Below are 207,392 nucleotides of genomic sequence, written 5' to 3'. Positions count from 1 at the left end.
ACCAACATTTGAACTAATGGCTTATATAGAGAGCAATAAAAGAGTTGCAGATTCTGAAGACTACTGAGCATCTGCATTGCTTGTGGACAGTAAGCACTGAACATCCAATCATTTTATGTGGAAACCTAAGCACAGATGTAGACACTTAACTTTAAATGGATGAGACTGAATGTGATTGTCTAAATGTAGGATGAAATTTTATTTGATAAATCTCAGATGAGTAAACTTGGCATCTTTATCATTACTCCCTGAACAGAATTGCTGAAGAGTATTTATGGAAGAAACTTCTGGACAAGTTGTAATAACTTGTAAAACTTATTTTCACATCCTTTAAGCAAAGACAAGTGCTTAAAATTATCTATTTGACTTTTTCTTTTGGCAGACTTGGAATAAAATATTTATAAATTCTTAGACATTTTTAATCTTAAGAAAAACTTTAGACTTTTTTGTGGTCTTCATATCTATAGCATTATCGTGGAAAATATCTGGAAAAGAACTATTTATGAGATCAGTCCTGCAAGAACAGAATGCTGTTCATAGTGCATAGCAGTACCATTTTCTGAACAGATAAAACTAATGGACAGTGTTGCCTTAGAGTTAAGAGCAACACTGCATTTTCAGACAATGAACATAACTCTTCCACTGGTTTCATCAAACTCTCTTTTGTCCAGAATCCATATCTAAACCATTTAATGTAAGTCACACTCCATTTCTTTGCATATAAAAAACATTCCTCAGACAGGGACATGTTGATCAGCTTCCTTGAATATCAAGTTAAAGAGAGATGATGAATTTATGGCCTATTCTCCATGGAGTGGCATTTTTTTACATGCTGACATGCTGTGAGGAGCACTTTATGATGGATAGTAGACTGGCTCTAGTACCACTTGATCCTTCATAAATTAAGAGGCAAGAGGCAGCAGCCTATCGTGTAACTCCATTACTGGGATTTGGATTAAGAGTGTCTTGCACATGTTATTGTCCTTCTTTTAGCTGCTACATGTTAGGTGCTTTGAGAATAGCTTTTGGAAACCTTTTCCCAAGCCATCCTTTTACTGCCCATCTGGGCTCTCTGAAAGGATCTATTTGCCACTGAGCTTCACGGGCCCAAGTCTGGGGGAAAACCCAGCAATCAGCAGAGAAAAGGAGTAAGTTTAGAAAGAAACTTTTCTATTTCATGTCCATCTGCATTGCAAAAACTGATACTGACTAGTAAAGCAAATGCTTTTATTTGCATCATTATTTCTAAGTCCACCTGTTATACTCTGGCAGTGTCTGTTTTCACAGGAGATCTGTTACAGTAGGTGCAGCAGCAGGCACAGTTACAGTCAGACCTTTCATCTTTGAGAGTTGGTGAATTTGAAAGGCTTGAATGCAGTTTGCATTCTTCCGGGCTATGGGGGCTTCCTACAGATTATGAAGGCTTCCTATGGGTTATAGGGCTTTCTGTGTCAGCACACCCCTCCCAGCCCGGGTCACACAGACCCTGCACACCTGGCAGACCAGCCACATGAATCTTTATAGGAACCAGTAAAATAACTGGTGAGCAGGGAAATGGGTATTTAGCTCTCCTCCTCCCCTCTGCCACAACAGAGGAGCCAGACTGATACTGTTGTTGCAGCTGTGGCCTGAGGGAAACCAGGCAGAGGGCCAGTGGGACTAGCAGGGCTGTGCAGAGCCAGGCTAAATCCTGTAGCATGATGGAGAGAGGACACATTTCAATCTTACTGTCATGAACAGGACCTTCTTCTTCCTGACAGATAGAACATTTAAATACAGATGGGTTTCCTTCCACTTTGATTTGTGCATCAAACAGCTCAGATCTGGGAGGTGCAATTGGCAGCTTTGATAGTTGGATGTTGCCTCTGATGTGTTTTCCATGGTGGTCTGTGTACAGGATGATACCTATAAAACACTGAATACCTATAAAACATAACTCCTGACAGCAGCACTAGTGTGGGGTTTTTGGCAGATTCACCAACAAGTTTTGCTACGTTGGTGACTGAGTTGGCCCCTGACTGAGGCACATCAGAGCTGAGGACAGCAGCCATTAGATTCTCCATCACCTACACAGTGCAGGATTCCATGGGGAGTGGAATCACAGCGTAACTGCTACCAAGACAGCTTTCTTGTCTCATTAAGATTTTTTTCCTCACCAATAGCTATGGGATGTCCCTAGAATGCTGCTAGAATGTGTAGTAATCATAAAATCAGCCACATTTTCTCTTAGCCAAACTGCTGGACAATAAGAAGTGGGATAAGTTCTGATCTGTTTTGTACACTCTTTTGTTCCCTGCCCTTGTAACATATCAAAGTCACATCTGGAGATAAATCATTATAAGTTTGTCCTGTCCTTACGCTTTTCTTAAACATCTGCTTCTGGCTACTGGATGAGATAGATGCTGAGCTAGATGGATCTTGGACATGACCTAGTACAACTATTCCAATAGTGTCTAATAAAAGAAGATTGCGGAGCAGCTAGGGAATCCAGGAGGCACTGCAGTTTGAAGGAAAGGCACTCGTGCTTCAGTGATGGGCAGCCATCCAAAACACTAAGGTAGATGGAAGGCAATAAACTCTGGAGATAAGCAGATGGCTCTCAGGCTACAGAATGAGTTTACAACCAATACTAATGGTCCTAGGCTTTTTTTATTAACTTCTTGCAAAATGCCAGAGCCAGCTATTACATGTCAGAGCTTCTTAAACATCAAAGATATTTTTAAAAGTTGATTTACACGAGCCAAAAAAACTTATGTAATTTTCAGTTAAAACTTGCAGACCACAGAAATAGCATCCAAATTTCTTTCCTAATAATCCATTCTGCCTAATAGGTTTTCAGGCCAAATTTCTGCCCTTTATACTTTTATTTGGCCTAGTTACAATTCTGCAAATCTTTCAGTGCAGTTTGAGAACAGCAGCTGAAGTAAAATTGAATCTGGGCTGCTGGGGTCCTGTACTCTGCCTTGGAGGAGACATCCACTGACAACCACGCTGTTCTGTCCTTTTCTTTGTCTTGCTGCTGAACTTGGTGCAAGAAGAAGTTGAATCTGTCCAGGAAAGTAATGTTTCTGGGGATGAATCATTTCTTTCTTTTGCTAGGCTGGTTTTCAGTCAGATCAGCTCCTTCAAATTCTCCAGGTAGTGTGGAGATGAGGAAGTGCACATGCACAGTCAGGACAGGAGAGAAGGGCAGATGTCCATCCTCCCTTTAGCTGAGTGTTAGCTGCTGAGTGGCTCTGCTGCACAAGAATGAGACCTCCTGGCTTTTTGGTTCACTGGATGATGCAGCTTGCAGGTTTAGTTTATACCTTTAATATGATCCATAAGCTCTCGGAAAAGACCACCCTGGTACAAATGGATGAACCAGAAAATTGGGAAATTTTACATTCTTTAAATGATTTACCAGTGCTGATAAGATATTAAAAAACTGTCTGGCCTGTATTTTGGGGCAGAGTGTTTCTATTTAAGTCCCAATGATTTTCTTCCTATGGTTCCTGGACAAGACTCTGCTTTCATTCATTGCCAGGCTTTGGTAGAATCACTGAATGCTTTGGGTTGGAAAGGACCTTAAAGATCATTTAGCTCCAACCCCTTTGCCATGGGCAGGGACAACTTCCACTGCACCAGGTTGTTCAAAGCCCCATCCAACCCAGCCCTGAACATTTCATCATTGCCTTCTAATGCTCTCAGCACAGGCAGAGATCACTTATTTAAGGCTGCTCTCAACATGAGAGAAGGGCTATAGCAGTCACAGCCTCAGTCTAACGAGGAAGGGGAAGGGAAAGCTGCACAAAGCCACTGGACACAGGAGCTCCTACACCAGCCAGAGCAAGTGGGACTTTAACATCTCCCTGTACACCAGTAAACCTACTCCTGCTTACAGATCTGAGAAATGGAATCAAATATTTTCTAACAAAAATTGCTTACATTTTATTTTAGTGATCTACTTCACTGTGTTTACCATTGTTTATAATATGCATAAAACAGGCATTCTTGATGTTGGTTTGATACATCAGTGGCTAAAATTCACATCTACTGGATGAAAAGTTTAAGTTAAAAACTTTAAACCTAGTAGAACCGTCTGACTGCCAATCTTATGATTAAAAAATTGTATCACAGGTAATTCAAAACTTATTTTTTGTAAATGTGGTAGAACAATTAGGAAATAAAATCTCCCTTGGAGATCCAACAGTGTTTTAAATGTAGCTGCTTTCCAGAGTAAAACTTTTACTGTCATGACCAGCTGCAAAGGAAAAAACCTTAAGATCATTTTCAGTTTCAGAAGAGTCTACATGTAAAAGCTGCTGTTATATTTACTGCTGCTACCACAAGGGCTTAATCTTTCCTCCTTGAACATCAATGGGTACAGGATTGGTTCTTGAAAATAAATATTTTCTCTCTTGTAAAGCACACTATTTCATAAAAAAAACCCTTCATTTAATAGGAGTTGTCATGGTTACCAATATAGGTGTGCTTTTCTGACTATAATAATCATTCACTGAGTATATGTGAAGGGTTCAGGACACTTACCAGAAGCCAGAACTGTCTCACTGACCTCATAAAAGTGACAGCAAGTCTATTGTCTGTTTTCCTGGTATACTTTTCACATATGTGGCACCCCATGACACTGGCTAGCACTTCTTTAAACGTGTCAACTGAAACATTTCCACTGTGCTTTAGTGGATGTGTGCCAGTACACACTTAACACTTCTATCAACAGAGAAAGAAGGCAAACACCCAAGCATCGTCAGACTCATACTCTAGCTCAAGCTCTGCCTCTCTACCTCATCAAGTCCACAGAAGACAGCTCTTCACTCTGTCAGCCAGCACAGATCAGAGTAGTCTCTGGCCAAGTGGGCTAAGAGTACCTGGAAATGTGTAAATTTTTAGGCCTCTACCCATCCACTGATATCTTGAAAGCAGCTCTCTAGTCCTAGAGAAAGTAGAGATGGCTTTGTTTGGATTGTGCTGGCGCTCTCTCTTCTTGAAGAGCAGCAAAGAAGAGGTGCAGTGTAACACTACCAGCTGGTGACCAGAAAAAGGGGAATTCAAGTGCATGACTGGCACCTGCCTTCACACAACCGTAGCACGTAGCCCTTGTATCAAGCTTTCCACCTTCAGGGCTGCCCAAACTGCTGCTAAGCCCTTCCAAGTTCCCTCACACCGGTAAGGTCTGAGTCAAAGCTTGCAGCAAAGGCTCACCTCTCCCGCTTTATCTAGGATGTCAGCACTGATCAGTGCACTCACAGAGCTTGGGGACTGATTCAGCATTGTCTGGCACAGAGCCACTGCCCAAGGTCCAATCCTGGGTATTGATCTTGGCACCACTGATTACATCCACTGGAAAGATCTGTCAGAAAGGGATCATTGCAATGTAAGGGCAAGATTAATTCCTGATGTCCATAATATAGAGTCACCTTGACTTTACTTCACCTGGAAAGGGCTTTTCATCATCCACATTGGTCAAGCCTCCAATCAGAAGCCTGAACAGTGATAGGGTGCAGCTCCGTTTCCCCTTGTACTCTCACAGAGTTATGGGCTTCAGGATGATATTGAAAAGGACTCCAAATAGTCAAGTTTTTATAGCAGTTGTTACTGAGTGCTAGAAATTTTCCATAAAAACATTAATATACTGGAATTCAAGTAAAAAAAGCAATTTGCTTATAAAATGCGCATTTTTTGTACTGTACCATGAACTTGGATAGGAGTGTGTGTGCGCTACAGATTTCAAATGCAACTTAGAAGAGTGGGACCTGGGAACCAAGCTCCCTTAAACTTCACTGAAAACCCTCACCTTGGTGCTTTGAAGAAATAGCTTTTTATTGCAGAGTTGTATTTTACCTCAAAATTGTAGAATTTTAGGATGTTGGGTGTCTGGCTTGAGACCCACCACAAATGAAACTGACCTTATCATAACCTTTAAAAATCCAAACAACCCAACAGTCTATGTGAGAAACTGCCACAACTATTTTGGCAACATTTACCAGTCTAAAAGTCAGCCTTTTAGGGCTGACCTAGCATGAAGAGTGAACCACATGCCAAGCCATAATTTTCCTCCTCCTTCCAAAACTGCAATTGTCTCATTTTTTTTTTAAACCACAACCCCGTGTCTTAAGTCCAGCAGTGAATGTTAACAAAGCCTTGACCTGCAGAGGGCCAATTTCCACGGGGACCATTAAAAGAGAAAAACTTTTCTATAAATGCCAGATTCTGTAAACTGAGAAGTTCATCACTGCAATACCTAGAGTAGTGTGGAAAGTGCCAGGAATGGAATTCAGAACCCCTTATTAGAGGGTGAGATTCTGCCTCCAGAGTCAGGTAGCAGAGGATAGAAACAGAGCAATTTGAAAGGTTTTAGTTGGGAATAAAAATCCCATCCTTTGGCATCTTTGCTATTTCATTGTCTATGGTACCGAATCCTCTGCTAAGCTGGGTTCTTGGTCTGTCTCTCAAAAGCTAAGAGGACTCTCTAATTTATAGCATAATGCCAGAAGGAACTTTGGTGGCATCGGTCCCCTTTTGTTTTGGAATTGCACAGGAAAAGGGAGAGATCCCAAGTGCTGCATGAAAAGAAAATAATAGCGTGCTTTTTTCCCCCAACAGAACACCCCTATCACGAGAATTTCAGTCACATGAAAAGGGACACATTTTGCTCCTCTCTCCCTACCCTGCTACACTCTTCTGCTTACATTCCATCCTCCCAGCTGGTGCAGGAAAGATGATATCCCAGCAGACAGAACTCAGGGAGCAGAAAAATATTGAAATTTGAATCCAAGTGTGGATTCATCAGGGAAATGGATGCTTTTGCTTCCCCTTCTTTTAGTCCCCGTATGATCCGATGAGGTTCATCTTTCAGCTTCCCAATCTGCCTTTCCTCAGCTGGAGGCTGCAGCTATTGCTCTCCTGCACCGTGCTCTCAGTTACTGAGACCATTGTGTGATGAAGGAGGATCTGCTGCCTGCATTTCCTTTGGTGAGGACAGAGATTATAGCAGATGGAGGTTGCAGTTAGGTGGTACTTAACTTTGCTGATGCAAGCTAAAATGGTTAACCTTGGGCAATTTTCACATAGAGCGCCAGATAGATTGGAAGTTTCCTTTGGAAGGTAGAAACCTCCTAATTACCCACTGTGTAGGACTTAACATGATAATAGATTTGAACACAGTCATAAAACTGGGCTTTACATCCTCTTTTAAGTACCTTAGGTCCTATTTTAGATCTGGATCTAGGCAAGCAGGAGTAAGAGAACTTCCTGCAGAAGTAATGCTCATTTCACATCCTCAGTGTTTGATTTTTAGAACAGACTGTTTTACTTTTTTGGCAACTTTGAAGATCCAAAGTCTCCTGATACTTTTGTGTCTGGGTTCTTGCCACCACTGCTATTAAATGAAAGGCTTGAAATTTGAGGAAATTTAACTTAGAAATATTTTCACTATTATCTTTCTCTTTAAACTGATATCACAGCATCATAAGTATAATAAACTAATTAAAACTTAACTTCTCTTTTTTCAAGAAATAGTAGAGAGGACTTAATATGAAGTACAGGTAACAGAAAAAACCTAAGTAAGGGGCAGGAGTTAACACCTCATTCATTAAAACATTTTAAATGCTTGGAATTTAATATAAAGAAGTCTCCTTTTCACCATAATTATGTGAAAGACCAGAATAAAACAGAGTTAAATGGGGCAAATATATAAATAAGAGAACCCACGATTTGCGGTAGCTTTACTTACTATCTTAATTATATATTTCCTTTGAATGTTTCTTTTTTCCCTCCCTGGGACAGATGGAATAAATTAATCTTAAATGCAGCATAAAATCTATTCCAGATCCCCTCATATGCCAGTGTTTAAACAAAAGTAACTAGAATAATAAAAGTCAGAAATGGAAAAGATCTATTAGCTGACCACCTAAAATTTTATATACAGTAATGTATCAATTTAACTAAACCTATTTCTAAATATTTAGGGAAGTTTGGTTACATCTTAAATCAGTTCAACAGTGGCTAAAGTCAGTTTATTTCACTTTGAAACCACTTTTAAAAGCAAATAAAAGTGACCTGCTTTAAAGCACAGTTGCACTAGCTAAATAAATGGAGGTGTGTAGGTTAAGAATCAGAGAGACAAGCAGGTCTCTCCAATCCTGGTAACAGAGACTACCAACACCACTTTTGTGAGGCCCAGGGCTGTCCGTGGCCATTGCAGTGATGGAGAATAAAATACTTACCCAAAACAGAGCCCTGAGTTGGGAATCAAGAATTGTTGTCTCAGTTTTGCCTCTGTCCAGCCTTGGGGGAATCCCCTAATGGCACGGAATATCTGAAAATATTTATGTCTCCTACCTGAATGTGGTGATTCAAATTTTAGCAAGCTGGGAACCAGACAAGCACAGCATTTTGGTCCCAGTCCTAAAAGAAATTGTATGAACTTCATCTTGTGAGTAAATTGTTTTGGATGGCAGTTTACCAGTCATAAAGCATAGCATAGGTTGTTTCCATATGTTCTGAATTACTGTGTAGGTGCCTGCACAGGACTGTTCTGTATGAGCCCAATTTATAGCGTTTTGTCCAAACTAGCTTTTAACAACTTGCTGGGGGGAGAATGGAAGAGGGATTATTAAGGGGGCTTATTCCATACCTAAATCCTTATATTTATGGGAATGTTAATGTGAAATCCTCCACATAAAATGAGAAATCATTTATCCGCTTTCAAATTGACATGCATGCAACCTATGCATGCGTGCAATCAGATAGTCAAAACAGATCAAATACCAACTTTTGTATACTACCATTTTTTTCCTAATTCTTGATGAAAAGTAGAAGCTGAAAGTTTCCTCTAAAAATCTCTGAAGACACTCAGTGGGTTGACCTTCTGTGATGCTGAGAGGCCACAGGACAGCACATGAGTTCAGTGTCTCTCCAAGGTGGAGCAATGGAAATTCTCTAGTTTCATAATAAGCACTTTGGGGTTTGGTACTGATGTGTTGTTCCTACAACAAGGCAATGCCACCTTGACAGCTCTTCCCAAGGTGTTCTCCCTTCCTTTTATTTCACAAGAGTCCTACCCACACCTAGATTATTTTAGAGAACCGGGACCATTGGAGACAACAGTAGCATGGACTACACCCAGCCTGTTAAACAGTGCTAGGTGTCACTATTAATTTGTGCTGCCATAAACAACTTGAGAGACCACTGGCAGGCTTGACATAAAGGACAGCAGTGCCATGCAATGTAGAGATGGATATAAAAGCACTGGTGGCAAACTAAACCAGTTTAGCATTTATTAGACCAATAGAAGGTTGGTTTGTGTGGTATATTTTTATATTCTGGTCAGTTTCATGTCTTTAGTGTCAAGATTTTCACTATTTTTTTTTCTTGTAAGACATAAATAAGAAAAGGTATAAGAAAATAATTTTTTATTAAAAGAACTTTTTTTTTTACTTCTGACCACTTTCTCCAAGAGCCTACAGCTGATAGAAATCTGGTGATTGTTAGAGATTTTCCAAAAGAAAATTCCAACTCGTCAAAGCATGTTCCACAAAATATTAAAGGAAGAGGCCTCCAGGTATGGGGTAGATTAAATTGTCCCACAATATCGGGTAGATTAAATTATCCCACATTGTGTGGAACACAGAGCACCTCATCCCAGTTGTGTACTTGAGCATTTGAACCTGATTCAGAAGAGACAAAGAGCTGGTCTCCCAGGTTAGAGAGCAGAGCTAACAAATCAGTTCTCCCCCCTCCCCTCCCCTTGCAAAATCTGCCACAGACTGAATGGACTCAGTGGATTAAGGGAAGAATTTTTGTTTCTTTTTTTTTTTTTTTTTTGGCTGGGTGAGATCTTGGTTCACATCTATGTGGATGGATAGTTGTATTTCTGCAAGTGATGGGAAGATTGGTGTTCACTTCCAGAAACAATAATAAGTAGACAACAGGAGTGCACTCACAACTTTTCCCTTCACTCTAACCTTACAGACACTACCACTCAGCTTTTCTACATCAGCATTTCCTCACAGGCAGCATTCAAAATGCTTCTAGCGCTCCTTTTGCATCATTACAAAAATTCTCATCAGGTTGGAAACGACCCCTTGCCCGTTTCTGTATGTAATTTCGAAGTTATTGTATTCGATGTAATGAACAAGTGCCAGGCAGCACTGAGGGAGGCTGGAGAAAGCTCAGCACAGTGAAAGACTTCAAATAAAAGGCTGTAACAACGGATCTTCCAAGACCGCATGGATAGTGAGAACGTCCATACATCCAACAGTCTCAACTTCCACTGGACATGGGGCGCTGCACCTTTAGTCCAGGAAGCACTGAAGTGCCACGGTGCAGGAGCTGACGTAGTTTGTGAGCCGGCAGCCCCTGCCCGCGGTGTCCCGGCGCGGCTGGCAGGCTTTGCCCGCGGGCCGGGCTCTCTGGAAGGAGCGGGCGCGGCGGGCGGTGCCTCCCCCGGCGCGGGGCGGGGGCCGGGCCGGGCCGGGCCGGCGGAGCGGGCGCTGCTCTCGCTGTGGCTGTCGCTGCTCTCGCTGTCGCGGCTCTCTCTGCCGCACACGGCGGGCAGCAGGGGCGGCAGCGCCTCTCCCAGCGGGCGGCAGGGCGGGCGCGGAGTCCCGCAGCCCCGCCGCCGCCATGGAGAAGCAGCCCGGCGGCGAGGACGAGTGCGTGGACTCGGGAGCGGAGACGGGCGGGTGAGTGCGGGCGGCTCTCCCGGGCCGGCCGCGGGGCTGCACTTGTTGCCGAGCGCGTCTCGGCGGCGGCGGGGCTGGGGCTGGGCCGGGACGGCGGCCTGGAGTCCCGGACAGAGCTTCCCTCCGGCAGCGGGGGCCGGCGCGCCGGCAGCATCCCGCTCAGCGCCGAATCTCCTTGCCTTGCCTTTCCTTTCCTGCCCTCCTGGGATTCGGTCCGGTGTAACCCCGAGGAGGCATCACCCTGCTCCGACTGCCCGGGGAGTTCGCGTTCCCCTTCGGGGAAGCAGTCCCCCACCGTCCTCCTGCTACACACGGGGAGGAAGACACGGACAGGTCGTGGCTGTGTGCTTTGAGCTCCAAAGTGCGCTGTGATGGCTCGGCGGTGCTGCCCGCGCTCGGCTCCGCGGGCTGCAGATGCGCTGGTCAGGGCTTGGTGCCGCACCAATGCTGGACCCCAGGGATAGTGCGGCTGAGGATAGTCTGAGAGCGTGTCCAGGACCTATCCTCTGCTTCTGGCAGTGACACCCAGGCAGCATCAGGCAGAGAGTGTTGACTCCCCAGAAGGACCATTGAGAGCCTTCTACAAAAGCAAGTTCGATTTGCAGACACCCTGAAAGAGGGTTGCTGTTGTTATGATTTTCGTTGTGATACTCACCATGCTAGCCTGTGGACTGCTGTAAACTTTGTTGGTAGTGTCATCTCAGTCAAGGAGACTTCTTTTTCCCTCTGACTTTATGACTCTGCTGCCAGGAATGTGCTGTGTTTCTTAGCTGGATGATTTCTCCTAAGTTAATGGAGCTGCAAGGATGATCCATGGGATCTCCCATTCAGCTCACACCTTCAGCCCATCTCTGTGGGAGAGAAAGGGAAGTGCTTTCAAGCCTGTCCTACGTGCTGCTGCCTTGGGATCTTGTCAGGAATGGCAGTGAGCCTTTGCCCCTCTTGTAGCTCCAGGAGGGCAAAAGGAGGTTGCATACTCCTGCTATTCTTTCCCATGTCTTCCTTCTCCTCACTCCTTGCTCCTCCAGCTGTTTCTCTCCAAGCTCTTTGCCTGGTGCATCTCCTTTGGCCTCTAGTCTGACTCTTGCAAAACTGCAAAGCTAATTCTTTGCACAGTGGTGTCAGGTGCACCACACCAAAACTGAAGTAGCAATATTGCAAATAAAAATCTAAAAGGTGAAAATGGCATATGGTAATCTTTTTCATACATCCAGCTAGTAATTCAAATAATTTTTTAATCTCTTCTGTAGTCTGAGAAGTTAAGGACTTTTCCCATCACCTTGTATTGTAGGAACACTTAGGAATAAAAGCTTTAAAATATTTTATGTGACATAAGTACAAAGGAAAAAATCCAGGCTTCTTTTCCAGATATAGGTTAGTCCCCATTAGGGATGTGGATAAAAGGAAGACAAAGTAATCAGTGAATTCATGCCTAGTTCAAAGCTCAAAAACCCCTTGATTGGTCAAGTCACTCTTAATTTGCTGTGTTTATCTGGAATGGAAAAACCTGGGTTTCCTTGGGACAGGCACTTGGACGGATTTGACCCAGCTGGTGACATTAGCCTTTAGACCTCATGGACCAGTGTGACAGCTGCTTGTGTCTGGTGTTGATGAGGTGCTAAAGCTGTAGATTTTATGAAATGTCTCTGTCCCATGTGTGACACTGGAAAGTATGGGTTGGTGGAAGAGTCTGAGGAATTTGAACAATGACATATGGCAATTAATAACTGCAGTTCTTTGCACTGACGTTTATTTTGAAAAGCAATGGGTCTCTGCATTTCAATTATTATTTTTAGTTTTGTTTAGCATCTATTTAATTTTGATAAACATATTGCGTATGTCTCTTTCACAATGTTTATATTTCAGCTTTCTCACCAAACCAACTGTTCACAGCACTTGCTTTTCCCTGTTACCAGAAGATCTGCTATTTTCTTTGTCTCAGTCCCATCACCACTATTGCTAAATTGAACTGTATTCCTTCTTCTTCAATTACTCAATGGTAAAAAAAAAAAAAAAATTAACTATTCTGAGCTTCAGCAGTCATCCTCTGAAAGAATAAGGAGGAACAACTGTCAGAATGATTCAGTACCAGTTTTGCATGGAGTGGTCGCTTTCTGTCACTCAGGGAACAATAGTGGACAGTGACTGTAGTAACTCCAGGCACTGCACGCCCTGTCGTCTCAATGATTGTACGTAATGATGTGTGAGCTCTTACACAGAGCCTGGGCTGCTGAAGCTTAGAGCAGCTAACAAATTGAACACATCAAGTACTCCACAGGGCATACGTTGCTTAAGGTTTTGTTGTGGCTGCCAGCTACAAAAGCAGGCAAAACTCTCTGCTAAAGGCAAGATAATTGCAATTCAAACCCTTCATTTTTCCTAATCCTTTAGAAAATATGTTCGTCTTACTGCATTTGCTTTGGTAAATAGGGTTGGCAAAGAGTCTGCTGGACAAAAATAGCATATTTGGAGTTCCTGAATCCAATAAGAATGGATTGAGCTGGTGTTGTCAAGTACCTAAATAAAGGGTATAGAACGTATAAGCCAATTAGTTTATATTGACTGTTTATTAATGAGATTTGAAATAGTTTGACCATCCTTGATCTGAGAGACTTTGCCTATACAAGTTGTATCTTCTCAGGAAACGTATTTTGGGAGTTTTTAGTATAAGAACCTTATTTCATCTGCTACTGCAAAGTTTTAGTGCAGAAGTATGGGACACAGAGCTTTCTTTTGTAATATTTTCAGTAGTGGATTTGTACTTTAAAACCTGACATTTTAGGAAGAATAAAACAGTCCTTATTTTGTCTTTTATTAGAAAGAAAACAGAGGAAAAACAAGTGGAAGAAAGATTGAAGGGAGGATAAATGTATGCTTTTACAGAACTGTAGTTGAATAGCAAAGAAAAACAAAAAAGTGAGAAAATATAACAGTTAGTTAAATTCAGCTATAGAAATATTAATTTTAATGTTTTCTTCATTTTACAAGCCATGCAAATGCTGTTACTTCACCGTCCTTGAACAGCAGAGCAAAGATGACAAACTAAGACAATTTGGAAGTTGTTAGGCATGCCTGATTTTGAGTCAGTTATTCAGATTGGCTACCACTGGTATCCAGGACAAAGCATCAGCTCAATTCACTGCATTCAGGACCGATATCCCAAGTGAATGTGAAAAACCAGGTAGTTTCTCAGTTCCAACCATCAATTTCTAAACATTTCAACATCCTTGATAGTTCCCAGCAGAAGATAACTTGTTTGCTTAGACAGCTGTAAGAGCCCATGTCTTAAAAGGTTTACACTTTAATCATTAGATTACTGATTGTCTCAAAGTTTGCCTAAACATGTAATTTTTTTCCTCACTTTAAAATTATTTAAAGTTTTGAGAAGTTATTTATTTGAATTTGCAACTTACCTACTTGTATTTCAAATAAATTATTAATCTTTTTAGAGAAAGTGGGGAGGCATTGCTGAAGTACCAGGTGAGGAAGTTTTTTTGTATAAGTTTAAAATGTAAACATTGATGATGCAAACTGAATTAAACGGTAGTTAATTGTTGAGTATTTAGGAAGGTTGTTTATAGTATTTTTTGTAGTAGGCAACTGCAACAAAGCAGTTCAACAAGATACAGAGAAATCCATTGCAAAACAGAGAAACGAGATGTTTGAGGTTTATGACATTGTACCACGCAGCAGCTATTTGTAGCGTATACTTAGCAAAATCCAGGGCTGTTTGGTTACAATTAATTTTCGTGGTACTTGTTGCCTCCTTTACTTTTTCTCCTGTCTCTCATTCCTCAAATTAATTATGCAGAGATTATGTTCATTTTTGGAATGTGCTATACTTGTTTGTTTGTTTTCCTTATTGCTCTCCCTAGCTGCATGTGTGATCCTGGCCAAATCACAAATTGTTTGAACCTATGTTAACTTATCTCTTAAGCAGATCAAAAAAACCTTTCTTTAATTGTGACAGTTCAGTAAGAGGTGTGAGGTTCTAAAGCAGAAAATACACTTGTTAATAGAAGGTAAGGCAGCTTATATATCTATATATATATAAAGTTGTACCCCCCTTAGAGGTAAAATATCAAGAACACTGTAACCCATGTGTGTCCTCAGCCAGAATGGATCACTTAAATTATCAAATGAATAGTTGAATGTTTTACTGGGGTGAGAGGTTGCTTTCATGTCTCATGTTTCTGGCTTTAAGAAATTCAACACTTATGACTTTGTATGGCAATCCTTCAAACTGACACGTCAGTCTCTTGTCACGTATTTCATCCATCTATAAGAAACTCTCAGGAACACAAACCACTGATGCTGAAAGCTCTTTTAAGGCCTATTTTTATCTTCGAGCTTCTTCTGTTTTGGTTTTGGGGGTTGTTTTGCTGTGGGTATTTTTTTGCTGACACTTTCACTTCATCTGTAGAACCATCAGTCCAGATATGTCATGATACTCAAGTGGTCTCTGATTTGACATTCGAATAATGTGAAGCTGGGCTGTTTGTCACAAACTGGGGTTGAGGCACATTTCCAACCAGATTTACTCAGTGAAGTGAAGCTGTTTGGTTGAACATCAAGGCAGGCAGACCTGAGAGTGCCAGGCACTGGAGCAAGGCACGGACAGCAAGGTTGAAACAGACTTTAGATCTCACTCTGGAGGCCATGAGCTCTGGGCTGATACCCATAATTTTTAGGTCCCAGCAAGCAGCGAGGCTCACCTCAGCTAAATGTAGCTGTGTGAAGGTTTGATGTTTGGCATAAATAAGGCTTCTTCTGTTGTTAATTAAGAGAACCAGAACCTCAGGAGGATAATTTAGCCCCTGGCCTAGGATGTGTGGATAGATGCCACCTGATGTGTCCCTCTGGGAGTGCTCTGTGAGGGAGTGGTGAGCAGGGTGTGCAGCCTGGTGTGCTCACTAAACCACAGGGTGGTCCTGCCTCAGCAGGTGCTTTCTGGAAGATGACAAACAACTTTTCAAACCTTATACAACAATGGTGCTCTCATGTGGGGTCTCAAACATTGCTGTTGGTAATAAGCTTTGGAGTGTCGTGGTTAGAGCTGCCCAATGGGAATCCGTCATCTTTGTCACTTTCCTAGAAATCCAGAGCAAGGAGTTTAGAGACAATTTGCTGTGAGTAATTCCATTTCAGTCATCTTGACTGCACAAGTAGAAGTACCATGAGGGTAACAGATTTGTGCTGGACTGGTATTAGTGAAGCAGATTGTAATCTAACCTGCAGGAATTTGGTGGTAAGAAACCCAAGACAGAGCTATAAAGCCAAATCTTCTAATTCATGCCTGGGACTTTAGCTGCTATAAAATACTCCCGTGTGCCCTGCGGAGCATTTTCTGGGAGAGGGAAGGAAAAGAAGCTGATAAATACAGTACTTAGTATGAAATAGTGAAATGTGCCACAAGTGTAGGTAGAGAAGGCTTGGGAAATACGAATCCAGCAGGTTCCATTCCATCGGTCCTAGGCAAGAAAAGGATGCAGAGAGCAGAAGAGATTGTAATCACTATTTCATTTGATGTAAACACTATTTCATTTTGGGGAGTGGGATTAAGGAGCCCTTGCAATGGAGACCATGGGCATATTGAGGTATAGTATTATGTTAGAATTATTTCAGATGTGTTGTTTTACACAGCAGACTGCATCTGGGGATGTTGCACAGCTCAGAGACCTTGGTCCCAGCCACGCCAGTGCATTAAACAGCATGTAGGGCACGGGACAGAGTTGTCCATATTGTTGAATCCTTAAAACGGTTTGATGGCATCTGTTTGAATGGGACCATCTAGCTGTTTCCCATATCTTTCCCTGGGTATGTTTTACCATGGGTCAGGAACTTGTTTTGCTACATTGCCATGGTTCAGGGATCATTCCCAGCAGACCACTTGCCAGGATGTTTTGGAAGGCAAGAGGTGTTACTGGTACAGGTGCAGACTGTTTCACAGCACTTGGCCTGGGTCCCAGGCAGTTCCCTCGGGACTGTTTGTTTATGGCTGCAGCTGTCAGTGCTGTAGCTGTGCTAATGTGGTGCTGAGCCACAGCTGATCAGTGTGCCCAAGGAGCCCAAGCACCGTGTGATGCTGAAGGAGCTGCATTGCTTGGTGAGCCAGAGCTGTGAAATATCCGTGTTCTTACCAAAGAAACAGGCTTACAGTGTTTTTAGGTACCACATTCAGCAACTGCCAGTTGCACTAGTAGCTTTTGCTGGTATTCAGTAGAATGCTTCCCTGTCTTGGATATTTTGAGCTTCTGTATTACTAATCAGCAGTGAGAGGTGCACACAGATCTCAGAGGATTGTTCAGTATCTTTTGTGTTCCTGATGTTCTTACCATGTCTAATAATGCACAAATCTGATCCTTCAGTGGTGGTAATTAGAACTGAGGTCCCACCTTTATCACAAGCTTCTGCATTCCTTTTTTAATGTCTCTTGACATCTTTACAGCTCCTATTTGCTGGTGGGCTGACCATTGAGCACACATTCTTTGCAGACTGATGTGTCTTTTGACTGAGCTATAAGCCCACCTTTTCAGTACCTCACACTGTTTCAATACCCTGTTTGATAATTTTTCTTCTCTTTATGTGCCTATAAAGGGAGCAGTCCTCTATTTGTTCACTTTCTGTTGTGGATGTTTTTTTCCTTTCATCTATAATCTAACATCTATCAGAGGAAATAGCTTGCTGCAAGACCATGTAATAGACCTGGAACCTCTGAGCCCCAGTGTGGTCCCAGGTGTCACCATTAAAGCACATGAGTGCTTTACTCTTGAGTTATCCTATTGGGAAAACCCTCTTCCAAGGGAAATAATAGAAGCCAATACTCAGGATGTTTAAAACGGGAATGAAAAGAACAGAAAGGAACACAGTTACTTGATGTCCACAGAGCCTGTATGCCCCAGGAGATGCTTATTTCAGTACTTGATTTTTCTAATGCATGATTTTGTCAAAGGGAATGTTGTGTGTGCTGCTCTAAAACACTTAAAAAGAGTTACACTAACTTCAGAATTTAGCGTCCTAAATAGATGACTGTAAAGAAAAAAATTTAATTTATAAGCCACTTAACCAATGCATGCCATGAATCTGAATGGTTTTTTCTAATATTTTGAGAACAATAACGATTTTGCTAGCACTGCTTTTTTTTGTTAAGGACTAGATTCAAAGCAAAGAAAGAAGCTGGAGGGAGAACAAAAGGTGATTCAGGCTGTCCCTGAGAGCACACAGAGAGACTCATATTCATCCCATTTGATTTTAGACACACGGTCTAGGGTTCTATATTAGAAATGTGGTTTTTCTACATTAGAAATGTGGTTTCTGTAGACTTCTTGTCTAGGCAACAGCTAGGGAGAGATACTTCCGATTTCTCTTTTCATTGACAATAGAGGGAGCTTAGGAAGGATACAGCCCTCATTTCGGTATCTGAGGTTGACATAAGCCTTTGAGCCTAATTACCCTTTTTTAATTTGTGGATATCAGTTATGCAACAAACATTAATTAAGTATTAGCTTGAACCATATTAGAACTACAAAAAAGCTCCTGCAATACAATTACAAAGCCTATTAAAATGTGTACGTGCAATTAGTCTCCAAGTATACTGTTGTCTCCTCCTTTCTCACCTCCCATCTTTTTATTTTTCCTCTTGTTTCATTTTTCAATCCAGCATGTGCATAGACTGCTACTCCCTCAGTTCAGGACTCATTAGTTCTCCATGTCCTATAATGTGCCTGCAGCACTTTGGGATAATAAAATAACAGTGTGAAGTAATAGAATACTGTTCCAACTTGCAGTAAGCAAAAGGCAAAATGTTGTCTCACTTCCATCCGAAATACAAGCAGTGCAGATTCATTTTGAATTAGCTGCCAACTGCTGAACACAGATACATTGAAGGACAGCCCCAGGCTGTGTTCAAACAGAAGTGCAGACTAAATGAATTCTTCTTGGGATGCTTGGAGGCAGCTGGATGTATATTGCTTGCCCCTAGGCTTATGAAGGGTGACATGTTACACAGTTTTCACACCCTTTCAAATATACATGGTGCCAAGTGACACTGATGTGACTTGCTGCTGAAAATACTATGTAGTTTTATGGGCTGCATAGCACCTTAGCCAGCCCCTGGCATCACTTCCCCTTGGTCCCTGCCCAGAGCCAGACTAATGGTGTGTACATTGCCCAGAAGTAGGAACAAGAAGGTCTCTTTCTCTGCTTATGTTGATGTCCAGGCTTTAGAAAGATAAATTAGAATTTATCAGTCAGTACAATTGCCCTGGTAAATTATAGGGCTTGATGTGCTTCAGTGGTCTCAGATCTAGGGGGAGGTTAGCAAAGCTTAGGGAAAGGGATGTGCTGCTGATAGTGGACACAAAGAACACAGAATTCATGGGCCACAAGGACATTTGGCAGAACTCACAAGATAAGGAAGAAACTTAATAAAACCATCTAATTTCAGCAGCTGTGCTGAAGTCAGCTCTAACTGGGTAGAAAACAATTTCACTGGGGTAGATGGTGGCCATCGACTCCCAGCCCACAGACTCAAGAGGCAGGCTGATCTTGGCATGGGAAGTGAGAGAATCATGTAGCCCACCGAAGGTAGAATACTGATCAGTAACAGAGCTGGATGACTGGTAGCCAAGGAGCCCTGATTTCTTTCCTTGCTAAAATGCGAGTGGCGTGGAGCTTTGATGACTGGGGACCTAGCCTGTTGTGGGCCACACCAGCTCCCTGCTTTGCACAAAATAGACAAAAGAAATGGGAATATCTCATTTTGGTGTGTAAATTGGTGCTGCACACGGGGCAGTGAGCCCAAATTCAGGACAACAATGTCATTACTGCCCCTGCCCTTCCCAGCTACATAGGAGTCCTGGGGGTGATTGGTTGAGGGGTAGCACTTGATTCATGGAGGAGGTGCTGTGGAGCAGCTCTGTATGGGGTGCCTGAGAGTGGCTGCTAATGACCTAAATCTGTGGTCTCTGCCAGTGGGACAAAGATGTTTCCTTGCTCCTTGGCCTTATCAAAGTGGCTGGGGGTACAGGATTAGGGAAGAAGAGTAAGTGAGGGAGAGCTGCAAGCCCCCACCAGCAACTCTTTCCCCAGCATTGCCTAGATCTTTGCCAAAAACTATGAAAATCTCACGGCACTTGATGGTGTTGGTGAGTCCTTTTTCATGAGTTTTGTGAAAAATTCAGGTTGTGTCATCTTTCAGTAGTGCAGAAGGATTGGCAAGAGTTTGGGGTAGTTCCTTATCATCTTTTCACCTAACCAGTAGTTTTGGCATCTGATCTGCAGAGTACTGAGTGCAAAGTTATGAAATATGGGGAGAACTGTAATTGCTTTTTTCTTCTGCAGAGATATGTCTACATTAAAATCAAAAGCAGGTACTATAGATATATGGGACTGATGTCCTTTATTCCCTTAGTTGCCTGAGAGCCTAGAGTATGAGCATATCCTGAGAATAGGCTTAGATGGTATCTACTTCCACACACATCTCTTGGAAGTCAAGGCTCATGTGGTGTCTTTAATTTAAAGCAATGTTGCAAACTTGCTGTAATTATTATATAAAACAAGTATTTAGGCTTGAATCCAAGAGCTGTGTCAGGACTCCCCGAGCACTTTGCCTGTTCAGGGCACTGCAGGGCACACGTGCCATATGTTTATGGTGGCAGGCTGCTCTGGTGCGTGGGGTCTGTTTTGGGGACCCAGTAAGTGTGAAGGTAGAGGCTGTGTAGCTGTGAACTCCAAACCCAAACACTCAAAGGTCATAGGTAGGGCCTTAGCAGTGGAAATTATTTTTTTCCTTAAATATTAAGTGATGGCATGTTTGTTTTACCTTATTATTTCTGAATCTTCAGGACATAAATGGGTTATGTTTTAATCAGCTCAGAATGGGGTTTTCAGGAGTTTGGGGTTATATGCAGCCAAAAAAAATTAATTGCACTGCTGCTCAAAACACTCAACTTCTCTGACTTTCTCACAGATAATCCAGTATACCCTGAACTAGAACCAATGGCTGTGTAGTTTTATTGAGATGTCTTCAAGAAGAAAATGACCTACTAAAGCAAAAAGCTTTGTTATCTAAATGTTGGTATTTTGGCATTCTTTTTTTTTTTTCTTCTCTGACAGTTGTGATTATAGAACTATAAAAATTCTGCTCATCAAATAGAGTTCTCTTAAAAAGAATTCCAAAAACATATTCTGCACAGCAGCATTTAGAGGACATAAAGTGAAGAAGGAGAGGACCTGAGTCAAAGTCTAGTAGACTTCTACTCCTCACCTGTGTCTGAAGCAGACTATTTCTTCCTTACGGAGATCCTTCTAAGCTTTTATTTTCACACCTAGAATTAGGTAGCATGAATAGCCCCTAGATAAAAGTATAGTTACTCATTCTACTTACATATTTTCAAAATTCACATGAGATGCCAGTTTTTCTGAAGCAGTGTTCAAAACCTGTTCTAGTTATTCTCTTAGCACAAAAATAATGCTAAATGGGCATTAAACTATTTCAATAAGCACTGTGCATTAGTTTTGGTAATGTTTTCATTATCTCTTCTAGATTTAATACATTCTAATTAAAATATTTGTCTTGCAGGTCTGAGTACAGCCGAATGTCCTCTACCAGCAGTGAGTATAACTTTGAGATTCTTTTTTAAAGTGGATTATTATATTTTCTTTTATTCTGCTTGCTAATATTTATTAACATCAACCTGGTGTTATTGACAGAGTTCACTTTGACTCAGTAAAGCCTCCATTCCTTCTCTTCTTGGATCTTTGTCTAGAAACAGTATAAAAAATTAAACTGAATATTTATGACTAAATACAAACCATGTGTGAAGTCCTAAATACTGGCATACACAAGGACGCAAGGCAAAACGAGAACAAAATCTATAGACATAGTGTGGGCCTGTGTGAATGGGCCCTCAGGCCAAAGGAGTTTGCAGTGATGAATGTCATTGGAGCTGGGAATGCAGGAATAATTGAATGTTTATTGTAAGCTGATGCCAACAAAGCACTTCAGAGCAACTCTAGTGAAGTCAGTTTTTTATTTCAGAGATGGTAGATGCTCTAGTAAGTGCCACAGTCTTTCTAGATATTTACAATGCCAGTTGATTTTCAGATTATCCAAGTGATAAAAGACAAATTTCTGTGGCTGGATTATTTTTTCTTTATTTTTCACCAATGCAAAATGATGATTTTTTTTTAAGCAATGAGGAACACTTTTTCACTGCATCTACTTCCTTAGTTGTAGAGCACACTGCATCCGCAGCACTTTGAAATGCAATAATGCTTATTCATGCATGACTGCTGGTATCTCTCCTTGTCCAAGTGCAAAGTGATGTCTGTCTTCCTGATTCACACATAGATGTGAGCTTTATTTATGCCAAGCAAGCACATCAAAAATTCCAAGATGACAAGTTGTGTTTTATAATCTGGAACTTCAAGCACCATGAAAATCAGAGGGGAAGAAAGCTGTCAGTTTTTTTCTCATTCACACATTCTGGCTGAAGTGTGGAGAGGGTTATTTTCCATCTCCCGTGGTCTTCACTGAAGGGCTTTAATTGATTTCAACAAGAGCTGGATGAGACAGCATTCATAATGTCTGACTCCTGAGCTGATGTGACTAGCAAGGAACTCACTGTGTTTCCTCCATCTGCTCAGTGTGTGTGTGTCTGAGAAAGAGAGAATTTAGTGCAGCTTTTTCCTAAATTCTGTTGTTTAAATAGATTTCTGGATTCTCACTGTCAGGCATAATTTTTGAAATGATTGGGAGGCAAAATCCAGGCAATCAGCTTCTCTGTGATAGTGAAAGCATATTGGATTTGCCTGATTACACCAGATGTGTGTCGCGCTACCCTCTCAGCTCACAATTTCAGATGATAGCTTGGGGAATATGCTGCCAACTTCGTCCACTTTTTGGGTGTTGACTCAAATTTACTTGCTTAATGGAGGCAGATTAGTTCAAAAGACACGGTGCAAGTAGAGTATTTCTCATTTTAAGACTTGGTTTGAATCCCTTAAAAACTTTGCATGGCTGCTGCACATTTTACAAATAAAGGTAGCAAATTACATGTGTAAGCCTGGTTTTTTATTAAATGAGGTATTTCGGAGGGGAATGAATCTTTTGTTACGTGGCAGCTACAGTGTGTCATGTTATCTATGGTCTGCTCAGTGTCTTGCTGGCCACTGCTGTGCTGTGTATGTGGCCATTGCAGTTGTGTTTCAACACCAGTAATTTGTCAGTACAAGGAGGTATTATCATTCCAGCAGACACACAAGTTCAGGAGACAGAAAAGTCTCCTTCTTTGTCTTTTCTGCTTCCAAGGCAAATTACAGTGATACAGCTTCACAAGTAGCAGTATTTAGCTTTGCCTTTTGAGGGGTTTGTGTGGTTGGTTTGGTCAGACGCAACAGTAACAGAAGCAGTTACATAAAAGAATTTTAGTAAAATAGAAATACTTTCATGTCAGAGGCTGGTAGTGGGTATATAATGCATTTTAAAGAAAGATTGTTGGAGAAGAGAGATTAAAAAAAAAAGGTGATTTGGACCTTTTAATTTCTTTGGGGAAAAGATTCAATCATTCACAGAACAGAAAGCAGTCTAGTCAATTATGCTGTTAGGCCCTAGCGTAGCACAAAGTAAGGTGTTGTAAATTAAGGAAAGAATCTCCATTACCTGCAGCTGCTTCACCTGAAGCCCCTGCTCTAATGGAGTTTATCTAAACCAAAAGAATTAGAGGCTAATTTGGTTTTACAGGGGTCCTATTTGGTAGTACCAGTGAGGCTACAATTTCAGTGTTTAACAAATGAATAATCTTTTCACTTTCTGGATTTAGGCCACTGGACAATGGTTTTCCACAGACATGCCAAGAACAAGTTAAGAAAGATTTAGCAGGTGTTTCTTTCACAGTAGCTGAACAAACTGCAGGACTTTGCACCAATGCAAAGTTGTACAGGAATTCCAGACCCCTCAAGTCAGAAGTAAAACCTCATTGGCTGCTAAATGGCAGTGGCAGGATCATTCTGTGTTTATTTCTAGTACTTTTTTTCCCTGAGCACAAGGCAGCAGCTATTGTGGTCAGTGTACTGCTTCAGCAGTTCAAAGCCCTGCCTGGTGGATTGGTCGGACCTTGGGTTTTAGGCAGCTTCTCACTTCTTGTCTTCTTTGCCCTTATGTCCCAGTTTCAGACAACCAAAAATGCCTTTTACTGGCAGCATTCATCTAACGTTTGTGGGTTTGTACAGCAGGTAATTTGGGGAAGAGTGGCAAAGTTTGCAGAGCATGTGTATTTCAGCAAGAAAAGGCAGAGGGTGCCTGCTGCGTGGGCTCTGGCTGTTGTCAGGGTGACGGTGCCACTTGAACTTACCTTATTGAGTTGAATAAAAAGGTCACACAAACCTGTCTGCAGAATGATGCATCTGAAGGTATTACAGCTTTCAAAGGTTCAGCAGTATGATTTCAGTGAAGAAGAATGCCTTTTCTTTTTTTTTTTTTTTTTACCTGAATGCTGGTGTATGTAGTTACTTTTTCCTTCGTTCTTTAGGAGGAAGAGTGCTTTGTCTTGTTGGGATATTTTGCCTACTGGTGTGCTCTTCATTAATCTGGGAAATGTATTAACCTTCATGTTCCTCATATTTTCAATTACCTTTTCAATTATGGTGTTCACTTACCATTAGAAATCCCTAATACTATATGAGAGAGAATTGTACTAGGCATGTTACATCCACAGAAGGGACCTTTACCTGAAGTACATAATGCCAAAATATGAAGACCATAAGTGGCATATGGATACAGACAGTCAGAATCACAAAGAAATAATTAATTAGTGTTGATTGGCATAATAGGCAACAGTCTCCATACATCATAATTTTAATTATCTTCAGATTGCTTTGAGCTATGTGTTTCAGAGATGATTTTCAACTAGGGAGGAGGAGTTTTGGTGGGGGATGCTTTTTGCCTCTTCTGCTTAATTTATGCATTGATGAAAATGGCTCTTCAGAAAGACTCAAACCAGAAATGGATGTTTTGAAACATGACTTTTGTCATTTGTAATATTCATAAAGGATAAGAGCAAATGGTCTCAAATTGCACCGGGGCAGTTTATATTAGATGTTAGGAAAAATTTCTTCACTGAAAATATGGTCAGGCATTGGAACAGGCTGCCCAGGAAAGTGGTGAGGTCACCATCCTTGGAACTGTGTGGATGTGGCACTTGAGGATGTGGTTTAGTGGTGAACAGGGCAATGCTGGGTTAATAATTGGATTCAATGATCTTAGAGGTATTTTCCAAACTTAATGATTCTATGATTTGAAGTATTTCACACCTAGTCAGACCTGGAGCCAATATAAATAGGTTGTCTTAGAAATAATTGTGGAAGTGAATGATTTTTTTTTTCCTTAACCATTTTTAGCCTGGCAGTCAGGTAACTGCCTGGATACACATTTGTACTGGTCCAGCTAAGCTGGTAAATGAAATATAAAAATGGCCCTATGGGATAAGATACAAGTTTCTAGAAGAGTTTAGAGCATTTGAAATTGTAGAACCCAGTAGCATGCAGTAGTTCAGGTTGTGCTTCTCAGTGAGGTAAAGACCTTGTCACTCACCTGCTTTGCAGGTGGAAAGCTGGTAATTCACCTTCCCCTGCTCCCCTGCCTTTCCTTTAGCAGCTAGAAAACAATTGAGTCCTTGTAGGGTGTTCATATTTTTTTGTGGTAAACCTGAGAGCTGGGGTATTAAAATTTTTATTTCCACATTGCACATACCCGTGTTCCTAGCCCATGGAATTTCACCCACTTTCTGGTTCTAGAAATTGAACACAAGAAAGTTTGTTTTGGCAGATATAAAATATATGGGTTACTGCACATGTTTCTTTTTAATAAATCCTCTGTTTGATATTCTGCTCCTACACTGGTATAAATTCAGATCTTTGTTTGGCGATTTGTTCAAGGTTTGGTTAACATTTTGTCAGTGTCATCTGCATGAGCTCCTCAGGCTTGTGACCCTGTGGGAAGCCCACCCTAGAGCAGGCTCCTGCCTGAACCTGCAGAGCCTTGAAGAGAGGAGCCCACGCTGTAGCAGGTTTGCTGGCAGGGCTTGTGACCCATGGGGGGCCCATGCTGGAGCCTGTTCCTAAAAGCCTGCACTCCACAGAAGGAACCCACACTGAAGCAGTTTGGGAAGAACTGCAGCCCGTGGGAAGGACTCATGTTGGAGAAGTTCATGGAGGACTCTCTCCCATGGGAAGGATTTCTCAGTGAAATAAACCCCGGAGAAGGGGAAGTACTCCTCTCCCTGAGAAGGAAGCAGCAGTAGAAACAAGGCGACGACCTGACTGTAACCCCCATTTCCCATCCCTATGTGCCACTGCAGGGAAGGAGGTGGAGAATTGGGAATAAACTTAATCCCAGGAAGGAGGGAGGGGTGGAGGAAGGTGTTTTTAGGATTTGTTTTACTTCTCATTATCCTACTTTGATTCTGATTGGTAATAAATTCAACTAATTTGCCAAAATCAAGTCTGTTTTGCTCGTGACAGTAAGTGGTAACTGATCTCTCCCTGTCCTTAACTCACAACCCTTTCATTAAATTTTTTCTATCCTGCCCAGCTGAGGAGGAGAGCAATGCTGTGGTTTTGGTGGGCACCTGGTGTCCAGCCAGGGTCAACCCACCACAAGATGCCTTGTAACAAAAGCACAGGGAGAAATAGCTTCCTGTTACTTGTGTATCATTTCAAAATCTGTGTTCAATGAACTGTTAGAGGTGACAAAAACTAACCAGCAGCAGGAAGAGGAGTGGGTCTGATTTTGGCTTTGAAAAATCTGTCACAAAGCTTAAATTTCATAATATATTTGCCTGCTTTAAGTTAGGTTAGTTCTTACTGATTCTGACCCACTGGGTATCTGCTGGTCTGGGTATCTTCTAAGTCTGTTTCTCCACATGACCTAATTTAACTAGTGTAAGGATATAATTATATTCTTTTATTGCTGTACAAAGATACACTGTAGTATATTGTTTCTTATTTCCATAGAGAACAGAGATGCTTTTACAATGGCTGGCAATAAACTGTATTAAATACAATTATAAAAACAATTTACAACAGGCTTTCCAGCATCATACTGCATTTCCAGAAGGTGTTATTATAAAACGAAGACTAATTAAAGTATGATGAAAAATGCAAGAGGAAATTGGACCCAAATAATGTAAAGTCTTAGCCTGCAGCATCTGTCAGTTTTGCAAATTCAGGTGTTTTATATAGTAATGAAATCTGAAGTGTCAGCTCCTGTGGAAAATAAAGCTGTGGAAAATATGATACATCTTCTGCATATCTTGCCTGGCTCGTGTTATGATGCCAAGGTTAAAATGCAATGCTGACTCCCACTGTGGCAGGGCGAAGAAGGAAAATGTCACTGGTACGTGCAACCTTGCAGTCTTTGGCTGTGCAAAACATTTATGTAACTGCTTGTCATCAGATTCCTGTGATGAAAGACCAAATGCTTGCATACAGGATAGAAAAGTACAGTGCTGATTCACAGAGAGCTGAGCTTGGAAGGCATCTCTAGATATGAGGCACAGCCATGTGTAAGGACATGCACAGAAGAATGCATAACTTGAAATCAAACCTAGGTTTGATTTTTGCATTCCAAGTGGTGTTGACCACAAACATAGCATTGCCCTTGTTAAGGCTGAGGTTCCTGTTCAAGTTGGTCTGTCTTGGAGTAGCCTGTGTATCTCTGTTTTTTGTTAAATCAGTTTCACTCTTCAGAATCATTTAGCGTGCACCAAGCTGTGTGTCCCATGGCTTAATTACTTTCTACTGGCTTGGTGCTAGTTGGGATTTCTGTATCAAGGATGTGCAAGTGTACTCTAAACTGGACCAGAGTTATCAAAACATTGTTTGCAGTTGGTTTGTATACTCTTTTCTGACCACATCCAGTCAGTTGTTTTTTTTTTTTTCTTGTCATACAGATACAGCAGATGAAAACTGGACTAGTTATTAAAAAAGAATAAAGTGTATGGATGACAATGTAAATTTTTTTCTAGCTTCTTTTTTTAAGGCCACATAGTCATAATCAAAACCATGTAACCAAATACATCCTCAATTTTAGTAATCCAAGCATATGTCAGGAGCATAGGAAATGTTTGGTAGACACTGAGCTACCGAATGCCATACAGCTGTAGTAAAATCTTACAGGAAATATGTCAGAGAAAGTTAAATTGGATTATTTGGTGATGTGGGTTAGATTTCCCCCTGTGAAAGTGTTACTGCTGCTGCCGCAGAAAACCACAAGGAGCTAGGCAGCCATTTAGTGGGTGATTTAGCCCTGAGATATGGATTGCAGGAAAGATCTTGGCACTCTTTTGTTCAGCTGGTACAGTGATGAGAATGATCTGGAAATTGTTGCTATGTCTGTCTGAATTGTTAAAGCCCAAAGAGGAAAGCTAAAAAAGTAAATCTATCCCATGGCAACTCCTGACTCAGAGGCACTAGTTGGGGTAGAACAGGAAAAGCCATCTGAGTCACCGGGTCAAATAACAAAACATTTGTGAAGGCTGGAGCTATTAAGGCAATTTCTACTGAATGTTGCCAATGCCAACAGTTAGTCTCCTCATGGCCATAGTACATTATCGTGGGGTACTTTCTTTCATCTGAACTTTTAAAAATAAATAAATACTATTTGTCTGTGCACGCTCAGTGGAAACTGGAGCATTTGCTAATAGTGCATGCCACATTGTAGAGCAGTAGATGTCCTCTGTCTGCCTTGTTTTTTGTTGGTACAACATTTTTTGATTCATAGTTTTGGGGAGAAAAAATTGTATCTATAATTTATGAAGCATTCATGAAATGTTTACCAGGTGACTTCTGGTTGCCATCATAGGGGACCAGGATGGAGCACAGACAATGAAGCACGCTTTCTATTCCTGCTTCCCTTTTCCATCAGCTGCCAGGGGGTAGATCTTTTGAGCCACACGCTGCTGTCAGCTGCCAAGTTCAAATGGGTCGTTTGCTGTAATGCTGATATTCTTCATTGTCTACAGAGACACAAACGTGGCAATGCTCGGCCATGCCTTGGGGTTTGATCCAATATTGTCTTTGGTTATTTCTTCAGTGTGGATGTTTTGGTGTGACTTCTGCCTCCTCTCTGGCTGGCCACATCTTTGTGATACCAGGAAGATTTGTGCAAAAGCACAGGCTGATTAAAAGAGGTATATCTGAAATTTAACATTTTTAGCCAAACTAGTTTTCTGACTGCCACCAGACGGCACAATCCTTATTATTCCTGAAGTCTGAGAGTGTCTTTTCAGTATGTTCAGCAAGCTCTTTCAACTTGCATCTAGACCTGACACATGGGAAGCACTGGAAACACTTAGCTGAGAATAGTAGGGGGAAGAGTGCCAGCAGTAAAGTCTTAAATTGTCTTAAGCCCATCATAAAATCACACTTTCAGTTAACTAAAGTACATTGTGTGTGGTATGGAGCTCATTGTTGGACTGAATTTGTTAGCTGCTCAAGTGTGCAGTGTTTCGTGGGGTTTTTTTTAAGGCAGTGTTCTTTCTGCCCTTTTATAAAAAACACATTTTTGAGAATCCCATCTCTTCACAGGAGTGGAATTTGGAGAAGACACAATGCCTATAATCAGAGGACTTTGGAAATTATGGTGTTGGATGCAGTTTTTTACAGCTTTTGATTTACTAGCGGTTGCTGATGGGAGTTTTATTGTGTAGTAATTTATTTACATAGTAATTGAATTACACACACAACTTGTAATTGAATTACATGTTGCAGCTCTCTACAGAATCTGGTATTTATACCAAATATCAGTGTCTGGGTTCCTGCCAAGAACTATGATTCTTATCTCTGGTTGAGGAGAGTATTGAAGAATTCAGTGTTCTCCAGAGGATAAGTAGATGATAAGGCTGTTAGGTTTTTAAATTGAAATTCTGATTATTTCTAACAATGTAACATAATGTTCAAGCAGCATATTTTGAGGGAGAACACCAGGCAGCCAAAATAAAGAGCTCATGGAGAAGCCCAGAGCATATGCAGAAAAATCATTATCTTACAGGGTATTTGTAAGGAAGTGCCAAGCAGTTTACTTGCTTGTAACCATGGTGTGAAAGCACCCACTGTAGGTTCCTAAGTTTGTTTGCGTGAAGATCCCATACACTGTCTTCTCAGAGCTGGGAGTCCTTTTTTTCATTGGGTGCTTAATATACAATAAGCATAGCCTCTGCTTTGACATGCCTCCAGGCTCCATAAAGCCTGGGTGGAATACACACACCCAGTAAAAAGTGTCAGGCTCATTGGATTACACATCCAAAAACACAATATGGCATTCTCGTCCTTTCTTTTTAGCCTGTCTTTGAAAGGAAATATAATGTAAACTTGTGCCATCTTTCTTAATGGAGACACTAACTTCCCACAGGTTTCATTTGAGCTGAATGAAATACACTGGGACAAGAGGGAGAAAAAGTGCTAATAGGAGTTCAAGTTACCCATTTTCCTAACCTGCCGCTGGACAGTCAGCCCACAGGCAACACACACATCCTTTTATACCAAGCATGAGCTGTTCCTTAGCTGCCAGGTAGTGAGGGGATAGGTGAGAAATCTGCAGTACTGTGAATGAAGAGATGAGGGAAATGGAGGCTGAGAACGTATCTGTGCCCTAAGGAGTGACTCTGACTCTTTGCCTTGGTATAGACAGTCAACAGCCTTACTAAAGGAGTCGAAGAAGTTTTGGAGGATGTCATGAAAGACATGATCATCATGTAGTTCAGGAGCTTTTCTTCCATAACACTTACTACAAAACCACTTCTCATTCATGGACAAGGAGTACAGCAAGATAATGTACCAGAATAAGATAATGTGTGTAGGCCCACACAGATTAGGCACCCAAGATGGAAGTGTGTACAGTGGAGTGATGGGCTTTATCTGAGGTTTGACTCTGCTTCTCACCTTGGGCTACAAAAGGAGCCCAGGACAGCCAGGCATGTGCTAGAGGGACATCCATCAGGTCCATAACCTTCATAGGAGGACTCTGTGCCACAGAAGTTGGGATTCCCGTGAAGGAGATGAGGGTCACATGGCTCTGAAGAGGGCTTAGATGGCACCACAGACCATCTGACTGCAAATGGAAGAGGGAGTGCCAGGTATTGTTGCATTATCAGCTTAAGAAATGTAGCTATGCAAGCACCCAGGCCAGCAGAAGGGAAGGCAGCAGGAGTACATGAAGAGGTGAAGAGTGTGAGATGGCCCCTTTCAACAGCAGCTTAAATTGATCATGAACAGTTACCCCTGGGCAGGTCAGGAGAAGATAACTGATGAGGGAGGGATGAAAATTCACTGGAGATGGAGCACAGTGGGGAGTTTCAGCAGACATTTTACCATCTAACAGCAAAGGTACCACATGTTTAGATCTGCCATTGCCTTTGCTTGGTCATGCAGGGCCTCTGTGGGCATTGTCAGTTGTTGACAAGATTCATTCTCTCAGGATTGGCTGCAGCGCTGTACTCTAAGGGTAATAATGACTCCTTGTAAGACTGTTCATATTAACATACCAGAGGAGGCTTTTTATCTCCATCAGAGAGATAATGGGCCTAATTTTGAGCTTTCTTTTTTTGCTCAGGGTTTTTTTCTTATTGTTTTTCAGCTACTGGAGGAGCAGATTGACTGTTTTGCTGTGCTTGTCTGTGTGCTGGTCTTCTGTGCATTGTCTATGCTTTCTTAGCACAGATGGAGGAGTGAGCATTGTAGAACATTCAACTGCAGGAAAATGATGCGCTGAAAGGAGTGTGAAAGAGGTTTCTCCTCTTGGCACTGTGCTGTGCAGAATACCCCCTTTCTTCTTGCTTCTGAACATCCTTCCTGAGTTCGAGGTGGTGTGCAAAGCAGGGCAAGCTGAGAAGCACATCATCCAGTAGCCCTGCATTTGCCAGATGCTATTAAGCAGCAGGGAAAGAGAATGGAGGAGCTGGTGAATCTGTCACATCCTGCTTGTTCAAAGATTATTGATGCTGCATAATTCATCAAAGCATGACTGACCTAGCAGTGGGTTCTGCTGCCAGAGGTGTCCAGTTACTGCTTCTGTTGCAGCTGACCGTAAAGCAATGCTCCTTGTTTGTGAAAATAACCTCTGACTTAGTGTCTGCCCATGAGACTTTATTAGTACACATGAAAGGATCACTCTTGCCTTGGAATCAAATAAAATGTGAAGGTCCTGTTCACTGAGAAATGCTACAGTTTTGACATTTCCTTGTGTTTTGCAATGTGATCAAAGTAGGGAAGTACCGATACTTTCTGTGCAACTGCAATCCTGGGAAATTTTAATTGGAAATATTATAGTGCCTTTTTATTCTGACATTATTTATACACTGTTTGGGATTATTTTCATTCCCACAGTTGAAATATTTTGATTGATTAACAGTGAATAAATATGCTGTTTTGTAATGTTTGGCTTTGAATTATTTCATTACTTCCTAATAGCAGTAATTTCTCGATAATGAAGTACTGCTTGATGGGACTTGCAGTTCAGAAGCTTGGCAAATTCACCCTGAACCGCTCCTGTTGCCTGATTTACATCTCTGGTACTGCATCATGCAATTTGGTCAAATGGAATTTGAAGTCTTACTGATGTAGTGATAGAGGAATCTGGTCTGTATGGCATAAGACAGGTTCAGATGTTGATTCTTATGAAGCAGCATGCTACAACAGAAAATAAAAAAGGAAGTGTGTGTTCCAGTGTTCTGATTCTCGATGCAATATTTCTGGTCAGAAAAAAAATTGTCAAGTATATTTAGGTTGGGTATTTCCTCTGTGTTTCCTGGATAGAAGATTGAAAATGTACATGGCTAGAAAATTGAAAATGTCTGCCACTGTTTGGAAATGCTTCTTCACATGCACAAACCAGGACCAGGAACCAGTCTGCCTAAAATCTCACTTCATTATAAATTCAATCCCATCTTACCAAATTTACCAGGTTTTCTTGGCCCTGTAGGTAATTCTCCATTAAATAAATCCTGGTAAGTCTGAGAGGTCTTTAGGTTTGCTCTTTGTTTCACCAGCACAGGGAGAGGAGAGATACTTCAGGGAGACAGGTATTTATATCCTTCCTAAGCTCTGCTAAGGGATGAGTTTAGTCCACTGGAGAAGCCTGCAAAATCAGATCTCATCAAGACTGCTGAAGGTGGTGACTTCTCCTGAAATAAAAAAGTAGTTGGAACACTGCCATGAGAAGGAATGGGTCTTTGCTCAGGGCATCTCCAGAGGGAATGTAACCTAAACCTAGGTATGTCACAGTGTAAAAGAGGGACCAGACAGCCAGGTCATGGCCAGAGTTTTGCTTGAGCAAGGTGTGCAAGAGACCTAGGGTCAAAAAGCAAATGAAAGAGGAAGACTTCTCTAACCTAGGATTATGCAGGTGGTGTGGAAAAATATTCTAGGAACATTTTGCATCTTGTGTGGGTTAAAGTTAAATGCATACATACTGTAGGGAGAAGGAGTGTTAGATCTAGTTCTCCGTATCTGCAGATGAGTCTGGCTGGTTCCCAGCTGCTGGGGTTGCTGTCTTGACCTTACACCCACTTGTGCCTGCCTTGGGTCAGGGGCCCTGCCTTCCCAGCCAGCAAGAGTGATACCTGAGTCCTTATGGCACCTCTCAGGGGTGGTGGCTGTTCACCCATGGGTATTTGTGTCACTAGATCATAGAATCATAAAGTTATTTAACTTGGAAAAGACCTCTAAGATCGAGTCCAACTGTTAACCCAGCACTGTCAAATCCACCTGTCCTGTTTGTCTCCAAGTCCAGGCAACTTCAGTTTCAGAGAAGTCACCAAAATTAGGTAGTTGGCACAGGCAGACTTGACAAGAACCACTGCTTTCTTTCAGATTGTTTTACTGATGAAAATGTCCTGGTTTCTGGGCAGGAAGAACCACAGGGCTGGACTGCCATTCTGCTTTACAGGACTTTCTTTTATCTCAGCTCAGCAATACCACATCAGCAACAAAATAAAAATAATATGTACAGAAGAACCTATACAATCAAAAATATCAGGACCACCTTCCACTTCCAGCTTTAAGAGGTGAAGAGTAACAGCTCCACAGCATTTGGGCTGACTCACTGGTCTAACTTCTCATGGGTGGTTAATACTACTGAGCAGAGGAGTAAAAAGTTTAGAATTGTAAAATACTCTTTTGATCCTGGTAGTAATTGCCTCTTAGCAAAGTTAGTGCTTTGCCAACTCAAAGAGACCTAATCCCCTTCTGTCATAGGAAGAGAAAAAATGTAATAGCTGTGAGAACTGTGAAGCTTATTTTCAAATAGATGTCTCAGCATTTTGATATTTTCTGTGGGATTAACTAGTAACACAGGAAGGCTAGTACATATGCAGACCTTTCATTTGCTTCTGTAACAATTTGCCCCGGGACAAATTGAACTGTGTCATGAGAAATGGTGTTGTTTCTCCTCCTTCTTTGTCAGATGAAGGAAAAAGACTTGTTAGCAACATAGAAACAATTTGCAACTCTGAGGGAAGGTTTCTCCTTGCTCATATTTCTGCTTAAGTTTCTCTTTTTCTTACCCAAACAGAAAGGGCTGCCATTTTAGAAGCACAGAAGCCACATAATGAAACATGTTAAGGCTTCTGTGCTAACGTAAAATAGGACTGAAGCTCTTTCTGTACTGATCTGTTGCACTCACATAGATGCTGCTAGCTCAAAAAGAAGAGATGATTTGCTCTGCTCTGTATAACTCTGGCTACTAAGGATGGCTTTGTGCTGTGCCTCTGAGGCTGGCTCTGAGCATCTGGTGCTGATGGGCACAGGCAGCAATGGCTGCAGAATACTAATGCTGCCACTGGCTCCCACAAGGCTCCACTTCTGAAAAATGCTTCAGCCATTCAGTGTCCAAGCACCATGCTGAGCAACAGGGGGGAAGAAAAGCCATGCTCAGGGTTTTTTTTTTAATGCAGAGCAAGAAGCTGACAGAAACGATGGCTTTGTACTTCACATTGTTGTGCCGAGGCTTCTTTCAGAGCTGCAGTCATTTATATGCATAAATATCAAGCCTGTCACTTGTTGCAGGCTTTGATAGCATTTGTGTAACAAAGGAATCAGAAAGAGAAAAAAGCTGAACATCTTCTATTCCTTAGAAATAGAAACCTTAGAAAAGCCTTAGAAAATGAATGACTGCATCGTTACCAGGTTTCAGGTTTTATTAGATCACTATCCTCTGCAATTTGTTTTCCTTCCTGTTCTGCTGTCTGATTAGAGGACCACAGGATGACCTCCCCCCACGCCCCTTTTGTCTTTCTCCCACACTGCGACTACCCACTGGAGGTATCTCAAAGAATTACCTACCAGTAATGATTGCCACAGCAAAGCCTCTTGCCACATACTGACCCCGTTTTCATTTTTGGTTCAATTTTTTTTACTTCCATTAGCTATCTGACAAAGTCACTCCACATCACCCATTTCATGCAGAGATATGAGAACTCTGCTGTAATTGTATTTCTGATTATTTACTTAGTTTTTCTTTATCTCCCCTAGGCAAGATGCGTGCTTGCTATTTGCTCTGCATACCATATCTTTCTGCAGCTTCTAAATTGAGGCCGATGTCATGTTTACCAGTCATCTCTGTCTGCAAAGCTATGCAGTTGCATCTAAATTTTCTCTGTGTCTTGCAGCTGTTCTATATTGAAAGACAACTAAAATACACTACTCGCACAAAGCTGCTTTTCCATTAAAGCAATTGGTGAGGTATCACAAGAATGTTGTTCAGATGCCAGGAGGGAGAGGTTTGTACTGATTGCTAATAGGAGGGGGAATAGCCTTTGAGACAATCCCCTTATTAAATGTGGTCTGCACAATGAAAAGCTTGGGAAGTCTTTCTAAGGCTTCTCACTTTTAGGCTTTGTGCCCAAACTCAGGGTCTCAGACACGGAGGTGGTTTCAGAATACCGCACAAGGGGAACCATTTCAGCAAAAATATCAAGGTTACTTGATTAATTTATTAGACTGTCTTGGATCACCATGCCTCTTTTTTGGCATATAACTTCAGCAGAACAAAGTAACAATTTCTCCCTAGACCTCTACCCAGCCATTGCTCTGCTGGGCTCTCAAAGAAGTTCCAGGGACAAACAAGAGATAGAACCCCTCTGAACATTGCCAAGGTTAACTAGAGGTTTCTTTTTTCCCCTAAGTGTAATTTTTTTGTGCCTCCTCCCTTTACAGGTCTTCCCTAATCTTAAGAAAACCTTGAAGCAGTAGTATTACAGTCTTGATAGTCTGAAGATATAAACCGTGTAGGATTTGTAGGGACAAGTAATATATTTTCCTAAAGAAGGACCTGTGTGTCTGAAGGCTTGTCTGCTTTTTTTTTTTTTTTTTTTTACCAGCTGTATCATTTGGTCTAATAAAAGCTATTACCTTTCCCTACAAACATTGCCTTACTTACTAGAACAGTTCCCTCCAGAACATAAAACACTTAACTGTGTGTAAAACTCCAGTAACAGGCTGATAGAGTAGAATTCGATGGTGTTATTTCTATGCCCTGAGCCAGTTGGCAAAAATGAAAGTAAGATGGGATGAACACTCTCTACCCTTATCATTCTGCACATCATTAATGTCCCTTACACCTCCACTCCACACCAGTATTTTTGTCTTTCCTACCTCTCAACTGTATGGAACAGGTCTTTTCTAAGAAATAAATGCATGTTGACTAGTATCTTTTGGATGCTATCTCAGAGAAACAGCAGCTCTTATGGTATGCTTGATGAAACTTTTCTCTGCCTTCTGATTATTTTCTTGGTTGCTATATCACTGTACTTTTTCTGTTGTTTACTACAAGTGAGATTCAGAGAGCTGGAGAAAAAGAAAAGCCCACTGTGACTGAGTAGACTGCTTCTCCTCTAAGGGTCACCAAAGTGTTGTAACTTGGTTGCAAATCTTAAAGGACTTTTTTTTTTAATATTTCAGGTGAACTTTCTGTGGAAGGCATACAAGACCCATTCCTTGTTAGTGTACATATTATTGCAGACCCAGGTGAATCCACGACTCTTCAGCAGGCCATTGATAAGCTTCTAGCCTGGATCCATCCAGACCTCCAGCTGTTTCGGGTCTCAGAAAGACGAGTGCCCAGGAAGCGCAGGAAGCCGCTCAAGGCTGCTGTTTCTCAGCCAGCCCTTGCTGTCATTCTGTTCCTGCAGGAGGAGTATGGAGAAGAACCCATCTTGCAGCTCCATGAAACTTTTCAGCGGCCACCTTGGCATTACCACCACACAGAGCTAATGCATGGGAAATTCCTCCCTTACATGCCATGCAGCCAAGACTTTTACACTTTGGCTCCAGAGACTCCTCTGTGGGCCATTCGCCCAGTGCACTACGGGAAGGAAATGATCCGCTTCACCATATACTGCAGGAATGAGAATTTTGTGGACATTTTGAAGTTGTATGAGTTAATACTGAAAAGACCAATGTGTCAGAAAAAAGCGGACTTCTGTGTTTTTCCTGTCTATTCTAACATGGAAATAGACATTCAGTTTTCTTTAAAAAAACTCCCAAAGGGACAAGTTCCAGTGAGGACAGAGTCAGCCGTGCTGGAGTTCAGAGTAAAAGATGTGGGGCAGCTTGTGCCTCTCTTGCCCAACCCTTGCAGCCCCATCAGCGAAGGCAGGTGGCAGACAGAAGACCACGATGGAAATAGGATCCTTTTGCAGGTAAACTCAGTACACAGGGAAATAGAAGTACGTTTATTGGTTTTGTGCAGGAAAGCTTACCCTGCACTGACAGTTGCCCCTTTTGTTGGTTGATTGGTTGGTTGATTGGTTTCTTTGCTTTATCCTTGGAGCAAGAGCCAGGACAGTAGTGCTGAAAAAAGAATTTGAGACCCCTTGCTGTGTTGTCTAACTGATCACAAAAGCAGTGAATGATGTTAGCCAGATATCAGTCAACCTCAGTTTATGCTAAGAGTGATGTGAGATAGCAGTTTTAAAAAATGAGGAGAGAAGGAATTATGAGCCCGAGTGGAGAAATCATGGCTGGTGAATGTAATTTTATAAGAAGTATGGGCACAGAACTGACATGGAGTTTTAAAATAGCCCTCAGTTATGAGATTTTATGGAAGACAAGCAGAAGTCCTGATGGTACTCATTATTTTCTAGCATCACTGGGTGACAAAGTGCATCTCTCTTTTGCACAGTGATTATCAGGATGAAGAAAGAGGTGGTGAAGGAAAAGAAATGCATCCTGAAGAGCAGCCTAAGAGAGACATTCCCACAGACTCTCTTTTTGAACTAATCTCAAGTGCTCATAACCGCATCCTGAGAGTTTGTTTGTTAGGACATCTGTAGGCACCATATCTGGGCAATATATCAGCATGCTCTGCTTCACTACACCACATCCAAGGGATATAAAAGGATAAGCAGCAAACTCTTAATAGCTGCCCGCCCTGCAGAGGGGTATCTGTGGCAATCCAGAGCCAGGTTAATGTGCATTCTTGCACTGCAGAGGTATTTATTGCTGCTTACATTAAAATCAAGGAGCACAGTCCTTCACCTTTATAAGGCTGTTGTTCAGATTTCAAAGGGTATTCTTTTGGAGTGAATTTCATTCATGTGGCTTGTCCAGTTGCCTGACCTTGTTTCTGTGGAGGACACATTATGGGTGTCATCCTTGCACCGTACAGACCTCCCAGCATGCAGAGAAGTGTGTGCAACCCTCTGTCGCACAGTGCCTCCAGGTTTGTAGTTCCTGGGACTGGAATTCCAAGTACACAGGACATCTCTGCTCTGGTGAGTCACATCCAGGTGGTAGTGGAACCTTTCAATGCTGCTTTGCAGATGCCACCATCAGAGAAATCCCATGCCAGAGCTGAATAACACTTGTAAAGCGCTGAGGAAGGCAGCTTCCTTGCCCATCTGGCAAGACAGTCATCAGTTTGTCAGAGTTACTGATTGCACTTCAGGCATATCTGTGTTAGCCTAAGTTGCAAACTAAAGCTGACAAGTCATCACCAAACCTATACATGGCAACCACACTCACCTATGCCCTCTTTTCCCTGTTCTTTCTCAGGAGGTTTCTGCTGTGTGATATAACTTTGGTTTATGGGACCTGACACTGGTTTCAAGCAAACTGAAGGGAAGGGTAAAAAACAAACAAACAAACAAACAAAAAAAATAGGGCTTATAAATAGGGCTTTTGGTTTAAACTCAGGAAATTTTCAAAAGTAACAAATGTCAGGCAGTACAGAGGTAAAGTAAGACTTGCTGAGCAAAGAAAATCAGGATAAGATTTTAGCCATATGAACCAAAAGAGGAGAGCAGAAACCTGCCTAAGTATGGCCTGCAAATAAAATTGATTTTCATTTCTGTTTTCGGTGAGGATGATGATTCTGAACAGGAGGACAAGAAGGCAAATGAGAATGAAGTTACAGAAATGGCATTTATCTCTCTGGAAGTTTGGTGAAGCAAAAGAAGTTCAGTATATGCAAAGTGGAAGGAAAACAGAGACTTTGGATCTAACTTATGCTGTTTTAAAGTTGTGAAAATTAGGTCCTGGTATATGGGTTTTAAGCAAATCTGTACAATAAGAAGTGGAGCTCTAAGGCTAAATCAAAGGGAAAATTTCCTGTTATTCAGATACCTACAGCCACCAGAGCAACCTGATCATGAAAAGAAAATTGCATTCTCTGGTGGGTACCAGAATTACTATGACATAGGAAGCATGGGAAGTTGCACAGGGTCCCAAGGGCCACACCTGTCTTCAGCTCTGGACTCCAGAAAGGTGACCTCAGAAAGGTGCAGGGACAGGGAAGGGCTCACCCCATGCAGAGGAATGGAGATACAGTCCTGCAAATGGAAACTGGAAGAGTAGGGTCACCTGAGCTCAACGAAAGTAAGTCTGAAGGGAGCTCTGACTTGAAGACAGATCATATGATAAACAGCAGGAGCAGGAAAAGGCTGGTTTACTTAATGATTGTTTTGATACAGGAACAAGAACCTGCCAATAAGTAGATTTTAGTACATATTCATAGCTAACTACATAACAGCCACCCAGCAGGTGCAAGCAGGTTAATACCTTAATTTAAGGCAGAATGGTCAGTTAGGGAGAGGAAAGGATGGAGTTGGGATATAGGAAACATCAGATTTGGTGACCCATGGACTCCTTATATTCATTTAATTAATTTTAAGTTCAAAGCAATTATAGTAACTACCTTTGAAAGTAACAAGACTACATTTTGATTTCTTACAGAGAGTTGCTATTAGCAATATTATCCATGCCACAGCATTGATGATAACTTTGATTTCTTCCCAGTTACATAAATTTAAACAATGACCTCTCAGTACTTTTCAGTCTCCATATTAGTTGATAGATAGTAATCATCAGAATGGTTTTGTTTACTTTGCACAGACACCACACCTTTTTAAAAATAATTGTACCAAAAATGGTTGATTAACATCCCTGTTAAATTGCAGGCAGTGTTTAAAGTTTGAAGTTGGGTATACTTTCATGTTTAAGCTAAAGAAATATGACCTCTTGCTTGTCCTGACAGGGACTTGGATACTTGCCAGCCAGATTGATCCATGTTCTTAATCCATTTTGCAAATGCAATTATCAAGGGGCTTAGATAAAGTCAATTCAAGAGACAACAAAGTTAAAGATAAATCTGTTTAATGCCAAGAAACTATTCCTTCATTTGCAGGGAAGCCCTTCGGAATTATTTTGTCACAGTAGCTTTTACACATTGGCAAGTTGCTCCAAGGGTGCAGCTATATAACAGCTGAGGTAAAGGGTTCAGTTGGCTGGAGCAGGAGCAGGAGCAGGAGCAAGGCTTAGGAACACGATTGCATCCTATGGGAAGATGCCCACACTGCTTCACCAGAGCTAAGCCCAGAAGCAGGAGCACTGGGAAGCTTTTGTCAGAGCAGTGGGAAGAATATGTAAATAATGCAGCTAAGAATATACCATGTACTGGTATACTGAGCATACTGCTGGATTTATAGGTCTTGTCCAGATTCTTGGCTGCCTCTGGGCGTAATCTACACAGAGACAGATGAAGTGCTAATCAACTTACACTCCTGGCAATGCAGTGTGGGAAGCAGGACAGGTTGATAACTGATTGGACTGGCTTGGCCATGCATGTTTGGGAAGTAAGGATAGTTAGCAGAGAGGAGAAAGTGCACAGATGGCTTCTTTAAATTATGATAACATCTATGGATAGAGTAGGAAAAGTAAAATAATATTTTGGCAGGATTTCCTAGCCACTCTGCGTGAGATGGAACATGCAGACATACCCAGGAGGAAGGTGGACACCAGAAAAATTAATATCTTACCTAGGCAGAGACTCAGCACTTAAGCATAGGACCTGCTGCTGTTTTACATGCCAGAGAGTCCCTGTGCAGTTTATGAGGTGGCTATTTTCTGCCTAGTGTTGGTTTTTAAGGCATCCTTGAAATAATGCTGCAAAAGTTAATAGATCACAGCTTATGAGGAGGTAGAGGGATTCTTTTTTTAGCTGATTTGCTGAATTAATCGGCCAATGTTCTTATCTGTATGGGGCAACTGTAATCTTGAGTTGAGAAGTGGTGTCGTGTTTTAGGAGCAGAGGTAGTGGCCATAACTGACACAAGGAGCTGGGACAAGAGCACTCAGTTAAGTACAAGTGGAAAAGAGAAAGAAGGGCAGCTAAACCAGGGTCAGAGAAGGAAAAAAGACAAAAACAGGCAAAGAAAGAGCACTTTTTCAGAGAACAGTTTGGTCTGCAGGAAGGAAAATGGAGGTGAGAAAAGACCTTCAAGCTTGCTGAATTATTATACATAATAGTGCAGCTAGAGTAGAATTGAGCACAAAGAGGAAGAAAGGCAAGAAAAGCATCCTCTGGCACAGGTTGCCTAGAGAAGTTGTGAATGCCCCATCCCTGGCAGTGCTCAAGGCCAGGTTGGATGGGGCTTTGAGCAACCTGGTGTAGTGGAAAGTGTCCCAGCCCATGGCAGAGGGGTTGTAGCCATACAGTCTTTAAAGTCTCTTCCAACCCAAACTGTTCTATGTCTTACGACAGGCAAGGATGTGTACAGGGCACCTTTACAAAAATTATATTTATTTTCTTCTGAAAGTGGTGAAAAATTCACACTTTCAGAGGAAGAACTGACTCAGTTGAGGGAGGTGCCATGAACTGATTTAATTAATCTGCAAATTTAATCTAGTCTCCTGTTTTAAAAATATTTTATTCTATTTTTTCCTTTCCTTTTTGTGACATAAGTGTTTGGTTGTCCTTAATGCTAATGTCTGGGTTTTGGGGGAGCATAGAGAATTGGTCCCTAACTCATATAAGAGATTTTTACTTGTTTTTCTTCAGCCTAAGGTACTTTATCCAGTTAAATTCTATGGCATACTAGGATCTCTTACAAATCTATACACCCAGCAAAAATTCTTGAGAATGAATATATTTTGTGTTACAAAGCACTCAGCTTTTCTATTTTTGTAAACACATTACAAGCTGCTTTTCAAAGAGGTTCAATTTTTAATCAAATCTGTGCATTTTGGCTTTTTGAAATGCTGTGCTTCTGACTATTTGCCTTTCAAGTAAGACTTACTATGATGATACTGAGGACTAATCTCTGCCACTTTTTCTTGTGTTGATTTTTTTTTTTCCTCTGGATCAGTTCCACTGGTTTTAATACGGTTAAACGAACACCATCACACTCCTGTTGAGCAAGGCAGGCAAAATCTGGGCTCGAGATGGTGATGTCATTGCTGTGCTTGCTAGGTACTGACCTCAGCAAAGCCTTGCTGGCAGTTCTTAATGCAGATAATGCTTCAGGAGATCTCTATCTGCTTTCTTAAAAAGCAGATAACTTAAAATAGACTGCAGCAACACTCACGGACTTTTTCTGTTAGATGCCGGCAGCCCAAGTTGAAAGTGCATTTCTGAAATGTTCACCCCAAGTTGTTTATGGCATTCCCGGATATTCATCGTGAAATTCTTCTGCAGCCCATTGTAAAACACAAAGACTCTAAATCCCTCCAGGCTTCACAAAGATTTGTGCAGAGATTATAAATGAGCAGCAGATTAGCGCCAGATGAAAAAATCTGTTCTGTTAGAGAGCTCATCTGTCAGTGGCCAGGTTTGCTGCACATCTTTGTGGCAAGGTCTGACAAATCTACCTCCCTACATCTGGAATTTTGGTCAAAATCAACGTGTCACTTTGCATTGTGTCTTTGTCCTCTCAGATGACTCGACGCCCTCTCTGGCATCTCCCTGGTGCTTGTGCCTGTTGCAGGCAGCCTGGCTGTACCAGGCAGGGCTCTGCCAAGCAGCAGGGAGGCAACAGGCAATGCTGAGAGTGTTAGCAAGCCGTGAGAAGGCTGACGATGAGGATTTGAAAAAGAAAAGAACTCAGAAAAGATGCAGCTGTTTTCAAAGCCAGTGGCAGGATTAAGGAGGCAGAGAAGCCTCCTCCAAAAACTGAAGAGGAGTGGTCACATGAGTGCACAGGCTGCACTCATGGTGTTACATCCCAAGGTGGCACAGGGGAGCACAGTCACTGGCCTTGGCACAGGACAAGGAGCTAGTTTTGCCTGACTTTTAATCCTGGCTAAATCACTGAATCCCCTCTGTGATCTCTGACATGTTAGAGAATGTAGATATAGAAAAGTCCTATTAGTCTACATAATCCAGTTCTCTACAATACAGGATTAGCCTGTAATCTTTATTCACTAGTATTTTGTGGGATGGAGCTTCTGACACGCTACCTGTGGTACACTGTTCTACCTGTAGTACACCACTGCTGCTTGTACTGCCTGGTGTTCTCACAGCCAGGAAAGTCTTTGGTTACATTGCTTTAAGATTAAAGTATTTAAATAATATTTCCCCATTATTTCACATTTCTGCCCATATAATGAAGTGCAGCATTGGAAAATAGGTCTTCTAAATCTTAACTTATCTGAAAAAAGTTATCAAGGGGAGCGGTTCCTCCTATAAACAGCTGTTCAGAAATAAGCTGTATTAGTGATGTCGCTTGATCTGCTTTGCAGGCAGCCATTCTGGGGGCAGACTTTGCTTGCTCTCTTCTCCCCACCATCCACCATTACCTCCTGGCAGGCCAGCTGGGCTTGACCAGATGCTGTGATCCAGGAGCAAGATTAACAGGAAATCCTTTGTGTAAAATGAAGTAACTCTATCTGTCTGCAGGAACATTAAAATAACTAGGAAAAAAAGGTTTAAAATAGCAAAACCCTAAAACTAACGTCTTACCTAAAGTAGGTTGTCAGCTACATTGTGTGTTCTCAGTGTAGTACAGCCCAAGGACACAGAAAACAATTCAGCTAACCAATCACACACAAGAATTTTTTCAGGGAAAGCTGAATTGCTCTCCAGACCCCACTGGCTGTATTAACTAGACAGCTAAATCTTATTTATGATGTCTGTGGGCTCTGCCTGACGTACGTGTGGTAGGCAGGTGGTGTGGCCTGCACAAGGTAAAGGTACTGGCCCCGGAACTCTCTGCAGTGCAAGGATAGATATGTTCCCAATATGATTTTGGGAATTTATTCATTGAGGATGGTGGTTGAGTTCATGTAGTGTATCTCATAACCGAGTTACTGCAGAGAAAAAAAAATGGTACTTTTTGTTAATGCTAACAAAATATAATGAAGAATGTCTTCTTGGTCAAACACATCAAAAGAGTGCAGTGATCTGTTTGTGGACTTTCAGCACGTCAGATTCTTATTTCTGAGTTATCCAAAAATGTCTTGATTTAAGAAACAGCTGGTGTTTTCTTTGCGGACCAGCTTTTTATCTTGCAGAGTAATTTTTAAATAAATTGGCTCACATATTGCACTAATAAAATAATGTTATTTGTAGAGGTCTAATGTGATTTCTGGCTAATGTTTTGTTGACAACTGACTCATTACATTTGACTCTTTTGTCTTCAATTTCTTCATTCATATAATTCTTTATGACATTAAGGGAAACAGCTTACTATATTACACAGAATAGATTATGAATTAACACACCTTGTTACAGATATATATATATACACACATACATATATATAGTATACATATGTATATTTACTAATCTACAGCATCTAAATGAACTTTTATGTTTTGGCTGTCCTATAATCTCTAGTAAGAGATAATGAAAGAACCAAGCATTTTTTTCAGATGTGAAATTCCTTTTTTTTGCCTATAGAATCACTTCAATAAAAACCAGAATATGGCTATGACAGATCTGGGTCACTAAGACAATGTGATGTGCATTAGCAAGATGTTAGAAGCAGCAGTGTATGGAGCTCTTTTAGAGACTGGGTACAAAGAACCTCCTTGGTTGCCAGGTCTCAGTTCTTTCTGTCATGTCATATAATCTGTTTGTTAAAATGAGCAGGCTCTGTCTTTATCCATTACTTACCCCAGAAGATTCTGCTCTTTCTGTTGTTGTTAGAAATCTTTTATTAGTTTGTGGTTCTGGTTTTTTAATGGATAGTTCATCTTCTTTTTTTTTTTCCTGTGGCTCCATCATTTTCAGTTCAAATTTATTCTTTTTCACATAGGTGTGATTGGAATCATGTGCAGTATTCCAGATGAGGCCATAACAGTGTTGTCCAAAGTGCTTTTTCAACTCACTTGAGACTGCCCAATACCATGTTGTCACAGCCTTGTTGCTTTAATAGCAGAAAGAGATCAGGATACCCAGTTCTTTCTCCTTTCCTGTTTCCAACTGACAAGTTCCATAGCTAAGATTATTGTTTATTCTCAAGGGTATGATCTTGCATTTTGTATTATGCAAGAAATTCTATTAAGAAGACTTTAAATTAAACTTTTTTAAAGGCTAATTTCTAAAAGCCTTACTGAAATAAGGGCAAAGGTGAAAAACCTTATGATTGCTCAAACACAGTTCAGTTACCCAGACATCAGTTCCATAGGAAAGCCACCTTGCTCCAGCTCTTTCTTGAGAAGGATGTTGGGTCATCATTTGTCACAGCTGCTTTCCCTGTTCAAATGCTTGAATGTCTGGTGGGTAGGCAACTGAGACTGAGATTCAGGTCCAGAATTGGATCACAACCATGAGTTTGGTTCTTCAGTCTAGGTATCTACAAGCAAACTTAATGTGTGTCTGTAATGTCACTGTGAGCTAGTTAATAGAGCTAACTAGGTAAGGAAGAAAATGTGAAAGAGTTGAAAGAATTAGTAAATTTCCATTGAGAAGACAGAATGAGCCTGCTTGCTGAAGGCTTTCTGATATTTTAAAGGAGGACAAAACAAAAAAAAAGTAAGGAAGAAATGAGAAATTATAATTATATAATATACTTCTTCCACTTCTTTATTTTTTTCTTAAGCTGTCCACTAAGGTAGAAATGTTGGAAGACAGAATATGAATGAATCTGAATAAGTCAATAGGAAGTGAGAAATTCAAGCTAGCGTAATTCAGCCAACAAGGCAAGGCTTCTCTACCATTTATTCTTGTTTTCTTTGAGGCTCCTTATGTAAATATTTGGGATTTTGGCAGGGTGGTTTGTCTTTGTTATTGCAGTGAAACATTTGCTGCAAGCATACTGACTGAAGTCTGGTTCGTTATTATTTGCAGTAACAACTCAGCAATGGAGACTTAGGGCTGTAAAACTGCCAATTCTGTATTAATGTGATCTTCTTCTCTCCCTCTCCCAACTGCAGCAAGCACACAGTTGGTGTAGGAAGTCTGCAAAGCAGAACAAGCAACCATATCCATCTGTGTCAACAGATTCCCACTTCACCACTCTGCCAGCCTTTCTTCCTCAGAGCCACCGATCTGTCTCTGAACAGCCACAAGAAATGGGTCAAAAAAAGGTACATCACACAAATGGCCTTGGTCATTATCTTGGTTTCTCCCAGCAGGACTTGAGACACAGTGATGTAGAAGACTTCACACGCAGATCCAGGAGTGCCTCCAGCATTTCTTGGACATTTCAACGAAGCAAATCTCTGTTCTGCTTGCCCACAGTGAACTCCTCTTCAGCATCAGAGACATTTCATTTCAGCGAACCATTTCAGTTTTTAAACACTGGGTCACCTGCAACCAGGTTAAAAACATGGAAATGCAGCCCCAAGCTTAACATTGATGACTTAGAGGGTGCCCAAGAGACTGATGTGGACACAGGGATGAAGCTGTCCTTCTCAGACCTGTCTGTGGTTTCTGCATACTCTGCCCTTAATGGATTTTGCAGTGAGTTGGAAGACTCTCTTCCATCCCAGAAACAAACTATCAGTAGGGCTAAACAGGCAGCCACAAGTGGAAGGCCTGTATCAGCCATGTGCAATACTTTTGAGTCAGTTGATGGTTCACTGCCTTCTCTTTCAGAATGGTCTTCCAGCTCTTTCATGTCAGCATCTCTCTCTGAGCAACACAAATGGCCCTTGAGAGCAGCTCCCTGTTCTCTGGATGATCATGTTTGCCCAGCTTCACCAGTTAATGAAGAAGAATTTTACATCTGAGGTTTCTCTAACCTTCACCTTCCAGAGGAAACGTGTTCTACTTGTGAATGACAGCAGTGGGTCCACCCTGAGCTTAGAGAATGTTCCTTGCTGAGGAGAAGGTGATGCAGAAGTGTGTTAAATATTTGAATAAAATACTCAGAACCATCTGAGACTGGCATTCCCAAACTGGGTACAGTAAAGCAGTCTGAGATTGCACCCTGTGTCTTTGTACTGGAGGATATGATCAGCACAGAGGCTTTTGCACAGCAGCACAAGGTGGACATATTCTGGCCAGCCCTTGGACTGATGGTGAAGGGAATGCCAGAAGAGGCATGTAGTATTCCATTTTAATTTGGCAGAAAATGAAGACTAAACCAAACTGCTTTAGCTTTTCTGAGAAATTCCCTTAACTCAGGAAAGGTGGGAAAATAAAGGGGTCTTATTTCTCTTTCACAGATTCCAAAGGCAGCTCTAAGCACAGCAGGTCCCAGCAGCGCAGCCCCAGCAGGGTCAGGCAAAAAGTTTTTTTGTGAGGAAGCAGTTTCCTTCCAAACTTTGAGAGCTGGCAGTGGTGAGGTGGGGCAGAATCACACAAACATCAAGGTTGGAAGAGGTCTTCATGATCATCTAAGTCCAAGTGACAACCTAGCACTACCATAATCACCCCTAAACAATATCCCCAAGTGCCACATCCTGTCACCTCTTGAACACTTCCAGACACTGACCCTACAAAATCCCTGGACAATTTATTCTATGGTCTGACCACCCTTTCAGTGAATAATTTTTTCCTAATATCTAATCTGACCCTCCCCTGGTGCAAGTTAAGGCTGTTTGCTCTCGTCGTTGCACTCAAGATATGGCAGAAGAGACCAACCCACACTTCACTGCGACCTCTTTTCTGGTAGTTGTAGAGATCAGTGAGGTAATAACCCCTGAGCCTCCTTTCCTCCAAACTAAACAATCCCACTACCCTCAGCTGTTCCGTATCAGACATTTGCTCCAAATATTTCACCAGCTCCATTGCCCTTCTCTGGACATGCTCCAGCCCCTCAATGTCCTTCCTGAACTGAGGGGCCCAGAACTGAACACAAGGATTCAAGGTGCAGCTTTCATCAGTGCCAAGTACAGGTGTCAATCTCTGCCCTGGTCCTGCTGGCCATGCTATTCCTGATACAGGCCAGGATACCATTGGCCTTCTTGGCCACCTGGGCACATGCTGGATCATGTTCAGCTGGCTATTGACCAGCATCACCAGGTCCTTTTCCAGCCACTCTTCCCCCAGCCTGTTGCAATGCATGGGATTGTTTTGACCCAAGTGCAGGACCCAGTTTGGTTCAGCTTACTGAACTCCACAAGACTGTCTTCAGCCTATTGATCCAGTCTGTCACAATCACTCTGGAGAGTCTTCCTGCCCTCCAGCAGATCAACACTCCCTTCCAACTTGGTGTCATCTATGAACTTACTGAGGATGCACTCAATCCGCTCATCCAAATCATCAGTGAAGATGTGAAACAGAGCTGAGCCTTGGGGAACACCACCAGTCACCAGCAACCAACTGGATTTAGTTCCATTCACCACCACTCTCTGGGCCTGGCCATCCAGCCAGTTTTATTCAGTTAAGAGTCCACCCATCCAAGCCATGAGCAACCAGTTTCTCTAAGACAGTGCTGTGGGAAGCAGTTTCAAATGCTTTCCTAAAGTCTGGGTAGACAACATCCACAGACTTTCCCTCACCTACAGAGTGGATCACCTTGTCATAAAAGATCAGGTTGGTCAAGCAGGACTTATTTTTCATAAACCCATGCTGGCTGGGCCTGAGCCCTTGGTTGTCCTGTACATGCCACATGATGGCACTCAGGATGATCTGCTCCATGACTTTCCCCAGTGCCAAGGTCAGGCTGATAGGCCTGTAGTTCCCCAGATCATCCTTCCAGCCCTTCTTGTAGATGGGCATCACATTTGCTAATTTCCCGTCAACTGGGACTTCTCTGGGAAACCAAAACTGCTGGAAAAGGGTTGAAAGGGGTTTGGCAAGATCTTTTGCCAGCTCCCTCAATACTCTCAGGTGCATCACATCAGGGCACATAGGTGTGTGTCTAACTGGGACAGAAGGTCATTAACCTTTTCCTCACAGATGATGGGGACTTCATTCAGCCCCTCAACCCTGACTTCCAGCTGTCATTGCTGGGTATGCTGGGGGCAGCTGGCTTTGGTGTTAAATACTGAGGCAAAAAGGCATTAGGTACCTCAGCATTTTCTTCATCCCTTGACACTGTGCTACCCTGTGCATCCAGCAAAGAATGGAGACTACTTAGCCCTCCTTTTGCTGCCAATGTATTTATAGAAACTTCTTCAGAAGAAGTGTCACTCCTTCCCCAGGGAAGAGGAAAGTCCACTGTATCTTTGGACAGACCAGGATGCAGAAAGTGCCAAAAGGGAAACTTCAGAGAACATTTTCAGCCCCCTCACCCAGAAAGCCCATCCTGTTCAGCTAGGAGGGAGTGCTCTGGGCTGTTTTCTGGGCTGTGATAACCTGAGTAAACCATGTTTGCTACTCCTAACTCAGGCAATACAGCTTACCTTTTTGGAATGCAAACCAAGAAAGATAACACAGCATTTTTATATATTGCTACACCCTTAGACCCAAATAAAAGACAGCTCCCTGCTTTTTAATGGGTTGTTACTTTTCTGTTAAAAATGATTCATGCAGAAATTTCTTCTTCATATTTCCAGTGCAAGCATACTTCTTTCTGGATAAAACTTGTTTCTTCTTGAATACCTCTCCCCAGAGGGAAAACAAGTCAAATTTTCTGGCTTTCAGAAGATGTTTTTAAAATACGAATTTTTGATAACCTGTTTTGTTCCAGTTAAATTGGTATTAAAAAAAAAAGTAACTGAAAAGTTGCTAATATGACAGCTAAGTACCTTCACCAGGATTTAAGTAATATAAACAAATTTTATTATGCTTATTCTGAAAATTGTATTTTTGGCTGACAAGTGTCACTGATCACACCTCTGGTTGAGCCACTGGGGAAAATGACCATGTTAAAAGGTGTGTGTATAATGCTGGATGTAACCTATATACAGGTGTAAATGCTGAAGACGTACCATGATGGCATTGTGGTATGTGGAATAAAAACTCATTTTCAGAGAAAGATATTTGCTGTATTGCCAAGTAATTTTAAGCAAAAGAATTTTTGCTTTGGTGGTGGAAAAGCACACACATACTGTAAATAATAGTTACAAAAAGTGGAACTGCTCCCCTGGCCTGTTTCGGTAAGTGCATGGTTTTTACAAATTATACTGAAAGAAAGTCTAAAGGAAAATGAGTACAGTTTTTAGGGGAGGAATCTGCAGCCTGAGTCCAGAAGAGGCCAGAGGGATAGTCAAGGCTTTTTCCTTTTGCTGTTATTTTCTTCACACAGGAGAAAAGGCAACAAACTGAAATCTAAGTCTCCTCTCTGTGAGATGCTGTCATAACATTTACCATGGGTAGACTTTATCTTTTGTGCTAAAGACAATGAATAAATAGGAAAGTCTATTAAGGTAAAGAGCACAGAAGAGTATCAGTCTTCTCCTGCCCTTTAAAACTGTTTAGGCTTTCTGCAATTTTGGGTAAACTGTTCTCTTTCTGGAACCAAAAATAGCACTAATGAAGAATTTGTCATGGTGTGTTTACCTGCTCCTATGCTCCTTCAGACCTCATGCAGTCTTTCCTCTGACTGTTATGACCTTTAGATCAAATCCCTCCCTGGAACATGTGAACCTGATTTATCTAAAGTTGTATTCCCCTGTTATTGTATGTATCCTGCCAAAATATATATAAAACACTATGAAGTCAGACTAGCCACTTTTTTCATCAGCTTGCATTTCACCATACAGTGATGCCTAGGACAGTCAGCATCCACAGGTTTAAATTTATGCTTCATCATTTTCTGTCCATAATCTTGTTATTTTCACAATATTTTAATAATACAGAAAACATTTGATCTGGACATGAAATAAAAAACTCATTTGAGCTGATGTAGCTGTCTGATCCTGGCATCGTGCCAACACTCCTGACAAAAAGCTGATTGGGGTTTTTGATGAAGAGGAGATTCTGAACCACTTTTCTGCTAAGGCATGCCTCTAGAAGGAGTCCATCACATCTGGGGGCTGTCGCCTACTGCAGCAGGAAGCACTGGTATTGGACAGCCACAGGGAAGCACAGGACAGCTCAAGTGTCAGTCATGACGTTTGTGTGTGTTATTAATCCTGATGGGAAGAGAGCCAAATGAGTGTCCACAGACTCTGTGGTTGTACTGTCCCCACTGGTTCTGTCTCTGTTCTGTTTACTGATACCTAACTAGAGATTAAAGTCTTAATTGTTTACATTATGGTGCTTGTAACCAAATCTTGTAAAAAAATGAGTGTCCTACTGTCAGGAAAAACAGAGGTGATAGTGTACAGAAAACTTTCTGTCTGTAAAAAGAAAGTCAGATTAGAAGCGTGTTTCACTGAAGGTAGGCTTCATTAATTCTCTTCCCATTATTTAAGAAGGGGCTCATCTCTTCAGAGACTTGATTATGCACAAGTTTCATGGCATTTTGGCATTTACTTATTGATTTGGTTAAATTATCAACAGTGTCTTTTGAGAACTGCAGGTTTTTCCTGAACTTTCTCTCCTTCTCACCCCAAAATGCACTGCTTCTGTGAAATAAAATAGAGATGAAAAGTCAGTTGTACGTAACCTTCTGTGTGTTCATTTATAAAGTATTGCAGACTTACAGAGTATTTTAACTAGGCTTCCAAAGTGACTGCAGCGCCACAAGCTCTACAGCTTTTGGCAGTGTGTGTTGGTGGGATAATTACAAAATAAACACAGCAAAAATGTTTTTTGTTGGACCCAGTTTAGCCTCTGTAGACTGGGTCTTTTGATTCTTACTGTGGTGTTGTAAATAATTTTCTCTAGTAAAGCTGAATGGTAAAATAGGAGCTGTGACACATATTGGTAATCTTGCATGCTCAAATCCCATCTGGGTTTGTTTGATGTACTCTGGTCTTCATAATCATCCTTTCCTCTTATTTTCATCAGTGTGTGGTGTTACCTATAATGCATTTCTTTATTCCTCCCATGGGACACTTCTGCATGTCAGGATTACATTGTATATGCAAAGCTGTGTAGGTTTGGCTTTGTTTGGTTTTTATGGTTTAACATTATGGGGTTTATATATGTTTTTATGGCACTTACAGAGCTGTAGAAACATTGGGAGTTGGAAGAGGCCTCTGGAGATCATCTAATCCAAAGTATCTGCTGAAAGCAAGCACAAAGCTGCTGAAGCCTTGAGCTTTGGAGTTAAATCAAGTTCTTCAGGACCTTGCTGGGTGATACTTGAAAGTATCTAAAGGTGGCAATGTCGTGGTGTCTCTGGGCAATGTGTGCCAGTGTTTACCGGCTGTAATGGTGAAGAATTGCTTCCTAATCTGCAGTGAGAATTTCCCATGTTCAAAATTGTGATCTTTCCCTCTTGTTTCACTGAGTACCTGTTAGAAATCCAGGCTCTGTCTTCTCTATAATCCCACTTTAGGTGCTGGAAGACTGCAGTTGCTCCTGCAGCCATGGTCTTCTCACTCCCTGACCCTCTGAATTCTCTCAGGTTTGTTGATATCACTCTTGTACTGACAATCCCAAAACTCTACACAGATGTATGGATGTGGATGATGAGTGCTCAGCTGCCAGGAAAAAGAATTTCTGTCAACCTGATGGCAGCTCCCTTGCTTCAACCATCCAGTATCCTGTTGGCCTTATCACTGCAAGGTTGCCCTGCTTAACCAAGTTCAGTTTGCTGTTTACTGGGACCCCAAGGTCTCTTCCTACTCCCTAGCCAGGAGATGCTTCCTCCTGTGCTGGTCGTACCAGGTTAGTCCATGCCAGGTGCTGGGCTTGCATTTGCTTTTACTGAGGTTCTCACTGGCACCTTTCTCCAGCCAGTGAAGGTCTCTGTGAGTGGTAGCCTTGCTTTTCAGTGTATCAGTCATGGCCATCACATTGGCCAGTTTCTGTTGCACTATCAGTGGGTAGCCCATCCAGCCCCATGGACTTGTGTATGTGCAGCTTTCTGCATCCTTGACTCAGTCTTCTAGTGTGATTAGTAATTTTCTCCTCAGAACTTTGCTAGATACAGACACATGGCAGGCCTAATAGAACATCTTGTGAGTGACAACCTTGTGACTGAAGGCAGAGGTTTTTCCAGTTGGCAGATTTTTCCAGTTACAGAAGACAGAAAATGTTCTAGTCTGTCCTGAATAACTTCTGAGTTGTTTAAGGAAGGTTCTATCTGTCTTTCCTTATTGATTGATTGGGTTGTGGGAGATGCCCACAACAATATCCCTTTTGTTGGCTTCTCCTGACCCATGAGCTCTTGAGTGTTTCACCCTCTGCTCCCCCACAAACATGCACGAATCCGTGCCATTCAGTCGATTAGAGCACAAGCCTCATCGCCGTCTTCCACCCTTCCATAAAGAACCTGTATCCAGCCATGAAAGCTCTGGACCCAATTGCCTCATCATATTTCTAAATCATCTGTGTTTGAAGCCGAGGTCTTCCAGGAGTGATTTTCAGGTTCAGCAGCCTGAGCTTTGGCACTGGCCATCCCATCTGCCCAACAGAATGGAGCTACACAGGTGTTGGGAAGAGAGTCCCACCTCACAAAGGGCTCAGGAAGCAGTTTCAAACACTGCATGTGTTAACTACTGCAGAAATCAGATAATTGTTTTTCCTATCAAGCTGAGAAGTCTTAAGCCAGTAACTCATTCTTCATAAGAAAACCATTCCATGCTTTTATTCATTCTTGTGACCCTTCTGTTACCTTTCTGTGCTGTGTGCTTTTTTGAACTAGAGGGTCCATAAATATGTATAGTTTTTGGAGATTTAGATGCACTGTACGAGTGTACAGAACAGCTTGAAGGTGTTTTCCATTTTATTCTGTTTCTCTCCTAGTAATGGAACTTGCTACTTTGGTTGCAGCTGAGCACTGAGGATATGAAAATATCCTTTTCATAGATATTTGCATAGCCCTGAAGTCCAATTCCCAAGCAGAAAAAGTCAGTTGAGACCCTACTATCATGTATGTAAAATAAGATATTTTTAAGATGTAATTAATTTTAGAATTAGCTACATTGAATTTCATCTGCCTTTTTATTGCCCAGTTGCTGTCTATTGTGAGATTTTTCTGTAGCTTCCCCAGTTGTTCATCATTTTTACTGTCTTGGATGCTTAATAACCTCAACAAACTCCCATCTCACAAAGCCCCCCTTTTTCCAGGTTTAAGTCATGCTGAGCAATGTAAGCTTGAGTACAAATCCCTGCATGACTCCACTGCCAACCTCCTTCCACTGTCAGAACTGGCTATTTATTTCTACCTTCTGTTTCCTGCCTTTTAATCAGCCCAGTATTCACATAACCTTACCTCTTAAACCATCACAGCAGGATTTCCTCCAAAGGCTTTGATGAATGGCTTTGGAAAACTGTTCTTAGCTCTACACCCCTTTGTTGATGCCTTCTGAAACCCCAAATACATTTAAGAGGTGTGATTTCCTTTTATAAAACCATGTTGACTCTTCCCAAAAAAAATCCTCAAACTTCTCTGTGTTTGGATAGTGACTTGTCTCTCATCTGAGCCCAGGTGTCATTTGAGTACAGAGCAATCCTCCCTGTGGCATTCTTTCCCAACTTCCAGGATTAGGCATAGTGCAAATTGCTAAATTTACCCAGAGCTCAGACTTCCTGAGCCAAAAACTGCTCAGATCACTGTGTGACCAACTGCTACATTGTGCTACCAATGGATTTATCCTCCCTCAATTTGTCAGATTTCTTGTTGAATCTCTCTTAATTCCTCAGGTTTCCACAGCAGGGCAGGGCAATGAGCAGCACTGAATTCATTCCCTGCATGAGAAGAGAGACACATTTATTTGTAGCCTTCACCCAGACAGACAGTTTCACTGAGCACTTTCTGTTCCAGAAGTCAGTGCAGGCTTCTGGGCTATGTTGCCTCAGTAGCTGGGAAGGATTGTGTCCCCCTGAGTTCAGAAACCAGTGGGTTGGGAGATAGCTGTGGAGGAGTCTGACTGCTTGTTTTGGAAAGACTGGTAGCCTTCCAAGGCATAAATCCTGTGGAGGAATATGTCTTCAGCAGTAAATAGAACTGGGACAGGGAGTAGGGTCAGACACTGGATTGTTTGATTGCTTGTCTCTGTTTTGGACCACTTCAAGCAGATTTCACCAAGATACTTCCTGGAGGTGCCCTTCACCCCTAGGACTGTCCCCACAATGGAAGAGGCTACGTCAAGCTTTGGCTTCTCTGTCTCCAACACACTCCCACCAGGCTTTTTGCATCTTCCTGTCATCCCATGTTCCCTTGGACATACCACAGCATGAAACTCAGCCTCTCAGAGTCATGCTGTAAAAAACACCTCAGCTGGGCTGCAGTGCGGTCCTCGCTTGAGTTCAGATAACAGCCCCGTGCACTGTGGGCTGGCTGTGTCCGAGCGCTGAACGGATCCTGCGGCAGTCCAGGAGGGAAGCCAGGCCGGCTGCAGTGTGCTGTGTCTAGTGACCTGTGGGGCGTCTCGGAAGCTTGTGGACCCAACTCAAACAGTGCTGGGCTGGCCTTGGAGCTCAAGAACAGTATTGAAACCGCTGCAATATTTTTATTGTTTTTCACCAATTTACAGATAGGCGGTGTTGCTTCAATTTGGCCGCAGAAAAGCAGTCTTAGAGGGCTTCACAGCTGTGCAGGTGCATCCTGCCCCTGCTGTGGCCCAGCCTCCTGCATTAAGGAAGGTTCTCCTCCTCCCATTCCTCCTGCTGCCGTTTTAATCAGATGTCCTTTTCAATCCCTTTCCTCCTGAATATATGGTGCATAATATGGAAAAATAGATTGGCAGGTGGAGGCCATCTATCCAATCTGCCAGTCATAAATGAAAACTGGCGAGTTAACGGCGCATAATGAAATGGCGATGGAAATGGGTATCGCCAAAGCTGACCGGTCGGCAGGAGAATCACGCCGTCCCCAGCTGCGGGACCGCGGAGTGCCTGTGCAGTGTGACGGGATGGCAGCGATGCAGGTTTGTGAGCCACGCCGGGAAGCCAGCAGCCTGCACAAGTGCCTAGTGCCATCTCGTGGTCCTGGCGCGCTCGAGGGGCAGCGCACGGAGCTGCCGGCCCGGGCGGTGCCGCCCGCGGGGCACCGGGGCACCGTCCGGCTCCGGCCCGCTGCCCCGCTGCCCCGCAGCCTCCGTGCCCCGTGGCTCACCCTGAGCTGCCCGCAGCGCCCGTGCTGCGCTCCCAGCCCGCTGCTCTGCCTCTCTGCCCTCCCTCCCTTCCAGCGCGAAGCTGGGGAGCAGAACAGCCCGGTGAGTGGTTCCGTGACCCGAAGGGATCTCCTGTGTGCTTTCCCTGCGCCGGAACCAAGGGCGAGGAAGCAGCCACAGCCCGCGGGGCTGCTCTTGGGATGGAGCCGAGCATCCGCTGGGAAGGAGCCCCTGAGCACGGCACGGTAAGCCGGCTGCCTGTCACGAATTCCTCTGTTTACTTTGATGAAAATTTCAGCCCTCCTGGTACGGAGATAATCTGCTAAGTGTGACCCAAGTCCTGCCAAGACAATGCTTCTTGTGAGGTTAGCAGTGCTACTGGAGAGCTCCTGCTCCTTAGGTGTAATGAACCTGGGGACAGGGCTGCCCGGAACAGATACTCTTTAAGAATGCAACACATAATACCAATTTTATAATTCCTCTTGCTTCCACGAATTAACAGCCTTTTTTTGCAGCTCACATGTACTGTTGCATGGACATGTTTTTATGTAAACTGGGCTGTGATTAGGAGCAAGAGAGTTTTTTCACATGGTTTACCATGACATGGTTATGAGTCCCACTTTTTCCTACTTTTGGGGGGTTCTTTGTCACAAGAAAGCAAAGCTTTAACTAATTACTCTGTTCCCCTGCTTACGGAATTTGACTAGATGCCAGTGTTCCCCTGTTGTGCCATGTAAAGCCACAGAAATGCAGCCTCTGCCCTTCAAGTTCCTCTCCCTGACACTTTGCTGCCTTGCTTTCCTTCAAGAGCTGATTGCCCTGTGGTTTTCCCACAGGATGGGTGAGGATGCCAGTTGCCACCCTGCCACGTGTGTAAAGACTCTGCAGAAGTTTTGAAGCAAGGACTTCTGGGGCTGCCTCAGGCAGCAATGGATACAACCACTGCCAGGTCTGCTGCGGCCAGACAGCTGGCCATGAGGTCAGGGCAGTGCTGGGACAAGCCACAGGGCAGGAGAGGAGCAGAAAGACGGGAACCATCTGTGACCCTCCTCCCATTTTCTAGCCCCAGATGGTGAACTAGCTTCAGGCATGTGGGGCTGTGCAATATTCTGCTCTTTGAGGGATTAGGATGAGGTAGGGAATGTGGAAGGAAGCCATCAGCCTGGGGGATAAGGATGCTGAAGCTATCCAGGTTGCCAGCAGGGCCCAAGTGCACAGTGGTTTCCAGGTTTCCAGGATAATCTTTGCTCTGGGTTGGTTTGCTTTTCCAGCCACTTTCTTTGCAGATGAGTTCTTTTGGATACATGCTGCCAGTCCCCACTGATGTTCTCCCTCCCTCCCTCCCTCCCTCCCTCCCTCCCTCCCTCCCTCCCTCCCTCCCTTCCCCCCTCCCTCCCCCCCTTCCTTCCTCCCTTCCTTCCTCCCTCCCTCCCTCCCTCCCTCCCTCCCTCCCTCCCTCCCTTCCTTCCTTCCTTCCTTCCTTCCTTCCTTCCTTCCTTCCTTCCTTCCTTCCTTCCTTCCTTCCTTCCTTCCTTCCTTCCTTCCTTCCTTCCTTCCTTCCTTCCTTCCTTCCTTCCTTCCTTCCTTCCTTCCTCCCTTCCTTCCTCCCTTCCTTCCTCCCTTCCTCCCTTCCTCCCTTCCTCCCTTCCTCCCTTCCTTCCTTCCTCCCTTCCTTCCTTCCTCCCTTCCTTCCTTCCTCCCTCCCTTCCTTCCTCCCTCCCTCCCTCCCTTTCTCCCTCCCTCCCTTCCTCCCTTCCTCCCTTCCTCCCTTCCTCCCTTCCTCCCTTCCTTCCTTCCTTCCTTCCTTCCTTCCTTCCTTCCTTCCTTCCTTCCTTCCTTCCTTCCTTCCTTCCCCAAAGAAAAATTGGCTGCTCTCTAGAGTGACAGCTAGATTGCAGCCTGACATGAATGAAGAGCATAGCAAGATGGAACAGATTTTTGCTCCAAGCCTTCTCTGCTGATGTGTTAACTTTGGCAGCATCATTTGGAGGAGAAAGTGATTTAATCTTATTGGAGTTGTGTACAAAAGAGACTGTGGGAAGGAACAGGGGAAAAAAAAAAAGGATGCGTGAATCTGTGTTGATTATTTTGAAGCCATAAACAAGTGGCATCAGAAAAGATTTTGACAACCATATGGACTTTCCAAAATGTGAAATCTTCTGAAAATTATGTGCAATCATGTAAGGGCTGGCATAAAAGAAAAGAAGACAAGATATGGATTGATGAGATGTACAGACAGCAGACTGCAATCTGTGAAACAGGAGTTAAGATTCTGGGTACATGAAAAAAATGTTACCTAGAAAAAAATTTTACATAAAGTAAATCAAATTAAATTAAATTATATAAGAGAATGCTCCCAAAGACAATAGAAATAACAGTCAATCCTATTTCTTACTGCTGGTTTTCAGAACTAGACTCTGGGGAACAACAGTCTCAGGGATTGAGCAACAGCTTTCCACTGAAATAATAATTGTTTTTCTAGGAAGCTTCACTGGACATGCCACATGCAATCTGGATTTTACACGGGGCAAAAAGCACAGGTACAAGACTGCAGGTCCTGCTGAAGGGCATCAGATGTGCTGGATGATGTCAGGAACTGCCGTGGCAGTACAAGGTATCTCACCTGATGTTCTCCAAGGGGACAATTTTTATCCCAGAGCTTGGGAAGTGCTGCCTGAGAGGAAAGTAGGATGACAAGAAAGCAGATTTGCAAATTTTGTAGCTTTGGTCTAGCACATTTCTGCACAAGCTGTATGTGCACGTGGCAGGGACATCCCCATAGGCCACATGAGGGTGTGTGATGTGACACACACCAGAGGAGTTAAGTGCTGCTCTGCTGCCCTGGGGAAGCAGGGCTATTGACAGGGGCAACTCATCAGATCTGGGCAAGGGCCACCATGCTGCCTGAGATCTTACCTGCTAGGAGAAGAGAAACTTGAGAGGTCTGGGCTCTCTCTGGGGACTAAGTTTAAATGCCAGCACTCTGAGCCTTTTTACAACCTGACTGTTTGATGCCTTTCCTCTTTAAGTTATCACAGTGCACAGTAATGTGAGACACAAATTGCAGCAAAACACTTTTCAGGTTTGATTTATAAATGGCTCTGATTTGCTTCTGATTTCAGCTTCCCCTGTGGCAGCATTCCAGGTCCAGATTCTGGTTTGTATTTCTTTTCTTGTCGCATCACGAGAGAATGGGAAAAGCAGATGAAAGGTGAAAAACTGGAAATGGAAAACAAACCAGCTATGCCATCTTAAAGAAGCAGAAAGAAAACTAGGCTGAACTCTCAGATGAGAAATGATTTTTCATGGGAAAACACAGATCAGGGCAAGAGTTGGCTTTTATATATAAATAGGGGTGCATGATATGATGAAATAGATATGAAATTATTCTGTTTGCATAATTTGAACATTGAAAAAGTCCAGCATCTGTGCAGTGTATATACTGTACACTATCCCATAGTCTGATACTTTGAGTCCTCTTCCCATTCTGCAATATTTCCATTAGACCTCAGTCTTTAATAAGTCAGTACACACTCAAAAATGTTCACACACATCTTAGATTTTTCGATATATGTCTTCTAAGTATACCCTTGCTTTCATTCCCTTCGCCTTTCACCGTACAATCCTTTGTTGTTTGGTGACATTAGCACAGTCACCAGTAAATTTAGTGCCTCAGAATCTCTTTCCACCACTGAAGGTGGTCCTTGGAGTTAGTCCTAAGCGGTTCCAGCAAGAAAGTGTCACTGAAGAGAATGTGATGAACTGTATAGAAGAACATTTTTTTGCTATTTGAAAAGAAAACTAAGAATACTTTAAGATTCCATGATCTGTATTTTCAGACTCTGGAGTGACAGGCCAAAAGAAAAGCATATCAAGACCCCCCCTTATTTCTTTATTTAATGAGGTATGGGGTTTAACTGAGGAATTTAAATGATTGACTGAGAAGTATTTGAAATTCTTGAGGGTCATAAAGATCAAGGCAAATGGATCAATCAAAAATAATTACTTTTGACACTGTGACAACAGCTAGCGCTTTCTTTTTTCCCTCAAACAATCTATGAATATTTTTTGTCTTCTTGAAATGCTGAAGTAAAGAGTCTTATTTTCCAAGGAACTGCAACATTAAATGTCCCCATATTTGACAAAAGCTCTTAAGGCTATAGCTGTTTTATATCTAAAAGAAAGGAAACATTGAAAAAGAAAAATTTCTTAATTCAGGATCCATTCATTCATTCATTAGCTGGTCCTTTGACACTTTTTCTTAATTAATAGAGTTTTTATGAGACCAAGCAGCAACAGATAGACATTAAGCATGGAGGGGAAAAAGCATTGAGAAATAAATGTTTTACATTTAATTACAACAGTCATGCAGAGATCATATGTGCTGTGCCACATCTCAAGCAGAATCAGTGCTTTGTCGTGCCCTTGAAGAAGCAACCTCTACCAGACCAATTAGCTTTTTAACACTTTTTCTTTTCTATTATTTGTAGTGTGTCTGATGAAACAAGATAGTTTAACAGTTTAATTTTGTTTTATTCCAGAAAACAGATATACTGTTTCCAAATATACAACCTCAGGGGCTGGGAATATGACAGTGCTGAGGGTCCCAGCATGAAAGGCATCTCTGGACAAAAGTGCACAGAGAACAACTCTAGATGAAAGATCAGCAGACATCCTGTAGTGAATGGCACATGCCTTCTCTGTGGCTTCACACAAGACCCCCAGCCGTGCAGTGTTCCAGTCTTCCCAAGGCAAAATTGAGCTTGTGTCTCCAAGCATAGCTCTAATATACTCCCACTTACTATGGAGAAACATTAACAAAACAATTGTACTTTATTAGATGCCTATTCCAACAGACTTCTGTTTAAAGGAGGAGAAAGCAGTGCTTGTTTTCTGAAGGAACCGGCACTGCATTACAGCCCTGAAAGCTCAGCTTGAAGTCAGCTCTCTTTTCCTGCCTGTTTCCAGCTGTGTCACAAAGAGCTAATGGCTGGATACCAGGCAGACTGCACACTGATACAAGAGAGGTCAGCTTCCCAAAATTACTGCCTCTCTGGGGATTATTTTAACTCTCTTGATCTCCAAGAACTACCATGTCTCAGAGAGGAATGCTTCAGAGTTGAGGGGAAAAAGAGAAGAATTAGCTTGGAAAGCAAACAAACTACCCTGGAAACCAACACTTGTTCACGTGAGTATGCGCTTGCCTACTCCCATGGCCTGAGCTGGCTTTTGGCTCTACTCTTTGGAGCAGTCTGAACAAAGGTAAAACCTAAGCAGTGAATCCCACTATGCTCAGAGGGACTGCAGGTGCCTTGATCGCCACTTTAATTAAAGAAATTCCATGTAGCTCCTTTGAGAATTTGCCTTGTGTTAGCTAAGTCAGGATCAGCAAGTTAACTTTTCAGGATCCCTTTTCTGGGACATTCTACTCTCCTGACTTTTGGTCTGCTATTTCCTTGTTCTTGATATCTGTATGAACATTTGCAACAATACTGAATAAAAAATTCAATTTTAAAGTTGTTTCCCTGAGCTGTAAGGGTGATCCTATCAGCTTGCCTTGATCTAATGCATAAGGCCTGGGTGACCATCACAAATATGACAACATTTCAAAAGCCATGGTCCCACAGAGCTGAGGGTCTGTGAAGAGCCTGCAGACAGCCAGTCCTGTTCTGTCCTTCCCCCAAAAAATTCATTTTACTATCTTGGATCCCTATTCAAGTGATGGGCCATGCCACTGTTGGAAGGATCAAGAACCAGAGCTGTTAGCACCCATCATTAACACTGGGTAGGAATTCTTTTGGCTCTGCAGTAAGGTTTCCCTGCCACCTCATGTCCCCAGTTTTCTCTGTTGCCTTAGTAGAGGATGAATCGACCCCGGCAGAGTGGAGCACCATCACCTCCCAACACCAGCGACTCAGAGGGGGCAACTGTTCCCATGGGACTGAAACCCCACTTTTTAATGGCAGGCACATCTCATATAACCCTTCTAGGAGTGTGTGTGGAGACTCCTCCCTTGGCTGGGGACTCCCCCAAGGCTGAGCAGAATAGATTTGCCCACAGTTGTTAGTATGGGTGAGTAACATCAATCTCTACTTGATTGTTTTGCTAGCTTCATTATTGCTGTTTCAGTATTTATTCAATAAATGGTGCACTGCACTAGTAGTTATTACTATCTGTACTCTGTAGTAAATCATTCTGATTAAGGTCTTTTAGTCTAATCATTATAATTATCACCATCAATAAAATAAATAATTTATTTTATTTAAATAAATATATTTGGTTTTCCTTTCTTAATCTTGCGGTCCAAATTCGCACAAAGATTCAATTACACCTGTATAATCCTTTAAACATAGAGTCTGGGGCAAAAACTGGATCCATCTGCACCTAGATTCCTCTCTGAGAGAGTTTAGAAAGCAAGGGGGTTCTTTATGCACCTCGTGACTCAATGAGAGCACTTCTCTAATAAATTTTGTCTGGAGCATCTGTTCTGCTTGCCACACCTGCATCAGGAGAGGGTGGAGGCAGGGATCTGGTCTGAGAGGGTGCCACACCAACAAATGCCATCTGTGAGAATGAAATGTTGATAGAAAGCCATTAAGAAGAGGCCTTCTGATTAGTGCTTTCCCCTTTCCTTGCAGCTGCAGCTTTGCTCAGCAGCCTCCCCGTCGCATGTTTGAAGCTGTATCTGGCTCACCCACAACGTGGAGCACAGACCTCCCTCCATGAAGCACATACACCGGCAGATAATCCAGATCAGTTTACCTCTGTGTACCTGGCAGCACGCTACTGTGCACTGACCAAATATCAGAAGAGTTTGTGGTTAATTAGGATCAGATTAATCCCTGCTGACTGCCTGTCTCTGTGTAAAAAGGGCACTAGAGGTTAGAAAGTATTAAGTACCTTAAATGTCTACTTGCATAATATAAAAACTTACTGAAGATCCAGACTTTGTGTTTGAAAGTGTTGATGTGAAATAATTTACCCCTAGAGGCATTTAAATGTGCTTCTTATCCTATCAAAGCAAAAGAATCCATTAAAAACTTTCCAGGATAAAATGTAATAAATATTTGACCATAGAAAACAATAAACCTGCAGAACAGTGGAGACAAGACATCTACAAAAAAGTGCCTTAGAGATTCTGAACATTATTTCCAACTTCAAAGAATTTAGCTCAGCATATAAAGTATCATTTTTATAGCTGCAGTAAATCTTTTCTATGATACAGTTGTATATAGTTTTCAATTTTATTAGTTCCTATTTATCATAAGAATACAGCAGGTAATAATTAGATCATTTCAGATATACACCCATTCTATGGTACTCCCCAAGGACCCCAGAGGTCTTCACAGAAAAGACACAGTTCCATGTTCTTGTATGGTCAAATTACTTAACACATTTGTGACATTAAAATGTAGATTATATTTGGTTGAGATACTTTGCTATGCCTAAGCATGTATGTGATTATTGGACATGTCAAAATATAGAGAACTTTTGTGCTTTTCTCTTTAAATAAGGAAAGAGGTTGATTTAAAAACTGAGCTGATAGAAGGAAGATTTTTAGAGGCAAGACACACTAATAAAGAATCTGTGAGTCTGTGACAAGTGTCAAATTTACACACATCTTCACATATCCTGATAGGTCATTGGGCCTTTTTTCTTTCTTGTTAGTGGCACATTTATATAAGTATTGGGAACACATTATATAATGACAGGATATTAGCTTAATTTGAGGTCATCTGTTCTTGTGACCTACTCCCCATTTACAGTCATAAGCTTCTCATTGTGACATCACCTTGGCGGCCTCAGCAGTACCTGTGATGTCACCAAAAGGGATTATAACCTGGAGCTGTGAGAGCAAATCAGCTTCTGAAGAATAAAGGTTTTTTTGTTTTGCCCTGCTAGCAGAGGGACATGGAAACATCCACCCACCCTTTCTCCCCTGCCTGTCATGGTGGAGTGGGACCATTTCACCACACAGGCTGGGAATGCAAGACTGGGGCTGCCTGGGTAGGAGGGTTTGCTTAGTTTGGGTGAACTATGAAGTGAAGTGCATGCAGGAGGAAATGTGTGCAACATGTGCAAACACACTTTGTGTGTGAAGCACACAATTGTGCTTCTCTGCCCAGCTTGGGGACACATCACAAGCTGGAGTGGCCTAAGCAAAGCCATGTTCTTCCATGTTATTCGCTCCATAAATTCCCATTTCATCTCAACCATCTTGCCTACTCAATCACATCCCTCTTTCTGAAAACCAGACTTTTTATAAGAAGTCAGCACTGCAACTTCATAAACATCTTCATGTTTTCATCTTCTGTTTGGTTCCCTGTCATTTCAGTCAGATCAGTAGCAGAAACTTCAGCTGGCAATGTGCTCATGTGAGGACCTCTTCCTATGTCAGTTACTTGGCATCATTCACTTGGCACTGTAAGAGCCTGTGATAGACAGTTAGACAAGAATTTGGGGGTATCAGTTTTTAACTTTGTATTCCATACCAACAGCAAATGCATTTAATTTGTTGGTTCGTGTAGTAGTCTGGGAGGAAAATATGCTGCCACAGTGCTGCTCCCCCTCCTGCTTTGGCTCACTGGCGTGTCTTGTCTGAGTGTGAATCTCCACCAGGCCCCATGCAGGGTACTGACTCTATCTCAGGAGAATTTTGAGTCTGCAGATACAAAAAGGGTGACGTCTGGGGGCAGAGGTGGCATCTCACAGACTGGCAAGTGAATTCTGAACATGCTGATGCAGCACCTCTGAGCCACTGCAGTCAGCTAAGCAGCTGATCTGTGACAGCAGTCCTCACAGGTCAGCTCTGCACAGAGACAGGCTCTTATCATACATTCAGAGTCCAAAGGGAAGAGACTTTACTGCTAAGATCTTCATATACACTGCAGAAAATATATACACAGTGAGATTATCTCTTTGGACCTCATGCATCATTTTCCTGGTGTTCCTTAAGTTGTCTTCCCTATGACACACGCATAGGACAACTATTGCATTACAAACAAGGATGTGCAAAATCTTTAGTCTTCCCTCAATCGGATTTTCTTCCTTTTTTCTTTTTATTTTCTTTTTTTTTTTTTAATTCAAATAAATTTCATCAACCTGAAAAAAGAAGTCATCTTATTCTCATAGTTTCTCAGCCCTTTTGAATTTTGTCTATTAAAAAATACATAGTGAGAACAGTCACTGTCTGTTAGAAAACTGCTTGATTTGGGCTCTTATTCAGCCTACACTTCTGCATGTGGAAACACCCGTCATTTCACCAGTGTTATGGCATTAACCTCATCCAGTGGAAGTGGAACTCCTGTTTGCTTTGCTTCACACCAGAGAAAGGCACTGTTCTTCCCACGGCAGAAGACATCACATAACACTTTAGAAACACCTACCCTGCAAACTTGAACTTCACTCCAGCACAAATTTCTCACACCACTTATTAACTTACTGCGTGGCTCAGTTTTTGGTTGCTGTCACTAGCTGTCTTCAAACCTGCCCCGGGGAAAAGTTCAGATCTCATTTATTCCCAGACTCAACTCAAAAACTCCTGTGGCATATCCTGGCCCAAGCCTGGATGTCCTACAGTCCTCTGTCACAAACCCGTCCTCAAAGTGTGCCCTTGGGGCATCTCTCAGGGCAGGAAACCCTGATTCCCAGGGTGATGCTGTGAAACCACTACTCTGTTATTCCACTTGGAGTATTAGAGATAGAGGAAAATCCATCAAAATGCTACATTCATGTTTTAGATCCACAGGGGCTGAAGAGGACTGGGAACCAAGTGCTGCACAATTTGGTCGTAGCCAGCCTGTGCCACTGCTCCTCTGCTATCCAGCCTGCAGCCATGGGCAGGGAGACTACCTCCTCCTGTGGAGCTGCCAAAAAGCCTTCATTGCTGCTAACAGCACTTCTTTCCACCTGGAGCTGGCCAGGAAGGTGTGAGGGAAGTGTTCTGGGGGCTCCAGCAGAATGGAGCTCCACTGTGGGATTCTGCACTGTTTGACCTCCCCAGAAGGTCCAGGCTGGCACCAAGCTCATCTGCTCAAACCAAGACACCTCGCTGAGCAGATGGATTTCTCCTTTGGAAGCAACCCTCTAAAGTGGTCACCCTTTGAACAGACAGATTTTGTCCTCACACCCCAGTGGGAAGCAGAGGCAGTGTTGGTTTTTACATGGCATGGGGATAGCAGTAAACAAATTCACTTGAATTTGCTCATCTGGGTGTTTTGTGGCTCCACAGCCATCTGCCTCCCCACAGAATAAGCTCTGTATGAAATGATGATGCCAGTTTTTCTTATCCTGCGATTCAGCAGAACCACCTTCCTGACTGAGCAAATGCGCTGGCATCTTGCAGTGCAGGCTCGCTCCTGGAGGAGATATGTAAGCAGGAAGGAAGTGGTTTGGATCCCATTTAATTTCCCTAGGGTTATTCTACGTGTTAAGGAGAAATAGCACACAAAAGTCAGATGCAGATAGAAGGTTCAATTCTGTTCTCATTTGTGAAGGGGTAAATGCACAGTAGCTCTGCTGACAACAGGATGGTGCTAGAGTGGAAGGAAGACTGCGGGAGACTGACCTGACACAGAAAAGCTAACAGGAGAGTTCTGAAAAGGAAAACCTGCTTCTTACTGGTTCTCTTATATTTTTCTCCTCCAGCCTTTCCCTGGGCCAAATTCTGCTTCAGAACACTGTGTAAAGTGCATGCAACAGAAGCACAAACTGGCCAGAGCCCAAAGCAGAACAACTCTCCCTTTCCTCTCTTAGCCACACCAAACTAGGGCGCAGTTTTCTTAGAACACTGATAAACCAGAGAAAACTCCAGTCTCCTGTGAGAAAAAATTGGTTGTGGGGAAAGGTTTCCAAAGAAATCTTTCGTTGCCCATAATGCCCATGCAGGCTGTGCCTTTCCCTCTGGTTTCTTATTTCAGTCCTGTGACTTCTGGCTGCTTCCAGAGCTAGTAAGTTCCTGACCTTCCTCCCTATTTCCACCACGACCATGGAGGCTTGACCCTGAGTCTGTTTTCTACAGTCATGGAGCCCCCTGTTTCCCAGAGGAGGCTCCCAGACCACAGTCCCCCAGCAACTCTTCATTTGCTCAAGGACCCAAGTTTGTGTCAATGGTTTGCATTTACACTCCTATACCTGAGAGCAGAATCTGGCCCATGAAGACCTTGAAGATGTAATTCTGGAGGACAGCTCTCCTTGTTTCTTTTTCCCTCAACTTTCTTTTCCACTTCTGCACATTTTTCACACCAGACATTGCAGAGCTGCCTGTGATGGCATCTGTCAGTGCCATCCCCAGCAGGGGATGCTTCAGCAGCCTGTCCCCTTGCCCACCACCATGGCCACACAGGGGGACACCAAGGGGCTGTGCAGTAATAGCACTGGCACACTGCAGGCACAGACATGATCTAATCCATCGTGGAATGCAGCCACCACTTACGGCTTCTTTCCAGTGCTTTCCACCAGTTTGGCTCCCTGTGTGGGGAGGTATTCACACGTCAGGAAGCTCTTTGCTGTCTTCCTTCTCAAAGAGTGGTGGTTTTCTCTGCTTAATGGGGGAAAAGAGAGGTTGGGCTCCCTGCGAAGCTCTCACAGCTGCTCCTGTAGAAGCTCAGAGGAGCTCCACAGAGACACAGTGCTCTGTGCTCCAGAATGCTACCCACACATTCCTGTGCTGTGTTTTCTCCAGACATCCTCAGTTTGTGTCTTTCCTCACTTCCCTCACAGTCAGTCAAAGTTATCGCAATGTGAAGAAGCATTTCTCAAAATACAGATGATACCTCTGCCCTTTCCTGACTTTGAAGCATTATCCTGGGGACCAGTCAATTGCATACCTTTTAAAATGCATTTTCAGCATCTTAAAAACAAAAATATTGCCAGAAACTTTATCAGTACTTTCTCAGTACCTTGTGATGCAGAACCAGATTAAGACTCAAAGAAGGCTGTGATGCCTAAACTAGGACACAGGCAAGTATGAAGGCTCTAAAAAATATCCTTAAATGGGACAGAAACTCCCTTTCTCCACAGCAGCCCAACTCTAACACTTTTGTAAGTCCAAGACCCCTCTATTTCTGACATGGAATTTCTGTAATTGGCCTATTTAATTTGCAGCCCCTCCTGAACTACCCTCACTTGGACAGCTCAGTTTCTGGCTGCCTGGGCTCACTTGGCAACCTCAATTTTCAGACTCACCCTGATGTGGCACTAGCTTCTCCTTGGACACCCAGTTCTCAATTGTGGATCCCAGTCTGGCACAGAGAAACTTTGAATTTAGGCTGCTAAATTGAACAGGCATGAGAATTTTGGTTCTGACCTTGACTATGATAAATGTTCATAACCTTCCCCCAAGCTTCCCCCAGCACATTTCTTATTCCCCATGGCTGTTTTGAACAATGTTGATCCAGTTTTAATTTTCCTAAGTCCTCTCTGTTTGTCTGCAAACACTGTTTTTGCTGCAAAGATTCCTCACGGCTTTCCTTTCCTAAAACAGTTGCAGAGAGGGAAGATTTGAAACAAACACTCCCATTTATAAGTCTCATTTGTAATGAGACAAGACCCAGAACACTTTTTTCCCTTTCCCACTGAAACTATGCTGTCTTACACAACATTTTTGCCACGTCTAATTTTCAATTATGTCTACCATAAATACATACCCCAAATCTGAATAGCAACATTTTTGCAAAGTGGGAGTTGAATGTTATTTTTAGGTAGTAATGCCTAAAACTTTCAGGGGTTCCCCAGCTTTCATTTCAATCTTAATAAATCCACAGAAGAGTATCAAGAAGGGAAACAAAATGTCTTTTCAGGTCCAGAGCCTCTGGGAGCACCACATGAAATCCAGTGTACAGTCCTCACCAGTGACCAGAGCTAATTTATCTATTGACAGCTCTGAGCCCTTTGAGAAATCATTTGGTGTCCTCTGTTTCATTCCCTCTGAATACATCTCCACTCCAGTGGAAACTGTTAATGATAACTTCAGCAGAGAGGTCCTCATTCAGCCAAACCCCTAAGCCCAAATGTAATTTTCAGCCTGAAGATACTGCCATTGAAATCTGTGGCAAAATTACATTTCTGCCTGTTGTATTAGACTGTGACTGATCAAGCTCTTACACTTCATCAGTCCTGGCAGGAATGTGCTCTAAATCCCAGGATCCTGAAACAGACCCCAGTGTAAGCATCTGTTCTGGCATATTCTCCAAACAACAGAGAGAGAGGAACAGCACAAGAACAGGAGAGGCCCACTGCTTCATTCTCACTTGGGCTCTAATTCCATTGTGTGGCCACTCCTTCCCTGCTAAGAGTGAAACAGTAGCACCTAAATTATTGCTTGACTGTAATGCCCTTTTTCCCAATGTCTTCTTTCCCACTTGCAACAAGAATGCATATTGTGAAATGGCCAAGTGTCTAACATCAAACTCTGGGAAGATCAGTAAGTTGCAGTTGTATGTTAATTTTTAAGCCGCATCTTGCTTGTCTTAGGTGGCATTGTGAAGTTGTGAGGCTGAACCTGTGAATATGATGAGTAGGATTTGATCCAATCACACAAAGAAAGCCATGAACAGCTACAACTGCTTTTAAAGCAGTCACAACCACAGCTCTTCTGCTTCTGGTCCATTCAAAGTGCCCCCTTCCTCATTTGCTCTCCTTCAAGTGCAGCACTTTGTTGTTTCTTTCCTTCTGGAAACTAAAGAGTGAAAGAAAATCTTGCTATTTTGGATAGCATTAATTTTTAAAAAATGGAAATAAAGACATTTTAATTGCATGGGATTTCTGAATAGGGTTTCAAGGGGGGGGTAAAAAAATAGCTGTGTGCCTGGTACACAGAGAGCCCTTTCTCTTCCCCTTTGTGACAGAGGAATCAATGGAATTCATATAAAAGAAGGAGGGGGGTGGGAAGAGAGATAGGAGATGCCTTGCTCGGTACCAGCAGGTCACAAGCCTCATGAGGCTCGAGTAGGGCTTGCAAGGAAGTTGCTGACTCTATGTCCATGTGTACCTTTTTGTTCCTTGCCTTGGATTTGCTGGTCAGTGGCACGCTGCTTTGCCTGGCTCTCCATGGAGCTTGTAGCCTACAGGAATTTGGACAGAGTGGTACAGACATCGCCGACAGAGACTCTGATCACTGACTATCCCTTTAAATGCAGTCTCATGACTTGGTCTTTGCTCCACTACCTATTAAAGAAGGAGACAAGACGTTCATAGGCAGCTTCCATTCAGGAACCCAGAAGGACACAGAAAGGCAAGACAACTTAACAGAGCTAACTGTGAGTAAATATGAAGCATTAGAGGTGCTCTCTAGAGCAAAGGGCATGGAGAAAGATTTGTAGGAAATCCTGAGGTGAAAGAAGGTGCAGTAATTTTTAAAATATACTTGTATACAATCTTCAAATATGGAATTCTGTAAGGAAAGTTATTCTCTTGTTTTAGCATTATTCCTTTAAATATGAATCTAGGAGTCTTTTAATATAACGTTGACCAGTGCTTGATTTCCCATTAAAATCCGATGTGGTGATTTTGTGCTGCAAGCACTGGAGCCTTTTGCAAATACCACCTTTTCTTTCATGGCATAAATTTCATAGAAGGAATATCTGGGGGGGAAATTTGAAGTCAGCCTTTTGCAAACTTGGATCCAAAGCCCAGCCTGGAGCTTCCAATTAGATTTCTGCACTTTACAAGGGGTGTCCTTTCTCCTGGGAGTGCTGGGTGTGACCCTCTTTCTGCTGGGGACAGAAAGGAGCTGTGGGTGCTCAGCAGCATGGAGACTGCACTGAAGTGTCCCATCATGTGTGCAGGTAGCTAATTTTTAACCAAGAGACTGTGTGTCTCCATGCTCTGTAATGGCCAACCATCTTACATGCTACAGCATTCTGGAAAATTCAGTTCTAGTTAGTCAATAGAGTCATCAGCATGGCCATACATATGTATTTATATATTTTCTTTTTTTTTTTTTTTTTTTTTAAATGACAGTAGCTACTGAGTAGACCTGGACAAGTATTTTAGCAGTGATCATTACTACTGCAAGTGATATCTCAACACTGATGGAAAGTTCCTGTGCCAGCTCAGACTATTGCTTTTCTAAATATATCTGTGTCATTAATTGCAGGTATTAGCTGGTGGAGACTGTTCCCAGCTCATCTTCATGTTGCCCATTTTATTCTCTGCATTTTTCCTGTCTGCTTGTTGCATTACCAAAGGGAACTGCATCTCCTATGATGAGCTGAGAGAGCACAAGACTGAATTTGCCATCAGTCTCTACCAGCAGGTGTCTGAAGCAGAGAACGGGACCAATTTGATAGTCTCTCCAGCAAGCGTGGCTGTTTCTTTGGAGCTGCTGCAATTTGGAGCTCAAGGAAATACCTTTATGGAGCTGCAAGATGCCCTAGGATACAGCATTCATGGTAATGTACTTAGAAAAATCTTTATTGTCTTACTTTTTGTAATAAATTGCAAAGATGACAGGAATTGCACACATCATACTAAACCTCTTCTTTCTCACTGCAAGATGCACTTTTCTCCGTCTTTGACAGCCAGGTATCAGATGGACAAAGGAAACTCAAGGGAGTAGCTGACGAACAGGTTATTATTCCTCTTTTTCTGAATCAGTACTTACTCTCTTATGACACAAAATACAGCTACATCAAAAAAAGCTACTTCCCTGAAGAGCAGAATTACTCCAGGTTTGCCAGAGGTCCATTGTGTCCATTGTGTCCACTGTGTCCTGGTCTCCTTTGTGTGCTCTGCAAAGAACTGCCAGGCAGAAAACAGTGTTTTTCCCTCCTTTCCCACTAACAAATTTTATGAAACCTATAGAAGCTGAATTATCTTTAAGACTTTTCTAATGCTATTACAACTGGCCAAAAATATGAAAAGTTATCAGAAGGAGACTGGCAGACAAAGATATATGTTGACAGATGGATGGTGCAACTGCATCTTTCCCTGAAAACAGGCTAAAATATAAAACTCACTGGGAATTTGGAAGGGATATGGGAAAGACAGATGTCTTTAAATCCAGCATTAAGTCAGCTGAATTTAAGGATGCTGTTTTCATTTTAGCTCTGGATTATCCTACCATCTCAAATCACATATCAAAAACTATTTTACATTACGGGCAGAACGTTTATGAAAAGCAGATGACTGCCTCATCTTCGAAATTTGCAGCTTACATACAATACTTATGTATAGAGATAACACTGCTATTTCTCAGCACAAAATTTACCTTCAGGGTATGAAGACTAAAACCCAGTAATTTCATTGTCCCACGGTGTACATGCGTCAGTCACACCGCCATTCTGTACAGCATTGGTATTCATCCCCAGCACAGCAATAACAGCTAACTCTGGCTGATCCATACAGATACAGCTACATGCACTGACACAGGGACAGTGCATCTAAATTATGAGCAGCTGATATAACAAGGTCTTGCCTACAGGACTCCTATTTCTGTAAATTCAATTCCTAAACAACATTAATTCATACAAGGATTATACCTTGCTTGACACTTCTGGTCATTAGGGGCTCAGTTTTTATGAAAGGACCTTACAGAGTAACATTTCAAAGTGAAATTCAAGCACAGATCTCCATAGAAAATATAACAGAGAATGCAGGGATTGTTAATGACCTGCTAGCTCTTTTATGCTCTCTTCTTCTCATGTGGCACATCATCGCAAGCAGACATTTTATCTCCATTTTATCTGTCTGTGGCATAGACCACTTGAGCTTTGGCTTTCAGTAATATTTATGCAGGAATGTGAAAATAAAATAGGATGGGATCTATTGTTATTGGTATATAGCGTATTTCCAGTAGGGGAAGGAAACCACTTCCTCAAATGGTCTAAATCAAATAAACTAATTAAATACTGAAATGAAATTTCCTATAAGATTAATAATCCCAAATTGCATATGTATGTATGTATATATATATATATATATATATGAAAAAATTTCTTTCTTCCAGTAGATGTCTGCATTAATGTTTCTGTTGGTCTTTCCTAACCAATAATGAAGGATATGGTTAAGACCTCAGCAGGCTGAAAACAATAAAAACATCAATGGTTCATTCACTGCTCACAGAGAATCTGCTCTTACTGTATACTTTTTTCAATGTTAGGAAAATTTGTTTACCTTTATTCTAGTACTAACAAAACCAATGTATAATGGGATGTATCAGTAGACAGCACAGACAAAATCACACGCTTTAAAATGATTTCTCCTTACTGTTTTATTAAAGCAATTTTGAGTTGTTGTCCAAGTAAGAATTTGGGACTTTGGGTAGATAAGCACTTTGGTGAACTCACAAGCTTGGGATACCACTCCTTACATTCATCTCTGCTTCTAATTTACCATCTTTGACTTCTCACATCTTCCAGAGATCTCATCAAGTGCTCCCATACTCATGCAAAACACACAAGAATAATACTTTACACTTCAGATCATGTCAGTTTTCTTAAAATAAGAAAAAAGCCCACTGTTGTGGTCTGTATAAATAAAGGAGTCACTTATAACACATGAAGCAACTTATCAGCTAGGTTTAGGGTTGCCAGGGCTCATCAGCAATACTGGGCCAGTTTGGGACACAATTCTTCAAGAAATCAAACAACACCTAAGGACCCAAGGGTGGCAGAGGGGCTGTCAGAGAAATGCCTTTCCTGGAATAGGTGGATAACATAAGGAGAAGGAGATAGTGGTGTTGTGGCATTTGCAGCTCAGCCAGTTACGGCCAGAGGCACTGGCCGGACCTCACTGGTGGGAACTCAGAGAGTGACCAAGAAAAAATAACTACCCTATTAACTGTTAAGAACTGTGTCTGCATAGAACTGTGAGCCTGACATGAGATCAGCCACTTGACATATCTGCACTAGAGTGATTTCTACAGACACATGAAGAGAGCTTTCCAACGCCCAGTGCATCACTGCCCATGGCAGCAGTGCTTGACAGGAATACTCCACAAAGTCAACAGTGCTCCAGTTGTTTTAGGGCTTTAACAGTCAGAGTACACCAGTGTCAGCACTGGAGCTGAGAGCTGCGAAGCCCTGGGGCAGTTCCTGCTGTCCTTAACCTCAGCACAACAATTGCAGTTTCTCTCTCTTGCCCGGCAGATCAAAGCGTGCAGGATTTCATGCGCATGGTGGATGAAGCAGTGGCTGACTCCAGCCAAGGCACAGTGGTCCAGCTGGGATGTTCCCTCTTTGTGGATGCAGGTGTGCAGCTCACGCCCGACTTTGCCAAGCGCGCTGCACGCTGGGCCAACAGCAGCCTGCTCCAAACCAACCTCACCGACCCCAACACCACCCACATACAGGAATGGATCACCACTGACCTTGCAGGTACCATAGGGACCCACAGGAATGGTTGCACATGAATGAAATGTAAAATAAGAGTAATGGGAGAAATTGCATTTAACCAAGCATAAAGACTTTTGCCATGATCCATGTTGCCCAAACCAAGGCTGAAAGCCAGGAAACCTGATTTTTGTGTTAACACTCATCTGTAATGTGAAGAGCTGGAATAGGTCTGAATCTGTAAGCAGTGTCAAGCTGGTAACCACTTTGCCTTGTTCCCTTAATTTTTAAAAAGGCAATCCTTTGCAGTGTTCTCAGTTTTAATTAGGAACAGCCAAATTCCCCTTGGACTGTATCACAACACTGAATGCTTTCATGTTGCTATGAGGGACACACAGGGGCATGAACTCAGCAGTCAGACTGTGAGTTTAAAAAGTCAAAATGGGGAATTAACACACTGACCAGCTCAATCTCAGCTCTGGGGAGAGCATGGAACAACAGGCAGCCCCAGTGAGGTGCATGTGTAGGTGGGGAGGGGAAGGTAGAGGGTGAGCAGTGCCTTATGAGTTGTGCCTCTTGGCCTTAGGGATGGAGAGGTTCTCAGCTTGCTTTATTTAGTCACATGGATCTGGCCTTTAGGCCTGGGCACATAGGACTGCATGTGTCCCCCTCCCTTGTCTCTTTTTCATGCAGATGGGGATATGCATGGGATGACACTGGAGAGCGCTGGGTCATCGCTCAGCCAGGTCACCCTGGTGAGCACCCTGTACTTCAGAAGCATGTGGCTAAAAAAGTTTTCCTTCATGGATTCCCAGATGTTGCCTTTTACGACACCAGAGGGCTCAACCCTGAAAGTGCCTACCATGCACCACACAGCTGAAGTTAACTATGGTAACTGTCCTTGATCCATATTTGATCTACTGTGCAATTTGGAACAGATTTATTTAATTCCCACAGATATCACACTAAAATGTGTTGTTTTCCCAGCTTGGACAGTCTCAGAAGGAGTCCCATCAAATGAAGGTGACCAAATTGACTCCTCATAATTCCAGACAATCGTGAAACAGATCCTGGGTTCAAAATGGTTCCTAAAATATCTACTGTCCCTGTCCCAACCCTCACAAACCAACAGCTCCCAGTACTCCATAACAAACTTGTCAGCTGTAGGAAACAGTCAAAAGGCACCAATATGTCATGCCAGGAGAAAGAAAGATAAGAGACTGAGGGTACTGCAATATACAAAGTCCTTTACAATAGCATAGAGCTGGTTAAATAAAGCTGTCTAGGAAGGGGCTGCAGTAGAAAGCATATCTGACCCCATGACAGAGGGGCAATTAAGACTAAAATTGTATCAAATCCCTACCAATTTGATTTGTTGGGTAAGAAATTTCCTGGCCCCTCAGCCAAATCACTGTCCCTTGAATGTGTGAGCACCAGAGGGAGCAGAGCATAACCAAGAGCACCAGCACTGCAGCCAAGTCTTTAGGGAAAAACTGCAGATTTTCAGAGATAAATTCTAGAAAAGGAAAAGAAATTCTTATGTCATGTATACCAAAACAGTGGATGATCTCAGCATGGGCTTAAAACAGTATAAATATAGGTCCAACTTTTATTTGTATAATATATGAATACAGTGTAGGCTACTTTCAAAGGCTTGATATATGTGGGCTGCTGACAGAAGGACTCATGCTGCAGGCTTAATTTTTTGCCACCAGGAACTATGCCAGTTAGCTACACAATCTCTTTTAAAATATAAAAAGCTCTTTTCCCTCCTACTCTAAATTTCAGAACTGCACTTGGGTAAAAACTGTCCAAATTCCAAATCTAATTTTTTTCAAGACAGATTTATATCTCTTAACATCCTGCCTGATTTATCCTTTAAGTTAAATAGCTTCTCTTCCACTTTAATATTTACTTCCAGAAGTAATTGCAAGCCACCAAGTTTTCTCTCAATTTCCTAATAGCTAAGATTAAGATGCCAGGCTCTTCTAAACTATTCAAAAACCAAATGCTCCAAATTCTCTACGAGTTCTTTTTTGAACTTTTCCAATTTAAATTAATCTTTCTTTAAAATAAATTACCAGAAATGTACACAAAACTTTCAGTGAGGGCATACACATACTTGATAAAATGCTTTCACAATTTCTGTGTCTTGACAAAAATACCTCGTGTAGAGCATTGCAGAATCAGCTCAGGGTGGTTACTCAAGGTTGGGCCCACCTGGGCTTTTTTCCTTTTGACGGCTTTTTCCCTTTTGACGGCTTTTTCCCTAAGTAAATCAGGGAAAGGGAAATCTCCAGAGATATATAAATTCTTTATGTGTTTTTGACCCACTATTTTGTTTCCACCACTCCAGTCTTCACAGCAATCTCACTGCTTGTCTTTGATAAAAGTCTTGAGTGTTGACAATACTTTGGAAAGCTACTAGTGACCCTTTTTAATCTCTCGTACCTTTGCTCATTGTAGTTTCCCCTTCAAGTGGCTGCTTGCTGCCTTTCCTTTCTGGTTCTAAGTGCCACCACTTCTACCTGTAAATAGTGGCACAGTGAAACAATGTTTAATGCTTTGCCTAAAACTAGATGGCTGGATCTATGCCTTTTTATCAAATTAGTTAACAAATCAAAAAAGTTTATAGTTTTGTTTGCCAGACTACATGACATGGCGATTTATCTCAATTTCTATTTCTCTCTGTAACCTGATTATTCTTTTCTCCAGAGTGTCCTTAAACTTCTCAAAGACAGACTTAAAGTTTCCCAGATTGCCTTCTTTTTCTTACAAATGTACTCCCATTCCCTAATCATGGGAAAAACTGAATCATCAGGCTATTAAAAATCTTTGCTGACTCATTTGCAATTCCACATGCAGGTTCTTCTCATATTCTGGAATGGTGATCATTAAGGTCCCAGATTATTAAATGACAGAAGGCAGGATGATGCTGTTGCTTGTACAAGTAGAGATCTCAGGTAAAGCCAATTACCAGGAGCTCCACAGCTGAGCTGCTTTGTCTGACCATTATTTGCTGCAGATTCCTTGCAAAGTTGATGTGAAATCATTTCTTGTGCTCTTTTGACCACTGGCTAAAACACAAGGAACTCTATCCTATCATCCTTAAGTAGGTAGCTAGAGCACTAAATTTTTGCACGAAAAGGAAAGACAAAATATTTGGATTACCTTCCTTTTATCCAGACTGAAACATGTGAGCTCTCTGCAGCTGGAGGGACTTTTAAGGAAAGCCAAAATAGAAGGGATAATATAAAAATTGCTGGTTGTCAGATTTGATTGGGCCAATTCAATCTTTGTCACTAAAAAATCCAGAAACATTTCTAACAAATCAGTTCAAACTTAATACAAAAGACTGGCTCTGTACAGCTAAACAGAGGACTGAGATGACTGTCCTTTATTATTAAACGATAGCAGCTGTGTCCCACCAGGATCCAAAACACAGAGTGAAAAAGATAAGCTGTGGCCTGTTATCAATTGCAGCATCTACAACATTGTTTATCCTTTGAACATTGCCATGCAGAACAAACCAGCCTAGGAACAAGTAAGACTGCTCTAAGAAAATGTCAACATTACTGTTCACACACACTTCTTAAACACCACAACTATTTTACATACTCATTTTTCCAAGCATTTTGTTAACTATGTTTGAATTCTAATTTAGCATATGTGTAATCCTTATGGGATGCTCAAAACTAGCTCAAGCAACGAACACTAAATGTTCTGACTCAATAATCTTAAGTCTTTGATTTTCTTTCTACTTAATAAATAAGGACTGTATAACCTTTGTGCAGAATGTGCTGACTTCAAAATATCAGCATGCCCACAAATTATACCACTCATATCCAGTGCATTGCAAATATAAATCTTACTTGCCTGCCCATTAGAAACCAGAACATCTTTTCCCAGCAAATGCTCCACATGCTGGGAGTTGGTTTTAACAGAGCAATTCTCTCTCCAGACTGCAAGGCAGGAGGGCTGGTCCAAGAGCCTAAAATTTAATCTAGCAGAACAATCAACACTTAATGAATCCTCACTAGCCCATATCTGCAAAACTAACAAACACTGTACACGAAATATTTCAGAAATACTATAGCTATGTATTTATTGGCAAATATTTAGGTATTATGAACATGAGCTATCCATATACAGTTATTTACAACCACTGACTCAAACAGTGTGAGCATCTACCCTTGAAGATACAACTGCTACAGCTGGGTGAAGGAGATGTAGATTCAATATTTTGGATGGCTTGCGGTAAAGGCAGTGCCTTGTACTTAAGTTGTATTAAACTCCTGACCCAATAACAATTGCTGAGTGTTCCTGAAATGCTACTTATTGGATTCTCAGATGAGAAAATTAAATTAGGAAGTAAAATTGTGACAACCAAATCTGTTCTACTGTATAACAAAATTCATTAGAAATGTCTGGATTAACTTTTTTTTTGGATTATGGGATGAAAATGATACTTTCCAATGGCTGTTACAGATTGCTGTAAAGCTAATTGGAAGTTTGGAAGCTCTCCAGCTTTTACTTTTGAGACTATTTTTTATGACCTTCACCTGACTGTGATAGGTCTCTGTGCCTAGATTTTAAAAATATAAATTTTGTGCATAAATAAAAAATAAATAAATAGTAAATGTTTAAATAAGCATATACTAGCTCTTGTTTAATTGAACTATTTTTTTCTTGAAATAAGATTAAAATTTACTTTTAAAGGTAGTAAAGATGGAAACATGATCCAAAGTAGGTTTCAATTAATCAAATAGGACACTGCATTTTGTTTTTGTAATTCCTATCTGTTGTAGTAAAATTTTAGTGAAAAATATAAAATTGTAAGTTTATTCAAAGAACATACATTGTGGGAAAAGTCATCATAGTTGCTGTCGTTGACTTGGTAGTTTTGGGGTTTTTGTTCCCAGACTGAGCATGGAGGACAGCTGTTATATGGAAAAGTAATAAAATACCCATGCACTGTTGAGGTGGCTCTTCAGGTGCTATCAGTGGCATTGGCACTGCTCTGCCAAGATGTCTGTGTCTCTGACACACTCAGCTCTGTTCAGGTGAGTTAAGAGCAACCTGAGCTGGCTACAGGAGCCCAAGAACTGCAGACCACTCCTTACATCCCACCACAGCTGCTCTGAACTGTCTGCTGACCCCAGCAAGGGTTGTGGGTTTGGGGTTTTCTTCCCACTTGAGTGATGAAATAAGATCTCTCTTTGCCCACCCACAGGCCAGTTCCAGACTGCAGCTCTGGAGGCTTTCAGCGTGGTCGAGTTACCCTACCTGGGGGAGAAACTCAGCATGTTCCTAGTACTTCCCAGCCACAAAAGAACACCTTTGTCCCAGATTGAGTCTCACCTTTCTGCCAAAACCATAACCCACTGGGCCAACAGCTTGAAGAGAACAAAGATGGACATTTTTCTGCCTAGGTAAGCAATGTTAGCACAACAGATTCACTACTTTAGCTGTCAGAATTCCATGTGACAGTGTTGACACAAGCAGCGTGTGAGCAAAATCAAATTACGTGCTTTTGGTTTCATTATCCATCACATGATCAGAGATGCTCTAACCCTTTCTTAAACCACAAAGAGGTGAGCCAGGAATTACAAGGCTTTCTGGTTACACTCTGTATTGTTTTGAAAAACCTAAGTATTTCAGTTGATCCTACAGCTTTTACTTACTATTTGTTTGGGGTATAAATCCTTTAAGGATGTAAACCAGAGAAATATTGCTTGACCTTTCCCACACTCATTTTTCTCTTAAAGACACACTATTTCGTATTTTCTAAACTTGCCAGAGTACTAAAAAGGCACTAGACAAAGAGCTTGGCCCCCCACCAGCAGCCATAACCATCTTTCCATGCACAAAGCAGGTTTCACTCATTCATTTTCCACTTTAGTCAGTTGTTGTTTTAGCAAACACCTATGCTGGAGGTATCTTCTATCATCTACTCCAATGAAATTGCATAGCAGGAGGAATTAGGCACCGAAGGCTTTATGTGGCTGTATCTATTGTATGGATTAGCAAAGAAGGGCTTCATTACACACGTCTTACAACATATTCGTCACATTAACAGAGCACTGAAAACCAGTGTGCACATTAATATTTGTTTTCTTCAAGCTAATTTTTGGGAAATATTTCCAAGGGCCATTTGCTATAGACAAAAATAACTTTAGAAAGAGAACACTTTATGAAAATGCAAAATCCACATGTCAAGAAGACTTAGTAGCAATCTGATTGCAACAGAGGGTGGCGAGGGATTCCTTCTGTTAATGCCTTCAGGTGAAGGTGAGCTACTTTTCTGCAAATACACTTAATCAGACAATGCACTGAACTCATACAGGAAGAGATGGATGAAATGAAAAGGCTTGAAATAAATTGTATCTGTTAATGCTTTTTAATTCTACAAAACTCTACAAATCCTGCATTTAAATAAAGTCTATTACATTAATTTCAGGTTCAGTATTCAAAGCCTTTTTGACCTAAAGACAGTGCTTTCTGCTTTGGGAATTAGAGATGCATTTGATCCCATCACTGCTAATTTTAAAGGCATTTCAGGTAAGAGGCTTGACCAAATACAAAATGATCCTTGACCCAATAGTTCTAGACTCTTATATATTTGAATGATTTGCTAGACCTGGGTCTTCTGAATTGATTGTACTTCTTTATCTGTGAAACTCTAAAGCACAATTCACACTCAACTGCAATTGTTTTTGAGCTGTTTTGTAAGAAAGAGGAACCTGAAAAGAACAGGTTTGGTTTTGGTTTTGAACTTACTTCTTTCTTGTCTCTAAGATTAAAACTGTCAAGACAGTGTAGGCTTGGGAAAATGGTTATTTATTCAGAAATTTAGGATGCGTTAGTAAAACTTACATTCCTGTTTGTGTTTTCAAATAGTTATTTAACAGTGAGGGATGCTGGTCCAACAAGTCTATATTCCAACTCCTGACACTGCAAACAATACTGGTTTATGCCCAGGCTATACAGAGTGTCTTGCTAATCCAGTAATCAGTATACAAAGTTATACTTTCCCTTTGCTAAAATACTGTTGTTATGATTAAATTCTTGGGTTTGGAATACTGAAATTCTTCTGCTCCTTGGAAAATTTGTCCCCATTTAATATTAAATGAAAAATAAAGAATCCACATTATTTTTTCTTTTTGACTCCTTCCAGCAATAAAATATTTCAACTTAGTCATTTCTGCTCACAGTAAAGACTTGGGAGTGGTAGCTGCCCAGCAAGCAGCTCACATTCTTGTGCATGTGAGTGAATAAATGAAATTGCTCCAATTCAGACAAACCCGCTTTTACAGAAGAGTTGCTTTCCTGGGATAAACCTCAGAAGGCACATCACTCATGGAGTCTTTTTATGCTGCTCTTAAAATTGAACATATCAATGTTCCATTGCAATACAGATCTCAGACTGCACAGAGATGCACATTAAAATAATTTGTTACTACTCACTGCTGCTTTGCTTATTGCAAACAAATGTTAATATACTGATAAACTACAGAAGGATGTATTTTATAAAGTTAATATCTATTTAAATAAGATAAATGCTTTGGGTAAATTAATTCCATAAACAATATAATTTAGCAGCTTCCCTTTTTGCTTTTGGCATACAGGATAAGGCTCGTAGAAGTATTTGATCCTGCCCTGGCAGGGTTATGGAACAAAGGATATGTTGCGGCTCTTCTTAGTTCTTCTCTTACACCACATCATAGCATTAGGGTTCTATATGGTCTAAGAGTTATGTAAGGCAGAGTTTACAAGGAAGATGTATCTTTTACTTAACCCACAGATAGTCAAAAAAAAAAAGGTAAGTTTTCATTTTCTCTTCCATATGAAGCAGAATGATAATCTTCAGAATATTTACTCTCAGATCAGGTTTAGCAAACAAATGTATTTCTTCATTTCAGACCTGAAATAGCTTTTTTATACCTGAAAGCTTGTATATTCCCCCTCAAAAATGTGTAAGATTTATCTATTTTTTAAAATTCTTCCTCTCCCTAATTTTGTCCTGCTTGCTTCCCTCACATTTTTTTCTGACTGGACAAAATTAAGACAGAAATAGATAAAATTCTCTTTTAGCATTTCTTTGATTTCACCTACATGTTGGACTTGATCCTTGAATTCAGACAAGAAAGAAAGAACTTCTCAACCCTTCCTGCTTTCTGCCTTTTGCAGGCCGCTGGAGAAAAGCAGACTTGTAACACTCTCTTCAGAGTCTTTCTGAAATTAATTCTTTTCCAAGATTCATTTTATGTCACAGTTCCATTGTTTCTTCCTGAAGAACATTTTTTCTATATTTTCACTTCCAAGGGTTCTTCAGTTCTTTCACTGTCCTCACTCTGTTTATGTTTCTATTTTTACTATGCAACCTTGCCTTCCACCGCAACCTGGAGACCTCTCAAACTAGTAACTCCCATTCAGCATTCAATCCACTGTTATCCATATAGTGGGAGAACAGTCAAATGCTGAAATATCTAACAGTTATGTGAGCCTTACATTCCACAGGAAAAAAAGAAGTTGAAAGCATTCTGAGTATTTTTTAAAAATATGTTTGTTATGAAATGCAGAAAATAACTTACTAATTTTTGGGGTTTTGCAGAGCAAGATAGTCTTTATATTTCAGAAGCTATTCACAAAGCAGAGATTGAAGTAACAGAAGATGGTACAAAGGCATCAGGAGCTACAGGTAAATCAAATACTCAGACAAACTTCTCACTTCTGGAGCTTACCACTATAAAACCAACTACTAGTCTCTTATTTAAAACAAAAACAAAAAAAAACAACAAAAAAAAAAGCATGGTAGAATTTACATGTATGCCTAACAAACTTTTGCATTTAACACACTTTCATTTTACCTTTGTAATTGCTCATAAGAAACTTTAATTTTTATGTCCAAGGTGTAATGGCTCAAATGAAAAAAAACAACTTTGCCAGTCCAGGGAAAATCCAGTTTGAGAAAATATACCATATATATTTTTCTGCTGGTTAAATATCTATTTGCTCAGATCATAAGAAAAAAAAATGAAAAAAGGTTAGTAATATTTTATCTACAGCTCCTGAACTGTCATGGGATTTGAGGATGATCCCTTTGATAGCATTAATGGTAATGATGGGCAAGTTTTATGCAGACAAGCTTGATTCTTACACACTTTGAAGTGTGACCTTCATGTGCAGTAGCTCCTGCTAACAGATCACTTCCACACGAGCAGATGGGACTAGGTGAGTGGGAGACTCAGAGCAAAGTCTCAGCTATGGACTACCCAGTCAAGACATGAGTCATTCACCATTAACCACATCCTGCCTTTCTGCTTCCCTGGGCTGTGCCAAGGATAAATGTGCTCCATATCACAAATGCTGCTGGGTCCTTGGCTGGGGACCAGAGCACTCTACCACTTCTCCTCCATGCTCCCAGGAAGGAATTCAAGAAGCATGTAGAAAGCATGGCAGAGCATCTCACTGTGGTGCCCAACCTGTTGCGCATCCCCTCACTCCAACATCCCACAGCTGCAATGTCAAAAACAATCTGAGCACACCTGAATTGATGTATTCAGTATTCCTCTAGAAACAACCCTGAATAAGACACACGTGTACATAGTGGGGTGTGCAGAGAACATCTAGCATAACTAAGTTAACCTTTCTGCAGAGCTGTACAGTTTTAAGTTTTGTAAAAGTTTTAATCTCTACCAGGGCAGTAATGTTTTTAATAACTTTGTGGTAAGGCTCATACAAAATAAATCTTTAGGTGCCTTCAATTACATACCAAAGACTAAGGAGAATAGACCTTTATCCCCTTGAAACCAATGCCAAAACATCCCTTAACTCCAATTAGACCAAGCTGACAAGCAGATTTTAAAAAGTGCAATTACGCTTATTGTTTACTTCTAAAGATCTAGTGACATGATGACTTGAAACTAGGCATATTTTTTTAAAAGCACTAAAATAGTGCCTTCCCAAACTAGTTTTATTGTGTCTTAATTGAATTTTCAAACTAATTCCATTGTTTTAACTGTTCAAAAAATAATTCAGATCTGATGGGTTTAGTGGTGGGGTGTTTGACAATGTATTCTTAATACTATATAGCTTAAAGGAAGAATTTATTTAAACAAGACACATTTTAATAATAGCTGAGCCATCACAATTCTTAAAAACTCTTTATTTAATCTAATAATTAACCCACAGCCAGAGAGGAAAGACAGTTATAAACTGAGTTGAGGATATTTAAGATTTTGTTGAGAGCTCTGACTAGAGAAATTCCACAATGACGTACATATTTCTCTGCTGCTTGTCTCCCAATTGGATAAGGAACTACAATTGTGCCTTGCTTATCTTTTTCACCAGAACAGCACAGCTAGGAATTGGCTAACAGGTGAGGCAATAGCATGGTATGACTTCAGCAGTTAGGGACGCGATGACAACAAAAATTACCTTTGAGATCCAATGCCAGGCAGATGCCCTTCAGCACTTAAATATGCACAAATCACATGCATGTAGCCTCACAACTACTAACTTGTTAATTTTGCCAGACTGATCTCACTGCTGGATAAAACTGTTGTTTTTGTCTTAGAGCAGAGGAGCAACTCAAAAGTCAAGGTACTAACCAGAGCTTGAGGGCACTGTATGGAAGATGGAAAGAAAAGAAGATGCATTTTACTGATATTTTCTTTGTTGCATTACAGCAATGGTCTTACTGAAAAGATCTCGAACACCTATTTTCAAAGCAGATCGACCTTTCACATTTTTCCTGAGACAAGCTAATACAGGTATGCATGCTCTGCCTTTCAGGAGCAGAATAGTCATAGAAGTCTAGGAAGCCAGTTTAGCCTCTTCTTTGGACATGCAGTATGTGCTCAAAAAAATTCTATCAAAATGATAGGCACTAGAGAGATCTTAGATGCTGAACATTCCAGCATCAGGAACTGATCTCTACAGAGCAATTCAAATTATAAATGGGCTAAACCAGCTGGATCAACATCTGAAGTAATTAAAATAGACACCCTTCCCTATAAAGGAAACTTATCCATGCCCATACTCATAGCAAACAGACTTCTGCCAAAAATCTTTTCTTTGCAACTGTTAACTCTTTTCTTGCAAATGACCTCCCCTAGCCCTCAGACAAAAATCACCCAAAAACCCAAACAGAACTGCAGAGCATCTCTTAGAGTGAAGCATCACAGTGCTCCTTTAGCTTCAGTAGCGCATTATAAGTCTCATTTCAGACGTCCAATCCCATTAAGTTACTCCAGAATGTCTGCCAAAAGAAAACACCCTATAGCTTATTGGCAATAATAAAGAACTGCATCATTCACCATTGAGCAGGTATTTGCTACTCTGAAGCATCAGGCCAATATCCAACAACTCTCATCATTCTTAACAATGCAGTAATTTTGCACCTGAAGTATTTTCCTAAAAATCATTCAAACCACCACATTTCTCTCATAACTGGGGTCACAGCCATTTAGATTTTCAAGGAACATACAGACATTTATAGGGTTCAATAAAACACTGGGGCCTAGCACAAAGACAGAAATAATTTCCCTTATCTGCTTCCAAGCAACACACACTGTTCTCTTAGTCAGTGAATACCTGTGTAACATTTTGTTTTAAAAACCCATATTGTGAATTTTGACCACAGTACATGCACCCAAAGAGAAAATTACTGCCTTGGTTGGAATTTTGTTTTAAATATGCTTTGGCAATCATTACCAGTCAATGAATAAAAGTATTTTACTTGGCAAATATAGAATTTTAAAATAAAAAGGCATTAATAAGCTCACCTATGAAACATGAGCCACAGACTCTTCAAGATTAAGAACAAACCTACTTTGGTGAATAAAATGGTCAGTTTACAATATATATGAATTATATAAAGAGGAAGGAAATCAGATTGTAAAGTAGGATTTTTATGTGAAGCATAAAATACATGCCTTCCAATCAACTCAAAATCAAAAATATATTTCCATAATTCAAGTTTTTTAATGCAAAAAGTGAAAACATTGTAGTTTTGTTTGCTCAGACTTAGTTCTTCAAGTTTTTGAGGTATGGAAAACTTGAACAGGTAAACAAGATCTATTTTTCATCCACCTGTCTAAAAGCGCTTAAAACTTCTATGCCCATAAAGTTCTTAATGAATCTTCATGTAGACCAAAAGTATTCATTGCATCAATTTCCTAGTAATAGCAGAAATATGTTTTCCAATATTTAAAATGGCATAGCTCTGCTCAACGTAATTGAAAAATTTTAGAGTTTTTTAATCTGAATTTCAGATTTAAGCACATTCCCTTTGAAGGACAGGCAAGGTAACAACATTGCAAATAGCCAAACAAATCCAGTCAATCTGAGGCAGTCATTTAATTCTCTTCTGTAACTAAAATATCAACACGAAGCAATGAACTTAGGTTCTGTTTTGCATAGTGAAAGTTTCAGATTTTGGCAGGTTCCTGGTTTGGGCTACCAATTATTTGGAAAGATTTTTCTAATACAGAAATGTTTAGATTATTTTAAGCCAAGCATGCAATTGCTGTCAGTTTTTCCATACAAGCAATGAATGATCTGCTAATTCCATGCCTAACTTATGTATTTAAAATATACTACACTTAGAAAACGTGGCCCCAAACTGAAATAATGTTAATATTGTTTTCTTTTACAGGTTCAATACTTTTTATAGGAAGAGTTACAAATCCTTCATAATAAGCACTAAATGCATACCCTGACTTCTGCTCCTCCTGTGATGAGCTTTCCTCCAATGAAATTAAAGGCTACATTGTACTTATTAAAACACAATTTTAAGCATATCACATTTCCAAGAATCTCCTCTACCTTATTACATTGTAGACACTGTTGAAACTTAGAGCTGTCTAGGAATCATCAGCCCCACAATGACAGCAAAGACAGTATCCAAATAAACATTTACAAAAGAACAGAACTAGTTCAGCCTCCTAAATGTTTAACAATATGACCCAACAGCTTCTCTTCAACTTTACCATGGCTAAAGTCAGCTTGACTGTTGCTGAGTATGTAGGTCATTTGAATGAAAATAACCCACAAGAAAGCTTTTTGATATTATTTTTCAAGCAAAATTTCATTTTCCTGTCCTGAAGTCAAAAGCTTAAGAATAAAATTGAAATTCAGTCTGACCTGAGACAATTATAACCCAGCTGATATAGAAGGTAACAACCAAGAAGCAAAATGCTGTGAAAAGACAAACAAGGTAAAAGGCTGTTTCAAAACTGAGACAGAATCCCAGAATCATTAAGGTTGGAAAATACCTCTCAGATCATGGAGTTCAACTATTAACCCAGCACTACCAAATCCACTACTAAACCAAGTCCCTAAACACCACACCTACACACTTTTTGAACACGTCCAGGGATGGCAATTCTACCACTTGCCAGGCCAGCCTGTTCCAGACAGAGCAGGTAAGAAGCAGAAATACCCACATGGTGACCAAATAAATACTGCTAAAAGAGGTAGCAGAACTACCTCTACTGCCTTTGAAGTGCACACAACATAGAACAGACATTACAGAAGAACACTGAATGTGACTACTGGCATCACGAAAAATGGGGGGTGGTCTTCAGCATCTTCACAAAAGTTGGGATATGGCAAGCGTTCAGGAACTCATGGCACAAGCATCAGAAATCCAGGCCCACAAAGATTTTGGGTGAAGACTGCAAACCACCAACTCCCAAGAAAAGCATCAGAGAGGACTGTTTTATTCAGCTCCCATTAAATCAAACAAAGCCTTGCAGATAACCCAGAGCATCCAGCACAGCTGAAGGATGTGGCCAGTAAAGCAATCAGTGATATTTTGTGTCCAGACAGGAGCACCCTGTGGCTGTTCCTGCACTTGTAAACCTGTAAAATCTTCTGACACAGAAAACCTCCACGCAGCCTTCCTCAAAGGCTACTGAACCCTGCTTTACTGCACTGTATCCCTCAATAAAACTGCAGGGCTTGTCATGGCTGCAGATGTGCTTGCAAAATATCACTTTGTTATGCTGGTCACCAAAAGTGCAAAGTACACAAGATATCCTACTGAAGCTGCAATTCAGCATTAGCTCTCTTTCACTCATTCTCTGATTAGGAGCAGAATACCAAGTGATACAAAACCACTCTTCATTCTTTAACATTGATACCAGAACACAGAAGCTCTGGGAAGGGAAAGCAAAACAAATAATTTCAATAAAAACTGTACTCAAACCTACACAAAGATTAAAATAGAGATTTTATTGATGGAATAACAAAAGTGCTTTTCTTAAATATTTTTCAAAATACATTTATACAACTTACAATAATATATCCAAAATAACTGTATATACAAAACATTACCTTGTTTAATGTATGTGCTTTTTTTTTTTTTTTTTTTTGAAAATTACAAAGCAACTTTTTGGCAAAGTTCAACCTTAAGAGGTGATAGTTTTGAAGGTTAGATTAAGAAAAATAGAACCTGAGGGAAAGTGACACTTATGTCCATGACAAGCAAGAAGTTCTCAATTTAGTTAAATAAAAATGTTTTTGTTGTATTTTTCACATTACAAAAATAACAGAAGTGAAGAAAAAATGGATGATTGATACTTCTCATCATTTTATTGAGCAGCTTCTCATTCTTTCAGGTACAGGAACTTGAGATAAGAGTGCATGTCAAAAATGAATGCAAGGAAGAACAGCAGTGCCCTGCTGTGGCTCTCTCATGTGCAGTTTCTTAGCTGCTTTTGATATGGTTGACCTGATTGGATCTGCGATGGATTTCTTCCAGAAAACTCTCGAGCTGTTCTATCAGCATTCGTTTTTTAAACCTGGATTTAAAAGAATGCATTACAATGGATGCACAGAGTAATACACGAAACATCACTGACAAAACTTTAACATAATTCTGGAAACTTCAGTTATTACTTCAGGAGCAGTGCATGATGAGGTATACACATAGCTCATTTGTATACATACACCGTCTCCTAAAATTCTGGTAAACCACTAACTTGCTTTTCCATTTGCTGAATACAAAACTACATTTATGAGAATTTATCATAGCTGAACATCACTCAGCTCTCAGCAATCCAGGAAAAAGACAGTTAAGAGTTTCTTGCTTCCAGAAGTGAAGTTCTGAAGCACAGAAATAAAATATACATCAAAAGAACTACAATCCTAAAGCTGGCAAACAGCTTTTAGGGATTATTTGCATGCCTTCATGATTCATTCACCCAAGTTAACAAAGTTGGTACTGGTGGAAGAACAGTCATTACACAGTGCAAAGCAGATTTTCTGATAAACAACACAAATTAAAACTTTTGAGAAAGAAATCAAAGGAAAATACAGGCATGCAAAGCCCATACCTCTGGAGTCTCTAAGCTCTATTTCATATTAGCTGTATAAATTTGATCAGTAGGCCATTCTGTCACCTCAGCTTTCATCCCTACCTCAGGAAGTACAACTCCTAGCTGTTTCCTGCTAAGCCCTCCCCCTTGCAACATTTCTGCACCTCTGAGAAGCCACCTCTGACTAATGCTTTGGTAGCCATATGTGTGTTCAAAGACAGGCAGCAATTAAAATATTTTTAACTATATCCCAAGTTCAGTCCTGTGACTTGACTAAACCCCAGCAGAAGCCTCTAGTCCAGTCAGGCATCCTGGTCCACACTCTTGGCTCACAGAGACATGGTCCCTGCCCTAATTTCCAGATTACAAGCCTCCCCACAATCCCTGATGCATCCAAGAACAACACTCAACCACTGCCAAATTTTGTAGAATTGTCAACTAAGGATAGCTGGAATAAAGAGACTGTGCAAGAGAAATGAGAGTTACAGGTGATCTTAAAAGCCTAATTTTACAGCACAAAAATTCCAACCCCACTAAGGGCTGCCACAAACTCCAAGAGCAACAGTATTGCTATGGTGTGCTGTGACAGTGAGGAAGAATGTGTAATTTGCAACATACAGAACAACTCTGACAGGCAATGTAACAATCAAGCAAAAACACAATACAGGCATGGTTGCTATAGGAAGAGCATGTTCTACATAAATTTACATGACCCACCGAACTGGCCATAGAAGGCTAGAGGATCTGTATGAATGTCCAACATCCAGCATACATGGTTTTCTCCTAAAATTATTTTGTTTTTTATAATGAAATTTGCTTAATGCCATAGGAAAAGAGCTGACTACTACAAAACAGATTAGAGAATAAGAAGCAGCTATTCTTTGAGGTTGCTGAAGTAAGCCTCAATGTTCTGGTTATATTTACAGTCCATGCAAGATCCTAGACTTACTCGTTCCTTGCAACTCAAACACTAATGGTTCTAATACATTTCTCTTTTTTTCCTCTCAGTAAGCATGTAAAAGGCTAAGTATGGACAGTCTAAAGATACTGCAACGAACAGTTTCTACCTGGATGAAAAACACAGGGTTTAAATCCTTATCAAGTCACTCTTCTTCAGAGAAAAGCCACCTTCATTTCCAAAGTCTCAGACAGGACTATGCTATCTCTGAATGAAGTATGCTGAAGAGTGGAGACATATCTTTATGAGCATACCTGAATTTAAAAACTGTTTTTAGGACAAGATTTTGAGCTGATGCTGTTTCTGAAAGCCTAATTCCCAGTAACTGGCAGCTCCATTATATTTTCATATTAGCAGCACACTCACCTGAGCTTTTTAATTGGAATGATTTTTTTTTAATTACCTTCTCTTTCTATACCATTGTCTATCTACATTTACAGGGATTTGGCAGTTACAGTTGCTAACATGTTTAAGCCAAAATCCAAGGGAAAAAGGTAAGCTTTTACAAACAACACCTCAAGAAGCTTATGCATTTCTGCTCTTTCATGAGGAATTATTTACTTGCAGTACAAAGTGTTGTTTTCAAACAATTGCGTGCTTGTCCAGCAGTTATACATGGCACAACATGGTGCAGTTCTGTAAGAATAATACAATCCTGTTACCTACCTTGAAGCTTCTTTTATAACATTCTGTAAAAATATCAGTCGGGTTTGTAAGCTTCCTTGTACATGCTTCAGTAAAAAGAAGATTTTTTCATATTCTTAAAGGTCAAGAGAACAGAAACAACAGTTATTTAAAAGATGCCTACACAGATATCTGTTGCAATAGATTTGAGTGAAATGCAACATTTAATTTTTGTAAACTTTTAAGCTGTATCTCCCATCAACCGAAGCAAAAACATCTTATTTAATGAGAACCAATATTAAACATGTGATATTGAAGCTTAGGATATTACTAATACCTATCAAGTTAATTCTATTATTGACATAAAAAACATGACTCTCATGAACACTGATAGGTATAGCAATGTTTTCATCACTCCTACGGTAAGTTTTTAGCAGAGGTTTTAAAACAAATCTTTTCGGCTTCAAATTTAATTTTACTTTAGTCTCATGGTCCAGTACACTTCTAAAATAGTGATCTAACATGAATTCTTTGTTTAACTCTCATGCCAATTAACTGAAAGAAATTCAGTATACTTACTCCTTCCTGGTTTTCGGATCTCTTTCATAATTTGTGCTCTTAGCTCTATATTAATCTCTCTTGAACTCCTGCAGTGCATGGGCTTTTTCCCTTTGCTAGGTGAAGACATTGTCAAGTTCTCTTCTCGACTCTGCTCTTTACTACCTGATTCCTCATGATTCTCCAAAAGCCCATCAACATTCAAATTATTCCCTAAATGTTCATGGCCTACATCCTCTGTATGAGCTGTTGGTCGATCCAATGAATTGAATGGTGAAGACGACACTGAAAACTCCGAATCCACAGCATTTGGGAAAACATCTGATGAAAGGGGGTCCGTACTATGATTCTCAATGACATCATCAACTCCAACTTCATGATTTATTTCTGATGCTGAAAAAACAAAAATTACACTTGCCAGGTTCAAACTCCTTATCATTTCATACAAGTCAATGAGTCCGATCAGCATTAGACTCTTAAAATTATGCTCCAGCTCACACAGTCTACTGTACATGCCAAGCATAAGAAAACCTGTTTGTGGATTATAGCACTGAGCCTGTCACTATCTCCTGGCAATTAATGACTTTCAAAAAAATCACAGGTATGTTCTTTGTAAGAAAAAGGAAACTACTGTATGTACTATCAAGAAAAGAAAAAACACCTCTAAAGAGTGATTTTATGTCTTTCCTCCTTTAAATCAAACTAACTAAAGTTTACTTCAGTACTAACCAGTGAATAAGAGTTATACAGCACCTCAGTTTCACACCCACAAAAATGATTTCATTGCACAAGAGCAAAATTCAAACTAACTTCACGCTGTCATACTTCTAGAGTATCTGAATTTCCAGGCAAAGGAAGAAAACTTCTCTCATCGTCTACACTGTCTCCTCAGGAGAGAGGAAATATATTGTTCATACTTAGAATTCATATGGAAGACATCCATCCAAAAGACTGTATGAATACTGTAATTAACCCCAGACATACATTTAAGTACTTTATTTTCAAGAGGGAGGGATAAAATTGCCATATTTCACAAATTAGCCAGCAGTATTTTTTACACAAAGAAGCTTTTTCAGATAAATTAAAAAAACAAACTTTAAAAATTTTGAAGATTCACTTACTTTTGTGAATAGCAATGGGTTTAATAAGGTCAGGCTGTGCTTGCGCAATTGGTGTTGGGGGCCCTTTTCCTCCAATGTGGTTATTAACAACTGGAAGAGTCTGTGGTCGCCCTCTGAGCAGGGGGGACATACAACGTCGCCTTTTTGGAATCCCTTGCATATGTGGTTCTCCAGGTCTTTTATGTTTATTTTGAGGTCCTGATACAAATTCATCTGCTTCATCTATCATCATTCCCTGTAATTAATTTAACAGGAAGAATTCTTAAGCTTCACACCAAAACCACGTAACATAAGATACAATTAATGCTCTGATATTAAGATAATGTGTAAGAATTACATACAACATGCCACTATGTTTGGAATTCCAAATTGTCAACCAAGACCAGATAAATGTGCTTAAGGCCCTTATCCAACAATCTGCTAAGTAAGTTAAGGGAGTGGGCCATCAAACTTCCTTTTCAGTAATTGCAAAGAGACTCACATATTTAATACAAGAGCTCTAAATGTTACTGGCAGTTTGGTCGATTCTAAGAGATTTGGATAAAAAGGAGAGCCAAGACTCTCAACTTTGAGACAAGTGTTTCAGTTATAATACAATTTAGAGATATAATGCTAGTTTTCCAATAAAGGCTGCCCTCCATAAGATACTACTGATTGAAGAACATCTAAGACAGTTTGTAGCCATTTCTTTTACAAGTACTTGAAAGGGTTTCTCCAATAGACTACTCAAAGAACAATGTAGGCAGTAGCACACATACAACAGCACTTTTTTAAAAAAGCTTTACAGAAAAGTCACCTTTTTGTCCAATTTGAATGGATTGCCAAACGTATGAAGCCTTCGTGGTTGATCAGGATCAAGTTCTCGGAGTGGAGAAGGTATTTGTTTTAGATACTCCTGGTAGTTTCCCATTTGTGCTATAGGTACACTGTGAACTTGATCTGTGGTAACAGAGGAGTTAATACACAGTACTGCTCACATTATGAGAATTTAGTCTATATCCATTTCATATCTCCAGTGTTCAGACTTATCATATGCATTAACAAAACAGCTGTACAAAGCTCGCCACTTTTCTCGCCCAACTGGTATTTGTAACACTTCAGGAGACTTGCTCAAAGGAATCAGCACATGTCTCAGAGATTTATCATCTTGACAACAAATAAGCCATAGGTGTCATGCACAGATGTTAGTTTTCCTATGTGTCCCAACTTTACAACATAGCAATGGATGGAAAAACAGACTAGGAACAAATTAGAACTAAAACATTACTACAAACAGAAGATATATTAAAGCAAAGTAGGAATGCCATGCTGTACACAGCTTTGATATAACTGTCCAATTTTAGCAACCCAAAACTTAATTTTCAAGACTAGCATTTTCCCAGAGCAAGGGTGACTTATGATCACCGTAAATAAATAAACTCTTAAAAAAACATAGGAGCTGATTTTAAACTTGCTCTAGCTTTAGAGCTGCCAAGCCTTTGATCCAGAAAAAAATACACTAGAAGAAACCATAGAAAAAATTCCTAACATGAGCTAATCCTCCTGCCTGAAGAACAACTACTCTGACAAAGTGATAATGTAATATGTACAGATGTTAATCTGACCTAAGTAGCAGCAGCACTAATGTAGCACAAGCTTTCACTTGCATTGCCATTCTCACACTACTTATTTCAACATCTTCAGTTAAATGTCACAAAGCAGTGCCAGAAGAAACAGGAAAAAAGGTAAAGGAATATATTAGCAGACTACTGAACCATTTGCTGTTGGCTTAACAGGCAAAACCATCACAGTGGCAGCACACAGTGAGCTAGCTTACTTTTCCACTGCTCACAATCCACTTCTACTGAGAGAGATCATAATGTTCAGAACTGCCCTGTGATTTTATCAGATACATTCATGAAAGTTAGGAAAAACAGTGAACAAAGAATCTTCTGTAAAAGCCCAAGTCCCCTCATACGGTCTAAGGATCAAGCAGTGAATCAGCAATCTTCTGTCCTCACCATTTTTTCTTCCAATAAGGTAAGGAAAAACCATATTAAAAAATCCATTCAGCTTAATGGCAAGGGCAGACATCCACCAAGTTTTAAAGAACTACATTATTTGTTACATTGTTATTTAGCAATGGTCACATCACAGGCAGACAAAATATAAACTGTTATCTAACCTTCATCTTGTCCTTTGAGCAACTTGCAAGTACTCTTCAATAAATTAGATCTCATTCGTGTTAACTGATCCAAAAGATTTCTTCTGGGTATGTCATAAGCATTTCTAAATGTCTGAGGTTTCAAATCCTATGGTTCCAGTAAATGAAATTCCAATTAATGCCGTGTAAGAAACAATATCTAGCATTTCAATGGAAGTATATTGAAAATAACAACATTACACACAGTGGTGCTTACCTTATTCAGCAAAGCTATTTGGAACCCAGCATACTCCTTCATATTGAGGTCTAGAGGTCTATGAGGAATTTCCCCAGTAATCCCCTGTAGCAGATGTTGAAAATCGTTCCTATGTGCCATAGACAGGTTGTGTGATCTGCTTCTGACCTTAATTCCAGTCTCTTGCGCTACCTTTTTGCCTACAGAGCCAATGACTCTATCGGACTCTATTTTGGCCTTAATTTGAAATAAATAAATAAATAAAATTGACAATATGCTCTTAAAAGGATTAGTCAGACTTATTCATTTTAAATTCCTACCTACAAGATTCAACAATGTGCTAACACACTACGATGACCATAACCGGGCTGAGCGCTTAAGGAGTGCTTAATACATAACCACTTAATGCCTACTACAGTTTTTAATATAGTGAACAGTTTTCTGCATATTTCTCCTCTGCTGCCCATTACAGTATCTAAGCACCAATATGCATGCAATGCTTTTATTTTCATAAAATGTCATAATTTGACTAGTAATTCTCTGCAGATCTATCTGTACTCATATAATGTTCAGCTGTTCCTGCAGAGAACAGTCAAACTCTCACAAGACTGATTCTCCCACAACTGTAGTTGCAGTCAGTCACCCAATTGCATCAACTTTTTTAAAGCTCAATACAAATAGTCATAACATTAAAAAATGTGAAATAAATGAAAATAACTGGTTGACCAGACAGACCTAGCCCCCAATATTATGTTAGATTTGTACCAAAATTAAACATGTTCATAAATGCCAGCTTTTTGACAGAACACAGTGCTAAAAGGAATTTAGTAACACAAATGCCAGTTTTGGTTTTGCAATTTCACATAAATTTATAGACTACTCAAAAATTTGAGTATGTATTGAGAATACTGAGTCTCTACTGGCAGGGCTCATCAGAAGTTACAAAAGCTTTAAGTACAATTTGCAGTGTGTGTCATTACACCTTAGAGGAGACCAAGATGTCTAGGTTGAGACATCAGTTCACAGGTTAGTGAGCAATATGACTATGATTTAACAAGATATGTTCTAGACTTTAAGACACTTGTTTCCTCAAATAATAATTTATATTTATGTTTTAAGAAAAAGCTGGTGCATAAAAACTCATTACCTAAGTTACAAGTACTTGGCATTAGTGTTTCTTGAAGATTCAAGATTACTTTTTTTATGCTGAAACAAAGCTTAACATGCACAGTTCAAAAGTGGAGGTAGCAGGGCAGAAATGCTTTAGCTGGTGCAGGAGCCTAGTCAAAGATTCAGGCGCTATTCTGAACACAGTCAGCAAGTTCAAACAGTCACTTGACATTTTTACATCTGTATCCTTATTTGATATTCTGTTATGTCAGTTATCTTATTTAGTGAATACTTTCCACTTCATGCCACAAGCCAAAGAAAGAACACTTTGATTCTGATGCATCAAGCACAATTCCCTATTTCCTGAAAAAACACTAAAACATCTTTGAAGACAACATTTTTTTTTTTTTTGGATAAAACTATGTTACTTTCTGCTAAGTGAAAAAGCTTCTTAAATAGGAGAAAACCTCAACTTGTACTTCCGTATCTGTCTCTATATAGTTTAGTTTATAAAGTCTGTATTTAAAATGATGTATTTTCCTTCAATTCAAAAAACCAAAATTATTTTTTGGTAATTGCTTATGGGAAAGTATTAACTTGATCTTTCTGCTCTTTTTTCCTACAAAGCCACTGAACTCGAGTATTTTAGGATTATCCTGCTATTAGAGTAAGTTTTCACTGCTCTTTTGCTTCAACATTACCTGCTGACTCAACTTTTTGAGATATGAAATGACACTGTAACTAAGTCCATATTCCACATTGTCAGCTATAAGGTTTGGTGCTCCCATCATTCTCACAGCTTTCTTCAAAGGCTGAAACATGGAATATATTGCATGGTCATATTTAACTTTATACATACTTCAACTAACTGTACCCATTTCAAATAGAACCTGAGGTTCTGAAAGTTCAAAAAGAACATCAAAAAGACACTCAGGGAATAATTTTTTGTCGTTTTAAAATAGTTCTATTTATACAGAATCAGTTAACGAAAATATAATTTATATGCAAGTCCCAGAGTATTATGAAATTAAAAAAATTCTATAGCATTCAGGCCTCCCACAGGACTCCAGTGAAAACACACATTATGTATGAAGTTTAACTATTCTCTCAAATTAATACTTATTTTACTTAAAATAGAGACTACATCCATAGTGAAAAGACAACTATAAACCAGAAATTTTAACACAGTCTTCTTACCCCAAGGTAATAAGGAGGCATTGTCTTCAAATAGCTTTCAAATGATTGACGCCATTTCAATGTAGGCTTTGCCTTGTGTACTTTAAACAAGTCATCTAATAGTTATAAAAAAAGCAAAGCAACAAAATGAAAAGCATGTCTAGACAGCACTGTAATTTTTTTTCTAAATAATAAAATTCTAGTAAAAGAAACTCCTGAACAAATGTAAATTCCTCAATGATTAAATTAGTATCTACAAATCAACATATATACAACTAAGCCAAAAACACACGAGGTTAATGCTGCAGCCAAAAATGGAACCTGATAAATGATCAAATTGGTATTGAGACAGATTAAGAAAAGATGGCTCTTAAAACAATGAAAGTGAGACTAAAACATATCTGCAAATGATGACTGAGTAAATCTTACACACTAAGTTGGAGTCATGAAGGCCAGACAACTGGAGACAAGTGAAACAAGCTACTGATTCTACCTTTCTCCAGGTGTTATTAATGCTGGCATTAATTGCAGTAATCTATTTAGATGATATCAATGTTTCAATTACCTACCACATAAGCAAATTTGTATGAAGTGGTATTTACCTAGCAGTGGAAGCAGGACTGGGTAATTGTAAGGCATCACAAATAAATTCACACAATTCAGCGCTGTACTAGCTTTCAAGTAACCAAAAGGATGACCAAGTTCACTGTATTTTGCACTATTGCTCACATACACCTGCAATAAAACATATTACACTGGATTTACACTCCAAGTATTGTGTTCTGAAATTTCACACCCAATTCCGATTACAGAATAAGACAGATGAAAAACAGTATTCCATAAACTTCAATTTAGCATGCATTCTACTTGCCTGCCAGCAGGTCTGAGGGGATTTTCTTTCCAGAATAAACTGGGTCAGTGGTGAAGGTTCTAATTCATATTTATCGAAAGGCAGTTTATCAATGACCATCGGTTCACAGTCAGTACAGGAAAATTTCACCACAGGATGAGATGTGCGAGGTGGCTAAACAAAGTATTCCACTGTTAATAAGGCTGCACAACAATCAAAACGCATTTGTACTATGACAAATGAAGCAATACAGATTCTTTGAAAACATACTATTTAAGGAGCCTACTCCTTAATACAGGATTCATTTACTGTTAATGAGTCCTAAGCAATTTATGATGTTAGCACTGTTTTATTCTGAAGGAATCTTGTTTTCTAAGTAAGTGCTAATTACTTCACAATAGGAAGTCTAGAGTAATATGCAACTCAAACTTCTTGCATTTATCCAAAAGCTGTACAAATGGGAGCAAGTCCTAGTGGGGACAAAAAACATCATCAATGTTACTCTGGGACACGTCCATTTTCATTCCCTACAGAAGCAGGTGCTGTACTTCTGCATTTGCTGACTTTGCCAGGAGCTTTTCCTTCTTGGCAAATTTAACAGTTACAAAATTCAAACAACTATAAAGATCTAGAGCAGCATGAATTCAGGAAAAAACTTTAAAAACTCACATTTTAACTAGGCCTGAGGGGAAAAAAAGTTACTTCAAGGAATTTCAGTGTTTGGATTTTTAAAATCTATTTATTAATCACAGGAAAATGGCCTTTGTGCCACAATTTTCAACTGTAAGTTAACAACTTAAAATTTCTTTTGCCAAAAGGGAGAGATGATTTTCAGTGTGATGAAAACTGGAGCTCTACACCTTCCATTGAAGGGAGGAATGTAAGCTCTTATACTTACTCTGAGCCTTCCCCCAAGGCCACTAGAATCTGAGGAAGAGCTCATTTGGGAAGCCTCCTTCCAGTTACTCTATTTACAGAAAGGTAGCTCACAAATGCACAAGATGAAGTAGAGAAACAAAAGGTTTCCTGGACCATCTTACCACCTCACATTGAAAATAATTATTTTATGTCTAAGCTCTAGGCTCTTTATTTCAGGATAAGCCACCCAAACAAGTTATCTGTCAAGAGAGTTGGTCTTGCTTTGAGTTCTCCACCCTGAGGAAGGTGGGCTCTCCAACAGGACACCAAAGAGGAGGACCAACCAAATTGACAAAGAATAACTCTTTTCAAAGAATATAAGTAATAAATAGTTGTGGTGGAGTTTGACCAAGCCACCAAAGTCAGACTAGTAATAAAAAGGCTGCAAAAGAAATTGACTACTTAGACTTGAGAAGTCCAATAATCCTTTGCTGGACAGCAGAACTATTTTTACCTCTGAGCAGCTGAAGCAGCCATTTACATGTTGATCTGCCAGCATAATTATTAGCAGACTTTCATATACATTTAAGAAAGCCTTGATGGTGTCATTAGCCACAGCAGACTTAAGTTCTTGTAATAGAACTGTTTGAAATAACTCCACTGTGGATCAGGTAACAGGCAGGGAAAGTCAAGTATTTAACTATGAACTCTTAAGCAGACAAGATATGCTACATACATACAAACTGATGACAATATATGCTGTGTTTGAACACTACTGTAATACAGGTCTTGAAACACTATCAGCAACTTAGCTCCCCAACACTGCATGAGGAAGGTACAACTCAGAATTTCAATTGATGTCAACAAGAATTTAGCTGTACATGACAGTGCTTTATAGTTCTGAGAGCTATACACACTACAACAAAAAATCTCATCTTTTTGCCATTTGAGTAAGTCAACTTCAGGCTTTTTGAAGATTACATTCAACAACACTTGGCAAGATCTATTTTATCAATCTTGATTAAGATCTGGAGTAGTAAACTGAACAGACTCTACACAGCAAATGGAGGCAGATACGCTACTGACAGCAATTACAAGGAATACACAGGAATACACAGCTTTCCTACAGAACAGCCTTCAAACACCCACTACAACATGACACCTTGGTTTTTTTAATGACTACAGAAAATATACTTTTATTCATATATGCTAGCTTGCTTGTAATTCAGTAAGACATTCACATCCTTTAATGAATGTGACCACAGATGTCAAAAATACAAAAACCGATAAATTACTAAAATGGCATACTCCATCACTCCTCAAGAATGTGTATTTCAAAGGACTTAATCTGTTTTCTAACCAAGAGATAAAATTTATGAGTAGTTCGGTGAGTGTAAGTCAGCACATCTGTTTCATATCAAAAAACCCAGAAGAATTAGATAATCATTAAATGTAGGTAACCATTACACAACTGCAGGATTTCTACTTCAACGGTTTCAAATATAAACAGAAACACAAAAATGCATTACACTATACCAATGATTATTTCTCAGACCAAAAGGCAGTGGAATACATGCTTTTGTGAAAAAGAACAGGTAAATTAATTCTTAATTAATAAATTAATTTAAAAGCTGAAGTTTTCTCAGTTTGGATAAATTGAAAGTGTGGCTACACTGCACAACAGCAGATGAAATTATATTCACTTGCTAGAATGGAAGTAGAACTACCACAGGGATTCAAATTGTCAAGATCATACTATCTTTTATTAATGCCCTCTATGAGGCAATAGAATTCGATAGGCTTTTACCAAGTGCCACCATTTGATATTTAACGGGGTTCAAACCATCACTTACGTGCATGTTCTAAGTCAAAAATCTCTTACAGGCAGTTTCCTAAAGCTTCGAAGTTACTAAAAAGAAAACCCCATGTTATTTGCTCACCAGTAGTTTATAGGCTTGCATGTGTCACTCCTTGGGTCACACTCCTTCCACATTTGCTAAAATGCTATACATATGTCAAAATTTGAAAAAGAATCTCTGAATAGGAAATCCTGGAATATTTCTGCATGCACAAACCCTTTGCTTTAACTTCAGTACATACCAGTGTTGGAGAATTCTGATCTGGCCAAAAGGATTCAGGAACAGGCCAATGACCTATAGGAACCCCAGTTTTAGGGTTTGGTCTGACATAGATAAGTTTGTGACAGCTGTGCCAAGGTTGGGGTCCAAAGGGTCTGGATATCTCCACCTGCCCATCTACAGAAGAAAAAGGCTTTGAGTCAAAATAGTGCTAAAACTCAAGAACAGTATGAAATAAATTCTGTGAGGAGTCAAAGACTTATAATCCCAGGGAAGCCCTTCCTGCAGTTAATATTATTTCTAAGAATAGCAGATAGTTGTCAGTAAGCACGTCTGCAAAAACACAAACTGAGAAACCAATTAACTGGAGCCCTTCATTATAATGTTTCTTTTTCCTCCATTGCCATTAACAAGCATTAAAGAAGTGATATACATGACTAATACTGCTGGGATTTTTATTGCAGCAAAGTAAATTTTTTTAAAAATCTCAAAAACTTCTCAGTAACATCCAAAGAGGGACCTAGCTAAGCCATTTAGATTGAGAAATTAATGCCACACAGGTGTATTTGTTATTTTAACTCTTACTACAGCCACTTTAATACATTGAAGAAAAAGGGATAAGCCCAGGTCTTTCCATATCATGTTATTTACACTTCTAGCTGGTTGAAAACTGCTAAAACCCATAAATCCCTTTAACTATGCCTGACATGAACAAATGCATTTAAGACTACCTGAGTGGTTTCACCAAATGCAGAATGTCTGGCAGCTACAGCCAGTATTTTGAGACACTACAAAGTTTCAGAATTAACAGGTAGGTCCTTTTTGTAGTTAAGTCTTTCAAATTGCAATCGTTTCCCTTTTGATTTGACAACTACTATATTAAGTTCACTAAGTTACACTGATGACAGTTACCCCTGTTATTTCAAACCACAGTGTAAAAAATTTCAAGTACCATCAATTGGTGAGGGATCTGGTCCAGCTTTTTCAAAATTTATTACCACTCCACTTTGCACTTTTTGCACCAATGACTCAAGACATTGATTCAGCATTCTTGGAGAGCACACACAATATGATCGACCTAGAATGAAACAGTCAGGGTTAAAGCTCTTCAGTGTTTCTACCCTCATTTTAACTTGGATCACTGAAAACTGTTCAATCACCACACATTGATTTATGTATGGATCACTGATTTAAAGCTTCTCCTGAACACTCCCTCTTTTTTTAAGCAGCAAGGCAGCCCAGTGAAGCACTGACAAGTGTCTCAGTGGAAATGTTTGTATTTTAGACCCTTAATGACTAACTCAAATTCTTAGTTGCATTCATGGAAAATGGGCTCCCCCTTGTGACAGACGTCAACACTTAAGCTGTCCACAAATTTCAGTCAAAGCACTTGCCAGTACAGCTTACATACCAGTCAGAAAGCAGTGGAATGAAATCCTTTTGGAATACTTTTCAAAGCCCCTTGCTTCCTCTCTATCACATTCTCTCTGATGCATTAGAAGAATCATCATACTTTTAAAAGGTAATAAACTCAATGCCTGAATTTGATCTGGAATACAATTACTAAGATATTAACAATATGATCTGTAACTGAGAAAAGTATCAATTCTGCAGAATTATTATGCATTCTGAAAGGCATTCTGTGTGCTCTGGAGGGAAAAAACCTAAAACAACCCACTTCCTTCACTTTGGCTTTTTTAGACCATAGTGTGACAGGAATTAACCAACACTGTACTGCAGAAGAGACTCAATTATTACAATTTCTAACTGCAATACCAAGGTGTAGTAGAAAAGAGTAAGCTCTCTTACAAAACATTTCTTAAGAAAGTAGGTTCACTCTTCCAAGATAGGCTACATTTAACTGTCTGTAGCTTTAATGCTGTAAGTGTCCTAATGTTTCATTATAACAGGGTTTATGAGGGTTTTTACAAGTACTGTAAGAACTTAGAAATCCTTATTCAATGACATGGAATCACACAATTAATTGAACTAAACTGAATTAATTTACACTTTGGAAAGTAACGACTTGCCAAAGGAAACAAGGGCACTCACCTCCTGTGACTTCACACATAGGTGTGATAGCAGAGTCATCCACAGGCACCCCTGTCATCTGTTCTGATTCTGGTGCTGTAATACCAGGCAAGCGGAGAACCAAAGCAAATAACCTCTGATCCCATCGAAAGGGTTCCTTAGTCAACTCACTTCCAGGTAAAGGGGAATTGAGAGGTAAATGGAGCTGGAAAGGGATTTAAATCTGTGAATACACAGCTCTTAAAAGAAACAAAAATTCAGGTTTCATAGCAATGGCAATTCACTCTATATAAGCACACTTCTCTCTCCACATACATTTAATACCTCGTTAACAAAACTGAGACAAGCTTCTAAAGGACAGCACATGGCATTCAGAAGATCCTAGATGCTCTTTTTGCATCCAGATACTTCACATAGATTAGTGAGAAAGAGAAAGCTTATCCAAACATTCAACTACAGAAGTCCTGCACAGATAGATTTGCAACAAGTCATTGCAAGTTCCAGAAATTTTGATACATCCCTGGTTGATGATACCACTGTCAGCACAAGCAAAATTCTCATTTCACCTGAAGCACTGCAGCAACAAAAGAGGAAAAAGCATCCCCAAAGCAACGACTCAAGTGGTGCAAACAGTTCCATTAGCACACTACATACAAGGGGGGTGTTAAGTCCACATGCTGAAGCAAACTCAACATGTCCTCATTTTTTCTCATGCAGCCTTCAAAAAAATCCCAGTTCTCAACCCTCAGCTCAATGCTCGCAAGAAAGTACTAGTCTGTTCCAAAACTTGATGCAAATCCACACAAACACTCACAAACATTCATAGAGGTTAGAGAATTTACAGAAAGCTGTTAAAACAGGTTTTTGTTTGCTTATTTTTAAGAGATAGCTTGAAAGCATTGAAGCCTGATTTCCAAAACCAGATCCTGCAGCTATTTCTATTTACATAATTGCAGCATCTCATACTGGGAAAAACACATACCTTGTTGTTTGAAAAGCAATCAATTTATTGATACAATCTCGAAACTACGACCAAACATGACAAAACTACTCAAAATGTGGCCAAGAATCAGAATATTTTGGACTTTTCAGCACACCTGATGATTCCTCCAGACTTTCTCTTTTTGCTTATGCAAGCACAGAGTACATGTAAGAACAGAACTATTTTCTCCAAATGCTTCATGTTTTACACGAAACTGGACAAAGGGAAGGAACTCAGTGGTTTGTAACTAACTGCTTGACATGCATGTCTTATCCCCTCTAAACAAAGAGCCACAACGACTGCCTGACAATGGAAACTCAGTTAAAAGAATAGCCACATTCTTAGTTAACAGCCTGGAATCCTGACTGTAAAAACACTGAATTGCAAGCACTCTGCCATCCTCACTTGGGGGTATTAAGGAATGCCATTCAAGCTTTCCTACTTAGATCTGACTGAAGATAGACTATCCCCAAAGAGTACATTTGAGCTGCAAAACACAACCTATGTAACAGCATTGCTTTCCTTCGGGCAGCATATATACATATTTTTTACTATGAATATTTATATATATAAAGTACCCCACTGGATCCTGAACCAACAGTATCCTGAGTTCAGTTTACCTCAAGCTACAAAATATTTAATTGGCTTAGCTGGTTATATGGAGAGAGTGCCAAAACCAAAGAGTAGTCATAAGCTGGCCACTGCATTATGCACATATTACAAACATAAAAGTTTTTAAACTCTAAGACAAAATACAAAGCAATTATCATCAAGTCAAATGTCCTCACCTTCCTTGCAACAATTTAATTCCAGTTAAGTTTAACATCCTTTAAAATTTATACTGGTGAAGTTATAGATTCAAATCACCTCATTCAGACATTAGTAACTTGGTCCTGTATTACCATAGCAACTGCATACCTAGCAGAAACTAAGATGAGCCTAGAATTCTACATCTTGAATTTAATTTCTTTCCCTATGCAAATTTTAATATGAAGGCATGCACACATTTTCCTCTTTCTCAATAACCAGTATGAAAGATAAAGGCAGACTGAACTAATTAATGGAAGGTTATTTACCAGCTGTGGTCTTCAATGTGTGACTGTACACAGACAACAAGTGTCCTCCCAGCTAGTACTAGAAACCAGCTGTCTTGTCTCATCACTCGTTTGTAGGAGCACACAGAAGCCATACCATTCCCAAATACCACAATAATAATGCCACTACACAATCAGCATGTGTCTTATCTTCCTGCCTTTAAAACAACTAAAATATTCCAGAACTACGAGGGGGTGGAAGATAAAGAGTGTTCTAGAAGATCTCTTCAGTACAAGGTTATTGGTGAGCAGGTTCATTTATTCTCAGTCTTTTTTCTACCTACCTTTATGCACTCATAATATCCTGGGGGGAAAAATGAGGATCCTAGAGAACCCAGGATGAAAAAAGCTAGATAAGCATTAGAACACTGCACTGGCAGGGCAGTCTGAGAAAGACAGTGATGATCTTCTGGTAATGGCTACACATAAAGGCTCATCCACTAGAAGGGGCACCAATAGCACTGCTTAAGCTTTAGTACCCAGGTAGTAACAGGCAGCTCCATCTTGGGATATCTCATAAAAGGGCATTAGAAGACTAGGCACTAATCAAAATTTTGACTACAGTCAACTTCTCTTGCACAGAAAAAAAAAAATTATCAGCAAGTAACCTTCCTTGCATGCTCTTCTGGTACTCAAAAAAAAAGGACAAGACATCTCACATCCAAGCAAATTCAGCCTTTCATCCTTGAAGAACTAAGGACAGGTAACCATTGAAGCCCAGCTGAGAACATCAGCTCTTGACAGACTGAGAAACTCTACTTACAGTTATCAACAATATTATGTTTTCCCATCTTTTTCCATCCAATCCTATGCGGTTATAACACACAGAATGACAAATTGCTCTTCCATGGGAGAGAACTCAAGGAGATCCCGAAGACATCAAGGTCAAGATCTACCATGTCAATACATGATATACTTGGCCATTCCAAAGAGAGCATTAGCCATCACCAAGTACTCACTGAGCTGATAGTTACACATTAAGAATTTACACATCAAGAGCTTTGGAGCTCACTGTCAAGTCCCGTGAACCCAAAAATTACTGCTAACAAGAATAATAAAGATGAGAAATAATGGAAACATTCATTTAATGATATTTGCCATCTATTTCTTGCAGAGTTTGTTTAAAAATCAGAAGTTTTAACTGGAGGAACTATGATAAAAAACATAATAGAGCATTTAAAGTTCCTGATTATTCCTGACAGTAAGCAGAACCTTGCTGTGACACTTGTCACAGCTGTTACAAGTGCAATGCAAGGTGATCAGCTCTGGGAAGGATCAATGTGACAATGCCAAACAGCTGGGGGATGAAGTCGCACAAAAATCACATATTATTCCTGTAAGAGTCTCTCACAACTGGAAGATCAGAAGAATAGCAACATACAGAAACCAAGCAGCATTGCTCATACTTTTTGCTCGTGTAATTATTTATCAGAGTGTATCAATATGCTAGTAACTCCATTTCAGTCTTGCAGACAAGTTTGATGCTACTTTAGAGGGTATGTTGAGGGAAAATAAGGGAACATGGCTCAGCAGTTGTGAAACTCAAACTGTATGTTATTTCATAATATGAGGAGGAATAAGAAATCCCTTCAAACATTTAAACATTAAAGATGAAGAAAGGGCTAAGACTGATTTGAGGGATCAGGCCAGAGGCAAAAGCCACTCCATAATGAATCCATACTGTGCAACCAACTAATTAATGATGGTTTGCCAATAGTATGAGCCCATCCTCTCCTCAAGTTATGACTCAAACTAATGAGTCCAGGGAAAAGTCTGGTCGACAAGCCATATAACTACACAGAATTGATGCTGGCACTTTTCAGTGCATTGGCACTGATGCATTAAAAAGCAGTGCCAGAAGGGACAGAACTGAAAGTGTTACTGACATGTGCAGGTGGAGAAAACTGCATAGACAATATAATGTCTGTTTTCAGTCTGAATAATCACACCCATGGGAGACAAAGCAGCACTCACTGAAGGGCAAGGCTTTATCTGAAACACCCATTTCAAAATCCACAAAGGAACAGGACATCTGAAGAATTCAGCAAGAGCTCTGAAACAGGGTTTAAGCTTAACTGCTTCACACTAAGGCAAATGACAGTGTTCCCATAGTGATAAACTGATTTCTTTGGTAAGAATGCAAATGTTCATCTGAATGACAAAGCTTTGAGAAAACTTGCCTCCAGGTTCCATGCTGGCTTCACAGGCTTTCCAAAAAAACCCCAAACAAAACACCACAGCCCAACATTGTAGGTCCTCTGTACATGTGTCTTAAAAGAACTAAAAATACACTGCCTGGGGCAAGGCTAAGAAGTAAAAACATTGTTGTCATAGCCAGTGGGATATGATCACTTCCAACACCAATTCTGAAAAGCCTCCCCGAAGTCAAATCCAAAGAACAGAACAGACATTAGAAAGTGACTGAAAAAGCTTTGTTAGTGAACTAAAGAAGCAATGAACTTCCATATCTCCAGGGTGGTGTTCTTGTACTAATTCTAGTTCATTTCTGCATGTCCAACTTGAGAAGTAACTGTAAAGGACACTCAAGGTAGACTTTAAGAAAAATTCTGATCAATTGGACACACTGACAACAGCAAAAGATCATCCCTGAAAGACAGTAGTAGCACCCTTCGATGCTTTGTTCCTCTTCTCTTTGATAGTGTTAAGAATGTTTCTACCAGTACACCTATGACAAAAAAAAGGAAAAAAATCACATCCTTTGCTGGGATATACCCAGTACACACATATGGAAAAGCATTAAGACTTCCATTTTGTCTTGCAGGAAGACCAATGGTCACTTTGTCTTCTGGAGGAATGGAACACCTTTACATTGGCTTATTTATAACAAAAAACCCCACATTAATTCACTATTATTAGAGCAAATTCTGTATTTCTAGAATGCAATTTAACAATCACAAAATTGTAACATTGGGCCTGATTTGACATGATCACGACACAAACTCTGGTTGTAGCACACACTTATTCAGCACTGCTCATGAGCCAGGTCTAATTTTAGTAGATTAATGCAGTCACCAGAAAACCCTTTGTCTCAACCTAAGTTATAACAGTTTAAAGATGTGAATGTATGACCAAACGGTTGCCTGACTCCAGGAAAATGTCCTCGTGTGAAGACTAAGATGAAGTTGTATCCACATTAAAAGGAAAAGGAACAAAAAAAAAAAAATCCTGGCTGGCTATAAAAGTCCTGATTCTTGTTGTCAAAGAAAGAGCTTAACTACCAATGCAGCTTTCTTACCGAAATCATTTTGGGTAACAAAGATGAAAGGAAATGTAACAGAATCATAGCACTGCCTAGACTCAAAGGAATACATGACAGTTGTACAGTCCAGAGGCTTTTGACTGCTCAGGGCCTTGTCCAATGCAGCTTTAACTATCCCCAAAGTCACTGGACAACATGTCCAGTGTTTGATCACCCACACAGTTAAAGATTTTCTTGATATCCAATCAGAATTTCCCATGGGACAACTCGCAGCTGTTGCCTCTTGTGCCCTGGGTACCTCCAGGAAAATACAAGCTGCCTGTCCCATTCAGCTGTTGCAGAGGGTGGTAAAGCACTCCCCAGTCTTCTCTTCTGAAGACTGAACAAACCCAGTTCTCAGCCTCTACCCAGAGGTTATTAGTTTCACCCTCTGAGCACCTTGGTGTTCCTCACTCCAGTATGTCAGTGCCAGATTTTACAACTCATCTGACAACAGAGATTCTTCTCCTCAAGGAAGGACTTACACAGATAAAAGATTACCCAAAACAGTATTCTGCTGCTAACTGCATTGTATGTTGCAGGAGACTCTAAAAGTGTCACACTATTCTACTCAGTATTTTGGACTGCACACATTCAATCAGAGAATTAATCTGAAAATAGCTTATTGGGTAAAAAAAAAGTATGATGGAAGTGAGATTTCATACAGATAGCCTACTTGTTACCATGAATCCAGGAATTCCCTTTCAATTACTAGCTATGGTTGTTAGGAGTCCACACAGAATTATGCAATCATTCAACTCTCTTCAAGTCAGATATATTAAAAACACCACTCAAATACCACTTTTCACGCATAAAAATTCTGTAAGTGCTGTAAGAACGCAATATGATACATTATTAGGAGAAATCTGAGTAACTAATGAACAGCAAAGTACAAGTTAATCTGTACAGTCAAATGTGGTGCAGCACAGGCAAAAGTCTGAATTCTCCTCTTATGTTTTAAAATGGACCTTTGCATATTAACCTTTTCCCTGAAAAGGGAATGTGCTTAGGGATTTGATGTAGGTTTTCTTTTGGTTTTGTTGGTTTTTTGGGTGGTTTTTTTTTTGGTTTTTTTTTTTTTTTTTTTTACTACTGCATGGACTGGGCACTGAGCTGGTCAGACCAATCCTACCCCTTGCAACCACATCCATCTTTTTAAGGAAAGAATTCAAATTGGCCAGTAAGTTAAAACAGTTCAGTGCCTCAGCATTTGCTATTTCTCAGAGTTTGCTAGATGTCTGAGTGGGTACTCCAGTATATTAAGATCTCCATTTCAAACTGCTCTACAGATGTAACTTGGAATATATTTCTTCAGTTCTTACCTTGAATTAAACAGACTACTGATTTGATTATAATCTTTTTAAGAACTCAGTGTGAGAGTAGTACATGTTTCATATACTCCCTAGTAGCGACATCCTTTGGGAAATCACTACTTTAACTTGGGTGTGTACAAAAAGAACTTATGACCAATTAAGGACACGTGCTTTACAGAAATCAATTTCTTCTGCAACATATTTGAAAAGCCATGAACTACCTAGAAAGAGCAAAACTCATTCTACTAAACACACCAACAATTGCTCCACAGGTTTCTGTTACATGAAGGAAAAACAGTTATTTGGCTTTTCATAGTACTATTGCATAAAATTACTTGAAATTAATCAAGACATAAGCAAGTTTAAGCTATTAATGAGCATTCTTCTGAGGAGCCACTTATGGTCCTACTGTAAACAGTAGCAATGTTTAAACAATATTTAGTATAGATCCCTGTAACCAGAGGTTAGATCTTACCTCTTCCTGTATCCCACTGGTAGTAGTTAATTTACTTCCATCAGTAACTGTTATAATTATTGCTGGCTCCAGAAAAAAAGGGTTTCGTCCCTAAGGGGAAAAAAACAGTTACTTAAAATGATATAACAAACTGTTAAGTTATTAAAAAGCCACTGATATTCACTAACAAAAGAACAAAGACTGAGGTATTTCTTCTCATGTACCGGTATAGTGCAGCACAATGGGTTTCTGAGGCTTTGTACAGTCAGACCATGGAATGCTAGACACTTAGCATGTCTATATTCAAAGAATGCATACAGAAACAGCAAAAATGGTTAACATAGGACTTCAAGAATAATGCTTGCCAAAGTATTCTGACAAACTAGCAGCTGTTTAGAGAAGCAACCATCTCCTCAAAAGGTAAAAGCTGCTTAGAGAAGCAACCATCTCCTTCCAATTCCCCCCATTCCAGGGCCGATTCTGTGTGATTTAATTACTCTGTGTCCAAGTAAAGTATTTGCATAGTATCTTGTGATCATGAACCCTGGGTTAAGAACTACTACTCTATGTATTAAGACTGATATAAATAGCACCCGTTCCATTCTGATCAAAGTGGTTCAAGATGCATACACAAAATCTACTTCAGAAACAAAATACTAGAAAAATAGATAAACTTTCTATACATAACGTTTAAGACAGAAACATATACAAGGCAAGATACTCTAGGATCCCAGCAAGACAGGCAGCTAGCCTAGCTGTAGCAAAAACTTGAGGTCAGTTATTGGTATTCCTTTATCTACTGCCAGTATTCTAGGAGCCTTCTGTGCCTTCTGAAAAAGAATTCCGAAGTATTCCATGGACACGTCAACTCCAAGCTTAGGTAACACATTTCACTCTACCTAGGGTTAATACCAGACTGAATAAAAGTCACCCCATGATTTTGTTTAGTAGGTCCTGTTCTTCTCTTGCTAATCTCAAGGCCTTGTTTTTCTTCCTCAGGAAACGAAGAAAAATATAACTAAACCCGTAGCCTAGTTCTGCTTATCAAGACAAACTATCTCATGAATGCTTGTCATTTACTCTAAAAACATGGAGAGAGAACTAACGGGTTTTAAACGACCTTTTAAATCTATTTTTAGAACCCATTAAATATAAAATATCAACTGATTTTGTGCTTCAAACAGAACTATTATTTAACAAGGTGAAATATATGTGGTGAAAAGTATCCAGTTTGACTACTGTGGCAGCACCACATTTATAGTGGTCAGTATTTTCTCAAATCTTAGTGAAAAAAAGATTAAAGATTTCTTTTCTAACAGCATACCATTACTACAAAAAAAAGCAGAAATTCACATTAAAACAAAGATCAATCTCTCCCATGAAAGCCAACCTACTTGATAATAATTTAATTTAAACAATTATTCAAAAAGGATTTAAAGACTCTCAAAACATTCTATTTTAATTAAAATAATTTCCTAAGGATATTTAGTCTAATTTAATTCTTAACAGTTACAGTATGTTTTCCTGCCAACTAATAGTTTACCACAACTGCAAAACACCAGCTGGAAGCTAATTACATTGCACTGAAATAATATAGAAAGCAGGGTTTGTAACTACATATTTCTCATGAATACTGACCGTAAAAATACTTGAACCCTATTGCTAATAAATTATTGTAAAAATGAATTGACAACTCAAAATAACAGATTTATAATGTCATAGGCAATGCTAGGTTAATATTCTGGTGCAATTTCACATGCAAGTGTTAAAATTTCCATCTCTGACAAACCTTTTATCTGGATAGCCTCATCATCTTCACAAACTTTTTTATTCATTAACTATACTTTGTCTCAATTTTTTCCCATCTAAAGTTTAAGCCTTAAACAGTTGGTGTTAGAACGATCATGAAATTATAAAGAAGGAAACGAGTTGCTACACTTGAGCTCCCTATGAAACATGTCAGAGGGAGAACGTCTATATCCGCAGGCTACTCTTTGTAATTTCACAAGCATTTTACATATACAAAGGATAGTCACCTCACATACTAAGAATCAACTTGTTTTCAAAAAGATAATTAAAATGAATCACAAAAAAATTTCAGTAAAAAAAGCCTATTACTGAGATTTAGTACTATTGACTAAAAATTTCCATGTCATTAATTTTTAAAGACCACCACTGACTCTTCTGACCCTGTTCCTTACCTTAGTTATACAAAGGCATTCAAAACCAGTATTAAGTCAAGTATTCCTCTAACAAACCCCCCTCTTATTTATGTAAGCTCTCAACAGTCAGACATCATAAATCTGAATTCTAGAAAACTTACCAATTCTTTTAACTAAACTGCAGCACTTCTGTCAACAATTGGTTGAGAACTTCATTTCTATCTAATTAATCTAATTCTACAGTAATCAAATTACTTTCTATTTCTCTTCCCCTAGAAATACACTTTTTAGAAAAACAGTATTTTTACATAACTTGGAAATATTCTTCACAAATACATAGCAACATCATTGACTGTAAATGCATAGGTTGTAAATTCAGTCCAGCCCAATCATTTTGGATACTCAGAGGAACAGTGAGTGACATTGTACACTACCATCTCTTTGGCAGCTTACAGCTATGCTGCAATGCACTGAGGAAAGCATCTCAGGATAACAAGGTATAAATAATAAGCCTGCTTACAACTTTGATAACTAGCTAACCAGCATGAGGTTTTATTTATTTCAGAAGCATATTCTTTTCAACACACTGCTTTTCCTTCTGAAAGTTTGTAGCAGTGGTGAAGAAAGGAAGAATCACCTATGGTTTTAATGGCTGACCACCCAGTAACAAGGTACAAGGAGGATTTCTTCATTCACCCACAATCTGCATTTTCAAGGACAGATGTGCACGAAGACAACAAAAAACCTCACAGACCTCTTCTGGAAACAAAGTTACTTAAAACTCAGCATTAATACCAGGGAAAATCTGCTTGACTAAAAAGGAACAAGCAAGAGATTCAAAGCCTTAAAACTAATTTATATTACACAATACTTCCACTTGAACAATTTGACAGCTTCATGAGGGCTCCAAAACACAAAGCAACTTGGCTGCATTGGTTGCCTTTCCCTTGGTCTCCAGCTGAAGCAGTTCTGTGCTCAGATGACACACAAACACAGAGCACTACTGAGCTCCACACCACTCACAAGGGGTCACAGCAAGAGGCATCCCATGCCATCCCAGCTTGTGTGATGCTCTCAGAGGGAAGGGTATCAAATTATCAAGACACATTATTGCCTGGTTAAAGATCTCACAACTAAGAATTCACTCCCACTAGCAAGGAAGCTTAGCATCAAATTTCAGCACAACTAATTAATACACACGATTTTCTTCCTCCTTCCAAGTGTAGAGGTAAAGCTGTTCAAGAGCTATTGTGACCTTTACATATGCAAGTATACAATATTATACATGCAGGAAGAGAAGATAAAATAAAGATTACTGTTATCTCAAAGCACACATTTAAATATTAATTTCAGGGTCAGAAGTGCTGCAGAATTGAAGAAATGGATGAGGTAGAAATGTGACCAAAACACACCAAATCAGAGACTAAAAATGACACAATAAGCAACAATTACAAAAGTAAGTTTTTAGTAGTATAGAAACTTCATGCCCAAGAAGGACTGGAAGCTGAAAATAGACATAAACTGAAGTACACATTTTTTAACATAACATATCAGCAGGAACTGGAAAAAACACATTTTGAGATCACAATGAATGTCTAAAAGTTACACTTTCATTTCAGTAAATCACAAAACTCTGCAAGCTGTATTGCACATCTATCTTCCATTATATTATCTCAGCAGAGCCTTTCCATTTTCAGAAGTACAAGCCCTAACTCTCAGTAAATTTAGACATCTGACCAGGAAATACAAAATTGAAACACCAATTTTTTAATTCAGTCATTTTTTCTAATTTAGAAGGTCAAGAGTCTCAAATGTTCCTGAGAATCTGTGAGCAACCATTGTTCAAAAGCAATAGATTAAAATGAAATTTAAAAGTCAAAATTACAAAAATTATTAGCTTTAAAGCTATTTTTTAACTGATAAACAGCTTAAAAAATATCAAAACACTGAGCTTGAATTTCAAACTAAAACAGATGGTCCAAATCCATCAGGGTTTTCACTTTTTTTGTTTCTTAGAAACTTGAGTCACGCTTTAGCAAAATAATGAAATGTCTAAGACTTTCCCCTTCATTGCTCAAGGCAGAGCACTATCAGTCAAGTACACAGAGGTATTTAACAACTGTTCTGATCATCAGTTACATAAGAACTGCAGCATCTTGTGCAACTTACTTGTCCCACTCACATTTTCAGCAGCTTTGGCTACTTTCTATTATCCCCACAGAATTAATCAATGTAGGTGGAAAGTCCTATAGAACCAAGTGTATTTTATGCTTTTGCACAATTGATGCCCAAGTCACAAACACAGCTGAATACACTGGCATCACAACAGTATTTCAGTCAATTTATAGCTGGCAATTAAACACTACAAAAATTACTTTGCCTTTAAGGATTTTCAAATGTATGTAGACACACACCACAGCCATGCATATACATGTAATGCACCACAGTACTAGGGAAAGAATATGCTTTCAACTTTGCCAGATCAGTAAATTCTTTCCTATTACTTGATAAGAAGCATAATGTATTTAAACGGAAGTCTTCCCGGATGAAGCTATTCTATCATCTAACATTTAGCACAAACACACTGTGAAACTTTGATCTAGCAAAACAGAATATGCTGGGGGTGGGGGAGTGCAAAAAGAGCAGTCAAATTCTACTACAACATTTGCATTGATGAATCTGACATCTTACATGCCACAAGAGCACCATAATTCTGTGGCCAGACTAAAAAATACAGCACCTCTAAATTGTCACAGTGTTATCTAATTGACTGAACCTGCATGATAAAAATAAATCTGCAATTATATTTATTTACTATGTCTATTTTAGAACTGAAATCGATTTCTTGAAGTGGAAGCACCTCAGTGTCAGAGAAACTTCTGTGCTTTCAGCCTGAATGAGTAAGAGCTGAAGAACATACAAATTCTGTACAGGCTTAAGATCTGACATCTTAAAGATGGACTTCACGCACAAAGAAAGTTGCTAACTCATCTATCTTGCTGTCCATAAAGATGTCAATATGTTCCCTTGATACTGTTGATTATTCAATATATAATACAATTTTGCAGGGGTAACAGTTCTGTCTTAGTAGAAGATCAGATATTTGTACAGCAGATATATTTCAAGATCACTTTCAGAAGCCACAGAAAAAAGTTCAACGAGAGCTACACCAACCAGTTTGAGTTTTACACAGGATGGGCGTTTTGAAATATGTTAAGATTTCAAGCCTTAAAAGAAATTTTAATACAAACTAGAAATCTCCCTTGTTGCCTGACAAAGGCAACACCAGTCACAAAGAGAAATCTTATGAAATAACCTAATGAAAGCCCCATTCCAGAAATCACACTATCTCCAAGAAAAAATGCCCAGTGTTTTTCTGAAAGGGCTTGCAGACTGAAGGATGATTCTTACTATTAGAGCTAGTCCACACACACACCTCCAGTATGGACAAGTATCATCTGTCATAATACTGAAATCTTTCAGCTCTCCCTGCAGTACTCAAGATGGGAGGACTTGTGCTCTGCCTTCCGTCCATGCTAGGCAGCTGGGAATACTACCTCACCAACAGACAGGTTTCAAAAAGAACACAGGAAAATTCATTACCTGTTAAAGATAATTTGAGGGATTGCCTCACTACAACCAAAAGAAGAACTCTGAATCATAAGGGGGAAACAACTGCTGTCAGAAAAGGTGATAGTGATAGCAGGTTTTAAAAGACCCAAGTGTGGTCTCAAGAACTACAAAGATCTTGTTCCTCTGTATATGTAACAATATACACACCCAGGGTGAATAAAAAGATCACACTTCTTCAACTAAGGAATGAGGGAAAGAAACAGGTTTGACAAATGCTTAAGGAGTCTTGACTGAGCCCAAAACAGTAACTGTACCATGAAAACATCAACTCTCAACACTACCACAGATTCTCCCAAATTCTCCCTCGGGTTTTGCTGTAGTTTCAGCTGCATAAAAGCAACATTTATAAACTGCTATTTGGCCAAAATAGCCTATCAGGCAGTACATCACTTATGTAAACTTGTATTTTACTTTGTAATTGGAACACCAGCCAGCAGAGGGGGCACAAGTTAATAAAATCTATCTTTCTATGAGGTAAATTCAGTGACAAGAAAACCTGAGTTGTGCTCTGTTTGCATACTACCTCAAATCACACAGGAACAGGTTAATGCCTCTTATCTAAATCCATATATCTAAAACCCCTAAATGTTCTTATATAAGTAGAAAACAAGAAGTAATCCCTCACAGAACTCTAATTTCTAAACATACGTTTAATTGAATAGCTGGTTCATGGTTTCTAGACAACATGGAAGCACATACTGTCATTCCACTTCTTCCTTTTTTTGCTGCAGACTGCCCATCTTTGGAAGGCTCAGCCACAAACACTGAACTGCATTATGGACACGTTCCCTTTGCTTTTGAAGCTAACCTTCCCTTCCACCCCTGTATTCTATCTCAAATTATTTTGTCTTTTCCAGAAGACCTTAAAAACAGAATTTTAAGAAGGCACAGCAGAACTTATCAAGGTCTGAAGCCATTCTTCCATTAACACACCACCTCCCTCTCTCCCCCCCAACAAAAAATGGAAAATGCTTTTCAAGCAGCAATGATTTCTCCTGCACTCATACTCTGAAAGGCAACAAAATTGCAACAATTTTACAGTAAGGACAGCTGCAAAAAATATATTTTCTCCATGAGGCAAGATTACAAAACCTAAATTCAGCTGTTCTGTCCCATAGACTATAGCAAGGTTATTGTAGGCAAATTAATTTCCCACATTCTAGACAATTCCTTAGTTAACTACATAACAAATACATAAAAGAGTTACTACAATGCCCAATGTTAGTGACAGTTTCTTAGTTGGAATACCAATGTAGGATTACAAGGCAGTTACATGGTTTGTTTCATTTCTTACTAGCACTACAGACTAGCAGTAGATTAAATTTTTGCTCACACAGTGTTTGTACATACCACTGTTTGGTGGCATGAAGCTTTCTGCATTTCAGGCAACCAGGAACAAATGAAGTTATAGACTTAAATAAAAAATTAAAGAAAAATCAGTGAGCAAAAGGCTTTCAGAGCCAAACACAATTGTAACAGCACACTTTTCCTAAGGCTGAGTCAGAGATCAAACTCCTCAGCACATCAGTTGCAGAACTAAGGGAGAATTCTTGAAACAACCATTATGTCCATAACACAGGCTACCTAAGTTCCATTTAAGAAAAGGAAATTTAAGGCATTGAGGAAAATAAATGGGATGAAAGCAAGTCATTTTTCCCTTGGTATTTTGGACATAGGCATTATCTCCAAAAATCTTTCTTTAAATAGCCATTTATGACTTCAATCGACTACTGAACCTCCAAGCACATCACCTTAGACTAGCCACATCCAGTCAAAGCTGTACAGCAAAAACCAAAGACCCAGTCAGATATCACTTCTATAATTAGAAATGCTAGAGACAAAACAGCTATCTGAATTGCACAAGAGACATCAAATCCATTTTCAAAAACAAAGTTACAGAAATATATCTAAGCATATCAGTAGCTTGCTTTGCTAAAGATTGCAAGTTTGTGTTCTATAGACAATGATTTCATTGCATATACATCCTGAAACACACCACAAGAAAATTCACTGTGCTTAGTATCATTTTTATAGATGCTCATAACTTTACACATTGAGTCTCCAAGTCTGGCACTGAATGAACTGCTTAAAGACTATTTAATTGCGCAACTTCAGTCATTTTGGAACTCTCGCAAAAAGTCTGTGCCAAGAACAAAACCAAAACTAACAGCAAGAAAACAAAAGAGGCAACTCAAAGCAGCCTGAAAATTAGTTTCAAGGCAAGAACAGATCATTTTGGAATACACAATCTCCATATTGAATAATACACATGTGACAACAGAAGGCATGTGTTAAGGAAGCAGTTTAAGACTCTGTTCATGTTGAACAATAAAGGAATCATGAATACATAGTAGTAATCTTAGTAGATTACTAAAATCTCAAACACAAAACCTCAAGATACTTTCATGTGCCTTAATCAGAGAGGTCCCAACATTAGTAAGTCACAGAGTTTCAAAAATCACAGGTTAATATATAGGTTTGTCCTCTTTCTTTAAGAACAGATCTAACTGAGTTTTAAATATCACATTATGTAAGCGATAATTTCTTGATTAACTTGTAAGTGTTCCAATTTAGATTAGGTCCTTGGTAAGTTTCAGAAACAATTCACTCCTTCAATCTTTCACAATTACGTCACAGTTTAAAAAAATAAAACACACATAGAACAGGGCTTTTATAAATAATCAACTGTGATCACAACTTGTATCTTATTTTTAAGGCAATGTATAGAAAGAGATGCACCTTATCAGTTAGTTACAGATGCATCACCACTGGAATCATCTGAAATTGGATCATCAGCCAAGAAGTTACAGGACTGAACATAGTAAACGCAAGCTGCTAAAAATAGGTTCTATTTGAGCCTTTATAAACTTTTTCTAAGAAAAATAAAATAACATAATCCATACCAAACATAACTTTAAAGTCAGCTCCAAAGATTGTGAGTTTAAGATGATTTTGGTTTTATTTCCTAAAAATATTTCTGAATGCTTTATTCCAAAAATAACTGACCTTGCCAAGCCCTGGATCAAGTCCCTAATTACAGAAGCCTTTCTGCTTCACAGCAATGACTTTACATAGCTGGTTCTTGCTCAGTCTGTGCAATTCACAGACTAAGCCAGGCCACTGTTTTCTATATGCTGGAGAAGGGTAACCAGTCCTACAGTTGCCCGCACACTAATTAGAGGGAAAAAAACCTGACCAGAAATACACCACCAAGGAGAAAAGACATACTTGCATACAAAAATCTCCCCACAATTTAGGGAAGTTAATAATCCAGTACTGGATTATTATATATCCAGAGTACTGATAGGCTGACTAAAAGTAGCTTATTGACCTATGAACACAGAGCAATTCTTCAGAGTAACTTCCCAAAGACTCCCCCACAATTCCTTCCTGGAGTTTATCACCACAACAGCAGGAGCAACTTAGCTGTTCTAAACCAATTTTGAACCACCACAGTTCAGTCCAGTTTATTAATCTCACTGGTTTATTTTACTACATGAAGTCACACAACTTGAAGCAAGGTTAGTGCAACTATGAACCCATGAGAGGCCGTAAGTTCCAGAGCAGGGATCTAGGCTGAGTATGCCTTACAGACAGATGCATACAATCAAGTTGGCATTATGGGATTCAAAGCTGGGAGGGCAGAACTGTTGCAAGAGAGATGCCCACTTTTCACTCATTCTGTATACTGAGCATCAGAAAACACTATCAGTGCCCTACATGAGTCCAGTGACATTCAGTATTTGTTCAATGTAGCTGGACAAAATGCACAGTGTATGTAAATTATGAATGAACATTTTATGGCACTGCCCCTTGCAAGTCAAATTTGCTTGAAGTATCTTGTTTCTGCTACTAGAATAGATTGACAAGATTGTTTTCATTAGAAAAAATAAAGTACTTCACGTAAGGTTGTTTCAAATTCTTTAAAAACATACTGGATTGGAATCAGACAAGTGATTTTAAAAACGTTTAATACTTTGCTGAACTTTGTTGTGCTGGGAGGGCTTAAGGGCAAGCAGTTCCTCATCAGAATGTGAAAAAACACCTTAACGGTGCCTGTTGTAGCTCTCACTAGAGGGTATTCTAAAACAAAACTAACTAAAAATTTCAAAGATGGCTTGTTTAAAGGTTATGGCCTAAAAGGTGTAAGTTCAAACCAATATGTTTAATTTCATCACACAGCAGATGAGAAAGATTGATTTTTACCAGCACTTCATATACAGATCTTTGACATCAGCAGGAATACAGGTTCATGTTAAATCCATTGCCATTCCACAGAAAACAGGAGACTGTGAGAAAGCCTCTCATTTCTGCCATTATTACACTTGTGATGTTGTTTATTACTGTCTGACATTCTCCTATTTGGTTTTCTTGGGGAAGGGAGGCAAAAAAAGAGACCAGGAAAGCTACTCTAGAAGTGTAAACCTCTGCCTCTACCAACATAAGAAGCAAACTGCATGAGCAACTGTGCCAACATGACAAAGCAGGAAACACTAACCTAAACTTTGGTTCCAAATTTGGAGGCACATGCAACACAGGCCATTTCAGTGCAGTGCATTATGATCCCAAAATAACAAGACAAAAGCCATACTTCAAAGGATTTTGACTTTTGAGAGTAACAAAATCCAGTAACAATCCTAAATGCCTCTTGGGAAAATAAAACTGCGCAACACCTTACAGAAAAGAGAACATACCACTGCAGAAGCATAACATAGTCCATGTTAGGGAACAGTATTTCTTTCAGGTGTGATTTTTATGATTTTATAAGCTCAGGAGATCCTAGACAAGCATATAAGCAAGCAGTCAGCCTAGGATGTGTGACTTAAAGCTGTCTTGTGTCTACAAGTGTGATCAGACATTATCTCCTTGGTACACTGCTTACCTGTATTCAGAATACTACAGTATTTAAGCCATTGTGGCAAAACACCCTGAACTCTACAGACCAATGCCCAGTTTTACTGTGGGAACACATCAGCATTTCTGCTACTGTAGCTATAAATGGGTCTAAACACATACTCAAAGAACTATCAAGTAGCAGTTAACCTAAGATTGTTTTGTTTGACGCTCATACATGGCATGACCAAAACCCCTGGAAAAAAGTTATTTAAAAACAATGCCATTATATGCAGGATACCTTCCAACTTCCAGCTCTGAGTGTATTCTTAAGTTTCCAAAATATTCTTTATCAGTTGAATTCCATTTGGGTTTTATTTTTTTCTGCAAAAGATTTTACTTATGCTTCTGATCATATGTGATATACACTACAGAATAAAAGGCTTTCACCAAGACTGTACACAGCCTGGTAAGTCACCCAAACAGTGTTTCTTGTGCTAATCTAAATCCAGGCATCATCTTATTCATCACTGGGCATGAAAAATACCTAGTCTAAATCCACTTGTACTAGACACATTAGTTGACTGTTCTGTTTCAGAGCAACAAAGTTCACATGTGCTTTTGTTACATTAATTTACAAGTCAAACTCATCTCATAGCAGCAGTAATGCTGCAGAAAAATGTGCAAGATATTCTAGTGAGATGAAAAAACTCAAAGCTTAGATTATTGAAAAGCACTTTCTATATGCAGTATTAAAGCAATTTTACCCTGAAAAATTTGTAAAAATACTTTGAAATCCATTCAGTTAAGTGTATTTTATCCTCTCAAACCTTATTTTATGCAATACTGCTGAAAAAAAGCAGTAAGACTTTCACCACTTTGCAAATAAGAGGCAATGTGAAACACAGGGTATCAATAAATCAGAGTTGTAGCCATTTCAAACATCCATCAGATTCCAGCTTTGGTAGAGCCATGTTGGTCCTTGGCACGTGAGTATCAAAACACCATTGATACATATTTTACCTACCTCAGATTCAGTGCTTAGTCTTAGAAATCTCACTACAAACTGCAAGTAACTGAAGTTGATGGTTCATTTCAACCATTTGTTTACATTTCCACTCTACTGTAACAGCAGCTACATTTTGAATGCTTTCTGTTTCCACAGAAACATCTATCAGTATTTAACCCTCCTTTCAACTGTAACAAGCTGCACATTTGCTATACCCAAAACCACTTGGTTAAATTGTGACTACTCCTGTCTTGCTGAACAAGACATAGTCACAAGACCTAAGTATATTTTAAGAGGACAAAAAAACTGCCAGTAAAAGGCTTGGTATTTCAGACTACCTGAAATAATGGAAAAGCTGAACTGGAAAAAATAAGTCAATTATCTAAGTGTAAACTGGGTTAATGAAGTACAATATTTTGTGTGATGTGACAGTAAACTCTTACTGAATTTGGTGTGTTTAAATTGATTTCCTCCTGAAGACATCCAAATGCTGTATTATTTCCTAAGCTCTCCATAAAAATGCAAAAGATGAAAAGGATCACTATTTTTAGTGAATGCTAAAAGCTGACACCCTATTTGAAGTTCTGTTCTTCTGCTATCATAATAAAGCATACCAAAGCAGGAAAAAAACTATTGGATCCAAGAAGTGTAACATTGAACATGCTGCAAAAGTTTAAGGAACAGCCACCTAAATGTGTACTTTTCAAAACCAATTTTCTTGACAAAAGCCTCCAAGACAAATGGAACTAGCAACCCCTCAGTAAGACAAAACATTTATAAAGCCCTACCATAGCATTTGTATCAGAAATAGTTTATAAAGAAACCTTCCAGGCTCTTGATAATCTAAGGGTGTTGACAGTGTCATTTAAGTGCTTAAAGAGCACTATGATAAATGCTCATAATAAAAATCCAAACATTAAAGTAGCAAGAAAATATGAAGCAGATTTTCCCCAACTTCAGAATGACCGTTCAGCCATCATTCTTGTTCAGAAGGTCAGCTGATGGAGAACTCTGGTCAACTCTGAAAGAAATCAAGTATGTTGAGTCACTGCCACTTAAACCAACAGTCCATAATCAGCAGGGGCACAAGATATCACTGGTGGAGACATAACCAGACAATCCCATCAGGCTTGTATCATGTCTTGTCATTAGCATGTGTAAGAAAAGTCTGTTTTACAACTCATTTTTGTGTAACAAGTGGATCTTGGCAAGTATCTTAGAAGTTTGTCAATACATCAAAATACAAGCATGACAGTCAAAAGATTTTTAGCCAGAGAAATTTCCCGCAGAAGATTATTAAGTTTGGATTTTATTACATCACATACCACACCTAAGATGGTCTGTACATTGCTTTTTTTTGTCAAATTATCTTCTCTGACATACTCAGTCTTGAAATACCTGCCTGCTAAATTTCAGGTAACTACTGTTTTATAGTGTTAATATTTGTAGCTGCTTTAGAAAAAAGTTAATTAGCATTTTATGTTCTGAGGTAAAACTATTTCAAATTCAACTGAGCATTCTGACCACTATAATTTTCCTGGATTTTTAAGTTTCTCATTCTATGTATGGTTAAACACCCATTTGTCTGGACTAAGTTTTAGATGGTAGACAAGAATAACAGGAAGACAACAGGCTATCAAGCCATAGTTTTAAAGACCAGTGTGAAGATGAGGACAATTAGCTGCCCTAGATCTCATCCTGCAAATGCTGAAGGATCATTTAAGTGGAATTTGATTTGTAAAAAATTGCTATCTTGGTTAGAATTGCCAAAAAGGGAATCTTTGACTTCAGCAGCAGATGACCTGCCACTTGCAATACATTGATCTATTTTTGCAGATGCTAAAAAGAGTTAGAATTTCTATTTAGTCACCTGACTGCATATTGTGAATACCTCTTCAAAAGCCAGCTCCACATGTGGAATGGCACAAGTGCTTAAGTGACAGTGGGTTCAAGCCCAGAGAGACTTACAACCAGAACAGATCAGACAAAGTCTTTGCTTCACAGGCAAAAGAGCAGCTATTGCAGTAATAAACACTACTAGTGAGTCAAAACAATCATGACAACTCAACTGCCCACTTGAGTAGCTGAGCACAGCTGGTTCACTTAGAGCAAATTATATGACATGGGTTTAATCAGAATAATTATCAGTGGCAATGGAAAAGAGCAATATTTTGTGTAGGGGCCTACAGGGGTTAAGTGTTCAAGAAAGATTCATAGAGCACCTGAAACTAAAGGAAAACACCAGAAAAATGGGAAAATTACACACAGATGTGTAAGGACATCAGATGGTCATAGGAAAAAACCCATGTGTGGAACTAGCCCTTTTTTAAAGTTTCATCACTGAACAGGCATTTTAAAAATGTTTAGGCTCACTTGATCATCTCATGGTAAAGCCATACAATACAGCATGACAAATTTCCTTTACAAACACACATGGCATGTTATCACAAACTCTGCTTAGACTGGACTCAGTGGGGGAAGAAGGGGGACTTATGTTCACAGCAACATTTCCATGTGAAATACCAAGAGCAGTACTAAGTACTAATCCTCAGATAGGGGACACAGAATTACCTAAGAATAACAAACAAAAAGGGGATATTCAAGCTGGTACGCCCCACATGAAGAGTACTAGTAGCGTCCTTAATGCAAAACAAATCCAGGCTTTGATCCAGCAACAGAAAGAATTCTGTATGAGTCCTAAGGTACATGTTTGACCTACAATGTCTGTATTTTAGCAGCTCATGAGCATGAGAATGTTCACACCAAAAAACTGTTTTAAAGGTATAGTTGCAACAGTGAGATTTAAAAAGCATAGCTTCTCAAGGCTCTGATATAACAGGCATGTTCATAAAAATACACATATGCAGAGAAATGTTGTGGTAAACTCACTGGAAAGAAATTGTTTTGGAAAAGTGCTCCTTCAGTACTTTTGGATATGCAGTGTTGTTAGAAAAATGGCTCATCTCCCAGACTGTTCAGCACTGTATAGAGAAAGCAAAATTTTCATAACCCTATCAGGCTCACCAGCTAAGGTACTGAACACAGACTCAACAAAACAAGGAAAAATTTGAACTGAAAAGGTCAACTTGAAGGCTACGTCACAGCTTAAAAGCTGAGAAATGACTGAAACTACAGAACAAAAAAAAGTAAGTTGGGTACCAAACTCGCTGTGTTTCTTCAAGCTAGCTGAGCTCTGCCCACTTTTGAAGAAGCCCTGTTATGGAATGCTCCATGAAAATGCCACTTTGGACAACTAGCTAATTGCTGTCTCTGGGAAGTTTGTGTTTAAGATTTTTCCACCTAGTAACAGTCAACCTACCTGCCCATAGTTGTCTATGCCAGTTACTAATCTATTTAAGTTTAATAAATCAAAAGCTGTCCTTAGGGACTGGCCAAGAGTCGTAAGTCCTTCAGCTTGAAGGTTTTTCAGTTCATTCATAAACGTTGCATGGTTTTCCTTCCAGCCAGCCTGCAAAGAGAAACGTGAAAAGATTTATTCTGCAGATATGAGTTTTGCTTTCCTGTAAGGCTACAAAGAGCCTTCCCAGCTGCACACAGCTCATTACAAACAATAACAAAACACCTCAGAAGCTAGTAGTATCTGATGTTGGTCCAAAAAGGCCTGAAACTATGCATTTCTCTTAATCCTTAGAACTCCCCATTTTTCAAAAGAGCATTTTCGATTTGTTCCAGGGGACAAATTTCTTTGAGGACACCGGTGCCCACACCTTAGAGTTATATACATCACCCTCCCAGAGCCCTGCCCAGATGGAAGCCAACTGCGCTGAGAAGCGACCTCCAACAGGTTCACCGTCCTATGTCATGTGGACCCACCGCCCCCTTCCCCCGCGCGGTGCGTCACCCCCCCGCCCCGCCGCGGCGGGGCCAAGGAAAGTGCCGCCCCCTTCCGAGTCCGGGGCTCTCTGGGCTGAAGTCGGTTCTTCCCCCGGCTCGCCCCTTCCAAGCCGAACTCTCCTTGGAGTTGCTGTCACTTCTCCCAACTTGAATAAATATCCCCCACAGTTCATTGCTGCTCGCACACACCGCACAGGGGAAAAGCGTCGGCCATGTTGATGTCAGCGCCGCCGCCGGAGCCCGTGTGTGCCGCGCTCCCCCGGACCGCCGGCCGCCGGGGCGAGGCGGGCGGGGGGCGGACGGGCCGGAAGGAGGCCGGGGAGGAGGGGGGGTGAGCGGGGGTTACCTTGATAGCGTAGGGAGGCTCCTCGAAAGTGACCAGCATGTACCTGTCTCCCCTGCTGGCCGGGTCCCGGGCTCGGAGCTGCGGCGCGGGGGACAAAGCAGAGGGTGAGCCGAGAGGCGGCGCCGCCGCCGGAGCCCCTCGGCTCGGCCCGGCCCTCCCGTCCTTCCCCGCACACACACGCGCTCTCCCGCTCGCTCCCGCCCGCCCTCACCCCGCGCCCCCGGCCCAGGCAGCCCCCCGCTCCCTGCCGCCCCCGTCCCTCCCCGCGCAGCCACTCTCGCTCGCTTTCTCTCGCCTCCTCTCGCAAGGCAGAGCCCGGTACCTTCATGAAAGTCTCTACAGCGCCTTTGGCTATGTCCAGATAGGTGGTGCCCAGATGGGTGCGCTGGTTCATGGAGGCGGACGTGTCTATCAGGAAGAGTAAGATGGGCATAGTGCGGAGGGGCCGGCGGCCGGACGGCTACATGGACAGCGGGCGGGGGGCTGAGGGGAGAACTGTGGGGGGAGGTGAGGGGAAGGAGCGGGGAGAGAGAAGAAGACGGGGGACGGGAGAGGAGTAAGTGGCTGTGAGTGCTGTGCACGGGGAAGGGCGCCTCCCCGTTGCCCCTCTGCCGAGGCGGGGGGGAAGGGGGGGCAGCCCTGCCTGCCCTGCCCTCCTTTGTGTGAGGGGCCTGCCTAGCCCAACACAGGCTGGTTTATGAGGGAGAGGCGGATAGGGCTGCGCTGCCGGCTAACCTTCCCCCCACCACCACCTTCCTCCTCCTCCTCCACCGCCGCCCGCCCTCCCCTCCCCCTGTTGATGTTACTCAGAAGTTTCAGGCGGAGCAGCCGCAGCCCCGCCACCCCGGCACTTTCTCCCTCTGACTGAGGCGCTTCCTCGCTCGCCTCCCGCTTTTAAGGCAGCCTGGGTAGGTCGGCCCCGCCCCTCAAGGATACGTCCCCGTCCCACGTGACTGCCTCCCGGCTCCACCATAGGGACCCTGTAGCCTCTCATTAGCATATTCAAATCGGCGGGGCGGGACGGCCGCAGCGGCGGGGCGCGCAGGCGCAGCCGCGGGCGGGGGGACAGGCCGGGGGGACGCGGGGCAGGGCGGGGAGCGCCGGTGCTCGCACGGACGCGCCCCGTGGGTGCGCTCCAGGCGCCGGGGATGCGGAGGGGCAGCGCGGGCGGGACGGGAGGGACGGACGGGGAGAGGGATCTGTCGCCGCCGCCCCTCTCGCTGAGCTATTTCGAGGGCTGCGGGGTGACGTGTCCCTCGGGAGCAGCGCCCTGCCCGACCCGCCCGCTCGGGAGGGCGGGGGGTGGCCCCTGGGGAGCGCCAGGCCGCGCCGGGGCGGTAGCTCCGGCGCTGGCGGCTTGTCGCCGCCGGGAGCGGCGGGTGAGTCACGGGGGTGGGAAGGAAGGCAGGAGGGAGGGAAGAGGGCGGACGCCGCCCCCAGCCCCGTCCCCGGGCGCCGCCGCTCTCCTTGAGGCTGCGTGCAGATCCCCGCCTGCCCCCGCAGCGGGTCCTGTCCCTTGGCCGGGCCGAGGGGAGCGCTTTAGGGGCTCCGGGTGACCTGTGCAGCAGCCAGGTGCTGGGCAGTCCCTCCGGTCCCGGGAGCCGAGGGAGCGGGGGCATCGCTCCTCGAGGGAACTTCAGCTCCTGGCGGGCAGCACAGGGGTCGTCTGTCTTGTCCACTGGGCTTAGGATGGAGAAGACGGTCCGGTACCGTTTTGATGATGAATTCCCAAAGACACGGTCTGGCCTTTCACTCGATCCTTAGGGGAAAAAAATTGGCTAGCCTCTTTTTCTTTCCGTACGAGCAGTGATTAATACTAAGGTTTCATCCATGCTAATGCACTCCAAATTTACTTCTTATAAATCTTCTAATTATGAACTGTTCCTAACCAATTAATGGCGAAGATCTCTGTTCTCAGTTTTTTGGCTATTTGTTAGGGTTTGGGTTTTTTTTTTTTTCCACTGCAATTGAGTCTGCTCTTTCTGCTCACAGCCTTGGAGCAGTAACTCCAGAGCCATTTCTTAGCATAATCTGTTCAGGAGAATGCTCTGTTTCCTATCTGACTGATTTTTTTTTCTCCCTGATCCAGCTGATGTGCTCCCTCAGCTACTGCTCTAAAGGGTTTAAAGCCACTGTGCTCCTCCCTTCTCCCAAGGTAAAATTGGCAGTGTTCTGGCTTAATTCATCTTGGTCTTCCAGGCAAGATTTGTGTCTTGTTAGGCAAGAGCTTGATTTGGCTTTTTTATTATCTTTTTTTTTTTTCTTTTTAAGACTAATGGAAAACTAACATTTCTAGGAAGAGAGAGGGATATAATCACATTTCCATTGCAAATTGGTATGCATTCTTATGCTTTCGTGCAGCTTATTTTGGCGTTCCTGTTGGTGCTGCACCTGTGACCTGTGCCATCCTTTCTTAGGCTTTGGGGTGAAATCGAGGACACTTCCTTTCAGACCAGTTTACTATTCAAGGCCATTAAAATATCTCCAGTCTTAAGGACCCTGGGAGAGCTGGGAAGGAATCTTTGGAGTTGCTGCAGTCCAAAATACAGCAACTTGGTTGTAACTTCTTTTACTATGATTATTTCTCACTGTGGATCATGCTGCTGGTGATGAGAGTGGCCAAGTTCATGTGTATCCAGTGGCTCTTGAGGTGCTTGTGTCTTTCATTATTAGACCTCTTGCAGTGGTGCTGGGTCTCATGACCTGCATCAAGGCTGTTCTGAATCCCTCCTGTCACAGGGAGAAAACCAGCAGGTGCCACAGAGGCCACATTGCTGGGTTACCCTGGAATCCAGCTGCATGCCAGTCCCTGTTACACAGTAAAACAGTTGGACTATCAGAGAGGCTTGGTTCACAGTCATTTTCTCTCCACAGAGATATATTGGGACACCTTCTGTCCCCTCAGGTGCCCAAAGAAAATTAAAGGTACCTTCTACAGCTCCTAAGGTAAGCAAGACTGGCTGCTGGAAGAGTAGTAATTGTCTCCCTAAGGTGGTGGGATTCAAGTTGTAGGCTGCAGTGCTGCTTAAGCAAATCACGCCTTGGCATTAGTAATTTTATTTGGGAGTAATGTTGACTGATGATGGCCTTTAATTGGCTTCCTTTTAAATTTCTGAGATGGGCACATTGTTCAGACATGCCATATTCTCTGTGTTTGTATGTTGCTGGTGTTTCATTGACCATCCTAATAAACTCAGCATCACTTTTATGTGTAAAACATCATGCATCTTCTTGGGGAACATCTGAAAAATGGGAAACTTCTGGAGTAGTTCCTTTTCTAAAGTGCTGGAAAAGAGGCATTTTGGAATCTTTGTCATACCAAGAAAATGTCATGGTGAAAAGCAGCCTGAACCATGAAGACATTGCATAAATCCTGGAAGGCAATTTGGAATTTTTATGGTTTGTTGCCAGTAAATGAAGAGAGATCAGCAAAAAAGCCATGTTCATTCATGGTGGTAGAATCAGATATAAACCAGCATGGATTCTGAGTCAACTTTAAAAATTGTAAGCTGTAGGCATGCTGTAACTGCCTTGCCAATGCAAGAGGAAAGTGAGACTGAAGCAGCTGGCCCCATTCTACCTTTAGTTCCCTCGGCCCTGGTAATTATCACTGATGGAAGAATCCCACAGAAAAAAAACTTATACACAGTTCCAATGGGATTTATACAAGGAAACTAATTTACTTTACTTTTCTGTATGCCTTTTGCTGTTATCTTTGAGGCCATTTGGAGCATTCAGTCCTTCCCACTCCTATGCATCTTATATTAGATCTGCTATGGGACAGAATCACAGCCGGGTGTGTGTTGTTTGTGGTAGGCATTGGTACTTTGCTGCTGGGAGCAGGCCAATTTGACTAATACTGAGGAAGATTCTTTCAAAGACAGGTCATCAACCCAAGCATTAAGTGTGCATCAGTCTCTTGATGTGAGAGTCATAATGGCTGGTACTGCCATCACAGTCGCATTTATAAATCTGTGTGGGAGAATGGCTGCAAAGGAACAAACCCCAGTGGTATTAGTGCTTGTGCTCCTTACTGCCAGAGCTGACACAGCTGAGCATAGAGACAGAGTGAGGCTGCCACTGAAAATAGATGCATCTTTCTTTTACTTTTTTTTGAATATGTTGGGCAAAGTGACACCTCATGCAGAGTCCAAATGAGCCAGTTCTACCTTTTCTCCTGAATCAAGATGAATGATTTCAGTAAGCTTCTGGCTGGAGAAATACTCTTGCTGTCCTCATGATGCGAAAGATTCCACCTGCTTCCATACATATTTGTATTGCTTGTACATCCATGAGGAAGCATGAATGCATATGTATGCCTAAGAATATTTGTTTTCTCATCTTCAGATAATAGATGTTGTCCATTTGGAGACAAATAAGGTTGTATTGAAGGTGCAGATTTACTTTACATTTGAATGCTAAGTCAATAAACCGAAAATCAAATATCAGTGTAAAAATATACCTAAAACCCCCCATCATATGAAAAAAGCTGAAGAGTGTTTTTCTATCATTTGCTGTTACTGTTTTTCCTTAAATAGCTTCTTCTCCAAGTTGATGTTTTTGCGATTTGTGTTGCATTATCACATAGTGTTGGCCTTACTTTGTCCTAAACTTCAGGCTTGAATGGAAGATGCTGTGTTAATCACCTTCAAGCGGGTCTGAGAACTAAAACTGATAGTTTAACTTTTTTTTTTTTAATCATCTTTCTCCTCCATATGGAATTATTTTCACAAAGGAAATTTCCAGATCTTAATCAGTCCAGGTCCTAATGATACAGGGGAATTTTTTGGAGCTTCCTTTAGAATATAGTTCTGTAGCCTTTTTGATTAAATGCTTCCCCTCATATTTAACAGTTATGTTTTCCATTTCCTGATTTAATTCTACTGCATATCATTAAAACATATTTTTTATACAACATTTTGAGTTTCAATTGATCTTTTAATATTTGTGTCCTCTTTTTTTTAGTCTTCCTTTGGCCATGTTCTCTACATTCAACTCACTTGCTTTTTGCTACAAATAAAATTTTATTGCTTACTTGTCGTGCATACATAACAGCATATATTGCTGGGGGTTTTGGTTTGTCCTGTTGGGTTTTTTTTTTCTAGTTTCAATGTAGGGGGGTTTGACCCTAATATTTTTTTTCCCTCTTCTTGAAATTCTTATCAAAGATAAACTGATTAATCTTATAATTCAGGTAACCTAGGTAAACAGAAAACTTTTTAAATGTATATTCTAGGACTTGAATGAGGATGCCTATTTTTCCAAGATTAGCAGAGGCAACTGCCTTCCATTGAAACTAGCACCTTTTAGAAGCCTGTACTTTGGGTTCCCTAGCACCAGAACACAGTGAAAGTACATCTCTCTGCAGAACAATGACTTCGAAAAGAAGTGGCATTCTGGCTTCTCTTGGCCCATCTTCAAAGACAGCCTCTTTTTCATTGTCCAGTCATTGGGAAACCCAGAGGATAGCCTTTGAAGCTTCCTAGGGATTTTTGTATTCCCCACCACCCCTCCAGTCATCCAAATCCCTTGCTGTTTCCTGGCTTGGGAGTTGGAACCACAGTGAAGAACAGTGTACCATCCAGGGGAAGAACAGTTAATGTGGAAATGCAAGGAAATGGGTACAACAAGAGTTTGATAGAGCTTGTTTTCTAACTGTGCAGACTGAATGTAGGTACTGGGAGACTTCATGAGTATTTGTATACTTAGGTACTTCCAAATAAAGTTATGATGGCAGTGTACAGTATGATTATTTTCAGAGAAAAAACCTGATCTCTTTGAGGTCATCTGACTGACAACAGAATTCAGTCAGTTAATGATGGAGAGGTTGCAAGGCACCTGAAGAGAAGATAAGGAGGCTTTTGTCATTAAATAAACTGTGTTTGATACATGCTTTTTCTTTACTATTGCTGGTCATATTTTGAAAGGTCTTTTCAACTATGCACTGTCTTCATATGTATTTAACAGTGTTTAACAGAGCAAGAGCTCTCCTATTTGGTACCATGGAGTAATATTAAATATAATATGGAAAAAGCTACTTAAACTACTCAAAGCTACATAAACTTTTTCAGAATTACAGTTGCAATAACGTAACACACATGAGAATTCAAATAGATTTACAGTTCATATCTATCCTTCCTGATGTGTTACATTGCTCCTTTCACTTATGTTAGGGTTCTGGTCAAGAACAAAACCCTGTCTCAGCTCTGGGCCTTAAAATTTATTCTGTGTCCTGAGTATCTAAGGTGGTGCATCAAGATCCAAAGGGAACAGAAAACACCCTCTAACATAAACACCCTCTAGCATACAATAAGGTCCTCCCTCCCTCCCTCCCTCCCTCCTTCCTTCCTTCCTTCCTTCCTTCCTTCCTTCCTTCCTTCCTTCCTTCCTTCCTTCCTTCCTTCCTTCCTTCCTTCCTTCCTTCCTTCCTTCCTTCCTTCCTTCCTTCCTTCCTTCCTTCCTTCCTTCCTTCCTTCCTTCCTTCCTTCCTTCCTTCCTTCCTTCCTTCCTTCCTTCCTTCCTTCCTTCCTTCCTTCCTTCCTTCCTTCCTTCCTTCCTTCCTTCCTTCCTTCCTTCCTTCCTTCCTTCCTCCTTTCCTTCCTTCCTTCCTCCTTTCCTTTCCTTTCCTTTCCTTTCCTTTCCTTTCCTTTCCTTTCCTTTCCTTTCCTTTCCTTTCCTTTCCTTTCCTTTCCTTTCCTTTCCTTTCCTTTCCTTTCCTTTCCTTTCCTTTCCTTTCCTTTCCTTTCCTTTCCTTTCCCTTTCCTTTCCTTTCCTTTCCTTTCCTTTCCTTTCCTTTCCTTTCCTTTCCTTTCCTTTCCTTTCCTTTCCTTTCCTTTCCTTTCCTTTCCTTTCCTTTCTTCCCTTTTCCTTTCTTCTCTCCCAGCTCATTTTCCATACTTTTGATGCTGGTGGCAGCAGCCCATTTGATTACTGATACCACCAGAATGCCCAGGAAAATATCAGTACAGACTTCTCAGCTTCCCACCAGTCCCCCAGGTCATGAACACAGGAGGAGTCCTCTGCACTCACTAAACCAACGCGTTTCAGGAGACTTTTGCTTGTTATGCCAGGGCAAAAAAAAAATCCTCTCTTGCCAGAATGGCCAGAGATAGTAGTTAGGTCTATTGAAAGTTTGAGAAAGATAATTTGTAGCAATCTGCTCTGGTTTTGGGGATTAATGAACCCTCCACACCAATACCTGTAAAATGTTGCCATGCAGGCTTTCCTCAGGATGGCAGGAACAGAACTATGATACTTTTCCTCCACTACACCACTTTTAAATGGTCTTTGGGGAGGTTGTTACAGCCCTCCCAGGGAAACCTTCCTGGGGCATGGATGCCTTGCCTGTACCCGCTGATCTAAGCAATCCCCTGTCACCGTTCCAGTGATTGCTTTTGTTCATTCCTCCAAGCATTCCTTCTTGCCTTCACTACCAAGTTTCATTAGCACTGGAAATCATATTCTTCCTGAAGTGCTGGACCTTCCCGCACATTTCATAGCATAGCAACGTATCTCCATTACCATGGATCCCAGACACAAGCGTGCAGAATTTATCTCACTAATCAAGCAGCTAAGGGACACCAATTTCAGCTACAGTGAGCTTGGATTATAAAGCACTTACAGCTAAAATATAGCCTACAAACACTTCCCAGCGAGGCAAAGCAATGAGCAGGGATTTTCGTTTTTTAGTGGTTTGTTTGGTTTGGGGTTTTTTAATGGCAAATGTAATGTGTATAGTCTTGGTAAACAGACAGAAATATTCATTTGTCCATAAGCTGTTTCCCACTGAGGTATCACACCTGCATGTGGTATTTGAGAGCTGGGAGTTCTTTCTTTAACATATTGCCTCACTTCAGAGGTTTTTTGTCCAACTTTTACTCTGAATGTGATTATTATGCATTGCCATTTTTTGCCCAAAATCAAAATACACTCTAAAATAAAGATGTACTCAGTTGCTCCTGCAAAGCAGCTGGCTGATGACTGATGTCGAATGGAATATGGACCAGTTGATCTTTTTCCACTTAGCAGTTAATGAAAACTTAATCAAATCTCAACTAGTAGCTAATTGGAAATCTCTGCAAAAGCCATCTATAAAGCACAGACACAGGTCTCCCAGAATACAATTAACCCAATAAAGCCTCTCATCCAAAGAGGAAATCTGTCATCAGTATTTCATGCCTTCAAGGACCTATATCAAGGTGTTTGGGATTGTTGCTGAGCATGTAATTCAAAAGATGCAATGAAAATGAAGTGAGAGGATTTTTTTTCATTTCTACTTTTACACGCCCATTGAAGCCCTGCTATAAGGCCTATTTGTCATAGAAAACTTTAGTGGGTATTACAGTGAGCAAGTCTGTCCTGCACCAATTTGCAGAAAAATAGTGTCTTGTTTTATAAATATTTCAAATGAGAAGGAAGGACACTTAAAACATAGCTTTGAAAATTGCAAAAGGATAATTCTTACTGAGTTAGAGACTACAAAAGCATTTCTTATTAGGAAAAATTTAGAATTGACTTGAAACCAGCTGATAGCAAACCCTGAATTACAAGTGTAACCTTTTTTCATAACAAGTCTTCACCAAGCAGTGCTATTTTTGTCAGTGATGAGTTTTTTTGTTGTTGGAGATGGCTTTCAATTTCATGATGTTGCAATCGGAAAGCCTTGAACGTTTCAGGATCAGTTCTAATATTTTCCTGTTGGTAAGCTCTTTTTAAGGCAACCTACCATGTATGGTTATTTTCCAAACATGTGGCCAAAATAAAAAGTCCAAGAAAGCCCATCCCAAAATTCGTATTGACAGTAAGTGTATGCTTCTCCAAGTTTGGCAGAGTGTGTGCGTGTGTACACCAGTCATGTGACATTTTCTCTGAGTTTCTCCTGGTCTTTTCCTCTTTTAATGTATTTTTATTTTCTTCTAGCCTGTTTTCTTAGAAATTTGATATATATATGCTGATATATGCTTTTCTGTTTTCTGGTTTGTGTGACTTGTGAATAAAGCTAGCAGTGATTTATATGACTGGAGTCTTGAAGAATGAAACGTAACAATGCAAAGGTGACAAAACCCAGGCTTTTAACTATTATGTCCATTCCATTACCTTTCAGGGTTTGCAGGATGTTTTTTTCAAATTTTATTGTCCTTGACCAATTCTTATTTTTCCTCATGTCTTCCATTTCAGGTCCTTTTTATCTTCTCTTTCAGAAAAAGTTACAATATGTTCTTCTTGACATTTCTGCTTAGTTATGGCTTATCTACTTAGATATGGCTCTCCTCAGCTGGCCAAGGGGAAAAAAGCCAAAACTACTAATTGACCCTGATGAGTATTTTCACTCATTGTTTTTTCAGTGACTGGTTGTGCTGCGTCCTGGACTTCTGCAGCAGCTAATAAGTAACTCCTGATGCCAGAATAACTCCTGATTCCAAAGGTTGACAGATAGCATTTGAGCTCTCATTTCAGAGGTAAATGACAGCCCTTTAACCCAATTATAGTCCAGTGTGGTATAATTGGACTCATTTGTGATCCTTTACCAACTGGCTACTGCAGTTAATTTCTGAAAAATGGGACAATATTCCTTTTTCAAGGGGAATTAGATTCTCTTATGCTTTAATTTATACATTGTTTAGAATGCTCCAGACTGTTTCTACCTTAGTACCAATTTCTCCTTTTCTGCATCTGCTCATTGTTTCCTAATTCCCTTTTACTATACTGAAATCTATTACTTTTGTGTTAATATGCTTTACAGTAGTTTTCACTGAGTCATTTGGAGTTTTTACTTTTGTCACAGTGTCCCTCTAATTAATACAGCCAATTTTACCATAATGTCAATTACTTTGTGGAGTATATAAGTGTAATTGTGACCATCATCTAAATGTGTTCCTTATTGCACTGCTAGCAATGCAGCAGACCACTGCCACCTGCATCAAACTTTCCTGTAATTCAGACACTGTAGTGAATTCCTTCCCAACTGGCAATAAGAAAGTCTTACACAGCTCTTTCTCTGCTTGAGTTCTCTGTTTTCTGGATTGTGAAATTATCCTTTGCATAATTCAAGAACCGCTTCATGATCTATGTTTGGCAGAATTTGTTACCCAACAGATGTCTGGACAGCTAATGACCTCTGTAAGTACAGCCCTGTGATTTCTTGCTACTGATGGTCCAAGAATTTTTAATCTATTCTGCTACAAGTCAGCACTTGAGCAGCATGTCTCCTCTTATTATAAACAAAAGCATAAAGTGTGTATAAATTTTCTTTTCAGAATTATGCCTAGTCAGAAGTGGTATTTTTCCCTCATTTTCTTCTGAGTCTTTGTTCATGTATGTGTACATGCAACGCACAGATGCACAGAGCTCCATATTTTTCCTTGGCCAAAATCAAAGGACATGAATGAAAACCCCTGAAATTAATCAAAATATAGTTTCAGAGAAAAAGTACTCTCATAAATACATGTCATAACTCACATTACACACCTTTAAGTTAGGGAAAAGGCAGATACCTAAAAAGATCTATGGTAGCAAAGCCTTTTTGACTGTCACTTTTACACATATGGCAAATGTAGTCTTACAAGAGGATTTGAAGGCACTGGAGTGATGTGTTCACAGTATGAAATCATGCTGCAGCTGCACAACCATTCCTTCTTTCCTCTTCCCCATTCAGATCAGGTTCTAGCCCATCCCTGCATAGGAAAGTTGTCCTAGTTTCTCTTCCAGATTTTTTTTTTCTGTTTGGTTATTGGCATTTGTGAGAGGAAAATTGTCAGGCAGGATTGTATCAAAGAGGAGGTAAGAGAGTCCTTAACATCTGGCACTCATCTCCCAGAGGCTGGAGTCAAGGAATTGAATGCTGATTGATACAGGTCCAGTCAGACATCCCTGGGAAATATTCTACAAGCCGGGTGCTGAAGTCCCTAGAACATAAATCTGCACAGTGAAGTGCTTGAGAGGATGGCTTGTACTTCAATGTGTGCCACTATGAGGGAGAGAAATAAGGCTGCCTGCATGCAAGTGCTCCTCTAGCAATCAAGGTCCTGGCAGCTGCCAGGAACTCTCTCCACATAGCTCCTGAAGTGCTAGGAAGTTTGCTAGATGCCCCACTGGTACCTGCTTCTGCAGTGGAAGAGTTGATGTGTCCAAACTGCTGGATTGTAAGGTACCAAAACCCTGGAGAAATGTTCATCAGCTGGATCTACACTGGTAAGGTTCAGAAGCCAATGCTCTTGTATTCTATGCAAAGCTCTTGCAGTTAATGTATAGGCAGATTACTTGGCGATTTTGGCATGAAGCTCCTAGCAACCTCTCAGATGGTACATGGATCTGGCTTGGAGAACAGCATGGAGCAGGAGCATTTCCTCAAAAGCGATTTTACATCATCGCTTTTGGGTAAAGAAGAAAATCTAGTTCTGCAATGCAGACTGGGACACACAATTTGGCCTCAGAACTCAAAGAACAATGTCTAGTCTGTTTTATGAGCTAGAGAGCTTGAGCAGGTAACTGAATTTCTTGCTACAGTTTTGGTCTTGGTCTCTCTAGCTTTGGCAAAAGGTTTCTTTTTCAGTTTGGTGAGGGGTTTTTTTGGTTGGTTGGGTTTTTTTTGTTTGCTTGTTTTGTTGGGTTTTTTTGGGTTGGTTGGTTTTTTTGGTGGGGGGAGTTTGAGGATTTTTGTTTGTTTGTTTTTTTAATTTGTATGTGCCTACATGCATATCTACTTCTGGTTTTCTTCAGATGGAGAAACCTGTTTCCAACACTCATTCAATACAGTTGAAAGGATCTTTACATGTTCTTAATTACTACCCGTCCCCTGCTCCAGTGTCTTCTCACTTGAACACTTTGGGAGACATGGTCAATTCTTATTGTTTCTTGTCATGTTCACTGGCAAATAACTATTGCCCTAGTCCCCTCCCGTTACTGGGAACTGATCTAACATGCCAGACAAGTCATTTTGATTTCAAGAGCATCACTTGGCCTGTTATGGAGTCTTTGGAGCACCTTTATCTTTTGATACTGATACCTGGTTTAGAGCCTCTGTGTGAAAATTGTCCAGTGCTCATATTAAGTGTACAATACAGAGGCTATTCTGGGGTTAGTTGGTCTGAATTTTGGGGGCTAATAAAAACTACTGAGTGTGTAACTTTTTTTCCTCCTCCCTCCCAGCTGGAGACTCGCAGGTTTTCTTTGTTTTCCTATTTGGAGTTTCCTTGTGCACTTTCAGAGGTACAAGCTGTACACTCGTCAGTTCCTTAGTCTTCACAGAAGTATTTCTACTATCTTGTCAGATGATATTTTTATACAAGGAGGTCACTGAGTTACAGATGAGGACACAACTGAATAATTGGTTTTGCCATCCAAACACATGTGGCCTCTTGTCTCTAGAGCATTTCCTCTTTTACAATAAAGAATTTTTCTTCCACTTTCATGAATTTTAACATTTGGTGGATGTCCTACAGTGGGCCAGTGCTTTTACACCCACTCCTGTCCCAGAAGAAGTCTCCCTAAAGCAGCTAAACCTGACTCAGATATGGTTCTCTCTTCAAAATCAAAGGGCACTCTGTAGATTGTGACGGTAAACATATGGGCCTACTACAGTGCAAGATGTTCAAAGCAATCAGACATTCTGGCTGCAATCTATCTAGAGTAAAAATTATCAGGAGTGGCCAGGAAGTAATCAGAACCAAATGCTCTACAACACCCTCCGTGATAATGCCCATCTAAATGTGGCATTACTGGGATGTCTATATGTGCTCACAGGCTGAGGAACCTCTTACCACAGTGATGGCCAGAAATGGTGACTTGCCTGCTAAAGAGAAGGTGGCACATAACATTGGCAGAGAATAAGATATGCAAAGGTTTGATTAGACAATCTGGGATTATTTTTTAACTCCAAATGGCCCTGCAGCAGTGACTCATAAGTCCCTGTATACACTGAAACTTCTGCAATTTTGCTCTCAAGCTGCTTCTTGGGATTTCTTTGCAGAAATAATTTTCTACAGGAGGAATGAGTTCAGCTGCCCTGCTTTAGGAGCTACAAGCTTTTAAAGCAGTCTTTTGTCACAGGCTGGAGTTCAGAAAACTGGCAGCTTAGCAAAGATTACACCTATTTTTTAAGGACTCAGATGCTTTGTTTGTACAATATGGAGCTTTTCTTGTAATTGCAGTAAGGGGTAAAAATGGCTTGACTGCAAGAAAACTGCCCAGGTCCAAAAACCTCCTATTGAAAAATATGTATTAAAATGATGTCAGAGCTTTGTTAGCAGTAGCATTGCTAGGATCTTTTAGCCATAAATTGTATCAGACTTTTTGTATTTTTTAATTATTCCTTCATTCCTTCTTAAAGGTACTTTCAATATTAACAAGCAATAAACATTTTTATATTTTTAATAGTCATTTATATTTTAATAGTAATTTTCTTGTTTTTCTCTCTGTACACTCAGATCATAGAATCACAGAATGGTTTGGGTTTGAAGGGACCTTAAAGATCACTGAGTTCCAACTCCCCTGCCATGGGCAGGGACACCCTCCACTACACCAGGTTGCTCAGAGCCCCATCCAACCTGACCCTGAACACTTCCAGGGATGGAGCAACATGTTAGTGCCTGAACAACATGTTAGTGCCTCACCACCTTCCTTGCAAAAAGTTCTTCTTTTGCCTAATCTAAACCTTCTTTCCTTCATTTTAAAACCCTTGCCACTTGTCCTGCCACCACAAACCTTGGTAAAAAGTCTCTCTGTCTTTCTTACAGGCTCCCTGTATATATTGAAAGACTGCAGTGTTTCCTTGGCACCTTCTCTTCTCTAGGCTGAACAGCTCCCAACTCTCTCTGCCTTTCCTCATAGAAGAGGTGTTCAAGCCCTCTGACCATTTTTGTGGTTCTCCTCTGGACCAGCTTTAAAAGGTCCATGTCCTTCCTGTGCTGGGGATGGCAAAGCTGGATGCAGCACTCCAGGTGGGGTCTCACAAGGGCAGAATAGAGGGGCAGAATCACCTCCCTGCACCTGCTGGCCACAGTACTTTTGTTGCAGCTCAGGGTGACTGATTTTCTGGGCTGTGAGTGCACACTTCTGGGTCATAGCTAATTTTCCACTCACCAGTATTCCCAAGATCTTCTCTGCAAGGCTGCTCTCCATCCATTCATCCCCTGGCTTGTATTGGTAATACACTGATCTGGGTGCAGGACCTTGCACTTGGCTTTGTTGAACTTTGTGAGGTTTCAGATGGTTGAAAGCATTTTGTCAATCTAACAATATCTACTGTAGATCCATGTGTAATAAAAGTGAGAAAAAATTTTAAAAAACCCAAAAGCCAAATGTACAAAAGTTATCGTAAGAAGTTGTTCCTTGATAGTCCCTGGATATGTTCTTAATTGCACACTTTAGATGGAAGAAAAGGAAATACTTCAAAGCTTTCATATAGTTCATGCATTATGTAAGACAAATTTATTTACCTTTCATACATGTTACATAGGTGATTTTAATGCATTTTCTCCAGATACAAAGTTGTGTTTGCTGATGATACTCTATGATTCTTCAATATCACAGAGGGAAGATTTAGGGAAGAAAAAAAAATAAACATCTTTAGTCCTTAGGCCTAGAAAAATATGAGAATAATGAGCTTAGAAGAATTAGTGGTCAGAATGTTCTGCCAAAAAGACAGTGAATTAAATTACAGAGGTTTTTTTACAGAAAGTTGGGAGCCCAAAATGTGAGTAACACTATAGCAGGATCAATGAGGACAAAGGAAACAGCAATAAGACTGCATACAATGCCAGAACTGCTTATAGGGCAAAATGTATGAGCCAGGAGTTCTCAATTGCAGCCCACACACTGACACAGCATCATTTTTTTTTGTTCTCACATGTTCACAGTCAGTTACAAAGCCAACAGCACTTGCATGGCAGCTAAAAATAAGTATATATTTTCTCGAGAAGGCACTACACAGTGGTACTGCCATGTTTATTTTTTAATGCTAATCTTTCTCTCCATAACATTAACCCAGAGCAGATTCAAGCTTTGTTTCTCATAGGCTCATAGGTCCTCATTTTCTCAATGGCCACATAAATCAAAACTAATTAAATATAGAAGAAAACTGTCACAATGAGCAGGTAGGGCTTATTAATAGAAATGTGATAGGTGGTACACTATTTATTGTATGACTGATAAATACCTGGAGCAAAATAAAGAGCAGTGATTAAATTTGAGGGTGCATTTTTGTAACAAGTTTCATATTTTTAGGCAAGATGGACAAGCATGTTTTCCACAGAACATTTTGGTACTTCATGAAGTTTGCCTTCCTATATAAAGAGCTCATCTATATTTGTTTCTCACAGTTTTCCAAGAATGATGTAGCATCTGAAATTAAAAATACCTTTCAGTAACTATCTTATGAAGGCTGTCACTGATGACAAAATAGGAGAAGATGAGAATTTTAAGCATGCATTTTTGCAGTTGCATAAAAGTGCAGGTACAGAAGAAATTGTAAATCACATATATTGTAAAGCTGGAAAACAGTTAGTTTACAAATGAGCAGAGAAGAAAAGCATGAGAGGGAGTAAAACACTGTATTCAATGACTGTTGGGAGGCAACTCTACTTGTTGCCAAATGGTTTTTACCTTTTTAATGTGGTTATCTGTTTTGTATCTAAGTTATTTGATTTTGCATGGGTGATTAAGGAAGAGGCTTCAGAAGCCAAAATCTGGCTTGCTGTCAACAAAGCAATTTTAAATTTCAGCACTGAATCAGTCAAAGGGCAGTTTTGCTCCCACACTAGTTCCCTTCTTGCAGGGTGAGAGCAACTGGCATCAGATTACTTAATGGCTCAAAAGGGCGTGAATAGTTTGGGCCTAAAATCTAATCACCATAAACCAGTTCTTCTTTTTTAGAGGCCTCTTTTCATGACTTTTACTATTACTCTTATTATTGTTGAGCACTTTGTAAAAGGGCTGTTTTTCCTGCCACCCACAAAAAGACCAATTTGTTTATTAAATTGTCCTATGCCTACTCAGTGGCCCAAGTGCTTGACAGTTTTAGCTGAAATTTCTGAGAGATGTCACTTACATTGCCAGATCATGTAATGGCCATATTTATGCAGAAAAGTACAATTACACCAAAACAGAACATGTTGCTGTGCTTTTTGGTCAAAGGATTTCACGTCATCTGGTAAGTGGAGTAATAGCTTTGCAGAACAGGAGAATCTGTAAATACAGGGCTGACAGCAGAGCTGGGAACCTTCAGCTCCCTCCTCTCTGGGCCACTCTTTCCATCTGCAGGTCGGGGTTCTCTCTGCTTGTCTAAACTGTCACACTAGATGTGATTACCTACTTTTTAAAACAACTTTAGAATGTAAAACTTAGAAGAATCTCACCCTTTTATGTCAAAATAGATAAGACATAAAAAACCAATCCCAAACCCAAGCAACCAAACAGAAGATGGAGCCAGAGAGAAGCTTTTAAAGCAAATTGACAGAGAAGATGGGGAATTCGGTTTGCTCCAACTCCTGAACTCCAAACAAGAGCGCAGATAAGGAATTGGAGAAAGTCCTTGAAGACTCTGGTGCAGTACGAGGGCATGGAAAGAGGCTCCACTGTGTGTGAACGCATCAGTCCGAACCAGCACAGCTGCTTCCCCGGGGTGTTCTGTCCTCACCCTGCGCGTGAATAACATGAGCCACATAAGGCTGCTGCTTAGAGGCAGGGAGCCTAATTCTGCTCTACCCCAATCAAAAGAGGGAAGGAAAGTCAGCCTGCCTCAAGAATAGAAAGGTCAAAACTAACAGAGGGATGGATGTGTCATTTACCGTGGTGTCATGACAGAACACAGAGTAAGAGAAATGATGCTAAGAACCAAAGATGAGGTAATATTAATTCGGTATAAAGTAAGCTGCATTTTTCAGCTTGATTTTCATTCGGTCTTACTGGTGGATACACTCTTCCAAGAAAGTTCACATAATCCAAGCATACCTACTAGACAAGAAATAGAATCTTTAAACGATGTCATCATGTAATTTTTGCAATTTCTTGCAAAAAGCAAATACCAGAGGAGCATCTTATAAGTCTTAATCCCACAACATTTTTAATGCAGAAAAATAACTGAATAAGCTTGCTTTTCTTATCTTCAGATTCAGATACTAAGTTGTCCTGCTTTCAGTCCTAGCAGTATTTTTAATCCATGCAATCTGACCAGAAAGCTATGACAGAAAATGAAAAAAATATATTCTAGGAAATATTTAGGAGATTTATTTGCTTGATTTTTCTTTTCAGTTTTATGGGGAAACACTTTTCTAAACTACCCTAGTTTCGCTTCTGTAAGTTCTCATTAAACTTGATGTCTACAGCAATTCTAACTTTGAACTGTCACACAAGACATGTTACCAACTTTCTGTCATGATAGGAAAATTGTTTTTTAAAAGTTTTTTATTGCTTTGTGTGAAAGTGGTAGACCTGGGAGAACACTGAGGTCTTGTTGGTAGTTTCCATGCCTTTTCCACCATCACAATACTCTTTAAGACTGTTGGGGACAATGCAAAAGGAAGCTCCAGGTTCTCACCTTGAAATCTTTACATTTCTTCTGTCTCCCATACTCCTCTCCCCAGGTTTCCATACATTACTTTTTCTTCCATCAGTCATAGCAAAATTGCTTTTTTGTGCCATAATTCCTCAACCCTATTTCCGCATCTCATTAGGGAGAGTAGAGCACTGACCTCAAGTTTGCACACCTGGTAAAATGATGTACTAGACTTCAGGACACCTTTCTATTATTCAAGTACTTTCCTGGTCTTGCAGAGGAAATCACCATTACAGATAAGCTTTAAAAAAATGCCCTCAAGAATTTTATCTTGAATAGCCACTGGAATTCTGGAATCTCTCTTGCATTGTGTGTCTTTTTTTTTCCTCCTTCCTTTCTCCCCAAAGGGAACTTATTGCCAAAGACCAACTATTTATATAAAGCATTTATTTGATTTTATCATATTAATATTTCACTTCAGTCCAAAATGTATGCCTGCCTTTCAGTGTTTTCCTCTAAACAGTGTCTTAAACCTTGAAGGAGTAGTTGGACCTGGAACTATTTAAGGATATAAGAGAGACAAGATAATAGGGAAGAGTTATGTTTCAGTAGGCAACTGAAACAACTCCTTCCAGTCCCGTGACCCACACCTTTACCTATCAAGACACTCATTTTCTCAACCACTTTCTTCCTTAAAAGCCTTTTTGGAAAATGGATTCTGGGTCTCCCAAGAGCCTGCAGCCTGCTGTCTCCAGCATACACTCAGCCCCTGTTTATCTGGCAGTGATCCAAAATGCCTAATCTTGAAAGCAAACTACTGCAAGGTCAGTAGACCTTACCAGACTTCAGGTCAAAAGACATTTTTAGATATATTCTGAAAACTAACAAGTATATCAATCTTCAGAGAGTACCTCATACTTCATCAATCAAGTAGTGAGACAAGCATTTCTATCTGTAGGTCTAGCCTAGGACTGCAGGATCATCCACAGCAAAGAAGGTGGGTCTTTGACTCTTCAGTAGTAGCTCCCTTCCAAAATGATGAGGAAGAAATGTTATCAAGTCAAATCACACATCCTCAGGGAAATAGTTTGAGACTGCAGATTCTGTAGACTCTGCAAATTCTACAGATTTCCTGTAATCCATTTGTTGCTGACCAGACCTTTCTCTCTACGGTACACTTGTGGACCTGTCATGTTTAGTTGAGAAAGTTTAAATGTCTTGCTGTGGTCCTGCAGACACTGCTTGTTTGTTTAGCAGAGAAGAGATTACTAAACATGGTGAAATTTCATTTCTGTCACAAGGAATTGACTTTATCTTTCCTCCGTTGCCTCTGTCTACTACATAGGCAACAGAAATGTGAGTGGGCAATCAAGATTTGTCCTATTGCAGACGCTGCTGTATTCTATTGTGTGTCTCCTGGAAAAAAAAAAAAAAAATCTCCCGATCTTGGATTTTTTCATGCATGACTTTTTTTTTTTTTTCTTTCTTTTTTTTTTTTTTTTTTCCCAGGAAAACCGCAGCTCTTTGGGCTTAGCGTGGGTAAATTTCAAGTTGCAGCTGAAATAGCGCTTTCCAATCTGCTGGCAACTTCTGCAATGTAGGACAGCAGCTCAGACATTGAGCATGATTTTCCAGAATGTTTCGAGACAGATTATGAAAGTTTGGCATATGCCTCCGGAGGAAGCTGCCTTTTCACTGGTTTCAGCACAGAGCTTTGGGCAAGTGATCTTTCTTGGAGCTCAATGAATCTGTCAGGAAAAGCGAGTGAAAAGAAGGCGCCTGGTGAAAACGAGCTGCTGGAAGTCTGCTGCGTTTCCCTTAGGAATAAGCTTTCTGAAAGAGAATTTCTGCTGGCGCCGCGTGTAGCCCTGCCTGCCAGCGTCCCTGTCTAATGCAGCAGCAGAAGTCCCATGTTTACCTTCAGTCCCAGGAAAAACTAAGACAGGAAAATGTAAATAGAGGGATGCAGATACTTTCGCGCAACACTTGGTTTAATCTTTACTCGCGTTGGGGTTCTTTTCGCCCGGCGGTCACAGCAGTGTGGGACGGACCGCACGGAGCCGTACGCTGCCGACAGTCCATGACACCGGGCACGGGTCAGAGAGGGACACGCTGCCCTGGCCGCCCCTGGGCCGAGCCCGCGGCAATGGGAGGGGAGCCCTGGCAGGAGAGGTGCGCTCACACCTCGGCCGGACCGCAGGTTTCCCTTCGCGAAGGCGCGGCTCCACAGCCCGTGTCTGCGAGATGGCGGCGGGCGGCCGCCATTTCCCGCCCCGCCGAGCACCGCGCCCCGCCCGGCCCGGCCCGGCCCGGCCCGGCCCTGCCCCCTCGGGGGCGGTGCCGCCGCCGCCGCCGCCGCGCTGTCCCTGCTTCCCAGGGAGCGCCCGGCTCCGGCAAGTCCCTCCTCCGCCTCGGCAGTGCGGGCCGCCTCCCTCCCTCCCCCGGTCGTAGCCTCCTCCGGCGGCAGCGGCGGTGCCCGCCGGCCCCATGGCGGCGGAGCCCCAGCCCAAGGCGCTGACTCGCAAGCCCCTCCTGCTCAACAAAGTGGAGGGCTCGCAGGAGGTGGTGAACATGGCAGCGATAGTTCCCAAGGAGGACGGGGTCATCAGCGTCTCCGAAGACAGGTACCGGGGAGCGGGTGTTCAGCGGGGCCGCGGCGGTGGTCTGTCACCTCCCTCCACTGCTGCCGGCGATGGTGGCAGTGCTGGGCCCGCGTTGCGGGGTCCTGGATGATGGTCCCCCATCGCCAGCACCACCGGCGGGAGGTGGTGGGTCCCGCCGGCGAGGGATGGTGGAGGCAGACCACCAGCATCCCGGTGCGACTGTAGGCGCCACCACCCAGAGTCCAGGCAAGCGTCAAGGTGGCGGTGGTCCCACATGGGGACATCGCTTTAGGCAGACACACTGGGTCCCCCTGGAGCAGGGGTCTCCAGCGTAGTGTCGTACTCCTCCTCCACCACTCTGTGGGTCAGGACAGTGACCGGTCTGGAGCGCCGCTGAAACTTGCAGGACTTGAGTGACTTTTTTTAGCGTGGGCAAAATGGGATTTGAGATCCTCTTCATCACGAGGATTGCCGGGTAGTCTGTGGAGATCTTTGACCTTGCCTAAAGATTGTGGTGGCACTGGCTGAAACAGTAGTTTTGGTTCCCGTTTCCCCTCTCCAAACGTTTCTTGGTAATTGTTTAAAAATACCGTGTATCAGTGATAAGATCTTGGAGTTAAATCCCGTGTTGAAAAGCTGCCAAGGACGAGAATGCTTTCAGGCCCTTTAGCAGGACTTCGCAGGGACTGAGGCTGCCCAGGGGCAACTCTGTCTCTTCTGAAAGAGCTCAAACTTGATTCAGCCCTGCAGCTCGAGCTTCACAATTCTATCTTGAAAATCTTGTATTTCAAAATAAGTGCTTATTTTTCTTGCAGTGCCCATAAATAGTTATTTTAGGCAGGGTTTCTCTGCAGCTCAGGTGTACTGTGTAACCTGTGTCCTAAGATTGAGAGACACATGTTGTTGACCAGCATGTCAATATGTTTTGATACTCACGGCTATTTGGATGGACTGTTTCTCATGGATGCCTGTTCTGTTGAGTATCTGCTTTTATGTCTCTGCAGGCTTTCTGAAAAACGGACAGTATTTTCTTTCATCTTTGTCCTCACTGTGACTTAGTTTTCAGCTGTCAAATATGTGCAAATTTAAGATCATTTAAGTTCACCTAAGTTGAGGTCTCCAAATGAACTCTCATGCCTGCTAGCAAGAGGAGCTGAGCTACTTAAAACAAGCGTGTGGTCAAAGGAACTTTTAAGTAGAGTTTTATATTGTTATATGCTCACAATTTTATTGTCTTCACATTTTTTATGTATTTAAAGTTTTGTTGAATAAAGCTTGAGCTTGTGTTGGTTCATTGTAGCTTGTTAGGCTTACTTAGCCAATTCTTTTTACCTGTAAGAAGGTATTAGTGAAATTTATTTCCTGGCATATAGATGTCTCTCTCAATCTCTGCATCTTCCCTCACCTTAGCAAAAATACGTAACTTTAGTTGTTGATGACAGGTTGATGCTGCAGGTTGGTATTTCTGTGTAGGGAAGGGGATTGATGAGACATCTTTATTTTCACTAGTAACTGAGATGTCAGTTTCAAGAAACTAGCGGAGAAGAAGAAGCCAGGAGTTTCACACTAGGTAAGTCTGGAGGTTCCCAGGCTATTTTCTGTTTAAAGAAATTGACCAGGTAATGTGCCTGCTTGTGGGACTTGTTTGCAGCATCCTTGACATGTTACAAGCTATGATCCTGACTTTTATTTCTTTAGGCATGAAGATGTTGGTTGATGGGTCTTTCATTTTCTGCTTGTATTAGCATTTTTATTGTAATTAAAAGGTTAAGAGTCTAAAACTGACTTGGAAGGAATAGCAGGTTGGGAGTCTAGCGTGCAGGTTTTAGGCTACCTGGGGTGAAAGCATAATTTGTCAGACTTTCAATACCCGTGTATTATGATTAGGCTTGTGCAGATCCTTGTGGCACCTTTTCTTGTTTGGACCTGCTTTCTTCTGTCAGTGTTGACGTTGTTGTTTAATGGCCATGGAATGTGGAGGGCTTTTAGAGCTTCCTGGAAACTGTTAAGGATCGTTATGGAGATGTTATCTGTCCCTTTACTTGTTAACCAAATAAGTGAGTTTTGTCCACATTTCCCTGTAATATGCACTGCTCATGTGAGGAAAATATTCTGAAACCTCTGCAGAGAACTTCATCTGGAATTGCCATCTCCAGCAATTGCTTCAGGCTGGGGCATCTTCTGTACGTGAAGGAGGAATTGTTTTGCTGATGAATGGCTGAACACATCATTATTGAAGCTGTTGGTATTCTTTGCATGCACAACAGCTAGGTGCTACTTTAAAGGTTTTCTTTGCTGCATGATGTGGCTCTATACACCTAAAACTTTAAAAGCAGGAGCTAGCTTGGTCTCTGGTCCCAATTTTGTATGGTACTAGTGGTGTTATCTGGTTTTAAAAGATACAAAAGTGGTTTTAGCTGCAGCTTGCAGACCTAGTCATGGATTATATAGCTCTGCATGTTTGTAGAACAAAAATGCTTATATTTTAAGAAATAAAATTAAAAATATGTAATAATAGGGAGTGGTTATTCCTCATAAAGAAAGACAAAACGAGGAGGAAGAAGGAATTGGGAGGGAGGGGGGAGGCAAAGCGTGTTTACATATTTAACTAGATTCTCAAAACTTTGTATACCAAACAGGGTTGGAGTTCCTTTTTAGTATGTGTCATTTGTACAGGTGATGCACATAAATTTTTCTCTTCTGAATCCTGGTCACTTGTGATAATTGAGTGATGTTCATTGTGTCCTAATCTTAGTGGGTTTTCTAATTCTATATCTGGGCAAAATAGACTGAGCCTGTATCTACAGTACAGCTGGTATGCATTGGAGGGATAAGATATTTTGTGTTTTTCTTCTAAGAAAAAGGATGCACCTGTCTAGACAGGTGAGAGTTAAAATAGTGGCAAAATTTGATATCCAGGAATGTATAAATCTAATGTAGGATGACTCTAAGAAGTTACTAGCTTTCATCCATGCTCTTTCCCTGCCAGCAAACACATGGAATCAACAGACACATATAGCCAAATGTGTAGAGTCTTGAGTGATCCATAGCAGTGTATGCTCATGTGAAGCTAGAGTGGGAGTCTCCTAATGTGCACAGCTGATCCTCAGCCGTCATCAGCTTCCTCAGTATTAAAAGCATGCACTACCTTTTCAAAATTGTGAAGCATCCTTGTCTTTTGTTGCCTTCAGAGGGAGACGTGGGTGTCGGGCATGTCTGAAAAGTAGGTCACTGGCATGTCAAGTTCAGACATATCTAACTCCATGCTTCAGAGAAGATTTTGTGTCATTTATCTTACCTGAGCACGAGATATGGTGGGACAAGTGCACTGACTCACCCAGCTTTCAGTGCAAGCAGTTCTGCTCAGTGCTGGCACACTCGTGTGTTTCTCAAGAGCCTGCCAGTGCTGTGAGTGCCAATTCATCTGGGCCTCCGATGTGCTGATCGTGTGTCACCCATGTGCTGATCGTATGTCACTGTGCGAGACTGGCAGGAGGGGCTGGGTGTCATCATGGTGAACCTGCACTTTGCCAATAGCCCTCTTTTTACCCCTAGCTGGGTTGTGAGTGAGGAAAACTTTCACAGAGGCTGGTGTAAACAGCTTTCCTGGTAATTACGAACTCTGGTCTGTGCCCTCTTGTGGGTCAGAGTTCTGTGCTCATTTCCGTGCCACAGACCTTCTAAATGTAGGTGTTGAAATCAAGAACTGTTCTTGAACTATTCACAAGAAGTGAAAGTTTTCACAGTCAACTGAAAATTGTCAAAATTCTTTTATTTTAAAAAATGAGCATTCTAGTCTCTTGGTGACAAGATCTAGGAGAAGAATATTTATCCCTTAATCCCATAGATTTTTTATTGAATTTAATTTTTTTTTTTGTATTAAGGAAGTAGAGACCTTTTTCTTCTCCATTATTTTGTATTATCTTAAGTTGTTTTTGAACTCAGTTGTCTCAGCTTCTTCATATGGATCACTGTATAAACAGTGAGCCCAGCCTGCTTATCTTATTAGTGTCTTCATCTCACATAGTGAAAACTGTGTAGAGCTTGTATTGATAGGTTTGGTTTACAGTTTGAGGTTTTTAAATACAGATGTGCACTTCAGATGTTGTCCAAGGCTTGTGTTCTGGGTGTGCTAACAAGCAGGTTTTTTAGGGGGCACAACAACTTAATGTCCATCTCGTGTAAATGAAAATCTTTTTGCTAAACTAATAGTGCACTAGGATGGGAATATGCATATGTGACAAGAAATGTGGGAGTTGTCTTTGGCTTTGTGGTGACATGACTTCTAATGGAGAACTTTCCACCCTCAAGTATATCAAAATCAATCTTTTTCTCCTTGTGGCTTTCCTGTCCAGATCCAGAACATTGAGCATACAGTATCATAGTTCATGCCTGTGAAAAAGCTCAAATGGAAAGGTGGGATTCTTCACACAGTGCTGTATTCAAGCAGGGTGCAAGGAACCGCAGACCCTTGCTAAACTGAGTTTCCTTTCTCCTGTGGTGGAGTAGTAGAAAGTGATTGCTTTGCCCAGCAGTGTGGTTGCTCTTCAGATCTGTAATTCTTATCTGAGCACAGGGTTACATCACTGATGTCTGCTCTGCCTTGTGTGTGGCTGTTGGTTCACGGCAGAAGTGCAGGTGCTGTGAGAACTGATTTTGATGCTGTCTGTGTTATGTTTATCAGTCTAAGCCTGTAAGTTTCACACCTAGGTGATTGCAGCATGAGCAGTAGCTCAAGCAGGGCAGAAGGTATGGATGCTCTTCACAAGTGTAAAAGGACTTGTTCCTGCCTGGAGGTTTTTAAAATTTTGATAAAAACATCAGTCACCAATAAAATTGTTGATGAGAATTGAATAGAATATACCTAGTGCTGTAGATGCAATTTGGTTGTTCTTTTTTTTTTTTTTTTTTTTTTTTTTTTTTTTTTTTTTTTGTGTGTGTGTGTTTTTAAACTGAATTTTTTAGATATGTCGTAATTCGATGAGTGTATGTGGAATAAAGGTCAGGGTGGAGGTTAGTGCTGGCTGTTTGCAAAGAAGAAGCGGATGCTGGCAAGCGGCTTAAGAGAGAAGACAGGAGGCCCAAAAGAACTTGGAAACAGACATTGTTGCAGATGTTGAAAAGTACTTGTTCCGGATTTGACTAACATGTATCCTGTTGAGATGCCAAAATCTGAGATTAGCACACAAAATGTCTTGCTGAATGCTTGTTGGGAGTGATAAACTCCACTTATTAACTTGTTGGAGACCTTGCAATGTTGTACTTTTTTAACCCTCTGTGCCACTTTCTGCCACCACTTCTTGAAGTTTGTCTGAGCTTGTGGATCCCTTGCTTTAAGATGCTCTCCTCCTGCGTGTCAGTTGAAGATTTAGAGCACAAACATTTAGTCTAATCTCTCTGATGTGAGCTGTCCTGAAACTTCTAGCTCATGTAGGTCAGTGCACAGATTGATGAAACTCCTTCAGTTGCATCACCTGTCGTACTGAGCTAAGGGCCCATGCGACAAAGTTCACATCTTAACTGCAAGACAACAGCTGCAAAACTGTGCTTTGATGTGACTTGGACCACAGCTTGTACAAGACCCAGCTTCAGCAGCACAGTTGGGCAGCATGACAGAGTAGAATCTTAGGTGCTTGAGCTTTTCAAGTTAGAGGTGCAATGGCTTTTACTCCTCTCTCTGATTTAGAGATTATTCCTTCTATAAAAGATGTGGGTGAATATGTCTTATCTTAGAAGCTTTATTTGGAATAAGAAGAGCTGCTTAATACACCTTCTTTTTTCCTTTAGGTAGCCAAACAGTGTTCTTGAGTGTCAGCAAGTTTTGGGATGATGCATCTGCTTTCCGTATTAACCAGTTCTCATTTTTCTGCTTGTCTTCCCTGACCCCATCTTAATTTCCCTGGCATCTGTTTACACAGAGACTGGATCTCTCATCAGTGTCTCCTATCTGTCAGGCTTGGTGACCTTCCCCTGCAGTCTCTCAGTTCTACAGCTGAACAGTGCTTCTCGCCAAGAGGGGACTGCACAATGCCACCTCTGTGTGTGGCCTGTGGACCCTGGAAGAAAAACAGATAGCAGTTATGGAGTCCATGCAGTCCAGAGATGGCACGTAACTAAAAATGCACTGTTGCAGGAAACTTGTTGGTTTTTCTCTTCAAGATAAAGATGTCTAGGGGAGGCAGTGATGCTGCAACACCAAATGGCTGAAATACCTTAAACTAAATTAATTGCAACAGTTTTGAAGCTACTGAGCTATTTAAGTAAGGCTGACCTTTCATTGTGGGTCACTTAGCAGACAGAAGGTCTCAAATTGCATGTGACCATTGTAGCACAATAGAAATATGTCAGTAGCTTGTTTGAGCTACTTTACAGTATTTTGTTTACAGAGACAGCCTCTTTTCTTTCCCTCTCCAGCTGCGCTGGTGCCTCCATGACATCTGCCAATGCTGATCTGTGCATAGATTTTCCAGCAAGATCTTTTAGCTGTGTGATACTGCATGGAAGAGAATTGCTCTAAAGTGGCTCAAGTTTTGTAAAATGGTGTTTGTAACAGCCCTGAGAGAAGTCAGAAAATATTTGGCAGCTCAGAGATCAAATGGGAAGGAGAGAGTAGGAGGGCATAATGCAAGTACTGTGTTGCTGCTTCTGTGGTCAGGAGCTCTAAAAGCTTCTTAAATGATGAGCAATGCCCTAAGGGGAGCAACTGGCTTTTGTACAAGTGTCTTCTGTGCATCACTGTCTTCTGTGCACTGTAATCTCTCAGACGCTGAAGGATTATTTACCTAAAAACACTGCTTTGCTCTTTTTGCTTCATCACACTCTGACCAAATACGAGTGGATTTGTATAAAACTTCTGGTATCTGCATGTATTTTCCCAGAGATTTGATAAGAATTGCAGCAGTCCATAATGCAGTCTGTTGCAAGACCAGAAGGAAGAAAAAACACAGCTGTTTCCCTTCTGTGGGAAACACATACAGTGTGAGGAGTGATGGATGCAACCATGCACTGCTGGATGTGGCAGGATGGGATTGGGCACCATGGGAGGGAATAGGAGCAGCAACCATGGAGTATTGAGGATGCACAGCAGGGTGCATCCTGTTCAGCACAGCCTTTTTCTATATGGGACATTTTAGGAAAGAGAAAATGAAACCTCCTTCTTTATACTTTTGTGAGGTAAAGAAATGATGTAAATGGGAAAACTGTAAAACAAAAATCCATACAGGATTTAAGGTACCCTTGCAAGCAGTTTGGATGAATGGCTGGAGCAAGCCTGGACAAGGAAAGGGACAGTTTTGTGAAAGAAGAAGCAGGAGAGGGCAAGTTTACCAGACAACCCTCGAGGCAGGGACCTTTACATAATCACAAAGCCCTATGCATCTCTTGGGGTTCTTTATATGTCACAGTCTGCATGCCTGATGGTTTGAAACTGCACATAAATAATGGCCAAAATTTATATTGGCCTACCAGAAAACAAATAATACATTTTACAAATTAGACTGTGCCAGATTTTGAGATGGACAAAATACTGCCTTCATTCTCATGAGAGGGAGAACAGTTGTGGAGGCTGGGCTAAAAAATGTGGTGTTTCAATTTTTCTCTTAGGCTGCAGGAAGTAGCATTGTGTAACTAACTTCGGCCAGACTTTGAACATATGGGCTTTGCTTGTCACATAATGTGTATTCACCACTTAAATTAAGTTTTCCAGGGAACTCTTAAGATTTGGAGTACTGAATCGAAGGCAGTGCCAAAGCACAGTTCTGGGTAGAAAGCACTGCTGTTCTGCTGCCAAGTTTACTGCAAAGTTTTGTCTAATGTTGTCTTTTATTCTCCAAGTCCTGTACCATTCCCTGTACCATTCCCTCCTACTGTGAGGTGAAAGATCAATGTACTTAGCAGGTTTTTGCAATAACAGTAGTGATCGATCAGCCCCAGAAAGCAATGCTTTTGACCTTTACAGGAATGTAGTAATGGTTTCCTTAGGAGTGGAGTCCTGTAGAGAGAAATCTGAGAAAAGGCTGTCCTAATGTGAAGTGGCCTATTTTGCCATCAGGTTGAATTATCTGGATTCAGGTGATAGAACAAGTACAGTGCTTTGTCTTGAAGGGATATGGAGAGAAGATCCTTGCCCATGTTGATAAGAGATAATGAGATTTTGCACCTCTAGCAGTGAGTGCAAATGTGGTAAATTTACCTTTGGCTTCAAATTCACTTATAATAGCAAATAAAGCTTTAATTATATTCTTAAGCTGGAGGTGCATCTGCTTTGTGGAACACTTTGGGGCCTTAAAGTTTGCAGTCATTTTGCTTATGAACAGAATTATTCTTACTTTATAATTTTCTTCTTGATCCTAAGTGTTATTAATCAGTATCTTCTCATTCCCATACCCCATTCCTTTTTCCCATCCAATACAGAGAAACTCGACCTCTCCTCTCAACTCTGTGTTTTGCTAGAGCAAATGTGGGCTGTGGAGTCATTCAATCTGCAGTTCAAATTGACATTTCAAAGGCTTCATGTTTTGCAGCAGCATGCGCATTCCATCAGATAGAATAAAAGTAGGATTTCCAAGGAGATGTTTTCAGCTTTTATGGCAAGTGGCCTGTGGTCCAGCCTAGCTTTTGCTGCATGCAGGGTTGGCTAAAGGCAGCTGCAGCGTTTTGATGGCAGTGGAGATCCTCTACACGTCTTGTCTGGGTTTAGGAATCATGTCTTGGCTTCACTCGCTCTTTCAGCAGCTCCACCAACAGTAAGCAGTTGTCAAAGGGTGATTGCCCTTCTGCAGTTACTGGAAGTCCAGCAGGAAAGATCATGCCTGTGCTGTTCTCCAGCATCAGGCATGATACCCTTGTGCCAGTTCTTGACATGTTGGTCCCGTTGCTTCAGACTCCTGTGGCACTTGATCAGGCCTCAGCATAGCCTTTCTCCTGGCCAGGAGCTTAGAGGGAGGTGAAAGGGTCTTTGCTGAATAGTCCTGTGTTTGTCTGCTAGAGATAAATGTTCTCTATGCTTTTCATCTGCCATGGGAACAATTTACTTTAGCATAGGCAGAAACAAGTACTGATAAAAACTAGAGCTCTAAGTAGGGCAGTGTGGTAGTACTAACATAGGGAAAAGAGAACTAAAGCAGTCTCGACGTTAATTGTGCTGAGGGCAGTGGGTGAAGAGGTAATGTACCTGTAAAATCAAAATTGACACCTTTGACTTTATTGGCCCCGATATAATTTAATTATGGAAATTAAGAAGTTAATACTTTTTGCAGCAGTCAAGTGACGTGTTTTATTCTGTTCCACTGAGACCCATGTCCCATTCTGTCAGAACAATTATAATTCAGCCCAAAAAGAGAATTTTGGGTCTTCCAAAGCCTTGCCTGGACTGTCATGTGTGCTGCCTTAGCAGCTGAGACTTTTAGTGCTGTCTGATATTACCTCAAGTTTTCTAAGTTCTGTTACATCTGAAGTTTTTGAGACTGCATGAGCTGGCATTGGCAGCTAAGAATGGACCTATGCTGGATTCCCTCAGGCAGGAGCAAGCAGGGAAAGCAGCTCATGTAAGAGTATCAGCTGCAGTGGGTGGTAGACCACTAAACTTGGCATTATGTTTTACATACAGGGGTTGGTTACACAATGTATAGGCACTAATCCATTTCCAAGTAATTCAGTCTCTTCCCTTCAGGAAATGAATCAGACTTCATAAACTGATCTCTTCTTGGTAATTTCTACAACTGCCAGTAAATGAGTGGGAATAAATTAATCCATCATCATGCTTTGAAAATATCAACTGATAAATGATCCTGCCAGATTTCCAGCAGGGACAGACCCATACAAACACTGAACTTCCAGCTTCAAACTCTGATCCCTGTTGTTGCCAAGTTTATTTGTACCCAAAAGGCCAAAGCACATAAAATTTCAGCAAGCTTGCTATGGTGCTTGGAGTACCATGGCAGTCTGAGCTGTGAAGCACCAGCAGGTGAGGAGCGGTGTTGGGATGGGCTGTTGCAGAGATCTCTCAGCTGTTCTGCAGGAAGAATTACTACAGGCTGCCCGGCTGCAGGCTTTGCTCTAGGGGAACATTTGAGACCTCTGTTGTTTGGCATTTCATCTTCCCCTTTGCACAATCTTTATGGTTGCTAATATGGTTGGGAAGCACAAGACCAAGGGGAAGGGAGGAAATCCCTCAGTAGCTTGTACCACTAATTCAAATTCCAAAGTGTTGATTTTGGAGTGGAAGATTAAAAATAAGGGTAGAGGGTTTTTTGTTAAATAAGAAATGCTGTGAATGCTGTTGGTCACGGTCCTTCGGTTTCCAGCAATAAGCTTTTCCACAAATACTGTCACTAGCCCATATTATATACCAGAGAAAGCAGTAGGAAAAGGGAGCTATGAATATACTGTTTGTTTAAAAAAAATTACATGCTGTAGTGGCTAAAAGATGTATGACTTTCATCTGAATTCTGAAAGCTCCTCTGTGATTTCAGATGCTTTTGCTCTTTCTTTCCCTCCTTCCTTCCTTCTTTAGTAGACAAGAAAGAAGCCTGGTGAGGATTTCCTTAATGAGTTTTTGTGACCAGAAAACCAAGCCAGGAAGTTGTCATCTCCAGCTAGTTTCATCCACAGCACCCTTTTGATCACAGCTTATATTCATTCTTCTAAACACCTGATGACCTACAACCTCTCCTTCAAGGAAGCAGGCATGAACATTGTTGTCTGGTTTTTATGAGGTGTGAACACACCTGAATGAATGGCCCAAGGATTGCAATTATTGAGGTCGCGGGCAGGAAGCATGGCTAAACCTAACCAACAGCTTGGTCTGCCTTGGTTGTTGTTTCCTGTGGTCTTTCCTGTGCTCTAAAACCAAACTTGTGTTTCTATGCCCTTTTTGACATGAACAGACATTTTTACATGGTTTTAGGAGTCAAATTCTTTTAGAAAAAGTGTAACTGTTATATAACTGTTAAGCACAAAACCTGTATTAAATGTGTAGGCAGGTGTTTTTTATAAAAAATTATATGGGAGAAGTAGATAAACAGCCACTGACAAAAATTCTGGAGACGGGAAAAGCAAATGGTGTGGGTAATTGCTTAGTGATCTGTGTTCATCTTTAGCATGTGGATTAAAAAGGGCAAACAATGGTTTCCAAAAGTGGTGTGCGTACATGTATTGACACCTCAGACTCAATGGTATTTTTCCAGAAATAAATGATGCTGCCTGTGTTTGAAGGCAGGCTCCTAATTTGCAAGCTGGTTGTTGTGATATTCTGAAGCATTATCCTGGCAATGGTAACCTTTTTGTTTTAAGTTTCATTTCCCTTTAATGCTGTATATGATAACTTCAAGCCAAAAAATGGTGTTTTTTCAATTATTGACCAATGCCATTATACTGATCTCAGACTAAAAAAAATGAAGGAGGGAAAGTGAGAAAATATGGACCACCTTGAGATATTATTGTGGTGAATAATGTAACAAGAAAAAAGAGTTCTTGTGAGGGTAAGCAGCAAACCCCTTATTGTTCTCACTTCCCTGTTCTTTTAGACAAGCCCAGTATTGAACAAGATGGTTGGTGTACACAGGAATCAATACTGTTTCCTTTTTTTTACTGGCTCTATGAACCAACTGGGAGAAATGGGCTGCTGAACTCATGGCCATCAGCTGTAGAGACTGTATTTCTAATCAATTAAATGGTGCAAGAGTATATTTCAAGCACGGGGGTCTGGCTGGCTGTGGTGTCTTGTTGTTGGTATCAGGGACTGTTCTTGCCATGAGCCAATTCACACAGCATCAAACAGTGCCCATACAGGGTTTTGGAAGTCATCTTGTACCAGGGACTGTTCCCAGTACATAGCTTGGATGCAGCTGCTGTTTCCCAGCCAGGTGGCCTCACTGCCAGAGGTTGGTCCCAGGTCTGTGTCACTTATTAATGTAGGTGTTTTTCACATCTCCAGAGCACCCAGGTCATGTGGCTGTTCCTCCTGGCAGGGTATCAGATTGCCTACAGGAAATTGGTTCTGTGATTTAAAAAAAAAAACTCCAAACTAACTAAGCCACTGGTCTAAACAAGACACAGCCCTTGAAGCTGTCATGCCTGTAAACATTTCTGGTGGTTCGAGATCTGTAACAGTAAATTTTAAAAAACCTGAATTTGAGACCAAAGTAGTTTGAGATTCTTAAGATAGCTTCAAGCAGACATCCAGAAGAGAACAGGTCTCCCGGGGCCCCTGTGCTGAGCAGAAGTGCATGTGCTTGCCAAATTCCTATGTGTGACATTAGCCAGTGGCCCTCAGGGCTGCAGCCAGGGCTGGAACCCAGCTGGAGCACTGAAGTGGCATTCATGGCCTCTGTGGCCAAGTTCTTCAGTCAGACATCCATGCTCGCTTCCTGCACCATGGGAGGCTCAAGCATTGGACCTGTAACCAATGTGAATACATCTTCTGGCATTCCTCAATAGCTGTCAAGATATGTTTTCTCCATGAGCCTTTGTTTCTGACACACAGGGATGTATCTTTGGCCAGTTTGAGCAGAGCATTGCATGTCCGGTAGGTCTGGGAGATGGGACATGAATGCTTCCTTATATGCCAGTTCCTTCCCTGCTTACACCATCCCAGGGTGGCATCCTTCCAGTGGGCTTAGTGTCATTGCAGCTGCACTGTGCCTGCCAGTGAAAGTACCCAGGTTTGTTCTAATAAGTGTGACAGTCCCTTAACTGTTTCAGGCCACGTGGAAGCTTTGGTCCTGTATTTTTGAAGTCATAGAACAGTGCTAACTGTAGTAATGACTAGTTTTGAAATACAAGTCACTAATCATCTGCATCTGAAACACAGACAGTTGGACATTAGGTGCTGAAGAGAGAATTCTTCATCAGGGCCATCCAAATCTAGAGCATAGCTTGAAGATGATCAAGGAAATCCAGAGACCCTCTGCTGTGAAGTTTTAACTAAGCATTACATCTTCTAAAAGACCTTCAGCATAAAAATGACATTTATACTCCTTTCAATTCTTAAAATACTTGAAATAAGTTGGATGTACAGTGGTCACAGGCCTTACGCCAAGCAGTTTTCTGCCCATATATTTGGTATTGCTGCCAAATGATTGTAGAAAACTCTAATAGGTTTTTGTAGATTGTATTAAAACTTCAAGGAGGACAGAAATTAAGAAATTTTCATTTCCTAGTAAAACTGGTGGTGCCACAAAGAAACTCTGAAGAGTTTCTTCCTCTGAAGAGGAAATGGGCTGCCTCAATAGCTCGTGAGCTCCTCTACCTAAGAAAAGCAAGGAAACTTCAGACACAATAATTAAATTAGTCTTCAAAGCACATTTTGAATAGTAAGTACTTTATAGCTAGAGATGCTTGTTATATAACTATCAAGGTCTCTCTGCCTTGTCCAGTTTACCTGACACTAATAATGTACAAGAAGTTAGAGGTGTTGTTGGAGCAAAGTCCTGTGGAGAGTCTCTTCCATAATCTTACAGTTTTTGTTCAAGCTGTTTCCATTTGAGTATCTGGTGGATTATTAACACAGTATTTCAGTCCTTCTCTTTTTTCTTCTCCTTTTCCCACTGTTTTGGGGACAGTGATGTGTCTCCTATTAGGAAGAAATAGTAATTTCCTTTTGCTTCAATATGCAAACACCAAAATTGTGTGGCTGGTTTCATCCTACTCCAGTGTCACTTGAGAGTTTTGCTGCTGACTTTGGGAGTTGGATCAGCTGTGTTTCAAAAGGACAGGTGATACTTGGATTACTGGAGGAGTGAACACATGTACTTCTGCACAAGGATGATAGATTTCCCTTAGCTGTCATGGCCACAGTAACTGGGATGGGGCAGCAACAGAATCAGAAAATAAGTGTTGGATGCAGCATCATTGTTCTGACACTCTTTGGCATGGTGCTGCCCTGTGGCATTTGTTTTCTCCTCCTCTTCCTAAACTTGACCCAAGTTGCTAAGCTGGGTTTTGTGTCTTGGAGCCAGGCTTTCCAGTGGCAAGGATTGTTGGACTTGCCTTGTCTTCCACAGTCTGTTGCTGTTCCCTCTGGGATTGTAAAGGAATTTATATATCCTGGGTTTTTTCTTGTGTCAAGTGTTTTGTTGTAGGAGCCTTTTGTATTTTCTATGAAAAGTTTCTTGTTTAATCTTAATATTACTTCAACTGTTCTCAAGATTGTTGATCTGAAATTCTCTGGTACAGGTCCTCTGATACTGAGAAAATGGTGTCAGAGTATTTTAGCCCAGCCCTGAGTTGTTATAAGATTATGATTGCTTTTTTAAGGACTCAGAGGCTCAAGAAAGCAAAAAAATTTCCTTTAAATCATGTATTTCTGGAATACCCAGGACATAAGAGTTGTACAATAATCTTTATAGTATTTTTCTACAAACTCTGCTGCTTTTACTATACTACAACATTGTGCTGTCTTACTTTGGACACAAATAGAAAATCTTCTTGGCCTCCATTGCATAAAGTCTTGTTGAAAGAATAATTTTAACCACAGGCTGAGAGAAGCGTATTTTGAGTCAAATAAAATTAAATTACAAATAGCTATCAATTATGTAGACATAACAAAAATAAGCAGAACAAGATATCTAACTTAGCTCTCTCCTTCCTGAGAAACTGATATTCGTTTCTGAGATCAAATCAGAATGACAATGGTGTTGTTATTTGGCAACATGATATGTTTACATATCATCTGAAAAAATTAGGGAAAATCATCTGCTAAAGCTGGAAGTTGAAATGGAAGGGCTTCCTTGTAGTGAGAAAGAATGGGATGAATATGTGATTATCCATCTTACCTTGCAGAGAAGTTTACTTCTTGTTCAGTCAGTGCATGTTCAGTCTTGATGCTATGAAAAAATGTAACTGCTACATCATTGATAAGCTTGCATAGTGTGGATTGGCTCGCATTGTGGTGTTTTGTGAGAATCCCATTTTTCACTACCTACCTCTATAGTGAAGGCAGAACTCCCACACCTGTGCACTTACCTTAGACCTATTGGTGTTTGGTAGCATTGTCTTAAGTTCTCTTGTGGAACTGGATTGTGGTCCTGCTTTCTCTATATATCCAGAACTGATTTAGAAGCATCTCAAACATATGGTTTTTATCTTTCACTAATAGCAATTTTTGTAAATATTTCCTAAACATGACCAAGTTAGACTGTGTGTTTGTTTATTCAAAAGGTACGCTGCTTTGAACAGAAAAATATTTCATTCTTGGGACCCAGTAATAACTTGAGTCAAGTTGGGGAAGAAAAGAGAGTAGGAATTTAAGAAGCAGGGCTGAGACTTGAAACTTTCCATAAACACTGCAGGGGAAGGCAATAGAAGTGGAGCTTTTTCTCTTCCTTAAAATATGTACACATTTTGCAGTATGCAGTTGGGGCAAAAAGCACTTGACATTGAATTCAGATAGCCTGCAGTGGTCATAACTTCCTTTTTCAAACTGTTGTTTATTTTTCTCTATAGTTATTTCACAGTGATAGATAATGAACCTTTGTTTGTCTTAAATGGAAAAACCAGTTCCTGTCTGTGGAAAGTAAATAGAGCCTAAAGGATTTAGTGTCCCAAGTAACAGAGCAAGAACTTTGTATTTGTGAGGTATCAATAAGTGCAACTGCACTTTGGGGAAAAGCTTTAATGTGAGAAATACTTTCCAATTTACAAATTTGGAGAGTAGCTGTTGAGTGCAGCTGCTAGGTTTTCATTGTCCTGCAAATCACCATGTTGCTTCATAAATGCACAGTGTGGAGCTGGACTTCTTGCCTTTCTTCTGGTGAAAGCCAGTCGACATGCACCAAGCTGCCCTGATACCACAGTAATTGGGGTGGTGGGAGATTCTTGGGGTTTGAAGGGTTTGTCTTCAGCCCATTACCTCCATTTGGATAGACCCATTATTACCAAAACTCTGTGCTCTTTCAGTTTCCTTATCTGAGTGTTACTGAACCAGATGTTTGCTGCCATCCTTACTGCAGGCTTTGTATTGTTTGTACTTTATATCCTGTTCCCTACTGCTGTTCTTCCCATTCGTGTTCTATCGCTAACTCCTCTCAACTCACTTTCTCATTTCCTCACCTTCCTGCTTATTAATTCCCTCAGTGACTCTCCTCTTATCAATTTGGAATTCAAAAAAGGCAGGCTGTCTCCTTCCTGCATGAACGTGGAACAACTGCACATCCTTGCTAATGCTCTTTAATATCAATATGCAAGCCAGGTGATATGAAAGTGAAATGAGGCAGCTTGGATCAGGAAAATTGTTGACACCAGAAATTGGTAAAAACCACATTGTGTGTTGGTGATATGAAAAGTGTGTTTAGCTGGTTTCATCTGCTAATTGTTGCCTTCTGAAAACCTGAAGTACCTTCTCTATGCTTCTGTGGTCCAGCAGCAGTCCACAGTAATTCCCAGTTTATTGTTAGGTTTTTTAAACCTGTTTAAATGTTATTAAAATGCATTGAATTGTTATGAGTAATTGAGAGATGGTGGATGTGTGATGCCTCCCAGGCCAGGAGGGAGTGGAATAGGATGCTACAAGCAGTAGAGAAATGGAAATGAAATGGGAAGAGTTTCTTTCATTTGCAGTGGGTGGGGGAATGGCAATATTTGCCTTTGCCCTGCTGCTTCAAAGCTGACTTGGTGAGGAAGGGAACATCAGCTGCTTGAGGAGGAACATGGGCTACCTCTGCAGTTGCTTGTGGGGGTGCAAATGCTGAAGGCTTGCTGCTGCCAGGGAGAGGTGTTGGTAGCCTCATACCTGCTGGTTAATGAGTGTTCCTGAAAACAGAAAAACAGGGATGCAAAGGGAGTATCTGCACCTTTCCCACAAACACATACACATCTGAAGGTTAAATTCTTGCCAATAACATGAGTAATTTTAAAAGGCTAAGTCTAGCAAGACTTGTAAATCGCTGTCAGCTGTTGTTGAACCAGACGCTGGAGGCAAAACTCTGGGGAGAGAAATAGCATGATTGAAATGTGTGTTAAAATGAAGGGTGCCGGAGGAGGAGAGAGTGTGGGAGAATGGATGGGAGTATAGAAAATTGTCTCTAAGCTTTTAAGAGCATGGCTTGGAAGTAACTGGCTCTTGGACTGTCTTCTTTGGTTCCTATGTTCTAAGCAGAGTTAATGGTTGACCACTGGAAAAGGTAGGATAGATCCTCAGCATTCACTGGCTTTTTAATTAGCATGTAGCTGCCATACCATGAACCTTTGTTCCGTTCTACAGAAATATTTTCCTTTCAAAAACTGATCAAACAAAACCCTTAAATGCTCTGAAAAAAAGAAAAAGTGAGTAGGAAAAGCAAAGACAAACCTTGATCTTTCAGACTTAAGAGTGTGAAACAAGTATTTTAAAGGTGCAGTGCCAGGGGGAAAGATGCATTGGTGGAATGATATGATTGGGCATTTCTAACAGCCTTTGTTAGCTTGTATTTCCACTTTGCAGTGTAGATGATAAATATATGTGTACTTCCAAAGCACATTTGTTCACTGCAGTGTTCGAGGTCATAACTGCTCTCAGTCTTTCTTGTAAACTTGCTGTTCCTGTCTATTGGTGTTATTTAGAGCAAACTGTCCATCTGATCTGTTTTAGGGGCCAGATCCTGTCCACAGAACAGCTCTGTCTAATACTTTGTCTCCTCCCCTCCAACTGGAATGAAAATTGATTCTAAATACTGGCCTCCATGTGCACTGCCTCCCTCTGATGCTCAGTAGTTGGGACATCTCTCAGTTAAGTAAACTGCTTAACCTGCTGCAGATTGTTAATAATTTACATTTCTTGATAACTGCTCACAAATTACAAACATCCCTCCAAAGCTCACCATGTGTGCTTGATAAGAAGACACAATTTACTTCTATTAGATATGACATGTGGAAGAGACTTACTAGACTGTCAGGTCATTCCTGGGTGTTTTCAGCATGTCTCAGGTACCAGGACAAGAGAGTGGGAGGAAGAACTGCTTGACACAGCAGAACACGCATGGATTTTGAAGCTAACAGAGTGGGTTTTAGTCTGTGGGACATGTATCTCATGGCTTGAGGTAACTGGACATGTTGTCTCTTAGCGTAGTAGTTTACTTGTATGTAAGGAAAGCTGTTCCTCCCCTCCCTGCCTTCTGTGTAAGAAGCAATCCTGTCTGACCTGCAAAAAAGTCAAGCCAGAATTACAAACACGATTAGGTTTTCCGGCAGTGCTGAGCCTGCAAGGCCACAGGATCAAAAAGGACCCTTCTCTTATTTACTGTCTTTACCCCATCCCAGCTCATCTTTTTCCCCAGCAGATGCTGTGAGCTTATTTTATGCTGTACCTAATAGCACAAGGATTTACTAGCCCAGTGGGTTGTCTCTAGTTGTCTTCAACCTTGTATTGCCATCTCAAATCTGGCGTCCTCTGCCAAGGTCAGCAATAGATCTGGTCTGCTTCAATCTGCTGCCATTCTCTGCTTCCAATGGCCCTTGAATAGTCTAAGTCATTTCTTCAGACATCTTTCTTTGCACTGGCTGTGCTAACTAGTAGCCTTCCACTGGAAGGCCATATCCATAGATGCAAATGCCCCATCCCTGAAAGTGTTCTAGACCAGGTTGGATGGGACCCTGAGCAGCCTGATCTAGTGGAAAGTGTCTCTGCCCACATGGCAGGGGAGTTGGAAGTAGGTAATCTTTAGCTCTCTGGTAAGGAACTTCATCTTTATTCAGGATGGGTGAAGTTGGTCAGGTTTTTCCAGTGATCATATAGAGTTGCCCACTATTTAATTCAGCAATTACTTTGAAAATCCTTGCTTTAAAATTATTCTGTCTTGAATCACTGATTCCTATAAATATATAAATACTGACACCTTTATTTTAATTACCATGTCCAGTAGCATGACCTAGTAAGTACTTACTACTTTTGAACCTGAGGATGTTATGTTTTGTATTAGCTTGTAATAAGATTTAAAAGTGAGAGGCTGCCAAGCAGAGAAGCACGTCTTTAGAGATGAGTTTGTCTCACAACCTCAAATCTATTTCTTTCAAGATAATACTGATATTTCCGCTATGAATGGCAGCAGTAAAAATCTGGAGGATGCAAGCTGAGACAGCATCTGGACAGGAATTGCAAAGGACTCTTCTTGTAACTCTCTGAAAAAAAAAAAAAAGCCAGTAAAGTAAGGTAGTAATAAGGTGCCAGCAAAGAGGTTTTTATAATATTTGATGCTTTTGCCATGAACCAGAATCTGTTCCTTATAGCAAAGAGGAAGTTACCTGTGGGACAGTGACAAGGTAATTGAACTGAAGTTGCTACAGGCTTTGTTGGGTTGGTCAGTCACTTGAGCAGTGGTGTCCTATCAGGACACAGTTCCACCAGGCATCTTTACAAGACTGCACTGCAATATGTTGCACCATTTCATAAATTTGAAGAATGTATTTTTTGTACCTGAGAAGAGATGGTCTTGTGTCTTCCCTACGCGGCTGCAATAGACATGGCTTTCCTGTCCTGTTTTCACAAGGAGAAAGTTTGATGTAAAGGGTCAAGGATTTTCTTGGTATTTGATAGTCCATCTATTGCTCTCCTTTATAATTTTCTTTCCACCTCTCTTGCCAGAAACATGTGGTTCTGGGATTGCCCTTGAGAGCTGTGGCTGACAAATCCTCTGTTCCCTTCTCTAACAGTCTGGACTAGTTGTCTAACCCAAATTAGCAGATAAGCTGATTGGGTCTGGAGAGATCTGAAGTGCAGGATCTTACTAAGTGGATAGCAGTGTATTGCAAAGAAAATCTAATATTGATAAATATATTTTTTTCTCTTTCATCCATAGTCTATAAGTTTCTAAATCCTGCTGCAAATAAACACTGCTAGGGTATGTACAGGGAGAAGATGCATAAAGAAAAGAAAATAGTGATAATGCTCTTATAATTTAGCAGGTTTTTCTGTTTCTGGATTGCTGCATTTAGTACAGAAGATGACAGTTCAGACAGGATATTGTCTCATTAAAAAGATTGGAAAGCAGGTAAGGGGAACAGAACACAAGAACAGCTTTTCCAAGAGACTTGAAAGATTGATTACCTTAAAGAGGAGGCATGTAAGAAATTATACAAGTATACACAGCAACTAACCAGTGGAGAAGGTAGAGACAACACAACTTCTAGTCTCGTAGGAGGACAGCAAGAGGATGTTCATTGAAATTTGCTGTTTAAAAATTGAAATTTACTATTTTAAACATGATAGAATAAAATTACTACAGTATGAAGTTGAATGCTGAAGAACAGAAAAGCTGCAACTAGGCCATATGAAAGAAGTATCTGGATGCAAAGAGGCCCTGCATGTTCGAGAGAGATTTTTTAAATAATAAAACCTAAAGTTTAGGATAGAATATTCATCTCACAGTACAGGTTTGAAGATGGTTTCTGTTCAACTCTGTTGATTTCCATCTCCCTATGTAACCCCCATGGGAATGCAGAGATGACAGAGATGACTGACTGGCTTTTAAGCCCTTGAAATGCCAGATCACCTTTAAATTACAGAGTCAGAAGTTTGGGTTTTGCTGGGCTTTGCTGGCATCTTACAACACACTGCAGTATACATGATAAGAAGAAATCTGAGAGCCCTTGACAAATCACTTCAGGGCTACAGTTCCTTTGCAGCTACTGTACAAACCTTTCAGAACAGGGTTTGGTTTGCATAGCTTTGCCCTGCTTTCTCAATCCCTTTTTGCTGGTGCTAATTCTGTTGACCTTGCTGGTTTCCTTCCCAGAATACTGAGACTCCTCAGCCAAAGTTGTCCTGCTGGGTCAGAGCAGCAGAGTGGCTTCTTACCTCCTCTAGAAGAGCAAAGCCTGAAGGAGTTGAGGACAGTGAAATTATCTCTGAGTCAGGCTGCCTGGAGGGGAAAATGGCAATGAGCAGAGAGGGAACATTTTATCACCCGTGAATCATTGTTCAGGTTCAGCTGGACGAACTGGAAATGTGATTCCTCTGCAGAAAGTCTTTGATGCCTCAAGTAGAGCATTGGCAGAGGCACCTTGGTGTGGCACAGAGCACACAGATACATTCCAAGTAGATATGTTTGTTGTCTCTGAAAAAACAGTGCTGTAATTGTTCAGCAGTACTTAAAAACCAAAAGCCTATCTCTTCTTATAGAGGGTGTTTCAATGAATGATGCAGATGACTTAGGTCTAGAAATTAAAATGCTGAGAGAGGGCATCATCCTATACAAATGGAAATGTGACTTCCTTCCTCTGCAGTAAAAGCAGAATTTATTAGATGTTACACTGGATAGTCAACCAAACATTTATATGAAAAATAAGTTGAGGCCTAAGGGTGTGACTTAATTTAGAGCTTGGGATCAAATATCAATCTTTTCCTGTAAATTAACATTTATGTGACTGTAATTTATTAGAAAATGTCATACTGGTGGTATGTATATTGAAAATTAGTATGTTCAGCTTTCACTTCACAGATCCACTTTTTTATCAATTGAATAATGCATTCATTTTTATACAGAGTAAAGCATGCCTAACTTAAAAATTATCAATAAGCTGATAGCCAGTAGGAGTTTTGGAGAAAAAAAGTGTTGTGTTTTGCTGGATAGATATTCCAACCAGGCAGCTGGAAGCAGGACAGTGACCTGATGGGTTCTAGTCCTTCACCTTTGCTACATAGGCAATTTAGAGGGGTGTAGGAGAGTTTCCGTCTTGCAAATTCTGGATCCACTGGGTATTTTTAGCATGGTTCCACTGAGTCACTTATTGCATAGCAGGTCTGTATTTTAATCTAACGAGGATCTTTCTAATAACTTCCATTACTGAAACATTTGAATATGGGAAGGAGGTGAAAGTAATTGGATTGCAATAATTAAATCATGCAATGCAATTACCTTCAAAAAGTTGTGTGTTTATGCTTCCTGAATGCAAACAGGAATTGATCAGTACAGGCAGCTTCAAAGCTGCATCTGTTGTAGAAGGGAAATAATTTTGTGGGGTGTGGGTGAAGGAGGTCTGTGGGTAAGAGAGAGATGAAGATCATTTTGTTACCCCAAAGATCTGTAAGGAAGACTGGTGCACAGTTTAATGAGGGACTAGAAAAAAGTCTCAATGTGATGGAACACTTGTTTAATTCTTTCTGAAGCTGTAGGCTGATGCTCACTGGGAACTCCAGCCCTGCATTTACCTGCATTTGCAGAAAAATTTAGCTTCCCTACAGCTGGAATGTGGTGTAGTCACTACACTGCTTCTTATGACACATGATGAGAATTGATTTTGTGGAGCTGCTGAAGACCTGAGGCAGCTTGGCTCTCTGAACCTTGTTCTAGTAACCCCAACGTAATGGAGTATTTTCCTGTGGTTGTGACTTATGGTTCATTTTTTGAGTCTCTACTTAACCAAAGTTTCTGAAGTGGAAGCTGATCAGAATGTGGTTTTTGTCCATGCCTGAAGAGCATACCTTGCAGTGCTCCCAGGCATGTGTACTCAGGTAACTGGAAAAATCACTGAACTGCATTGGCATTGCTTATTGTCCAGAAAACTGAAAAATGTGTGGAAACTGTTTCACAGCTGAGTAGTAAAGCTTTCATATCACTATCTCTTTTTTTTTTTTTTTTTTTTTTTTTTTTTTTTTTTTTTTTTTTTTTAGGTCATAAAAATTAATTTCCCCTGATATTGTCTCCTATGAATCTTTGTTCTTTAGTCACTTCCCACGACATACCCAAAAAGCCTTCTATATAAACCAAAACTGTGGTAAATAAAATGGTGTCACTTTCTCTGAGGTCTAAGTACAACTGATGGGTATAACACCCTGAGAAATCCATGCAATCCTCTAGCTGCATATAACCTACCAAAACTTTGACATTTTCCCTGTTATGCAATGTGCATCTGCATTTAGTTACAGCAGTATGAATTAAATGGGGAAACATCTTATTAAGCATGGTTTGACTGCTTAGTATGCTTTGTGTGAAAAAAATCCTGCCTTTCAGTCCATCTGCCTGCTTGCTTGGCACTCTGTTTTGTGCAATGGTTTTTTTTTGTATCACTGGGTGGGATTGACAGTGCACTTGAATGTTCAAGTGCTCATGAGACTCCTTCCTTCCTCACAGCTGGTGGCTGAGCTACTGCTCTGAGATCCAGCTGCCTCCATGTGGATTTTGGTGTGCTCCCTGTGCTGTTCATATCCAGGACTGTGTGAAGTCCTTGCTTGGTTCACCTCCCTTGCCATGATCCTGTTTCTCTGGTGCTTCTGAGCTTTGTGTATGAGGGTTTTTCTGGATTGGTGACAATGACAGCAGTGTGTTGGATACAACAGCAGGATATCAAAGGTGCTGGCTGTTGGGAGCTGGCCCACGTTCCTCTTGAAGTCGGATCTTACTGCTTCCATGGCTTTGTTGCAGACTATAGATACAGAGTATCTATAGATTATCTATATGCTACAGAGATAGATACAGAGTATCTCTCATTATTCAAAATTATTCTCAGTTATTCAAAATTATTAGATACAGGGTATCTTATCATTATTCAAAATACTTCCATTTTATAGGAAACCCAGTGATGAGTTAGAGACCAAGGTTACCATGAGGATATTATATCTTCTAGAAGTGCCTTTTTGTAATCAGTGCTAAGAGAGAACCTCTCTAAAACAGTCCATCCTTCAGAACTCTTTATTCTTTTCCCCACACATTTTCCCCCTTTCCTGAACTTGTAGCTCTTGCACTTTATTTCAGAAACTGAACCTGCCCTTTTGTAATATAAAAGACCCTAGACTAGATCTATAGTGATCATAAAATCATAGGGTATCCTGGCTTGGAAGGGACCCACAAGAATCATCAAGTCCAACTCCTGGACCTACACAGGACACTCCAACAATCACGCAACATGCCCAAGAGCTTTGTCCAAATGCTTTTTGAACTTCAGCAGGCTTGGTGCTGTGACCAATTCCCTGGGGAGCTTGTTACAGGGAGGAACTTTTTCCTAATATCCAACCTAAACTTCCCCTCGCTCAGCTTCATGTAATTTTCTCAGGTTCCATTGCTGGCCACCTGAGAGATCAGTATCTGCCCTTCTACCATAGCTGTCAACTGCTACGGGGTCTCCCCTCAGTCTCCTCCAGGCTGAACAGACCAAGTGACCTCAGCCACTCCTCATACGGCTTCTCCTCAAGGCCCTTCACCATCCTTATGGCCTCCATTGCATGCTCTCTAAATAGATTTATATCCTTCTTATGCTGTGGCTGCATAGCTGTACACGGTCTCTGTCTCAGAAAAAGTCCAGTGAGTTAATCTTTGACTAGTTCAGCCTAAATCACACATTTGTTCATCAAAACCAGGGAAAACAAGGTAGCACCTGGAATGTGCATCGGCATTTCAGGGTATATGCAGAACCCTCCATCACAGTTGTGTGATAGGCTTTGTGGGAATTAGTATGGGTGAGTCTGAGTGGGAGACAGTCATGCACTTTCCTGGGCCTTTGGAGCTGGGTTTGCTGGGGGTGGTGTGGGAGTACTGGGGTTTTGTCTTGAGGTTGGTTTTTTTTGCTTTTTATTTAGGATGACTTAGGATAAGGACTGTTAGATAAAGTCCTCTGGTTGCCTGAGGCTTTGGCACTCTGCTATTATATTTCTGTTTGTTTTCCCTGAAACACAAGCTGGCCCAGAACCTAATTCTGGTTTTGATTTTTGCTTTCATGTACTTTCTTTCAAAATTTATTGGAGAGATGGAACTCTTCATCACTGGTTCCAGTACACTAGCAGTGATTAATGAGCTGCCACTAAGCATGAAAGATCCTTTATTCACAGTAGGGTTCCATGTCACTAAGCAGGGGAAGTCAAAATCTCTTCCCGTGTCTGCAAAAAGTCTCTGGACACGTTGGGGGATTTATAGTACTGTATAATTCAGTTTATGCAGTTGTTAAATAATTTGCCTTATCCTACTACTAATGGCAGTGTGTCGCTGTTAAAGGTGATAAAGCCATCAGTGGTGTACTTGGACTTCAAAGGCTACTATTGTCACATTTGTTTAATGACATTGGGTAGAGCTTTTGCTGTCACAAATGCAGATACTAGTTTCTACAGAAACATGTCTTTTGAATACTTCTGAATTGTCTGTTATTGGATATTTAGGAATAGGTGGAGTTTCTTTTCAACATTAAAGAAGTCTTCAGTATATTGATAATAAGAATATGTGCTAATACTCAATTAGGTATGCTTGAAACCTCACAGATTGCACTAATGCTTATATAATATTATCCTAATATCTTTTTTGTTTCTTCTGTCAATGAATAGTTAGAGGAGTGTTTTAAAGGGCTTTCCACAATAGTTTAGTGTATTCCTTTTTCTTTTTCAAAACTGTTCTGAAACTGTGTTAAATCAGTTCTATAGTTAGAACAGTGGACAGTAGGAAATGTTTCTTTTTAACCATGTCATCTGCACTGTTGACATAACCTCCTTTCTCAAGGAGCTATAATGTGCAAAGGGTCTCTGAATAAGCCTGATGACTTTAGAAAGTGACAGATTAAAGTTTCTGCACCCCTGTAATTTGTGTCCTCACTACAAAGAAGAATAAAACTATAAAAGAGTAAAATCAAAACTTTAAAATAATTTCGCATTTCGTTTGATGCTTAGCGGTTTTGGTCACTCAGCAAAACAAGAGATAAAATAATCCTGCAGTATATGGTTCAAGGTACAAACGATAAGGAATACATTAAAATGCCATTTAAAACAATCTCTCAAGAACACCTAAGAAATAATGTAGTAAATTGTATGTGTTGAGGGTTATCTCTGTTCTGTTATACTCTGATGTATGTCTGGGGCACGAAGGTGATAATGTTACAGAAGTGCATCTCAGGAAAGAGAAACTTTTAAAAAGACAGAAGTGAGAAAGGAAAAAAATTAACAGAAGAGGAAGGATCTGTTATGGGAAATGGATATATTAGATTTCCTCACTCAAACTGTGAAACTAGTGTTTTTTTGGGTATTCTGAAGAAATGGAGTATTATAGGGATCTTGTTTCTTGAGGTAATGGATCTCCCTACCACAGACTTCCCAGTATCGCAACATGCAAACATCTTGGGCCAGTGCTTTGACACATCAGTATGTCTGTGCTGTGTGCAACACCAGTGTTTCATGCAAGGCACAAAGGAGAAAAAACAGGAGCCCTGTTATGAGTCACTCACAGAAACTCACGTCCAACACTCCAAGCAACACTGAGTTTTCCAGCAGTGAGGTGATTGCCCAGGCCAGAGTAGGGATAGAGCCAAGAATCTCTCATCCAACCTGGTGGCATATTTTCACGAGGCACACTGCAGCCTAGATGCACAAAGTTGGGTTTGTATGAACAAATTGTTTTTATCAGAATGAGATACCAGTGACTGATTAAGTTTCTGTAGATGGTGATGCACAGAGCTGCCACACTGAGGTGGACATACTGCTGTTGACGTGGGCAGCACTTCATGAGTAGTAGGTGCCCAAGTAAAGCCCACCTCCTGCACACCTGCAAAGCAAGCCAGTGTGCTTGAGACCTGCTGGTACATCCACAGCCACATGGACCTGAGGCACATTCTCTTGATCAAAACAGAGAGAAACAATTTTTCTTTTAAATTCGGCAATTTTCACATCACTTTAATATATGAAGACATAGCCTGTCTTTTGTATGGCAGAATTATTTCTGTATAGCCTGTCTCATTTAAAAAATAAATCATCTCTGTTATGAAAAGACTAGAAGAGTATCCATCGATTTGACAGCTTCTAAAAATCTTTCCAAGTCAACTTGCTGGCAACAAAACGGACAACTCGTTTCCATGGTGATGCTGACTGAATCACTCTAAAGCAGTTGAAGAATGAATCCTGACCCAGGTGGGTGCTGTTTAAGTCCAGTAAGCACACAAACAGCAAGTACTCCTCGTGCTGGATATCCATAAAAAAGCTTATTTTCATTCATGCTTGGTTTTTTTTTCTTTGCATCCTTTAGAAGTTCCACAAGCTCTGGGTTTCACATGTAGTAGGTAGTATTCTGTAAAGAAGTATACAGAAATGTGTGGAGCTTCAGCTGAAAAAGGATGTGCTCTTCCAAGAACATTTGGCTTCTCCCAAACTGAGTAGTTGGTATGGTTTGTTCTTTAGCCCAAATCTACTTTGAGAAAAAGTTACCTAGAAAAGATTGCTGAACTGAGATTGGGTTTCTGTCTTTCAATAAAATGCGTTTTCTATTTCAGTGATCTTTAAGAGAAGAAAATTCTAAATCGTCAGTTCCTGACATAAGGAATAATTTTCATGCTTTTACATGAGCTTATACATAGATATTGGAAATCCATTATAATGCTTAATATAATTTTTAAATGTTTGCTTGAAAGACTTGCATAGTAATCATTCTTAATTTTAAAATAAATTGTTTGCAAGATCTTTTATTTTCTTTTATTTCAAATAATTTACTGAAGAGATGCTTATTTCTCTAAAGAGTTATGTGAACTGACTTGCTGGTTATATCCTTTCCACACACCTTACAGTTAGATGACATCTTTTCATAGTATTTTTATTCTTAGAATACTTTGTTTCTCATTTAGTTCTCATTTAGTCACATGATTTAGTCCTTGAATGGAAATACATTTGATTACACTAAGAAATGAGCATGCTGTGTACCTATAGAAGAGGCCTATATTAGTAAAAGTAGCTTCACTCTTAACACAACCTCCAGCAATTTTTTCTTTGTTTGTTTTAAGCTTTACTAGAAAATATGTTTTGCTTCATTATCATTCATCTAAAAGTCTTAAAATTGATATAACTGCCAAATTGATTAGTAATTCTGCAGTGGGTACTGTTTAATAAACAATGACAAAACCAACCCAAGGCATTCAAATTATTGCCATTTTTGCACATAAAATTCATTTTTATTTCCTGCAGCTTTTGAAAGATCTGTTCTTCTACACAGTCCTTTCCTAGCAAGCTGAATTATTTGTAAATGTTGTACTGAGTTTATTATCTGCAGAAGCCTCAGAGTGGAGAGGAAAGGCAATGTTGTTGAAGCCTGGGGATTTTGAAACAGATAGCACTCTAATACATAGATTGGGATGGTCAAGGAATGCAGGTCTCTCACAGGTGCATTTCCTCAGGATAGTCTCATATTCAGTTATTTCAGCTCCCTGTGATTCATCCCATTATTTTTTTGTGCACACTCATTCATTGCCACAATGACCTCACTTGTCAAGGACAAACACATTTGTAAGAGCTCGTCCATTTGGGAGACAGAATGGTTGATGTGCATCTAGAGATTCTGGTCAACAGCTATGGTCAGCTGTGGGGAGAAATGACAGAAGGATTTGTCTGTCCCTCTCACAATCAAAGATACATCAGCATTGTTATTGGCTGGTGAATTGTGCCTTATAAAAAGTTTTGGCAGCTTTGCTTCAGAGCTCCTGCTGTGTTCAACACAAAAAGGCCATTAGACTCAGGACATAATTATAATGAATGTTACATGTTTTGAGTAATTTGTGAGAGCTTTCTTACCTTGAGACTTGTTAACCCAGTGAAGTGGTAGTTTTCAGAGCAACATGCCATATCAAAGTGTGTGTTTGAGATATTTCTACAATTATTCTGCTTGTGTAGTGCCAAATATACAAGGTTTCAGAATTATTCGCTGTAAAAGGAGTTTGAATGCAGGGTAAGATGAGCAGAAACCTGATTTTGGACATAAGTAATACAGGAAGACAAAGTGGTACAGCCTTTAGTTTGAAGGATAGATTACTAGTTCTTGAATTGCTTTATTATGCATGGCATCTCAATTCAGACTATAGTTGTGTATGTAATGCCTTAGATCAATTTATATTCTATTATGATGTATTTCTTATATTATGATATTGCGCTGAATTTGTACTGTCTAAAGAGGGCTGCACTCTTTTTGAATAAAAAGAGGTAACAGTAGAAATGATCATGGAGTCTTTTCCATAACCTGTACTTCCATGTTTTATGTACTGGAAAAAGCCATTCTTGCTTGTTTCTTTTTTCTTAATAGTATCAAGTGCAAGTTATAGAAACAACAGTTTTTTAGATCCCTCCTGCATCTGCTGTTGCATAGTAATTTTCATGGAAAAGACTAAATAGAAGTGGGTGATGGGTCAAAATCTATTGTGCTATGCTAACACGGTGCTGCCTTGGATAACTCTGTTTTCTAGAGAAGGTTAATACATTCAATGTAAATCAATAAAGCATGAATACAGTATTATATGGAGAGTTTTCTAGTTAACGTTAGGTATAAGGATTAGAGGAACAGTGAGGGAGGTTACAGGGGGCTGTAAGTGAGGTGACAGTGGGCTGTACAGAAACAAGAGGTTAATGCTGCTTTAACTGTTGACACTGTTACTAGACATGTTTTGATGAAATTAACTGAGGAACTGAAGTTAAGAGAGAGCATCAATTATAAGGAGGCCTCAGAGTCTGGACCAAAAGAAGCAAATGACAATGAGGGCTGAAATAATAAATATTTAATGACCCAGATGGTGCATCAGTCCAGATCCTCTGCTGTGGAAACAAGCAACAAATGTCTCAAATCTCTGAAGAGCATGGATTGAGTAACAGGCATCTCACAGTATAATATGATTATGAGAAAGCAAAAATAGTCCTGAGATACATTGGGAATCCTGAGATACATCTCTTCTGGGAGAGAGGAAACTGCTGATGTGTTTGTGGGGAGCACTGTGTGGTTCTAAGTGCTTCTATTCAAAGACATCAACTCCTAACTGATGAGGCAGAGGAGACCTGCAAGGCTGCTTGTAATATTGGTCATCCTCTTCAGAGAAGAATAAGTTTGGCTTCTTTGTTCTCAGTGACTTCTTCTGATATAGCGCTCTACGTGCACGGAGGAGAGGGAAAGATCCTGAATCTGAAGAGGTCATTTTTGGCACAAATGGACATAATCTTAGTAATAAGCAGCTGAAAATTTCATAACTTCCTTCTTTTTCTTAGAAGTTTTCCTGAAGCAGAAAAATGAAACAACAGGCAGCAAATGGGTCAAGGCCTGCCCTGAGAGTAGGGGGAAGGTTTCTGCAGAGACTGGAAGTGCTGATACAGGAATGCTCTACTGGGCTACCTGTGGTGCCCCAAATTCTCACATGAATGAACAGTCGTGTTCAAGTCCTTGTAAAGCAAAGAACTAAGAGCCATAGCAGCTTCCAAATATTGTTGAGATATGTTCAGCCAAGTTGTTGAATACTGAATGGAACCAAGGAGTCATCTACCCTCATCAACTTACAGGGGTTAATCTTAGGCTGATGTATCGGGCCGGTGTAGCAATTCACAAGTTTACTTTCCCTCTCAGCAAAATAATTTAATTTTGAAGAACATCTTATACATTCATCATGACCACTTTGCTTTCATTCAGTCATGATTATTTGTTTAATTCTTCCTCATGTGTATGTTGTGTTTTTTCTTTTACAGAACAGTTCGTGTCTGGCTGAAGAGAGACAGTGGGCAGTACTGGCCCAGTATATACCATGCAATGCCATGTAAGTATAAGGAGATGTTCAATATCTACTGTGGATTTGCAAAGTAGTTTTGATGAAGCTTCATGCTTATGACTGTTTGCACGCTTACATCTCTGTATCAAACGTTATTCTTGAGCACTCCTCTTGGTACTGGTGAGGCTTTACAAAGTTACATGCTAATGCTTCTAAGAGGCATCAGAGATTACAGCAGGAAAAGGATACAGACATGTTAGCAAGGGATGAGCATTTAATGCAAACACAGGTTTTAAAATGTGGGAACTCAAAATGTGGTCTTGCATTCTGCCCCTAATGGAGCCTGTAAAGCTTTGTAAGTCTCCAGTATAAATCACTCTGCCCTTCCTTGTGTGTGCTCTGTCCATTAGAGGGCAATGGTAAATGGTTTTATTTGGTAAGAACTTAATATTCCATAGCAGCTAATGTGATAGAGAGGATACTAAACAGGGAAGGCAGCTCTTCCAGTTTAGAAGCAGAATCATTTTACCTCTGCAATTAAATGTGGAAAACCAAATTTCCCTGATGGATTCCTCTATTATGTCTCCTCTCCCAAAGAGAGTGTTCATGCTTTGAGAAACTGCAGATCAATGTCCATTTTTCCAAGAGAGAGAGTTGAAGAAATGATAGCCCTTGCTGTTTGCTCTAACCCCTGTGCTAAGTGCAGGAATATAATTTTGTAGGTCATTGGAGGCAGGCATATGCTAATGCTCTTCAGTCGGCTTCAATTAGATGTGCTGGGTTAGCCTGTCTTTGGAAAGCTTGTAAAGCTGACCTTAAATCCAGATTGGGGAGCATGTATCAGGTCTCATGGAGGTATTCATACTGTCTGGAGAAAGGATTATTTTAAGCTAAGATAGGTAGATTTGGAAGAGACATCTGTCTCCATGATAGCTAAAATATTTAATAGGTGTAAGTTTTAGTATAAAATCATCAATTTGGGACTCTAGGGCAGCCATGGTATTTGCCTGCTATAAGAAAACAATTTGGTAGAGAGGAGGACCCCTCATCTTCCTTTGTTGATGGAGTAGCTCATAAGAACAAGTCAATCCTCAAAGGTACATTCTGCTCAAGATTTTGCCCAAGAAGATATTGGGAACTAGCTAATGGTGTGGCAGTCTCTGGAGCTCTGTCATGATCAATAGCAGTGGCCTGAGTTCCCTTGACCTGTCCTAAGAGGTTTGCTTTCCCCAGCCAAACTGTTATGAAATGGCCTTTCTAGCTATTTGGCATTGATACTTCTCTTTTTCCATGTGGAATTTTTGCATACATTTTCATTTTTGAATGTCATTAGGTCCTCCTCTGGTCTAAGCAAAGCTGTGTTATTGCCAGTAATAACAGCTTCAGTGGAAGTGATGGAATAGATCCAGTTCCACTGAAGAGGGACTATTTCAAAGCTCCTTCATAAATTTGAACACTTGACAGTGCTCCTTTACTTCATAGGCTGGTAGGATTCTGAGGCATGTGATACTGAAATTATATTGTGTTATTCAACAATTTCAAGAATCATCAGGTATAATTAACAACTGAAGCAATTACAATCAGTCATGCCTTTAAGCTTGGAAATCATAGAAAGGGCTCTGAGTCAGAATCTGCACAAGTCTGCACTTGACTGGAAATGATGGTTTTGTCTGTTTCTGTGTTGGTCACCTATTTGATGGTGTTCTGCTTTAGGTTCATACTGGCTTTTGTTGTTTAAAGAACAATGACTGCTGTGAGTTTCTTTGTGTAAAAATGTAGTAGGCATAATGGTGCCTTTGTACTGCTTCGCAAGCTGTGAGTGGCAGTCCTACCTATAGATACCCCATTAACATGAGTTGTGACTGACTGTGGCAATGTGTGACCCAATCTGTTTTATGATTTGATATTGGGTAGCCTTGATAACTGAGTTTGCAGACTAGGTCCTCTGGGAAATGAGAAGGATGAGGAGTTGGGTTGACTCAGTGATGTGCTTTGGTCAAATTCTGCACCCAAACAGGGTTATCAATGCATTCTGAATGTCAAAATCATTAAATACCTAATGGTAAAAAAAGGTCAAGATTGTAGATCACTTCTGAGCTTAGAGGTAGGGTTTCTCCTAATTGGGAAAGTTTTATGCCCTGCCTGTGGGTGATTCTATGGTCAAAAAATTCTGGACAAAACAGTGACCATATTTTTGATCATCATCTCCAGCTCATGAGAAAGAAAAGAGCTCTAGCTGAAACCTTGCTAATACATTTCCTTCACACCAGCATTGTCTCAACAGCTGATTAACAACAGAGCTCTGTAAACATGTAACCCTGGTTAGATGTGTACTCTTGATTACGTGTAACCATTGTTAGATTTGTCACTTTGGGCACAGGATTAAAAAAACAGCTTAGCAGAGACAAATTTATGAAGGGTAAAGAAATTGTAGTCAAGAGTCAAGTAAACTTTTCCCATAAAAAACCAACAAAACTAAAACACACAAAAATACCTAAATGCAAGCAAAAAACCCTATTACAGATGTGGAATGGAGTAAAGGATTTATTGTACTGGTGAACAATGGAGTATCCAGTCTTGGAGGCAGATAATACACTGCTTGTCTTACAATGGTTTTCGTAACTAACACTTTGCTTTGAACAGGAGGGTAAAGCAACTGCAATGCAAAACATGCTCCTTTGATCCTAAATTGTTGTCATGTTTAGGCACTTCAGAGGGGACTCCCAGAAATTGCAGGGACAAAGTCTGTATTTCTCTTCTGATTCTGTTAGCCTCTAAAAAAGGTGATACGCTTTTGAAAGCATGAAATATATAATTGGGATTTTCCTTCATATTTCATTTTCTAAAGGCAAAAAATCAGTGTATTTGCCCTGTATTTAAGAAAAGACTGCAGCCAGACTTATGCATCAGGAATATCCTGCTTGTCCTCTATAGTAGTTCAGATCAATCTTTTTCCAGTCTGAAATCCACATCATAGGCATATTCTGAAGTAGAGTCTTCAGGGTGCTGTTATTTTTCCTGGGTATGTTTTTTAAAGAGTTTTAAATATCTCAGAAGCTTCAGGTTCCAGGTTTTTGTTTTATTTTTTCCTTTTCTTTTCTTCCCCTCTTTTTAATGTGCCTAAATGCTAAAGTACCTGAATATTGTCTTAATTTTACCAGAGTAAGCTGCTGCAGTCTTGTTACAAGTGGCATGACTGACTATATCAGTGTAGCTGGTATGGACATAATTTTAGTGCTGACATAATGATTTTTCTAAGTGCACATGTTACTGAAGAGTTCCCTTGGGAAAATGATTATAGCAAAATAAATATCTTTACACTGCTATGACTGTGTACACACAGGTCTGGAATTCAGAAGTTACTTCTTTTGTAATCATGTCAAGCAATTGCTTGCAACATTTGCTCCTGAAATGTTTGGGAAAAACATACTTTAAATAATTATTTTACCTTAGACAACTTCTCTGTGAGCTGCTCATTGCCTTCAGAGATACTGGTAGCTCTTTCAATGTATGCACAGTGTCCAGCACTTAAAAGCTGCTGTGTGATATGCCTGTTCTGGCATTAAGTGCCTTTAAACTTATTTGATGTTTATTATGCTTAGAATTGGAGAGTTTTCTGTCCATTTTTTTCCTACAACTCTTATTCTGCTACAGGCATAGAAGCCTCAATATAATAATAATGCACCACCTTTGGAAGGGATGATTCCAGTTAGCCTTTTCTAAGGGAGAGGTACAGGAAGGAGCAATTTTGTCACTATTACTAGGCTTGATTTAATTGTTTTCTTTCTGTCAGTTTCCTTGAACTGAAGCCTTTTCTTTGATTCAATTCAGTCAACCCTTCCAGGAAAAAAATAAACTGAGGTGCCTGCCTGGATGTGGATCTGATGGGCTTTCCTGTTTATGGTTACCTATCCTTCAGGAAACATTTCAAGAGGGAGTCAATACTGAAGGTGGAACAAGTTTTATGAGACAGTCAATGTTGACTCTTCTTTGTATAGCTTTGCTGCCAATTAAACTATCAAGGAAGATTTGCTAAGCTATGGGCTGTTTAGTCCTAAGAGAGACATTTCACAAATTGAGAAGATACTGGAATACAGTACTGAAAAAGAGGGGACTCCAAGCTTGTTAGTTACACAAACATGCAAGCAATCACAACGGACAGTGGAAACCAAGAAGGGGGGTGGGGGGAAAGCAGAACTAAAAGTGCATCTGACTGTACTCTATATTTATCATAAGAATATGGTTTAGAAAGCTTTATACCTCTTACTGTTATCCTAGCTGCAGTTTGGAATTGCTCCTGAAAAATAATTCCTGAAGGTTTCTTTTGGGACAGCAGGATTCCCAGCTGCATGCTGCTGTGTTGGGCAGTAAAAGCAATTCCTGTTTTCTGAATGTAACGTCACAATTTTTCAATTAAACCAAGCACAGCTCTTGAATTCTTGGGAGGAAACCTGGTTTTATCATGGATACAAATCCTGCCAAATTCTTGAGGGAGCATACTGTGACCATCTTGTGTGCAATTTCAGGATAAATCCTGGTATTTATTAGAGTAATATCAATATAATCAAGCAATGGCTAGTTTTAGATAAAAACTTTTATTTTGACCATAGTATGTGATACTGTCATAGTGCTGTCTGTGATGGAATTGGAGTAGGGGACAGTTGAACTCAGTCCTTCATATTACTTGATACGTTGATTCCTACTGGGAATTTTTTTTACTGCAGGTACAGGATGCAAGCCTCTGACATAATGTAGTGTTTTGTTTTATTGTCAGCACAGTTCAGGCAAATGTAAGAAACTAAATTATTCAGCTAAGTAATCTCTGACTTATACTGAAATGTTGTCAAGCGCCTCTTATATCAAAGCAGCACCATTGCTCTTATATGAAAGGCTTGTTTACAGATAACTAGTAAGAAAAGAAATGAAGAAACTGGAGCAAGAAATAGCTATTTTGCCATGTCCTAATAGGATAGGGTTGAATGAATTGCAAGAACACGTTTATTTTAATGCTTGTCTATTGGTAAGCTCAAAATGCTGCACAGCATCATAAAGCATGTTAGCTAATTTTAGGTTTTCCAGAATTTCCAGAAAATGAGAATCACAGTTTTGTTAACTTCATCAACATGTTCATTTTTTTCAGCTCCATGTTCATGCATGTCTTTTAACCCGGAAACCCGAAGGCTGTCCATAGGTCTAGACAATGGTACAATCTCAGTAAGTACATCCAAAGATTTCTAGTTGAAATGCTTCCTTTTTGAGAAGTATGTGTGTGATGATGTGGTGAGAATATTTTTGCCTAGTGTTTGGGAGACAGACTTTTTAATGATAGTGGAACTAAATCTGTAGTACAGAAAATGTTAGATTATTAAAAATTTTATTCCAGCTGCCACAAAGAGATTGAGTGGGGTTTACAGTATTTATTGGGCAACTCAACAAACTGTCTTAATTTGCATATCTTTTAAAAAACAGCACAGAAAAACAGCTGTTGTTTTATTAAATTTAAGTGACTTGTTAATTACATTATACCAAAGTTTTCTGAAAGCAGCAATTAAGAGGAGGAAAAATCATCTTCTTAGAGGCATAAGGTGGATTTCTGCTCCATGTCTATTTATTTGTTTTTCCAAACTTCAGAGTTCACATTTTGTTTTCCTCTCCCTTCTCAGAGGAGTTGCTTCTAATTGGCAGTGAGGTTGCTGAGAGATTTGGTTCATTAACATCTGAGATAGAAATGTGTGGAAAGGAAGTAGGATATTAAAAGAGGAGTGTGTCTGTTAGATCTATGATAGAGGGTAGCAGTTTGCCTTATTAATCGGATTTTTCTTGTGGGATGATGAATAAAAAGCTTTGGAAGAGTGGAAGAGTCATGGGTCAGAGGTATTTTTCACATATGCCTCATCAATAGATTCCTCTTCCTGTTTAAGATCAGTTTACCATCACTTCAGATTTTTCTGCTGTTATCTCTGTCTTATGGGCCTTATAACTGAATGAGTGTTTTCAGGGTGATAGAGTAGCTGACTGCACTAAAGCCAGTATGGTGTTTGGGAAAGGGGATGTGACCCTTGTAGCTGTTGCCTGTAAGCTCCATCAAAGATGTGAAGGTTTTGACCTATAAAGCTATTAATGCCTAGCAGCAGAGTTTTGTATGCCTGTAGGAGATTTTTCCTTTTGTATCTAGGAGATGGGACAGATTCCAGAGAATTCTCTGCACCTCTGAAATTATCTCCTTCCCACTCTGAAATAGCTGAAATTTGCTGGTCCTACTAGGCATTTTTGTTTTCACCAGACCATTGAGAAATGTGAAGGCAACTCTAAATAAGGTGTTTAAATACTCTGGCGTGGTAGGAGATGTGTCCTTCATCTTGGGGGCATTTTGTTTTGAAGAGTCAGAGGATTCTTCAGAGTAAATGGGGTCAAATATTTTCCATTCTGAAGCTAAAAAAGGTAAATGAGATATGCAGGTGATAAACCTACACGTGACTTTGGATATTTATAGGGTTATATTACCACATCTAAGGCAGATTCTATTTATTGCTAAGCTGGGTTTTTCTTTTCCCAGCCTTCTGGATACAAGTATATAGGAAGGGGGAAGTGCTTGTCTGTGTGGTTTGATTTAGTCTTCTGTAAGCTGCAAGCATTTGTGTGCTAGGGAAGAAACACACTCCACGAATTTGTACAAAGGATGAAATATTTTCATCTGTAGCAAACCTACCACTTACTTGTAAGAGTAGCCACAACTGTAATGTGCTGCAAGAAGTGGTGGAGCTGGGAATGGATGAGCAAGGGGAGCCCTGTTCTGAAATCCCAGAAATACTGGGGTGTAGAGAACACCCCCAGGTACTCGAACATGGGTTACAACCTTTCTCTTGAGGAAAGGATAAATTTTCTTTCCTGGGCTCAGCCATGATGATTAGTTTAGCATAGGAATACATAAGCAGGACACATTGACCACAAAATAAGAGAGCTTACTCTTACTGCAGCAAGGTGACCTTAGTACCCTTATTTTAATTTCCTCAAAGGGAAAGTACAGGCAATTTGCTTGAGCAGCTTGAAATATTTGGGAATTAGTCAGCTGCTCCACATGAGCACTTCTATAGTGCCCAACACACTTGTGTATGCTGGGTGCAGGGCCAGACAAAAAACCATCCAACCATACCAATAAAACCTTGACAATTATTCTGTACCTTCACTTTGGCTAAAAAGAAAGGACTCCTGGTAAGGGCTGTGACCTGATAGTCATGAGGATGACACATAATGTTAAAGTTGTTTTTTTTTTTTACAGTGCAAGGAAGTACTTTCAGGTGCAAATGGAGATAAGAAATGGAACTGCCTTTTTTTATTCTATGTGAAATTTTTGTAAGCTGTATGGATTTTGGTTATAAGGGTGGCACCTCAGGAGTGCATATTCTGCATTTTGAGAAGGAAGGGCAGCACTGCTGGCACAGAAAGAAGTTCCAGAAAAGTCACCTGAGGTGAGCTTGTATGGCCACCTCTTTTGTGAAACAAAAAGGCAGCAAGTTCTGCTTCTACTGAGAAGAAGAGATTGTTTTTAACCTTTAGTCACTTCTCAGCATGAGAGCTGCACAAACATTTGTGCAGCATAGCACACCTTTATCTTGTGTAAAGATTGTCTAGCATCTTGCTTGAAGAGTGGTGGCACCTAATGTAAAAAAACCCAAACTTTCTGTGATCTGGTTTTTTTACAGTTGGCAAACCTTTTTTTAGAAGAAATGACATCTTAGGAACTGCTTGAAATCCCTTTTGGAAGCCAAAAGACTTTATCCTGGACATAAATTCCTTGCTCAGAACTGGAAAAAATATACTTTAATGGCAGCAAGACTCTTAAGATAGCACAAGAAACAGAAGAAAGGTCTTCCACTTGCAATAAACAGGAGACTTCCACTGCCAAAATGAGACTTCTCCCCTCTTTCATCCATATGAAAACTCATTTCCTAGCTAAAGTTAAGCATTAGGTTCTGCGGCCAGTAAAAGAGAGATGAATTGCCTTTGGATGAACCCATGTTAGTTTTTCTAGAAACTGTTATGAAATGGCATAAATTTCTTTCTCATTTTTGGGGAGATTGAAATGAGGGATTTAGTTTTTAGGTAGCTGAAGATGAATTAAATTTATCTTTTTTTTGCTGACCATGCCTAAGTCTGTATGAAGCTATTACACACTTTGAGCAGAGCCACAAGGACAACAGTACACCAGAATAATCCCTTCAGAATTTGCCCTTGGAGATAATACTTATTAAGATAAATACATCTTCCTCCTCATCTGATTGTGCAGCTGTCTACAAGTGTGACCATTAACAGTATTTTGAATACCTGAGACTGAGTCAGGCTCTACCTGCTGATGTACAACCTTCCCCTCTGCTGTTGTGGGGAGTTTAGTATTTTTTACCTCAGGAAATGAAATTATATAATAAATAAAATGAAAATGCTGTCATTATTTATAGAGGCTTGGTTTTTTTCCCAACAGATACAGATGTAGTGTCTGACAGAAGATTTAAGAGTTTTCATTCTCTTCCATTTCTGAAGCAGGTTTTTTTGTTCTCTGGAAGACCTGAGAGTGCAGTCAGTCACTTGTGTTAACAGGATAAAGTCAAGCCTATAAGGAGATATGTAGTGTGTTGTCAAAATGGCATAATCTATCAAAGAGCAGACTGTAAGTTCCCCAGGGTGGGAACTAGTTGGGCATGGGTAACACATAACTAATATATAAAAATTATTGACTCAGAAATGGATTCAGTTGCTTAAGGAGAGTTCTCCATTTTGCAGTACATCAGTTGGCATATACCTGAAGCTCTGGGAAAGCATGGATCTTCCTTAGTTCCTGGGCCATGTCACCCAGCCCCATGGCCAAGGAGTCGAAATTATTTAAACAAGATGCTGATACTATTTCTAGGATGAGGTTTTACAGAAGTCTTTTGCTCCAGAGAAGTTTGTGGTGGGTGTATGTGTTTCAGTGTGAAGGAGGTGTGCTGCACAAAGGAATAGTTGTGAGTTTTTGTACATCAGTGGACAGCTAGATTTTGACAGTCTTCAAGAATTCTCCTTTGTGCTTTGTGAAAATTTCCTAGTTGCTGTTGTAATAATAAGCTCACCTGAAACAGGCAGGAAGACTGAGCATTAACGTTTTAAGTATGACAAAAAGGTAGTAAAGTAGCTCCAAAAACATCTCTGAAGGATAAAGAGTGATCTTGCCAGAAAAGTTGATTTTAATCCCTGCAAGGAGGGTGTTTGGTATTACCATCCTGAGCGCTCTGATGTGTCCCAACCCCTCCTGTGCAAAAGGGTTGCACAGGACTCAGAAGTCTTTCTCTGTTCTGTTAACAAGCACTGACTGAGCTGTGTAGGTGACCCCAGCTTTTCCAGCTCATTAAGAAGAGCCAGAAGCTGCCTAATGAGAACTGAGCGTCAGCAGCTCTGAGAGGAGCAAAACATCTACGTAGGCAAGGATAAAAAAACAGCTCCTGCTGGTGCAATGTTAAAGAGATGTAGTCAGTGTTTTTGTAGTGCAGATGACACATTTTATGTGCAATAGGGCATGAATTTCTTGAGCAAGGTGCCCTGTGCTAAAATACCTGTCTAGTGACACAACTAATGCATTTGGCCTGAAGAAGGAGAGGGCAGTAAGTGCAATGGAAGAACATGAGAGATTGTAAGGGCAAGCGGGGAGACCTGAAGAGAGAATTGAAAATGCATCAAAAATTATCATGTGCTTTCAAAGAAGAAAATTATATGCAAGAAGTCTTTGGGGTAAAAAAAAATTATATCCAGTATTTAGGTTAACTGAAACTGAGTTTATCTTTTACTATATTTGTCTTTATTTTGGATGGAGCAGTGTGTTGATAGTACATAGCTGTGGTTTATATTAAAGAATACAGTGGTAATCAATACTTGGATACACATTACAAACCACTTATGTTTGATTTATTGTATTATAATGGAGATATTCAAAAGCCTTTTCAGTCTTCCAATAAAACTGTGGGGCTCTTTGGATCATAAAACAGAATAGCAACATCAAATTTGTTGAGAGAAAAATGCAAATAAAAGTGAGAATGCAATCCACTCTCTAAATCCCACCTGAAGTCACCAGCATCTGTGTGCCACTGCAGTCAGAGACAAGGACAGCCAAATTGGTGGGAAAGGCAGACATATCTTCCCATCAGGTGTTGCAGCAATAATAGCAATTTCTCTTTAGGTAACAACAGCAGAAAGTTAGCATTCTAGCAAAGGGTCCTGCTTCAAATAAGCTTTGTAGTGAAGCATTTCATGTGGTGATACAGTATTCTTGAGGCTGTGGTTAAGGAAAAAAGTTCCTTTGTTAGTAGCTGGAAAGGTATAGCAGATTTTAAACTTTCTGTGGTTTGTAGAGCTAGGGTCACCCTGGTATAGAAATCCAGCTGACTTTATTTGTTACAGCGGTTTAAGTAACACTCCCCACTGTAGTCCTCAGCTGCCAGAGAAACCTACTTGGAGCTGGAGCAGATTAAGGAAAGGAAGATAAAGTAGAGCAATTTAAAAGAATGTATTTGTAACAACTTTATGAACAACATAGAGAGAGCAGAATACATAGCTGCCTCAATTCACTCACAGTTGTTTTTCTGGAGGCTGGGATCTGTAGATGTTCCACAGATGAGTACTGTAACCTCTCCACCTTGGTGCCAAGAAGTAGATGTGATGTATTTGAATAGTCCTGGTGCTGAAGGCCAGGCAGATTACCTCTAGTGACCCAACAGAAAATGCAGAGTGACTTCCTTTTAAATTGTACTTTGGAAACTAGGGGAAAATACTGGCTTGTTGGGGGTTTAGAATGTCTTTTGCTCTTTTGCATTAAACATTTGGTTTGCCTTAAACATAGTGTGTAGGCTTCTGAAGTCCAGTTTTCTCTAATGCTTTTGGCATGTGCCCAAGAACATTTCACAATGATATGTTTATCAAATTCGCTTATCTTGTGTTTGTAATGTTTATTTTAGTTTTCCATCCTATTTCAGGTTAAATGAGTTAGTTTTTACTTCTTCTGTCCTCTGGGCAGATTAGCACAGGGAGTTTCTGTGTATCTTGCTATAAATTATTAAAATGATGTGGTTTTACACTCCTTCATTTTTTACTTTGTGTTTCTCTAAATATATGATGTATGTACATAGATACCTGACAGCTCTCTGAAAGCTTCTGCAGTGCTGCCACAAAGCCTACCTTTTGCTTAGGTGTTTCCTCCAGAGAGATGTTACAGGAGTTTGGTAGTGGCCATTCTGTTTCCCCAATTTTGAGTAACTATTCTCTTCAAAACAATCTGCAGGAACATGCAGGTGGTCAGTGTGTTTAACCACCTGGGGCTTTTCCAGGAGCTGAGGCTGACATGCAGACTCTCAGCTGCCATGCTCAACATTTCCCATGCAAAAGCCATATTGGAAGTTGAACAGCAGCACCAAGACAATGGAGCCTGTCCCTATAGGTCTGCTCTTGCCTGGACACAGACAAGTTTGGGTTTCTGTTTGTCTGAAGCACTGAGAGGCTTTTTAACAGAAACCTGAAATGCATTCCATTCCTATCATGTGTTGTTGGTACCTGGACTGAGCAATTTGGAGGGTCTCTTACATATTTATATTGCATTTCCTGAGTGTTCAGGTTGGGGTGTAGTTAGTGTATGCACACACATGGATACATGTGTATACGCAAATGTACACGTGGGCACACACATCTGCGCACACGTGCAGCTTTCTGCCCAGGCAGTCCTGAGCAGCAGGTGTTCACCAGGTCTCAGGTTCCTTATTTTGTGGCACCTCAGCTCACAGCCAGTCATTTCTGTCAGATTTTTTGATTTCTTTTAAAATTGCTCCTCTTTTATTCATTCCATTCAGAAGCACTCATAATATTGTCTTAGGCAGCTTTAAAAAGTGAAATACTTCAGGGGTTTAGGTACTCAAAGTTATTAAAAGTATCCATAGGGCTGTGGTTATGAAGAAGGGAGAGCTTACCTAGGCAAAGTATTCAAATGTAAACAGTCTCAAATACTTTACATCTCTAAGCCCTGTTTCTTTTGTTTTTTCTTTCCCTCCCTCAGGAATTCATTTTATCGGAAGATTACAACAAGATGACACTAGTGAAAAGTTACCAGGGTAAGAACCATGATCCATGTTAATTGGTTTGTATTGTCATTAATTTTTGTTAATGTTTTCTTAAGGAGTATGAATGGAAAAGTTTTCCTTGCAGTGATAGATTTTTTTTTTTTTAACTAATGTAAATGCTGGTTTTATCAATAGATCTATAATGTGCTTTGTTCTGAGATTACAAGATTTTTAAAAGAGCCATTTCATGTTCTGTTTTTCCTTTTAAATGTTCCTTTGGAATATCACAGTAGACAGCAAACCATCCACATTTGGGGAATAGGAGTTTTAATTTTCAATCTTCATTAATCCGGTGTATCTACTGAAACAACTGAGGGAACTAACCCATCTTTTAAGGCTGAAGCTTTTGGGGTTAGTCTGGTTATATTTCAGTAACTGTCAGTTCCATTAACCACAAGATTATCAGTGAATACCTCTCCTAGTAAAAGGTCAAGAAATGCCAGTCCGTACCTTTTCTAATTAGAGTCTGGTGTTCATTAATGTGATGTTTTCAGAAACCTAGCTATTTATCCTTTTCAAACATCTAAAGGACACTCTTTTTGACAGGTATTCTTATAAAAGTAACAAATACATATGACAATTTATTCTTCTTTTTTTTTTGCTGTTAGACTAAGAGATGGAATGATATTATATGGTATCATATATTGTATACTAAGTATTATGTTTCTGTATAGAAGCCTCTGACATGTTAGCTTGGCATTTCTCACATACATTTTTAAATGCATCCTTATGCATATATTTTGAGGTTTAAACCTTGAAAGATTGAGAGAGTAATTTAAGTCTCTAAATGGATGCTCTGGGGATCACTTTGTAACATTTAAATTTTAAGGTATGAAGAGAATCTTGATTTTTGCAGAGCGTGGCTAACATGTGAGTGTTTCATGAATGTCTGGTGTGTTGTAAAATTAAGCTAGAATGCCTGCATTTTTCCTTAGCTTGTAAAAACTGAAGAAGAATATCCAGTGATGATAAAATATATATATATGTGAATCTTAAGATTGCAGCAGTCTAACTGTACAGGTGTTAAGTATCCAAATTTGTGATTGCTCTGCAGTCACCAAAGTTTTATGCAGCTAAGTTTCATTTTTAAATATTGTGGCACTAAAGAGGGTGAGCTGAGATCTTTTCTTTTGTATATGCAGAACAACATATGCATGAGAACAACTTTTTTAATGAGTTCTTCAGTGAAAATGCTGAAAATTTTGGAAGAGGGGAATGGATTTCTTGGCAGTATTTCAGAAAAGCTTGTTGGCTGTGACAGCCCACTGAAGGTCTGGGCAAAAACTTTCATAAAATTAAAAAAGAAGGAAAATGAAAGCTGTTCTTTGTGGCTTTCTGCAATATGCCAGATGTTTTGCAAACATTAGAGGAGGCCTTTGGATAGGAAGTTGTCATGGAGAACATCCATGGGTTGTCCTGGGGGGAAACCCAAGAGCTCAGATTCCCCAAATATTGGAGAGCAAAGGATTCTAATAATTGTCCACTAACATCAGTGGAGATGTGGTGCAGCTGACCACTCTCCTAACTGGAGTCACCTTCTTCCTAGCCTAGCTGTCTCACCATGTGAAGGTTTTTCATAGGATCATAGAATGGTTTGGGTTGAAAGGGGCCATAAAGATCAGTAAGTTCCATCCTAGCCTACCTGTCTCACCATGTGAAGGTTTTTCATAGGATCTTAGAATGGTTTGGGTTGAAAGGGGCCATAAAGATCAGTAAGTTCCATCCCCCCTGCCATGGGCAGGGACAACTTCCACTAGACCAGGTTCTCAAAGCCCCATCCAGTCTGTCCTTGAACACTTCTAGAAACGGGGCCTCCACAGCTTCTCTGGACAGCTTGTGCCAGTGTCTCACTGCACACACCTGCACAATTGCAGTGAACAGTTTTCTGACAGTGCAAGGCAGGAAAAATGAAAACACCCAATGAGATTCCCCACTGTTTTCAGGGCACCAATGACCTGGGGCTGCCTGCTGCTCCACAGCATGGTGCCTCCCACCACCCCCCTCCAAAAAGACATGCTCCTGGATTCTCCACTCTCATACCAGATGTTGCTAAAAGAGTGTAGCATCCTGTCTGCCTGGTCCTTGGGCCCATGCTGGAGGTCTGGAGTGCTGGGGACACATTGCAAAAGTGAGGTGCTCTGTGAGCTGCTGTCAGTCACAGGATCCTGTAGTTCCATTGGTCCACACAGTGTTAGGCACTTTCATACTCCTCTTGCTACATTTGCCTCCAACCAGAGCACTGGATCTGGGCTTACCAGCAGCCTCACTGGGTCCCAAGTCCATCTGGCACACAGCAAGGAGGAAAGAGCCATGTTTTCAACATGCTGTCTGGGAGAATATGCAGGGAAGAGCATTGTAGTCCTTTGGGTATGGATATCGAGATCCAACAGAGATGCATTTTCCTCACATGGTCCAGCAGGACTACCTCCACAATCCTATCCCTGCAGTGCACCTTTCTCACATGGCCATACTGAATTTTGGGGTTGGTATAAGCATCTTGGTAAAACCCTGGGCAAGGAAAAATTAAAATTAAAAAGGAACAGATGGTTTTGTTTGGTATGGTGGCCTTCTAGTGGTTCATTTGCTAAAAGTCTTACTTTGAAAAAGTTTTGCTTAAAGTTTTCAAGTAAGACCTTTTATCTTCTTCAAAAGTATTTTAGATGGAGTAAGTAACTTTTATGTAGCCTACAAAGTGGCTAAATAGTGATAGTAAGTGGCTTTAGCTGAATCATGCTGGCTGGTTTTGTATTCGCTAGCTTTGTAAATGGTCAGTAGTGCTCTTGTGCAGTGACTGGACTGTTGATCATCTCCCACAATAAGGCATTACTATAAATAGCTGAGGCTGCTGTAGTGATTAAAGAACATTTATTGTGTCTTGAAAGGCCATGAATATGTTGGCTAAATGATTTTCTGGTGACAAAGAACAACAGCACGTGGATAGGCTGTGCTTTGGTCTTGGTTGGGGTGTACAGCCAGGTCCGGTGGCTTATGTACAGTGTACGTGGCTGGACATGCTCTGTGGAGGTTTTGCTGCAACAGTGTGTCCGGAGTTGTGAAATCTTATTTCTTGAAAGGGATCTGAATGCAGAGATGGGGGATGTGACACAGGATTAGTCAGGACTCCAGGGTGGGTCTTGTGGCATTAGCCTCCTGCAGGCACTGACTCATTCCCTTGCATAAGGAGGAGTAGTGCAAGCATTTGATCAGTGCCATTTGGGATGCCCTGGGAAATTAATTTTTTTCATCGTGTGTCTGTCTCTCATCATCCCATCTTCTTCAGTCACAGCACCAGCTGAAGGTGTAGACAACCTGTGCTCTCTTCCTGGGCAATGCCTCCTACATTCCTCCAAGAAACCTTTCCCTCCCCTCAGCACCCTTGGATTCCAGCCCCCTCCAGCCCCTCACTATGGCCTAAGCTGGTCCATATGCCTGTTGATGTTTCCCATTCTTTTTGGCCTTCTCTGCCCTGCTTCCTGCAACTGGACCATCTTGCTGTGCTCCCTCTGGATGAGATAACAGCTCCTGGTTTGTTTATTTATTTATTTATTTATTTATTTGACACATGCTTTTTCTGCCTAGCCAGATTTGTACATCTGCTTCTGCCCCATGCTTCGTGCAGCTTGCCTGTTTCAAGAGTGTCCCTCCAGCCCTCTGATATCAGGCTAGCTCATGTCATGCCCTTACTTCTGCTTTCCCCTAAGCACAGCCTCTTCACTTGTGCTTTTCTTGCTCATGCGAAGCTTTTTTTTCTTCCTGGCAATTTCCACCTCTTTCTTGGTGTTTGCTCATACTTTTTACTGTTGTAACCCCTCAGAATAGCTTCTTTCCCAGCATTGTGTGGCTGTGCACTGGCCATGCTTCTCAGACTTTTGCCTTTATGCACAGCACTGACCCTTCATTTCGTTTGCTGACATCTTGCTATGCACCTCCTGGCTGCTGCTTCTTCATTTCTCTGCGCACAGCCTCTCCATCCTCTCTCCAACTTGCTCCATCCTCTCTCCAACTTGCTCTTTGCATAGTGTTTGCTGCTGCTTTCTCATGGAGGAAAGCAGCCACCCTGCTCCCTCTGCCCTCCAGCTGCACATGGACTTGTGCCCTTCTCCTCTCTGCTGCTTCCCTCCCTTCTGTGCCACATAATTTTCCCTCCACAAATGACTCTCTTCTCATTCTGGTTTACACAGATCTGCTCTTGCCTGGTGCCTGTTGAGAGTTTTCCTGTGCTGTGACCACATTCACACTCCATCCCCCATCTCCGTCCTGCTGTTGTTACAAATTAACAGCTTTGGAATTCTTTGCTCCACATTTTTTCTGTATACAAATGGTGAGCAAATCTTCAGTACATGAAGGGCCAGCTTTTTGTTTGCTGCTTCAAGACGCTGAACCTGTGTTAATCCTAGGGCCCAGATCCCTTCCTTGCTCTTCTATCAGCTTCCAATCTTGTGATATTTTGCTTTTTTAAACCTTACACGAGTCAAATTCCCTCTTAACGGCAAGTGACTTTCTATTTGCGTTTGTCTTCTCTTTGCTCCTTTATTTAGATGATCTACACTGTGCACTTTCACTTGCTTGAGATATATCTGCCATCAGTGCATGTGTGGTTGTCCACCAGCTAATATGTGCAGGTGAACAACAGAGTGCTGAATTGAAAGCTCTTTTTGGGAAGGGAAGATAAACAAAGCTGTCATGTAAACCCCATCAACCTCTTGGCAAGTACCATTTTTCATGTCTAGTCCTTACTTGCCAGAAAGAGCTGCCTCAGCATCCACAGGCAGTACTTCTATCAAAAATTACAAGCCCCATTTTTTAGAATTTTTAGGAGGTAGAAGGAGATTTAGGAGAGTTGGGTGATGCCAGCTATCCTCACAACCAATTCAAACCATAAAAAGCTGTCACTAGCAGTAGCATTTGCCACATGCTGAGAAAACATTCCTGGACAGGCCTTGAGCACTCTGATCTCGGCCAGCTTTGCACATCCCATGGAAATGCATTGGTGTGTCTGTGGCGTTGGTGGTTCACACGAGCTCCTGGATTGTTTTTGAGCCCATGAGGTGCCGTTGGCAGCAGTCATGTCCCTCTCCAAGTGCAGCACTCCACTGGCTGGTGCAGGTGTTCCCAGAGAGAGCAACACATGGGTAAAGACAAGTATGAGCTACCCAGGGGGCCACTGAGTTTCTTCCCAGAGAATGCAAGGGTAGAGAGGAGATGGGATCTATTTGAAATAGTTCAAGTGACCCCTGGATGGTCCTCATCCTTTTATCTGGAATGTGAAAGTGTGTGGAAATGACAGCCAAAATCTGAGGTCTTCTAATGGGCAAGGGTGAAAGCATCTGGGCACAGTTCACACCTGAAAATTTGGTTTAGCTGCTAATCACCATTATGGCAAGTTGTGTCAATACATGTATTGACTTTTCTGCTCAGGGAATCAGTCTGAAAAACAAGTGTGGATCAGGGCTGGTATTGGCTCTTGGGAGCCGCCTCTTCTTTCCTACTGGTAGTTCTCCCTTGTGGGGTTTGAACACAGCTCTCCTATACGCTGCATATTTGTATAGGGCAGACAGCAATCTTCCCTTACTGTTCTGAGGTGATTCTCTGCATTTCAGATGGAGGCTTGGGGCTGGTTTTTAAGTTTCTAAACATATTCAATCTTTTATTGTGTCAGCTTTTACACAAACAAATACAAGCAGTCTGTTTTGTGTGACACATGTTGCTGTGTTTTAGGACAGTAATCAATAAACCAATAGGGCTGTAGATTGAGGAGTATGGCATTCACCATTAAGTTACAGCTGGAAATAGTTCTGTAAGTCTTTCCCGCCACTTGTTATATTAGAATATCAGCTCAATCAGCACTTCATGACCAAGCCCACTGGTCATTCATACAAAAAAACATGCGTTCCCTTGTTTTAATGAAAACCTTTTGATGGCTTTATTTTGGTAGCAGTAGAAACTTCTTCAGCTGTTTTATGCATCTACCACAGCTGTGATATTTTCTTTTATTTAAAATTTATTCCAGTAACCTTTTAATGCTGAAACTTCCCTTTGGTGCAGCATTGTGCCTGTGCTGTAACTCATTGTTCTGTTGGGGTACCACAGCCCAGATCCACCAAAACTTCACAGCAAGAGAAGCAGCAGTGTAGGCTTTTTCACTGCTGTCAAAAAACTAGCTCAAAGAGCTTTAAATGGAGCCCCAAGTCCATTCCACAGTGGCACCTTTGTTAGTGATGATAAAATGATGGAGGGAAGACTTGTGCTGCTGTAGAAGATAAATGACTGCAATAAGCATGGAAGGAATTAAGTCTTGCTTCCTTGCTTTCTCATGCAAACACTGAACATTCAGAGCAGGGACCTTACAAGCTTCCATGGAAGCTGATGTCAACAGGATTATAAAACACCAGCTGCTTCTGTGGGGAAGTGTGAGTGGAGGAGTTGGGTGCAGTTGGTATTTGCAATGGTTGTCTGCCCCCATGTTCTTTGCAATGTGATTATACATCTTCTGCTTAACTTTCAGCTCATCAAAGCAGGGTCATCATGATTCTGTTTGTCCTGGAGATGGAGTGGGTGTTGAGCACTGGACAAGACAAACACTTCACGTGGCACTGTTCGGAGAGCGGCCAGCGGCTGGGGGAGTACCGCACCAGCGCAGGCGCCTGCGGCCTGCAGTATCCTTTGCTGAGCTCTCGGTTCTATTTCTGCTCTTTGGCACTCAAACGGCCCTTTTAGTTTATTTGTCTAGTTGTCCTCCAAATTTGTGCCCTGTATGGATTCAGTGCTTTGTGAGAGAAACTGTTATTTAAAGCCAATTTAAAAAACTGTCAGTTCTCCTTGCTTTGTCTCCTTAATGAGTTGTGGCATATTTAGGTCTAAGCATTTTTGAGCACCACAATGGGCTATCTGCAACCTATTGTGGTCTGCTATTGTAATAACTATGGATACGGCCTTCATTTAAACATGCAGTGCATGCTTTCTTCAGAGAATTAATGGTAGCAAAAGTAGGTTAGGTTGGTGATCAGGTCAGAGTGCTTGTGTGTATGCATGGTAAAAATTAAATTACTTTAATAAAAAATAATGAGCACTTGTCCTTCACTCTGGAACTACTCACTATGTATTGGGAATTTGGGTTAGCTAAAGAGTAAATTACTCCAAAAATGGCACTCAGGTGGCTTATTCATGTAGAGCTGCCCCAGCTGCCTGACAATAAAAGAAATATTAATTCAGCTTTATAGCAAATGAAAAAGGAAATGGAAAAGTATGAGCTCTTAGGCTGAAAACAGGGGTTAGCATAAACAGACTTTTTAATGCCCCAGAGTGTATGTGGTATAGATGGTGCATGTTTTGCTAATTCATGAGAAGTGATACTGACTGAAAATTATTGTTTCAAGATGGACTTGCTTTATATTATCTGGTAATTCAGCCAATCTAAATGGCAAAATTACTAAACTTACTTTCTAATATAAATATATATTTATAAATATTTTTGAAAGCAAGATGCAAGAATTTGCCCTGTGTTCCCTAAATCTCGCTAGAGAATGGCAAGTTTTGACTGATTACAGTTCTGGAGGACAATTTAATTTGGGTCATCTGATTATGATGCAGGGCAATGGAAGCAGTGGAAGGGAGAATCACTGGCAAATACTGCAAAAACATTTGGCATAACCAGGAACAGGTTTGGGGTTTTTTGTTCTGCAGTGTCCTGTGTACTTAAAATCAGTACTTCTTTGTATTTGGTATAATTTTGGGTAGGGAGAGAGTGGATACCATCCAACTCTAGCACTTGAGTTTACAAAGCCTGAGGGGACACTTATGCTCATGGTGAAGGGCTACTTCAATGGTGTTTCATAACAAAACCATGAATTGTGTCCTAGAATAGTCTTGTTTTTCCTCACCCAGGGATACTGCATTATTAGTATGAACAGGTTTGAGCATCATTAAGATGAACAGGTGCCTGAAAGTACACTCTGAAGACCTCCTTGAGACTGGAGCACTATTCACAAGATTGCAGTATACTCATGTCAAAAGAATTAACAAGCCATGAAAGGAATGCAAAGCTTGTGTAAATAGTATGTTTTCCTCAGCATCTATCCTTCAGATTTGATGTGGAAACTCGGCATGTGTTTGTTGGTGACCATTCTGGACAAGTGACCATCCTCAAACTAGAGCAAGAGTCTTGCAGCCTTGTCACCACATTTAAGGGACACACAGGTAAGGTCTCAGAAGGAGACCCAGAAAGGTGCTCAGGAGGGCCTTTATCTGTGTTCAGAATCATGATGTTTTGACTGTCCTAGGTCCTAGTGTGATACACTAGGATGGCTTGTGTCAGTGCTTAGCATGGAAGGGACATAGCTCTGAAACTGTCCCAGCAGTTCAGGGAAGCTGTATTGGTAAAAAGAAGAGTGATCAGAGCTCTGAGAAGAACACATCTATGGCAGAAAATGCCAATCAGTAGCTGCTAATTAAAGCAGAGTGAGAGTTGAACAAGTTGTGGTAGTTCTGGGAGGGAGAAAGGATGTTGCTAAAGGCAAAATTTGTATTGGCAGACACGTCATCCCAAGTGGAATAGGTACAGCTTGGAGGCACTAAATGCTTGTTTCACTGCTGGGATTTGTGCCCCATCACCCTTTGAAAAGAGCAACCCTGGGTATGATCCTACCATCCAACAGAAGAAATGCTGTCATTCCTCAGCATTTTTTCTTTATATCCCTCCTCTCTAAGTGCTAATAGCTCAAGATAGCACAATGTAGTTCAATGCTTGGGTACTGAGAAGATGCCCATAGCATTCCACATTTGCTTCTTTTTTAATCTTCTAGAAATTATGGAGACGGAAAGTTGTGTAACTCCCACTGTGACCATTCTTCTTCCACACTTCACTGCTCAATGGATTCACCTATGCAAATGTCAGTGAAGCCCTGTGCCCACAGAAGAACAGGATGGAGTTTCAGTAGTTTTTCTAGACTGTTATTTTTCCACTGGAAGGCACATGGTTGCATAGTCTTTGCCAAAGAGATATGCATTTTAATCACTCCATATTTTTTGTTGTATCTTTATATTTAGCTACCTTCCAATCTTCCACTTCCTGTAATAAAATGACTGTTGTGTGTGTTCCTATTGCAGGTGGTGTCACTGCTCTCTGCTGGGACCCAATACAGCGAGTTTTATTCTCAGGCAGTTCTGATCATTCCATTATAATGTGGGATATTGGAGGAAGAAAAGGAACAGCCATCGAGCTGCAAGGACATAAGTATGTTCAAAGCCCTTCCTCCTGCTTTTATAGGAGAAAAGCTAAATTCAGAAGCCACATCTGGAAACAAACAGCCCAAAGGTTACAGTCTTCACAAGCCTCAAGCTTGTATATGTGACTCCCTGTGGTCTGTATACAGCAGGAATAATTTGCTTATAGTAAGTTTTCCAGCGTGGGGCCCACAGGCTATTTTGAGTCTGCAGAGGGTGGTGAAGGAAAGCACAACATCTGTAGTCCTGAAGGTGTTATGCCAGAGCCTGTGCCTTTGTTGGAAAGAGGGGGCTCCTCAAATGAGAACAGCTGCAGGGAAATTCTTGGGTTTTAGGTGTCAAGGTCTTTCCTTCCCCTAGAGGGAGCATCGGGCTTGGAAAATAAATCCCCTTTTCCTCCTGCTCTTTCACCTACAGCCTAAATTCGAAGTGATGTGCTGTTACCTTTAACTGTAGCAGCCTTCACATCTCCTCAGTGCAAAGAGGCATCATCTTTGCAAGTACATTTGCATAGCCACAGATGTCTTTGAAGATGGGTATGCCCATGCTGGGCATTTATTGTACATCAGAATGGCTCTAGTGGCAATGACTCCTCACCTTTTAACTCTGGCAATACAACAAGTTGGTTTTAGAGTATTGGGACTGCATACATGTGGGACTTGCATGCAAGGTCTGGAGATACAAAATCCCATGGTGGTTTTGAGCTAATAGTTTCTTATATATTCATGTATTTCTTTTGAGTGATGTTGCACTCTGCTGAGAGATTGGGATGCCTCTGGGATTTCAGAACAATCCAGAGCTCTAACTGAAATTACCAGATCAACCTCATACCCTACCAGTGGTGCTTGCTAATTCATCACTGCTTGATTTATTGCTGTGGAGATTAGCTCTAATATGAACTTAGCCTCTGGACCTTAATCTGTGAGATGGCTGTCAGCTGGAATTGTACAACACCACATCCTACACGTCCTTATGGTGCCTCTGGTGTCTGCAGGCAGGCACTGTGAAGGGTGGCACTGTTGTCCTGAACTCTCCTCTGAATACATTCCCCTCTTCAGGTTCAGCCATAGGCACAAATAAATGTGTTAGCATGCAAGTCCTTTTGGCAGACAAGACCAGTGGTGGTAGCAAAGGAAACCAAATCTTGTGGATGATTTCCAGTCACAGTATGTTCAGTTCCCGTGTCTTCACAACCTTGTTTTTTCCTTAGCAGTGTTGTAGAGTCCTTATTTCCCAGGTTGTAAACAGCCTGATATGAGGCCTGAATTTCTGATTTTTATGAAGGACTGAGCCCATCTTTGGGAGTTAAGGCTGAATTGTTCCTCCCATGTTGTTTTTACATTAAAAGAAGAAACAGAAGCACCTAAATTTTTCACCTTATTTTGAGAAGGCTTAGGAACAATTCAGTGTCATTCCTACATTATTTTTCATATTCCTTATGCTTCTTAGTGTCAAAAGAAAATCTTCAGTAGTTTTTCAGTGATTATTTTCTAGATGTTGCAGAGGTCTACAAAACAAAGCTGTTACCGACATTCTGCCAAGAAGGTATCTTACCTGGGGCTGCATTTATGCATCCAGATGTGCCTTCAGAAGCTGCAACCCTGCTGAGGCTTCCCCATGCAGCTGGGACCTCCTATCCCAGGAACAGTAAAGAGAGTTACCAGAACCGGTCTTTGCTTTTGTGGGTGCTGCCCAGATGAGCAAAACACTCAGTCTGGTCCCAGTCTGACAGCAAAGACTGATTTGCATCTGATGGATGCCATGTGCAATGAGTGGTGGAGGGAAACATATGGGCAAACAAATGGTTTGTACTGCTTTATTGATATTCTGTGCTCACTTGTGCGGTAGCCATAGGTGGTTGATTGCTAACTGTCTTGTTTCTTTCTCAGTGATAAAGTTCAGTCTCTCTCCTATGCTCACCACACTCGGCAGCTCATCTCCTGTGGTGCAGACGGGGGAATCGTCGTCTGGAACATGGATGTTGAGAGGCAGGAGGTAGATGCTTAGTTCTTGTCAGTTTGGTCTGAAGCAGTCCTGGGAAGAAGGGGCCTAAAATGTGCAGCTTTTAACCTAAACAAGATCATTCCAAGCTTTAAAAACATTTGTGTACATGCTCCAGTTGTTATAGAGCAATTATGTCGTGCCTTTGATAATATGGTACAGGGGAAATCGGCTGGCAGAAATTTGTATTAAATAGGCTGCTAAATGGCTCTTGCACATTACATTACTGCTCTGAAAGATATTCTGTAAGGAGCATATTGAGATGCTCTGCTGTATTTTTCAGCACATCGTGAGAAATATCAGTTCAGATGTAAATGGTTGTGGACTGATTGATTCATTTTTATTTTAAAAAAGCAAAACAAGAAGTCTCTTGGTCATCTCTGGAGAAACACAGCCCAGCATTTTTTTTTCCTTGATAAGAGAACATAAGTCTTCAATCTCACCTGCTACTTGGTCTTGATGTAACCACATAGAAGTGGGGTAAATAATAGCTTTGCTGATCCAGACAGTAACACTTCACCCACACATTCCTAATTGCTTTTGTGCTTCATGGCCAACAAATATGAGCGGGTGCAAAAACACTCCCCGGTCTTTGGCACTGTGGGAGCAGCGCCCACTTGGCAATTTCTGAGTCCTGACTCAGAGAGGGGGGAGCGAGCTCTGTGCTGGCTGAGTCAGGCGGCAGGAGCTGCTCCAGCCCTGCTCAGGAGCTTGGCAAATCCTGGTGCCATGAGTCACAGCAAACCTGTGCCCTCTTCCTGCAGGGGGTAGGTCAGAGGAAGGCTTTTGGCAGCATGGGCTTTCACCAGCTTTGCTGGTTCTCAAGAGTTGTGGCCTGCATGGATTGAGTGTCTCCCTTGAGGAAGAAAAAACGCTAAGTGGAAAACTTGATTTTAAATAAATACTGAAGTAGGCATAGGCAGAAACTGAGCTCCCTTTTCAATGTGAATTGGCATTCCAGTTGACTCTCTTTAATTGCTAATCCAAGAGCCAAGTATGTCATCAGCTCCTAAACTGAAACGAAAGCAGAGCAGTTTCCTCCTTCCCAACAGATGTTTCCTTTTTGCTGCAATTCAAACATCCAGAAATGAAAACCTTTATTTATTTGCTGCCTTCAAAAGGCTACAGTAAGGGTTAAGATTGGCTTGTCACCAAATAGGCAGGAATACTGTGAGAAGGCTGGTTTAAAATATAGAGGAGGAATATTATTAGCTAAATAAAGGCCAAGCAGCAGGTGCTAATGGTGCACAGCTTTCCCAGACTATGGCTATGTGAGCTTGTTCTTGTTATCAGCAGCACAACAGGGTGTTCTTGGTGCTGAACCACCCCCAAAACATGAATCGTTGAGATTTTAATATCAAACCTTGGTTTTGTGTCCTAGATCACTTTCTTTTGGATTTTGGCTTTTGTATCCTTGCCCTTATTTAAGGATTTTCTCCATGTGATATGTGCTCAGTGATCATTTTGTTACTATTGGCTTTTCCCACATTACTGAGATTGTGTTAGAGTCACTTAAGCCATTTTAGCCCTTGATTCTTTATTTTCAACTCAATTTTTAAAAAGCTGTAAGAAGATGTTTGAAAGATGTTATAAGCTGTCTTTCTGTTTGACTACAAAGTGGTTACTTGTCACAAACAAAATGTTATCTTCATCTGTAGTGTTCAAATGCCCAAGAGACAGAAAGTTATACATAGAGATGTAAATCTGTAGGCATTAAAAAGAAAGACTGTTGTGGGTAGAAAATACAAGGCTCTTCCCCAGCAGAATGAAGTGCCTTCAGAATAACTGGCAGAAGAATATCCAACAGGTGATTGCTTTATTGCTGGGAGTCAAAGTTATCCTGGGAGCTGAGGGTCTCAATCTGTCCTTAACTTACCTTTGCCTGGTTTTTCTATTGTTTTTAGTTCTTAATCTCAGCTGTGTTTCTTGCAATTTTAATTTGCAGCATGTGAGAAACCCGTGGCTCTGACAAGACAACTGCAGTTTGTTAATAACACTTCCTCACAAAGTATTAAACAATATTTAGTGTTTATTTAATCTCATGGGTTGATGAGGGAAAAGAGCTTAGGTTTGGTTTGGGTCTTAGGCTGGTTCAGGTGAATCACATCTTTCTCATCTCTGTGTGTGATTTGTAGCATGGGCACCTCTGACAGCACCTCTTAAGCTGTTAAAAAAGAAAGAATACAAAAACCCCCAACAACATCAGCATTTCTCATAACTTCCCTTTCCCTTCAGACGATTTGCTTGGCTACTGGAAATACTATCTGCCCCCAGTTCCCACCAGAGGCAATAGCAGATGGTAAATGCTGTCCAGACGGGACAGAACAAAATAATTTTATATAAAATTGGGTTGTTTCTGTGGTCTTATTATCAAACTCTTCTTCATGATTTGGATGAGAACTGTTTCTCCCATGTCCTTCCAAGCTGAGCCAAAAAAGACATCCCAGGGAACATCATCTTGTCATCATCAATAACAGTCAAAATGGCATCTTGTGAAAATGGAGATATTAAATCAAGCTTAGCTGGCCATATTGCCACACCACAACACATGTTTTTTGTCCTCCCTCTAGGCTCCATTGGAATTTTTTCTACTTGTTGCTCACTTCCACTTTCATGTTTATGTGTGTGTGTTGCAGACCCCGGAGTGGCTGGATAGTGACTCCTGTCAAAAATGTGACCAGCCTTTCTTCTGGAACTTCAAGCAAATGTGGGACAGTAAGAAAATAGGTCTCAGGCAGGTTTGTATGTGCCTTCTGGTGTGTTAACATGGTGCCATCAGATTTTTCTCTCATAATGGATTCTAGTAATCTTTTTCCCCCTAAAGCTTTGAGAATTTGCATTTTGTTCAAATGCAACAAAATGCATTTTTGCATTTTGGGACAGTGGGTTCCCCTCTGTGTCTTGATTTTGTGGTTGAAAGGAACACACTTGTTTTTTTCCAAACAATCCCAATAGCAAATGCATGTAATAGGCCTTGGGCTGAGTATATCTGGGGTCTTCCATGACTTTAGCCATGGGGGACTTTGCTCATTGTTAGTCCACTAAGTTACAGAAAGAAATTTACAGCACAGAGACTGTGCTGGAACCAAAGCTGTTTTCAGTGAGATTGGATAAACATCTGTACCTGCTTAGGCTGTACTGGGAAAGGCTTACTGGTCTGCTTGAAACATGCTGTGTTTTCCTGCCTAGTAGGAGAGGGCTGCAGATTGCAGACGTTTACTAAAGGGATGTAGAAGTGCTGCAAGTGCTCATGGAACTTGAGAAATGAGGTGTCTGGGGCAGAGTTGAGCTGCGTCGTGTCTTGCTGGAGTGAGATGGAAGAGCCAGTGGACCTGAGCAGTGGCCTGGTCTGGGTTTGTGGCCTGAGATGTCTTCCTGTCTGTTGTCTCCTGCAGCATCACTGCAGGAAGTGCGGGAAAGCCGTGTGCGGGAAATGCAGCTCCAAGCGCTCCTCCATCCCGCTGATGGGGTTCGAGTTTGAAGTGAGGGTCTGCGACAGCTGCCACGAGTCCATAACGGATGAGGAGTAAGTGTGGACACTGAGCTGGCTTGCACTCCAACAGGGGAACGCTCCTGCAGCTGCAAGGGCCTGGGTGGGTGCAAGGCTTCAGGAGGGAGCAGCCTGGCACGGTGGTCCCTGGGCTTTCTCAGCAGGATAAGGAGGAGATGAAGCCAGGAGGGATAGACAGCCCCTCACCCCTGTCCCTTTCATGCCAGAAAGGTCTCAAAGTGCTGTTTTACAGAGTGGTTGCTGAATTAATGGCTTACAGCAGCAGTCAAATACTATTTTCCTCAATAGAGAACATTTTGGGGGGAAATCCTGCAGTTACAGTCCTTGCTGATTTTTGGATTTCTTTCTTCAGGCGGGCACCTACAGCTACTTTCCATGACAGTAAGCACAACATTGTTCATGTACACTTCGATGCCACCAGGGGATGGCTGCTGACCTCGGGGACAGACAAGGTTATTAAGGTAGGAGCAAGGAATGTGCTCTACCTCCCGTACTTCATTTCCCTTCCCTCTCCCATGGGGCTGCATACCTGCCTTCTTCCACCCAGAGACTTCTCACTTGGGATTGGGATTAGGATTTCTGCCCAATAAGGACCAGGGAGGTCTTGGTCTGTGAAGTTATATCCTGAAGGGGCTGGGAGAAGTGCTCACTGTAGCTTTCCCTTGAGGAAGACCAACTGTTTTTCAACATGCCAAATCTCAGTGTGGGTAGATAAAGAAATAGCTAAAATAATGACTAAGGTATAACAGTTTGAGTAATTTAAAAAAGCAAAACCCTCACAATGTGTTATGATCATTGAAGTTAGTAATGTAGTGGGAGTTTTTTTGGTTTCTTTTAAGGCCAGCTATGAACCTGGCTCATACAGGTGAAAGCTGGTCACATACAGAATGTCATTCTGTCAGCCTACACCATTCTGACATAAGTGCTGGACAATTAAATCAAATTACTTCAGACTTGTTGCATCCACCTCTAACAATGTTGCCCCTTTTAATTAAAGAAAATGGGTGCAAATTATTTAAAGGTTCTATTTTTACTGGATTTTATTGTCTTTTACCATTATTCATTATGTTGTTTTATTTTATTGTATTTAACAGTTGTGGGATATGACACCAGTAGTGTCTTGATGTTGCATCAGTGGAACTTGAAAGGTGATATTTACAGAAGAAATGGATTTCCTAACCCTAATTATACTGCAGAAGATAGATAACACTGGGCACATACGGCAGATGAGAAAGGAACTAATGTGTTTACAACTTTATGTCCTCTGCTTGATCCAGGCTGAACATTTGCACGAAGACTCTTTCCACTTCTTCTCAAAATATACAAGAAGGTATTTTTTTAACTAACATTTTGTACGATCTGACTTTGGTTGTCTTGAGTTTGTTTGGAAAAATCTGTGTGCAGTGCAATTTTTAGTTTTTATATTTCAGTATGTCAAGATACTTGCTGCTTTGTACAGAGGGTTCTTGGGTTGTGTCTTCCTCTGTGAGTTTTTGGTGTCAACAGACTGTGTAAGGCAATTGGCTCTCCATGCAGCCAGTACCTGTTGGTTTGGGGTATTTCTGCTGACCGGTCTCTTTCCAGAGGAGGAAATCCAGGCACGGTCTCTGGGTGCATCACCGAGGAGCTGATGGACTATTGCAATTCCTAAAAGGGCTCTACCATCTACTTGTCCTAGTGGGCATCATCCAGAGAGCCCACTAGGACATTTATTGGTCTGTATAATCTGCCTGCCTCTTCCTTTGCTGCACAAGTCACAGAACCAGGGGTCAGGTTATCGAGCAAGAGATTTCTACAGAAAACTGAAATAGTTTTCCAGCTCAGAGCATTCTAAGGAGCACATAGACTTGTTTGAGTTTGATGATGCTGACAGTCTGATTCAAATGAAATTATTGGCAACAGGAACTTTTGGGAGTGTGTGCATGGAGGGGGGCAGATCTAAAACTGGTCTAGATCTGAAAAGTCTGGTTTATCTCTACCTCTACCTCTACCTTGCACAGCAACATTTCAGCATTTATACCTGTCTGTGTTGTTGAAGATGAATTTTGTTCTTCCTGTTTTCCATATGGTTAGTCATATTTATTTTTTTAAATGCCGATGTTTTTATTATTTTTCTCTATAGACCCAGAAGTGATATTGCTGAATGATGCCCACTGTCCTGTTGTCATACTTTACGGTTTCTCTTAAAAATAAACAGTATTCAAAAACCTGGATTGACCAAAATTACCTTTTTAGAATGACATTGTCAAGGTGAATAGACTAAAAAAGCCCTTTTTTCCAAAGGGACCTTCTCTGAAGAGCCAACTCTCCATTCCATTAATCCATGTTACTTTTTAGCATGGTATTACACTTCAAAGAAACTGGTATAGAGAAGGCTTTCCTCCATCTCCTGTTTCAGCGGGCCTTGTGGTTGTGGCTACTGTGACACAGCACATTGGTGGTGGTCAGTCTTGCTCTGTTTTGGACTTCCCTTCTTCCCTCTGTAGTGGGGAGGACATGACATTTGCCACTACAGAGCACATTGCTACCTGGGGAAGCTTTGTGTTCTCTCTTGAGAGAGAATGCTGAAAGAAAATAAAGCTTCTCCTTTGTTTGCCCAGCAGCAATTTACTTTTGAGGGGAAAAAAATGGTTACCTGCATCCATAGCATTAATCCTAGCCCAGTGAGCTGCTGCAGTAAAGGGTGAGTAGACTTCTGTGTGCACATCACAGGACTGCTGTGTATTTTCAGGGAAAATTCTCTTTTTGAACATCTTGTAACGTTTGATGAAGCATTTTGCAGTCGTGTTCTCTGAAATAACACCACCTTGGGTTTACTGTTTGTACAGTCTGTTGTAGGTTCCCCTCTAGACAGCATATTTTAAAACATATTTTCAAATATAATTCACACAGTAGTATTATTTTTCCAAGTTGAAAGTTGTTTTCTCAGTCTTCCCACTTTCTCTCCTGGAAACTAGATACTTGTTTCCTCTTGGTATGCTTTTCATTACACCTTGTGCATGTTTTCTGATGACTGAAGCGTTCCTGGCTGCCAAAGCTATACATGATGAGCAAGTGGCCTGCCATATTTCTTTCTACCTGGAGAATACATATAAAGCTTTGCTGGACTATGGTGTTCCATGTTCCCTTGGGCTCGGGGCCTTTTGGCCAGAGACCTGACTTGTGCTATGCAGGGCGTGCATCTCATGGTGACAGAAGCACGGGCGCACCGAAGTGAATTTAAATTGCTGTTTAGTGCTCAGTTCCTGAGGAGACAGCAGTGACACCAAGGCTGGGACTCTAGCATGAATTGTGCTCACACTGATGGAGTGATGGAGTCGGCAAGCTGAGGATGTGCCCCTGGGTCAGCACCTACTCTTGAACATGC

At 40.8% G+C, this 207,392-nt stretch overlaps 4 protein-coding genes and 2 long non-coding RNA genes across 11 annotated transcripts; 4 read left to right on the top strand and 2 right to left on the bottom strand.

The window, feature by feature from the left end:
* The first annotated feature begins 10,577 nt into the window (after positions 1-10,577).
* Positions 10,578-50,015, top strand: FAM124A (family with sequence similarity 124 member A). Its single transcript, XM_068182122.1, has 4 exons — positions 10,578-10,685; positions 21,268-21,299; positions 36,642-37,381; positions 46,335-50,015. The coding sequence occupies exons 1-4, from the start codon at positions 10,627-10,629 to the stop codon at positions 47,130-47,132; spliced, it is 1,629 nt and encodes a 542-aa protein (XP_068038223.1). The 5' UTR covers positions 10,578-10,626; the 3' UTR covers positions 47,133-50,015.
* A 6,546-nt stretch (positions 50,016-56,561) lies between these two features.
* LOC137469413 (uncharacterized) lies at positions 56,562-63,629 on the top strand. Its single transcript, XR_010996484.1, has 2 exons — positions 56,562-56,650; positions 60,947-63,629. It is a non-coding gene; the product is annotated as an uncharacterized lncRNA (long non-coding RNA).
* Positions 63,630-70,721: 7,092 nt separating this feature from the next.
* On the top strand, positions 70,722-87,982 carry SERPINE3 (serpin family E member 3). Its single transcript, XM_068182110.1, has 8 exons — positions 70,722-71,797; positions 74,495-74,722; positions 75,371-75,568; positions 79,911-80,109; positions 81,138-81,238; positions 83,292-83,378; positions 85,369-85,452; positions 87,339-87,982. Exons 1-8 carry the CDS (start codon positions 71,539-71,541, stop codon positions 87,377-87,379), a joined length of 1,197 nt encoding a protein of 398 aa, XP_068038211.1. The 5' UTR covers positions 70,722-71,538; the 3' UTR covers positions 87,380-87,982.
* A 921-nt stretch (positions 87,983-88,903) lies between these two features.
* INTS6 (integrator complex subunit 6) lies at positions 88,904-127,630 on the bottom strand. Of its 5 annotated transcripts, none has more exons than XR_010996479.1 (20): positions 127,492-127,630; positions 127,008-127,168; positions 126,686-126,763; positions 125,804-125,953; positions 110,869-110,958; positions 103,767-103,950; positions 102,667-102,792; positions 101,737-101,891; positions 98,800-98,952; positions 98,531-98,663; positions 97,950-98,044; positions 97,454-97,564; positions 95,664-95,879; positions 95,429-95,555; positions 94,061-94,203; positions 93,265-93,499; positions 92,165-92,536; positions 91,628-91,721; positions 91,071-91,215; positions 88,904-89,487 (listed from the first exon to the last, which is right to left on the bottom strand). XR_010996479.1 is itself a non-coding variant. In XM_068182099.1 (19 exons), exons 2-19 carry the CDS (start codon positions 127,116-127,118, stop codon positions 89,394-89,396), a joined length of 2,667 nt encoding a protein of 888 aa, XP_068038200.1. In that variant the 5' UTR covers positions 127,119-127,168; positions 127,492-127,630; the 3' UTR covers positions 88,904-89,393. The 5 variants fall into 5 exon arrangements, 3 of the variants coding, with proteins under 3 accessions (XP_068038200.1, XP_068038201.1, XP_068038202.1); XR_010996480.1 differs by having other exon boundaries at positions 91,071-91,182; XM_068182099.1 differs by lacking the exon at positions 91,071-91,215.
* Positions 127,631-132,843: 5,213 nt separating this feature from the next.
* On the bottom strand, positions 132,844-134,314 carry LOC137469399 (uncharacterized). Its single transcript, XR_010996478.1, has 2 exons — positions 133,656-134,314; positions 132,844-133,010 (listed from the first exon to the last, which is right to left on the bottom strand). It is a non-coding gene; the product is annotated as an uncharacterized lncRNA (long non-coding RNA).
* A 12,201-nt stretch (positions 134,315-146,515) lies between these two features.
* WDFY2 (WD repeat and FYVE domain containing 2) lies at positions 146,516-206,236 on the top strand. Of its 2 annotated transcripts, none has more exons than XM_068182108.1 (12): positions 146,516-146,800; positions 177,141-177,208; positions 182,301-182,374; positions 189,228-189,282; positions 195,797-195,947; positions 197,375-197,487; positions 198,397-198,523; positions 200,403-200,508; positions 203,151-203,252; positions 203,910-204,040; positions 204,378-204,486; positions 205,120-206,236. In XM_068182108.1, exons 1-12 carry the CDS (start codon positions 146,664-146,666, stop codon positions 205,147-205,149), a joined length of 1,203 nt encoding a protein of 400 aa, XP_068038209.1. In that variant the 5' UTR covers positions 146,516-146,663; the 3' UTR covers positions 205,150-206,236. The 2 variants fall into 2 exon arrangements, with proteins under 2 accessions (XP_068038209.1, XP_068038210.1); XM_068182109.1 differs by lacking the exon at positions 146,516-146,800 and adding an exon at positions 174,775-174,806.
* The last annotated feature ends 1,156 nt before the right edge of the window (positions 206,237-207,392 follow it).

This window comes from Anomalospiza imberbis, chromosome 2 (genome assembly GCF_031753505.1).
Source record: "Anomalospiza imberbis isolate Cuckoo-Finch-1a 21T00152 chromosome 2, ASM3175350v1, whole genome shotgun sequence".
NCBI classification, from domain to species: domain Eukaryota; kingdom Metazoa; phylum Chordata; class Aves; order Passeriformes; family Viduidae; genus Anomalospiza; species Anomalospiza imberbis.
This window is presented reverse-complemented; position numbering and strand designations above follow the sequence as displayed.

Excerpts from the sequence above, each read along its gene's own strand:
- WDFY2 (XM_068182108.1), top strand. The coding sequence starts at position 146,664 with ATGGCGGCGGAGCCCCAGCCCAAGGCGCTGACTCGCAAGCCCCTCCTG. Across the intron at positions 197,488-198,396 it reads CACATTTAAGGGACACACAG|GTGGTGTCACTGCTCTCTGC; the intron begins GTAAGGTCTCAG and ends TTCCTATTGCAG. Across the intron at positions 198,524-200,402 it reads ATCGAGCTGCAAGGACATAA|TGATAAAGTTCAGTCTCTCT; the intron begins GTATGTTCAAAG and ends TTTCTTTCTCAG.
- FAM124A (XM_068182122.1), top strand. The coding sequence starts at position 10,627 with ATGGAGAAGCAGCCCGGCGGCGAGGACGAGTGCGTGGACTCGGGAGCG. Across the intron at positions 10,686-21,267 it reads TCGGGAGCGGAGACGGGCGG|GTCTGAGTACAGCCGAATGT; the intron begins GTGAGTGCGGGC and ends TTTGTCTTGCAG. Across the intron at positions 37,382-46,334 it reads GAAATAGGATCCTTTTGCAG|CAAGCACACAGTTGGTGTAG; the intron begins GTAAACTCAGTA and ends TCCCAACTGCAG.
- SERPINE3 (XM_068182110.1), top strand. The coding sequence starts at position 71,539 with ATGTTGCCCATTTTATTCTCTGCATTTTTCCTGTCTGCTTGTTGCATT. Across the intron at positions 71,798-74,494 it reads CCTAGGATACAGCATTCATG|ATCAAAGCGTGCAGGATTTC; the intron begins GTAATGTACTTA and ends CTTGCCCGGCAG. Across the intron at positions 81,239-83,291 it reads TAATTTTAAAGGCATTTCAG|AGCAAGATAGTCTTTATATT; the intron begins GTAAGAGGCTTG and ends GGGGTTTTGCAG.
- INTS6 (XM_068182099.1), bottom strand. The coding sequence starts at position 127,118 with ATGCCCATCTTACTCTTCCTGATAGACACGTCCGCCTCCATGAACCAG. Across the intron at positions 102,793-103,766 it reads TATGTGTGAAGTCACAGGAG|GTCGATCATATTGTGTGTGC; the intron begins GTGAGTGCCCTT and ends GTTTCATTCTAG. Across the intron at positions 98,953-101,736 it reads ATCAGAATTCTCCAACACTG|CCACCTCGCACATCTCATCC; the intron begins GTATGTACTGAA and ends TACTTTGTTTAG.